This window comes from Bubalus kerabau, chromosome 4 (assembly GCF_029407905.1).
Source record: "Bubalus kerabau isolate K-KA32 ecotype Philippines breed swamp buffalo chromosome 4, PCC_UOA_SB_1v2, whole genome shotgun sequence".
Lineage (NCBI taxonomy): Eukaryota > Metazoa > Chordata > Mammalia > Artiodactyla > Bovidae > Bubalus > Bubalus kerabau.
Window position 1 is genome coordinate 30,557,956 of NC_073627.1, and position 226,959 is coordinate 30,784,914.

The 226,959-nt window shown below is 46.3% G+C and overlaps 1 protein-coding gene across 4 annotated transcripts; it reads left to right on the top strand.

The window, feature by feature from the left end:
• Positions 1–13,844: 13,844 nt before the first annotated feature.
• SPECC1 (sperm antigen with calponin homology and coiled-coil domains 1) lies at positions 13,845–226,134 on the top strand. Of its 4 annotated transcripts, XM_055576420.1 has the most exons (18): positions 13,845–13,923; positions 16,848–16,956; positions 20,821–20,889; positions 26,159–26,286; positions 70,844–71,010; positions 77,989–78,127; positions 149,016–150,592; positions 161,457–161,664; positions 164,101–164,174; positions 164,500–164,678; positions 175,438–175,583; positions 176,557–176,657; positions 178,526–178,607; positions 183,279–183,435; positions 184,888–184,990; positions 207,260–207,376; positions 212,463–212,522; positions 220,427–226,134. In XM_055576420.1, exons 5-18 carry the CDS (start codon positions 70,864–70,866, stop codon positions 220,514–220,516), a joined length of 3,180 nt encoding a protein of 1,059 aa, XP_055432395.1. In that variant the 5' UTR covers positions 13,845–13,923; positions 16,848–16,956; positions 20,821–20,889; positions 26,159–26,286; positions 70,844–70,863; the 3' UTR covers positions 220,517–226,134. The 4 variants fall into 4 exon arrangements, with proteins under 4 accessions (XP_055432395.1, XP_055432397.1, XP_055432396.1 ...); XM_055576422.1 differs by lacking the exons at positions 16,848–16,956; positions 20,821–20,889; positions 26,159–26,286 and having other exon boundaries at positions 13,869–13,923; XM_055576421.1 differs by lacking the exons at positions 13,845–13,923; positions 16,848–16,956; positions 20,821–20,889; positions 26,159–26,286 and adding an exon at positions 48,797–48,923.
• Positions 226,135–226,959: the final 825 nt, after the last annotated feature.

Below are 226,959 nucleotides of genomic sequence, written 5' to 3' on the forward strand. Positions count from 1 at the left end.
CTGGGAGGGGAGCATGAGGGATGTGGGGGCAGCGCTCCGGTCCCTCTAAATCTCCTTCCTCTTTTCTCCAACATAGAATCAACGTAGAGAGCTAAGTCCTATCGCGCCTTCCAGTGTGACATCTGCTCTGGAGGCCAAAATTCTGCCACTTTTATTCCTGGGACCAGAAAGCATCCCAGTCAGTTAATAATACCCGTCATTATTTATAAAGTGCTTATCATGTGCTCTCAAGGGTCTAAGTGATGTATAATCACAGTCTCACCAATCCTTCTCCTTCTCCTTCTCCCCTACCAAAGACCCTGTGAGGTGGCTACCATCATTACCCCCAATTTACAGATGATAACTCAGAGGCTCAGTGAAACCCACCCAGGATCACAAGGCTAGTAAGGGTTAGGGGCAGTATTTCAGTCACTGTCCCTCTGACTCCAAAATTATCTGCTTGTAGCACTTCCTCCTGTCTCCCCCACACCCATAACCTGCTGCTAATTCCCATTTATCCCATGTTCTAGTTAAGATGTCTATTTATTGGGCAAGCATAAGGGGATGAGTGCTATTTAGCAGAGCAGATGTCTTCTGAATCATCACCCCTTAAAGTGTTTATAGGCTTAGGGAAGCTTTAAGAGTATTATCATTTAATCTTCTGGAATGTGATGATCCACACAGGAACAGAGTTAAAATAAAACAAGAATATAGAAATAAACAAGAAAATTCCATTGGCCCAAATGCCCAGTTGTGACAAATTGATACTTTGCATTGCATTTCTAAATTAATTTGTTAGAGCCACTTGAATTTACACATAAAACAAATTTAATTTTTGTGAAACAAAATTGAGTTTTACCAGAAGGAATTTCTTTCATTATGTTCCTAATTTTAAGAGAACCCTCACAGGCTTTTTATACCAGTTATATTAATTATAACAAGCCAGTGAGGTAAAATCAGCAAGTTAATTATCACAAAGCCAGTGCATAAAATCAATCTTCTATGACAAATACTATTTACAGAGGACTTCCCTGGTGGTCCAGTGGTTAAGAATTCGCCTTCCAATGCAGGGTATGTGGGTCCAATCCCGGTCGGGGAACTAAGATCCCACTTTCCGCAAGGATCTGCTCACACCAGGAAAGACCCAGCAAAGTCAAACAAATACTCTTTAGAAATCGAGTGAACTGTGTTCTACAACAAATATTCAAATGCATGTAACTGTCTATATCAAGTATTTATAACATCAAGGACACTAATCAAATGAAGTGTTTGCTCTTACAGGAAAAGAAAACTCATACCTTTTAAAAAAGCAGAAATTCAGAACATATACTGATATAACTTAAAATCTCGGGCTTCGCTGGTGGCATTGTGGATTCAAGTTTGCCTGCCAATGCAGGGGACACATGTTGGATCCCAACTACTGAACTCGCGGGCTGCAGCTACTGAAGACCTTGGGCCTAGAGCCTGTGCTCTGGAACAAGAAAAGCCACCACAGTGAGAAGCCCGACCACCACATCTAGAGAGTAGCCCCCACTGGCTGCAACTTAGAAGTGCCTGTGCAGCAATGAAGACCCAGTGTGGCCAAAAATAAATAAATAAAAATACAGTCATAATAATAATGAAAGAATACTCTAAAGAATTTGCATCAGGCCAAAAGAAAGTGATATCAGATGGAAAGTCTGAGATGTAAGACATTATAAAGAGCAAAAAAAGTGGTAAATATATGGACAAATGTAAATAAACATATAATGATAACATTATGAAGGTAATGTGAAGCCAGGGGGCAGAGTCCACATCAGCTCACCCTACCTTATGACACCAAATATAAGTTTGGGGGTCTCCAAGACCGCCCTTCGCTTTGATAACTTGCTAGAAGGACTTGCAAAACTCACTGAGAGCTGTTACATACTGACGGTTGTAGCTTATTACTGCTAAAGGATGCAGACTAGAATCAACCAAGGAAAGAAATACCAAGGGCAGAATCCAGGGAGGTACCAAACACAGAGCTCCAGTTTGTCCTCTCCCCATGGGGTCAGACAGCATGACTTTCCAGCTTTGAATTATAATGATATTCGTGGAGGACTGCCAATGAGGGGAGCTTACCCAAGGCTTGGTGTTGAAAGCTTTTTTGGGGGGTTCCATCACATAAGCATGGTTATTGCCCTTGTGGCTGATCTCAGTCTTCAGATCCTCAAGAGATCACACTGATATCACATGACCCAAAGTCCCTACGTCAAATCACATTGTTATCATATGGCTGGCCAAAGGCCAAACAAAACAGAACACTCCTATCAGACGCGATATTCCAAGGGCAAGAGATGACTTCCCAGCAGCCCAGGGTTAAGGTCAGACTTTCCTTTGGGCAAGTTAAATTATTTTCAATACAAATGTCTAACAGGTTTAAAATTTTCACCAGTGTGGCAGGCCCCTGAAACTTTGTAGGGCTTAGGTCTCACCTTCTGGCGTGTATGTGTCTTACCAGGGCATCTTAGAATACCTGTGATTTCTTTCTTACTGGGTGTAGATAGCATGATGTCATCAACAGTGCCCTGATGGGATGTTCTGCAGAACATCCAGACAATGAAGGGTTCTTTGGACCTGTACTGTCCAACATGGTAGCCACTAGCTACGTGGAGCTTTGCTGCTGCTGCTAAGTCGCTTCAGTCATGTCCGACTCTGTGCGACCCCATAGACGGCAGCCCACTAGGCTCCTCTGTCCCTGGGATTCTCCAGGCAAGAATCTGGAGTGGGTTGCCATTTCCTTCTCCAATGCATGAAAGTGAAAAGTGAAAGTGAAGTTGCTCAGTCGTGCCCGACTCTTAGCGACCCCATGGACTGCAGCCTACCAGGCTCCTCCGTCCATGGGATTTTCCAGGCAAGAGTACTGGAGTGGGGTGCCATTGCCTTCTCCGACGTGGAGCTTTACAGCACTTGAAATGTGAGTCGTTGAATTAAGGTGTGATGTGCTGTAAGTGTAAATTATACACCAGATCCCAAAACTCGGAATGAAAAAATAATGTAAAATAGCTCATTAACATTATATATTGATTCCATGTTGAAAAGATAATATTTTAGATATATAGGGCTAAGTAAATACAGGTATTCTTAATTTTACTTGTTACTTTTTTATTTTTATTATTATTTTTAGTGTGGTAACTGTGAAAATTAATAATAAAAGGAAACCTCAACTAAAATTGGAGTTAGGAAGGCCTGCAGAGCGAGCTCTCCCACCCTGCCCCTCACAATTAACTACCCCAACAAGAAGACATCAATTCTTAACTGGGAGATGGAGAGAAGTACTCCCAAACAGGAAGTGTAACTACCTAACTACCCCAGCAGGAGGAAGGAAGACTTTCTTCTCACCCAGCAACAACCCCAGCCAATGGAAAACACAGCTGAACAACAAGCTCAGCCAATGAGAAGCTGTCATCCTCTGAATTTTTGTTTGCTCCAGTGAACTTTTTCACTGCAGATTTGGTGTCTGCTGAGGGCCAGGTTCCTGGTTCATAGATGGCTGTTTTCTCCTCTGTGTCCTCACAAGGCAGAAGGCACAAGAGAGCTCTCTAGGATTTTCTTTACTTAATTTTTTAAAAAATATTTTATTATTTAAGTAATTTATTTGTTTGGCTGCATCAAGTCTTGTGGCACTCGGGATATTTGTTGCTGTGTACAGTGTCTTTAGCTACAGCATAAAAACTCTTAGTTCTTTAGTTGCGGCATGCAAATTCTCAGTTGCAGCATGAGGGATCTAGTTCCCTGACTAGTGATTGAACCCAGGCCCCCTGCTTTGTGGAGGAGTCTTAGCCACTGGACCACCAGGGAAGTCCCTGGGATCTCCTTTATCTGGGCACTGATCCAAGTCATAGGGGCTCTCAGATGACCTAATCACATTTTAAAAGTATCTTTTCCATGATGGCTTATCTCAGCATGTTGAATATAGTCCCCTGTGCTATACAGTAGGACCTCACTGTTTATAATAGTGCTTGTATTGCTGTTATACTAGTGAATAATCTAACTCCCACATTTCAACCACAGAAAGTGAAGCTTGCGGCAGAGGGCTCCTGGCAGGACTGCGTAAAGGGCCCCTTCCTAGGGGAGGAGTGAGGGGTGGGGGAGTCAGGTAGGAAAGAAGGCAGAGCCAGTGGGGGACAGTGTTCCTGAGTGGGCTGCCTGTGATCAGGAGGACCTACTGGGTCTGTGGGGCTGCACCCTGAGAAGTGTATGAATTGCACCCACGGCTCCCAGTCCTCATAGGTCAGGGGTTCACTTCACAGGGCATGGAGTCTCCTGCACTTCAGGGCATTGAGTCTCCTGCACTTCAGGGCTGTGGGGACAGACCCCAGGGCATGGTCAATATGGGAGCCCAGAGCAGGGGGTTGCACAGTTGGGCCAGGATGTGAGGTGCTGTCAATTACCCCTGCATGAAGCTATCCAGAACCCATGTGGAACTGACATGGGAGCCAGTGGAGATGAGAAAGGTCCAGAATGGCCCAAGTCAGGGATCAGAGGAAACTGGGCAAACACCATATGCACCACTCCACTTCCCATACCCGACTAGCCAGTTCAGAGTGACCAAGAATGCAGCCAGGGGAATGGGTCTCACAGATGCGCCGATTCCAGGGATCTGTAGGGCCTGGAGATTTGACTGCTTGTTTCTTTAACAAGCTAATTTAAGGTGATCATTTCAGTTCTCATCTTTGAGCACCTACCAGACCTACTTTAAAAAAATTTAATTCCCAGAGGAGCTCTTATTTTACAAATGAAAAAAATCTCAGGGACTTCTCTGGTGGTTCAGTGGTTAAGAATCCATCTTGCAATGCCAGGGACAGGGGTTTGATCCCTGATCTGCAAAAATTACACGTGCTGCTGGGCAGCTAAGCTCAAGAGCCACAACTACTGAAGCCTGTGAGCCCTAGTGCCTTTGCTCTGCAACAATAGAAGCCACTGCAGTGAGAAGACTGCAGACCTCAAGCAGAGAAAGCCTGAGCACAGAATGAAGACCCAGTGAAGCCAAAATAATAATAGTAATAATAAAGCAAATTTTTAAAAAAGACAAAGTCTTAGGTAGGCTCTAATTTAACCAGTCTGAATGATTCTAAGGACTAGAATGTAGACTGGACATTTAATTCCAAATTGTTTGTCTCCCTCCCACCAAAGGGCTTCCCTTGTCGCTCAGCAGGTAAAGAATCTGCCTGCAATGCAGGAGAACCCAGTTCAATTCCTGGGTCAGGAAGATCCCCTGGTGAAGGGATAGGCTACCCACTCCATTATTCTTGGGCTTCCCTGGAGGTTCAGCTGGAAAGAAGCTGCCTGCAATGTGGGTAGATCTGGGTTCGATCCCTGGATTGGGACGATCCCTTGGAGAAGGGAATGATTACTTACTCCAGTATTCTGGCCTGGAGAATTCATGGATATCCATGGGGTCGCAAAGAGTCGGACATGACCGAGCAACTTTCGCTTTCGCTTTCTCCCACCAAAAGATACTAGTGAGCCCAAACCTTTAATTGTCCCCCTTTTGTCCCCCTCCTTTAATTTCCTGTGTACCATCAAACTTATTCATTTAAAATGAATTTGAGTGGCGTCTCTCTCAAATACTGCTGCTATGAGGATCCATCCTCAGAGGCTCAGGATCTAGATGGAAGGATGGAGATGAGACTGCAACATGTGCTGAGTGTGTACTGAATGCCAGATATTGTCCAAGGGACTTTTTATTCCAATAAAGTAATGTTGCATTTAATTCTCACAGCAGCTTGAGATTATTATTGAGGTGTTATTATTTCCCTCATTTTGCAAATGAGTGAATGAGTCTTCAGAGAGGGTAAATGAATTGCCTAAAATCTTTCAGCTCTAAATGCAGAACGAAGGAGTGGAACACAGTTTCGCTGCCTCTAATGCCTCCTTTCTTCTTACCATGCTGTGTAAAGTTTTCATTTGTCAAATCTGATGATTCACTTGACTTGAAAACAATAACCAAAATTTGCATGGGTGTCTTGTTAAGAATGGGAAGTGACTGAATGGCTTTTCAGTTCCCCATTCTCTTTGCCCTGACTTGAGAGAGTCAGAAAGTAAGCATAAACCCTGGGTCTGTAGCAGATATGCAAGCCACCCTCGGACAGCTTTCATTTCCAAGTCAGGCACAGCCACAAGTGGAGGATGAAACCTGCCCGATCTGGGATTCCTCAGACCAAGGTGCTCAAGGGTGGGCTTTGCATCCAAAGGCTCTTCAAGCCTGCACCTGCTTTTGGGCACAGATGTTTGTAAGAATTTTTTCTTTCTTTTTGGCCACACTGCATGGCATGTGGGATCTTAGTTCCCTAACCAGGGATAGAACCTGAGCCCCCTGCAGTAGAAGTGTGAAGTCCTAACTACCAGGCAGCCAGGGGAAGTCCCTATAAGAATATTTTTTATAACGGGTTGAATGTGCAGAAAAGCTGAGACTTGCCCTCGTTGTGTCAGACAAGTCAACCACACAGCCCAGCAGAGAAAACAGCAGCCTGGTCTTGTGCAAACCTGCTGTGTGCAGGCTTTTGGATCCCAGCTGGCTAACTGTGCCACCCGGGAGCTGGGAGGTTCAAGGACCAGCGCTGTCCTGCTCCTGATGCAAGGGGAGAAGAGGGGTGGTGAGGCCAGGTCCTTGAAAAAGGAAGGCCCTGTTTGGGAAATGATGCTGGGAAAGATTGAAGGCAGGAGGAGAAGGGGGTGACAGAGGACAAGATGGTTGGATGGTATCACCGACTCAATGAACATGAGTTTGAGCAAGCTCCGGGAGATGGGGAAGGACAGGGAAGCCTGGCATGCTTCAGTCCATGGGGTCACAAAGAGTAGGACACGACTGAGCAACTGAACAACAACAAGGGGCTACTGGCAGCTACCGGGCAAGGTGAGTCCATCTCTTAACTATTGGTTTCATAGTGACAGCCATCAGATTATGAAGGAAGACTGACTCCACCAGTTCCTAAATGTTTCCTGAGGGTCTCTTTTGTCTGTTACGTCATACCAGAAAGAACGTAAGTCTGGGAGGTGATCTGGACATCTACCCCAGCCCTATATTTGTCCTCGAGTCAATTATTTACCTTTGATGAGTGGCATCTGTAAAATGGAAATATCACCGACCTCATGGGTGGTTGTGCATTTAAAGGAATATATTAGAAGTGCCCGGGCTTCCCGGGTGGCACAGAGTAAAGAATCCCCTGCCAATCCAGGTGACACAAGAGATGCAGGTTTGATCCCTGGGTTGGGAAGATCCCCTGGAGGAGGAAATGGTGACTCACATCAGTATTCTTGTCTGGGAAATCCCATGGATAGAGGAACCTGCCGGGCTACAGTCCATGGGGTTGCAAAGACTGAGTGACTGAGCAGACATTAGAAGTACTTAGAGCAGAGTTGGACCCATTGCAGTCACTCAACTGGTAGTAGCTGCTGCTTCTGTTACTATTGCAATGATTCAATTGCTTTTGTTCTCTGATTATGTTGAAGGTCCTCTAGGCCTGAGGGCATGACAGGGAGCTCATCCTGACATTCACGGGGATTCAGGGCAACTCGGGGCAGAGACTGTGGCCCCAAGAAGGAACCAGCAATACAGGGGGCCCTGTTTTGGAGGAAGGTCAGAGAGGTCTGGGGGCTTAACTCTACTAACCATTGGCTGCCTGCTTGACCACCATCCCTGACCACCTATAGCTCCGGCTCCAGGAATGTCACCCTGTTCTCTGAAGGTGCCAGCAGCTCGTCCATCACACAAATCCAGAGGGAGTCAGCTGCCTGCTCCATGTGCTGCCCAGGGCTGTGATCACCCAGAGAAGAGTCTGCAGGGGTGGGGAAAGAGGGGCATGGCTGCTCTTGGGAGCGCAGAGGCCCTGAGAGGAGCCTGTGGCCATGGGGCGTGGGGCGGGAAGCTGGGACCCTCAGAGCTGCAGGACTTGAGGAAGCCGAGGAGGAAATTCTGGGCAGGTTTCAGAAGACTGTCCTGAGAAGGGAGCACAAACCCACACCTCCCAACACCACGTGATATAAATACACAAAGTCTGCTGGGGACTGGGGCTTCCCTGGTGGCTCAGACGGTAATCTGCCTACAGTATGGGACACACAAATTCAATCTCTGGGTCAGGAAGCTCCCCTGGAGAAGGGAATGGCTACCCACTCCAGTATCCTTGCCTGGAGAATCCCATGTAATCTGCCTGGCATATTACAGTCCAGGGGGTCGCAAAGAGGCAGACACAATTTAGCGACCAAACAACAACAACATACAAACATCCAATGTGACATGCAGGAATGTGTCTCCATGTGAAAAAATTCTGAGGTTGTAGTCAATTCCCACGTAACACAGAGATTCTTAACTGGACACTGAACCTGGTGATGGTCTTGGTGGGGGCCATGGGGTGTCCCAGGATCCCTGGAATTATATAGGATTGGTTTGTACATTTATCTAAGAGTGTTTATTATTTCATCACATCTTAACATGAGCCCGTGACCCAAAGTGTTATGAATTCCTGCATAAAACATCTATAAGTTCATATTAAAAATTCCAAATAATTCTGCTTTGTTCCTTTAAAAGCAGCCACCACTTTGGGGGCCCTGAGTTTTAGAGCACTTGTGTGTGTGTGTGCCCGCATTAGTGGCTCAGTCCCACTCTTTGCAATGGCACCCCACTCCAGTACTCTTGCCTGGGAAATCCCATGGACGGAGGAGCCTCGTAGGCTACAGTCCATGGGGTCGCTAAGAGTCAGACACGACTGAGCGACTTCACTTTCACTTTTCACTTTCATGCATTGGAGAAGGAAATGGCAACCCACTCCAGTGTTCTTGCCTGGAGAATCCCAGGGACGGCAGAGCCTGGTGGGCTTCTCTCTATGGGGTCGCACAGAGTCAGACACGACTGACGCGACTCAGCAGCAGCAGCCCACTCTTTGCAATCTTCTACTTCAGTATCAGATCAATCCTCTAGGTGGCAGCAAAACCCTCAAATGGACTTTGTGGTCTGTAGCTCTGCCATGTCTGACCAGTTCCATCTCAAAGGGCTACAGCCTGCCAGGCCCCTGTCCATGGAATTTCCCAGGCAAGAATACTGGAGCAAGTTGTCATTTCCTTCTCCTGATTTTTGAATTATATCACTTTTTTTTCACACCAAGGATTGAACCCAAATCCTGAGCTTGTTTCAGCTCTTTCAGTGGTTCATCTTACCAAAAGCTAAATATACTGAGTTGCCTACTATTGTGATTGTTGGACCCAAGTTCTGACTGCTGGATTAAAAAATATTTTTTTATCTGGCTGTGCCGGCTCTTAGTTGCAGCATGGGGCATCTAGTTCCCTGACCAGTAAAGTAAATCTAGTTCCCTGAGCCCCTGCATTGGGAGTGCGGAGTCTTAGCCACTGGACCACCAGAGAAGTCCCCCGACTACTGGATTGATTAGGTGACTTGATAGTACAGATGTGGAAATCCAAAGTACAGATTTTCCTCCAGTTAACGAGAAGCACCCTTACTATGCCTTTGACATTTGTATTCTCAGTCCCTGGAGCAGAGCTAGTTGAACAAATGAGTGAGGGTATGTTAGGCATTGCCTGGCTAGGAGACTCCCTTGTACCAGCCAAGGTCTTTGCTGGTAAGCAACAGAGGTCACCTCTGGCTGTCTTAAGTAGAAAAGGAATTTACTGGGACAATATGTGAATAGATCACATAGTCACAAGAAAGCAGTCAAAATCCAGACTGTTGCCTCACTTTGCATCACATGATTCATACTTCTGGCGGATGCTCCTTTGAAAGACCCGCTGCCAAAGGGGGAAGACAGAAAGGATGCTCTGACACAGCTTCACAGGGAAGCAGGGCCTGTGTCCCCTCATAACACGCCCAGCACCCCAGCCTTGCCCAGCAGAATGTCTCAGGGCCTTTGCCAGCTTCTGCCCCATCTCAAGTGTTTTTACTACCACTCATTTCTTCTTGACTTCTTGGAATAGCAGTGAAGACTGCAGACGCTCTCGACTTGACTTTTCCTGGGAATGCTTTGAATGTTTCACCATGGAGTGAACATTTAATGAGGGGCTCACGTAGCTAGATTCTCTATTTGGCTTAGGAATTTCCCTGTATTCCCAGTTTACTAGGAGTTTTTGAATACTGAAACTGGTCCTGTATTTTGTCAAAGAATTTCTCGGCACAAAATCCTTCTCTCAGGTGTCTCTACAGCGAAAGACACTTACAGATCTTTCAGTGTTGAATCAACCTCCTTGCCTTGGGGAGATTAACTCATGCTACCATCCATCCATTCTGCAAGTCCTGCATGCTATGCTAAGTCACTTCAGTCGTGTCCGACTCTGTGCGACCCCATAGACGGCAGCCCACCAGGCTCCCCCGTCCCTGGGATTCTCTAGGCAAGAACACTGGAGTGGGTTGCCATTTCCTTCTCCAATGCATGAAAGTGAAAAGTGAAAGTGAAGTCGCTCAGTCGTGTCCGACTCTTAGCGACCCCATGGATTGCAGCCTAACAGGCTCCTCCGTCCATGGGATTTTCCAGGCAAGAGTACTGGAGTGGGGTGCCAAGTCCTGCATATCTGCCGTGAAAAGCAGTGTCCTCAGCACTGGGTGTGGACAAAAACGACAACAAAGTGCCTGCCTGCAGGGAGCATGCACTGCAGCTGGAAGGAGGCAGACAATTTTTTGAAAAACACAAAATGTAAAGTATGCCTGAGAGTGATGAGTGTCCCACGACCTGCAAATCCCTCTTTATCCTCATGTTCTCTGGGTGGCTCCACATCTCCACCTCTGCCTGGTTGGAAATGCTGCCTGGCCTGAGAACCTCTGAGGATACCTGACTGAATCTATTCTTCTCCAGAGAGCCATCCTGTGCCTCCCCTGCACTCTTATCCAACCTTTCAACTGTTTACCTTCACCACTCACCTCTCTCCTCTTCCTGATGTCTCTCTACTTTGTTATTCACTGGAGATGTCATACACAGCGGCGCATGTGCAAGGTGTGCAGGTGGTTTGAACATCCAAGTGCATGACCTTGGTCTCTGGTTCACTCCACTCCTCCCCCTGGCTGTGCAATTGATATAAGGATACTCAGTGGTCCTGCCTCCACCCCATCCATCCTCACATCTTGACCTGGGCATCTGAGACCATCATATTTCCTTACCAAAAACTCCTCTCTACCTTGGTTTTTCAATTACTCCAATAAGATAAATAAATCACTGACCCCTCCTCAAAACATCCAGTCTGTCTGACTCACTGCGTAATCCCAATCATCCAGCTTTATTCTTCCTACTTCTTTTTTCTGAGTATCATTTGCTTTATTTCTCTTTGACTATGTTTAAAAAAACCTGAAAAAGCTACCGTGTTAACTGATTTCAAGTAAAAAAGTATCCAGAAGGAAAGATAGTACTTGAGCTCTTATATTTATCAAATGAAGAAAAGTGCAGAGAAGAAATTGAATGTAAATATGCCTAGTCACTGTATAAGTCACATTTAAATTTGATTTTTTTTAAAGAAAATTACCCTAACCCTTGGACTGCAAGGAGGTCCAACCAGTCCATCCTAAAGGAGATCTGTCCTGGGTGTTCATTGTAAGGACTGATGCTAAAGCTGAAGCTCCAATACTTTGGCCACCTCATGCAAAGAGTTGACTCATTGGAAAAGACCCTGATGCTGGGAGGGATTGGGGGCAGGAGGAGAAGGGGACGACAGAGGCTGAGATGGCTGGATGGCATCACTGACTCGATGGACATGAGTTTGAGTAAACTCCGGGAGTTGGTGATGGACAGGGAGGCCTGGCGTGCTGTGATTCATGGGATCTCAAAGAGTCGGACACAACTGAGCAACTGAACTGAACACTAAATTTATGAGTATTAACAAAGTTTTAAATCTGAACAATTTTATAAATATGGGCGGTAATTAATATTTGCTATGTAAAGTGTTGACTTTTAACTATTTATTTGAAAGTAAAACATCAGGGCAGAAGGCATAATGAAATGGCAAAAGAAAAGGACATCTTTTAAACATATTTTCCTTAATAATACTGTTGTCGTTATTCAGTCGCTAAGTTGTGCACTAGTCTTTGTGACCCCATGAACTGAAGCACGCCAGGCTTCCCTGTCCTTTCCTATCTCCCGGGGTTTGCTCAAACTTATGTCCACTGAGTCAGTGATGCCATCCAACCATCTCATCCTCTGTCACCCCTGTCTCCTCCTGCCCTCAATCTTTCCCAGTGTCAGGGTCTTTTCCACTGAGTCAGCTCTTCGCATGAGGTGGCCAAAGGATTGCAGTTTCAGCTTCAACGCCAGTCCTTCCAGTGAATATTCATAATTGATTTCCTTTAGGATTGACTGGTTTGATCTCCTTGCAGCCCAAGGAACTCTCAAGCATCCTCTCAGCACCACAGTTGGAAAGCACTGTACATGTGCAATATGAAGCACATTTTGGGAAAAAGAGAAAGGAGAGGAAGAACTTCCTCCTATGTCTCATCTTGCTCAGTTTAGATTTGGCATCACATATACACACACACAGACACACACACACCCCTGTCTCTTCTCATAAACAACTTCCTCTCTTCCTTTCTCAGGGCTTCTCAGCTTCCACACTTTTGGCGCTTGGGTCAGATCATTCTTGGTGGTGGGCCCATCCTGTGCCAACATTATATGTTGCAGCTTCAGGGGCCTCTACCCACTAGATGGCGGTGGCACCCCCCAGTATGAAACCACGATGTGTCCAGCCATCTCCAAGTTCTCCTGGGTGGGGAGGTGGGGGTGGGGGACATACGTCCCCTGAGAACCTCTAGTTCCGGCTCATTTCCCTACTGATGCTGAGACTCCACCTGCCCCATCGCATACATACAACTTCTTAGGCATCATATGTGTGAGATCTCTTTTTCTTTCTTGTGTAGCCCACAGCTCCATCTTAACTGGATTCTTTTCATAAATACTTAAACATCTTCAAACAACCCTCCCTCAACAACACTTCCAGGGAACCCCTAAGGCAGCACCTGTCCTTCTGTTCCCTCCACATGTTGAGGGGTTGGTATTTTCCGGGCTTCATTTCTTTCTCCTCTTTCCCTCTTCCCTCCCTCAAGTATGATTCAGGGACCTGCCATTCTGCTCCTGAAGCTTCCACTAAGGTCTTAGATGACTCCCCAGTGGACAAATGCAGTGTACATGAGGCTCACTGGAGCAGAACCAGATGAGGCAGTGTGAGTGTGGTGTTGACCCTGTTGAGTTTTGGCTTTTCAGAGGCATTCTCGAGGAGACGTTGGGTGGACACTGATAGTTGAGGGCTGGAGTGAGAGAGGTGGCCTGGGCCACCAGTGCCCCTGGGGATGGACCGGTGTGTGTGTACATATATATGTACCTGATGCCACAGGTGAGATGAGGTCCCTTGGAGAAGAGTGGGTGCGTGGGACTTAGAGCAGATGTTCTCAAACTTAAGAATCAATTGAAGGGCTTGCAAAAGGCAGATTGCTGGGCCCCACCCCCAGAGTTTTTAATGCAGCAAACGCTACGGAGCCGCGGCGAGGGGGCGTTTGAGTTTCCAACCAGGTCCTCCCGAGCTGGTCGGCTACCACGCTTGGCGGTTCAGGTACCAGCTGGGCGGTTCCGGTACCGCGCTGAACGGTCCTAGTACCGAGCTCTGCGGTTCGGCTATCGAGCTTTGAGGTCCAGGTACCGCGCTGGTCGGCCGGGTACTGAGCTCTGTGGTTCAGGCACCGCGCTTTGCGGTCCGAGTGCCGAGCTTTGCGGATCAGGTACCACGCTTAGCGGTCTAGGCACCGAGCTTTGCGGTCTGGGCATCGCGTGGGCGGGAGACGGCGCAGGGCTGCGGGACTACATCTCCCAGGCTGCCCCGCGCCGCTCGCGCGCGCCCCCTGCAGACGGCTCGGGGCGCCGCTCGGCGGCGGGGGCCCCTCGGGAAGTCAGTGAGGGAGCGCGGGAGCCGCGGCGGCGGCTGGCTGCGGAGCGGAGCTGGCGGGTGAGTGGGGTCGGCGCTGAACACTCTCGCCTCGCGTCTGAGCCGCGGGGTCATCTCGGGCTGCGGATCCCGGTCTAGGTCCGGAAAGGGGGTCCGGGGTGCGGGGTCCGGGGTGTGGGGTCCGGCGCGGGTTGCGGGGCTGCCCCTCGCTGAGGCGGCGTCCGGCCCGTCCAACCCGGGCGGCCGGACCCGTGTCGCAGGTGGCGCGGCACGAGACTGGCCTCCCCTCCGGGCCGGGAGTGTCCGGGAGCGCTGGACGGAGGCGGGCGCCGCGGACACGGGGCCCCAGAGGCACCCCCGGAGCGGCCCCGCGGGAGCTGTCCCGGGTGCTGCGAGGCGGGGCGGGCCGTGGGGTCCGGGCTCCTGCGAACCGTGGGCCCCGCTGCGCTAGCCCGGCCGGCGCGGCGCACCTGGACCCAGGCGCCGTTGGGATGCCGGGTGGCCTGGGATGCGCAGCCTGTCAGGAGCGCAGGGGGACGCCTCCTCCTCGCGCATCCGGGGAACGCCGTTAGTTTTAGAATTCTTTTTAAAAAAGGGAATTCGGACCCTGAATATCTCATTTTTGAGGTGTGGGCGCTGCGTTTGCCAGCAGGTAAGTTTATATAATGAGCGATGCTTGCTTGGAGAGACGCGTTCCCGGAGGCTGCTCGCCCTTGCCCTCTATCGGGAGCATTTCGCCCGCCGTGACGCGCTTATCCATCAGCAGCTGCGGGCGCTGCAGGCAGCAGATAAAGCGCCGCTGAGTCGTCACAAGTCAAATTTTGGTTTCAGAAGATTTCTGTCATCTAGTTTCAAACAAGATGCTGTTTCATTTAAGATGGGAGACGAGGTTGGGGGTGGGGGCAAGCCTGTCAGAAAACAGCTTTGCAGGACGAAGTCCGGAAGCAAACTAAGTTTGATTTGTGCCCCAAACTAGACCTGGAGCGTCCTCTCTGAGGTCTCTTCGTTTTAATCCTTTTTCCAGTTGATTTGTCTGCTTGTTGTACATGGACAGTCTTCTTTTCTGTTAAACAACAGAGGTCTCTTTCTAATGTTTGTACTCATTTCTTGTTTTCTATGGACCACCTCTCCAGAGCCTTGACTATTAAATAGGACGTTTTTGTCCTGGGCTTGGTGTTAGGGGAATGTTGCCAGTTTCCTCACTAAGGATCTTCTTTATCAGATTAAGTCAGTTTCTGTTTTGTGGATTTCCACCCCCCTCCCAAAATGCTTCTGTATAGCATGTACTGATATGACCATGTAGTTTTCTTCTTGACATTGTTAACATCACAGGAGATTATTTTGCTAGTTTTTCTGTCGCCAAAATACTGGGATAATTTAAAATGCATGTATGGGTTGTTTGATAGAGTCAGTTAGCTGACATTTTATTTAGGATTTTGGGATCTGTATTGATAAGAGATTGGTGTTATGTTTTTTCACCCTCCTCCCATATCTGAGTTCATAAGGTTATGCTGTCCTCAGTGGTGGAGAGGGGAAAGTTTTCTTCATGCTCTGAAGCAGAGTGATCTGGTCCCGAAGTCTGGCAGAATCTGACTGCAGACTGCCTGGACTGCTGGTGGTGGTGTTTTTGTTTTTGTTTTTTTTTTAAAGAAGTTGGTATTAGTATTTAACTACCTTTCCATTTTTTCCATCATTGGCTTTTCTAAAGTTTTCTGCCTCTTCAACATAATATTTTATGTCCTCCTAGAAAATCATTAGCACAGTTGAAAGTTAACATATGTTAAAAAAAAAAGAAATTTAACATATGTTAACATAATGTTATGTATAGTAGTCTGTTGTAAGAGAAAAAGTCTTCCATGTCTGCAGTGCGCTTTCCTGTTTGTACTTACTTGTGTGTGTGTATGCGTGCGTATGTGTCCACCTTTTCTCTTTTTTAATTGGCCAGACTTGCTTCATGCTTGCTTACTTCTTTTCAAATAACCAGCTTTTGGATTTATTGATTAAACTAGCTTTTGGATTTATTGATTAATCCTATTGATTTTTTTCTGTGTCATTAATTTCTGTTCTTTTTCTTTCTCCTTAACTTGGGTTTATTTTACTCAAATTTTAGCCTTTTGAGTCGAAAGATTCGATCATATAATCAATCAGTCCTCCTAATGGAGGCAAGGACTTATAATTCCTGTCACCTCTTGTTTGGTGTTGGCTCTATTCTTACTTTAACTCTTCAAATTAGACATTATTGCTGTTATTATTTTCTAGGTTAGCTAGATAATTGTTTAGATTATTTATTAGCTAGATTTGTTTATTAGCTATTATTTGTTAGCTAGATTTATTAAATTTATCTACCTGTTTACCGTTGTCCTCACTCTTCATTCCTTCCTGACCATAGATTCTCTTTTTTCGATCACCTGCCTTCTCCCTGAAGTACCTTCTTTGCAAGTTCTGTCAGTGATGATACATTTTTCTGTTTTTATAATATCTGAAAATGCCTTTAATTTTCCCACATTCTTGAATTTTGGCTTCAACCGTTTTTTCTAGTCCAGTGAGTCCAAAGTTTCATACATATATGTGTGTGTGTGTGTGTGTGGCATTTTTAAAAGATAATTTGTTGGTGGAAGGTATGGGGACTTCAATTCTGCCATAGTGCTGAAAGATGAAAAGTAGAAATTAATCTGTAGTCTAACAAGCTGTCAGTTTTAGTGACTTTTCCCTGTACAAAATTAAATGTTCATCTCACATTTAGTAAGTATAATTTATATTCTCCAGACCCTTATTTTTTGCTTGACCTATTGATTCTGAGAATTGTGTTAAGGACTTCCACTGTGATCCCTAGTGGTTTTCTTTTGTTCTATTCGTTTTTGTAGTATTATTAAATATATACATTTATGAGCCAGCCATAGCAATGTTGTTGCTTAGTCACTATGTTGTGTCTGACTGTTTTGTGACCCCATGGACTGTAGCTCACCAGGCTCCTCTGTCCATAGGATTTCCCAGGCAAGAAGACTAGAGTGGGTTGCCATTTCCTTTTCCAGGGGATCCTGCATTGACGGGTGGATTCTTTACCACTGAGCCATCTGGGAAGCCTTATAAGCGGTGTGTATGCATGCCTCCATGCTAAATTACTTCAGTTGTGTCTGACTCTTTGCGACCCCATGGACTGTAGCCCTCCAGGCTCTTCTGTCCATGGGGTTCTCCTGGCTAGAATGGGTTGCCATGCCCTCCCGGAAGGGATCTTCCCGACCCAGGGATCAAACCCACATCTTCTGCAGTTCTTGCTTTGCAGGCAGATTCTTTACTGCTGAGTCACCAGGGAAGCCCTTTATCTGGCATATCTTCTAGTAATATTAATTTATTTTTGATTTTCTGTACTTTGTTTTAGGTATTACTCTTGTGATTAGCTAACAGGAAGATTTTGTTTTATTCCTTAGTGTTTGTCTTTTTTGAAAAGTTAGAGTAAATACACATATAAAATTTACCATTTTAGTCATTTTTAAGCGTACAGTTCACCGCTGCTGCTGCTGCTAAGTCACTTCAGTCCGACTCTGTGCGACCCCATAGATGGCCTCCCACCAGGCTCCCCTGTCCCTGGGATTCTCCAGGCAAGAACACTGGAGTGGGTTGCCATTTCCTTCTCCAATGCATGAAACTGAAAAGTGAAGGGGAAGTCGCCCAGTCGAGTCCAACTCTTGGCGACCCTATGGACTGAAGCCTACCAGGCTCCTCCGTCCATGGGATTTTCCAGACAAGAGTACTGGAGTGGGGTGCCATCGCCTTCTTTGGTACAGTTCACTGCTGCTGCTGCTAAGTCGCTTCAGTCGTGTCTGACTCTGTGTGACCCCATAGACGGCAACCCACCAGGCTCCCCCGTCCCTGGGATTCTCCAGGCAAGAACACTGGAGTGGGTTGCCATTTCCTTCTCCAATGCATGAAAGTGAAAAGTGAAAGTGAAGTCGCTCAGTCGTGCCCGACTCTTAGCGACCCCATGCACTGCAGCCTACCAGGCTCCTCCGTCCATGGGATTTTCCAGGCAAGAGTACTGGAGTGGGGTGCCATCGCCTTCTCCGGTACAGTTCACTAGTAGTAAGTATATTAGTGTTGCTGTGCAGCCAAGCTGCAGAACTTTATCACCTGCAACATCTAAACTGTTCCCATTAAACAATACACACCCCACCCTGCCCCCAGCTCCTGGTAACTGCCACTGTACTTTCTGTTTGTGAAATTGCCTGTTCTAGGTACCTCATGCAGAATTTGTCTTTCTGTGACTGGTTTTTTTCTCTTACCGTCGTGTTCTCAAGGTCAGTCCATGTTGTACCAGGTGTCCTTTCTTTCTTTATGAGACTGAATACCATTCCATTGTGCATACAGACCACATTTTGCATGTTATTTCATCTGGGTTGCTTCCACATTGCAGCTGTTGTCAGTAATGTTGGTCTGAACATGGGTGTACAACCCCTCTTCAAGACCCTGCTCTCTGTGCTTTTGGGTAGTTACCCAAACATCAAATTTCAAGATTATATGATCATTTTGTTTTTAATTTTTGGAGGTATTGCTTTATTATTTCCCCAGCAGCTGTACCTTTTTACATTCCTGAAACAGTGTGCAAGAGTTCCAGTTTTTCCTTATCTTTTCCAATGCTTATTTTCTGTTTTTTTTTTTTTTTGAAAGTAGCCATCTTAATGGACGTGAAATCTTTATCTTTCAATCAGTGACTTTAACCTATTTATATTTGATTAATGTTATTTTGGGTCCTATTCCTGCTGTCTTGTTTTATGTTTTCAATGTCTTGTGCTTATTTCCTGACAGCCTCCACCCTTTTCCTATTTTTTGTTGGGTTGACTGAGGATTTCTTTTTTTTTTTTTCGTTTTGTTCTATTTTATTTCTCTCAAGACATGGAAGTTACAAAGAACAAAGTTACATGTTCTTACTCTGCTTGTGTTTGGCACCCTTGAATTTGGAGACACCTTTTTATTGAGGTATAACATGAACATGTAAAGGTATACACATCTTAACAGCTTGATGAATTTTGACTAACTAAATACATGTTTAACCAGCAGGCAAAACAAGAAACAAACAAAAATAAGAACAACCTTTCCCACATTCCAGATTCTGTCATCCTGCTGCTCACTGCCAAGGATAACCCCTGCCATTTCTGACAATAGATTGGTTTTCCCATTTCTGTACTTGATAGCAATAGAATTGTACAGTACGTGCTCCTTTGTATTTAGCTGCTTTCTGTCAACATTGCATTTGTGCAATTTGTAGGATTCTGGAGTGTGGTTGTGGCTTGTTCATTCCATTGCTGTATACGTTCCACTGTTTGTATGTATCACCATATGGATATCCATTCTGCCTCGGCTGGCTTTAGGTGGTTTGTGGTTTGGGGTTATCATGAATAGTGCGCCGTGAACATCCTAGTACACGTCTTTGCTGGATGGATGGATGCGTTTCTGTTGAGTGTGTATCTAGAAGTGAAATTGCTCGGTCATAGAGTGTGCATATGCTCAGTCTTTACAGACGCTGCCAAACAGTTTGCAACAGTGGTTGCGTCAGCTTATGTCCCGAGAAGCATATGTGGTTGCCTCACATCCTTGCCAACTCTTGGTAATTTCTTTTTTATTTTAGTCATTCTGGTGGGTATGACATTGCAGTTTTAACTTGGATTTCCCTGATGATAGATGAATTTGAGCTCTTTTGGTATCCTTAAGTTTTCACACATACCTAAGCATTTTTTCTCTTGATGTTTAAAGATAATTTGTATATATGAGATTTGGGGGTTTTGTACATTATGTGTCAACAGTCATAAGTTTAACTGATTATTTGTTCATCACTGACTGTTTTATCTTGTTTTTCTAATTTTTGGATTCATTAGTTGTTTTGATCGCATGAGTCCTTCAGTAAATTTTTTTTCCCTAAAGATTCTATGGGTGGTAAACTTTCTGAGCCTTCGTAAGTTTTAAAAATATTAAAAAACTTTGCTTTTCCATGTGAATACTCTTGACTGGGTATAGGATTCTAGTTTAAAAATGTCTGAGTTTTGAAGATAATTCTTTATTATCTGCTGGCCTCTAGTGTGGTTAATGAGAAGTCTTTGTAATCTGATTCTCACTTTTTTGTTTGTTTTTTTGTTAACCTGTTTATTTCTCTGAAGCTCTACAATTTTTTCTTTTTTCTTTGTATTCTAAAATCTCACCACTATTTGCCTTGGGGTGGATTTCTCTTGTTCTTCCTGCTTAGTTCTCAGTGGTCCCTTTCATTCTGTATATAAATATTTCTTTGGCCCTGGGGAAGTTTGAATGTTTCCCTGCCTCCTCCATTCTCTTCATTTTCTGCTTCTGGAATTACTGTTAAATGGGTATTAGAATTTCTTGGGACTCTGGCAGTCCAGTGGTTAAGACTCTGTGTTTCCAGTGCAGGGGGCGAGGGTTTGATCCCTGGTTGGAGAACTAAGATCCCACATGCTGTGTGGCCAAAACATAAAATAAAATAGTATGAAAATGGATATTAAGATTTCTTAATTTATCCTTCATGTTTCTTGACTTTTCTGTCAAATGTTCTATCATTTTTGGGCTGCATTCTAGAAGATTCTACAAATCTAGTTTAGCTTTGTCCCATCAACTCTTTAGCCCATCTATTGAGTGTTTTTTTTTTAATCATGTATTCAATTTTCAAGGTTTCTACTTTTTTAAAATTTAATTTTTGGAATAAATAAGATATTCAGTGTTCAAAAATTATACTGTATTAAAAGCTGTAAGTAAAAGGTGCTCCTTCATCTCCCCACCAAGTTCTCTGTCACCTCAAAAGTAGGTAACCATTGTTATTAGTTTCTTATATATCCTTTCAGGGACACTTTATGAAAATACAAGTAAATATGAATTATGTTCTTAAGTCCTCCTTTTTTTTGCACAAATAGTACTTCCCTTGACCCTGCTTTTTTTTTTTTGCTACACCTCCATTAGTTCCCTGACCAGGGATCAAACCCGGACCCAAGCAGTGAAAGCGTCGAGCCCTAACCGCTGGACCACCAGGTAATTCCCTTGACTGGGTTTTATTTTTCTTTTTTAATCTTTTTTTGATGTGGACCATTTGTAAAGTCTTTATTGAATTTGTTACAATATTGCTTCTGTTGTTTATGTTTTTTTTTTTTTTTTGGATCTTAGCTTCCCAACCAGGGATCAAACCCTCACCCTCTACATTGGAAGGCAAAGCCCTAACCACTGAACCGCCAGGGATGTCCCCCGTGTGCACTTTTTAATTTCACCATGTAGAGATTTTAACCAACAGTTGGCTCTTGCTTTTCATAGTCATGCGTCCCTTCCATCTTTCCAAAGACATTTAATAATTTCTTCTACATGCTTCATTGGGCTTCCTAGGTGGCTCTGCGGTAAAGAACCCACCTGCAAGGCAGCAGGCGCAGTGGTTCTGTCCCTGGGTCAGAAAGATCCCCTGGAGAAGGAAGTGGCAACCCACTCCAGTATTCTTGCCTGGAGAATTCCATGGACAGAGGAGCTGGGCAGACTGCAATCCATGGGGTCACAAAAGAGTCGGACACGACAGCGACTAAACAACAACAATGTGCTTCATTAACTCCCCTCTCAGGCATACATCTTCCTGTTGACTTGGTGTCCCCATTTCATGACGCTGAGTAAGAACCTGGGGCATCCGCCTTCAGATGCTCATACTCGAGCGTGAGGGTTCCTGTTTTCCTGCCTGCCTCTTTGCTGCCTCTGGTGATTGCTGGAGACTGTGATGTGCTGCTTCGTGGACTGTGTGGTCCAGGGCAGGGGCTCATGTCATGGCCGCTCAGTGTGCAGGGAGGAGTCCCAGGGGCCTGGCCATCCCGGCTGCCGTGCCCCAGTTCATCTCCTTGTCAGATCCCACCCCTGCCCCTCATTCCCTCTGCTGATCTGGAGCCTGAAACCCTGCATGACGGGCTCCTCCCAGGCTGGTGCCGGGCTGTGGTTCAGTCGGGCAGTCTGACCCTGAGTATGCTGTGCCTCTCAGAAGTGTCTTAGGTGCTTTCGTTGGCCACTGGTCTTGTTTCTTGTTCCCCAGGTCTCTTATTGATTTAGTGGTTTAAAAATATTTCTGTCGTTCCAAAGAATTTTAGGGTAGGAAAGCAGAAGTATGTATTTAGTCCAGTTTCCCCCACTGTGTCCACAAGTCCGTTCTCCAATATTACCTTTTATCTTGAATCAATTTCTGTTGTTGAGGGGGTCCCAGAGACCACCCCCAGGTTCAGAGATTTCCTAGGAGGTCTCACGGGACTCCTCACATTCTCACATGGTCATCCCCATGGCTGTGACTTATCACTGTGAAGGATACAAAGCAAGACCAGCAAAGGGAAGAGCCCAGAAGGGCCAAGCCCTGGGGACCAGGCACAGGTTTCTGAGAGTCCTCTCCTGGGGAGCCACCCGGCGACAAGCTGTGCAAACACAGCTGAAGCACATTCCTCCAGGAAGCTCTCCTGAGACTGGGCCCCAGGGTCTTTTCTGGGTGCTGGTCACACCGGGCACCCTCTGCCTAGCATCCACCCAAACTCCAGGCTCCTGGAAGGGAAGCAGGTGTTGAGCATAAACCAGTGTTTGCACAAACAGTTTAGGGGCAATAAGAGCCTCTCTTATCAGTCCTGCAAACATCAGGAAGCAAAATCCAAGTTCCCAGGTGCCAGCCAAGGGCCGACTGGCTCAGGCCTGTCTCAGGCCTGCCCTGTTAACCCTTTGTTGTAAAATGGCCCTCCTGTTTTCCACAGGAAAAAAATGGATACCATACCTGGAAATGACTTCTCCCAACCAAATTGCCAAGTGCCCTTTGCCCTCTCTCGGGAGAAAGCAGCATTTCTGGAGTATTACGGGTAAAGCACTATTTCCTGACTTTGGAATAAGCTGAAGTTTGTTGCGTGGCAAGCAGCCTTGAGGGGCAGAGCATGGGGTGACCACTGGGCTGTTAAGTGATCGGTTCTCTTGCTGGTCTTCGGTCACCAGTGGCAGGGCAACTGGTGAAAGGCACGTGACCATCCCCAGTGTCATGTGTATCTTTTCCTAGATCATTCAGGTCATCTCTTCCACCACAGGCTCTGCTCCCCAAACTCTGGCCATGGCTCCACCCATGGGGCATTTTATCCCTTACTTCTCTTCCATGACTGTGTTCAGTGGCTTTTGTTGCTTCACTTTGTGTCTAAGTTTAATCTCCCACAAGACTGAGAATTCTCTGAGGGCCAAACAGCAAACCACATGTAGCTATAGACCCAGAGCCTCCCCGGCAGGGTGAAGCGCTTACGCTGGTATCTGTTAGTGCTTCTGGAAGGAGCAGCTACAAGAACATGGAAAGGCATCTCTTCTCCATCCTTGATCCACACATCGCTGACTTGTGTTCTGTGATGAGGATGGTGATGTAAACCTGTGTGTGTGCGCATGCTCAGTCATGTCTGACTCTTAGCGACCCATGGACTGTAGCCCACCAGGCTCCTCTGTCCATGGGATTTCCCAAACAAGAATACTGGAGTGGGTTGCCAGTTCCTTCTCCAAAAGAACAGCTTCTCCATCTGAGCCCCTCTCTCGTCTTGTGTGCTTTTTCGTGCTTTCGTTGGTTTATAGTTTATAAATTTATAATTTATTCCTTTTTCTTCTGTGTAGCCCACTGTCTCATTCTCTTTCCCACCCCCGCCATGGCCGACTATTCTGTTTAATACACATGCTCTTATTGTATGTATTCTTTTTTTTTTGAGCATCATTGTGGTTTTATTTGTAGGTATTTTCCCAAATGTAACTGTTATGTATTCAGTCTCTTGATGCCATCATGATATAATGTGCTCAAATCTTCCCCAAATACTTGGATTTGAGTGGAGATTTCTACCCTACCCAATACCTCCACATCTTGTGTGTATGTATTCTCAAGAATGTGTATTGTTTTGTGTGCATGTTTTTTCTTATTTTTTCTCTTTTAAAAAATTTAGTTTGTTATCTCCTTTGTTTCTTCTTTCTTTGTCTGTGTGGACTCCTAGTTGCAGTACACAGGATCTTTCGCTGTGGCACTTGGGCTTAGTTGCCTCTAGACATGTGGGATCTTCATTCCTGACCAGGGATCAAACCTGCACCCCCTGCATTGGAAGGCCAGTTCTTAACCACTGGACTGCCAAGGACGTCCCCGTGGGAGGGTATTTTTAATTTACATAAGTAGTGTCATGTTAGACTCTTCTAGTGTTATCACTCAACTGCCATGTTTCTATGACTCATTCCTGTCACTATGGTGACTGTCCAGTTTGTGTATCCACCACATCCTGCCTCTCTCTCTCCTGGTGATGGATGCCCACATTGATTCCTACGCCCAGACACTACAAGCAGTGCTGAGGGAAGCTCTCATACATGTCCCATATGGACTTCTGGGAGAGTCTCTCTGGATGTGGGCCAGGAGCGGGGCTGCCTGCTCACAGTGCGTGCCTGTACTTAGTGTTTAGGACCAAGTACCACTGATTGCTTCTGAGCGAGGCCACGCCATTCTGCATCTCCCCAGAGTGCACTGGATTCCAAAGACCTTTCTCTCTGTAAACACTTGGCATTGTCCAGCTTTCTAATTTTTTGCAGTCTTACTCTATTTACATTTCTCTGGTTACTACTGAGTATATACACTTGAGAATGTGTATGCTTGCTACCTTGTTGTGTTTTCTTTAATGTAAATTGCCTGTTCATGCTGTTTCCCCATTTTTGTTTTTTTTGGCCTCGCCACATGGCTTGCGGGATCTTATTTCCCCGACCAGGGATCAAACCCTGACCCATAGCAGTGAAAGCCCCAGTCTTAACCACTGCACCATCAGGGAATATCCTCCCCTCCATTTTCCAGTTGAGATTTCTGACTAGAATATTTTTTAGACATTAACCACTTACTGATTTTTAGAAGATACAAATGGTTTCTCCTGATACATGATGTCCACTTTGTTGTTAGTATCTTAAGGAAATCCTTAATTCTGTAGTCAAAATAACCAATTTGGGGGGAGGTAGAAGGCGATGGCACCCCACTCCAGTACTCTTGCCTGGAAAATCCCATGGATGGAGGAGCCTGGTGGGCTGCAGTCCATGGGGTCGCTCAGAGTCGGACAGGACTGAGCGACTTCACTTTCACTTTTCACCTTCATGCATTGGAGAAGGAAATGGCAACCCACTCTGATATTCTTGCCTGGAGAATCCCAGGGACGGGGGAGCCTGGTGGGCTGCCGTCTATGGGGTCGTACAGAGTCGGACACGACTGAAACGACTTAGAAGAAGAAGAAGAAGAAGAAGAAGGGGAGGGAAGGATTATGAGTTCAGGATTAGCAGATGTAAACTATTACATACAGTATGGATAAACAACAAGATCCTATTATAGAGCACAGGGAACTGTATTCAGTATCTTGTGATAAACCATACTGGAAAAGAAATATGAAAAGAATATACATATATATATTGTGTTTCTGCTGTACAGCCAAGTGACTCAGTTATATATAACTGAGTTTTTTTATTTGCCCCCAGATACCAAGATAAATGACTGTGCTTGTTAATTGACAACATGTTAATAATCAAGATATTTCACATAAAAATCCAGATTTCTAGCCTCTATTGTATCAGCTGTGTTTTAGTGTCAGCTATGGTAACCGAGTGGTAGACTATCTGCCACCCGGCAGGCCTCACTTGTTCCCGTGACCTCCTGGTCATGTGGTCTTCTGAGTTTATGATCAGCCCCTGCTGTGTGTGGAGCAAAGCCTTGAAAATAAACAAGCGTGATGATAGTTAGTGTCCATGAAGGTGCTACCTGCATGTGGTTCTGGGGTGAAGTGGGCTTGGAGCTCAGAGCATGGTGCGGTGGCTGTTCTCCTGATGGCAGTGAGTGTCAGCACAGGAAAGAAAACCAGCTGCACTAGTAAATATTCTAGGCTTTTTAAGAGTCATAGTGTCTCACAATCACTCCCCTCCCACTCTTATAGCTCAAGGGGCGTGCATGCATGATCAGTCACTTAATCGTGTTCAACTCTTTTGCCATGCACTGTAGCCCGCCAGGCTCCTCTGTCCATCGGATTCTGCAGGCATGAAACTGGAATGGGTAACCATGACCTCTTCAAAAGAGGGTTCAGTCTTCCTGACCCAGGGATCGAACTTGCGTGTCCTGCATTGGCAGGCAGATTCTTTACCATCTGAACCACCTGGGAAGCCCATAGCTTGAAGGCAGGCATCGACAGTATGTCAGTGAATGTGATCCATTCGTTTGGTCCAGACTTGCCCCGCAGACTGTCATTTTCTGACAGCGTTTTCTCCTGTTGTTTTTAAGGTGCAGGCTCACAGCATTTGCCTGATCACTGGGAAGCAAGTACCTGCTTGTGCCAGTGCCGAGGTGGTGCTGGTGATGGAGCACACTTTCAGTCTTCAAGCTCCAGCTCTGGGTGGGGAGACAGACAGGTGAGGAGAACAGGCCAGGATGGGTCTAGGGTGGAACGTATCAGGGAAGACTTTCTGTAAGATGGAGGCATCAAAAATGAGCGGGGAGGGGAATTAGGCAAGACAGGCGCAGGGCCTTTTTGTGCTTCATCTGTAAAACCCAAGAGGTGACAGTTTCGCTCACTATGGCTGGAAAGCAGAGACCTGGTTTTGTGGCGGCGAGGAGTGGGGGCTTGGGGTGGAGGCAATGGGGGTGGTAACCAGCCCCAGAGTGGGTAGCAGAAATGACAGGACAGAGACTGGGTAAAAATTCCACACAAAATCCTGAGTCCTTCAGTTTTCAGAGGTTGATGCTGACAACCCCCATGCTATCAAAATGTGTCAGAAAATAAGAAATCACAGAACTTTAAATTCACGAAATCAAAATAATCCTGATGGAGAAGAGTACAAGTCAACAAGAGTACAAGTCAACTTTTGTACAAGTACAAAAGTCAACTATAGACAAAGATGACATATGGATATATGCAAATATCCTAAATAAAACAGCAAGATGAATTCAGTCGAATTTCAAGTAGATTTTCTTCTGGGAATTGAAGATTGCTTTGATATTAGGACATAGTTTAATCCATTGTGTAAGTAATGAAAGGGGAAAGCTATGTAATCACCTTAAGAGCAACTGAAAAAGCACTTGATGGAATCTGACTCTGAACCTTTTATGTTTCCTTGAAAAGTATTCACAGTCTTGCCTTCAGGCGTGCAGGCTCCCTGCCTGCCCAACTTCCTCACCTTTTTGTTTCCTTGGCAAACCTTGGTTCATTATTTCTTTTTTCTTTCTTAACTTTTAGCCACACTATGTGAGGCATGTAGAATATTAGTTCCCCAACCTGGGATCGAATCCATACCTCCTGCTTTGGAAGGCAGAGTCTTAATCACTGGACCGCTGGGGAAGTCCCTGTTTCTTTTTTTCCTTTAAAAATATTTATATTTATTTGCCGGTGCCGGGTCTTAGTTGCAGCACGTGGGATCAAGCTCCCTGACCAGGGATTGAATGTAGGCCTGCTGCATGGGGAGCATGGAGTCTTAGCCACTGAACTTCCAGGGAAGCTCCTCTGCTCATTATTTCTTCACCTTTTCCTTCCCCATGTCCTTTGTGACCCTTTCCTGTGTCCTCAGTGTGAGTAAGTTACCTCTTCTCTCCAGTCTAGGGAGTACTATTCAGACCTCGTGTCTTGCATTTTGGTAGTAATCCTGTTTCTCTCTATACTTAGTTGATTTCCTTCTATCAGAACCTTGTCCCGGGGTGGGCCCTGGAGATACAGAGATGAGTAAGATGATACTGGTCACTTGGCTCTTCACCCCCAAACTCATCCCCTTGCTTCCCTGGCCACTGCCTCCAGCTAAAGGTACAGGAGGAGGCCCCAGGGGAGACCAGGATGTGAGAGGAGGGGGAGCCAGGGGATTTATCTCCCCCGTTTTCTGCCTTGGACAGTGTCTCAGGGGTGGTCCCAGCTCCAGCTGAGGGATACTTGCCTCTGGCCTTTGTCCCACTGAGACAGGCCAGGACGGGAGCCTTTGCTGCAATGCTTGCACCTGGACACACCTCTCCTCCAGCAACAAAGTACAAAGAAACTGTATGGAGCTAAAAATAATTGTGTCTGTGCAGTTGGGATAAATTCTGGACAAAAGATACAAAGAGACCAAAAAACCCAGCAGCCACTTTTGAAGAGCCTTGAGCAAAAGCAGAGTGTTGGGAACAAAAGCAGGGTATTGAGCATGCCCCCTGCACTCAACACCACCCTCACCTAACATGAGAAACAAGCTCACCCCCACTCAGGGAGCAAGCAAGGGAACCTATTACTTGCTCTCAGTATCCCCTGCTGCAGCAGTTCATTTCAGTTCAGTCGTTCAGTCGTGTGACCCTTTGTGCTCAGTCGTGTGACTCTTTGTGACCCCATGGATTGCAGCACACCAGGCCTCCCTGTCCATCACCAACTCCCGGAGCTTGCTCAAGCTCATGTCCATGGAGTCGGTGATGCCATCCAACCATCTCATCCTCTGTTGTCCCCTTCCCCTCCTGCCTTCAATCTTTCCCAGCATCAGGGTCTTTTTAAATGAGTCAGTTCTTTGCATCAGGTGGCCAAAGTATTGGAGTTTCAGCTTCAGCATCAGTCCTTTCAGTAAATATTCAGGACTGATTTCCTTTAGAATAGACTGGTTGGATCTCCTTGCAGTCCAAGGGACTCTCGAAAGTCTTCTCCAACACCGCAGTTCAAAAGCATCAATTCTTTGGCGCTCAGCTGTCTTTATAGTCCAACTCTCAGTCCATACACCACTACTGGAAAAACCGTAGCCTTGACTAGATGGACCTTTGTTGACAAAGTAATGTCTCTGTTTTTTAATATGCTGTCTAGGTTGGTCATACTTTTCTTCCAAGAAGCAAGTGTCTTTTAATTTCATGGCTGCAGTCACCATCTGCAGTGATTTTGGAGCCCCCCAAAATAAAGTCTATCACTGTTTCCCCTGTTTCCCCATCTATTTGCCATGAAGTGATGGGACCAGATGCCATGATCTTAGTTTTCTGAATGTTTAGTTTTAAGCCAACTTTTTCACTCTCCTCTTTCACTTTCATCAAGAGGCTCTTTAGTTCTTCTTCGCTTTCTGCCATAAGGGTGGTGTCATCTGCATACCTGAGGTTACTGATATTTCTCCCGGCAATCTTGATTCCAGTTTGTGCTTCATCCAGCCCAGCTGCAGCAGGGGCTCTAACAAAGCCTTGCCTGAATTTCTTGTCTGGCCTCTGGTCAATTTCTATGGACTGGAGAAGGTCAAGAACCCTGATTGGTATCACCTCCTCCTTTCTTTGCTCCTCCAGTCTTATTAAACATGTTGGAGGGCTCCTGCTATTGTGAGTCTCTGGTTTGCTCTCCACCCCTACTTAGTGTTTTGGTCATTCCCCAAACCTTTTGGGGCTTCCTTTGTGGCACAGTGGTAAAGTATCTCCAATGCAGAAGATACAGGTTTGATCCCTGGGTTGGGAAGATACCCTGGAGTAGGAAATGCAACCCACTCCTGTATTCTTGCCTGGAGAATCCCATGGATAGAGGAGCCTGGTGGGCTACAGTCCATGGGGTTGCAAAGAGTCAGACACGATTGAGCATGCCTCACTTGCTTCACTTGCAAACCTTGTGACCAGTTCCCGTGTTAATTCCCTCTGCTGAGCTTTGTTGGTGTTGGTGGTCACTTGCTAAGTCATGTCTCTTTGTGACCCCATGGACTGTAGCACTCCAGTTTCCCTGTCCTCTACTATCTCCTGGAGTTTGCTTGGACTCATGTCCTTTGAGTTGGTGATGCTATCCAACCATCTCATCCTCTGCTGCCCCCTCCTGCTTTTGCCCTCAATGTTTCTCAGCATCAGCGTCTTTTCCAGTGAGTCAGCTCTTTGCACACAGGTGGCCAGAGTATTGGAGCTTCAACTTCTGCTGAGCTGCAGCTCTTGAATTCTGTTTTCCAGATTGGACTCTGTCCAATATAGAACAAGAACCCCACTTCTAGATGCCCACAGTCTTACAGGACAGACATGGAAATGACTGTGATTTTTGTCTGTTTCATGCTGCTTTCTGTCTTCTTCCAGAAGTAGACCTCACCTCGGGCACATGGCCATCACCCAGACTGACACCATCATAGGACTTCACACTCCCTGTTCACAGAGGCTTTTCCAGGGGACATATCATGTCCCCAGACCAGGCTAATCACTTTCCTCTGAGTTGTTTGAAATGGGTCTGGTGTAGCCAGAGCCCCCTACCCTCTTGGGAGTCATTGGAGGTGTGAGTTCTGTGGAAACTTGGTCTTTGGTGGGTTTTTTTTTTGTTTTTTAAATTTAGAAGCTTGATCTTTGTTTGGTTCAGTGTATGTCTCCAGTGCACAGTGAGTGCTCTGTCAACACAATTTCATAAAATCTAAGGTGCCATCCATTTTCAAACAATTATTTTGTGTTCCACTAAGAAAGAAAAAAATACTGTTAATTAAACCATAACATATTTTTTATGTGCACTTTTTATTTTAGACATATGAAAAGATCTTTTGGACATATTTAAGACAGTTTATATCATATAGTTTATATCATACAGTGTTTTTATTTGTATGTAAACAGGAAAGTGTAAGTGCTGTTAGCTGCTTAAGGCATTTCTAAAATCTCTTCTTTTTTAAAATAATTTTTTCATGCTAAAAATTTATTAACTTTTAATACCAACAAATATCTAGTTATCAAATTCCTATTAAAACCTCCTCTTTTTAAAAACTTCATTCATTCATTCTTTTATTTTTGGCTGCCCTGGGTCTTCATTGCTGTGTGCATGCTTTCTCTAGTTGTGGGAGCCGGGCTGCTCTTTGTTGCAGTGTTCAGGCTTCTCAGGTGGAGCACAGGCTGTAGAACACGCAGGCTCAATAGTTGTGGTGACTACTGGTTGTCCTGCGGCATGTGGGATCTTCCTAGACCAAGGATAAGAACCGGTGACCCCTGCTTTGGCAGGCAGATTCTTAACTTCTGGAACACCAGGGAAGCCCTAAAACCTTCTCTTCTAAGTCACTTTTGACTCCAGGTCGTTTGTGATTTTTCACAGATGAAGTCCCCCTCTGCCACCAAAAACCCTGGTAACATGTTGTGTGTGGTTGTGAAAGTGTTCCACGTTGTCTCCAGGGTTTTCTTTTGGGCTTGTGACACCCATTCTGTGAATTTGATGCTGGCCCTTCCTTATTTCACCTAAAGGGATCTGCAGACTGTGTTGATAAAGCAGCCAGGACTCATACCGCTCCTTCGATGGTCCTCTTTGGTGTGAAGCCTGGAATAGTGTAGGACTGTGGTCAGCTCTGAGGCCACCTGGAGTGAAAGCCAAGTTACTGTGCTTTTCAGGGAGCTTATTCTGTCACGGACTGAGCAGCATTGACCAGCCAGCGGCGATCATAGGAGGCGTGCTGACCTCAGGGATATTGGGTGTGTTAGCATTGATGGATTATGATATTTGCACAATTAATTAATCAATGAATCTGGTGGGGCCTGAACCCACCCTCACTGAGAGACAGGCAGAAAGATGTGCGGAGAGAGTCTCCCTTGGTCCAGTGGTTCCTTAGGCCACATCCACCCCTGCACTTTCCAGGGTTTATTTACGAAATCTGGTCCTCCTTCCCTCTTGCTTTGTGAAACTAAGCAAGATTAGTTTCATGTCAGATTAGTTTCATGTCACTTGCAACCTAGAAAGTCCTGACTAATCCAGAAGCTTATAAAATGATTATAAACAGTGTGATGTGTGCAGAAATTAAAGTGTATTCAGGCTCTGAAGTAGCATCAAGGAGAGAGAGACCTGCTCGGTTCGAGGTCAGGCTGCAACTCTAGACTCTCCGAGGTGAGGCAGGGCCTACCTCCTGGGTGCCTCCCAAGGACCCCGTGTATACTGCAGCTTCCAACTACTTGCTCCCACTGTCTTTCTCACCACATAATTTAAAATAATCAGTTCAGAGGAGGATGAAACCTGTGTTTTTTACTCCCATTTATAATCGCATAATTACCTTTACTGGTGCTCCTTGAATTTTTGTGTGTGTGAATTTGAATTTCCTTCTGGGCTCACTTGCTTTCACCTTGAAGAACTCCTTCTAGCATTTCTTGTAAGGCTAACAACAAGTTCTCTGCAGGATGGCAGACATTTTATTGGCTTCTGTGTGCCACCATGGCTATAATAAGATCTGAGGCTGGTCTTACAGGTAATTAATAGTAAGGCAGGAGGACATGACTCACCTGGAATGAATCATTCCATTGCTGAAGGTGACTTTTGAAACAGCTCACCCTAAAGGTGACAGTACACCGCTGGTGTGTCTAGCCACCAAGCTATAGGTGAACTAGGGTTTTCTTTTCTGCCAGGCACTCTTTGTGTATTGCTTTGACTCCCCCCGCACCCCCACCACTTGCCCTGTTTCAAATGTTTATCTTTACCATCTTTATTTATGTGTTTCTGGCTACACTGGGTCTTCATTGCTGCGAGCGGGCTTTCTCTAGTTTCAGTACTCGGTCTTCTTATTACGGTGGCTTCTCTTGTGAGCAGGGGCTCTCGGATGCAAGGGGCTTCAGTAGTTGTGGTGCATGGGTTTAGTTCCTTTGTGGCTGGTGGGATCTTCCTGGACCAGGGATCAAACCCATGTCCCCTGCATTGGCAAGTGGATTCTTAACAGCTGGACCATCAGGGAAGTCTCTGCTTTGTGACTTTTAAGTCATTTGTTTAATTTCTTTTATTTTTTCTTTAAACTTATAGTGCAGAATATTTCAAACATTCACAAAAATACACAGCCTCATATGGTACATTTTCATGTACGTATGACCTGGGTTCAGTGATGATTTAACTCACAGCCAAATTTGTTTTATAAACTTCCACCTAATCATCCTCAGTATTATTTTGTAAGTTGCTCAGTTTATTTTCCTCATTTTTATCTGGGAAAGAGTGACAGTATCCTGAACAAACTGAATTAAGGTGTAAAGAGAAAACCCTGTAAAACCCTTTGATGTGTAGTAAGTAGATGAAAGCTGTATTAGAAGTGTGGGACTTAGTCACTATAAGCAGCAGCAAAGGATGCCTGACACCATGCGCCGGGTTTGTTTTTCTTTAAAGGAGCTGTAGTCTGGCATTTTAACAAGAGTTACAAATGACAGGGTGGTGTAGGCTAAGTCTAGCTTTGAGACTGTAATGATACAGGACTGTAAGCTTATAGCTTTTTCAGTTGACTGTAAATGTCAGACATTTTAAAATTTAGGGCTTCCCTGGTGGGTGAGTGGTTAAGAGTCGCCTGCCAATGCAGAGGATGTGGGTTCGATCCCTGGTCTGGGAAGAGCTCACATGCCTCAGAACAACTTCACAAGCCCCTGCGCTGCACCTGCTGAGCCCCTGCTCTGCACCCGACTGAGACCGTGGGCCGCGACTACTGAAGGCTGTGCGCCCTAGAGCCTGGGTCTTCCGTGAGAGATGCCGCCATGGTGAGAGCCCTCTGCAACCATCGAAGGCTGCGCGCCCTAGAGCCTGGGTCCTCAGTGAGAGATGCCGCCACGGTGAGAGCCCTCAGGCCGCAGCTAGAGAAAGCCCACATGCACCAATAAAGCCCCAGCACAGCCAAAAATCAATAAAGTAAAATATTTTTAAAATGTAGTCTTATAATAAAAAAAAAATACTAATTCAATAAAATTATTTTGGAGAGAAATCATGTTGAAAGATTTTAGTAGTATCCTCAGAGTAAGATGTTTTAAATAGTTCTTCTGGACATAACCTGCTATTCATTGTGAGGACATATGTTTACTTACTAGCTTCAAATTGATTTTGCTGAGAGAAATAAGGCCTTTGGTTGGTCATTCTACATTCTCTCACCTGTCTCCCCAGTGATATAGGAAATGCATTTGCAGGGTTGGCAGAGGGAATTAAGATTTTTTGTTGTTGTTGTTCTGAAATATATTAACACTTAGGCTCATGCTTGATAGCTTCACTTCAGTGACCATCCTCCTTTAGTTAAACTGGCCTTGGGTATTCTCCAGGGAAAAATAGATTGTTACATTTTTTAACACAAATGTGTGCATGAACTGGTGAAGAAGAACTTCCTTTAGTCACAATTTCAGAGTTACAGAAGCACATGTTTGTTATTATGATCTTTCAAGTTTGCTAACTGCTTTACTGAAAATAGTACATGGAAAAATACAGCACAGTATGTCCCAAATAAGCCCGTGGGTATTTCTTTTTAAAAGTTATAATTTAAATTCTGTCTTGAACTTGTCAAATGCTTTCTTTTAAAATACATGTTTATATAAGCATTTGCTTTAGTGCTTTTGTGATTGAACCAAAAGGGCTTCCCTGGTGGTAAAGAATCCGCCTGCTTATGCAGGAGGCTCAGGTTTGATTCCTGGGTTGGGAAGAGTCCCCTGGTGGAGGAAATGGCAACCTACTCCAGTATTCTTGCTTGGAGAATCCTGTAGACAGAAGAGCCTGAGGTGCTGCAGTCCATGGGGTTGCAAAAGAGTTGGACATGACTTAGAGACTGAACAACAATTGAGCCAAACAGCAGGGAGAATGAGCAGCTTCTGCTCAAAAGACGGAAACTCCCCCAGGTCTCTCAGGGAGGGGTTTTTAAAGACAGTGTTAGTGGCGGGTATTGTAGGGGGTGTGATCAGCTTGTACACAATTCTCTGACGGTTGGTGGTAAGGTGATCAGGAGTCAACATCCACAACCTTCTGGTTACAGGGGGTCTGAGGTATGTGCTGGTGGGCTGCATGCACTTAACTCCAGCTGGTGGGGGTGTCAGTCTCTGCACCACTCAGAGGACGTGGCTTAGACTGCTGTCTAGAGCCCTTGAGGAGGAACTGAAGGTCCAGCACCTGTGTTGTGGCTTAACTATTATTATTTTGTCTTACTTAACTGTTTTCCTTTGTTTCTGCATTTTCTCACTGCTCTGATTAACTTTGGAACTCAGGGAAGGCCTGGGAAGCTAAAGCTTTTCTACAAACAATAGGCAGGGGACATGGTGGGATGGGGTGGGGTTTCTATCCCTGAGAAGCCTCTGCAGGGTCCTGCTCAGTTTAACTTTTCCTTTGAATTTGCCATATTTGTCTGTTAATTCAACAAACATTTACTGATTCCCTGATCCATGCTAGATAATGTTCTAGTTACTGATGATGGGTGGGAAGTGAAGCAGACAAGGACCCTGCTCTCAGTGAGTTTGTAATCTAGTGGGAAGATAGGCAGCCAATAAGAAAACTTCAGGCTGTGGTCAGCCTGTGTGGAGGACATTGAGCCCCTGGTAGTGTGAGAGTGAATGAGCTTGGGGGCAGTACCTGGTCATCGTATTTATACTTTAATTTAGTTACTGTTATCAGAACAGCAATATGGGAGAATGGAAAAACCATGAACTTTTTCTGTGGAAACCTTAGGTTTTCTAACACATGTTGTGTGGACATCAGAAAATTACATAATCTGTCTGATTCCCAGTTTCCTCAACTACTCTAAGGGTAAAAGAATACTACCTAGCTCATAGGGACTTTCTGAGGAATAAATGTGACAATTTAAGCAAAAGCCCTAGGAAAGTGTTTGGTCTCTAACAGTTGCTTTATAAATAGTAGCTAACATATTTCTAGAGGCTTCCCTGGTAGCTCAGCTGGTAAAGAATCCACCTACAATGCAGGAGATCCTGATTTGATTCCTGGGTCAGGAAGATCCACTGGAGAAGGGATAGGCTACCCACTCCAGTATTCTTGGGTTCCCTGATGGCTCTGCTGGCAAAATGAATCTGCCTGCAATGTGGGAGATCTGGGTTCGATCCCTGGGTTGGGAAGATCCCCTGGAGCTTAATTTCTTTCTTCATTAAAATTAAAAAACAAAGTTCCCCGATGATTTCATCAGTTTTTCTATCTGGTGCCTAATGAGATGTTTTAAAGAGAGCACCTTAAATAGCCATTCATGCCCATGGTCACCATGGTAACTGCTAGCATGGGAACTTGCTGCTATGGGCTTATTCATTTCCATGAATCGTCACAGTTTAATGTATATCTTCTGTTGGCCAGCTTTTGTTGAGGTCATAATTCACAGGAAGGGAACTATATTTGTATTTAATGCAGCAAAGTTTTATAGAACTGAAGGATAATAAATACATCAAGAATCTGGACACCAAAGCAGGGTTCTAGGGCAGAAACAGCAGTGCCACTGCAGTTTCTTCTGTGGGAAACAACACACTGTGGTTCAGAGGAGCTTTACTACCGCACCCAGCTCGGGGTGCAAGCCACAGACTGGGAGCAGGCAGAGACCCCACAATACCAAGTCCCTCAGGGCTGCTGATGGGAACTTCCCATAGAGGAGATTCCAAGGCCAAGGTGGTCATCTTCTTAGATAGACAGCCAATCAAACACCTTAGAAGAGCATAGGGCACAGGGAAGCAGGTATGTCAGAACAATGAAGCCTACAGCCGGCCCCAGAGACCTGGCAGGGTCTGTGAACAACAGCGAGACAAGGTAGGACGGCTTGGGGAGATACTAAGCTGACTTGAGAGTTTCCCAACCTGCGGGCGCATCTGTGTTCCTAACAACACACTTTGTCCTGGATCTACTTGTCCTGGAGACGGGACCAAGCTAAACAGCACCCTTTCTTCCTTTCCTTCTCTCTCGGGCAAGGAGGTCTCTCCTCTGTCCCGGATCAGTGGCCAAGAGGTCCTACCAAGACCTTTGTCAACTACCCCCTCCTCATTGACACTCTGACTTCTCTCTACTGATTTTTTTTTAAAAAAGTATTTATTTATTCGGCCGTGTTGGGTCTTATTTGCGTCACTCGGGATCTGTAGTTGCGGTATGGGGGATCCAGTTCTCTGACCCGGGATTGAACCCACGCCCCCTGCATTGGGAGTGTGGTGTCTTGGCCACTGGACCACCAGGAAGTCCTTGTACTGATTTCTTCTCTCTCTACCTATAAACATGCTCAAAAGTTTGCTATCTTAAAAAGGAGTCCACCCAAACTCTCTACTCTGACCTTTAAGTGTTGACTTCCTTTCATGGCTAAGTTTTCAGGAATCGCTTGACTTTGTCTCTCATTTCCTCCTTAACTCTGTGACTTTGCTTCTTTTTGAAGAAAATTAATTAATTTTGGCCACAATGAGTCTTCACTGCTGCATGTAGGCTTTGCTTTAGTTGTGGTGAGTGGGGACTAGTTGCGGTGCACGGCTTCTCCTCCTGGGGGCTTCCCTTGCTGCAGAGCACGGCCCTGAGCGCAGGCTCAGTAGTTGTGGTGCACAGGCTTAGTTGTCCCACAGCATGCGGACTCTTCCTGAATCAGGGATTGAACCGGTGTCCCCTGCATTGGCAGGTGGATTCTTAACCACTGGGCCCCGAGGAAAGTCCTGTGACCTCGCTTCTAGCTCTGTCTTCTGTAGACTTTGTTCTCACTACGTTCATCGATGGGTATGTCCATCCGTCCTCTGTACTCTTCCAGCTGAGTGTCTCTGCATTTCAAATTCAGCAAGAAATGAACTCATCATCTGCTTCAGTGCTATAATGGTTTTAAAACATACCTGTAAACTCTTTGATACTTTTCCTTTCAAGAGGTGGGGCTTAATGCCCTGTCCATGAATGTGGGCTGGAATTAATCACTCCCTCATAATGAGTAGAATAGGGCAGAAAGGATGTGTGAGACTTGAGGGTCATTAAAAGCATTGTGGCTTCCTCCTTGCTCTCTTTCGGGTCACCTGGTGCAGGGGAAGACGTGTACCATAACTGAAGGATATTCAAGCCACCTATAGAGAGGTTCACTGGGCAAGATACAGAGGTCTGTCAGCAGCCAGTGGTTACTTGCCAGCTGTGTGATTTGAACTCCTCAGAGCTCCCGTCCCAGTCAAGTCTTCAGATGGTGCAGCCCCAGCTCAAGTATAATCCAGCAAAGCTTCTCCTTGATTCCTCACCCACAGAAACTGTGAGATGATAAATGATAAATATAATAAAATTTAGCAAGCTGCTAAATGTTATGGGTATTTGTTACACTGCAGTAGATGAAAAATGCACATGGCAAACCTTGTCTTTTCACAATCTCAACAAGTTGTTTTCAAACCAGAAACACCTCCTTCCTCCTCAAAATTCAACTGACACTCAAGTTCTATTATTTATATTTAGGAATCTAAGATTATGGCATCTGGTCCTATCACTTCATGGCAAATAGAAGAGAAAAAAGTGGAAACAGATTTTAATTTCTTGGGCTTCAAAATTACCGTAGATGGTGACTACAGCCATGAAATTAAAGGACATTTGCTGCTTGGAAGAAAAGCTATGACAAACCTAGACAGTGTATTAAGAAGCAGAGACGTCATCTTGCCTACAAAGGTCCGACTAGTCAAAGCTGTGGTTTTCCCAGTAGTCATGTATGGATGTGTGAGTTGGACCATAAAGAAGGCTGAGCACCAAAGAATTGATGCTTTTGAACTGTGGTGTTGGAGAAGACAATTGAGAGTCCCTTGGACTGCAAGGAGATCAAACCAGTCAATCCTAAAGGAAATCAACCCTGAATATTCATTGGAAGGACTGATGCTGAGGCTGAAGCTTCAATACTTGGGCCAGCTGATGTGAAGAGCTAACTCACTGGAAGAGACCCTGGTGCTGGGAAAGATTGAGGGCAAAAGGAGAAGGGGGTGGCAGAGGATGAGATAGTTAAATGGCATCAGTGACTCAATGGATATGAATCTGAGCAAACTGTAGGTGAGAGGGGAGGACAGAGGAGCCTGGCATGCTGCAGTCCATGGGGTCACAAAGAGTTGCACACGACTTCACGACTGAACAACAGCAACAATTAGTTGATTCAGCCTCTTATGAATTTCTCTTTCACTCTCTGTGTATGGTATCTCATCTAGACTGTTTAAATTGCCTGGAAATGGGTTTCTTGCTTCCAGCTTTACTCCCTTATAATCTGTCCTCCATGCTACCTTCAGAACAGTTGTTCTGAAGTATGAGTTTTATGTCCTTGCTTCTTTGCTTAAATCATCCTCATTGACTAGGGCTTATCAAGTCCAGACACCTTAACAGTACAGGTAAAGCCATTTGAGGTTTGAGTGCTTCTTCCTCTTCGCTGTGGCACGCCATACGTATTCCTTGAAATTCAGAGCATGATTTGAGAGAGGAATTCTGCTAACATCTTGTTCTGTTTTCTCTCTGGCCAAAACATGTATCATTAACCTTGGGGCAGCTCTAAACACACGTTCCATAAATGTGTGTGCTGTACCAGTTTTATCTCTGAGGGGTGTAGCAGTAAATGAGGCCTCTGTTGTATTCCTGCGAAACTCATAGGATTTTGCACAGAGAAACGTTATTGTCCCCTTGAGGAAGAACTTGGTTGGTTTACCGAAGAGGCCATGGTGCTTTGTCTGAAAGTCATGTGGGAAGCATGCGTGGTTTTCTGCCACTATTTCAGGAGCTTCATAAAAACTATGAAGTGTTCTAACCCTTGGGAGCAAATGCATCAGGGGGCCAATGAATTCCAGTTTTTCAGGATACATTACTGTGCTTCCTGCTTGCACATCCCTGTTTAAGTGGCCGGCTGGCCACATAAAGGACACACACCTCTCCAGCTTACGCGTCAGTCCTGTTCAATATGACCCTTCCAGTCAACTATACAACAATCAAGCTGATTAAAAATAGTGACCCTTTCTAACTGTTGAGTCATATTTATACTGTCAGCATGACCTTTATATTTCCTTGAACCACTCTCTCTGGGCTTCCCTGGTAGCTCACATGGTAAGGAATCTTCCTGCAATGAGGGAGACCTGGGTTCGATACCTGAGTTGGGAAGCTCTCCTGGAGGAGGGCATGACAACCCACTCCAGTATTCTTGCCTGGAGAATCCTGTGGAGGGAGGAGCCTTGGTGGGCTACAATCCATGGGGTTGCAAAGAGTCAGATATGACTGAATGGTTAACACTTCACTCTGCTCTATCAATTTTTCTAAACTGATGTAATGCTACAAAATAGAAAAAGAGGAAAACTGTGAATTTTAACAAATATGAACACCAGCATACAAATATTATTAAAATATTTAGTGAAAATATAGTAACAGACTAACCAAGATGAACCACATCCCTTAAAAAAAATATTTATTTACTTATTGGGTCTTCCCAGGTGACACTAGTGGTAAAGAATCTACCTGCCAACGCAGGAGACCCTGGAGATGCGGGTTAATAAAAAAAAAAAATTATTATTTTGGACTGTGCTAGGTCTTCGTTGCTGTGTGGGCTTCCTCTAGTTTCGGTATGCTGGCTTCTGTTGTGGAGCATGGGCTCTAGGGTGCGTGGGCTTCAGTCGTTTCAGCTCCTAGACTCTAGAGCACAGGCTTAATAGTCATGGTGCAAAGGCTTAGTTGCTCCGAGGCATGTGAGATCTTCCCGGACCAGGGATCAAACCTGCATCTCCTGCATAGGCTGGTGGATTCTCTACCACTGAGCCACCAGGGAAGCCTGAACCACATCCCTGTAACTGAAGGTTGGATGCAGAAAAATAACCTAAGTATAAATTTCAAACTTAATGGTTATATGAAGAGTGTAACAGGATTTCAGGGAAAAGAATAATCTTGCATTTCAAGATAATATTAATAAAATACTTGGGCTTCCCTCATAGCCCAGTTGGTAAAGAATCTGCTGGCAATTCAGGAGACCCAGGTCCGATTCCTGGGTCGGGAAGATCCCCTGGAGAAGGAAATGGCAACCCAGTCCAGTATTCTTGCCTGGAGAATCCCATGACAGAGAAGTCTAGCAGCCCATGTGGTCACAAGAGTTGGACCTGACTTAGCGACTAACCCACCACCACAATTAGTAAAATACACTTGGGTAAAACTGTTGCACTTTTTTCTTTTGAAGTTGAAGTTCCCAAAGTAGCTCTGGATATATGAATCCCATTTTGCTTTCATGTATTCAGCAAACACTTACTCAGTGCCCTGTGCTGGGCTCTCAGCAAGGGGCAGAAGGAAGAGGCCAGGGCTTCTGCCCTCACGGAGCTGGTGCTTGGTTTTCTTCTGCGTCATATCCAGTCTGTACTCTGCTGCTTAGTTTTCTGTTTCTCTTTTTTCTTGCCTCTTATGTTTCAGATCCATAAACTGTTTTAAGTCTACATTCTCATTTCAAAGCTTTGTTTTCCAATCTAAACAGATAGTAACAGTTGTGTATTAGTCCTGTGTATACAGGCTTAGAAATTCCATTTTTAAAGCACATTCTTATAAAAACTCATACAAGTGCAGAGAGTAAAATGTGAAAGGTCTCCCTTTATTCTTTTAATTAAAAATAGATATATTTATTTGACTGAGCCACATCTTAGTTGTGGCATGCAGGATCTTTGGTTGCATTGTGCAGACTCTTGGCTGTGGCAGGTGGGATCTAATTCCCCAACCAGGGATGCCACCTGGGCACCCTGCATTGGGAGCGTGCAGTCTTAGCCACTGGACCACCAGGGAAGTCCCAAAAGTCCCCTTTTACAATCTCCTCTCCAGCTGCTTCCCAAAATCCATGCATACAAGTGTGTGAAAGTCCTATTTCCCACATTTTTGCTGACACTGTTATCCCTTTAAAAAATATTAGCCCATATGATGGCTTTAAAAGTATCTTATTGCTCAGTTCATGCCTGCTGGGCACTGGGTAGACGAAGCATCTTGTCATGTGTTTATTAGCCTTTAGTATTTCTCTGAATTACCTTTTCCTACCCTTTGCTTTTTTTCCTCTGGAACTGTTTGTTTCTTCTTGAGTTAATTTTGGTAATCTGTGTTTTCCTAGAAAATTATCTGTTTCACCAGTTTACAAATCCATATATATAATTATGTCCTCTTTCTTGTTTCTAATTTGGATGCCTTCTTTTTTTCTTGTTTGATTAAATTTGCGTGAAGTTCTATCTTGTTAGTCCTTTCAAAACACCAGCTTTTACTTTTATTAGTCCTCGGGACTGTTAAAAATGTTTTTGGTTTCATTAATTGCTGCTTTTTCTTTATTCATTTCTTATTTGTACCTTCTTTTTTTATAATTTATTTAATTTTGGTTGCAGTGGGCCTTCATTGCTGTATGAGGGCTTTCTCTGGTTGCAGCAAGTGGTCTTCTCATTGCAGTGGCTTCTCTTGTTAAAAAGCACAGACTTTAGGCACACAGGCTTCAGTAGTTGTGGCACGTGGTGTTGTTAGTTGCCCTGTGGCATATGGAATCTTCCCGGACCAGGGATTGAACCCGTGTGCCCTGCACTGGCAGGTGGATTCCTAACAGTTGGACCACCAGGGAAGTCCTCTTCCTTGCATCTTTTGTACCTTTTCGGGAGCAAAGGTTCAAAAGTTGTTGCTGAGGGTTGGGAGAGGGACATCAGCCCTGTTCCCTGCCCCCACCCACCGTCACCAATAAAGAAAGTTCAGAATCAGGAAGAAACAAGTCAGGCATCAGGTGGAGATCATGTAGGCTTTGATAGTAGTAAGGATGGCTTGAAGAATAATGCTCAACCTGCGATTAGTCAGGCTAATGAACTTTCCCCTCTGAGTTAACAAGAAATTCTTAGAATAAATGCTTTTTGGGAGATTCAACATGAAAATAGTTAGAGTTGAATAAATCAATTGCTCAGTAGCAATGAAGACTTTCCTGGTGAGGTGGTTCAGATGGTAAAGAAATGCAGGAGACCTGGGTTTGATTCCTGGATTGGGAAGATCCCCTGCGGAAAGAAGTGGCAACCCACTCCTGTATTTTTGCCTGGAGAATTCCGTGGACAGAAGAGCCTAGTGGGCTACAGTCCATGGGCTTGCAGAATCAGACATGACAGAATGACTAACACTTTCACTTCTTTCAGGGGCAATGAGGGCCATGTTCCCTCGGGGGAGTTCAGTCTTCATAGTTCCATCCGGAGACCCAGATTGGAAACAGAAAGGTGGTGATGTGGCAGATCCCAGTTGGTGGCTGGCTGAGCAGGGAGCTGATGGGGAGCCTGAAGGAGGTGGTCTTGGGATTCAGACTGGGTGGGGAGGCCTTTGGGAACCCAAGTCTGGGAAGGGTGCAGGGGTTTCAGCTTAACCAGCAAACCAGGCTGGGAAGGAGGAGGTGAAGGGTTGCTGGACGTCAGAGAGGGCCTTTCAGTGTCAGAATCCCTATAGTAGGAAAGTCAGGTGGACAGGTACATCCCCAAAGATGCTGGGACCTGTGGGGGACTGGGGCTGAGTCATCTTGTAGGCTCTGGGGCTCTTGTTCTTCCTACTTAGCTCAACATCTGCTTTGAAGCCAAAAGAATCACTGCTTTCCTATTCCTGGCTAATTAAACAGTTCAAACATATGCATTGCCTCCCTCAGCATCCTCACACAGGAGGTGCTGTATGGGTGGCAGGTGTGTGGCCCTGGCAACAAGGGGTGGGTCGGGGTGGAGTGGAAGGAGAGTGGGGAGGGGCCAGCCCTGGAGCCACACTTGCCTCATGGCGACCTGACCTGTCAAGGCTCCTTTGGGCCTGTGAGTTCATCTGGCCCTCCAGGGGTGTTTTTATGACAGTATATCAAGCCATAAACTGTAAGCCAACAGGCCTATGTTCCTAGCCACGTGTTCGCAGAATGAGTTTGGTCGTCTTGTTTCCTCAGGGAGGGCGCAGTGACCCCTGTCCAGAGCTCGTACAAAGGGCAACCTCACTAAACATCTCTCTCCCTGTGTGGTGTGTCTCCCTCTGTAATTACTTCTCTCTATGTAATTTCCTACAGTGAAATTTGATGCTTTAGAACTAAATTAAAAAGTCATCTAAAGAGATGGTTGGGTTAACATAAAAGTCAAGTTCCTTTAAGGAGGAATGATTTTTTACAGTCAGGTCACACAGATATTTACAAAGAAGAGGAGTGTATTGGGTTGGACAAAATGTTCATTCGGATTTTTCCAAAAGATCTTAGGAAAATCCCAAATGAACATTTTGGCCAACCTAGTACTGTCTTACATGCTGATGTCAGGTTTCAGAGTCTATGTATGCAGGTAGGGCTTCCCGGGTGGCTCAGGGGTAAAGATTCTGCCTGCCAAAGCAGGAGACACAAGTTCAATCCCTGGGTCAGGAAGATCCCCCGGAGGAGGAAATGGCAATCTACTCTAGTATTTTTGCCTGGTTAATGCCATGGACAGAGGAGCCTGTCAGGCTGCAGTTCACAAGATTGCAAAAGAGTTGGACATGACTGAGTGACTAAACCACCACCATCAGCACATCACGTAAACAGTTTCTGTTTATACTCATTTTCCAGGAATAAGCACAGGGTCTGTTCTGGCTGCATGAAAGGTAGAGGCTGTGAAGAGTTTTCAGCTGTTTCTGCCCCTGGGAGGGAGTCCTTTCATGTACTTCATCACAGGTCCTTGAGGGCATGTCTCCACTATAATGCAAGGGTCCTAAGGACTCTTACTCTGACAGTCTTTGCAAAGATTCATCAAACATCTTTTTGAAACCCACTCAGAGTCATTTTCATCTTTTGGCTTTGTCCTAGGTATTTTTAGGGTTGATAGATTTATTTTTTCCAAGAGCAAACAGAACATTTTAAGGCTTTGATTTTTGGCTAAGGCTTAGTAAATTCTGTTCCGTGGAGAGTGGGCAGGTTTCCTGCTGAGGCGCTTATGAACTTGGCTGGCACAGAGATTTCCTCCCAGTGTTAGCTTGGAGTCATGAACCCAGCACAGAAGGTAGACCACCCTTGTCCTGTGCAACTTCTGCGTCAGTGAACACCTGGACACACTGTCATGGTCCATCACCTCCCTCTGTTCTGAGGTTCCCTGTCCCCACAGAGGACATCTTATTCAGAGTTTAGTTGCTTCTACACTTAAGAAAGCCTGCCTGGGATCATGTTGAACTTAGTCTCTGCAGAATAAGCCATCAAGTCATAGAGTCTGCTGCTCTCAGAATGCCTAATGGTTATTGTGCTTAAATAGTATTATTAAAATGATAAAACAAGCCATGTTCTTCTCAGCTAGTGTCAAAAAAATCTTAAGAACATAACAACAATTAGAACCTTCCATCATTTCAGCACCTAGAGGTAACATCCTCTTTTTTGTCATTTATTTTCTAAACTTTTATTTTACCATGGTAAGAACACTTAACTTGAGATCTACTCTCTCTCGCTTTAAAAAAATATATATTTATTTGGCTATACCAGGTCTTGATTGCAGCATATGGGATCTAGTTCCCTGACCAGGGATTGAACCCAGGCCCCTGCTTCAGAAGCGTGGAGTCTTAGCCACTGGACCACCAGGGAAGTCCCAAGACCTACTCTCTTAAATGTTTAAGCATACAATAAATGATTGGTGATTAGAGGTACAGCACTGTACAGCAAATCTCTAGACCTTACTCATCTTGTTTGACTGAAACTTTATGCCAGTTGATTAATTAATTAAACTTTATGCCCCATTCCCCCTCCCCCAGCCCCTAGTAACTACCATTCTATTCTTTGATTCTGTGAATTTGACTATTTTAGAGTTCCTCAGATATGTGGAGTCAGGAAGGGTTTGTTCTTTCGTGACTGGTTTATTTCACTCAGCATAATGTCCTCAGGTTCATTCATGTTGTTACATACTGTGGACTCTCCTTACTTTTTTTAAGGCTGAATCACATTCCATTGTATATATGTACCATCTTTATCCATTTGTCTGCTGATGGACACTTCGGTTGATTCCACATCCTGGATATGGTAAATAGCACTGCCATGAACAAAGGAGTGTTAATGTCTCTTAGAGATCCTGATTTCAGTTCCTTTGGGTAAATACCCAGAAGTGGGATCATATTATATTTCTACAGTTGACCCTTCAACAGCTGGGCTTGTACTGCATGGGTCCACTTACACACAGATTTTTAAAAATGAAATATACAGTTGACCCTTTGTAGCCATAGGTTTTGCATCTTCAGTTCAGTGCTGATGCAAACTTAATACATAACCATGCTAAGTCACTTCAGTTGTGTCCAACTCTGTGCGATCCAATGGACAGCAGCCCACCAGGCTCCCCTGTCCCTGGGATTCTCCAGGCAAGAACACTGGAGTGGGTTGCCATTTCCTTCTCCAATGCATGAAAGTGAAAAGTGAAAGTGAAGTCGCTTAGTCATATCCGACTCTTTGCGACCCCGTGGACTGCAGCCTACCAGACTCCTCTGTCCATGGGATTTTCCAGGCAAGAGTACTGGAGTGGGGTGCCATTGCCTTCTCCGATACATAACCATATATTCCACTAAATATATTGTCATCTTTGTTCCACATCATCAAATATTTTACAGTGTCACTTGTGAAATTTATGTAAATCACATCATAAAATTCACTATTTTGAGGTGTACAATACAGTAATTTTCTTGTGTATTGACAAAGTTGTGCAACAGTCACCACTGTCAAATTCCAGAACATTTTTATCACCCCAAAAGGGAGTCTTGGAGCAATTATCAGTCACTCCCCATTCTAACTCCTCCCTTCATCCCACGGCAACCACTAATCTACTTTCTGTATTTATGGATTTGCTATTCTGGAAATTTCATATGAATGTATTCATACAATTGTGACCTCTTTGATGTGGCTTCTTTCACTCAACATAGTGTTTTCAAGGTTCATCTATGTTGTATCATGTCCCACTACTTGGCTCCTTTTTTAAAACTTCATTCGTTTTTACTGATGAATAATATTCCATCGTATGGATCTCACATTATGTTTATCCATGCATCACTTGATGAGGATTTTTTTTCCTACTTTTTAGCTGTTGTGAATAGTACTTCTGTGAGCATTCGTGTACAGATTTTTATTTGAGCTCCTGTTTTCAGTTCTTTGGGGGTACATACCTAGGAGTGGAATTACTGGATCACAATGGTGACTGTCTTTATCTTTGAGGAAATGCCAATTTTTTTTTCACAGATGCCATGGCATTTTACTGGAGAAAGAAATGGCAACACACTCCAGTATTCTTGCCTGGAGAATTCCATGGACAGAAGAGCCTGGCAGGCTACAGTCCATGGAGTCGCAAAGAGTCAACATGACCAAGCAACTAAACAAACAACAATACCATTTTACATTCTCACAAACAATGTATGGAGGTTCGATTTCTCCATATCTTTGCCAAAACTTACTATTGTCTTTTTTAGCTGTAGTCATTCTAGTAGATGTGAGGTGCTATCTCATTGTAGCTTTGATTTTCGTACTGCTAATGCCTAATAATTGCAAATATCTTTGCATGTGCTTATTGGCCATTTATATGTTTCATATTTTCCTTGAAGAATTGTCTGTTTGGCTCCTTTGCCCATTTTTCAGTTGGGTTACTTGTCCTTTATATTCTGGATAATAGGCCCTTATTAGATATGTGATTTGTAAATATTTTCTCCCATCATGTGGATTATCTCTTCACTTTCTTTTTTTTTTTTTTTTTGTAATTTTATATTTATTTTTGGCTATGCTAAGTCTTTGTTGCCATGCGGGCTTTTTCTCTAGCTGCGGTGTGTGGGGGCTACTCTCCAGTGGCGGCGTGTGGACTTCTCATTTGATGGTTCCTCTTGTTGTGGAGTACAGGCTCTAGAGCACATGGGCTTCAGTAGTTGGGACCCTAGGGCTCAGTAGTTATAGCTCCCAGGCACTAGAGCACAGGCTCAATAGTCGTGAGACACAGACTTAATTGCTTTGTGGCATGTGGGATCTTCCTGGATCAAGGATCAAACCCGAGTCTTCTGCATTGACAGGTGGATTTTTTTTTTTTTAACCACTGAGCCACCAGGGAAGCCCTCACTTCTTGATAGTGTACTTTGAAGCACAAACGTTTCTGATTTTTACAAACTCCAACATATCTAGTTTTTCTTTGGTTGCTTGTGTCTCATGTGTGATATCTAAGAAAATGTGGCCTAGTCCAAGGTCACAAAGTTTTATACTTATATTTTCTTCTAAGAGTTTTCTATTTTTTAGCTTTTACATTTTGAGGTATTTTTTGCATGTGGTGGGAGGAAGGAGTCTAACTTCATACTTCTGCATGTGGATGTCCAGTTGTCCCAACACCGCTTGTTGAAAAACTATTCTTTCCCTGTCTAATGGTTTTGGTGTCCTTGTCCAAAACAACTGCCCATAAACGTAAGAGTTCAGTTTTGAACTCTGAGTTCTGTTCTATTTATCTGCGTATGTCTAGCCCTGTGCCAAATATCACATGGTCTAGATTGCTGTAGCTTTGTAGTAAGTTTTGAAATTGGGAAGTGTGAGTCCCACCTTGTTCCTCTTTTTCAAAATTGTTTTGACTATTCTGGGTCCCTTGCATTTCCATATGAGTTGTAGAATTAAAAGTCACTGTCAGGAGCCACAGACTTTGGCAGGGGAGGGGCCCTGAGGCCTTGCTGACAGGTCCGTATAGTCAAAGTTATGGTTTTCCCAACAGTCATGTACAGATGTGAGAGTTGGTCTGTAAAGAAGACAGGATGCTGAAGAATTGATGTTTTTGAACTGTGGTGCTGGAGAGGATGCTTGAGGGTCCCTTGGACTGCAAGGAGATCAAATCAGTCAATCCTAAAATCAACCCTGAATATTCATTGGAAGAACTGATGCTGAAGCTGCAGTCCTTTGGCCATCTGATGCGAAGAGCCGACTCATTGGAAAAGACCCTGATGCTGGGAAAGATTGAGGACAGGAGGAGAAGGGGGCAACAGAGAATGAGATGGCTGGATGGCATCACTAATTCAATGAACATGAGTTTGAGCAAACTCTGGGAGATGGTGAAGGACAGGGAAGCCTGGAGTGCTGCAGTCCATGGGGTTGCAAAGAGTCGGACTCAACTTAGCGACTGAACAACACCTCTGCACAGCAGACTGGCTTTTTTCCCCTTCTTCTGTTTGATATCTAAGGGAGCAATCAGCAAGAAAGCAGTCAGCCTACGTCTTTAAATCCTATGTTTCAGAGACGTTCAAAGGAAGCGCTCAGGCACCAGTAGGGTAGAAGTGATTTTGCAGTTTATGGGAGGGAGTAGAGGGGAGGCAGAGGCAGGGGGCGAGGCCCTGGAGAGCAGAGCCCGCCTGCTTCCTGAGCAAAGCGTTGCTCCAATGCTTGGCGCCCGGCCCCTCAAGTGTGGTTTTCCTCCCGCCAGCACCAAACCCTAAAATAGTACCACTGGCTTGCTGATCGAGTTCAGCCGCTCCCAAGAAGCAGGAGGTTTTGGAGTAAGTACCTAGCTGGTTATTATTTAAGGTGGGGATGGAAACTCTCAGAACAGCAGCGCTATCTGGGGAAAGAGGTTCTTCTGCTGTGGGTGTAACATCTCAAGTCTCCGGTGACTCCTGACATTATTAACACATCCTCATGGGCTGGGCAAGTGCGTGCTACATGCTTGTTTGGGGGCTGACGATGGATTTCAAACATCTTCTGACAGCCTGAAAACATTGTCTTTTCTCACTGCCTGTCACTTTTCTTGTCTTGCCAAGTAAGGATAATTAATACTGCTGCTGCTGCTGTTTAGTTGCTCAGTCATGTCCGACTCTGCAACCCCATGGACTGTAGCCCACCAGGCTCCTCTGTCCACAGGATTTCCCAGGCATGAATAGTGGAGTGGATTGCCATTTCCTCCTCCAGGGGATCTAACTTTAGGTTCAAGTCTAAAGGTCTTTGGAAACGCAGTTCTCTGCCTGGGTACTAGTTACTGGCAGCGTGGAGATGTGTTCACAGCCGTGGTGCAGAGCCTGCTTGTGTGCGTGTTGTTGCCAGGCATGGGAAATCTGAAGTCCCACGGGAGGGACCGCCCACTGGGCCAGTTCTAAGGCTTCTCCCCTGGAATCCAGCTCTGGGGAGCGCCCCCTCCCTTCTTTGCAGAGGGCCGGTTAACGTCCCTGTGCACAGTATCTGGGCCAAACGCTGTGCTTGCGAGGCCTAGATGGCAGTCTCAAAGATATGACAGAGATAGAGGCTTTTCTAGGAAGTTACTTGTTACGTGGTTTCTGTTTAGACGTCTTTTGCCCCCACCCCCTGGGCAAGGGGCTCAAGTTACTCTGCAGCGTCTCCACCACTCTGGTGGCTGGAAATTCAGTTCTGGGGGATTCCCCCTTTCTTCCACTGAGTCTAATCTCTTATTAGAATCAGACTGTTAGCTCAGTTTCGCAGGACGTTCATCCTTCAAGTTGACTCAGAAACGGGCTTGCCCCTCTCGTTAGGATGCAGAGATAGGCACACATGTGCTCCTGTGATCCGGTTCTGTCCCTCTGGCTCAGCCCCACAGACTACGTCTTCCATGGCTGTGCTCCGAGCAGCCGTTTCACTTCTCTTCATCTCTTCTCTCTCCTCTGCCACATGAGTTTCTGTGTGTCCGTGTCGTCTCAGCAGGAGACACCCACGAAAAGTCTTGCAAAACAGGCAGGACTGTAACCTTCACTGGGGAAAACCAGTGCATGGGAAGTGTCTTTTCCCCTGGCTTCAGTTTTCTTTTTCAAACACATCGATGTTTTTTAAAATAATGAACATGAGACTTTGGCATGCCGACTGCGTGGCAAATGAAGCAGTCCAGTTCTCCTAGAGGGTCGTTTCCTCTGATTCCCACAAGGCGCCCATATGTACGGCCCTCTCTTTCAAGGTGGGGAAACCGAGGCATGGAAAGGTGACCAGGAGTTGCCAGCGGAGGCTCTTGGGAGAATGTTGGGGCCAGAGAGGTGGTGAGCATGCCGGCCTGGAGCTGTGGTGGTGCTTTGGGGAGCCGTGCACAGTCCAGCCAGGAGCAGGTCTGAGTAGTGGGTCAGAGAGAACCCAGAGAGGCACGTGGCACTTTGTCTTACCCTGGAAGGGGTGCAGGTGGGTGGTCTGTAATCAGAGGGATCTAAATGGGGGTTCGAGGTAGGGCATGATCGGTTCTGCATCTGAAAAGCCTGTTGGCAGAGGTGGCCGTGGCCCTGAACTCTGGGCAGGAAGACCAGCAGCAGTTCTACCCCTGGCAATGTTGCCAGGCTTTGGAAGTAATGAGTGGGAGGAGGATCCAGGAGAGATTTCCGAATCAGAAGGCAGAACACGGTGACAGGCTAGCCACGAGGGTTGGAGGACAGCGGCAGGATTCCCATTAGGGTCCTAGGTTCTGAGTCTCAGCAGATGCCCTCTTGTTGAACGCATGTAACTCAATGAATTTTGATAACTGTACACACCCACAGAACCGCCACTGCCATCGAGATACTAAGCATCTCCTTCACCCCAAAGTTTTCCTCAGTGTCCCTCTAGTCCCGTTTCCAGCCCACCAGCCCCAACCCCACCACCATCCCCAGGCAAACACTGATCAGCTTCCTGTCACTGTGTTTTGCTTCTTCTAGAACTTCCTATCAATGGAACCATACACTCGTAGTATTTTGTGTCTGGTTTCTTGTCAGATTCATCCATGTTGTTCTGTGTGTCAGTACTTTATTTCTTTGTATTGCCAGGCATGGATGTATCACAGTTTGATGATCTAGTCACATTTCTGTCATATGTATGTGTGGCTTCTGTACAGATTCTCAGAGCTGCCCTTTTTAAAAAAGTCATTACCTGTCAATGAGTCTTCAGCTTTCTGGCTGTTTAGGCAGCTAAGTCTCAAGCTTGGCTGCTCAGAGACACCCTGGGAGTTTTATTAAAAATATTGGAAGCAAGGGACTTCCGTGGCAGTCCAATGGTTAGGACTCTGAGCTTTTCACTGCCAAGGACCTGGGTTCAATCTCTGTCTGGGAACTAAGATCCCACAAGTCACACAGTGTGGACCCCTGCCAAAAAAAAAAAAAGGAATATATATATATATATATATATATATATATATATAAAGCAAGACTTACCCTTGATGGGACTGAGTCAGGGTCGCAGGGAGTGAACCCCAGGCCTGCATGTTTTTAATCAGTTTGGCAGGTGATTTTGATCTGCTAGGTTGGGGAACTACAAGTGACTACTAGGAGAACAGTAGGTGTGGAGTTTTAACCCCCATAGTCCTGTTTGCTTATCACCAAGAAACCATCTCTCTGAACTCCTAGGTGATGTTCTATTTCCCAAGTGCTGACCACACCCACTTCACTGGCCACGGGTCACTGTGCCTGCTCATTTCATCATTAATTCATCAAACAGAATTCTGAGCTCTTACCACATGTAATGCATCCCTCGAGATGCTGTGTCTATATGCAAAACCAGATTTTCTGCTTTCAATCCCTTTGAGAGACATGGTCTCCCCATACCCAGTCACACAAGAGAAGGCGGTACTGTGAGAGCACGTAGACCAAGTGTTGGGCTTCAGAGGCGCATCCAGTAATTTCCAGCTTCTTATGGATATGGGGAGTTGGCAGTCAGATAAGGTTCCAGGGAAGAAGTCACATTTGATCTGGGGCTGGAAAGATGGGTGCAATTGGTGCAAAAGGAGTGAGGGTAGGAAAGGTAGCTGAGGAGGAAGGACTAAGAAAAAAGTGGGAGCTGGACATCCTGGCTGCTGGGGGCCAGGGCGGCCCAGTCTGAGGCGGGCAAGGAAGTGAGGTTGGGGGTGGGCCTGGGTCGGAGCAAGGAGCCCACATGAACTCGCCCAGCGCGTGCTCAGTGTGATCCCACCACGATCTCCCCCAAGTCTCTGGTTCGTGCTTATACTCAGCCCCTCTGACATGTCTTCCAACCACCACTGAGCCGTGAATTCAGTCCTGGTGCTCTCTGCCTGCACAGAGTGTAAGGCATAGTCCCACAGGACTGGCTTTTTGCTGTTATGAACTGTTGATGAAAAAATTAATCAATAGTCAATCTAAGAAGGAAATGGAAAATTTATTTGAGCCCCCCGAGGATTGCAACATGGGAGATGGCCTCTTAGGTAACTCTGAGGACTGTTCCCAAGAGGTAAGCAGGGGAGGCCAGTACATGTGTGGTTTTGTTGAAGGGGGTACATGCAATGAGCACGCATCTCGGTAGGAGGTTGCTGCTGGTCATGAGGAGCAGACACCTCATTTAATGTTTTTTTTTTTTTAAGTGCTTTTCCAAGTATGGGAATATGCAAGAATCCAGGTTCATAAAAATTTCCCCTGAAAATGTCTAACTGTCTGAGGGCTGGTTCTGCCAGTTTTCCCAGAGCACAGAGTGCTTCATCCTGGTCTTCACTCAGAACATTCTTCAGGGTGTCCTGTGGGTCATCATCAGCAGTGGGTGATGACTTGGTTCTTATGGAACTGGATGGTGGGCAACATTCTTTATTTGACAAGCCTCTCCCTTTTGGTCTTAGTTTTGACCAAGGTTTGGGAGGCATTTAGTGACCAGTTTGTCTTATGGCAGTAGGAATGCTTGTTCCCAAGTCAGGCAAGGATTTCATTGATGGGCCACTCAGTGTGCTGTTAGTGGACCAGGCCCTGTTAACAGTAGCCCAACGACTCTGGATCCCTGTCTTACAGTCTGTTATGTCCAGGAAACGATTTCCTCTTGTTGCTCCCTCCCACATCTAGAGTTACACTTGATCTTACAGGACTGTATATTTGATCAATTGTTTCAGACCACCTAATCTTCATTTATTTTATGTGAGTCTCAGTCACACATCATTTGGTGATGTAAGAAACAGTAATTTTGTAAAATAGGCAGAATATAAGTAATATAGCTAGTGATACTAATATAAGGTCATAAGTAAGTACTTAAGCTGAGGACTTTCTCCAAGTGGGGCCCGTTATCTCCCTAGGTCATCTGACCAATCTTTCCTGCACCAGTCACTGTCTGGTGCAGGAAAGGGAAGTACTGTAGTGGCCTTGTCCATGAAGTCCACCAAAGATGTCTGCACAAATAAGGTGAGTGGTGGTCATTGTGTCCCCAGCAGGACTGAGAACTTCTTCTAGAGTCACATGACTGGTACCAGAAGGAGAGGGGCTTCCCAGGTGGCTCAGTAGTAAAGAACCTGCCTGCCAATACAGGAGACATGGGTTTGATCCCTGGGTTGGGAAGATCTCCTGGAGAGGGAAATGGCAACCTCTTCAGTATTCCTGCCTGGGAAATGCCATGAACAGAGGAGCCTGGTGGGCTACAGTCTGTGAGGTCACAGATTTGGACACAGATGAGCAACTAAACCCAAAACAACAACCAGAAGTAGATAAATTTTGTTTTGTTTTTTAATTTTTTTTAGCTGAAGCCCTAATGGCTCAGCAGGTAAAGAATCCACCTGCAATGCAGGAGACACAGGAGACACAAGTTCAATCCCTGGGTTGGGACGATCCCCTGGAGAAGGAAGTGGCTACCCACTTCTGTATTCTTGCCTGAAAAATCCCATGGATGAAGGAGCCTGACAGGCTACAGTCCATGGGTTGCAGAGTCAGACACGACTGAGCAACTAAGCACATAATTGATTTGCAATATTATGTTAGTTTCAGGTATACAGCAAAGTGATTCAATTACACATATACATTCTTTTTGAGATTCTTCTCCCTTATAGGTTATGACCAAATGTTGAGTATAGTTCCCTGTGCTACACAATAGGTCCTTGTTGTAGGACGAGAAAAGTTGATTTTATGGTTGAGCAGATATTTCCGCCATTGGGGGTGGGGAGTGCAGGGGTCTGGTTAGTGCAGACGCACATGTACACTAGTGGGGAGGGAGGAGGCCAAAAGCAGAGTAAAATTATGTTTAAATTTTTCTTATCTTGCTTTAAAACATGCATTTTATTTCATCAGGACCAAGCCTATGAATTACTTCCCACTCAGACACCCTTTCATTTCTCTTGGGCAAATACCGAGGAGTGGGATTACTGGACTATATGATGAGTGCAGGTGTAATTTTATACTGTTAAAGACAAGGGGCCCCAAATGGAGGCACTGATGCTGAGCCCCCCATCACCAAACCAAGACTTCACTACAGTTTCATCTTATCCCCAAAACAGGTTCTTAAAACCAGTGAATCAGGAATTCCCTGATCAGCCCTGGCTGAGTTCACTGTCCTTGTGGACCCCCACCTCCCCTAAAGGGAAGTGACTTCGCAATAACCATGCCAATTTTCTGCTGAGCATGGCTTCCTGTTCCTGCCCATTCTCCCTGTGAAGATCTTGTCCTCTGTACACCTCCTCGGAGCTCCTTTCTCACTGCTGGATGGGCTTCTACCCCATTCATGAATCATTGAGTAAAGCCAGTGAGATCTTTAAAGTTCACACAGTTACCTTTTGTGTTGTTGTTTTTTTAAAAACAATAAGAAATGACTGAATTGATTTGCAAAGCCACTGTGCATTTTGTATTTGCACCAACAATGAATGGGAGTTCCAGTTGCTCCATATCTTTGCCAGCACTCGTTTTTATGTTTCTAAATTTCAAGCCATTCTAATTAGACATATAGTAATATCTCCCTGTGGTTTCAATTTGCATTTACTTAATCACTCCGGATGAGATGGTTAGATGGCATCACGGACTCAATGGCAATGAATTTGAGCCAACTCTGGGAGATAGTGAAGGACAGGGAAGCCTGACATGCTGCAGTCCATGGGGTCGCGAAGAGTCAGACATGACTTAGTGACCAAGCAACAACAATGACTCTTACATTGAGCATCTTTCCAGGTGTTTATTTGCCATCCAATTATCTTCTTTGGTGAAGTGTTTGAATCTTTGATCATTTTTTATTGAGTTGTGTGTTCTGTCGTTGTTGAGTTTTGTGAGCTTCTTCATAAATTCAGGAATCAGGTCCTTGGTCAGTTTTGTGTTTTGTGGATGCCTCCCTTCCAAGTGGCTTGGCTCTGCACTTTCTTGACAATGTCTTCTGAAGAGCAGAAGTTTTAAATTTTGATGAATTCCAGTTTATCTATCACTTTAAAAAATTTTTATTTACGAATCATACTTTTGGTATTGATGCTGAGAAATCGTTGCCTAACTGAAGGTCACAAAGATTTTCTCCTGAATTCTTCTAGCAGTTTGTTGGTTTTCCTGAAGTTTCTATCTGTCTTTAGCCAACATTGATGAGAGACGGGACAGTGGGGCCAGAGCTGTGGAGCCAGAGGAACGAGGCAGTCCTTTGCTTTAGGTTGCTCTGGGTTGAAGAGCTGGGGTAGGGCGTGAGTCAGCAGGGAGTCAGCCTGGTTAGGGAGCTGTGGACGCTTCTTGTGGTGGGAAGATAGGACAGGACTGTAGGGGTCAGGTTGAAAGTAGGAATGGGGGTGGGAAGCTGTTGTCCTGGGTGTAGAGTGGCTGTGGGGAGGCCTGGAGGCTGGTGACAGAGCAGCTGCCTGTCTTTCAGGTCTGAGTGCAGGGCACCTGGCAGTTGTGGGCAGGGCTCTGGTCGGGCCTTACCCCAGAACAAAAACGAGGTGGAGACAGCTTGGTGAGGGCGGGGGACTGTCGCTTTGCACTGAACCACACCAGTCAGACACATCTGTGTCACAAAGAACCCATCCTCAGGGAGGCCACAGTGCTGTAGCATCATTGTGCCTGGGTCCCACCCTGGGGACCGGTCACAAGCCCGCTACTGTCCTGCTGTTCCTTGTAGACCTGCTCCTGAGGTCCCAGCAAAGCCCCGCGATGACAGGGCCATCCTGGGAGTAGCCTGGACATGATCCCTCATGTGTGCGGCTATTGTGTGTGTGTTTAAAACGCAATCCGAGAGCGTTGTGTGCCGGAGAGAGATAGGGGCCTGTTCCAGGCGCTGAATAAATTAACCCTGCCAAGTGCAGCAGTCGCTTTCATGAGCCAGCTGGTGCTCCAGGAAAAGAGCTGAAGCCTGTGGGTTAGCAAAGAACATTTCAGGAATGTGAAAACAAAAAAGAAATCAGCACATTCAGTGTTTTCACCTAATCCGATAACAATAAGAAAATCCAGAGCGATGGCCTACTCAGCAGCTGGGTGGAAGGCTGGGCTCTGCACGCTACCCAGAAGGGGTGTCTGCCAGGCCCTGAGGCGGCCAGGGTGCCGGTTCGGCCCTGCGGCTGGCCCCGCACTCTCCGTACCTGTGGAAGTTCCAGGAAAGTTCTGTCTCCCCCTCATTTCCTCCAGTGGTCTAGGAGCCAACACAAATGCTGACAGGCTTGATGGCTGTGCGGTCCTCTCCTCTGTCCCTCTGTCCCTCCCCCACCCTGGGGTGGCTGCTGCTGTCATGTCCATCATGTCCATGCACTGGAGGCCTCATTGCCCACTGTCCTCAGACCCGGCTCCTGGGCCCACAGATGGGGGCCTGGCCCACCTCCATCACCGCCAGGTCCCCCAAGGCTTCCATCTGCCCCCAAAACAGCATGCAATGAAAGGGCCCTTTCAGTGTTTCTTCTTGGTCCAGTCCCTGCCTCCCCCCAGCCCAAAGAATCAGAGTTCTCCCAGGAGGATCTGTACTGCCTTGGATAGACCTACAGACAGACTGCCAGGGGCCATCCTGCCAGCCTCCAGACTCCTGGGCCACAGTGCCCAGCATGGCTATGATCCAGCTGAGGCCCTGCTTCTCTGACCCTTCAACCAGACCCAGGGCTGCCTTTTCAGAATACTGTCATCATTACAGAAAACCCACAGCCACTGCTGGGGTCCTTGGTGAGTCTATCAGGGACTGCAGGCTTCTGAAGGTGCCCATCGGGGGAGAGGTCTGCCTGCTGAGCAAAAAGCAAGAAGGAACCAGAGTCCATCATGGTTTCTTCCCTCCACAAGGTCTTTATTTTGTTGAGCTCAAGATTTATTTTGGTTTTTAAATTGAGTGTTCCCAAACTCCTATGTTCACAAATTCAATGGACATGAATTTGAGCGAACTCCGAGAGATGGTAAAGGACAGGGAAGCCTGGTGTGCTGCAGTCCATGGGGTCACAGAGCGGATATAACTTAGCAATTGAACAACAGCAACAACAAAACTCCTAATTTAGGAGCTTGGGGCTAACATATACACACTGCTGCTGCTGCTGCTAAGTCACGTCAGCCGTGTCCAGCTCTGTGTGACCACACAGATGGCAGCCCACCAGGCTCCACCGTCCCTGGGATTCTCCAGGCAAGAATACTGGAGTGGGTTGCCATTTCCTTCTCCAGTGCATGAAAGTGAAAAGTGAAAGTGAAGTCGCCCAGTTGTGTCCGACTCTTCATAACCCCATGGACTGTAGCCTACCAGGCTCCTCCATCCAAGGGATTTCCCAGGCAAGAGTACTGGAGTGGCTTGCCGTTGCCTTCTCCGCATATACACACTACTGTATACAAAATAGGGCTTCCCTGATGGCTCAGCAGTAAAGAATCCACCTGCAATGTAGGAGATGCAGCAGACTTGTGTTTGATCCCTGGGTCCAGGAGATCCCCTGGAGGAGGAAATGGCAACCCTCTCCAGTATTCTTGCCTGAAAAATCCCATGGACAGAGGAGCCTGGCAGGCTACAGTCCATGAGGTCACAAAAAGTCAGACATAACTGAGGATGCATATGTAAAATAGAGAAACAACAAAGTCCTACTGTATAACACAATATTCAGTATCTTGTAATAACCTATAAGGGAAAAGAATCTGATATACATTTATACGTGTATATAACTGAATCACTTTGCTGTACACCTGAAACTAACACAACATTGTAAATCAACTAGACTTGTGTTTATAAAATCCTAAAACAGATTGGTTGTTCCCACCACCACACACAACACAGACACACAGACATGCACACAGAGAAATACACACAGACGCACTCACAGTCAGAAACTGGCCAGACAGCTTGGGGTCCGCCCGGTGAGTGCCCTGCCTCCTGGCGTCATAAAGGCGCCTGCCTCTGACATCTGCAGACAGGAGGACCCGGTGGGGAGGAGCACGTCCTTTTAGGGGAAGAGAAACTTAACTTGTTGTGATTAATGTATCAGAGGGGACGGGGACATGGCTGAGGAGGCCTGGCTTGTGACATGGTGCAGCAGAGCCTGTGATGGGGCAATAGGGACCATGCCCGTGCTCCTACCCTGAGTCAGAGTGAGGGGAGTGCTAGCATCTCCCACCACAGCTCGTGGATCATTGAGCCACCTTCTCAGCGAAGGGCCATGGAAGGTGAGCCTCGTGGATTCTTGGGAGCCTGTGCGGTGTGGAGCATGGGAGCCGCCTCTCCTGTGTCTGCGGACAGCTGCCTCCTCCTAGCTTCTGTTTCCTGTTGGCCTGAGGCCTTGTGGCTGAAGTTTAGTGAGCCTGGGGGCGAGGCGGGGGGGGGGGGGGAGGGGGGAGGGCAGTGGGTGTGGGAGGGGCCCCACCTCTGCATTCGTGGATGTAGGGTCCCTGTTTGCATCTTCGCCCAGCAGTGCTGGGGGAGAGGACTTGTGCACCCCCCATCTCTGTAGGGCAAGTGCATTGAAGTGAGTGGGTGGAGGGCATGGAGTTTTGCTGGGGGGCTGGGGGTGGAGTGGCATGCTCTGTAGTGCTTGCATTGTTTCTAGAGGAAACAGAACAGAATGAGTCAGAAGTGGCCGCTGGTTTCCTTGGAAGCTGTGCTACTGACATACAGGGTTTGCCCCTTGTCCCACCTGGCTGAGAGGGGGCCCCCAGAGGAACAAAGAAAACAGAAAAGGTTGCACAAAAGGTACTTAGACTTGATACTTTAAATTCTTGGGCCCCTAACCCTGTGGCGACCACTTAACAAAGCATTGAACATAAGTTCCTATATTGTGATGTTTCAGTTAAGATGTCTGAAATCTTAAAGCATAAAACTGTAAAATATTGTTGACCATTACTGTGATACTGGGATTATAGCACACATTTTTTTTAAAGCCATCCTTTGGGAATAAAGTCAGGAATGGAGATGAATCAGTAGATGGTTTTAGAGATGTGTTGTTGAATGACTTTAAGAACTATTTCCCCATACGTTACAAGTTAATGAGATTAATCTCATAAGGCTGATGCTGACACATCCACATGAACTCCGTTTTCAATATACCAGTGCTGGAAGGCTCTGCATCAATATCCATGGGGTTCTCGTCCTGAGAGCCGTTTGGTTTCCTTGGTAATTGTTTAGAGGCATCTATAGGTCTTAGGGAGGAGGACTATCATGGCTTTGTGGCTCCATTTTGTTGTTGTTACTGTTTAGTCACTCAGTTGTGTCTGACTCTTTATGACTCTATGGACTATTGCCCGCCGGGCTTCTCTGTCCATGGGATTTCCCAGCTAAGAGTAGTGGAGTGGGGAGTATTTCCTTCTCCAGGGGATCGTCCCAACCCAGGGATCAAACCCGAATCTCCTGCATTGGCAGGCAGATCCTTTACCACTGAGCCACCTGGGAAGCCTGGCTCCATTTTGTATTCTCCAATTAATTCAGCACTGATTTTATGAATCTAGGCACCTGGCTAAGAGAGGAAGTGCAAGGAGACGCTTGCGCATGTTTCTTCAGTGAAAGAAGGGCTCTAGTGTTCATTCACCAGTGTTTGCTGAGCAGCTGCTCTGTGCACCAGTAACACTGCAATGAACCGGGAGGCGAGCTGCATGGGGTGGGTGAGGCAGATGATCAGCGAAGGATGGCTAGTGGCAGCCAGAGTCTCTGTCTAGTGGTAAATCTCTGAAGAAATGAGTGGGAAGCTCAGGCAGAGATTGGAGGGAAAAGGCCTTTTGGGGGAAGACCCCCCCCCCTCGACCCCGTGTGAAGAGCTGGGGGACCTTCCAGGTGTGACGCTCCTCCAGGGGATCCAGCTGGGCACGTCCGAGGCAGGGCCCTCTGACAGCACAGATGGGGTCTCTGGACAGAGGCCTCGGACCTGGGGGTTGTGACAAAGGTCTTGGATTTTTACTCTAAGTGTAGTAGTGAGAAGAAGCCACAGGAAGGTTCTCCATAGGGAAGGACATGGCCTGACTTGTATGTTTTTAAAAATAATTTTTAAAATTTAAATTGTACACATACCATAAAGGTTACCATCTTAGCCATTTACATGCTTTGTGTTTTTAAAAAGCCCTCTGGCAGCTGAGTGGCCTTAACTGTCCTGGGCAGGATGGTCAGGAGCAGAGCTGAGACCATCCGCTGTGGGATGCGGCAGCGGGAGGAGGGGGTGGGCTGGGGCAGGGGAGTGTGGGGAGAGACACTTGGTGTGGGGCGGTGAGTATCGGAAGGCCTTGTTGGCAGAGCCTCACAGGAGGGACTGGAACATTCATAGAGGGAGGTCTCTGAGGAGGGTCGTGGGGACAGCAGGTGCATCAGTGGGGCCTGACTCCCCCTTGGCTGGTGGCTGGCCTGGCTGGCGGAGCCCAGCTGGGCTGTCCCTTGATTGGGAACAAGGTCTAGCCCGGGTCCGTCTCGGGAAGCGCTCAGGCTCGGGCACATCAGCAGCAGAACTAGGGTTTGTGCGGGAGCAGCGGCACCCACCGAAAGCTGAGGCTGAGTCGGACAGGAGTTCCGGGAAGGGAAAGCCAGGGCTGCGCCCAGTCCACCAAGAAGGAGAGGGGAGCTTGGGGATCCACACAGGAGCTGGACCCCCGGGCAGCTGAGGATCTGAGGGGCAGCCCTGGGCCCTGGGGTGGGAGAGCGCAGGAGGAGGCCCAGCTAACAGTAGAGACAGGAAGTCAGGAGAAGCTGCTGACTCAGGCCGGTCTGTGCTGGGGCTGGTGACTCCCCAGAAGGCGACAGGCCAGCTGCCCAGCAAGTCAAAGGACAGATGAGGGTGGGGCCCTGAGGAGGCCCTCCTGGGCTGGGGAGGCTTCTACTGGGAGACCCCTGAGCTCACTCCATTTGTCCCTCCACATCACCAGTCTCTTGCAGATGCTGCATCTCTACCCACCGCCCCACCCCCACCCCCCACACTTCTCGGTGAGCCCTGAGCACCAGTGGAGGTCAGGAGTTGGGAGAAAGCACTTGAGGCCCTTCTGTCTCCAGCTCCTCCCCCATCCCAATCCTCCTGAGTGGTTGGGTTGGCTGCACTTCTCTGCTGGGGGCTCAGCTTTTGCTCTTGGTCCATCTCCCTCAGGGGCTTGGCTGCTCCATCCCTGACCCGGCAGGCTGGGGGTGATCCTGTCCTGGCCTGGCTTCTGCACCTCCCCTATGCTACTTTTCAGACAAGCTACTCCCTCGTAAAGGGTCCTTTCTGAGCTCTCCTGTTTTCCAGCTGATGTCCCAGACAAGGCAGGGGCATGTGACTGAATAGATTATGACTCAAGATGTGTGTGTGCGTGTGCGCATGCGCACACGCACACACACGCAAGTGTGCTTGCATGCTCAGTCGTGTCTGACTCTTTGGGACCCCATGGACTGTAGCCTGCCAGGCTCCTCTGCCCATGGAATTTCCCAGGCAAAAAGACCGGAGTGGGTTGCCATTCCCTCTTCTAGGGGATCTTCCCAACCCAGAGATCGAACCCTTGTCTCCTGCATCTCCTGCTTTGCAGGCAAATTCTTTATTGCTGAGCCATTATTCAAGATGCTTCTGCCTAAATTGAGATGAATCCAGTAAACTTGTGGTGAAATACATGTAATATAAAGTTTACTGTCTTCACCATTATGAAGTGTTCAGCTCAGTAGCATTAAGTACATTCATGCTGTTTTGTAACCATCACCACCATCCATCCACAGAACTGTTTCTTCTTCAGAACAGAAACTCTGTCCCCATCAAACAATAACTCCTCTTCACCCCCCACCCCCCACAGCCCCTTGAAACCACTGTTTTACTTTCTGTTCCTATGAATCTGACTACTCTAAGTACCTCACATAAGTGTAATCATACAAGTTTTTCTGTCTTTTCTGCCTGGTTTATTTCACTTAACACAATTTCCTCAAGATTCATCCATGCTTTTTCTTCCTTTTGAAGACTGAATAATATTCCATTGCATGTATAAACCACACTTTGTGTGTCTACTCATCCATCAGTGGACATCTGGTTTGCTTCCACCTTTTGGCTGTTGTGAATAATGCTGCTGTGAACATGGGTGTGCAGTAATCTCTTTTGAGACCCTGCTTTCAGTTTTGGGGGAATGTACACAGAAGTGGAATTGCTGGATCATATGATAAAATCTGTTTTTAATTTTTTTCAGGAACCACCATACTGTTTTCCATAGCAGTTGCACCATTTTATATTCCCAGCAACAGTTCACAAGAGTTCCAGATTTGTCCACATCCTTGCCAATACTTGTTATTTTCTGGTTTGGCTTGGTTTGGTTTGGGTTGGTAGTAGCTATCCTAATGAGTGTGATATGGTATCTCATTGTGGTTCTGATTTGCATCTCCATGATGTTGAGCATCTTTTAATGTATTTTGACCATGGGTATATCTTGTTTGGGTTTCCCAGGTGGCACAGTAGTAAAGAATCTGTCTCCCAATGCAGGAGACACAGGAGACTGGGGTTCAGTCCCTCAGTCGGGAAGATCCCCTGGAGAAGGAAACAGCAACCCATTCCAGTATTCTTGCCTGGGAAATCCCATGGACAGAGGAGACTGGCGGGTTGGAGTCCATGGGGTCGTAAAAAGTCGGATATGACTGAGCACACATGCATATCACCTTTGGAGAAGTATCTATTCATGTCCTTTGTCCATTTTAAAATCAGGTTAGTTTTTGTTATTGAGTTGCAGGAGTTCTTTGTATATTCCAGATGATAACTCTGCCTTAGTCTGCCTGGGTGCTCATAACAGAATACCATAGACTGAATGCCTTAAACAACAGAAATTGATTTCTCACCGTTCTGCAGGCTGGGAAGTCCGAGGACAAGGTGTGGCCATTGGGTTCTTGGTGAGGGGTCTCCTCCTGCCTTGCAGGTGGCCGTCTTCTCACTGTGTCCTTGCGTGGCTTTTCATCAGTGTGTGTGCAGCAGAGAGGTCTCTCTCCCCGCCTCTCCTAATGCACCAATTCTACGGGATTAGGGCCCACCCTTATCACTTCATTAACCTTAATCCACCCCCTGAAAGCCCTATCTCCAAATGAAATCACTTTGAGAATTAGGGCTTCAACATATAAATGTGGTGGGGGAGGGGCTCAATTCAGTCCACAGCAAACCCTTGCCAATGTTTTCTTCAATTCTGTGAGTTGCCATTTCACTCTGCTGATTGTGGGTTCTCTGATGCATGGAAGTGTTTAATTTTTTAAAAAATTATTTTCTATTTACTTGACTTTTTGTCTGCATTGGGTCTTCACTGCTGTGCATAGGCTTTCTCTAGTTGCAGTGAGCGGGGACTACTCTCTCGTGCGGTATATGGGCTTCTCATTGCAGTGGTTTCCATGCTGTGGAGCTAGGCTGTAGAGCATGGGCTCAGCAGTTGTGGCGTATGAGCTTATTTGCTCCATGGCATGTGGGATCTTCCCGGACCAGGGATTGAACCTGTGTCCCCTGCATTGGCAGGAGAATTCTTAACCACTGGTCACCAGGGAGTCCCAAGTGTTTAATTTTGTTGTCATCCAGTACATCTTGTTGCCTGTGCTTTTGGTGTCATATTTAAGAATCCATTGCCAAATCCAATGTCATGAAGCTTTTCCCCTGTGTTTTCTTCTGAGGGTTTTACAGTTTTGGCTCTTACATTTAGGTCTTTCTTCCACGCTGAATTAACCTTTGCCTATGGTGTAAGGTAAGGGTTCTACTTCATCCTTTTGGTGTGGATGCCCAGTTTTCTTAGCATCATTTGTTGAAAAGACTGTCCTTCCCTCTGAATGCTCTTGGCACTAGACAATAGTTTATATTCTTACTCTTTCAATAGACCTTTTGAAACTGTGCCTATAGAAAGAGCTCTTGAAGTACCTTATTTCCATCTCCTTTTGTATGGCCTTGACTCTTTCCTATAGTTCTTTGATGTGAATCCACATGCTAGGTAAGGAAACAACCACTGGTTAGTGGCCACCAGCTCTGTGGGACGCTGGCTTCTTTGTTCAGCTTTGGAGACAGAAGGATGGCCCAGGGCAGTATTTCTGAGGGTTTGATCTCAATATAGCTCCCAGATTATAGCCTCTCTCCAGGATTTGCATATCATATTTAAGGACCAGCGCCTCCTGTTTTTTTTTTTTTTTTAATTCCAGATTAAACCCTATTCATTATGGTCTCCACCTTGTGGCAGTCAGTCATAGTTTCTGCAAGTCCCTCTTCCATTTCCAGACTGTGTTTTCAGCTTGAGATGGTGGGGCTGGTGCTGTGCAGTTGTCCTTTTCTGTTTAGTTTTGTTTCATCCCTTCTTGGTTCTCATTTTCTTCCGATGACTTCTGCTGATGGGATCAATGAATTTTTGTTAAAATTTTATGTATTTATTTATTTTTGGCTGAGCTGGGTCTTTATTGCTGTAGGCTTTGTCTAGTTGCGGTGAGCGGGGGCTGCTGTTGATTGCGGTGCTTGGGCTTCTCTTTGTGGTGGTGTCCCCTGTTGGGGAGAGCAGGCACCAAGCTCACTGACTTAAGCAGTTGTGGCTCAAGGGCTCTAGAACTTGGGCTCAGAAGTTGTGGCTCGAAGGCTTAGTTGCCCCGTGGCCTGTGGAATCTTTCCAGATCAGGGATCGAACCTGTGTCCCTGCATGGGCAGGTGGATTCCTATCCTGCCTCTGTACCACCAGGGAAGTCCTCCATATGAATTTGCCTTTTCCCTTCTGATGCTGTGTAGAATCTTGTTCTTTACAAACTAGGAAGGATTGAATCTAAACAAAATGGGATAACTTTTCATCTCGAGACCAACAGGAAATAATAAGCTTTGAAGAGCTTCCTTTGGCTTCCAGCGGGAGTCCGGGATTCCCTTGGCTGCTCCCGGGCCAGGTTTTCAGCGTAAACATTCCCAGGTTGGGTGGGAACCAACCAGGTGCCGGTTGAGGAGCCTGGCTCTTCCTCTGGAACTGAGTTTCACAACCTGGGGTCCTGACAGTTTAGGCAGGACCATTCTTCGTTGTGGGGCTGCTCTTCGGGTACTGGGGTGTCCAGCAGCATCTCTGGCTCCACCCTCAGCACCACCCCGCCAAGCTGTGACAGCCCAGAACAGCTGCACACACTGTCAGATGTCCCCTGGGGGCAGAATCCTCCGCCCACCCCACTGCAGAGGTCAAGAGCAAGCCCAGCGCGGGTTCTAGAAAGCTCTTGCTGGATATTTTCAGCGTGCCATTCACTTGCCTTCTGTTTCCTGCCGAGTCCCCTGGTAGTTGAGCTATGTGAACATGCTTATTTTGTTTGTTCTCAGACTTGAATGCCTCCGCTCTGGCTTCCTGGGGCTTATTGTACTTGGAGTGCAAAGCTGAATGCCCTCTCCCACCCCCAGACACTCCTTATTATTTGCGATGGTCCAGAATGGTTTCCTGGCTGCCTTTCGATTTTCTTGCCTTAAAAGGATAACCAGTCTGAGGCCCGAGACTGAAGCAGCTGAGCCGCATGATATCTGACCCTCCCGCTGCATGGACCGTGTAGTGTTCCTGACTGTTCTCTCCCTCTCCTTCTCTTCCATCTTTTTTACTTAACTCTACTCAATTTATGAGTTATGGCTTAAATAGAAGTCTTACACCGTTCTAGAGAGGAAAGAAACTTGATAAGAATATAAAATGAACAATTTAAGGAAAACAGCCCTGGGAAGACCCTCTCCCTGCCCTTGTGGAGTGAGTTCCTAAGTTTAAGTGTACCTCGGATCCTCAGATAATACAGGTTTGAACTGCATGGATCTACCTACAAGTAGGTTTTTTCCCACAGTGGATCCTTCAGTACATCTTGGTCCATAGTTGGTTGAATCTGTGGATACCAAGGAACCACAGACTCGGAGGGACCACATATGTGGAAGGACCACAGACATGGAGGGCCGACTATAAATGATGGATAAATTAAGCCCCACTTTGTTCAAAAGTCAACTGTAATTTCTTGATCAGTTTGATCCTCTTGAGTTGGTTAGAAGAATTTTTAGGAATCAGGGAATTACTCATAGAAATCTTTTTTTTTTTTTCCCCATCATCTTGTGCTTGGCTAGAACCCATCTGTCTATTTTCTGTTATAAACTCATAAACCTAAGAAAAGTATCGTTCATCAGCATGCACACGGTGTTGCCTTTCAGCCACTGGGGCCAGTCCTAGTGACTGTGGGGTGTCTGCTCGTTGTTCACCCTCCTCTGCACTTACCCTCTGTTGGGTTTCCAGGTGAACACAGGCTGCTCTGTGAGCAAGGAGAGACCTTGCTTACGTCTGGAGCGTCTGTCTGGTTCCGGCCACTGGACATTGAGTCCGTGGATTCATCGCTGGGTGTTGCTGAATTGATAAAGCCAAGCAGCTCTTGGCTAAACACTGTGAGCATTTGTGAGTAGGCAGCTGGTGCTCATTGAGTGTCTTCTGTTGTGTGATGCAGGCACCAAAAACTCCATTTATCAGGTGAAGATGTTGGGAATCGTAGTGTTTTGAAAAGCATGCCTGAGCCTGGGCGGTGAGCAGTGGAGGTGGAATCAGACCAGGAGCTCTGGATCCGGAAGTCTGTGTGCTTTCCTCAGAACACTGTCCAGGGAGGCCGTACCCATCCCTGGTGTGTAAGAGCCAATTAAAACTGGATTTGAATCCTGGCTGTATCGTAAACTCTGTGGTTTGGGCAAGTTCCTTAACCTCCTAAACAGAACCAAGTGTCCCCATCTTAGACTGAGGGTGATGCTACCTTGTAGGGTTATGATGAGGTTATGACACGTGAAGAGGGCTGAGCAGCGCCAGGCCACGTGTGAGGGGCAAGAGGAGGGTCAGAGAGGAGGCAATGGGAAGTGGATTGGGTGAAAGTCTGCAGAAGCTGGGAGTAGGCCTGGTGCCCTGCCCAATTCCAGCAGGAGGATCCTGGGGAGTGGACAGTGAGCAGGGCAAGAGCGGGCCAAGCACTATGGATGGCTCCAAGGATGTTCCTTTCGGGGTCTATTCCTGGAAAGCCCAGGGCTGGGTGTGGGCAGAACAAAGGAAAGAGGAGGCCTCGGAAGATTTGGGGGACACGAGGAAGACCCGGTCCTGCTGGAAAGGGCAGGCGATGCTTAACGAAGTCCTAGACATGGAAAGTGGGGAGCAGGGCGCCGAGCTGGCCTTCAGCCCGGCTGGAGGCTGAAGCACCCCCACCCAGCACCCTTGTCCTCTCCTCGTCCCAGAAAGTGGCACTGCTCTGGTGGAGCCCGCTACCTCTCAGGGCGTATTCCCCCCAACACAGCACCCACCCCAGCACCCCTCCCCTGGCACTCTCCCTACCAATAGGACTCTCTTCCTGGTTCAAGGGGAGACGTTACTTATTTCATTTCTGTATATTTTGAATTCTGGAAGAAGATGGAATTTGAAGAGTCTGGCTGGTGCATGAATACAAGATAGATGTCTCCATCTGGGAAAATGAAGGAAAGACAAGGATGAAGAGTCAGGCAGTGTGGAGGGGCCCAGGGGAGGAAGGTCCTCTGTGTACCTGGATCTGGGAATAATCAGATTGGGCTCAAGGTTCTAGGAGAATAAAGATGTAATGATGCAAATGAAGTGACCCTGAGAATTTTGCCTCAGAGCAAGTAAGTGCAGCCTTCGAGAAGTGGCTGCGGGTCTTTCAGGTGACTGTCTGGAAGGCTGTCAGGTTTGTTGCCAGAGATTAAGAGTTTAGATCTGGAATTTTGACTGAGATGCATTTTCCCCCTTTCCTTTCTCTTCTCCCCCGCCCTTTTTTCCTCCCTTTTTTTTTTAAAGATTTATTTTTGGCTGCTCTGGGCCTTTATTCTGGTGCACTGGCTTCTCATTGCTATGGCTTTTTTTGCTGTGGAGCGCGAGCTCAGTAGTTGTGGCTCATGGGCTTAGTTGCTCTGTGGTGTGTGGGATCTTCCTGAGCCAGGGACTGAACCTGTGTCCCCAGCACTGGCAGGCTAGACCACCAGGGAAGCCCCCTTCCTTTCTTTTTTTTTCTTTTTTTATGCCAAGGGCTTAGGGAAACATTGGGAAGATTTTCTACCACCTTCCTTCTGCTTTTCCTCTTCAAGGTCTTATCTTTCTTCTGGGGAATGAGTACAATGCATTTCATTTCTGGGTTGATGGGTAGATTTTGGAAAGCACAGATGCAGTATGGAATCACCTATGTTTTCACCAAGTAAGTCCTGCAACAGTCATCTCTAAGTAGTTGCAATCATCACCTAAAAGGGTGCCTTGATTAAACAGATACTTTATTTGTTGTCTCCATGAGTCAGACTGACATGTCATCAGTTGGTTCTGCAGTCATGGGTAAATTCATCAGCAATTCTCTCCAAGAATTACTCAGGCTATGTTCATTCATTTTATATTGAGAGTCCTAATAAAATGAGTTGCTATATAGGTCTTAACCTAGGAATTCTTCCTTGTTGCTGTGGAAACAAGCATTAAAAATTGTGGGCTGAGAAAGAAAAATAGCTGGTGCTAAACATCTGTGAAATACACAAGAAGTGGTTGTTTAAATACAGAATCTTAAAAATCGTGATACCTGGAATCAAGCTGAGACTAATAAACTATTGAACTAGTCATATGACTGAAATCATGAGTAATTTTTCTCAGAAATGCTTTAGAAAACAAATTGCTGTCTTAAAATACTATTTTCACCTGTAGTCACATTGGCACAGCTGCCAGGATAGCAGTGCTCAGAACGAGTGCCAGGTACAGTCCTGGACACTGGCCACCAGCTAAGCTGTTTAAGTAGGAGCAGGGGCTGGGTGGCCCCAGCTGGGAGGCCGTTGGTTGAAATGATGTCCCCAGGAAGGGAGACAAGAACAGGAGGACATCCCCGCTGCGCCAGGCTGGGGGAGGCAGCCTGTTCATTTTCTCTGGGGCAGAGAGGGGTGTCCTGGGATGCGGTGAGGGGAGAGGTAGCCCAGGGCTGCTGAGCACCAGCTACGATCCGGGAGGCGAGCAGTTAATTAGACCCGGCTCTGGGGTCTGGGGCTTCCCGGGTGGCGCAGTGGTAAGGAATCTGCCTGCCAACACAGGAGCCACAGGAGACGAGGGTTCAGTCCTTGAGTTGGGAAGATCCCCTGGAGGAGGGCATGGCAACCCACTCCAGTATTCTTGCCTGGGAAATCCCATGGACATAGGAGTCTGATGGGCTACAGTCCATGTAACAGTCCATGGGGTCACAGTTGGACATGATTGAATACCTGGGAGCGCAGCCACTGCCGTCACTGTCACCTGGTGGTTGGTGGTGGTTCAGTTGCTCAGTCGTGTCCAACTCTGTGACCCCTGTCCGTGGGATTCTCCAGGCAACAATACTGGAGTGGGTTGCCATTTCCTCCTCCAGGAGATCTTCCTGACTCAGGGATCAAACCCAGGTCTCCTGCATTGCAGGTGGATTCTTTACCAACTGTGCCACTAGGGAAATCCAGTGGTGGTGTTTTTTAAAGTGCATTTTCCAGTTTGTTTCTTATCTGCGGTTTTGGTCCTTGACCTCACATCCCTGGTCGTGAGCATCCACAAGGACAGGCAGAGTCGGAGTCCCATTGTGCTGCTGAGAGGGAAATGGGCTCAGAAGTTCATGGCCAGCCGGCCCACGTCCTCAGCAGTGATGGCAGGACCCAGGCCACCTTCCTCGCCTTTGGACGTGGGTTTCCCCCAGGTTTTTAACCACATCCTGCTCCTTTGCACAAGCTGTCTTTCCTAGAACATTTTAATTGAGTAACTCTACCCTATAATGGCAGGTCTGCCTGATCAAAATCTTCCCAATTAATTTTTAATTGATACCATTTTTGTCCAAAAGAAGAAAAAAAAAAAGCTGTGCTTCTGTGAAATTGAATTTTCAAGTAATTCATTTATGTCTTATTTGGAAATTATGTAAGTTGCTCTACTGTCAACCCTAAAATGGCAAGGCTTACAGACACAGTATGTCTCAACTCCAGCTGACCTGTTTTATGTGGGGAGATACATGTATTTCCACATTGCTGAAGAGTAATGTCATAACGTTTCCCTTGTAGCTCAGTCAGTAATGAATCTGCCTGCAGTGCAGGAGACCTGGGTTCAATCCCTGGGTTGGGAAGATCCCCTGGAGAAGGAAATGGCAAGCCACTCCAGTATTCTTGCTTGGAGAATCCCATGGACAGAAGAGCCTACTGGTCAGCCCACGGGGTTGCAAGAGTCAGACACGACTTAGTGACTAAACCACCACAACCCATGTCAGAACATGGGTAATGGTGCACGTGTGTTTTCAGTAGTTCAGTGAGAGCTGTTGTGAAGCTGTAGAAAGGAACCTGGTGGGAAGGTACCATCTCAGGAGGAAGGTGCTCTCTGTGCATCCTCATCTGGAGGCTTGTTCTCCATGACAGTGGTGATGCCCATGGTGCATGGGGGTGAAGCTCTGTCAAGTGTGGACACACGGGTTTTCTTTTCTACTCTTTGTACAGAAGGACTCCCTGGGACAAACATGAGGAGCGCAGCCAAGCCCTGGAGTCCAGTGACCAGGGCAGGGAGCCATGGGGTGGACCGCCCCCGGCCCCTCCCCGTCCCCTCTCCCGGCATGAAGAGCTCCAAGTCTTCCACCTCGCTGGCTTTTGAGTCCCGACTCAGCAAGGTATGGATGGGACACCGGGCAGGGCTGCTGGGTGCCCCGAGACAGTGAGCAGGCCCCAGGAGGGCCCCAGCATAGCTTGACCTGAAGGCACAGAGCAAAGAGGGTGCAGTTGGGGTGCCCTGGGCTCAAGAGGAAATCTGTAGTTGAGCAGAGACAGGGACCCCCTGCATGGACCATGTGGACTCTCCAGCCAGCATCTGACCCCGGCGTCCACTGGACGGGCTCAGGGTCACCAGGGTCCTCATAATCCAGGTGTCACTGCCCCACTGGCCTGCATCTGGGCTTCTCCTCTCAGGGTTCCCCTCCCCCAACCAGGGCAGCCCCTGGGGGGCTTCCCTGCTGGCTCCTCCTCACCCTCTGGGGTTCCTAACATAAGTGGACTGGGGCCCCTCCTTACACCCTGAGATGAAACTCAGAGACCTTGTCACTGGCCTACACATACCCACACTCTGGAGAAATCAGTGTAGCATCCTAACTATAGAAGGAACATCATTTATAATTAAATCATCACGTTTCCACCTGCAACTGCCTGTGTGTGGCTCCACTGAAGGACCTGTGATGCTTCTTGGTGCCCCATGGATGTGGCCACTCCGAGCAGACAGATTCAGGGTTATCGTGTTGATGACTTGGGCACTGGGAAGGCTGGGGTAATGGTTTGAATGCTGAGCACTCTTGGTAAAGTTGTGAACCCAAGTGCAGTCTTCTCCTGTTCTTTTTAGAAAGCTGAGTGTATCTTAAAGTCTTACAAGAAACACATTGTCTTTATACATAAAACAAAGGGATGCTCTCCACTCAGATAACAATCAAAGACGCTCCAGCTCAGCGAGTGTCTGAGGGATCTGTGAAGCGTGTGGATGCAAACAGTTCCTTGTGCCAGGCTCTAGGAAGGACATCTGGGGTCTCCATCCTCCCACCCGGTAGACACCAGTACCGCCTCCAATCACGGTGGCAGCTAAAGACGCACCCACAGAATTCTGACACACTCCCTGAGGAATGGCACTATTCCTGGTGAGGACAGTTCTTGTAGGAGACAGCGTCCACTCATGAGCTCTGACACGGCATGGGGGTGACACATGGATCTGTCTCCAGCCAGCGCTCCTCCGGCTGCCTTTGTGACCCACCTCCTGGGCATCTGGAGGCCCCTTGAGGGTAACATACTCCACATTGACTGGTCTCCTTCCCCTCTGGCTCTCCCACCTGCAAACCTGCTCCTCTATACTTTCCCTGTTCCAGTAAATAGCAACTCCCTCCTGTCGTCGCTCAGGCAGAGCCCTGACATCATCCCCAGACCCTCCTTTCCTCACATCCCATGGTCCACCTGCCTGCTCTTGACTTTGCAGCCCATGTTCCATTCTCAACAGAAGCCAGGTGGTCCTGTCAACACAAGTCGCTCCTCTGCTTAAAATCCTCCAGGCTCTCCCCACCCATTCAGAGGGGAGTAAAGTGTCCTCCCACCCTGCCGAGCCTGGCTCCCCGGGCTGCGTGCACACAGCTTCTGGGCTCCCCCTTGCTGTCCTGTTGCTCCCTGGCAGTGCTCAGTGTGGGCTGAACACCCGGCAGGGGCGGTGGGTGTAGGAACAGCTCGCTGAGGAGGGGGTCAGACAGGCCGCATCAGGACCCCAGCTCTGCCCGCTGCTGGCTGTGGAACCTCAGGCAGGCTGCGTAGCTGCTCCGAGATGGGGTGAGGACTGTATCTGCCCTGAGACGTAAGTGTGGATAGTGTCCTGCACATAATTTTGTTTATCATTATTCTGTTATCCTGGCCCTGACCATTATTTCCATCGTTTTAATTTTTATTGTCTTTGACCTATTGGGAGACATCTTCAACGTGGATTTTAAATGAATACATACATTTCCCCCATAACCGACCCTGAGAACTTCTGGAATATATTAAAATATTTTCAAGCAGTGTTTAATCACAGGTGAAGCTCAGGTGTGTTTCCTACTGATGATGAACCAGTAAAATGGTAGCCGTTTCTGCCTTTGATGGATGTGTGTTTTGGAAACTGGTTCCAGTGGGAGGACATCGGGGGAGACGCAGACACTCCTCTGGAGGCTCTCAGCTCTTGTCCTGGTCCTTGGGGTTGCCAGGCCTGAACCTGTGAAAGAGGGTGATGGGGTTGGGGGAAGGAATAGCTGAGAGCTGCACCCCCGTGCTCTCTGACCCTCCTCTCCTCTCTGCCTCTGTGGGCAGAGGAAGAAGACAAAACCCAGAGCACAGAAGAGAAAGAGGCGACAGACACTGACAGAAAAGCAAATGGCTTCCCCCTCGAGTATTTTACTGCCAAAATCTGAGCACTCAGAGAAGCTGAATTATACACTGAACACGACATCCCACCAGCTGGATGCCACATCTCACTACGGCTGCTTTACAGGACTTCCGGGTGGCTCGGTGGTAAAGAATCACCTGCCAGCGCAGGAGACTCGGGTTCAACCCCTGGGTCAGGAAGATCCCCTAGAGGAGGAAGTGTCAACCCACTCCAGTATTCTTGCCTGGGAAATCGCATGGACAGAGGAGCCTGGTGGGCTACAGTCCATGGGGTCACAAAGAGTCAGACTCGACTGAGCACGCACACATTACCTACGACTGCTTTGCAGGAGATGGACAGATATAAGTGTAGACAGATATGTTTTCACTGGCCCAAAATAGGCAAACTAAAACACATGCACCGAAAGTAGAATGAAAGACCCTGCTTCAGATGCTGGCCTGAGCTGTCCAGCCGTGGAGGAGCAGATGTGTGTGGGGAGGAGCAGGAGCCTGGATGGGATGGCGAGGGTAGAGGGGCTACTGTGAGTCCTCCTCATGTCATTGAGCCCAGCACAGGGAGGCAAGCCCCCCAGGCTCCTTGATGCAGACAGGCCACTAGAAGGCCCATGTCTGTTAGTCAGGACTCTCTTGGTCACAAATGACAGAACATTGACTTAAACAGAAGAGAAATCTATGGAAGACATCTGAGGTTCTGGGTCACTGTGTGCAGGACAAAGGTGCAAGACAGGAGCGTAGAGAGACCGGGACCACGGATGGGACTCCCCGGGACTTCACGTCACCTTTCTCTGCTTCTTTGTCATCTTCTTTGTCACGTGGTATGAAGTCTGGCTGTCAGTCCTGCCCATGCCTCCCCCATTCCTTGGAGGGCCCAGCTAATGCTTGCTTCTGGTTGGTTAAAAGAAAGCAACAAGCAAAGTATTGGGAAAGGTCTCTGCTTGGTGGGCACGAGTCATGTGTTAACCCCATCCAGTTTCCTGTGGCCAGGGCTCAGGGTCCCCGTAAAGCGGTCTCATGGTTTATGTTCTCCTTGAGTCTTGGGGACTGGGTCAGTCCTGTTGCTGTCCTTCAGGAAAGAATGCTCCACAGTTGCACTGCCCGAAGCAGGAGCCACCAGCCCGTGTGGCGGTGATGATCCCTGAAGTGTGTTGGGAGTGCAAGACACACATCAGGTTTTGAAGACCGAGTGCAAAAAAAGGAAAAGACCTCATCGGTGTGTTCTACATTAATTGATAATATTTTGAATGTATTGCATCCAGAAAATATATCACTAAATTTAAGGTTGCCTGTTTCATTTATGTTTTTTAATGTTCCTCCCAGACCATGTAAACTTAGGTCCATGGTTTGTATAATATTTTCACTGACAGTGCTACTCTAAAACCTTTTGGTTTTCAAAGTGTGGAACCCACAGCAGCAGTACCAGCATCCCCTGGGAACTCGTCTGAGATGCAGATCCTCAGGCCCTACCCAGACCTAGGGGATCAGAAACTTGGCAGGGGCACTGGGGCTGGGGTGCAGGCATCCGTCTGCATTTTAACAGGCCCTTAGGATTCTGACAAACCCTGAAGTTTGAGAACCACTGCTCCAATCGTTAACATGTTTTCCACCTTGAAAGACCAGATTGTGTTTTGTGTGATTGTTTGAGAACTTTGACATCCCCCACCCCCTTTTTGTGGAATTGAAGGAATATCTTAGCTACATGAATCTGTGAGCTGTTCAGATATTTTCCTTTTGTAAGCTTTCATGTACAGGTGCTCAGCAGCTTAAATATCAGTGGAAGCGTTGGTGAAAATACTTATTAAACACATCAAAGCAAGACTGATGCTTTTGTAGGGATCTTGTATAACAAACCAGAGATCTCAGGTGGTGCCAAAGCTGCATTCGATGACCAGGAAACAAAGTCAAGAATGCAGCCATGAACAGAGAAAGATGAATTAGTAACCTCACTCCAGCCGTGTGGCCGGCGTCTCCTGGCTCCTCTTAGGCTCTGGCCCAGTGGAAATGTTCTGTGTCTGATATTGCCTCCAAGAAATAATAAGAGAGGCTTTAGCTGTTTGCCTCAGAGGACAGGAAGGATCAATCTAGGGTCTGTATGTCCTGCCTCTGGGGAAAGTACTAAGCAGTGAATCTTTCTCCAAAGGAATTCCTCGTGGAAGGTGCAGGAGAAATGAAGGGCTTCCTGTAAAAGCTTTGCTGCCACCCAAACGGGCCATGCTGCACTAGGGAGACAGCACGCCACTGGCCTGGAGCATGTCTGTCTTATCCTTTTGCCAGTGAAGGATGGGATCAGATCTTTTTATAATACAGGTTGGGACCCCAAAGTCCAAGAAGAGGCCGAGGAAGTTGGGTACAGCTGGTAAAATGGAACTCAGAAGTGGGCTTCTCGGAGTTCACTCAGATGTGTACCATGGCTTGATCTGTTTATCAGGTGAAGAAACAAAAGCACAGAAAAAAAAACAAAAGCACAGACAGATAAAGTAATTTGCCCTGGGTCACACAGCCAGTAAGAGGCAGAGCCAAGATTCCAACCCAGGATTCCAAGTCTGGACTTAGAGCTGGTGCCCTAAGCTGCCACCCTGTGCCGCCCATGTGACATGGCTGTCCTTCAGCCCTGTCCACAAGCCCCGGTGGTGTCCCCGGCGTCTCCTGGCTCCTCTTGGGCTCCAGCCCAGTTGAAATCATACAGGCGTTGGAAACACAGTCCCGGGCCTGCCTCCCAGTCCTGCCTCATCCATGCAGCCTCGAGCGAGTTAGTTAATGCTCTTTGTCAAGTCCAGTGTGGTCAAGTTGTGCTTTGAATCGGAAGTAACATGTGAGTCAAGGACGTAGAAGGACCCAGGCTGCTGCATGTCATCAGCTCCTGTCTGTTCCCTTAATTCTGCCTCTGACCCTCCAAACAGGCTTACCACCTAGTCTTCACAGCAAGAACTTGACTTTGCCTTCCTTCCACCTCCCCAGGTGCTCTCTCTATTTCCCCACCCCTGTCTGCCCTCCCAGCTGCCTCCTCTCTCCCCTCCCCCACCCTGCCCGAGCCCTCCTTCGCTTCTGCTCACAGAGGGGTCTCTCCAGCAGACTCAACTGGATGGCTCGCCTGGCTGGAACACATGGGTTTCCCTGTTGTCTGCTCATCACGTCCGAATCCTTGTCACTGCTGCTCCTCATCCTTATTTCTCCAGGAGCCAGGAGGGTCCTGCCCTGGCCCCATGTGCTCCCCCTTCCTTCCCCACCCTGCTCCCTGCCCCCAGCTCTTAGCGTACACCTGCAGCCTCAGGGACACCCCATCCACTTGGTCCTCCAGGCCTGGTCCGGGGCACCTGCTCCATGAGGACGCCCACCCCTCCCATTTTTGTTTTCTTCACTGTTCATGAGTCACTGCACAGGAACTAGCCCCTTTGCTGGTTGTTGACCCTGAGAGCAGGCTGCCCACTCCGCTGTGACCCGTGTGCACCCTGGCCCGTGGATTCGGCACATTGCATGCACTGAGGGTGGACACCCAGCTGGCAGTAGGCCTTCGGAGCACAGTGTCCAGGATGGTGGGAGCAGCTCTGGGGGCTGTGGTGAGAGGGGAGGGGGCCCAGGCTCTCTGTTCCACCCCCTCCCCGTTCTCCCTCTCTGGGCTCCTTAACCTTCAGGAAATGGCCCTAGAGCAGGATGGGGCCCCTGACCAGTGTGGTGGCCCGGGCTTCCCACTCCAGGTCTCCTGTTGATTCGAGGGAATTTTCATGCTGTTTCTCAGAGTGTCATGTGTGTTTGCGGAGGCTCCAGACACCTGCCTGCCTCGTCTTCTAGAAGGATCCCCTCCACAGCTATCTTTAACCAAGACTCTGTAGTTGGGAGAACTTATTTGTGGTTTTTCTCCTTCAGCTCAGGTATGGTTTACCTGAGCCGGAGTGTGAGCTCATTTAGGGCCACCCCTAGGGCCACCCCCCCCCCCCCCCCCACACACACACACTTCAATACCTTTCAGCAAATGTTCGTTCTCTGCCTTCCCTGCGGGGGAAGAAGGCAGACAAGGAGCAGGGGTCCTGCTGTCTTTCTGCCATCCCTAACCATTCTTCTGGCTCCACAGCAGTCCCTCTCCTCCATCTGAACATGGTGTGTATGGGGTTGCCTGCCAGCGCTTGGGGTGGGCACCTGTGGATGTTCACCTGTTTGTATCTCTTCCCTCTGAGAAGGGAAGAACCTCCAGAGGTTTTTGTGCTACTTTTTATTGTCTTTGAATTTCTTGTGTGTCACTCTATCCTGACTTCTGTGTGCCATATAGTTCTTTTTTCATTGGTTCCCAGTCTTTTAACTTAAGAAAAAAAACAATAATACATCAGGACCATCCTGGTGGTCCAGTGGTTGACTCCCTGCTTCCAATGCATGGGGCATGGGTTCCATCCCTGCTTGGCCTGCACGCTGGGGGCAGGGGGTGGGGGTGTCTCAGCCAAATAATACATAAAAATACACATCATATTTTTAAAACTTCATTATTTGAATGTGATTGATGGGTGGTGACTGCCCACGACCTTACAGGGATCTCTGAAGCAGTGCTGGAGGACCGCGCTAGGACCAGAGGGCATCTGGGTTTGTCCACTCTGCGCTGTTCCCTCCGGCCCACTGCCGCCCGAGGAGCGGGGTGGGCAGGTGGGGCCCGCTCTGTGGTTTGCTGGTTTATGGCGCTCCTTCCCGAGAACGCATCTCTTCACCCTCTCTCCTCCACCTCTCAGCTCAAGCGGGCCAGCAGCGAGGACACCCTCAACAAGCCCGGGGCGGCCGTCGCTTCCGGGGCAGCAGCTCGGCTGAAAAAGACGTCCACGTCCGGGGCCATCTCCGAGCTCACCGAGAGCCGCCTGAGGGGCCCCTCAGGTAGGCGGGAGTGGGGACAAGGAGGTGGGAGGGTCTCAGGGAGGTGGGGGTAGGTGGGCGGGGTCTGGGGAGGCGTGGGACATGTAGGGGAAGCCCGGGGCAGAGGAGCCCTGGAAGCCCATTCTTGTCCATTTGAAAGCATCTCAGGGCTTCACTCCCCCTTTCCTTGTCAGGTCTGTCGGGACCACTTTGAGTCAGGAGCTTTTAGGCAACATTCCACAACGGGGGGTTTCTTTGTCTCGGGGAGACAGACACAAGGGGACATGGAGGCGGTGGGGAGCCCTGTGTGTCCCTCCGCCCCTCTGCTTGTCCGTCACTTTGCACGTGTGGCCTTCGTGGGGATCCAGGCAGGTTGGTACAACCGTGGGGCTGTCTTGGGGTCTTGGTGTTGCAGTGTAGATGAGTGCGTGGGCCTGCAGGTCCCTGGCGGAGCTGCCCAGCCTGCATTCTGGGTCCTGTGGAGACCAGGAAGATCTCAAGACTGCTTACAGTCGTTCAGACGCCAGTGGCCGCTGAAAGCCGTGGGCATTCTCTGTGTTAGCAGTTTCTTGAGAAACAGAAAAGGTTTTTTTTAAAATCCATTATTCAGAGCATTGGAAACTTAAAACATCAAAGAATATATTTCATTCAAGAATATATTACATTTTCTTTTGCAGCATGTAGATAAGAAAACTGAGCTTTCCGTGGTCCAACTCACAATGCAGGCCCATAATTAATAGTAATGTATTGCTCAGTCGTCCAAGATGGGAACAGCTAAAATGTTCATTTATGATTGGGGTTTAATGGTAGCCTGCTTGTGACTTTTTCACTTTTACGTAAAATATCACAGATTAGCTTTCCAAGGCACATTTTAATTTACTCAGTTTTCAAAAAGTTGAATCTGTAAAGAATATATGTGACTCTTTTTATGATGTGGGAATGGCCTCATGTTTCTCTACAACCAGTTTTACTTTTCAAAAGACTGGTTTCATACTAAATATACACACATTTGGTTTTTCTAAATAATTTTATTTATTGATGCGCAGGCTTTACTCCACTTGCGGTGAGCAGGGGCGACTCTAGTTGCTGTGCTCAGGCTTCTCCCTGCAGTGGCTTCTCTTGTTGCAGAGCACAGGCTCTAGAATGGGCTTCAGTAATTGTGGCTCCCAGGCTCTAGAGCGCAGGGTCAATAGTTGTGGCTCACAGGCTTAGTTGCTCCGCGGCATGTGGGATCCTCCCATATCAGGGCTGGAACCTGTGTCTCCTGCATTGGCATGTGGATTCTTTACCACTGAACCACCAGGGAAGCCCTCACACATTTTGTTTTTAAAATACAGCATATGAAAGTACAATATATTTTTATCAAGCCAGCCTAAGACTGTTTTTACAAGTTAACAAAGCACCACTAAAAAACTAACCTACTGACCTCACTCTCAAATATTGGTGTAAAAACGTGAGGTGAAAATTTTAGCGAGTAGAATTCAGCAAATTAACAGAGATCAGATCAGTCGCTCAGTCGTGTCCAACTCTTTGCGACCCCATGAAGTGCAGCATGCCAGGCCTCCCTGTCCATCACCAACTCCCGGAGTTCACTGAGACTCACGTCCATCGAGTCAGTGATGCCATCCAGCCATCTCATCCTCTGTCATCCCCTTCTTCTCCTGCCCCCAATCCCTCCCAGCATCAGAGTCTTTTCCAATGAGTCAACTCTTCGCATGAGGTGGCCAAAGTACTGGAGTTTCAGCTTTAGCATCATTCCTTCCAAAGAAATCCCAGGGCTGATCTCCTTCAGAATGGACTGGTTGGATCTCCTTGCAGTCCAAGGGACTCTCAAGAGTCTTCTCCAACACCACAGTTCAAAAGCATCAATTCTTCGGTGCTCAGCCTTCTTCACAGTCCAACTCTCACATCCATACATGACCACAGGAAAAACCATAGCCTTGACTAGATGGACCTTTGTTGGCAAAGTAATGTCTCTGCTTTTCAATATGCTATCTAGGTTGGTCATAACTTTCCTTCCAAGGAGTAAGCGTCTTTTAATTTCATGGCTGCAGTCACCATCTGTAGTGATTTTGGAGCCCAGAAAAATAAAGTCTGCCACTGTTTCCACTGTTTCTGCATCGATTTCCCATGAAGTGGTGGGACCAGATGCCATGATCTTCGTTTTCTGAATGTTGAGCTTTAAGCCAACTTTTTCACTCTCCACTTTCACTTTCATCAAGAGGCTTTTGAGTTCCTCTTCACTTTCTGCCATAAGGGTGGTGTCATCTGCATATCTGAGGTTATTGATATTTCTCCCGGCAATCTTGATTCCAGCTTGTGTTTCTTCCAGTCCAGCGTTTCTCATGATGTACTCTGCATATAAGTCAAATAAACAGGGTGACAATATACAGCCTTGATGAGCTCCTTTTCCTATTTGGAACCAGTCTTTTGTTCCATGTCCAGTTCTAACTGTTGCTTCCTGACCTGCATACAAATTTCTCAAGAGGCAGAGGTTTCTCTAGAGGCAAGTCAGGTGGTCTGGTATTCCCATCTCTTTCAGAATTTTCCACAGTTTATTGTGATCCACACAGTCAAAGGCTTTGGCATAGTCTACAAAGCAGAGATAGATGTTTTTCTGGAACTCTCTTGCTTTTTCCATGATCCAGCGGATGTTGGCAATTTGATCTCTGGTTCCTCTGCCTTTTCTAAAACCAGCTTGAACATCAGAAAGTTCACGGTTCACATATTGCTGAAGCCTGACTTGGAGAATTTTGAGCATTACTTTACTAGTGTGTGAGATGAGTGCAATTGTGCAGTAGTTTGAGCATTCTTTGGCATTGCCTTTCTTTGGGATTGGAATGAAAACTGACCTTTTCCAGTCCTGTGGCCTGTGCTGTTATCCAAATTTGCTGGCATATTGAGTGTAGCACTTTCACAGCATCATCTTTCAAGATTTGGAATAGCTCAACTGGAATTCTATCACCTCCACTAGCTTTGTTTGTAGTGATGCTCTCTAAGGCCCACTTGACTTCACATTCCAGGATGTCTGGCTCTAGGTCAGTGATCACACCATCGTGATTATCTGGGTCATGAAGATCTTTTTTGTACAGTTCTTCTGTGTATTCTTGCCATCTCTTCTTAATATCTTCTGCTTCTGTTAGGTCCATACCATTTCTGTCCTTTATCGAGCTCATCTTTGCATGAAATGTTTCTTTGGTATCTCTGATTTTCTTGAAGAGATCCCTAGTCTTTCCCATTCTGTTGTTTTCCTCTATTTCTTGGCGTTGATCGCTGAAGAAGGCTTTCTTATCTCTTCTTGCTATTCTTTGGAACTCTGCATTCAGATGTTTATATCTTTCCTTTTCTCCTTTGCTTTTCGCTTTTCTTTTCACAGCTATTTGTAAGGCCTCCCCAGACAGCCATTTTGCTTTTTGCATTTCTTTTCTATGGGAATGGTCTTGATCCCTGTCTCCTGTACAATGTCACGAACCTCATTCCATAGTTCATCAGGCACTCTATCTATCAGATCTAGGCCCTTAAATCTGTTTCTCACTTCCACTGTATAATCATAAGGGATTTGATTTAGGTCATACCTGAATGGTCTAGTGGTTTTCCCTACTTTCTTCAATTTCAGTCTGAATTTGGCAATAAGGAGTTCATGGTCTGAGCCACAGTCAGCTCCTGGTCTTGTTTTTGCCGACTGTATAGAGCTTCTCCATCTTTGGCTGCAAAGAATATAATCAATCTGATTTCTGTGTTGACTATCTGGTGATGTCCATGTGTAGAGTCTTCTCTTGTGTTGTTGGAAGAGGGTGTTTGTTATGACCAGTGCATTTTCTTGGCAAAACTCTATTAGTCTTTGCCCTGCTTCATTCCGTATTCCAAGGCCAAATTTACCTGTTACTCCAGGTGTTTCTTGACTTCCTACTTTTGCATTCTAGTCCCCTATAATGAAAAAGACATCTTTTTTGGGTGTTAGTTCTAAAAGGTCTTGTAGGTCTTCATAGAACCGTTCAACTTCAGCTTCTTCAGCGTTACTGGTTGGGGCATAGATTTGGATTACCGTGATAGTGAATGGTTTGCAATAGTGCATATCAAAACCAAGTGGATTTATGCCATCCAAGATTGGCTTACCAGGAAATTCAGGAATATAATCCATCACACAATATTGACAGGCTAAAGAAGAAAAACCATGAGGTCATCCCAATAGAGATGGAACATGCCTTGGACAAAGAGAGCACTCTTTGATTTTACTTTCACTTCTTTGTGATTAAAAAAAAAAAAAAACTCTTGGTAGATTACAAGTGTATGGGTACTTCTTTAGTGATATGAAATGTATGTATCTCCAGCCAAAACCAGCATTATGCTGTATGGTGAAATCTTAGAAGTATTTCCATTAAAATCAAGAATGACTTAAGGTTCTGTTCAGTCACTCAGTTGTGGCCGACTCTTTGCGACCCCATGAATCGCAGCATGCCAGGCCTCCCTGTCCATCACCAGCTCCCGGAGTTCACTCAAACTCACGTTGGTTGCCCATCACCAATTTTTTTCTGCAAGTATTAAGCTAGGCAGTGAGACAGGAGAGCTATAGGAGGGTGTTCATGTTAGAATATAATGGTGATTTTATGCAGACAATAACATTTTATGCTTAGAATTTCCTGAAAGTTGTATCATTAGAAAAACCTTATCATGTCCTGAAAATGTGTTAGATAGGATAAGACTTCAGTGTGTGGCTAATTATAGAATGTGAAATACCAATAGCTTTCTCATCAGTAACTAGTTAGGAAAGATAATAACATAAGAAATAATCCCATTTATAAAGGAATGAAAAAGGTAAAATACCAGTAGTAAGCTTAATACTGGGACTTCCCAGGTAGCACAGTGGATGAAGAATCCACCTCCAAAGCAGGAGACGCGGGTTTGATCCCCAGGTAGGGAAGATCTCCTGGAGAAGGGAATAGCAGCCCACTCCAGTATTATTGCCTTGAGAATTCCGTGGAGAGAGGAGCCACAGTCCACAGGGTTGCAAAGAGTTGGACACAGCTGAGCATGCATGCACACAAACAATATGACCAGGGCCTATATTTTAAAAATCCTAAAGCTCTTTTTAAAGGACATAAATGAAGGTATGCATAAGTAGAAGGGTATATATACCTGGTTCTTGGATAAAACTAAATATAACAAAGATTAAATTTAGTAGATATGTTAAATAATACAAATGTCTGAAGTATCCTATGAATTTGTCTTCATCTCAGTTATAGTATCAGTGGGAATTTGAGAGCAGAAACACTGATAAAATGAGACCGATTTATATGAAACAGGAGTTCTCAACCTCAGGCGATTTTGCCCTTCACCCCAACCCAGGGAACCACTGGCAAAGTCTGCAGACAGTTTTGGTTGGCATCACTGGGGGTGATACTGCCATCTAGTGGGCAGAGGTCAGTGGTGCTGCTAAACTTCCTGCAAGGCACAGGATAGCCCCTCACAGAAAGGAAGGGTCCTGCCCGAAATGTCAGTAGTGTGCTGTTGATAAACCCTAATGTAGAAGAATAAATACTCTCAGATAACCAGGAAGTTTCTGAAACATCAGCGATCGGGGAGGACTATTCAGTGGAGCAGACAGTCCACAGGATTGGAGGATTTCGTGTAGGATTACAGTAGTAGTTTCTATCAAGATGGATAATTCACTCACAAGTAACGACTGATTGGGTCTTTAGGAAAAAATAAAGCTGGATCCCTATCTCATGCCTCTCATCAGAGTAAATTCCAAGTGGATTAAAATTTAAACCTTAAAAAGTGAAACCATGAATGTGCAGAGAGAAAACATCAGAGAATCAACTTGTGGTCTCGGCCTTGGAAAGAACAAGCACAAAAGTCAACTGGTGGAAAAAAATCACATAAATATTACACACTGCTTTGTAAATAAGGGTAAATTATTTGCAAGACATGTAACAAAGGGGGCTTATTTACAATGAGTTTGTATAAATCAATAAGAAAAATAGTACAAAAGAAAAATGGGTCGTTCATATAAAAAGGAAATACAGATAGCCACTAGAAAGATGCTGGGACTTCCCTGGTGGTGTAATGGTTAAGAATCTGCCTGCCAATGTAAGGGCAAAGATTCAGTCCCTGGTCCTGGAGGATCCCACATGCTGCAGGGCAACTAAGCCTGTGCACCAGGACTACTGAGTATGTTAGCACTAGAGCTTGCGCTCCACAACAAGACAACAGCAATGAAGACCCAGCACAGCCAACAGAAAAAAGAGACTAAGTCCCACTTAGAGGTAAAAAGATATAATTCAGGGCAATAATTACAATATGTGATTTCCCCTAACAGATTAGTAAAAATTAAAATGATTGAGGAACTTTCTTGGTGGTCCAGTTAGGACTTTGTGCTTCCACAGCAGGGGACACAGGTTCAACCCCTGGCCAGGGAAATACGATTCCACATGCTATGCAGCACAGCCAAAATAAATTTTAAAAAAGAACTACAAAATGATTGATAATTTTTTATTTAATTAAGGGTGAGGGGAGCCACACCACATATTGCTGATGACAAGGACAATCTGGTAAAATCTATCTACATTTGAAACATGTATGATCTTTCACCAAGGATTTCTACCACTTAGCATTTAGCATTATGTTGGACTGTGAAGAAAGCTGAGCGCCAAAGAATTGATGCTTTTGAACTGTGGTGTTGGAGAAGACTCTTGAGAGTCCCTTGGACTGCAAGGAGATCCAACCAGTCCATTCTAAAGGAGATCAGTCCTGGATGTTCTTTGGAAGGACTGATGCTAAAGCTGAAACTCCAATACTCTGGCCACCTCATGCGAAGAGTTAACTCATTGGAAAAGACTCTGATGCTGGGAGGGATTGGGGGCAGGAGGAGAAGGGGACAACAGAGGATGAGATGGCTGGATGGCATCACCGACTCGATGGACCTGAGTTTGGGTGAACTCCAGGAGTTGGTGATGGACAGGGAGGCCTGGCATGTTGCACTTCATGGGGTCGCAAAGAATCGGACATGACTGAGTGACTGAACTGAACTGATATACTTGAAAAAGAATGCCTATATACATGAACAAGATGTTTGGTTGTGGCATTATTTTAACAGTAAAACACTGGAAATACCCAAGTGTGTATCAGTCCAGGGCTGGTTGCATAATGAGATTTTGGTATGGCAGAATAGTATGCAGCCATGAAAATGGACACGGTAGATTTATATGTACCAACAGGGAAAGATGATTACTAAGTGGGAAAAATAAGATGGTGTGTATAGTCTGACCTCATGTGTTTTGATTTTTAAATACATGATTTAATTTTTGAAGTCATAACTGTTTTCCTGGAAGGATATAGGGATGTTACTTTGAGGAGAGTATTGAAAGTGGTGGGGGAAGGAGACCTTCCATATTAGATCTATCTATACTGTTTCAAAATGTTAAAAACACATACAGACATTGCTTTAAAAATTAAAAACAGAATCAGTTCAGTTCAGTTGCTAAGTCGTGTCTGACTCTTCACGACCCCATGGACTGCAGCACACCAGGCCTCCCTGTCCATCACCAACTCCTGGAGTTCACCCAAACTCATGTCCATTGAGTCGGTGATGCCATCCAACCATCTCATCCTCTGTCATCCCCTTCTCCCACCTTCAGTCTTTCCCAGCATCAGGGTCTTCTCCAATGAGTCAGTTCTTCGCATCAGGTGGCCAAAGTATTGGAGTTTCAGCCTCAACATCAGTCCTTCCAATGAACACTCAGGACTGATTTCCTTTAGGATGGACTGGTTGGATCTCCTTGGAGTCCAAGGGACTCTCAAAAGTCTTCTCCAACACCATAGTTCAAAAGCATCAATTCTTTGGTGCTAAGCTTTCTTTATAGTCCAACTCTCACATCCATACATGACTACTGGAAAAGCCATAGCCTGGACAAGACGGACTATAACCTAAATTTCTTTTTTGCTTTAGCCCAATCCTTACTCTTCTACTTGCCTTTTTGTGTGTGTCTTAACCATTTGTTTGTCAGTAATTTAACTGCTTAATCATAGCACATGTTCCCTTTATTCAGGATCCTAAAGAAAGACTTCGTAAAACCAGTTTTACTGGTTTTCTCACTCCATGGGCTTTAGTTTTCTTATTCTCATATTGAGGAAATATGCACAGATCTTCAGCTCAGTGATGTCATAGCAAAGGTCTGTGAATGCTTCATAAACTGTGATGGGCTATTTGGAAAGTATTCCAACAGTTATCATTCAAATTCTTGAATGTAATGAGATTACCTTGATTGTAATGAAATTACATCCTTTGACTTAATCAAGTTGGATTAAAAAATTGCACTTGTCTGTGGAGCTTTTGGGTTTTAAGTGCGGGCAGTCCTCAATATTTTCCTATCAGCTTTTGTACAGCTGGCACTTTTGTACATGGTCACATATCCCCAATCTGCCCCATTCCTGTGAATTAGACCCATGCATCAGCTGACAAACCGGCCATTAGGAGCACTGGCCGGCAGGTCATCCATCAGAGGTCTGTCTCTGCTGCAGGTGCCAGCACCCCTGCCACTGTGCAGTCGTGTTAGGTGGTTCTGTGAATATCAGCTCACACTTGGTCTTTATTTTACGTGCATGAAAACCAGGGGAATGAGAGCACTGGCACTAGTAATAAGTGTGGGTTTTAATATCTCAGGACCATTGAGACAAAGAAGGAAGTGACTCACTGTTAGAAAGGGCACCCCCATCAGGAGCTCACTGGGGTCACCACCACTCTATAGATTCAGCTGTAAAGACAAAAATGAAACTAAAGAAAAGAAGGAAAATACTAGCAGTATGTGATTGATTTCCTCCTAAAGGAAAGATATAAATTGTATGTAAACACTTAGGGGACAGAATTCTTTTTATGGCCCTCAACATTTGGCTTTGGGACGTGTTTTCGGTAATGGCGTGGGATGGTATAATCTGTTTTCTTTCAAGTATGTTAATTTTGGAAGGGATCCTGTCATGAAACAATTATACAGTGTTGTGGTTTTAAACTCATAGCAGTTAAACCTGTGATCAGCCTGTATTGTACCCTTTGCTGGGAATCGATCTGTCCTTGGGGAGGAGCCCTCAAACCTAGCACAGAAGAAAATGCTCACTCTTTAGGTAGTACTGATCATATGATGGCAACTGCTGCTAATGCGCTGTCTAACCTGGGTGCTGGGGGAGCTTGGTGAAGGGGCTGGACTGTCTCTGGGTTCTGATGTCCAGGCCCGAGCATCCCCAGGGCCCTGTCACCATCTGCAGTACCCAGAGCAACCACTGGAAGGCAGGAAGGGGTGTGGATGGGGCAGGTGATCCAGCCCTACCTGGCACCCTCCTCCACCCCACCCTGCACCAGGTGCTGGCCTCGCTCAACCTCACCACAGCCTCCAGGAGAAGGCAGTGTTTCGTCCAGATCATGACACTTCAGGGAGGTCACACGAGCGTTACTTTGTCTTCTCCATGCCCGCCCATTTCCACACTGAACACTTGCTCTTCCCAACTGATTTCGAATCAATATTATAACATCTCTGTGGTAGAGCCCAGCCCAGACACCTGCTTCCTCCTTTTCTCCCTCCAGTGTCTGTGATGCAGATCTGGTCTTAACTGATGGGCATGGGCTTAGAGAATGGGGTGGCCCCTGGTGGTAGATGGCTGTCGTCCCTGATACCCCCTAACTGCACATCCCAGGGCCCCAAGAGATGCTGAGCCTTTTAGGTACCCCCTCCTGCCAAAGCTGCAAGAGAGCCCCACCAGTAGATGGCAACCTCGTCCACACACTGACTCATGTTCTGGGAGCCCCCACTCTGACTAGAGGTCCTTTTGATATTCATGCAATTAGGTCTACAAACATTTTTGAGTGCCTACTGTGTGTCTGACACTGTTTTAGGCAACAGGGCAACCTCAGGAGGCAGGACAGAGATCCCCCATCCATGGAGCTCCATGAACAAACATTGACGAGAACAGTGCAGGCACATGGTTGCAGCCAAGATGGGAGGGGTGCAGGGCAGAGGGCTGGGGTTGGGGGCTGAGGGAAGGAGGAGTGACTCACCCGACCTCGTTTTATTTACTTTTTATTTTTATATTGCAGTATAGCCGGTTAATGGTAGCTATACTGGTGGCTCAGATGGTAAAGAATCTGCCTGCAATGGGGGAGACCTGGGTTTGATCCCTGGACCAGGAAGATCCACTGGAGGAGGGAATGGCTAACCACTCCAGTATTCTTGCCTGGAGAATTCCATGGACAGCAGCCTGGCGGGCTACAGTCCATGGGATTGCAAGAGTTGGATACCACTGCTACTAGTCAATTAACAATGTTGTGTTAGTTTCAGATGGGCAGCAAAGGGACTCAGTCTGTTATACATGTATCCACTCTCCCCCAAACTCCCCTCCCATCCAGGCTGCCACAGAACATTGAGCACAGTTCCCTGTGCTATACATTTTAAATATAGCAGTGTGTCCATATGGATCCCAGAGTCCCTAACTATCCCTTCCCCCCACCCTGGCAACCATAAGTTTGTTCTCTAAGTCTGTGAGTCTGTTTCTGTTTTGTGTCATGTGTTAAGATTCTACATATAAGGGATGTCATACAATATTTCTCCTTCTCTGTCTGACTTATTTTACTCAGTATGACACTAAATCCATCCATGTCTCTGCAAATGGCGTTATTTCATTCTTTTAAATGTCTGAGTAGTATTCTATTGTATATGTGTACCACGTCTTCTTCATCCATTCTTCTGGACTTAACCTCATTTTAGAAGGAGCATTTTGGCTGCCTGTGCAGACTGGACTAATGGATGGGGGAAGACCCAATCAGAGGCTATGGCCAGGCCCTAGGAGAGAGCCTTTTCAAGGCTGAATAATATTCCCTTGTATGTAAACCACATTTTCTTTATCCCTCCATCACTGACTAACCAGGAAATAGCTTTAACTTCTGCAGTGTCCAGGGTGACACCACTGTGAGGAGGTTTTGAACTTGGTACTGCTATTATAAAGTCTTGGATTCTTTGAGGGTACCTGGCAGTTTCATGACCCTATACTTCCCAGAGGTACATGATCATCAGGGTTTGGTGGCTTTCAGGGTTCCTCTCTGGGAACCTGTGGTTCAAAGGAGGGCACTCTCCCTACTTGTCCCTCCAGAAATACTGACTTTTTTGCAGTCTTTCCGTCCAGAAATGTGGCCGCCTCTCTGAGCCTTCCTTTTCGTCTTTCTCTATAGTTCATGTATTTCTTCTCCTTTTTCTTCTGTTTGTTGAGTTTACGCCCAGGTTTATACTTTTATTACTTTTGTGAGTGGGATTGCTTTTTCTTCTTTTTTAATGTGGAAAACTTCATGAACGTGCATGTCATCCTCCACACCAATCTTCTCTGTGTCCTTCCAATTTTAGGATGTGTGTTGCTGAGGTGAACATTCACTGTATTTTTTTAATTAGATATTTTTTAAACTATCTAATTTGTAACTGACTCCTTCCCTTACTGGTACTGATGGTTTTCAGTTGATTCTCCCATGATCTCCAAGTGGACGATTCTATCAGCTGCAGATAACAAAGCCCTTTTTCTCCTTCATCCCTATGGCTGTGTCTTTTCTTTCTCATTCCTGCTGTGTCGTGTGTGTGACACTTGGGTTGTGTTAAATGCTAGTGATGTCCTTGTTCTCATTTTACTGTGATTGCTTTTGATCTTTCCCCATTAAATCAGATGCAGAAAGTTGGCTTGAGATATTGATTTGCAGGTTCAGTTCTTCCTTTCCTCTTTTGCTTAAGAGTTTCTAGATTGGGTGGTAGATTTATTAAATGCCCTCAAGGCATTCTGTTATGACTTTAATTATTGGTTTTCTCTTTACCCTGGAGCCTACTTCAGGGAATTCAAATATGTGTATATTCTGTCTCCTGAGTATATCTTCCCCATCACGTATTAATATTTTCTTTAATCCTTTTGATTACTTTCGTGCATCCTCTGATTTTTTTAAAGTTTATCATCTAATGTGCTTTGCTTTGTTTCTTTACTTCAGCTATTGTGTGTTTCATCTTTTGTCTGATTTATCTGATCTCAAATTGTTTCTTCTTCATAACCTCTTGCTGTAGCTTCACAGCTGTAAAAGCTCCTTGAATTTCAATGTGGATACACATTAGAGATTTTCTAAAATTTCCTATTTCTTCCAGTGACTGTTTCATAGGTGCTTATTTATTTGGCTTTTTCATTTGGTTCCCTTCTTATGAATGGCCAAGACTTTCCAGATAGATCTAGTGATTTTCTAGAATCATCCATCTTCGCAGAGGGAAGTCTGTTGTATCACGTTCTGGGGGCTGTGTCCACACAGGTGACTTTCTTTCACGCTGAGACTCAGGGTAAACTTCTGAACAGTGACTCAATTTTCTCCCATCCGTGTCTTTACTCATTGGAGGATCAGAGCCTCCCCCTTGGAGAAGCTTCTCCAGTTTCCTCACCTGTAAGACAAGGTTGACCACACCCATCTCAGGAAGTGGTGAGAAGGAAGTGCAGTGGCCTCTGTGAGGAAGCAAGAGTGGAGCCTAACGTGGAGCTGTCTTTATGAAACGTGCTTTTGTCCTTGAAAACCACCCTGTGGGACAGGACCTCAGAGTCAGGAATTATGGCGATTAGATAAACCCACCTGCCATGGGCTCTGTCTGGCACATCTTGCCCAGGAGCTCCCAGCTCTGCATTACAATGTGCTGTTTTTTCCTTCCAAAGCTACCGTCCCTTGCACTTGGTCAACAATTCCTTTTTCAGTCAAAATTAAAGTTATCCTTTTTGGTTTGAAGCAGTAAAATTCGGGTCAGGTTTTGACTGAATATATGAAAGAATGGGCTTCCCAGGTGGCACTAGTAGTAAAGAACCTGCCTGCCAGTGCAGGTAGATGTAAGAGACACAGGTTCAATCCCTGGGTCAGGAAGATTCCCCTGGAGGAAGGCATGGCAACCCACTCCAGTATTCTTGCCTGGAGAATTCCATGGACAGAGGAGCCTGGTGGGCTGCAGGCCATGGAGTCACAGAGAGGACATGACTGAAATGACAGCACATATACACACACATGCATGGAAGAATGTTCCAGCAGCCACAGCACATCAGAAGCGCTCAGCCCCAGGAAATGAAGAACTCCCAGTTACTGGAGTGAAGGTTTGATGGGGATGTTGGAGGGTGATTGAATCAGATCCTTACTAACCTCCTTTCTGACTTCACGGGGTTGCTGTTAAGCTCAAAGACCTCCTCCTGCATGTCTTCTCTTGTCCCCTCCCACATGGGAGACACTCTTCTGGGCCCTCAGGCCAAACCTGCATTTCCACCCCAAAGTGAACCTGCCTTCCGGAAACGCTACCCCAACAGCTGACACTGTCTATCCATTTGTTCCTTCACCGAGTATTTGTGTCTTCTGACTCCCAGGCATCTTTCCAGGTGCCAGGGAGGCAGCCATGAGCAACACACAGAAAGCCCCAGCTCTTCTGGGTCTTCCGCTGTGTTCTTGTTCTCGTGGGATTTTTCTGAATGGTGCTCACCTCTCACTGCACGGGGTTCCAGCTTCCTCTAGCGTCTGACTCCTCCGACTGCAGTCACCCAGATCAGCTGTCCTGTTTTCTGTCAGCCTCCTTTCTGGAGTGTGTGACTGTCTTTGTCACCACATTTGCCCACTTTTCATTTCCTCTGGGTTCCCCTGACCCAACCTGGCCTGGCATCTCTCACCTGAAAAACACAGAGGCTTCTTGATTTGGGTTGGGTTGCAAAGGGTTTCCTCATCATTTATAGCAACTTTGAACATTTTTAAAAATTGAGGTTTCTTGGGCTCCAGTATCACTGTGGATGGTGACTACTGCCATGAAATTAAAGACACTTGCTCCTTTGAAAAGAAAGCTACGACAAACCTTTTTAGGCAGTGCATTAAAAGCAGAGACATCATTTTGCCAACAAAAGTCAGTATAGTCAAAGCTATGGTTTTTCCAGAAGTCATGTACAGATGTGAGAGTTGGACCATAAAGAAGGCTGAATGCCGAAGAATTGATGCTTTCGAATTGTGGTGCTGGGGCAGACTCTTGAGAGTCCCTTGGACTGCAGGGAGATCAAACCAGTCATTCCTAAAGGAAATCAACCCTGAATATTCATTGGAAGGGCAAATGCTGAAGCTGAAGCTCCAATACTTTGGCCACCTGATGCGAAGAGCTGACTCACTGGAAAAGACCGATACTGGGAAAGATTGAGGGCAGGAGGAGAAGAGGGCAGCAGAGGATGAAATGGTTGAATGACATCATCAACTCAATGGACATGAATTTGAGCAAACTCTGGGAGGTGGCAAAAGACAGGGAAGCCTGACATGCTGCAGTCCAAGGGGTCGCAAAGAGTTGGACACGACTGAGTGACTGAACAATACCTCCTGTCTTAACAGGTCGCTTTCATCCAGTCTTTTCAGACTATTCAGAGTGGTTTTTGAGGAAGCAATGTCTCTCTCTCTTTCTGCACTCCTGTTCATTGGTTTACAGAATAATTAAGTAATGTAAATAACATTGGTGGTACGACTAGCATGAACAGGGTTGAAACAATCCACCTACTTTCAGTATGCGGACATCCTAGGTGGAGGGGCTGAAGTGCATGCTTGTTCAGGGAGGAGCCTCCCAGCTGCCAGTGCCCAGGACACTGGTCAGTGCACCCTGTTCAGATGGGTGCCTCAGTGATCTTGGCAGGTTGGCTGTGGGTCAGTGCTGGAGGAGGGTAGATGAGAGGGCAGGTTTTGCAGCAGCAGGGCCCTTGTCCTGAGCTGCAGCTTTGGCTGGCCCAGCCCCGTGCTGAGACACCTCAGACAAGATCTCTGCCTTGGCTGCATAAGGGACTGGGGCAGAGCTCCTGCCTGGACCCAGCGCAGTCCTGCTATAGCCACGTCCCAGTCCTTTTCTTGCCTTGACTCCAGTCCTGGGCTACAGCAGGGCTGGTTCTCCAAACACACTCAGGACTTTGCCACAATCAGGTCTTTGTTTGTCCTGATGAGCCAGACCTGGCCCTGCCACTGGGCCTGCTCCTCCAGGATGTTCGTCCATGCCTGGAGCCCCTGCCCTCTCTGCTGCCACCCTCCTGCCACACTGGATGTTGACAGCAGTTCTGATCACCAGGAACAGACCAGCTCGTAAGCATCACCTCCTCCAGGAAGCCTTTCTGGATCCCTCGGCGGGCTGTGCTTTTTTCCCTTTTAAGGACACACTGCTTGTGTCCTTCTGTCCAGCCCTCCTGAGTCCTACCTGGTGCTGCTGCTCTGTCCTTCCTCCTCATTCTCTTCTGCTCCTGGGACCATGTGTTGGACCTGCTGGCAGCACACTCAGGAAGAAGGCCCATCCTGCTCGGGGGTGAGGCCTGTCTCTTCCCTTTTATCTCATCTTCTTCAAAGCGTGTATCTTTCTAGCCTTGATTCTTGGTAGTGAGGTACCCCTGGACTTCAGTCACGCTAATTGACTCACAGTGAGGACGGGGCTCTTTTTAGTTCAGAAATAATTCATAGAGCCCTGAAGGCTCATCTATTTAGCTCCCTTGACTTAAAACCCAGCTTTATGGAAGGGTAATTTACATATTGTCAAATTCACCCATTTAAGATGTGCAGGCTGATGATTTTTACACAATTTTCCGTGTTACAACCATCCATCATGACTGGGCTTTAGAACGTTCCCATCACACCAGAAGCGTGCTCGCGTCGTTTCCAGTCAATTCCTGTTTAACTCCAGCTGCAGGCAACTGCTTTCTGTCCCTATAGATCCACCCTCAACTTTGCTTGCTGCCTTCTGGAGCATTCTTCAGACCAACACATGCGCTGTTTGCCTGAGGAATTTCTTCTGATACACTTCATTCATCACCCTCTCTTTGACTCTCCCCGTGTTTAAGTTTCTCTTGGTTTCTCTTTGTATGAACCTTGTTGGCCTTTGACTTATTAGGAAACCTGAGTTTCCCCTTTTCCTTTAGAAAATGGAAAACTTGGAGTGTCATGTACAAAACATGTATTGGATAGTATTGACTGAGTAAAGCAGCCTTAGGCCCTCACTCTTGGGACTTCAAGAAACTATTGAGGGGAAGTTTGAAGTGGGGTGAAGTCAAGTTATAGTAATAAGTGAGCCGTGATACCCTGTGATCTACCTAGTCTTCCTCACCTTTCTTTCAAACATTGGCGAGCACTGATCTTTTTACTGTCTTCATAGTTTTGCCTTCTCCAGAATGTCATATGGGGTTTCCCAGGTGACTCAGTGGCAAAAAATACGCCTGCCGATGCAGGAGACGCAGGAGACTTCAGTTTGATCCTGGAGATGGGTATGGCAACCCACGCCAGTATCCTCGCCTGGAGAATCCCATGGACTGAAGAACCTGGTGGGCTACAATCTATGGGGTCTAAAAGAGTCTGACATGACACAGAGAATCAGCATGCACACAGAATGTCATATGACTGGAATCATACAGGATGTAACCTTTTCAGACTGTCTTCTTACACTTTGCAATCTACATTTAAGGTTCCTCCATGTCCTTCTGTGGTTTGACAGCTCGTTTCTTTTTAATTCTGAATAATGATATGTATGGACCACAGTTTGTGTGTCCATTTATCTATTCACCACCTTGCCTTTGGATAAATATCAAGGAGCGTGATGGATGTTATGTGGTGAGGATTTGTTTACTTTTGTAACAAACTGCCAGGTTGTCTTCCCAAGGGGCTGCACCATTTTGCATCCTCACAAACAATGAATGAGAGTTCCTGTTGCTCTTTATCATTGCCAGCATTTGGTATTGTCGGTGTTTGGGATTTTCACCATTCTAATACATGTGTCGTGGTATGGATTAAGATTTTTTAAAATCTTGGTACAAGCAGAAATTTGAAGTTTGATTAGGTATTTGCTAAGAGATTATTGTCAGTTTTTTTCAGTTGGGATAATGGAACTGTGGTTTTATTTTGTTTTTCTAAAGCATCCTTATCTTTGGAACACAAATTGAAACATTTGCCAATGAAATAAGATGTCTGGGGTTGCTTCACATTACTTGGGAATGGGGGGGAAAATGGATGATGGTATTTGAAACAAGGTTGACTATGAATTGATGTGTTGAAACTGGGTTGATAGAGGATCATTATAACATTGCTTTCTATTTTTTGTATATGTTAGAATTTTTAATAATAAATATTTAAAATTAAAGTAGCTCATGTTATTAAAAAGCGGTGGGCTCTTTGGTGTTTAGTAAGAATTTCAGCCTGTCTTCTAGCACCACCTTTAGAGTAAGCTCAGTCCTTAATGGCATCATGGAGAAGGAAGGGATATATGTTCAACAATTGTATATGTACTGGGTTAATATTTAAAGGATCCTCCCAGAAACTAAAGAATCTTCTGGTAATATACACAGTTTTACCTGACATTATTTAGAGAATATATGTGATTTTTTTCAAAGTGAATTTTTTAAATTACAAAAGCAAAAGCAGTACAATGTGCACTACAGCCAAATAAAAAACATATGGAGAAGCAAAAATAACAATAAAAGAACATAAAGGACATAAAATCTCACCCACTGCATTCAAAGAGAGCCACTCATTCTTCATCAGAACTTTGAGGTATAACTTTCCATCTGTGTGTTTGTGTCCAGATGTTTTTTGTTTGTTTGTTTATAAACAAAAAATAAGATTTATGTCCTTGATATATGTACCGTTCTGCTTTCTAGGGTAGCACGTCTGATACGTTGTTCAGGGCTGCATAGGCACCATTGTATGGTTGTGTCATCATTTATTTAACCATCATTTATTAGCCCCATTGTAGGACTTCCTTGGTGTCTCAGACGGTAAAGAATCTGCCTGCAATGCAGGAGACTCAGGTTCTGATCTCTGGGTTGGGAAGACCAGACTGAGCGGCTTTCCTCTTTCCATGTTAAACACTGAAGGTTTTTCCCAACTTTTTGCTGCTACAAACAGAAGGGGTCCTTATATTCAATCAGTTCAGTTCAGTTCAGTCGCTCAGTCCTGTCCGACTCTTTGTGACCTCATGAATCGCCACATGCCAGGCCTCCCTGTCCATCACCAACTCCCGGAGTTCACTCAAACTCATGTCCATCGAGTCAGTGATGCCATCCAGCCATCTCATCCTCTGTCGTCCCCTTCTCCTCCTGCCCTCAATTCCTCCCAGCATCAGAGTCTTTTCCAATGAGTCAACTCTTCACATGAGGTGGCCAAAGTATTGGAGTTTCAGCTTCATCATCATTCCTTCCAATGAACACCCAGGACTGATCTCCTTTAGGATGGACTGGTTGGATCTCCTTGCAGTCCAAAGGACTCTCAAGACTCTTCTCCAACACCACAGTTCAAAAGCATCAATTCTTCGGCGCTCAGCTTTCTTCACAGTCCAACTCTCACATCCATATATGACCACTGGAAAAACCATAGCCTTGACTAGACGGACCTTTGTTGGCAAAGTAATGTCTCTGCTTTTCAATATGCTATCTAGGTTGGTCATAACTTTCCTTCCAAGGAGTAAGCGTCTTTTAATTTCATGGCTGCGGTCACCATCTGCAGTGATTTTGGAGCCCCCAAAAATAAAGTCTGCCACTGTTTCCACTGTTTCCCCATCGATTTCCCATGAAGTGTTGGGACCGGATGCCATGATCTTCGTTTTCTGAATGTTGAGCTTTAAGCCAACTTTTTCACTCTCCACTTTCACTTTCATCAAGAGGCTTTTGAGTTCCTCTTCACTTTCTGCCATAAGGGTGGTGTCATCTGCATATCTGAGGTTATTGATATTTCTCCCGGCAATCTTGATTCCAGCTCGTGCTTCTTCCAGCCCAGTGTTTCTCATGATGTACTCTGCATATAAGTTAAATAAGCAGGGTGACAGTATACAGCCTTGACGTACTCCTTTTCCTATTTGGAACCAGTCTGTTGTTCCATGTCCAGTTCTAACTGTTGCTTCCTGATCTGCATATAGGTTTCTCAAGAGGCAGGTCAGGTGGTCTGGTATTCCCATCTCTTTCACAATTTTCCACAGTTTATTGTGATCCACACAGTCAAAGGCTTTGGCATAGTCTATAAAGCAGAGATAGATGCTTTTCTGGAACTCTCTTGCTTTTTTGATGATCCAGCGGATGTTGGCAATTTGATCTCTGGTTCCTCTGCCTTTTCTAAAACCAGCTTGAACATCTGGAAGTTCACTGTTCATGTACTGCTGAAGCCTGGCTTGGAGAATTTTGAGCATTACTTTACTAGCGTGTGAGATGAGTGCAATTGTGTGGTAGTTTGAGCATTCTTTGGCATTGCCTTTCTTTCAATGAGGATTCCTAAAAAGCCTCCGCGCCCCCAGTCTTCCTTAAATAACCATTTCAAATAGAGATAAAATAGAAAATACGTAATTTCAGGGTTTTTTTTTTTTTTTGAGACAATTCAGGAAATTTTAATATGGACTGTGTTGTTTAGTCGGGTTCAAACCAGAGTTGGCAGGCGGATTCTTTACCACTGAGCCACCAGGGAAGCCCATGGACTGTATACTATACACTATTTTGAAAGTACTGTTTTTCGTAGGTTTGATTGTGGTATGGTAGGAGAGTTCAAGAGATTGTGCTGGAACTAGTTGGAGGGGAAATGTAATAATGTCATGTTGTCTGCTGCTGCTGGCTGCTGCTAAGTCGCTTCAGTCATGTCCGACTCTGTGTGACCCCACGGACGGCAGCCCACCAGGCTCCCCCATCCCTGGGATTCTCCAGGCAAGAACACTGGAGTGGGTTGCCATTTCCTTCTCCATTGTATGAAAGTGAAAAGTGAAAGGGAAGTCGCTCAGTCGTGTCTGACTCTAGCGACCCCATGGACTGCAGCCTACCAGACTCCTCTGTCCATGGGATTTTCCAGGCAAGAGCACTGGAGTGGGGTGCCATTGCCTTCTCCGATGTTGTCTGCAACATACTTCAAATGAGTCAATGAAGAAGAAAATGGAGAGGGATCAAGATAGAGGCAAATATGGTAAAACGTTTCTAGTTTGTAAACAAGGTGATGTATATCGAAGGTGTTCACTGTAGTATTCCCTTTAGTGTTCACTGTAGTGTTCTGGCCGAACTTTTCTATGAATCTGAAAATGTTCACAGTGAAAGTTCGGACAAAAAAGAAGGCTTTCCCCCTTTTAATTTTATAAAATATTCATCCATGTTTACTTCCAGAACTTTTATATTTTCATCTTTTACAGTTAAATTTATATTGAATTGGAATTTATTTGGGGCATAAAGAGGGAGATATGGCTGTCACTTAATTTGAAGTGTTACTTTATGTTTAATCCTTTTGGGAATTTCCATTCTGTTGTAACCACACTGTTTTTCTGATGGAATTTTATGGCATATTTTTCCTTTTTTTAAAAAAAAAATTATTTCTTTATTTTTAGCTGCACTGGGTCTCCATTGCTGCAAAGACTTTCTCTAGTTGCCGTGAGCAGGGGTCACTGTTTGTTGCGATGCTTGGGCTTCTCATTGCAGTGGCTTCTCTTGTTGCAGAGCACAGACTCTAGGCGAGTGGGCTTTAGTAGTGGTGGCGCATGGGCTTCACTGCTCCATGGCATGTGGAATGTTCCCTGACCAGGGATTGAACCTGTGTCCCCTGCATTGGCCGGTGGACTCTCAATCACTGGACTACCAGAGAAGCCTGCATGTTTTTATTTCTAATAAGGCAAATCTCTTCTTGTTATTCTTCCTCTTGCAAACTTTCTTAGGCTTTCTGATGCTTTATTCCTCCAGGTGAGTCTTGGAATAAACACATCAAGTTCATGATTCATTTGAATTTTGATAAAATTATATATTTTAACTATTTGGGCAGACATGATGTCTTTATAATGTTTACTCTTTTCACTTCAATGACATAGTATTTCCATGGAGAGCAAAAAATCCTTCAGAAGCTAAGTGACCATCACAGAACTATTTTGTTTGTTTGAGAAATTAGTGGCATATTATAGAGTAAGTAAATATGTTATTTACTTTAGTATTTATTAGATGTAGATGCAAAAAGGAGTAAGACAGCATCCTTGCCACTCGTGGAGTTCACAGTGTATAAAGAATAGTTTAAGTAACGTGGTTCTGTGGGAAAACACAAGCATTTCCAAGGACAGCAGCACTGAAAGGGAGTATTTGATGCTGGCTGGGGTGAGCAAGCCCTCAGGGGAAGTGATGCCTGACCACGAATTTAGAGCAGAAAACCCGCATTTTCCAGGTAGCCAGGTTACAGCAGAGTTAAACCAGAGTGAAGAAAGCAGATAGGAAAGCGTAGGGGCTGAGACCAGGAGGGTGTGTGCAGGGCACCACAGCTGGCTTCGTGTTGCTGGGAGGTACAGGGAAGCCTTACTATTATTTTATTTTTAATATTTATTTATTTGGCTACCCCGGGTCTTAGTTGCAGCATGAGGGATCTTTAGTTGCGGCATGTGGGATCTAGTTCCCTGGGGACTGAGCCCAGGCCCCTTGCATTGGGAATGAGGAGTCTCAGCTACTGGAGCACCAGGTAAGTCCCAAGGGATGGTGTACTTTTGAAAGTAGTTTTGAGGCCAGAGTAACATGGTGGGAGGGTGCAAGATGATACCATGCAGGAGAACTGGGGACTTTATGCTACCAGTAGAGGAGAGCCCCAGATGGCTCGAGTGGTAAAGAAACCTCCTGCCAATGCAGGAGACGTAAGAGCGGTGGGTTTGATCCCTGGGTTGGGAAGATCCCCTGGAGAAGGAAATGGCACCCCACTCTAGTATTCTTACGTAGGAAACCCCATGGGCAGAGGAGCCTAAGTGAGCTATAGACCATGGGATTAAAAAAGAGTCGGACATGACTGAAGCGACTTAGCAGAGCCTATAAACTCACTCATCCATTCATTCGCTGTTCTTGTGATGTTTTCACTCTGCTGGAGAGACAAGTAAACAAGTCCACTAAACAGTGGAAAGTGTCACAAGGTCCACAAAGCCAGGAAGTGTGTGTGTTGAGGGTTTCATTTACTCTTTCATGTGATAAGACAAGAGAAACTCCTCTTAAGCGAACAAATGGTATTTGACCAGAGATCTAGGAAGTGAGAGGTCTGTTGGAATGTGGGGGCAAGCATTTGGGTCAGAGGGAACAGTGAGTGCAAAAGCCCTGGAGTGGGAGCACCTTGGCTGATCTGGGGAACAGTGAGGAGGTGCTGCAGCAAGACCGGTGGCTGGGGAGGGAGGGGTGGGTGGGGGCAAGTCCACAGTGGAGGGATGGGGAGGGAATTCAGGGCCTTGGAGGCCATGGTGAGGGCTTGGCTTTTCCTCTGAAAGACAGAAAGAGCGTGTAAGTCGGGGGACTTGACCTGGGTCTTAGAAGCGTCGCTCTGTCATGTGAAGGTCAGACTGTAAAGAGCCAGGGGCAGAAGAAGGGAGGCTGGATCGGAGGCAGTGGCAGAGATACTGGTGGGAGGTGACTATGGGCTGGACTGGGTGGCAGCGGTGGAAGCGGTGAGTGGTGCTGAGAGATGGTGGCATTGACCACATACATCCTGACACATTCTGTTTACGGAGATGAGGGAGACTGTGTGAGACACTGATGGTAAAAAACCTAGAATTGGGTTTTGTTCCCATTAAACTGAGGAACCCAAGTTGAAGGCATCAAGATGGTAGTTGGGTAGATGAATCCAGAGTTCAGAAGGCAGGACCAAGCTCAAGACACACAGGCAGGACTTAAAAGCTACAGCTTGGCTGCAAAGGCCAAGTGAGAGGCCCTGAACAAATTGGACGGAGGTGACCAGCCATGAGGGTACGCAGTGTCCAGAGGTCAGGGGATGAGGAGAAAGAAAGGAAGGGGACAGAGAGGAGAATGCCAGAGGAGGCAGGAAGCGAAGTGTGCTGTCCAGGAAGTGGAGGGAATAAACACGGTGAGCACCCAAGTGCCCTGGGTGGCCTGAAATGCTGAATGAAAGCTGAGGTGAACCAGTGTTCAGAGGATGCAAGAGCTGGAAACTGCCATCCTGCTTATGATTTTTTTCCTATTATGTATTTTCACTGCAAGAATTAGCGAGTTCGACCTTTTCCAGTCCTGTGGCCACTGCTGAGTTTTCCAAATTTGCTGGCATATGGCGTGCAGCACTTTCACAGCCTCATCTTTCAGGATTTGAAATAGCTCAACTGGAATTCCATCACCTCCACTAGCTTTGTTCGTAGTGATGCTTTTTAAGGCCCACTTGACTTCACATTCCAAGATGTCTGGCTCTAGGTGAGTGATCACACCATCGTGATTATCTTGGTCGTGAGATCTTTTTTGTACAGGTCTTCTGTGTATTCTTGCCACCTCTTCTTAATATCTTCTGCTTCATGGAAAAGAAATGCAAAAAAGCAAAATGGCTGTCTGGGGAGGCCTTACAAATAGCTGTGAAAAGAATAGAAGCGAAAAGCAAAGGAGAAAAGGAAAGATATAAGCATCTGAATGCAGAGTTCCAAAGAATAGCAAGGAGAGGTGAGAAAGCCTTCTTCAGTGATCAATGCAAAGAAATAGAGGAAAACAACAGAATGGGAAAGACTAGAGATCTCTTCAAGAAAATTTGAGATACCAAGGGAATATTTCATGCAAAGATGGGCTCGATAAAGGACAGAAATGGTATGGACCTAACAGAAGCAGAAGATATTAAGAAGAGGTGGCAAGAAAACACAAAAGAACTGTACAAAAAAGATCTTCACGACTAGGATAATCACGATGGTGTGATCACTGACCTAGAGCCAGACATCCTGGAATGTGAAGTCAAGTGGGCCTTAGAAAGCATCACTACGAACAAAGCTAGTGGAGGTGATGGAATTCAGTTGAGCTATTTCAAATCCTGAAAGATGAGGCTGTGAAAGTGCTGCACTCCATATGCCAGCAAATTTGGAAAATTCAGCAGTGGCCACAGGACTGGAAAAGGTCAGTTTTCATTCCAATCCCAAAGAAAGGCAATGCCAAAGAATGCTCAAACTACCGCACAATTGCACTCATCTCACACGCTAGTAAAGTAATGCTCAAAATTCTCCAAGCCAGGCTTCAGCAGTATGTGAACCGTGAACTTCCAGATGTTCAAGCTGGTTTTAGAAAAGGCAGAGGAACCAGAGATCAAATTCCCAACATCCGCTGGATCATCAAAAAAGCAAGAGAGTTCCAGAAAAGCATCTATCTCTGCTTTATAGACTATGCCAAAGCTTTGACTGTGTGGATCACAATAAACTGTGGAAAATTGTGAAAGAGATGGGAATACCAGACCCCCTGACCTGCCTCTTGAGAAACCTATATGCAGGTCAGGAAGCAACAGTTAGAACTGGACATGGAACAACAGACTGGTTCCTAATAGGAAAAGGAGCTCGTCAAGGCTGTATATTGTCACCCTGCTTATTTAACTTATATGCAGAGTACATCATGAGAAACGCTGGGCTGGAAGAAGCACGAGCTGGAATCAAGTTTGCCGGGAGAAATATCAATAACCTCAGATATGCAGATGACACCACCCTTATGGCAGAAAGTGAAGAGGAACTCAAAAGCCTCTTGATGAAAGTGAAAGTGGAGAGTGAAAAAGTTGGCTTAAAGCTCAACATTCAGAAAACGAAGATCATGGCATCTGGTCCCATCACTTCATGGCAAATAGATGGGGAAACAGTGGAAACAGTGTCAGACTTTATTTTGGGGGGCTCCAAAATCACTGCAGATGGTGATTGCAGCCATGAAATTAAAAGATGCTTACTCCTTGGAAGGAAAGTTATGACCAACCTAGATAGCATATTGAAAAGCAGAGACATTACTTTGCCAACAAAGGTCCGTCTAGTCAAGGCTATGGTTTTTCCAGTGGTCATTTATGGATGTGAGTTGGACTGTGAAGAAAGCTGAGTGCTGAAGAATTGATGCTTTTGAACTGTGGTGTTGGAGAAGACTCTTGAGAGTCCCTTGGACTGCAAGGAGATCCAACCAGTCCATTCTAAAGGAGATTGGTCCTGGGTGTTCATTGGAAGGAATGATGATGAAGCTGAAACTCCAATACTTTGGCCACCTCATGTGAAGAGTTGACTCACTGGAAAAGACTCTGATGCTGTGAGGGATTGGGGGCAGGAGGAGAAGGGGACGACAGAGGATGAGATGGCTGGATGGCATCACCGATTTGATGGACATGAGTTTGAGTGAACTCCGGGAGTTGGTGATGGACAGGGAGGCCTGGCGTTCAGCAGTTCATGGGGTCGCAAAGAGTCGGACAGGACTGAGCGACTGAACTGAACTGAAGCGTTTTCACTGCAAGGCTGACTATGAAAGTCGTTCAGGGTGGAAAGTCGTTTAGGGTGATTTCCGTAACTCACTCATTTCAGAGAGCAGATCCTGCTCGTGACTGGCATGCATTTTTATTTTTAGTGGCAGCATTCATCGTGGAGAATGTTGTTAAAGCGTCTTCCTCACCACCTCCGCCTCAAAACTTGCTTGTTGGTCTATTCATTTATCTCAAAACTTAACTCAAAACTTACCCAGAAAATACTTAGGAAGCGCCTGTCGTATGCAACCCCAGGTTTTTCCCGATGGTGTGATATCTCATGCGCAGGACTGTGTCTTCCTCGTGACACCTGGCCTCGGCCTCCCCGCAGTGGGGTTTTTCCAGCCCGCAGTGTCCAGCTGCAGTTCCCAGCGGCCGCCCCTAGAGGCCGGAAGTCGGGCGGCGGGCGCGTCCCTCCCCCACCGGGGAGGAAGAGTCTGGGAGCCCCAGAGAGATATGCAGATAAGGGGGCGGGGCAGCCCGAGTCGAGGCAGACGGCCTGCAGAGGGAGGGGCGGTATGCAGATGAGGTGGGCGGGGCGTTCGGGTGCGCGGGCCGCGGGAGTCGAGGTGGGCGGGCCGCATGCAGATGAGCGAGCGCGGAGCGGCCGGCGGCCGCGGGGACTGAAGCGACGGCCCTTTCTTTGACTGGAGCGGACCCGCCAGACGCAGCCGCTTCGTCAGCCCGAGCCGGTGCGAGCGGCCGCGCGGTGGACGCGCCGTCTGAGGCGGCCGGCCGGCCGCTGCCCGAGGCGGCCGAGCCATGGGCAACCACTCGGGGCGGCCCGAGGATCCCGAAGCAGGTCTGTGCGGCGTGCCGGGGTCGCCGCGCCCCCTCGCGCCTGGGAGCCCTTCCCCCACCGCCCCGGGCCGGGCCGCGCTGCCCGCGGGCGCCGGGGGGGCGAAAAGGCGAAGTTCCCGGGCGTGAGTCCCGCCTCTGGAATGCGCGGCGGGGGTGGCAGGCTCACCTGTGCCCGCGCCGCGACTGGGGAGCGCCGCCGGCTCACCTGGCGGCCAGACGGGCGGAGGGGGGCCGAGGGTAGGGGGCCGGGGGCGCCCCCGGGCTGGGGGAGGTCCGCGCGGACGTGTGGTCCCCGGCCGCGCCCGTGTCACACACTTTCCAGAGCCCAGTGGACGGTGCGAGAGGTCAGCAGGTCTGTTACTCACCCTCAGACGGGGGGGCCGGACGGTGACTGTTGCTCACTCAGAACAGCGGGGACCGATCCCAGGACCCGTGCTTCCGGTCCTCACACGGGTCCTCAGAGACGGCTGGCTTCGTCCTCAGCCCCGAGGGTCAGCCTGGCCTCCCGCAGACGTAGACTCTGCTGGCCACGGGGTCGCGTTTGCGGATGAATAGGATGTTTCTGCCCAGTCACACACGCAAACGGTTTACTTAAGTGTCCCCAAGTGCGTGCTTGCCAGGAAAGGAGATGGTCCATCTCGGGCTGGAGTCCGGGGCCGGCAGGTGACCGGTCTGTGAATCTGGGACAGAGTCAGAACTCGAAACTCGTTTCCAGGGGGTGATTTTTAAATTTGAATTTGAATAAGGAAATTGCCCCGGCTTGTCCAGGTGACTTGTCCCCAAATCCGGGGCAGGGCTATCATTAAGATCTGGGTCTCTTAGCCTCCTTTCACTGGTCTCCACTCACCTGGGCAGGGAGGCTAGGCAGGGGCAGGCAGTGTCCTTGAGGCTGGGAGGCGGCTATGGTACATTGGACTGGTACAATCAGGATGGGAAACTTGGCCACAAGTGGAGACCATGGAGGAAAAACTATAGAGATGGGGTTACTGCATTGATTATGAAGTGGTGACTTTCTAAACTGCACAGCACTCCGCCAGCCTTCTTTGGGCAAAATAGCCAGTATTTGCAAATTAATGCACGTTTGCCTGTGTCCTAAACAGCCCTGCGGTAAGCTATTAGATAAGGGCTTCCCTCGGAGAAGGCGATGGCACCCCACTCCAGTACTCTTGCCCGGAAAATCCCATGGACGGAGGGGCCTGGTGGGCTGCAGTCCATGGGGTCGCTAGGAGTCAGACACGACTGAGCGACTTCACTTTCACTTTTCACTTTCATGCCTTGGAGAAGGAAATGGCAACCCACTCCAGTGTTCTTGCCTGGAGAATCCCAGGGACGGGGGAGCCTGGTGGGCTGCCGTCTATGGGGTCGCACAGAGTCGGACACGACTGAAGCGACTTAGCAGCAGCAGCAGCAGCAACAAGGGCTTCCCTGGTGGCTCAGCAGTAAAGAATCCACCTTCTAGTGCAGGGAACTCAGGTTTAATCCCTGGGTCTGGAAGATCCCCTGGAGGAAGAAATGGCAACCCATTCCAGTATTCTTGCCTGGGAAATCCCATGGACAGAGGAACCTGGTGGGCCATAGTCCATGGGGTCGCAAAGTCGGGCATAACTAAACAAGAAAAGAATATGTAACATTTTAAACACATCTCATTAATATCCACTTGCCCTGTGTATTATTTTGTTGGTGTCAAAACTATGAAGAGACTGTGCCCCTTGTTAGTTTTTAAGTGTTATTTGGGTGCTTGTGTTCCAGTTTCTAACTGACCTTGCCTTTCAAAGCAATCTAATGAATAGCGGATGAAAAAGACATTTTTATGGCAGTGACTTATTTTATCGCACTTTTCTGAGTGCATACAATTTCAGTATAGGAACTCAAGTCTGATTTGCTGCAAGTAAAGATACCCAGTTAGAAAGTCTTAGGAAAGACTGTCTTGCTAGACTATTGTCAGCTGAAAATGTGCATATAACTTTAAGTGATCTCTGTGCTGTGATGAAATGCTATAGAATGCACCAATGAGATCCCGGAAATGAGAGTTTTGTTAAAGATTAACACATCCTCAATCTGCTTTACCACCTTGCATGAGGCTGGGAGGGCAGGGCCTCCCATTGGCAGGTGTGGTGCATTGGACTAGACTCAGAGCAAGTGCTTCGAGGGTCCTCAGAGCAGGGGGCCCAAAGGTAAGCAGTGGAGGTGAGGAGGAGACAGGCACAGCAACACCCACACCTGATTTCTACACCAGTCCTATGTCAGCTTTGTCCTCTGAGGCGCAGACTCTTAAACAGAATTGGGAATGAAGGAGGGTTATTAGAGGGTAAAACGCCTGAGAAAGAAGGGGTGGGAACCTGAATCAGGCCAGGAGAGCCATTGGACCAGCACCCAGGAAAGGAAAAGGCAGCAGCAATTTTGGGCAGAGAACCTGCAAGTCTGACCAGGTCCCGGCCAGCTGCCAGGGAGCCCCTGAGAAGACTGCCCGGTAGAGGAGACCTGCTTGGGCAGTGAGAGCCAGGCCCTCGTCCTCTCACTGGGTCAGGCCTTGCTGAGGCTTCCTGGAGAAATGTGCCTTCAGCTCAAAAGCCGGGCTGAGTCCCAGTGGCACTGGCTCCTGAGTGTCAGTTCATACCTGTCCTTGCAGCTGAAGCCACAGTCTTTCTCGGAGGGAGATCCAAGCGGCACACCTCCTGGCTGACCCCCTTGAGACCTCAATTGCTCCAACAGGGAGGGGCTGTTAGAGGGTAAATGAGGCAGAATCCCCATCTCCACCCCCCATTCCACCCCATGAACCTCTGCAGGCAGGCCTGAGGCAGAAGGCAGGTTCTCAGCTGCGGCTACCTTTCCAGCCTTGAAACTGTCTGCCATGGTAGCAAGAATTCTTTTGTGTGGGGATGCAGTCCTTAGAGTTGAGTCACTGTGACTGACTGTGGCATTATGGGACGGACGGGAGAAATGAATCAAGCAAAAGACATGAGAGTGCGTGAATAAGGGCAGCTGGAATCTGAACCTGTCAAGGACCACATCCCTTACTTCCTCAAAGGTCTCAGTTAACAGTCCTTCAGTTTCCAGCCAGGTTTTCAGTGCCTGCAGATCAGAGAGGGATGCTGGGTATAGTCATGCAGGTTGTGCAAGGCTCAAAGACAGCTGGGAATAAAGAGTGGGCCAGGGTGGGATTGTATCGCTCCAGAGGAATGGTGCCATTTTATATTCACACATAGGTGCCCAATATGCTAAAGAAGCCTTATTTTCTACTTAGAGTTAAAACCTTAGAAGGCTATTCCCAGTGTCACCATGAGCTGACAGCTTCTTACTCTTGGCTTTAAATCTGCGTGTGTTGTTAAACAGTGGATACCAGTGATAGGAAACAAAAGTCAAAGCTTCGACCCCCACTCCCTCAGATTCCACTCCCTGTTGGTTAAGCTAACTGTGGTTAAAGATAGATCCCAGAATAGCCCCTTAAGACATTAAAAGTTGATTTCCCCTCACGCCCCGGTCCAGGGTGAGGTGGGGCCCTCTGAGAGTCATGTGGTTGTTAGAGGCTCAGGCTGGTAAATGTGTCTTCAGGGTCCAGCTCCCGGGTTCTGCTGACTCTGACGGCGGTCAGGAGAGGGGAGAGGACATGAGGATACTGTGGGGGCTAGTGGGGCTGGGCCTGGACGGGGTGCCCATCATCCCTACGGCATTCCCCTTCCCTACCTCCACCAGGCTCCGGCACCCAGCTCCACCTGGTGTGGAGCGGCTGGAAGGAGGCTCGGCCAGTGCCATGAAGAGGCCAGCAGGGATGTGAGGTCCACTCTCAACCACATCTGTGTCAATATTTTCTTAGGAAATTTTAGTCAGAAAAATTGAAAGGTATGTATAGCTAGCACCCGTAGACCCACCACAGAGTCTACAGTTAACATTCTGTTTCCGTTGCTTTATCCTGTTCATCCAGCTGTTCTTTCGTCAGTCCCTCTTTATTTTTGATGCATTTCAAGGAAATGGTGGTTATCTCTATAGTTCTACGTAATTTTGTATGTCTGTACTATTTCTTGATTTATTAGTTTTGAAGGTTGTATAGAGTGAGGAATTCAGTGCGTTTTTAGTACTCTATTTCTCTCTTCCTCTGTTCCTGCAAGCCATACTAAAATTTTCTGAATTTATTGTTAGTAAAGTGTTAATGGTGGGGTACAGTTATGGGTGTCTAGTTGTTGACTGTAAAACTTTGCTATATGAAATTTTCATTCAAAAAACAAAAATACTAAGGAAATCTTTTATTATTTATCGCTTGTATTTCTTGACTAACCAGCTTTAAATGGTGTCCTTGGCTCAGTAAAGAAGGATATGCTATCTCTACATTTCTTCTGCCATTTCCCCTACAGGCTCCATACCCTCTTCCCAGCCTTTTACAAAGCAAGAACATTCTGTCTCCTAATTAGTATCATTAAATCTCTGTGTGTTTGTAGGTTAATTCTTAAAGTTGAAAACCAGTCAGCATTTAAAATACTAGGCTCGAATATTTATCATGTACTGGAAAATCAAGTAGTGCATCTAGAGGTAGAAGAGAAGGAAATTCAGGCTTACATGATTTAATTTATAATCTGTGACAGGCAATATTACTTTAAAAGAAAAAAAATAGGGATTTCCCAGGTGGGCCAGTGGTTAATTAAGACTCTGCTCTTCCAATGCAAGGGACTTGGATTTGATCCCTGGTCAGGGAATTAAGATCCCACATGCCATGTGGTGTGACAAAAAAAAAAATTAAAGGAAATTTAGACGGAGTAAGTTGGCGCAGTGGTAAAGAATCCACCTGCCAGTGCAGGAGACGGAAGAGACGTGGGTTTGATCCCTGGGTCAGGAAAATCCTATGGAGAAGGAAATAGCAACTCACTTCAGTATTCTTGCCTGGAAAATTCCATGGACAGAGGAGACTGGCAGGCTATAGTCCATGGGGTCGAATAGAGTCAGATACGACTGACTGAGCACACAGTCACTATAGTTTTTTACTCCTAAAATGATCTTAACTTGCTTTTACCCTCTAATCCGGCTTCTCAAGTCTACAGATTGTTGTAGAGAATTCATTTTCTTCTTCAAGACAGAAGGCATGGTGGTTAAGCGTTTTGGCTCTGGAGCCACACTATGTTCACATTCCCAGTTTTGTCCCTTAGCAGCTCTGAGGCTTTGGGCACATGAGTTAAGCTCCAGGAAAGAGGACAGTAGTACAGCCTGCCTCAGAAGGTTGTCGCAGTCATTAATAGCTTGAAGCACATGATGGGTTAGAATAGGCTCACACATCACAGAAAGTGCCCGGTAAGCTTTAGTCATGACTATTCCTGTCCTTCTGACTTAACATTTCCCGTTCAGATTTGGTTGCCTTCTGGTCTGGCTTTACTCTCAGGTGAGCTCCCTGCTTCTTGAAGCCTTTTTCTCGTTTTGTACGTTCCCTTTTCTCTGGCTGGAGCATTTCCTGTGATTCTGTCTGGCGCTGAGGTTTTATATATTCTATCATCTCCATGCTCACCTTTTTCTTCCAGCTTTTCTTATTGACTTTGAAATTTTCATCAATTATATTTTCTATTTCCAAAATATCTTTTTGTGCTTTGTTTTATCTTACTCATAGCAGTTCAGAGTTTTGAGTTAAGGGGAAGGGAAGTGGAGTTGGTTGGTGGGCTTGAGCAAATTAATGGGCTGCCTTGTCCTTAGTTTTAGATTTCAGGGATTCATCAGAGTTTTGACAGCATTCACAAAGAGGAGAATATAGTATGTATTTTTCTCAGATGTATTTTGTTCCATAGAAGAATTTTAGAGTGAAACTAGTGTCCTGAGAGACATACTTGGAAAATGCAGCCTTTTAGGATTTAAAAAAAAAAAAGATGTATATGTTAAAGATCAGTGATAACACATAATAAAAAAAGGTGAGAATATTAGATATATCTGTTAGTATAATAAATGGGTTAAACTCACTTAGAAAAAGAGCCTCCTCTGGATTAACACAGAAAACAAAATACATAAGCTGCATAAAAGCATAATATTCAGATGGTAGTTTGATTTTTAAAATTAAGTTGGTTAAAGTTGTAAATAATAAAAATCTAGCCCTAAAGAAAGCTTTCAAGTTCAACATCAAGTCCAGTTCTTATAAGTCTTTGTGTTTGCTGTGCTCATGTGTAATTATTCTTAAAAATATAGTGATTCTTAAGTCCTTATATACATCCCCAAACATTCACACATTCTCTCTTGTGTGTGTGTGTGTAAATGCACACTGTCAATTACATACTTTAAATTAGAATCATGAGGCTGCTCTGTAATTCTTGGAAGATTCAGTTCTCTTAAACATTAAAATAGCTCCAAAATACAGGTATTTCTTAATTTATAATACTATTGCTACTTGTTTATTTAAACTACTTCTCTACTTGATTCTAAACCTTTCTCGAATTAAAAGATGTTTACTTACATGCTTTATTCCAAATAATAACTGGTGTTGGAATTTTATCCCATATAATTTTGGGGTTGCCTTCTCAGTTTGATGAGGTTTTTTAACCAACAGAGATTTCCGGCAGGAACAGGATTCTTACCTGACACCATACCAGCTGAGCACCTTTTGCTGCGATTGGGGCACAGTCTGGAGCAGCTGGGTTTGCACCCATACAAAGATCATCCATGCGTGATGCTGTGTCTCACCCTTGATGTGACGATCTCTCTTTTTTGCCTTCAGCCTTACTGATAGTTTCCCTGGGCAGAGAATTCTAGGTTCAAAGTCCTGGTAATCTCTCTGTGACATCGACTCCAGAACTTGAAGAAGAAAGTGATCATGATGCCCATGTCCCTTAAATTCAAACTACATTTGATCTTGGAGCTCCTGATAAGTGTCTGAGACCTCTGTTCTAACAGCCATATCACTTGATGAGGGTTTGCACTTCTTTGGCACTTAAAATACGTAACCATTTTCCTGTCTGACTCAGAAGACCTTTGACTTGATAGAACACTGCCTGCTATTCTTAAATTTTCTGTGTCGTAAAGCAGTATCTGTCTTGATAGTGAAGAAAATGTGATTTAATTGCGGCTATCTGTCTCTCATGCCTTTGACTACTGAAACAATCGTATCAGTTAAAGATACACACCACAAAGCACCTTAAATCAGACAGGACTTTCAGTATTGATAAGAGTACAATTCAAGAAGAAAAAGCAGCAGTTACAAAATGAGTACACTAACTAGACAAACCGTGGAAGTAATTAAATGCAAAAGCTATTAAAACTGCCTGAAAAAACTCACATGTGAAATGAGAGACTTCAGTGTGTGTGTTCGTGAAATGGTTAAAACATTGATCTCTTCTAGACCAGAAGGAAAACCTCATTACAGTCTCTTAAGGGAAATTTTACCAGTCACAATGCAGTAAAACTGTAGGAGTAGAAATTGAAATTTTAAACAGTTAATACAGCATGGTGTGGCTGTAGCTAACTGTACTGTATTGCATGTTTGAAAGTGGCTGGGGGTGAATCATTTTATAACTGCACTGTGACCGATGGTAACCATGCTTATTGTGGTGATCACTTTACAGTGTATACAAATATCCATACATCGTTATGTTGTAAACCTGAAACGAGTGTAATGTTATCTATCAATTATATATAAAGAAAGCTGTTTGGAAATTTTGACCCAAATAGGATCTGAAAACTATGATTATGGATCATTTAGAAAAATAATAGTGAAATACTTTATATAGTTACAAATAGCAAGCTAGTTCTCTAAAAGCTTTTATCATAAATGCAGTAAGTACTAGACATAGAAAATTAGAAAATAAAGGACAAAAGAAATCTGGGAAAACAGGAGGGAAGTTTATGTATATATGTAATTTATTTAGTTTTGGCTGCGCTGGGTCTTTGTTGCTATGCGCGGACTTTCTCTAGTTGTGGAGAGTGGGGGCTGCTCTGTGTTGCGGTGCGCGGCTCCTCGTTGCGGTGGCCTCTCGTGGTGGAGCACGGGCTCTAGGCTCGAGGGCTTCAGTAGTTGCAGTGCACGGGCTCGGTAGTTGTGGTACACGGGCTTAGTTGCTCCTTGGCCTGTGAGATCTTCCCAGACCAGGGATCAAACCCCTGTGTCCTACATTGGCAGGCGGATTCTTGTCCACTGTACCACCAGGGAAGTCCGGGAGGGAGTTTTTTAAAAAGGGGCGGAAATTAATGAAGTCAATTTTGACAGCATCTGTTTCCTCGCTTCTATCCTCATCACCTGGCCTGTGACCCAGCACATGGTTCACACTCAGTATTTGTTAAATGAATATATGAAAGAACAAAAAAAGAAAAAAAAATCACCAGAATTGAAACATATAAGAATAGACCCTTTGCTAAAACAAGGAACTAGATAAAGCTGTAGTTAAACTAAGAAAAAAAAAAACCACAAGTACTCCAAATAAGCAATACAAGAATGTATGTAATCAGAGATGTGGCAATTTAAAAAACTAGAATAAAAATAAAAATTTTTGATGAAATTTCCTAGGAGAAAGAAACTGCTAAATTCACGAAGTAGTGAAATACTTGGGCAGAATATTGGAAGACATCACAAAGTGACTTAAGGAAAAAACTTCAGAAAGAATCCTGAACTCAGATGATGTTAATATGCAGAGTTTTTCAAAGATCAGAAAAATAGATTTCTGTGCTATTTAAAATCATCAAATGCATCGTTTCCTAAAGATTATTAATGCATTATCAGCCCTGGGATTTCTTTGGAAGGAATGATGCTAAAGCTGAAACTCCAGTACTTTGGCCACCTCATGCGAAGAGTTGACTCATTGGAAAAGACTCTGATGCTGGGAGGGATTGGGGGCAAGAGGAGAAGGGGATGACAGAGGATGAGATGGCTGGATGGCATCACTGACTCGATGGACGTGAGTCTCAGTGAACTCCGGGAGTTGGTGATGGACAAGGAGGCCTGGCGTGCTGTGATTCATGGGGTCGCAAAGAGTCAGACACGACTGAGCGACTGATCTGATCTGATCTGATCTGACAGAGGGTGCACATAATGGTTTAGGGTATATACTGATGGCTAGTTCTTATTTTAGTAATTAAATTAAGCTGTGTTAGAAAAATCGTAAGTAGTTCATTGAATCTATGTTGCTTAGGACAAGATTAGGTTTTTTAAAAAATGAGTCAACATTTAGTTTATGCACAAAAATATTAAAGATGTAATAGGACGTGCGTGCTCAGTGGCTCAGTCATGTCTGATTCCGCGACCCCATGGACTGTAGCCCACCAGGCTCCTCTGTCTGGGATTTCCCAGGCAAGAATACTAGAGTGTGTTGCCAGTTCCCTCTCCAGAGGATCTTCCTGATTCAGGGATCAAACCCAGGTCTCCTGCATTGGCATGTGGGTTCTTTACTGCTGAGCTACCAGGGAAGCCCCAGGTAATAGGACAGGTAAATACAAATATAGCCAAAATTGTAAAGTATTAGTCACCCAGTCGTGTCCGACTCTTTGCGATCCCATGGACTGTAGCCCACCAAGGTCCTCTTGTCCAGTCAAGAATACTGGAGAGGGTTGCCATTTCCTTCTCCAAAAATTGTAAAGGTGATACTCAAATAATAGAAACTTGAAAAACACTCCAGAAGACAAAAGATGGAGGACTTTGCAGTTTATTTTAACAGAGGCAGAGCTAATATTATTAACACTGTTCCTGATACTAAAGCCTTTTAGAGACAGAGGGGAAAGAAAGCCAGGGGACAGTGTGGCAGTGCACATCCTGACTGAAAGATAAGCCACATTTACTCCAGTGAGGCCTTTTCAAAATATTACACTCACTGGTTACAAAAAAAATGGTTCATTCCAAAATGCAATAATATTATTATATAAATTTACAACATCGGTACATTTAAAGAGAAGAAATTCATCTTACTGTATATATCAGTAGTGCATTTAATAACACTTAACATCTACCTCATAAACAGTTAATAGGAATGAATGGATTCTTTCAAAGATAATAAATAAAACGGTCTGAAAGCTGCATACACCATGTTTAACAGGAAACAGGAGTGTTTTTAACTCCTGCAGAAGTCAGGAAAAAACAGGTGCCCACAGAGGACATTGTTTTCAGATAGACTATCCAAGGCAGTAAGATTTTTTTTTTAATGTTTATTTTAAAAATGAGTCAAAATTAGCATTATTTATAGACTGTGGGCTTCCTAGGTGGCAATAGTGGTAGAACCCATTTGCCAGTGCAGGAGACATAAGAGACCTGGGTTCAATCCCTGGGTTGGGAAGATCCCCTGGAGGAGGGAATGACAACCCACTCCAGTATTTTTGCCTGGAGAATCCCAAGGACATGGGAGCCTGGCTGGCTATAGTCCATGGGGTCGCAAAGAGTTGGATATGACTGAGGCGATTTGGCATGCACGTGTAGAGACTGTAAATCTCCTGTTAGAATAGTTAAGAAGATCAACTGAAAAACTGTTAGAACTAGTGAGAATGCAGTAACCAGCTTGGCAATACATATGTGTATTCCTATATGTGTGAGCATGCATATATATGCATGCATGTGTGTTTGTAGATGTGTGTAGAACAGTAGCTTTAATTGATCACCAGAAACAAGGGTTAGTTTATTAAAAGGTCACATTCTCAGCGTGACCACAGTGGATGAAGCCTGGGGAAAATGGGGTGTGTGAGGCCGTCTTTGATTAGCTGTGAGCTTCCCATGCAGAGCTGGATGCCCGAGATCACGAGATGGATGTACCCTGTTATACGGAGGAATTATCCTTCGTATGTTTTGGAATTTTAAAGTCAGAAATAGTTGCTGAATTTTGTAAAATGCCTCTTAGGCCTCCCTCTCGAGATTATGATTTCTCTTTTTAGGCATAGTGATGTGATGGATTTGAAATGTTTCACTGTATAATGGAATTTTCAATCAGGTTTTTCTAAATCCTCCTTTTGGAAGATAATTTTTTAACATGAAAGGTGAACTTTCAGTTACAGTTTTTCTTGGTCTCTTGTTGCTTTGTATGTAAAAACAAAAAAGAGGTGTGTGTGCAAGGTTTATACTACCTTTAACATTCTGTGACTTTGGTAGACTTTTAAATAACTTTCTCATTCAGAGAAGAGTTTGGGGGCAGAGGAGAATGGGCTTTCACGTGGGGAGTGTGTTACCTGAATGTGCTTTAGATATAAGAGTTCTAGTCTGTTGAATCTTGTTTTACTTTCTCTAAGTGTTGATATGGCTCCAGTTAGCTGAGACCAGCCTGAATAGTGCTATCATAGAAGCAGCATTAAAAAAACGGAGAATTTCGAAGGTTTCAGCGTGTCCTTACGAAGACCTTGATGGCAGCTGTCCCTTGTATTACCAGGGAATTTTTGAATTCTTGAGAGACAGTAGGTTTGATATTTCAAAATTAATGTGGTTGGCCAAATATTTATAAGTGAGATTAAAACAATCATTTAATGTTATGAAATTCAGAAAAGCTTGTTTCACAGAGTTTTCCGCATTCCAGGCCACTGGAGAGATAACCCCGATATCCTGGGCTGGGGACTCCCTGCAGGAGTTGGGGTCATCACCCCTCACCCACGCTCTCCTTCCCTGCCTGTCACCAGACCACCCCCAGGTCATAACTCTGATCTATTCATAAAAGCTTTCTTTCCAGTGCCCTTCTGCTTCTGCTCATTTAAAAAACCCCTGCTCTGTTTCTCTAGAAAAACTAGTCTTTTCTTCTTCACTCTTTGTCCTCCCTCATCTCCAGCTGCTTGTTCCAAATTAAACCTAATTACAGATGAGCGTTAAGATTAGGGTTTACGATCAACCTGGAAAGTAAAGTTGTAAGTTTTGACCTGAAACTCTATTCAGCAAGAAACCAGTGCCAGCCACCTCCAGAGCCCTTGAAAATCCCCTTTGTTTTATCTGCCAGAGAATTCATCTCCTTCCTCTAATTGGTCCTGCTTTTCTCTCTGGCCGCGGCAGCCACGTTAAAAACAAAACGAAAAAACTTGGAAGGTTAAATTATCAGCAGTCTAACCTTCTCTTCTGATTTATAAACAGATAAACAGAGAGCCTATTCACAGGCTCATGTGGGCATTGAACTGTTAGGAAAATTATCTGTTTATAGTTATATTTTGGTCTCTTCTGCTCTCATTTCAATCTGAGAACATTTCAGTGTGCCACAGTTGTTTGGAATGACATGCTTGCAAGCTGGACCAGAGATGTGGTAGAATGGTGTCTTTGTGCAGGTTAACAACGTGGGGGGAGTGTGTGCCTTTGTGTGTGTGGTGTTTGTGTGTGCCCCTCAGAACTTCCCTGACATCTAATCTTCTGTGGCTTTCTGCTTTTGTGCTTTATGCCTTGGTGGGGACTTTCAATCAGTCATTGTAGGTGATTAAAAAAAAGAAAAAATGCAAATGAATGGATAACAGTGATTCCATTTTAATGTAATTTGTACATTAAAATGGAGAAGGAAATGGCAACCCACTCCAGTGTTCTTCCCTGGAGAATCCCGTGGACAGAGGAGCCTGGTGGGCTGCTGTCCATGGGGTCGCACAGAGTCTGACACAACTGAAGCAACTTAACAGCACCAGCAGTACATTAAAATGACCTCTTCCTTGTAATAAATTCTGGAATACAGAGCCTTACACTAACCATTTCAGATACAAAATCATCCTGAAAGTCTGACCAGCATGCTGTTTTTGTTTACTCAGGTCATCACTGTCCTTGTCAAATCTGTCACCAGCCTTGACTCTGGGGGGTGCCCTGGGGCTTCTCAAAGGTTGTGGTCAGTCTACGTGGGGTCATATGCTGCTCACATTACAGACCGCCCTCCCCCTCACTTATCTGTTGCCGCCTATCTGTGCCCACGCGCCTGGAAACCAGTAACCAGAACTGCCAGGTGTGTCTAAACCAGAGATGCTTCTTCTAAAAGTGGAAGAGTGTGATGTTTGGAGCACAGCTATGTGTATTAGCATCTCTGGACATCTCTTCCTGTTAATGACACCGTCTCATGAGGCTGAAGGGCTGGCAGGTGAGCTTAGCCAGCTATCAGGGCGTCCCTGTGTGTCACATGCCCTTCCTGAATCAGGTGTGTCTTCTGTGTCCCATGACCCTCCTCCCTCTTGTCCTTGCCCTGTTCCTGGAGTGCTCCTCTAAAGGGTTCACAGCCATCCCACTGCGGTTGTGCTGTAAATCTGTCTACCATCGCCCCTTTCACTCCTGTCACCAGCTGGTTTATTCCTGTTACCTAACTCTCAAAAGTGCCGCCATGTGGAAGATAAACAATACCTTCAACCCACTCCTCATCCTCCCAGGCCCCAGCTCCTTCCCAGGGATGGGATGTCACCTCCCCAGGGGGACCTTTCCCCTCCAGCCCGGGCAGGTTCCCTTCTCCCTGGGGGTGAGATTCTTTGGCTGGCTGCTGAACGCCTCCCACGGCCAGGCTTTCGGAGAAGTAGAGAAATTTGGGCTTCTTTCCATGACAGGATGAGAGGACGGAGCAGGGCCAACCGTGGAGGAGGTGAGAGGAGAGGTTTAGGTGGCTGAGCGCCGGGGGGTGGGGTGAGACGGAGGAGCAGAAAGGGCAGACGGAACATGGGGACGTGGTCTGTGGGGGCCACTGATGTCATGTGAGTTGTCCCTCTATGAGAGGATTCTAATCCCCTCTCCCCGGTGAGGCTGTTGGGTTAGATGTGAGGGTTTAGAAATGAGACTGGAGTGGACACGAGGCAGGGACAGACTTCCCAGAGGTTGGTTACACACAGATCGAGTGAAATAAACTGCATCTTTTCTCAGTCATCAGTCAGGATGAGAACAAAGCCCTGGATTCAGAGACAGACACCGGAGGTCCATTGGTCCTCGCTTGACCTCAGTGGGTTTTCACGTTGGTGAAATGAGGGCCTGGACTGTCTCCATGATGTCCCTTCCACCTTTTAAGAGTGCAGGATTCCATGGAAAGCTTGCATTTTGTGTTTCTAGGGTACTTTTTTTGTCCCCAATTGCAGGCCAGAAAGGAAAACTTCCAAATAAGGGTGTATGAGCTACTCTGGGAAACAATAAGTAAAATACAAGTCTAGCCTTTGCCCTGGCATGAAAAGAATGCAGACTGCCGACTGACCTAGAGGTTTCTGTTTTATTTCATATTTAGGTGAAGTGGTCAGCTTTAACCATTACTCCCAAAGAAGTTTCTATTTAGACTCTAGGGATGTTTGTGTAGCATGGAGTGGGTTATGTTATCCTCAAGAGCCGTGTGGTCACTTTTATCTGTGAAGCTGCCCCACTCCATTGTGTATGTACCAGGAGCAGTGCCTGGAAACCAAATTTAGAAAAATTAGTCTAGGCCCACAAATGTTGACAGTAGACATTTAGTCAACACCCCTATCTGATTCTGTCACAGGCGTCACTGAGTCATGTCCTCACAGTGCCGGCGTCTAAACAGAAGGAGTGGTTCAGTAATCGTGGTGATTGAACTCACTGGATAGCGCCTGACATCGCTTAGACAGACGGGTCAGGATCACATCCAAGGTGGAGAAGCCTGCCATATAGAGGGGATGAACAAAGCTGAGTGCAGAGCTGTGTGTGTGCTGATCTCGTCTGTGTGGAAGTGCTGACTGGAGGACCAGCCTCCTTCTCTCACGGCACATCTGGATGTTACAGGCGGGGGCCTGAGCACTACACGTGCTGTTTCCCTCGCTCACTCTGGCTCCTTTCTGACATCTGTTTATCTGTGTGGATCTCTTGGCAGCTGAGTTTTTGATTTCAGTTTTTTTTTGATAAAAAAAAATAGACTTATTGAAATAAGATAAATAAGAAAGATTATTTTAAGATACAATAATCTTAATGGAGTGGGTTGCCATTTCCTCCTTCAGGGGATCTTCCCAATCCTGGGATTGAACCTGCATCTCCTGTATTGGCAGGCAGATTCTTTGCCACTAAGACACCTGGGATGCCCTAAGAAAGATTATTTTAATATAAAATAATTAAAGGAATATACTACACATGTATCATGAGGTTATGGATTGTTCTGGTTGCTTCCTGGGGAAACTGGCCTTGATCTGGTCAGAGATTTGTGGGCAGCAGGTTTATGGGGTGGGTCCCTGTGAGAACAGTACCTGTGAGGGAGCGCATGGGGTGTGATGCAGTCACAGCCGCTATCCATCTGTCCATCAGTCCCGAGGGAGCTGGAGCTGGGACATCCTCACACAAGTCCTGCATTGAGATGGGGGGCAGACCTTTGTGTGTCCTTCCTCAGCCAGGGATGACCTCAGGGAGACTGTTTCCTGGGTTCTCCAGTAGTCTTTCATTTCCTTTACAAATGCTGCCCTGAGGCAGCACGCTTATGTCCTGAAAGCAGCCCAAGAGTCACCCAGTGTTTTCTTCCATAAAGAGTTCCCTTTCAGGGAGTTGGCTCCACACTGACCACAGGTCCTGCCCGCACAGAGCCTGGCTGACTCGGGTGGTGAGTGCAGGGCCTGACTCACTCCGTTCCCCTGGGACATGTGTGCTGCAGCCAGCTGGGGAGGCAGGTCATTGCTTGTCCTGTAGAGTGACAGGCCTGGTGATGTCCCAAGAGAGTAAAAAATGGACAGCTGGTCCCTGTTTCCAGCGCAGAGGTCCTGAAACGCTTGGAATTTCTGAGTGATAGGTTGAGGGGGTCTTTTCTTATTCGTGATGAGCTGTTTCTACTGCACCAGAGTTTACGGTGATATGGTGACTTGAGGGCTGGGCTGGCGGCAGAGGAAACAACTAGGAGTCAGAGGGACCCTCAGTTCCAGCGGGATCCCTGGGGTGGAGGGGCTTGAGGGGGTTTCACCACCAGTAGCCAGTGATTCTCAGAACCTCCATAGACTCCTCATCCTGGGATGCGGAGCTGCTGGGTCTCCAGGGGCATCAAGGTGCTAGAGGGTGTGGCCTGGACGGGGTGTCTCTCCCATGCAACTGTTGTGAGTTGTGTCGTCCACAATAAACTGGTGATCTCGGCAGGAAACTGCTGAGTGCGTGAGCCACCTTAGAAGTTAGTTATCAGAGCTGGGGTGGGGGCTGTGGGACCCCCCCAGAGCTTATACCCAGTTGATCAGAAGTACAGGTTACAACCTGGGACTTGTGACAGCGCCTTGGGAGTGGGGATGATCTTGGGGACAGAGTCCTTAACCTGTGGATCCTGGGTTAAGTCCAGGTAGGTAGGGCAGAATTGAGCTGTCTGCACCCAGATGGTTGAGAGAACCAGCTGGAGTGGAGGACCCATCCACGGGGGTGGCAATGAGGAAGCAGGGTTGGTTTGTTCTGGCCCAGGGCCTCCCCTCCTCCCCATCTCGTGGCCCCCACCCCATCCTCCAGGTCAGCCTGGCACCTTTGCTGTGGGCGCTGCACCCCTGCCTGGAGCCCCTGAGAAGATGAGGGAGCTCCCAGATCAGCCTGTTCATTCCTGGGCACCTACCTCCACCTCTGCTCTTGCCATGGGTCTGCAGCACTTGGTGGCACACCGGTGGTCCTTGTAGCTGGTGATCCCTGAGGCCGGCTCACCCTGTTCATATCTCAGGGTAAACTTCTTCTTGGCTGTCTTCTGCCATCTGGCTTTAACTACCACACCTATGTTGGGTCTTTCTGATCTTCCTCCATATCTCTTAATTTTAAAACACTTGTGTTCATATCATCCCCCTTTTCTCAGAATTCTAAGTTAGTTTCCTTATTTGGTCTTCTAACTCGTGGACTGACTGCCATGCATCCATGTTTAGCATCTGAAAGCAGTCTTTCCTGATGCCGAGTTTTCCCCTTTGATGAAGGTGTTTTTCTTTCACGTCTTACTGAAAACATGAATGGGAGACTTTGCAAAGCTGTGTTTACTCCACTGGCCTTGCCTCCTGTCTAGGAACCATGACCGATTTGCTCCTGGAGGGTCAGTGCTGTGTCAGTGCTGCCTCTGGCCTCTGGTCACCTCCCTCCCTCCCACCAGTTTTCCTGACCAAGAAGAATGCTTCTTACAGGTCCTGGGACTTGTCTGACCACTGTCAGCACAGGTCCTTGTCTCTCGACTGATGGACATGGCATGCAGACAGGGCAGGGGTAAGAGAAAGGGTCGGAGGCTAGGAAGGATAGACCCCAGGCAGTGTCCCCACAGCCTTCAGATGCCCCTTCTGCATCTGGCCATTGGGTGGTTGTGCAGGTGTGAATCAGACCGTGCAGAAACAGAAGCCCCGAGCTTGGCACATCGAATAGTGAGTAGTCCTTTAATAATTTCAGCCCTATTTAAACTATTTTTAGTCCTTGTGGCGCATGCAAATGTGCAAATTCCTGCAGGTCTCTCAGTGTATCCGCTGTTGCTTCTTAATATTTACCAGCACTGGCTCTGGAGGAGAATTCCTGCATTCTTATCCTGGCTTCCTTGTTCACCAGCTGGGCAGTCCTGCGCCAGTTGCTTCATTTTTTGTTTTCCTTCTCTATGAAATGGGGATAATATAATGGCACTCCTTAAAGGAATTCTTGGGCTTCCCAGGTGGCCCTAGTGATAAATAACCTGCCTGCTAATGCAGGAGACATAAGAGACAAAAGTTTGATCCATGGATCGGGAAGATCCCCTGGAGGAGGGCATGGCAATCCACTCCAGTATTCTTGCCTGGGAAGTCCCACGGACAGAGGAGCCTAGCAGGCTACAGTCCATGGGGTCTCAAAGAGTCGGACAGGACTGAAGCGACTTAGCACACACGCACACACAAAGGAATTCTCAGAACAAGGTAATGTTCTTACAACAATGCCTGGAAGGGAATGAGTTCTCGAAAAATGTTAATGACTGTATAATTAGCAATAACCGTTAATGTTGTAGTGAATGTTAACCCCTTCTCCTTCTCTTTCTCCTCCTGCCTCTCATTTTTCTATCTTTTTTTTCTGTCATTTTCCTTGAGGTAGACAACGTTTCATTTATCTTCAGGTGTTGTCACAGTGCGTGCTCTGCCTTCCTGACCCAACCTCCCATTCCCTCCTGAGCCTGCCCTGAGGTGCTTTCGGTGTAGTCAGGAGTGTATTAGTTTCGTGTTTCTGCTCTAACAAATCCACACACTTACTGGCTTGAAAGAGCACAGCTTTACTTCCCTACAGTTCTAGAGTTAGACTTCTAAAATCGAGGTGCTGGCCAGGCTCCTTTCCTTCTGGGGTTTTCAGGGCAAATCTATTTCCTTGCCTTTTCCAGCTTCTAAAGGTCACCTGCAATTTTCCTCCATCTTCATTGTTCATCCTCCAACCTCTGGCTCTTTGGTCACATCATCCTTTTCCTGTCTTTGACTTTCCTGCCTCCCTCTTATGAGACCTTTGTGATTATATTGAGCGCCCTAGACATTGGGCTTCCCGTGTGGCTCAGCTGGTAAAGAATCTGCTTGCAGTGACCTGGGTTCAATCCCTGGGTTGGGAAGATCCCCTGGAGAAGGGAAAGGCTACCTACTCCAATATTCAGGCCTGGAGAATTCCATGGACTGTATAGTTCACGGGGTTGCAGAGAGTTAGACACGACTGAGTGACTCTCGTTTTCACTTCACTCTCAAACCATCCACGATAATCTCAAGTCAGGACCCTTAATTCAATCACTTCCGCAGAGCCCCTTTGCCAGGTAACATGTTCCCACGTCCCAGGGCATCACTCAGGCTGCCACAGAGAGGAGGTTGACGTGGTCAGCCTGATGCTAACGTGCTTCCTCCACAGGGCTGCCCTGAGCCAAGGGGTGCGGAACCCACACCAGGAGGCAGCATTTCTCCTGGGGGCTCTGGGGAAGGGTTTGAAGAGGGTCCTTCAAGGGAGTCTTACAGGTTGAAGAGGCCTTTACTGGGGGCGGAGAGGACTTTCCAGCAGAAGAAAAAGCACCTGCCAAGAGGTGGAGCTGTGCGAGAATCCAGCAGCAGTTGAGGACTGGTTAGACCTTTGATGTTGCTGGAGTGTTAAGAAGGGCTGGTGGACAAATACGTGTAAAAGGACAGTGCACTTCCTGTGACAACAGGTCTAGAAGGTGTCCGGGGAGGAGAGGGGAGTCAGTGCAGCTGTCGCGGTGGTTTCTTTACTATAAGTATTTTGTCTGATTGCATAAGTAATATGTGCTCATTTTATAGAAATGAAGAAACTAAAGAAACACACCCAGAAAATAAAAATGACTCATAATCCTGCCACTTGGAGATCACAACGCTTGACATTTCTGTGAGGCGTGGTTACTGAGCCTTTTTTACACGGACTTTCACATAGTTAAACCATATTGTGTATTCAGGTTCATATCATGATTTCTTTAACAGTATCATAGGGCTTCTTTAGATCATTGAATATTCCTGAATTTTCTTAACATCTCTGTAGTAGTCTATTGTATGTATTACTATAGTATTTTTGTCTTCCTATTGTTGAATCCAGTATTTTTCTTTCTCTATTTTAAAAAATTCAAATACGTAAGTCTGTGTTTAAGTTTCTGAATATGTCCTTAGGCCAAATTCTAGATAGATATTTCTCAGTCGCTCAGTCATGTCCGACTCTTTGTGACCCCCATGGACTGTAGCACACCAGGCTTCCCTGTCCATCACCAACTCCCAGACCTTGCCCAAACTCATGTCCATCGAGTTGGTGATGCCATCCAACCATCTCATCCTCTGTCGTCCCCTTCTCCTCCTGCCTTCAATCTTGCCCAACATCAGGGTCTTTTCCAGTGAGTCAGTTCTTTGCATCAGGTGGCCAAAACATTGGAGCTTCAGCTTCAGCATCAGTCCTTCCAGTGAATATTCAAGATTTACTTGGCCAAAATATAAGATCATTTGTAAACCTCTTGATTTGTAAGCGTCTTCTGTGTTCTTTTTGGAAGAGTTAAAATACAGTTGTGTCAGAAAGTATTGTTCTCTTGGTAGCCTTGCCAGTGTCAATATGATCCTAAATGATTTTCCCTAACTAGGCAAAAAAAGTATTTCATTGTTTTAATTTGCATATCTATTGAATTTCATATATTTATTGGTCATTTTTTTCCTGTGATTTGTCTGTTCCTCTCTTTTCTCAATTTTCTATTAGCGTTTTAAATAGTTTTTTGTTTCTTTTCTGGTATGTTAACACTACCAATCCATTTCCCTTACAGATAGTTTGTCCATTTTTTATCATAGAGTATTCAGTTATTCAGGGGTTTTTTTTGAAATATAAAAGTCTAAGACTGTTAGGAAGCAGATTTATTTTTTCCATTGTGATTTCTTACATTGTTTCTAGGCTTAGAAATATTTTTCCTTCCCAAAGGTCAGATGTTTTGGGGTTTCATGTTCCCATTTTTTAATATTTATGTCTTTAATCCATTTGGAATGTACTTTAACATATGACATAGGAAAATGTATTTAGAATACTTGCCAGTTATTCCAACAGCATTTACTGAACAAGATTTCTTTTCCTCGCTGGTCTGGATTTGCCTTTTTTTGTCTGATGTTAGATGCAGTGTATCTTGGATGTATTTGCTGCTCTCAGTATTCTGTTCATTGATTGTATGACTTAAATTGTTGTAGCCCTACAGTACTTAATATCTGGCAAATCAAGTTTTCTTCATTGTAATTTTTTAAATTTTTCTTGTTTATTCTTTCAAATGAGTATTTGAGTCACTTTTTTTTGGTTTTCAAAAGTCCAATTTGAATTTTGGTGAAATTGCAGTCCTCTGGGAGGGAATTAGCACATTTTCCAGGGTAGAGATTTTCCTTCTAGAAATGTGATAAATGTCTTCATTAATTATTTTTTGGACTATCTAGTAAAAAATTTAACTTCCTTCCTGTAAAGGGAGAAATAAATTCAAGGCGCTGTATGAAGAGAGTGATTGGGAAAATGGTGCTGTCGAGAAAGAGAGAGAGATGCCAAAACCAGGGGAGTTAGGAGGAGGGTGTGAGAGACACAGGAATAATTCACTTTTGGGGATTTTGAGGTTTAGCCCATAGGCACATCTGAATGGATCTGCTGTCTTCTGTGGAGCTTCCATTGATGTGTGGTGGGGAAGTGGTTGCTGGGTCAAAGGAGTAGGTCTAAATACTTCCCACCCAACCCCCTAGGACACTTCCTTTCCACCGGGTGGTGGTGGACACAGTAATAGCATCTTCCACAGTTCGTTGTACAAGGAGTGCATTCGCTGTCATCTCTGCGTCACTGCCCCCTGGCATCATAGAGTCCTTTCTCCTCTTCACAGCTCTCTCAGGATGACACTTTTCAAGATGACTGGTGAGTCGAGCTCTCCCTTGCTTCTGAAATGCTGGTGTCTTCTTTGCTGATTTCTTACATGCTGCTGATTTCACTGGGCTTGTAGCTTCATCTGTCTGCTCCACTTCTTCATCCATAAGTCCAGCTCTCTGTCGAGATGACCTGCCTGAGCTCTCACTGGTCTGCCCTTAGCACCCCACTTAGTTGTGATCCCTTCCCTGACCGCCTTCTTGACCCCCTGGGCTGGACACAGTGTCCATCCATGTTCCCAGGGCTCTGTTTGCTGCACTGTATCGAAACTACCTCCTTGGCTGTCTGTCACATAAGTTCCTACATCAGTACCTTGTACCATAGTGCTTGGCACATACATGTTCTTCAGGAAAGCTTTGTTAAATGCAAGTACAGATCTGAGCTGCATTCATGCCAGGATGTAGATGTGGAGAAATTACACAGGTGGTGGAGATATTAGAACTGGGGATTAATATTTGGGAATCATTATGTGGCATGTCTGCTGGAAGCTTCAGAGGCAGTTATGGAAAAAGTGCTGAAAGGGGGGAGCGGAATCAGCACTGCCCCCGCCCACCTTCCCCACCCCCGGCCCCGCCCATCTCCAGGTGAACCTTATTTACCTCTGAAGGTGGAGACGGTGTGGCCCAGGCCTGGTCGAGTCCTCTCCCAATGGTCAGGACAGAAGCAGTTTTCAGCACAAGGAAATGTGTCAGGTGGAACAGCTTCCCCCACCACTTCGGTCTTGAAGGGCCCTAGTCCCACAGATCCCAGGAGCCTGGAACAGGAGGAGCTGGCAGTTGGGAAGGACTGCGTCTCCTCTGTTTATTTTCAGAGACCTGTGCTCAGACAGAAATGTTCCCCGAGGCTGGGTGGAGGGCATCTTGTTATGCCAGGCCATTCACAGCTCTGTGTGATGATATCCACTGCCCAAGAAATGTGACTGTGTTTGGGTGTTGGGGGGCCAAACCCTTATTTTACAGAAAACAGTTTTGATCCGCTTTCAGAGAGATTTAATAACTTGAGCTGGAGAACTCTAGCTGAATGTTTAGAATAAACAGACAGAAGAAAACGTTCACCAAAAATGACAGCTCTCGAAGAGTTAGTATTTCTAATGAACCTTTTACAAGATGAAATAATAAGGATTGCAGCCCCTACTGAGAGCTGAGTTAGTTTTCTGGGAGGAGTATCTTGTAAACACAAAGATGTTGACATCATGAGCTTAAGAAAGGAAGATGCTTGAGGTCCATCCGGGAAATCTAATCACTGGACACTAGGATTTCTAGCAGGAAAAAAGAACAGGTGGAGGAGATGTCACTAAATAAAAGGAGGAGGCCTTTGGAGCTGAAGATGATCTTAGACGTCAGAGGATGGGGGCTCACAGAAATCTGGAAGAAGACATAGCTCAGTGGCTAGGCTGCAGCAATAAAGATAAAAATCCTCCAGGCTTCTCGACAGGAAGACCAGTCTACCTTTGAGGAGTGAGGAGGTGACACTGGGAAGCTAGTCAGAGTCACGTATGTAGGGACCGTTGACTCTGAAGAGCTCTGAGTCTCTGTACCAGCCCTGTCCACCTGGGCTCAGCCTTGTAGGCCCTGGAAGGTGCTTTTGGTAGCTTGAGGAAGAAGATGAGTTCTTAAAGGCTATTGAGTTGTTGTGGAATAGTCCCAAGGGCTGATGAGCAAGGCTTGGGGATGCTGCAGCTAGGAACAGTGCCTGTAATCGCAGGCAGGGGTGGCTCAAGCTGGACACGCCACTGTGTGTGTGCAGGAGCGTGGTCAGTGCACCTGCCCACCAGACACTGCAGCCACCAGACACCCTGGCGCTGGGGTCACAGGGTGCACCCAAGCCACACCTGCCAGGACCTGGGTCTTGCTGCAGCCACCACAGCTGTGTAGTCCTCGCTGTGCAGCGGGAGTTCCCAAGTCAGGGTCCAGAGCAGGCGCACACAGTGGCAGGTCAAGGGGCCTCCCCGGCTACAAAAGGAAGGGTGGCAGCTGAGAAAGCAAATGTGATGTTCTCAGCTTATTTAAGGGTAGGTAGGCCCTGCCTTCACTTGAACAAGAGTCATCAACTGTGGACATCCCCAAGCGTACAAGAGAAACGTTGACAAACTGGTGGTCGGAAAGGATGCCAGGTCAGTTCCTGCCAAGATGACTCATCCCAATGACTCTGGGCCAAAGAAGGGTGTTTGCAGACGTGAAGGATTTATGTCCCCTATTTGAGCAAATGCTCACATGTCCAATGAGACATGGGCATTGGATCAGTAGGAAAAGCAAGGAGGAAGGTGAAGAATTTAGGAAACAGTAGTGAGCCTGCGGAGAAGGCAGTGGCACCCCACTCCAGTACTCTTGCCTGGAAAATCCCATGGACAGAGGAGCCTGGTAGGCTGCAGTCCATGGGGTCGCTAAGAGTCGGACATGACTGAGTGACTTCACTTTCACTTTTCACTTTCATGCATTGGAGAAGGAAATGGCAACCCACTCCAGTGTTCTTGCCTGGAGAATCCCAGGGATGGGGCAGCCTAGCAGGCTGCCGCCGTCTATGGGGTCGCACAGAGTCGGACACGACTGAAGCGACTTAGCAGCAGCAGCAGTGAGCCTGACTGTGTGGATCACAGTAAACTGTGGAAAATTCTGAAAGAGATGGGAATACCAGACCACCTGACCTGCCTCTTGAGAAACCTATATGCAGGTCAGGAAGCAACAGTTAGAACTGGACATGGAACAACAGACTGGTTCCTAATAGGAAAAGGAGTACATCAAGGCTGTATATTGTCACCCTGCTTATTTAACTTATATGCAGAGTACATCATGAGAAACGCTGGGCTGGAAGAAGCACGAGCTGGAATCAAGATTGCCGGGAGAAATATCAATACCCTCAGATATGCAGATGATACCACCCTTATGGCAGAAAGTGAAGAGGAACTCAAAAGCCTCTTGATGAAAGTGAAAGTGGAGAGTGAAAAAGTTGGCTTAAAGCCAGAAAACGAAGATCATGGCATCTGGTCCCATCACTTCATGGCAAATAGATGGGGAAACAGTGGAAACAGTGTCAGACTTTATTTTTCTGTGCTCCAAAATCACTGCAGATGATGACTGCAGCCATGAAATTAAAAGACGCTTACTCCTTGGAAGGAAAGTTATGACCAACCTAGATAGCATATTGAAAAGCAGAGACATTACTTTGCCAACAAAGGTCCGTCTAGTCAAGGCTATGGTTTTTCCAGTGGTCATATATGGATGTGAGAGTTGGACTGTGAAGAAAGCTGAGCGCCGAAGAATTGATGCTTTTGAACTGTGGTGTTGGAGAAGAGTCTTGAGAGTCCCTTGGACTGCAAGGAGATCCAGCCAGTCCATCCTAAAGGAGATCAGTCCTGGGTGTTCATTGGAAGGACTGATGTTAAAGCTGAAACTCCAGTACTTTGGCTACCTCATGTGAAGAGTTGACTCATTGGAAAAGACCCTGATGCTGGGAGGGATTGGGGGCAGAAGAAGAAGGGGATGACAGAGGATGAGATGGTTGGATGGCATCACCAACTCTATAGACATGAGTTTGGGTGAACTCCGGGAGTTGGTGATGGACAGGGATCCCTGGCATGCTGCGATTCATGGAGTTGCAAAGAGTCGGATACGACTGACTGACCTAACTGAGCTGAAGTGAGCGTGAATCTGGCAGCAGGAAACACAGTGTACACAAGTAGAGTATACTAACGCGGCTGAAAATGCATGAAGTGTAAAGTAGGATTCTTGAAAAGAAGGATTATTCTCTCGGGGAGAATATAGGTAACAGCTCAGAACTAAAAACTTTAGCCTACCTCAGCAAAACCCAGGATTGCGGCTGGGGGCGTTCAAGACATTCAGATGTAAAACTACTGTGAAATGAATTTTGTCTTTGTTGGCATGTGATTGGGTTCATAGTTACTTAATTTTGATGAAAGTGTGGTTAGGACTGTTAACGATGGCTGGTAATCACGAACACAATAGAAAAGCTAGTATTCCCCCAATAACAGGGATTGAGTATGATAAGAGGTGAGCAGGCCACAGAGGAACAGCAGTACTGGAAACACAGAAACAGCCTCAGTAAGTACTCTTAAGCCAAATCCATCTATTAAAAAGAGAGAGATAGCAATATTAGTGTCAGACACAGAGGAATGCAAGAACAAAAGGGTTGAACAGGACAAAGAGTGATATTATACGATAAAAACCCCGAATACCATCTTTAATCTTTAATCTTTAAGCAACAAAATAGGTAGAACAAATACTGGGGATAAAAGAAGAACTTAGGTTAAAAAAAAAAACATGTTATGCCAAGAGATGTTTATTATGTGTCTTTTCTAACATGAAGGGCCAGGGGGATGAGATGTTGATTTGGATGCCCACGGGAATAGCTGGGCAGCGTGAATATGTGAGTTCCTGGTGTAAGACAGCAGAGATGACAGTATTGCAGAGGAACTGGAGAATGCATGCCTTGCCTGAAGGCATTGAGAGTCATACATTTTAAAGCACTTTGCCAGCCAAGCAAAACGTATCTGTACCTTGCAGGCTGCCAGTTTTCAAGCTCTGAAACAAAAAAAGCAAAGCATATAGGTTATAAATAACACACTGAGAAAGTGTATACATTCTTCTAGACCTGGGATTATTTACAGAAGTTGATGATGTGCTTTCTCACAGAAAACAAATAGTCGAATATAAACATTGTGATTGTATTTGCAATAATCTGTCATCGTAACCCAATGAATTTGTGGTTAAAAAAAAAAAGGTGATTGTTTTAAAAACTGCCTTGGAATTCAGAGACACTTTAAAAATATTCTCTGCGCCAAAAGGAAGTCAAGCCAGAAATGACAAATCATCTAGAGACAAATGGAGGGAGGAGAGTATTGTAGCAAAAAGCAGGGATTAGAACTAATTCCATACTCAGAGGAAAATGTATAATCATAGATGCTTTTATTAGTATATAAGGAAGACTGAAATTGTGTGAGTGAAATATTCAACTTATAAATGGGAAAAAATAAAAGAGAAATAAGTTAATAATGATAAAGGTTAATAATGAATGAAATAGGAAGCATAAAATGGTAAAGAAGATAAGGCCAAACACTAATTCTTTGAAAAGGCAAATAATGGAAATATCTCTGATTAAACAAAAAAAGAGGAAAAATATTTAAAATGAGTAAAGGTCTACTGCTATAAGTATAAAAATGAAAATTTCAGTCTACATTTGAAAAACTGAAGGAAAAGGATGAATTTCCCTCAAAATATAAATTCACAAACCTGTTCCTAAAAAAAAAAAAAAACAGAAAACTTGAAGTGTTATCACTAGTGTTTAACATTGTTTTGGTATTAATGCAATTAAGCAAAAACATCTTTTGGTTTAAATATTAAAAAGAAACAAATTAGAACTAAGAATAAGGGAATTTGTGATTGTATGTAAGATAAATATAAAAAGAATAATAGGTTTTTTCTATATTAGCAGTAACTGATTAACCCTGGAAATTGAAAAAAATAAATCACAGGTGCCATAAAATATCTAGGAATAATTTTATCTAGAATATTATAGGCCATAAAGTAAAAATAAAAAGTATTCAGTCTCATTGTTAGTTCATAAAACAAGACTTGATATAGGAACTATACTGTGTTCCAGGGTAGACAGATTTAAATATTATGAAATTATTAATCTTTCAAGCCTGGATATGAGAGTAGTTTCTCCCCAGAATTATTTCTAAGGAAAAAAGGAAGCTCCTTACACTCAAACCTTACAAAACATAACATTTTTAACTGGACATATCCTTAATTACTTTGTTCTGAATAATTAGGTACTATTTGGGGAAGGCAGACTAAAATAACCTCAATCTGATTTAATTCTAAATTTATAATTATAGAGGTGGCTTAGAAAAAAGGGAGACAGATTTAGTATTTATGCCATGAGATATGATCTCAGAGTTACATGTGTTATAGATTGTTGAGGCCTTGAAAAATTGTATGACAGCACAGTAGGCGGTTAGGTTGTAGACATAAACATACTCACAGGAAGAATTGTTTTTTAAGAATTGACCTGAGGGTCTTCTCTGATGGTCTTCGGGCTAAGACTCTGAGCTCCCTTTACAGGAGGTCTCGGTTGAATCCCTGGTCGGGGAACTAGATCCCATATGCCACAACTAAAGATCCTGCATGCCACAACCAAGACCTGGCACAGCCAGGTGTTATTTTAAAAGAATCGACCTGATATCATGCAAATATGTATTAGTATAAAATTTTCAGTGGCAGCATGGTACTGTCACTGGATTCAAAAAGCACTGAATCTCACACGGCTTTGATGGTTCTCTTGCAGATTGGAATAGATGGTTGAAAAGTAGCTCTAGTTGTGATGGAGACGGTGATACAGAACATGCTTGTGACAAATCTGGACAACCTTTTTCTTGAAATGTGAATATGGGGTCAGTTTTTCTGGATGAATATATTTTGTTTGGGATTTTCATTTCTTTGGCTGGGCAGCACAGCATGTGGGATCTTAGTTCCCCGACCAAGGATCGAACTGCTTGTCCTGTATTGGAAGCACAGAGTCTTAACCACTGGACTGCAAGGAAAGTCCCTGAATGAATATATTTTATATAATATGGTCTTAAATATGAACATAAAATAGAAGTTTAATGTATCATATGTATTATATAATTCAATTAGGCATTATATATAATTATAATACATTATAATACAGTATTAGAGGGTTGGGCTTCCCTGGTGGCTCAGTGCTAAAGTGAATCCCTGCCAATGCAGGAGACGTGGGTTCGATCCCTGGGTCAAGAAGATCCTCTGGAGAAGGAAATGGCAACCCACTCCAGTATTGTTGCCTGGGAAATCCCATGGACAAAGGAGCCTGGCAGGCTACATTCATAGAGTCTCAAGGAGTCGGACAGGACTGAGTGACTAAACAACAACATAATGCAGTAACACATATAAATATGTAAAGGACATTTTATATAGATATATGGAATAAATACTACATATTAAATATTTATAATATATGAATTAAAGATAGGGATCTGCCTCCTTTGTCTGCAGCAATAAAAAGCTTACTCAAGTTGGTCAAGGAGCTTGTATTCTGTCTTTTTTTTTTTTTTGCTCTTTGGGACGTGGGTTTCTGTCACCTTATATTCAGAGTCACTCTACATTAGAATTAAATTTGGCTGCAAGGACAAAAGACCAGCCCCCCAAATAATAGAGGTTGATACAGTCCTGAGTTTATTTCTCATGTAACAGTTTGGGTGGGGGTGTCCAGGCTGCCATGGAATGTAGGGTGCTGGGCCTTGGCCCACTGTGTGAAACCCTAACCTCATGATCCCAGATTTGACACTCACATTTCAGGCATAAGGATGGAGGAAAGGGGCTTAGTTAAGGAGAGCTTCCAGAAAATACTTGGTCCATTGTCCAGAACCCAGTCACCCAGCCACACCCAGCTGCAAAGAGGTTGGAAAGCCCTACTTCTGAAGCCATGTGCCCAGTAGAAATTCGAGTAACTGAGGAGGAGAAAGGGAAGGAATTCTGAGGCACAGCCAGCCTCTGCTTATAGATATGTTATAATCTGGGGGGATAATGCAGGATGCCCTGTGTACCTGAGGTCAGCCTAGAAACGAACAAGGAAGAGCCAGTTGCCAAAGGGGGTAGGGGTCCAGATCAACCAGAAACAGCATGATCAGCAATTAAAGGACAAAAAGGAAAGAAAAGAAAAAAGATACTGAACATCAGTTGCACCGGAGAATGGACGTCAAACGCAACTGTTTTTCACCCATCCAGAAGAATAATAGCTTCCTGTGCTACTCAGGGACTAGAGAAACAGTTACTCCCGTGCATTGGCAGTGGCAGCGTGAATGATGGCAGTTTTTTTGGAAAGCAGTCTGGCAGTAGCTGTTGAGATTGAAAAATATATGTTTCTTCTGACAAAGCAGCTCCATTTGGGGGGGTTTGTCTTCTAGATGTAAAAGCAGCACTACTCAAGTATGCAGTGAATGTAGGAAAAGTTTGTCAATTTCAGGACTCTTTTTTTTATAGTGGCCCAAATCTAGAAACAGTGAATAAATTGCAAGACATCATTCTTAGGATGTATTATATTATTAAATAGAGCAGCGAAATGTCTTCCCACTTTCCTGGAAGGCTATAAATGCTTGTATTCTAATGAGATGAAATAGAATTCACAAAAGAGTATTTGCAGCTTTATGTCATGTGTGTGTATATCATGAGCCCAAACAAGAGACTAAGCTCTTTTGTCTCCACATGAAAGAATGCATTCTTTCCATGTCTCATATTTCATGTCAATGGCTCAGGAAAGTAGGGGGTTTTGGTTATTTCAGTTTTAGAAAGAGCGTTGTTATCTCTGTATGCCCTTGCATGTGTTAATAGTAAGGAAGTGGGACCATCTTGTCCAGGAAAGTGCAAGCCACCCAGAGTTGTGTGCCTAGCAAAATGGACTTTACCAGTGTCTTCGTTGTGCCTTAGGGACTACCGGACCATCAGGAAGCTGGCTGTTGGCTTCATGTCTAGGTGGCACAGTGAACAGTTTAGGGAACAGGCGCACAGTTGGTGTGTTCCTCTTCATAAGATGCAGCTCTGTTTCATCTACCTGCTGGGGTGCTCCGACCACTAGATACAACAGAGGTGATGCCGTGTGACCTCTGTGGCTGGGCTACAAGAAGCCATGAAGGTCCCCTGTTTTCAGAAACAGGGACGCTGGGAACCCTGAGCCCACCATGCTGCGAGGCTATATCGGGACTCCCACCAGACCCAACTGAGCTCCCCACTGCTGGGCCATGGGATTGAGCCAGCCCAGCCTCAGCCACCACCCCTCCTGAGTTCCTGCCCCACAGAACCACAAAGTATAACGGTTGTCTAAAGCATTGAAGTTATGGGTGACTTGTCCTGAAACAGTGGCACAAGCTATAATCAAGATGCTTGGAGAAATACCAACAACCTCAGATATGCAGTCAGATATGCAGATGATACCACCCTAATGGCAGAAAGTGAAGAGGACCTAAAGAGCCTCTTGATGAGAGTAAGAGAGGAGAATGAAAAAGCTGGCTTAAAACTCAACATTAAAAAACTAAGATCATGGCATTCAGTCCCATCACTTCATGGCAAATAGATGGGGAAAAAGTGGAAATGGTGAATTTGTATTTTCTTGGACTCCAAAATCACTATGAACAGTGACTACAGCCATGAAATTAAAATACTTGCTCCTTGGAAGGAAAGCTATGACAAACCTAGACAGCGTATTAAAAAGCAGAGACATCCCTTTGCTGACAAATGTCTGATAGTCAAAGCTATGATTTTTCCAATAGTCATGTATGAATGTGAGAGTTGGACCATAAAGAAGGCTGAGCACTGAAGAATTGATGCTTTTGAACTGTGGTGCTGGAGAAGACTCTTGAGAGTCCCTTGGACTGCAGGGAGATCAAACCAGTCCATTCTAAAGGAAATCAACCCTGAATATTCATTGGAAGGACTGATGCTGAAGCTGAATCTCCAGTACTTTGGCCACCTGATAGCCAAAGAATTGACTCATTGGAAAAGACTCTGATGCTGGGAAAGATTGAAAGCAGGAGGAGAAGGAGGGGACAGAGAATGAGATGGTTGGATGGCATCACTGACTCAGTGGACATGAGTTTGAGCAAGCTCCAGGAGTTGGTGATGGACAGGGAAGCCTGGCCTTCTGCAGTCCATGGGGTTGCAAAGAGTCAGATACAACTTAGTGACTGAACAACAACAAAGTATTAAAGTTATGGGAAGACTGGTCCTGAAACAGCAGTAACTGCAGCATGAGGGTTTGGTAAATAGTAGCATAACTGTGACAGTGGTCATACTCTCAGGGCACATGAACCATCCTGGATCTGATCCCAGCTATGTGTTGGATGCAGGTAAGTGAAATCGCTCAGTTGTGTCTGACTCTTTGTGACCCCATGGACTGTAGCCCACCAGGCTCCTCAGTCCGTGGAATTCTCTAGGCAGGACTACTAGAGTAGATTGCCATTTCCTTCTCCAGGGAATCTTCCGGACTCTGAGATCGAACCTGGGTCTCCTGTATTGCAGGCAGATTCTTTGCCATCTGAGCCACAGGGGAAGCCTGCATGTAGGTAAACCATTAGTAAACAAGAAAGGTTTGCCTAGTTATAATCAGAACTCTTAACTATCCCACTTGGTCTTTTTTTATTTAACGTTTTATTTTTAAGTATTACATATGCATAATACTTTTAAAATACTCATGCATATGTGCTGAGTTGTTTCAGTCATGTCCATCTCTTTGTGATTCCATAGACTGTATCCCTCCAGGCCCTTCTGTCCATGGGGTTTCCCAGGCAAGAATACTGGGATGGGTTGCCATCTCCTCCTCCAGGGGATCTTCCCAACCCAGGGATTGAACCCTGATCTTCTGCATTGGCAGGTGTATTCTTTAGCACTGCATCACCTGAGAAACCCAGTGTTATGTATATGTATTATATATTACACATTATATGCACTAAAATGTATGGCAAACAGTATACATTTTAAAAAGTTTTATTGAAGTATAGTTGATTTACAGTTTTGTTAATTTCTGCTATACTGCAAACTGACTTAGTTATACATATATATATTCTTTTCATATTCTTTTCCACTATGACTTATCCCAGGATATTAACTATATTAATAATAGTTTCCTGTGCTGTATAGTAGGACTTCGTTGCTTATCCACCCTATATGTAGTAGTTTGCTTCTGCCAGTCCCAAACTTCCCCTCTGCCCACTCGTCCCTCCCCTTGACAACCACAAGTCTGTCGTCTGTGTCTATGGGTCTGTTTCTGTTTTGTAGGTATGTTGACTTGTGTTGTATTTTGGATTCCACATGTATGTGACACCGTATAATATTTGTCTTCCTCTGTCTGACTTACTTCACTCAGTATGACAATCTCTAGGTCCATCCATGTTGCTTCATATAGGATTATATCCTTCTTTTTATGGCTGAGTAATATTCCATTCTGTGTGTGTATATATCTCTCTCTCTCAATCTTCTTTATCCATTCATCTGTTGATTCACAATTTCCATTCTTAATTGATGCCTACTATCCCCTGCTGATGGATGTGAGAGTTGGACTGTGAAGAAAGCTGAGCACCGAAGAATTGATGCTTTTGAACTGTGGTGTTGGAAAAGACTCTTGAGAGTCCCTTGGACTGCAAGGAGATCCAACCAGTCCATTCTGAAGGAGATCAGCCCTTGGTGTTCTTTGGAAGGAATGATGCTAAAGCTGAAACTCCAGTACTTTGGCCACCTCATGTGAAGAGTTGACTCATTGGAAAAGACTGATGCTAGGAGGGATTGGGGGCAGGAGGAGAAGGGGACGACAGAGGATGAGATGGCTGGATGGCATCACTGACTTGATGGACATGAGTCTGAGTGAACTCCGGGAGCTGGTGATGGAGAAGGAGGCCTGGCATTCTGCGATTCATGGGGTCGTAAAGAGTTGGACACAACTGAGCGACTGATCTGATCTGATCCCCTGCTGGGATCTGAAGCCTTTTTTGTTTATTTGCTTTGAGCTGGAATAAACTGTGCCATTTTCTCTGTGTTGCACTCCAACACTGATGTACTCTACCAGGAAACTTACCCAGCTCTGCTCAGACCACGAGACGAACACTTTCTGAAACTTTGGTGTCTGCGCCCAGCATCTCCTTCCCTCTTCTTTGAGGCATTCTCCTTGCCTGATTCACCATTTCTCCACTTCCAGCAGGTCAGCTGATCCCTTGGCCTCAGTGAGTCAAGGATGGTTCAGACCCTCAGATCGAGATTTGAAGAGACATTGTCAGGGCTTCTGGGAGAGAGAGTGCTCTTCATTGGATTTGGGATGTGCAGACATGAGGCTTGAAGCTGCCTGAGGCATACTGTGGCCACGAGGCTGATGTGCCTATCCAGGAAGCAGATGTGAAGGCTGGAGAGAAACAGGCCCCAGGGACATCTTCCCACTGAGCCGACCTGAAGTCAGGCTGTGCCTGGACTTCCAGTTCTGCAAGCATTTCCTCTCTTCTTATGACTGCAAGCTTAAGTTGGGTTTTCTGCTGTGAAAACTCTGAGTGACCACATCTGCAGCATTTTGAGATTTTTGAAACAGCAGAGGGACTTTGCTCTCTCAGAGGCAGAACTCAGTCACCGGGCCGTTCATCCAGTGACTGGCCCCAGGACCTGGGAGGCTGGGCCGGAAGGGTTAAGGATGTCCTGCTTCAAGAATAGAAGGCCAAGGGGGATGAAAGTGGGTCTCAGATGTTCAGACATCATGGGGGACAGGAAAGCCATTTGTTCTTCATGGTTCCAGATCGTTTCAGAACTGGAACCCACATGTGTCATGTGAACCAAGACTGCGTTCAGCCAGTTGGAAAGAAAGAAGGATTGTCTGGCTCTTTGAGCTGCTCAGCAGTGGAAGCAGCTGATGCCGTGTTCAACGTAAGAGCTTAAAATAGCAACGGAAGCTGGATGCTGTCGATACTACTTTGCATGAAAGATCAGGCCACATGATTTCTGTGTCTTCCAGTTCTGAAATAACACTGGTGCCTCCTTAGGGCTTTCCACATGGCTTGGCTCATAAAGAATCTGCCTCACAATGCAGGAGACGTAGGTTCGTTCCCTGGATCAGGAAGATCCCCTGGAGGAGGGCATGACAACCCACTCCAGTATTCTTGCCTGGGAATCCCATGAACAGAGGAGCCTGACAGGGTACAATCCATGGGGTCGCAAAGAGTTGGACATGACTGGGCAACAAGAATAGCTATCAGAAGACATACTTATTTTATGACCGTTGGGCAAAATGTGAGGCCTGTCAGACTCATTTTCCTTGTCCAAAAAGTGAAGCTAGCAATGTGTTGCTAGCTGACTTTTGTGAACCTCATATATTATGTAGGAAATGCTTTGAGAACCAAAGTGCCCCACAATGTAAAGAACTGTTGTAACTGCCTACGTGGTGAACTCCAGTTTGAAGAATGTGGGCAGCGCCTTAAAGTTCTTTGTATGTTTTGACCTATGGGTGGTTTAAAAAAAAAGAATAGAAAAGAAAAAAGTGATGCTATTTCAAGTAAATAGGATTCAGCTTGCCCAGTTGACCTAATTCTCTTGTTGCTCCACTCGCAAATTCAGGTAAATTTAATCCCTTATAATGATGGAACTTGGAAGTTTCTCAGTGACCACTGTGAGATAAAGCCACGTGTCTCATTTCAGAGAAGTATTAGTGTTTAGTCACTCAATCATGTCAGACTCTTTGTGACCCGCCGCAAGGACTGCAGCCCACCAGGCTCCTCTGTCCATGGGATTCCCAGGCAAGAATACAGGAGTGGGTTGCCATTCCTCCTCCAGGGGATCTTGCCAACCTAGGGATCGAACCTAGATCTTCTGCATTGGCAGACAGATTCTTTACTGTCTGAGCCACCAGGGAAACCCCATTTTAGAGATTTAGAGTTAAATAGTGATCCAGGATGGGTCATTCTACTCTGCGTCAGGCCTCATAGAGTCCATCTTTTCCCATCTCTGCTGCCCAGGGAGGGGCAAGTCTTTGCTTTCACCACAGCTCCACCACCCCCATCCTCCTCACTCAGCGTTTGCTGCCTGGAGACACCGAGGGTGCTGGGGGATTCCTGTGTGGAGGTGCTAGCCCTCGGGTCAGGTGGGAAGGCTGGCATTTGACCTGCACAGTGGAGCCGAAGGCCCACGTGGCCTGCAGAGCAAATCCCAGGCCACTTGGGTCTCAGTGGAAACCAGCTGCCTCTGCCCCTTTCAGCCAGCCTGCTGGAGCAGCCCATCCAGCGGTGGTTTGCATTCTGGCTCCTCCTGGAGGTGATGAACTGAGCGCCATGTGGGCCGCCTGCAAGAAGCTCTTCTCCAAACACTGCTGCTTTGTCTCCTGCCCCATCTTGCTTTGAACCCAACACAGAGTGGCCACTGTGTCCTCCCTCAGGCCAGAGCCCCCTCTTAATGTTAGGGGTCTTTTGTTTAGAAGCCCCCTGGTTCTAGAGCTCCGTGCGTGGTGGCCGAGGTCCAGAGTGGGTCTTTGGGAAGAAGAACACAGATTTACGGGTGTTTTTTAGACTCTACCCGAGTTGCTGACCAAGGGGACCGTGAGCAAAATTAATTCTGTGTTCTGGAAAAAGAAAAAGGAAGATGAGACAAAACATGTATCTGGTTGCAGAAATCGTCTCTGAATGTGGGCTGTACTGGTTGCCTTTAGTGAAGGAAGCAAGATGAGCAAGTAGTTTGGCTCACTTGTGTGTATTTTTTTCCTCTGTTTGCTTTGCAAAGGGAGTTTCCGTGAACTTTAATGTGAGGAATGTGTGAATATTTAGGAAGAACTATTGAGACTCTGCAAAAGGCAGCCCAGGGAAATACTTCCTACCACAGGTGAGGTGGATCTGGAGATGCGATAAGAGACCCAGTTCCTTATGGCAGAGCTTGAGTTGCCTCAGGCTTTCCTGTTTTATCTCATTTGTTCTAAGTCCAAAGGACCATCACTGCCTATAAAACCAGCTGCAGATTACTGGCTTCCACAGCGTCCACAAACACTCGCATTTCTTTTCCTTAAATCTTATTAACAAAGTAGGAGATGCACTGGTTAAATAGTGAAATAGGGCAAGACCTTTACTATGAAAGGGCTTCCCTAGTGGCTCAGTGGTAAAGAATCCGCCTGCAATGCAGGAGATGCGGGTTTGATCCCTGGGTCAGGAAGATCCCCTGGAGGAAGAAATGGCAACCCACTTCAGTATTCTTGACAGAGAAATCCCTTGGACAGGATCCTGACGGGCTACAGTCCATTGGGATCACAAAGAATTAGACACGACTTAGCAACTGAACAACAACAGGGAACTTTAGATCCTGCATGCTGCAACTAGATACAACTAGAGCCAAATAAATAAAAATCCTCCCCGCCCTGCCTATTCCCACCCCCTTCCTTTAAAATCCTGGCAATCACTGATCTTTTCAGTATCTCCATAGTTTTGTTTTTTCCAGAGTGTCATATGTTAGTGGTTGGAATCACACAGAATGTAGCCTTTTCAAATTGGCCTCATTCACTTAATCATATGCATTTAAGGTTCTTCTGTGTCTTTTCATGGCTTGACAGCTCATTTCTTTTTAGCGCTGATTAATGTTCCACTGGCTGATGTACCACAGTTTAGCCATTCACCCACTGAAGGACATCTTGACTGCTTCCAAGTTTTGGCATCTATGACTAAAGCTGCTATCAGTATCCACTTAGAGGTTTTTGTGTGGATGTTAGTTTTCAGCTCATTTGGGGAAATACCAGGAAGTACAATTGCTGAATCCCCTTCATGGATTACAACCTTGTTGTGTTGAAGGGGCTTGTGTAACTCCATGAAACTATGAGCCGTGCTGTGCAGGGCCACCCAAAATGGACAGGTCATAGTGAAGAGTTCTGACAATATGTGGTCCTCTGAAGAAGGAAATGGCAACCCGCTCCAGTATTCTTGCCTGGAGAACCCCATGGATAGTAAGAAAAGGCAATAAGATATGATGTCAGAAGATGAGCCCCCTAGGTCAACAACAAGAACAACAACAACAAAGAAACCACCTATCTGTCTTTGCAAGTGGCTGTACAATTCTGTGTTCCCACCAGTAGAAGTACGACTTCCTGTTGCTCCACATCCAGACCAGCATTTGGTGTTGTGTTTAGGGCTTTCGCAACTCTAAAATTGGTGTGCAGTGGTATCTCCTTGTTTTAATTTTCAATTCCCTGATGATGTATGAGCATCTCTTCACCTGCTTATTTGCCATCTGTTTATCTTCCTTGGTGAGGTTTCTGTTCAGATATTTTGCCATTAATTAGGTTGTTCATTTTCTTATTGTTGAGTTCTTTGTGTGTTTTGGCTAACGGTCCTTTATCAGATAGGTCTATTGCAGATTTTTTTCCTCCTAGTCTGTGGCCTGTCTAATCATTCTGTTGACATTGCTGTTTTTTAGTTTTTCACATGTAGACACTTTGTTGACCCTCACAATGATAGGTGAGAATTTAACTCATAACCTTTTGCCTCCTCCCAGTGTCATATCACTGTTTTTAATTCCTTTCCTGGTTACCTCTTTTATTTTAATAATGTAGTTCATCTTTTTTTCTTGTTTTGCCAACTATATTTAGTCTCTTTGACTCTCCATTTATGAGATGAGGTTGGAAATTGTCACAACCCTTTCTGCCAGCTTTCTTCACCTGGTCTTCTACCTCTCAATTTCTTCTATTGGTACTTTAATTTTTTTTTTTTTTTTTTTGCTAACAAGGATGATAGTATTCAAATGTTCTATAAAACAGTCTTTCCTACTTTGGTATAGGTAAATTTAAGTAGTACTAATGTTATTATGACTACAAAGATAGGCTTCTGAGAAAGACTGAGGATAAAAGGAGAGAAGAGGCGGCAGAGGATGAGATGGGTGGATAGCATCACTGATTCAATGGACATGAACTTGGGCAAACTCTGGGAGATAGTGAGGGACAGGGAGGCCTGCGTGCTGCAGTCTATAGGGTTGCAAACAGCTGGACATGACTTAGGGCCTGAACAACAGCAAGATAGGCTTCCCTGCAGAGTGCAGTCATGTGCTATGATTTTGTTACCTTTATGCAGTTTCTTGTTTTTGTGAGGTTTCTGTTTTTTCACTATTTTTATTATAGCCTCACTCCCCCAGCCCCCCCGACTCTTCTTCCAATGAGGTGTTCTATTAAAGAAACCTCCCTTCTTAGACACTTTATCCTCTCAACCCAGCATGGACTTGTTCTCCAGACTTGCTCCATGGACACCATCTGAGACTTCCCTTGACTGCTTTCTTCTGATAAGGCCAGGCTTCCTGGATGACTCATCCTCTTCTGTTTGGTTTGCTTGTTTTCCTAGAGCACATCTTTGAATAACTTCCTCAGAAAAGGTGTTGGCAGTTTTAATTTTCTGAGTCTGTGCATGTTTTGACATGTGTTTTCTACCTCTCTAATTGATTTGCAGTTAGGTTGGGTATAGAAATCTAGGTTAAAAATCATTTTCCCACAGAACTCTGTAGGCATTTGCTTTGTTGCCTTCTAGAATTCAGTATTGCTAATACTGGGTTGGCCAAAAAGTTCATTCAGGTTTTTCTGTAACATCTTATGGAAAACCTGAACAAACTCTTTGGCCAACCCAATACGTGATGATGGCCAGGCTCGTTCTCAGTTCACACCCCTTCCCCAAACTTTTACACATTCTTGGTGTTCTGAAACTTTAAAAATATTTATCTATCTCCTTGTGGATCTATTTTTTGTTTTGCCTGACATAAATTCCATTGACACCTTCCTCAAATTTGGGGAATTGCTCTTTGATTATTTCCTTTGCTCTGTTTCCACTCATCTGTAGTTCTGGAATTTCTATTAATTGATTATTTGATTGCCTGGTTTGGCCCTCTATATTTATCCTTTCAATTTTCATCTTGTTTCCATTTTCTTGTACACATTGAGAGAATTCCTTCATTTTGCATTGTATTCCTTCCATTGAATCTTTTAATTTGACAAACATATTTAAACTTTGTGAGAGCTAGAGCTTTTTCTATTACTTTTTCATAGCATCCTGGCCTTGTTTTAGCGAATGTGTGTAACCTTGAATTTCAATGGTGAGACCTGCCCTGAGCACCCTATGGCCATTAGCCTTCTTTCTCATCAGCCCCTCCATGTACTCCTGGGCCTTTACACATTGTTCACACTTTCCTAGCTTTTCTTTCTCCCTTTTATCTAGTTTGAAATACTTTTGTGATAATTCAGTTATGCTTATCAAGTGAGTAGTTTGATGTTCATATGTTGTCAGAGGAGAGATCCATATAAGAGAGTTGATATGAGAGTCATCAGAATACAGGTGGTGTTTAAGCTCATGGGATTGAGTAGAAGCACCAGGAAAATACTTGTAATAAGAGAAGAGGAATGGCCCAGGACCTGGATCTGAAGAATTCCAGCATGCAGAGAGTGGGAGGTGGGGGGCCACATGGGGTGGCTGCTGAGGTCAGAGAGAACTAGGTCAGTATGACATCAGAGACCCATGTCAAGAAGTCCAGCCCTGCTGAGAGGATTGGAAACACCCACTGCATTGGATGTTGCAGTGGAAGCCACTGATAAGCTCAGCAGACACTGTTTGATTGAGTAATGGGAGTGGGCAGAGGAGGGGATGAGGGGGAAGAAATGCAGACAACCTGGAAGTGCATTGCAGGGCCGGATTCTGCTGGGACACGTAGGGACAGATCAGAGACTAGCTGAAGGAAGGTGTGGACTCAGATACTCTTTTTTTTTAATTCTTAAAAACTTTTATTAGAGTCTAGTTGATTTACAATGTTAGTTTCAGGTGTAAGTAAAGTGATTCAGTTGTATGTATAAATATATCTATTCTTTTTCAGATTCTTTTCCATTATAGGTTGTTATTAATACAAGATAGTGACTACAGTTCCTTGTGCTATACAGTAGATCCTTGCTATTTATCTATTTTATATATAGTGGTATGTTTCTGTTAAGCTCCTAATTTATCCTTCTGCCCCTCTCCCTTGCTTCCCCCTGGTAACCATAAGTTTGTTTTCTATGTCTGTGAGTCTATTTCTGTTTTGTAAATAAATTCATTTGTAATTTTTTTTAGATTCCACATGTAAGTGATATTACATGATATTTGTCTTTTTCTGTCTGACTGACTTCACTCAGTATGAAAGTCTCTAGGTCCATCCCTGTTGCTTGTTGTTTCTCAGTTGCTAAGTCATGTTTGACTCTTTGTGACCCCATGGACTACAGCACACCAGGCTTCCCTGTCCTTCACTGTCTCCCAGAATTTGCTCAGATTCATGTCGATTGAGTCAGTGATGCTATCCAACCATCTTATCCTCTGCCACCTGCTGGTCCTTTTGCCTTCAGTCTTTCCCATGTTGCTACAAATGGCATTATTTTGTTCTTTTTTATGGCCAAGTAATATTCCATTGTATATATACACATGGGGCTTCCCTGATAGCTCAGTTGGTGAAGAATCCACCTGCAATGCAGGAGACCCCTGTTCGCTTCCTGTGTCGGGAAGATCTGCTGGAGAAGGGATAGGCTACCCACTCCAGTATTCTTGGGTTTCCCTTGTGGGTCAGGTGGTAAAGAATCCACCTGCAATGCGGAGACCTGGGTTTGATCCCTGGGTTAGGAAGATCCCCTGGAGAAGGGAACGGCTACCCACTCCATTATTCTGGCCTGGAGAATTCCATGGACTGTGGGGTCGCAAAGAGTTGGACACGCTGAGTCACTTTGACTTTCATATACGCTATTCTTTATCCAGTCATCTGTTGATGGACATTTAGGTTGTTTCCATGCCTTGGCTCTTGTGAATAGTGCTGCAGTGAACACTGGGTGCATGTGTCTTTTAACTGAAGAGAATTGAGGATGTTTAAATGCTGGTTAGAAGGATCCAGTGGGAAGGGAATGACATTTCCACAAGTCACAGGTGTATTGGGGACCCTGGGGACACTGGCAAGAGCTCAGTGAGGGTTGTGGGGAGCAGAAAGGTGCAAATGATGAGTACGGTTGGCTGTGGCTGGTATGCGTGACCTTGAAACCACAGGAAGAAGTTTGACGGGAAATACATACAGAGTCTGGAATAGAAAATGAGGCTTACTTAAGGGATATGGATCCAGAACATCTTACAGGTGGGGGAGGCTGGAACCAGAAAGACCTGTGAGAATGTTTCAGAAATTTCAATGGAACGTTCCAAGGACCTGGACTAGAGTCAGACTGAAAGGAAAGGAAAAACATGGAGACCCTCTCAAAGCTAATTAATACATCTGGGTGACTGCCTGGCTGGTTACAAAAAGAAAGGAGGAAGGAGGCTTTAAATATGTTCTTCTCTGATGGGGGAAACTGAAAGATGGCTGGTACCACTGTCAGAATATTTTGTGACTGCAGAGAGCAAAGATTCTCAAAAATGAGCCACCAGCCAAGAGCGGAAATGGATGAGGAGTCCGGGGAGATTAGATTTGACAGTAAAGAAATTACTGGAATTTTCCAAGAAAAAGGTTACAAAAGGACTTCCCTGGTGGCTAAGACTCTGTGCTCCCAGTGCAGGGTGCCTGGGGTCCATCCCTGGTCAGGGAACTAAGACCCCCACATGCCGCAACTAAGACCTGGCACAGCCAAGTAAATAAAAATAAATATTTTTTTAAAGTGTATTATCTTATTTTTTTAAAAAGGTTATAAAGAGTTATAATACAGAATAACCTGGTAGTTTTAGATTTTTAGAGATAGAATGAGCGAATCTGCTTGTGTTAGGAGACCAGGCAGGCAGCATGCAATCTGGTGAATTGTGTGTCTCTGTAGAGCAGGACTCGAATCCTCGGTGAATAAACGAAAGGTTAATGGTTTACTTCAGAATGCCACCCTTTCCCCCCACCTGACACACATCACACAGAGCAGCCCCAGGAACAGATTCTTTGGGTAAGATGAGGAAATCAGAAAGAGACTGAAAATGTTTTATCTTCAGCTCATGAGAACCACTGCTTAAAACCTTATCAATAATTTAAATGACTGCACTGTTGTTTATTTTAAACATGCTTTGTTCTATGGAAAGATTTTTTTCCCACCCCATTTTCTCTCTGTGTATTGTTATGATAGGATTTTTCCCTTTTTTTTTTTTAAGTTTTATTGGAGTGTAGTTGCTTTACAGTGTTGTGTCAGTTTCTGCTGTACAGCAAACTGAATCAGCCATTTGTATACATATATCCTATCTTTTTCAGATTTCCTTTGCACTTAGGTCACCATAGAGTAGTTCCCTGTGTTCCCTCTTTCTTACTTTGTGGCATAAATATAACGTAAAAAAGAATCAGGAGAACTACTCACTGTCGACCAGCTCAGCACTCCCTGTCCTACATGTCCTCTGCCCTCCTCCTCTCCCCTCCTTGTTCGTGTGTCTGTGACACACACTTTGATGCACCTGTGATCAGCCACAAGATAATACAGTTTCTCCTCTGGTTTGTGAAATGTAACATGTCAAACATGGTTTAAAAATATTATTGTATTAGGCAGAGCTTGCTTTTATTTTAACTTCTTACAGCCAGACAGCTATCCTCGGCACAAATAAACAGTGATCAGAAGAGGAAAGACGCAAGGGTGCCTGCCACGCCAGGCCCCGCCCATCAGCCTAGGCTCTAGCCACCCCGGCTGTCTCCCTGCTCAGCTTTCCTGGGCTGGGGAACCTGCCCAGGCTGAATGGCTCTGAGCTGACGCCTCTGAACTCAGTTCTTGAAGGAGACTGGGAGGAAGAACCCTTCTGGTTTATGACGTGGTAAGCTGGGGGACTGCACCCCCCACCCTGCCAATGGCCGTGATGGGATGTCTTGATGCAGAGGGGGAAGTATTACCACTTTAGTTTGGTCCAATGATGAATTTTAGCAGCACTCTCAACTTATGCTCAGCTAATGATAGTTTCTGAAAAGATGTGTCCAGAGATGGGAAGAGCCTTTTAAAGAAGGTAAGGAGGCAAGTACACTGATTGTCAAGTGATGATGAAGCAGCGAGAACCAAAAAAAGAACAGATGTTATGAAAGTACAGCTGGGTTGTGTGCTTTGTAATCCACAACTGGATATAATTCATAAATGGACTTGGGTTTGATGTCAACAAATTCCTAGTAGTTTAGATAAGGCATAAGTAACACCCAAGTGGCAGACAGACTGAGACTGTCAGCCAGAGGAAGCAGTGAAGCTGCCACTGCCACGATGGCAGAGGTGGGCTGCTGCTGTCCACATCATTCTTCCCAGTCAACAGACAGCTGAAAGGAGCCTTGCTTTAGTGGCATTATCAGGAATGCAGATGCCGTGACAGTAGGTCCTGGATATTCAGTGTTGCATGTCCTCACTATCATTAGGTTGAAACTTTAGTTATCCCTCAGTTTTCATTCCAGTCCTTGCCAAGGTTACTTCACTCCAGAAGACTGGTGTGATGAAAAGGTTTATTGCTTAGTGATTTCAGTCTTCACTTTACAAGGGCATTTAAACACATCTTTTCTTCACTGAGCATTTATTGTGGTGTACCGGAGGCACCAGGACACAGCCATGCATCACACGTGTGTTACCGTGCTCTTAGCTTTCTAGTAACTTAATTTGGAAAGTGAAGTGAAGTCGCTTAGTCGTGTCCGACTCTTTGCAACCCCAAGGACTATAGCCTGCCAGGCTCCTCTGTCCATGGGATTTTCCAGGCAAGAGTGCTGGAGTGAGTTGCCATTGCCTTCTCCAGGGGATCTTCCTCATCCAGGGAACAAACCTGGGTCTCCAGCATTGTGGGCAGATGCTTTACCCTCTGAGCTACCAGGGAAGCCCTGGTAATTTGGAAAGGTTAACTTAAAAACCTGAGTCTTATTCTGTGTGACTACGACAGCTTAGCCTTCATCATGTCAGTGTTTTAGAGGCATCCGGCCGTCAGACACTCAGCAGTGTCCACCGTCTGCCTCCACATCACCCCCTCGGATTCTGGGGCACTGGGAGACAGTTACTCATGACTTAGTGGCTGTCTTGGCAGTGGGTTCAGAGCTGTTTCACCACAGTGGTTCCTGCTTCTGCCTCGGCTGGCTGGGGCCTCTGCCAGGCTGGGGATGTGTCCTTGCCCCCCACCCTCCCTACACAGCAGAGGCCTCCGGTCCACAGTCCATTGTTGTGTAACTTGCTGCAGTCGTCCTTGATTCATCGCACATCTTTGAGTTTGTGAGACGTGCAGATTTTTCATTTTATACTTTAACCTCCAAGGTGGGTTTCATTTTGGAGCATTTAGGAGACTGATGTCTGAGTTTTCACCCCTAGATTTTTTTTTTTTTTTTGACATTTTCCATAGTAAACAGTATAAGTTAAAATTTAAAATGTAGTATAGGTGAAGGTTAAAAAATAACTGGGGTAGTATAGATGAAAATAAATTCCTTACCTTACATTTTCTGTCGTAAGTTCTAAATTCTGTATCATTTCCACATTATGTAAATCTGTTTGGCATTGAAAACCATACTGCAGATGAATGTGCTGGGCCCTCATCGTGTTGGTTCTTGTTTCTTTGTGAATACAAATGAGCACAGTATTCCCACTTTGTTAAAAACAATAGGTCATTGACTCAGATCAGCCTGTGCCTAGTACAATATTATTTGGGTCTTCTGATTTCTTCATGAAATTTGTTCAGTCAGAATGCAAATGATACATTTTTTGAGTGTTTATTTAAGAATTCACAGCGATCCTGTATTTTGCTTAGTTGCCAGAACTGTCAATTCAGTTATTACGTTTCAAGTTACAGAAAACCTAGTTTAAGGTGACTTATGAAAGGTGACTGTTGGCTTGTGTGGTTGGAGGGCCAGCCTCAGGGTGACTGACCCACAGCTCCGCAGCGCCACTAAGAGCTTGGTTCCTTCTTTCTTTGCATCCTCACCTTCCTCCTGCGGTGATGGTTGCCGGCCGTCCCCAGACTCACCCGCGACCAGTATGTTTAGACGCTCACCCAGGAACCTCTCTCCTAGTGTCTCGTTGACCTTGACTGTGGGGCTGGTGTGTGCTTTGAGCCAGCAGCTGTCGCTGGGGACAGGGTGATCCTGAGTAGCTCAGCATGGTGTCAGCTCTGCTGAAGCACAGGGCTGGGGGCAGGGGTTCAGAAGCCCCAGTTGGAGCTGGGTAGGTACTTCAGGGAGGATGCAATGGAGGAAGAGTGGCAGCCATGCTGCCCACGTGCCCTGAGAGCTGAAGTTACTGGGTTTCCTTCATAAAAGTGCTCGCTTTGTTTCACTGGTTTCTTCTCTCTTCAGGGGCCCTGACAGCCACCAAGAGGACAGGCATTCCTGCCCCTCGAGAACTTGCCGTCACTGTCTCGAGAGACAGAACTGTGCCACGCGGTCCCTCCAACTCAAGGAAAGTGACCACCAGCCCCACCTCTTCCAGCACGCCCACCCCCACCAAGCACGTGCGGGCTGCTCCCCCAAGACCCCGGCCGGAGCATGAAGGTGCAGAGAAGGCTGTGCTCGAGTCCCAGGTCCGGGAGCTCTTGGCAGAAGCTAAAGAGAAAGACAGTGAGATCAACAGGCTCCGAAGTGAACTCAAGAAATGGATGGAGAAACGGACTCAGGACAGTGAAGGCGGGGATGCTTTGGACTCCAGTGTGGACGGAGCATCAGTCTTGCCAGGTGACTCGGAACCTTTGATCCGAGCCCTTGAGGAAAAGAACAAGAGCTTCCAGAAAGAGCTCGCAGAGCTCGAGGAAGAAAACCGGGCCTTGAAAGAGAAACTGACTTATTTTGAGCATTCCCCAGATTCAGAGAGGGGAGCAAGTCACACCGGGGACAGCAGCTGCCCGACGTCCGTAACTCAGGAGTCCAGCTTCGGGAGCCCGACGGGGAATGAGGCGTTGGGTGAAATTGATGTGTACAGAAAAAACCCACATGAGGGTGCCCTGCGGACATCAGGCTCTTCCAGCAGTGATGTCACCAAGGCCTCCTTATCCCCGGATGCCTCTGACTTCGAACACATCCCAGCAGACACCCTGGGGCCCCTGTCCCCTGTTGGGAGCCTTGTCAAGAGCTCCAAGTGCTCGGCAGCTGGCAGCTCCCCGAACACAGCGAGTGAGCTGTCCTTGGCGTCCCTGGCAGAGAAGATCCACAGGATGGAGGAGAACCAGCACAGCACGGCCGAGGAGCTGCAGGCCACGCTGCAGGAGCTGTCTGACCAGCAGCAGATGGTGCAGGAGCTGACGGCTGAAAATGAGAAGCTGGCGGACGAGAAGACGCTCCTGGAAACGTCCTTCCATCAGCACCGGGAGAGGGCGGAGCAGCTGAGCCAGGAGAATGAGAAGCTTATGACCCTCCTGCAGGAGCGTGTCAAGGGCGAGGAGCCTGGCGCCCAGGAAGGCAAGATCCTGGAGCTGGAACAGAAGTGCACAGAAATCCTGGAGCAGGGCCGCTTCGAGCGTGAGAAGCTGCTGAGCATCCAACAGCAGCTGACATGCCGCCTGCGCGCCGTCGAGGAGGAGCACCGCAGTGCCTTGGAGCTGGTCCGGCACCTGCAGGAGGTGAATGGGGAGCTGACCACCCGCCTGGAGCTGGAGCGGCACAGCGGTGGCCCCACAGCTGAGATCCCAGCAGCTCGTCAGCTTCCCGTGGAAGGGCTCCAGGTAGAGAACGGGTCTTTGCAGGCCTCCCTGGAGAACGAGGAGCAGAAAACTGGAGGGGCCAGCCCCCTAGGGCCCATGGCTGAGGGCTGCGATGTCCAGGAAATGCTGACTGTGGCTCGAGCCGAGAAGGACCAGCTGGAACAGTCCTGCTCGGAGCTCAGGCAGGAGCTGCTGAAGGCACATGGGGAGGTGAAGCGCGTTTCAAGCCTGCTGGCCAAGGTAAGGAGCTTTCTCTCCGCTGGAGTTTGCTCATCCTTATCTGCTTGGCCCTCCTCGGCCTGAGAGGCACAGGGCACAGAGGACCAGGTACTCAATTACATTCACAATCCAGCACTCTAGCCTGAAGATCTGTCAGAGTCCACACAGACCAGGCATGCAGAAATGAGACACCCCAATTTCTGGCTACAGTAGCGGAATGTGTCATGGGGATACAGTGAGTCTGATGATGCAGGAATAAAGAACGTTGCAGAGGCCAGTCCGGAGTCCAGTCCCCAGGGGAGCACCTAGAATAACATGGGTAAGGGAGGGTAGTGCAGGAGGACTGCCTGGAAGAGGTGGCAGTAAGCCAAGTGTTGAAGAGTGAGTGATAGACATCCAGTTTCCTGGTTACCATGCTTTGGGCACCTAGGAACAGAAAACTAAAATCATCCTAAGTTTCCCCACCAAGTAATACAATTATGTAACCACTATTTTGGCGTTTTCTTCCAGATGTACTAATGTATGTATATATCTGTTTATGTCACAAGTTAAAAAATCATTCTATACATACTAACTTTTAAAAAAATCTGATGTTTTGTGAGCACATTCTCATTGTTCACTATTCTTTGAAACATGATTTTGAAGGCCAGATAGTATGCTGTTCTAGAAATATTTCCTAGTACTTTATTGCTCACCTATTGTTGAACATTCATGTTTTTTTCCCAGTCTTTCGATAGTGTAAGTCATTTTTTATCTCTCTCTGATTATTTCCTTAGGAAAAATTCCTAGACATTGACTCACTATGTCAAGAGTTTGACTGTTTTAAAGACTTTGCATGCCTTGGCCAGATTGGCTGCCAGCAGCAAGACATAGGTGTAATCCCACCAATGGCGTGGGGGGTTCTGGACCTCTTGCTGACATTTGGTACCTAGCTTTTGGGTCATTCAGATCTGGTCTCCATTTCCTCTTTTCCCCTCCCCATTTCCACTCAGAAAGATCTTCCCCAACCCAAGATCAAGTAAATGATCACTATTTTCATTTTTTAAAAATAATGCTTTAATCAGCCTGGACTTTGTTCTCTGGTAAAGATTGCTGGTGATTGTATAATATTCTGCCCATCCTCAGAGCAGAGCAGCAGGTATAGATAGATGGCTTCCGATTTCCCAATTCCTCTGAGCTCTGGGTCTGATTTTGGGGTCCCTTGCTGAGAGGGACTGAAAACATCCTCCCACCTCATTTCAGGGGCTGTCACTCTCTTGATACAAATTACACCCTGAACTCCCAGAGGGTTTATCTCTCCTGCTTCATCTGCCTTAAGAATGGTCCATTGCAACCTGATTCTCTGGTCATTAATGATATGGATGTCTTACAGGCTTTCTCTTCCTCTCATTTATTCGTTTTCAGCTGGGTTCGAGTATCTTCAGGCTTCCAGCTTCTCTGACCTCCACCTTATAATTTTGCTGGCAGCTGACTGTGTGATCGTACAAGCTGCCTGTGCACAGCTTCGTGGGGCCGGGGCAGGGGGGATCTTATTTCCACAGAATCTTCAAGCCTTAGCCTCCCGCCACTGCACACATGCCTTCCCTAGCTGGCCAGCACTGTGGCGTTGGACCACATCTTTGTTTTTCCAGATTATAATGCAGCCTAGGTCTACTCGTCAAGATTCCAGTCATTTGGGATCTTGATTTCAAGCTGGAGAATTTTTATAAGTCTTGGAACCTAGAAGTTTTAAAAGAAGACACTGATTTTTCTCTTCCCCTGAGGTTGACAACATGTAGGTAGAAATTCAGTTCCTCCTGCAAAACTCAGGCATTTCCTCCAATGGAGTAAGGGGGTTGTAAAAAAGCACTTGCCTGAGTGGCCAAGGAAAATGAGAGGTGACATGATTATTGTGTGACCAATGTTGTCACCAAGACAAAATGATTAGGGCAGTGACTGGCCACAAATGGCCAGAGCAGAATTTGAGAGAAGATGTGGCAGGTCAATGGCCCTGTCACTGTGACTGAAGACAGGACCCTACAGGGATGGAGAGACCTGGACCCTGGCTGAAATGACAGGTGGTCTGTGAGCATGACCAGCTGGTGCTTTGGACAGTGAGAACAAACCCTGGTGTCGGGGCCCCAGTCAGTGGATGTGCGCTCTGCTCCATAACCTGGAGTCTGGGGGTCGAGGCTGGTGGTGGGGTCCAGGTAGTGCAATGTTGCCGCTCCAGGCTGGCAGCTCTGAGACCCTCTCTGCCTTCCTGCTGGAGGTGCAGGCAAGCACGGTGCTTTCAGCATCTGGTCCCCACAGTCCCTACAGTCCTGTGGGAGAACCTTCCCTGGGTTCCCCCCCTTACACCTGGGCAGGACTGGGTCACACCCAGTGACCTGGTGACCCTCTCTCAGGTCACTTTCCCTGAGACTGCAGGATCACAGCCTGATTCCTGAACAAGTTAGGGGGTCTTAGTAAGAAGAGAAGGGGGAGTGGCCTCTGGGCAGGTGAAAGTACCGTTGGCCACAGCCAGCAGGACTCTGCTTGGTTGGTCACTTCCCCACCCCATCTGCTTTCCCCTCCAGCCCCTTCACTGCCCTCTGCCCCCTCTGCCAGGCCCAACCAGGCCCAGTTCTTGCCCTCAGGTATCTGGGGGGCCATGCCTGTCCCCCTTTCCCCCCCACAGGTCCTTTCTGAAGCTTTAGGTCTCAACCTCGGTGTTCCTTTTTCAGAGACGCTGACCCTCAGCTCCAGGAGGGCTATGGGCTTGTGGACCCAGGAGGCCACATCCTAGATGGGCTGGGACTTCTTGGCTAGCCCAGTGCCTTGATGGTGCTGAGTTGGGCCTGAGCTCCAGTCTCTTTCATAAACTTGACTGCAGGACTGATTTCTGAAGCCTCTGGCCACCCCAGCATTTGTCTCCTTGTTGAGACCTTGGAAAGCACCTCAGGGAGCATCGCAGCCCCAGCCCAAAAGTGTCCCAGAGGGCCTCAGTGAGATACAGATGTTCGCCCTCTTCCTTGAGTTTTCCGACCCCATCTTTCTTTTTCCATAACAAAAGTGTAAACTGAATTAGCATATTCCCTCCCCTTTGGCAGAATAGCATTGTAAAAAAGATAGTGCAGATGGAAGCTGGCATGAATGAATCATGGCTCCATCAGAACAGGGGCAAGGATTCAGCAGAAGGGAATAACCAAGTTAGATGTAAAACAAACATAACAGAGACTTCCCTGGTGGTCCACTGGGTGAGAATCGGCCTGCCAGTGCAGGGGACACAGGTTTGATCCCTGGTCCTGGAAGATCCCACATGCCTTGGAGCAGCTGAGCCCTGACTCTAGGGCCTGAAAGTCATGACTATTGAAGCCCATGTACCCTAGAGCCTATGCTCTGCAACAAAAGAAGCCACTGCAGTGAGAAGCTTGCATACCACAACTAGAGAGTAGCCCCTGCTTGCTGCAACTAAGGCCTGAGCAAAGCAACGAAGACCCAGCACAGTCAAAAATAAAATTTTTTTTAAAACATCTGCTGTCCAATGCACGGGATACAGGTTCAATACCTGATTGGGGAACTAAGGTCCCACATACCGAAGGGCAGCTAAGTCCACATGCTGCAACTAGAGAGAGCCTCTGGCAACAGCGAAGACCCAGCACAGCCAAAATTTTAAAAATGAAATTAAACACACACAGCAAGATAACGCATACTCACTCATGTTACAGTTACTTAAGCCATCACAGTATGTACAGTCTTAACATGTGACAAATAGCTATGAAAAGAAGAGGAGTGAAAAGCAAAGGAGAAAAGGAAAGATATACCCATCTGAATGCAGAGTTCCAAAGACTAGCAAGGAGAGATAAGAAAACCTTCCTCAGTGTTCAGTGCAGAGAAATAAAGGAAAACAATAGATGGGAAAGACTTGTGATCTCTTCAAGAAAATTAGAGATATCAAGGAAACATTTCATGCAAAGATGGGCTCAATAAAGGACAGAAATGGTATGGACCTAACAGAAGCAGAAGATATTAAGAAGAGGTGGCAAGAAAACACAAAAGAACTGTACAAAAAAGATCTTCACAACCCAGATAATCACAATGGTGTGATCACTCACCTAGAGCCAGACATCCTGGAATGTGAAGTCAAGTGGGCCTTCAGAAGCATCACTATGAACAAAGTTAATGGAGGTGATGGAATTTCAGTTGAGCTGTTTCAAATCCTAAAAGATGATGCTGTGAAAGTGCTGCACTCCATATGCCAGCAAATTTGGAAAACTCAGCAGTGGCCACAGGACTGGAAAAGGTCAGTTTTCATTCCAATCCCAAAGAAAGGCAATGCCAAAGAATGCTCAAACTACCGCACAATTGCACTCATCTCACACGCTAGTAAAATAATGCTCAAAATTCTCCAAGCCAGGCTTCAATAATACATGAACCATGAACTTCCAGATGTTCAAACTGGTTTTAGAAAAGGCAGAGGAACCAGAGATCAAATTACCAACATCTGCTGAATCATCAAAAAAGCAAGAGAGTTCCAGAAAAAACATCTATATCTGCTTTATTGACTATGCTAAAGCCTTTGACTGTAGATCACAATAAACTGTGGAAAATTCTGAAAGAGATGGAAATACCAGACCACCTGACATGCCTCTTAAGAAACCTGTATGCAGGTCAGGAAGCAACAGTTAGAACCGGACACGGAACAACAGACAGGTTCCAAATCGGGAAAGGAGTACATCAAGGCTGTATATTGTCATCCTGCGTATTTAACTTATATGCAGAGTACATCATGAGAAATGCTGGGCTGGAAGAAACACAAGATGGAATCAAGATTGCCGGGAGAAATATCAATAACCTCAGATATGCAGATGACACCACTCTTATGGCAGAAAGCGAAGAAGAACTAAAGAGCCTCTTGTTGGCTTAAAGCTCAACATTCAGAAAACTTGAGATCATGGCATCTGGCCCCATCACTTCACGGCAAATAGATGGGGAAACAGTGGAAACAGACTTTATTTTTTGGGCTCCAAAATCACTTCAGATGGTGATGGCAGGCATGAAATTAAAAGATCCTTACTCCTTGGCAGGAAAGTTATGACCAACCTAGACAGCATATTAAAAAGCAGAGACATTACTTTGCCAACAAAGGTCCATATAGTCAAGGCTATCATTTCTCCAGTATTCATGTATGGATGTGAGAGTTGGACTATAAAGAAAGCTGAGCGCTGAGGAATTGATGCTTTTGAACTATGGTGTTGGAGAAGACTCTTGAGAGTCCCTTGGACTGCAAGGAGATCCAACTAGTCCATCCTAAAGGTGATCAGTCCTGAATGTTCTTTGGAAGGACTGATGTTAAAGCTGGAACTCCAATACTTTGGCCACCTCATGCGAAGAGCTGACTCATTTGAAAAGACCCTGATGCTGGGAAAGACTGAAGGCAGGAGAAGAAGGGGACAACAGAGGATGAGATTGTTGGATGGTGTCACCGACTCAATGGACATGAGTTTGGGTGAACTCCGGGAGTTGTTGATGGACAGGGAGGCCTGGAGTGCTGCGATTCATGGGGTTGCAAAGAGTCGGACACAACTGAGTGACTGAACTGAACTGAACACGTGACTTCTTCTATGTGTTAAGCATCTGGTAAATGCTTGTTGAATAAATTGAATGAAGGAATGAATGTCAGAGAAACTTGCAGTGAATTAGGAGAGAAAGGCTGCTAAAATTATATCAATATGTTAAATAAAAGTTTATCATATTTTAATCATAACAACTACTATTCTAGTGCTTTATATGTGCCAGACACTCTTGGCGGCTTTACGTCATTTAATCTTACTTAATTGTCATAATTTTAGGGTACAGATACTGTTTTTATCTAGTTTTTTTTCCCATTGACCCATCTCAGGGTTTGTTGAGGAAACTGAGGCAGGGAATGGTTAAGTTACTAGGCTTAGTTCATTAACTAATGAAGGCCAGAGGCTGACCCCAGAACTCTTCTTGGTTGGTTGTTCGTTTGTTTTTGAAGAGGCAAATTTTGTTGGACTTAATTTTCATCACCCTGTTTGCAGGGGTTCTTTTTTTGTTGTTTTGGGTTTTTTTTTTTTTTTTTGCTGTACTATGCAGTGTGCAGGAATCTTAGTTCCCTGACCGGGGATCTAACCTGTGCCCCCTGTGGTGGAAGCAGAGTCTTAACCACTGGACCACTAGGGAAGTCCCATAATGGTTATTCTTCATCCCTGATTTATGCTGCTTCCTGGTTACATGAAAATAAAAAAGAGAGAGAAAACCATCTAAAGCAGACACATGGGCTTGAATACACAGCAGTCTTACAGCCAGAGCCTTTAGGTTTGATAGAAAGCAACCTGCCACATCTCGATGAACTAGGAAAGATGTTCTAGCTTGTCTACAGAGTAGAGAAATTCGCAGCGAAAACCCGACTCATCAAGACACATCCTCTTGTTTGATTTAGAACCTGAATCTTGAGGGGAGTCTGGGTTCACCAGATGTGTTGGTGGGGCAGGACAGCAGGAATGTCATGGAAAGACAATTGTAAGTTCTCACCCATCAAAGAAGTAACCAGTGGTTTGCAGTTTCTGGAGTGCACAGCAGCTGCTTGCAGTTGGGCTGGAGGAGACCATCAAGAGCTTTGAATTGTACCCTCAAGCCAGTAGGAGCCTCTGGAGTATTTTTTCACTACCAGCTTTATTGACATAGAATTCATTTAAAGTGTACAGGTAAGTGGTTTTTAGTATATCCACAGAGTTGTGCAGCCATCACCACAATCAGTTTTAGAACATTTTTATCATCTTGTACCCAGAAGAAAGGGTTTCCCAGGTGGCTCAGTGGTAAAGAAAACACCTGCCAATGCAGGAGACTCAGGTTTGATCCCTGATTCAGGAAGATGCCCTGGAGAAGGAAATGGCAACCCACCCCAGTATTCTTGCCTGGAAGATTCCATGGACAGAGGAGTCTGGCAGGCTACAGTCCATGCAGGGTCTCTTTTCCTGGGGACAGGCGAATGACGATACCATTCCTCAGATTCAGTGTCTGACCAGCCAGAGGAAAGGCAGTAACCTTGTTGAGATCCCAGCCCCTGTCAGCTCAGGCCAGCCCTGCAGGACAGTCCCTCCCAAGTGGTCTCTGCTGCCACCTGCCTTTCATGCTTGTCTGAGCATCGGGACTGGCTTAAAGCACCCCCTCTCTGGGGAGGACTGGGGCTCCCAGGAATCATTTGACTGATTTGTGATGCAGTTCTGCATGCCCCATTTCTAGAGAAAGTTGACTTCTGAAGAGGAGATGTGCTTGATATACGTGAGAGTGATTTCTGTCTTTAAAGGGAAGCCTTGGAAACCACGTCGCTGCATGTCAGTTCTGTTCTTGAACCAGAGGAGCTGGACCCTGGTGACCTGGCCCAGGGAACGAAGAGCCAGGGGTGCAGGGGTCAGCCAGCACCCATTAGTCGTCAAGGGCAGGTGCTGGGCTGAGCTGCTGGCTGAGCTGCTCTTTTCTAATGATCTAATTTCTCTCTCCATTAGTTACTCTCTGAGATGAGTCTAAAAATATCTCCCCAGCCCCTACCGGAAGCATGATAAAGCTACTTTTTTTTTTTTTTTTTAAATAAAAGAGCTTTCCAGAGTACATTGCTAAACTTGAGAGAATATTCCAAAATCAAGAAGGAAGAACGTCGTGTGTAAGTGGACCCACGTGCACTGGTCTGTACCTTTACCCACTCAGCCATGCACGGCACCCAGCACAGGCCCTCCCATAGCTGCACCTGTGCTCACGACCCCAACATGAAAGATGTAACGGAGGCCAGAGCTCCTGAGAGGCCGGCAGCCTGAGCTGCACGTGGAGACCCCCGAGTCCTCAGCCATTCCTCACCTGCTCACATCCTCCTGTTTTAGTCCCAGTCAAGCAAAGGACATGTTTCTAGACCTCAGGGAAGTGGCCCTTAACCTGAGGATCTGTGAGGCAGAGCCTGGTTGCTCTGCAGAAAGCCAGGATCTTCCAGAGGCAAGGCCCACAGGTGCCTCCTGTGGCTGCTTGTTAAAGGCTATCAGATGCCGGCCTTCCAGGAGCTAAAAAGCAGTGGCTTTTTCTCCTTAAGAGTTGTCTGTCTTCTGTTTATTAAAGTAGCTATCCTAGGACATAAGACTTTTGGTGTTTTGCATGTGTTGTAATTTTCTTGAACTTACATACTCGGAGACAGAAGGCAGTTAGGAAAGAATAGCTACTGTTGCGTGCTTACCTGCACCAGGGATAGTGATAAACTAAGTATTAAGTTCCATTTAATTGTTCAGATGAGGACACCAGGGCAGGGAGATGGATGGATGCAGGCTCAGTCTGGTAGAACTGACATTTACACGCCGCAGTCTGGTCCAGGCCATGGCCCCACCCTCAAGTGCGGCTCCTCCCCTTCCCCCGCCCCCCAAAGACACCTGCACCCTTTCCCCTCCCCTACACAGGCACTCTCTCTTTTTCTCCCTCAGTCCCTTCCTTTCTTATCCTGATCAAAACCTCCCAATTGACAAACAGTGCACAGCTTCCCTGGTGGTTCAGTGGGAAAGAATCAGCCTGGCAGTGAAGGCGACAAAGGATCTCAGCCCCTGGCCCAGGAAGATCTCACATGCCTCAAGGCAACTAAGCCTGTTCACCACAATTACTGAGCCTGTGCTCCAAAGCCCAGAAACCGCAACTACTGAGCCCACGTGCCACAGCTACTGAAGCCCCCTCACCCTAGAGCTCGTGCTCTGCAACAAGAGAAAAGCCGCTGCAGTGAGAAGGCCTTGCACCACAACCAGAGAGTAGCCCCTGCTTGCCGCAACTGGAGAAAAGCCTGCACAGCAGTGAAGACCCGATCCAGCCAAAAATGAAATAATAAAACTGTAAAAAACAAAATAAGAATGTTATACCCAGAGTAGATATTTTAATAAAATGCAGTACTGTCCTCAGATACCCACAGATTCTGCACATGAAATGCAATTGGGAAAAAAAAATTGTATTTGGAGACTTCCCCTTCCAAATCTGGGAAGAAACCTACTAGGTGTCAAGCTTACATAACCTGCTAAATATACAGCTATTAACAACAAAGGACTGTAGAACCAGGATACAGCTTAAAATAGTAAAGTGATTTGTGTATTCACGCAGTAGGATATTATGCAGTATTTAAAGTAATGACCTAGGGAATTCCCTGGCAATCCAGTGCTTAGCACTCAACGCTTTCACTGCCAGGGGCTTAGGTTCAATTCCTAGTTGAAGAACTAACAGCCTGCAAACATCACGGTGCATTAAAAAAAAATAATAAAGCTTTTCTTTTTTAAAAAAAGGACTGACTAGAACAGTGTGTATCATGAATATATCTCAAAAACATAGTTGAAAGCAAGTTACAGAAGTGTAATCAGCACAGTATATACAGGACACAAAATAATAATACAGGACGAGAGCATCTTACATAAGATACAATGCAGTATATCGTACAGTGCCCTGCAGAAGCCTAAGATAGTGTGATATCATTTGTGTAAAAGTTTTAGAGCATCCAGAACAACACTGTGTATTGTCATGGGCACATCCACACACAGTAAACGTGGGAAACTCTGCAAGGAACAACCACATGCCAATTTCTGGACACTCTGGTGTGAGAAGGAAGGTTGAGGCTTTAACAAACCTTGTTAGGGTAAGAGAAGATTTAGCAAACATGGCAAAAATTAACAGTTGGTTTGCCCGTTTTGGCACACAGTAGTTATCTTGTCCCCTTTGGTGCTTTTCTGTGTGTTGAGAACGTTATTGATTAAACTTGAACAGGTGAAGTGAGTGTGCTGTGCACATGTCTGTGTCTGGTGTGTGCACATTTCTGCTGTTGCTGTCCCATTCAGATCAGATCAGATCAGTCGCTCAGTCGTGTCCGACTCTTTGCGACCCCATGAATCACAGCACGCCAGGCCTCCCTGTCCATCACCAACGCCCGGAGTTCACTCAGACTCAAGTCCATCGAGTCAGTGATGCCATCCAGCCATCTCATCCTCTGTTGTCCCCTTCTCCTCCTGCCCCCAATCCCTCCCAGCATCAGAGTCTTTTCCAATGAGTCAACTCTTCACATGAGGTGGCCAAAGTACTGGAGTTTCAGCTTTAGTATCATTCCTTCCAAAGAAATCCCAGGGCTGATCTCCTTCAGAATGGACTGGTTGGATCTCCTTGCAGTCCAAGGGACTCTCAAGAGTCTTTTCCAACACCACAGTTCAAAAGCATCAATTCTTCGGCGCTCAGCCTTCTTCACATCCCATTAGTGTTCCCCTAAAGAAACACTAGCCCCAAGTACTTGACAATAGAAGTTTGGGGCATGTTGCGGGGGTTAGCTTTCTGGCTTCCCAGCAGAGGGCGCTGCTCCATTGTTGCTGTGAGGCGAGTGGCCGCTGTCCTGGGACAGCTCCAAGGAAGGGGCAGGAAAGAGGGGTACTGAAGCAGATGCAGCTTTCTTTAGGGGCTTCTCAGGTGGCGCTAGTGGTAAAGAACCTTCCTCCCAGTGCAGGAGACATGAGAGACTCAGGTTTGATCCCTGGATTGGGAAAATCCCCTGGAGAACGAAATGGCAACCCACTCCATTACTCTTGCCTGGGAAGTTCCATGGACAGAATGAGCCTGGCGGGCCACAGTCCATGGGGTCACAAAAGAGTCGTACTCGACTTAGCGACTGAGCAAGAACAACAAGCTTTCTTGGACGCCACAGGAAGGGGCCCAGCATCCATCCATTCGGCCACTGACATCCATCACACTTCTCTGCCTTGGCTGTTTTTGAGGCCCAGAACATAGAGATGGTGCTGGGCACACACATGCCCAAGGTTTCCTTTGCTGTTGTATCAGTGGGCCCAGCGTGGACATGGGGGGAGCTCTTTCCTGTTCAGGTGACCATGGCACCTTGCTTTCTTTCTAGGTGGAAAAGGATTACTCTTACCTAAAGGAGATCTGCGATCACCAGGCAGAGCAGCTGAGCAGAACCAGCCTGAAGCTACAAGAGAAAGCGTCAGAGAGTGACGCAGAGATCAAAGACATGAAGGAGACCATATTCGAGCTGGAGGACCAGGTGGAGCAGCATCGTGCTGTCAAATTGCACAACAACCAGCTCATCAGTGAGCTGGAAAGTAAGTGGACCCAGGTCCCTTATGGGCATGGGTCAGGATGGAGGTGGGGACACTGGTTGCCAGGTCTTCCTTCTGAGAGCACTGTGGTCTCCCAGGAAGAAAGGCCAGTAGAAGAGACAGAATCATCTGTCTCTTGAACTGAGCCACAGAACAACTGATAAAGAAGAAAGGCTGTTGGTCGTGGGTGGAGCGTGTGGGGCGTTAGGCACACACGGCAGGTGCCAACAGCTGTTACCAATGGGATCTGCCAGGTAGAAGGATGGGGGCCTGGGGTAGGCCTCAGGAGAAAACATCCCCAGCATGGGTCCCCTGGACAGTAGGATCAGCTGACTTTGAGACATCGCCCATGTGTTCCTGAAGAGGCACTTGTGTGTGGCTTATTTAGGAACTGGTTCCTACCTCTGAGTAGGTAGGGATATTTTTCAGAGATTAGGTAAACACTGCCTGCTTTGTCCAAATAAGCCTTATCAAATGATCCCATCTAATGTGTTTTCCTTTAGTAACAAAAGACTTAGTGTGCAAGCTTTTAGCAGCACCCGCCTTGTTGAACATAGCACAGTTGGTGGCCTGAAAGGTTCCCCAGTGGGTAAAGTCCCTCCATCTATTCTTGGAACTCTTACCGGTGGTGAATCTACCTGCTTGCCAAAACTTTGTCGTAAACCCCATCCCCCTACCCCCACCCCCCGTGCCCAAATCAACACGGTGCTGCCATAGCTGCTGGTGCCCTGCAGACGGGGAAAAAGTCTGAGTCTCCCAGAGGGCCTCCCCAGCCTGGGTGGGACAGAGTGACCCCGCCTTCCTGTTTTAGCTTGGACCATCCACAGGTGTCTTTCACAGCTGATTCAGTGCCATGTGGTTTGCATTTTTGTGCTTGGATGTTGGTGATGCCTCTGTTTAAAATGGACCCCAAGGGACTTCCCTGGTGGTCCAGTAGTTAAGAATCCACCTGGTAAGGCAGGGGACATAGGTTTGAGTCCCAGTCGGGAAAGATCCCACATGTCATGGAGCAACTAAATCTGTGCGCCACAACCATTGAGTCTGTGCTCTAGAGCCGGGGCACCCTCACAGCAAGAGACGCCACTGCAGTGAGAAGCCTTCACTTCACAACAAGTTAAAATGGCCCCAAGTGTAGTTCTGAAATATCATCCACTGTCCCTGGCACAGGAGAGCCAGGACGTATCACGTGCAGGAAATCCAAGCCATGGGGGAGCTTCATGCCTACCAGAAATGCAGTGCCCTCATGTGGACCAAACCTCCAGAGACCAGGAGGGAACCTTCCCAGTCTGCCCCCTATCCGCTTGGGAAAGTGCTGAGTAGAGCAGATGGGAAAGTAGTGACATTGGTAGATTCATGAGATTTAAAAAAGAACCAAAACATTGAACAATGTGGTTGTGAACCCAAATCAAAGAAACGTGTGGTCAGATTCCCAGGAAGGTCTGAAGCTCTCTCGTCCAGCGCTGGTACCCACAGGAGGGAAGTTCCAGCCCGGCAGATGAGGCAGTTCTGAGTGCCCTGGGCTGCAGAAGTGTCTTTCAGATGCCTGCCAATTGTTACATGGGAGAAGGATGCTGTGGGTAAGCAGGTTCCAGAACCCATGGGATGGGCTTTTTTTCCACAAAGATATCGACCAGCGAGCCAGTTTAATACAAACAGCATTAAACTTTGATGAAAACATTGGGATCAGAGGCTCAAGGGAGCATAACCCGTCTTTGCTCCAGGAGCTGATCCTGTGTGCCTGGCAGCTGTCTGTACCTGCCTGGACCATAGACACACCCAGACCCTGTCTCCCTGGGAGACCGGATTCCATGGGTCAGGGTCTGGAGCTTGAATATCTGTGCTTCTGAAAAGTTTCCCTGGGTGATACAGAGTTTTAGCTGCGAGTCAGTTCCAGACTCTGGAAGCTGGTCTAAATATCACAGTAGTAATAACCATCCATTCCTGCTGTTACTCAGAACTCCACCCTCAGGGAGGCTGAAGAGGGAGGGAACACATGTACTCTTGTGTCTGATTCACATTGTTGTACGGCGGAAACTGACACAGCATTGCAAAGCAGCTATCCTCCAGTTAAATAAATTTAAAGAAAAGCCGTTCTTCCACATCACAGCAGCGAAGGATGTTCAGGTTGCTGTGCTGCTTCCAGGCATTCAGCGTGTGAGTGTGAGCAACTGTTGGCTCTCTTCCCGTAGCGCTGTGAGTTTGTGCAGCCTGTCTCTGAGGCTGAACCCTAACCTTACATCACTTACGTTCCCACTCATCCTGTTTCTCTTGGAGGAACCCTCTGCCTCTGGCTCCCATGCTCTGGGCGCTGAGCTGAGAAGCCTGGCCACAGAGGCAGGTCTCAGAGCCCGTGGCAGGACCTGAGGTTGCCTGGCCCCTGAGCTTAGCTCCCCAGAGGCTCAAGACATTTCTGACTCCAGTCTGCCTGTTCCTTTCCAGGCAGCGTGATGAAGCTGGAGGAACAGAAGTCGGACCTGGAGAGGCAGCTGAAGACTCTGACGAAGCAGATAAAGGTGAGACGTGGTCAGAGCCAGAGCATCATTCTACCTGAAGTATCCCCGTTAACTGAGGTGTGGACACCTTTGAGACACACCCTGATGACTCTCTGACCCTGCTTTGTGTAGTAAACTTGTGGGGCCTGGAACCACAGTGTGGCCAGGAGGGAGGTTCAGGCGGCCTCAATTTCAGGGCTGGGACTCCCACACCTACAGGTGCAGCCCCCCTGCGCCTTTTCTCAGCACCAAGATCCCAAAGCCTGTCTTTCCTATGGACACCCCTGGGCCCTGCAACCGTGGCTGGGGCGTCAGTCTGATGTGGGCGCCAACCTGGCTCTTCCAGGATGAGACGGAAGAGTGGCGGCGCTTCCAGGCTGACCTGCAGACGGCGGTAGTGGTGGCCAATGACATCAAGGTTGAGGCCCAGCAGGAGCTGCGCGCCGTCAAGCGGAGGCTGCTGGAGGAGGAAGAGAAGAACGCCCAGCTGCAGAAGGCGCTGGGGGACGCACAGGCCCGTGGAAGGTGGGTCCTGGCCACTCTCCTCACCCAGGCTGCGGAGGTGTCTCTGCCGTCACCGAGCCTTTTCCTTCATTCCAGGTCCCTCTGCTGCTCTGTCCCTGCCCATGGCCAGGTTATAACTAGCTCTGTGGCCAGGTTATAACGAATCCCCTGGCAAAGTTATAACTAACCCATGGCTGGTGAATAGCTGGGTTCATGGCCAAGTTATAACAAGCTATAACAAGTAGGAACAGTCCACCTAGCACCATGACTGCCGTTCCTGGTGATGAGGAAGCTGGTTACCATGAGGACAGAGCTCCAGCCAAGTCCTCTCTGGGGTCTGGAGGAGAGGCTGGTGTTCCATCTCAGTGTTGGTTCAGCACCCTGTGTGGGTCATCCTCACTCAGTGGGAGAAGCTGGCCTGCTACCCAGCCTGGCTGGTGGGTGCAGACCCCAGCCACTGTCCTGGTGCAGGGTGTATCCTTTCTTAGCAGCTCCTGTATGCTCCCTGCAGAAGAGCATGAAATAACTCACTTTATTTCAAAGGGTCAGCATGGAGAACACACATTGGGCCAATACGAGAGATTCCCTTCTTCTTTTGTGGGGACAATTGGGGAGGACATCACAGGCCGCATTTTCCCAACAAGCCTGTCCTAACAGTGAGCTTTCAGAGGAAGCTGTTCCCAAAGTGAGCTCAGAGTTGCTTATTGTTTAAAGTTTAAATGGTTTCTGGGCAAGATTGTCACAGTATTTTAGGCTTCAGCTCATGCATTGCTGTCTTTCCCCTGTCAGGAATAGATGTCCTTAACATTGAGGTTCTTGGTTATTAGAAGTTATTTTGAATTTTAAGATGTCTTTCAATGTAAAGCACAGTAGAATTTAAAAACCCTTAGTAGGTTCTGGATATAGATTTGTACAGCTTGCAATTTATAACTTTTTCAGGGTTGCTGGAGGCTGGATTCCCAGCCTCTGGGTCTGATGTAGTGTCATGAATTTGATGGCAGTGGAAGGGATAGATTTCTGCTCAGAATTCTGTTTTGATTCTCTTACCAAACTTGCTTTGGTCAATCTTGTGGCCCTTTGTTTATGAAAATCAAGATCATGACTGTAGTGAAACCTATACTTTGTGGCCACCAAAGCACATGAATTTTCAGTTCAGGGAGCAGCCAAGTAGGAAAGCAGATTTCATGGTGTTCCCTGTTGAAATGACTGTGGGTCGTTCTGGTTTACTGTGGTGTCTGCTTTTGTTTGCTTGTCCACGTGTCTTGGTTTTCTATTGTGTGTCTTTGGAGGAAGAACCACATCATAACTTGCGTTGCTTCATATATACATCATCTCACAGATAAACAGTGAAAGACAAGCCCTGAGTGTAAGATATGGCCCTCAATAAGTTATTGTATAGATTCTAAGAAACAGATTATATATACAAGCCTGATGTCACAGGACACCTACATGTAGCTTGACCACGTAGGGCCCCCCATTTGCTATACCCAACATTTTCTAACTTAGGGGCACTTTTTTAAAAAACGCAGTACATTTCTCTTGATTTTCTAGTGCAAACCTACCTCCCAAATACAGCAGTTTAATCCCTTATCACACAATATTTCAAAATTCAAGAACTGACACATTACTGAACCTGTGCCATCAGTGTGTTTCTTGGCTGTCATTGCCTCAGGCCACCCTCCAGACACTTGCCGGAGTGGTTTCTTACCAGGCTCTGGCCGCCCTGACCAGCCGCCTCTTGTAAGTGTTGGCCTTGGAGAAGTTACTTGCCGGCGGCCCCACCTCTCCCTGAACACACCACCTGAGCCAGACCTGGAACCAGCTCCCACCCTCCGAGGTCCCGGATCAGCATAGTGCTTCCATCTTGGCTGTCTGAGTTCTTGACTTTGACAGTCACCTAACGAGAACTCAGAAGTCATCCTTGGCTCAGCCACAGCCAAACAATGTGCAGAAAATTCTAACGAGGTCCTCCAAGTATTAGTACAACAAAAGAATGTGCAGAAAATTCTAACGAGGTCCTCCAAGTATTAGTACAACAAGAGAAGGTAAGAGCGTTGTAGGAGAAGCACCTCCATCGTAACTCCAGGTGGACCGATTCGCCTTCTCATCAGCTGGCTGTCAAGAGAACACAGGCCAGCAGGCGGGTGGGCGGCGGGCCTGGGTGTGCAGACGAGTTAGCGTTTGTTCCCAAGAACTTAGTACCTAAAACAGTGGAACGTTATTTAGCATATTATTTTTAGATGACTCTAAAACTTAGCTCATTAGCTATCTTCAGCCCTGTGAAGTTTTCAGTGGTATTTTTATTTTGGAGTCAGAATAATTGACATTAAGATACACGGCACAGTTAGGCTCTGATCTCACCTTTGCAGGTTTTCTTCCCAGACCAAGCGCCTTCGTCTCTTAAATTAGAAGATAAGAGTAGGTCGGGTTTTAAGGCACCACCCCAACAGGCTCCGCTGTTTTCTGAGACGAGTTGATGGGCTGACCTTTCTCTGATGGAGAGTCGTGGACTTGCATGCCCACTGAACCATCTTCCTGACAGAAGCCTGGGGTCTCCCTTACATATGGCACCTCCACGCAAGGTTGTGGACCTCATCTTTCTCTTCCAGAAGTCTGAACAAGCCTGTGTAGTTTTTGTGGACCTGAAAGTGGGCAGTTTTGCCAGACACATAAATTATTGGATGAAAGGATCATGAATAACTTTTTAAACTCTGGCTGTTTCTTGTTTTGAACCATTAAGGGAAATACAATGAAATTAAAACTTTCATTGAAATTGAAACAACAGATATTCTTCCTGAAAAGTTGAGTCCTTGGGCCTGGCAGTTTCAGAGAACACACATGCAACTCAGCTTACTGCCTCGATGGGCCACACGCAGCCTCTCTAACAAAAGACCCTGTTAGTGAGACATGCATGACGTGGGTGTCTCAGACCAAAGCAGGGACAGACCTCTGTGTGTCTGCTCTTACCGTAAAACTGTTAAAACCATTGTTTACAGGGGACTTACTCGATTTCTGCTGTAGTTATTGTGTGACACCAATGAGCAGCCATGGGAAACATCTTAAAGAGCTAAACACGCTGAATGTCTGTGCATAATTAGCTGTGCCAGCTTCCAAACTAGGACATTTCAGGTGCACGATGCGTCAGCCTGTGCTTCTGGTTCTTGCATTGCCACCCCTGAAGCTAGCAGCATGCAGCCTGTCACTGCCAGCCTCCCTGGGGTCGGCTGTTAATTCTGTGTGTGCGCCTGCATTCTGATGTCGGTTGTGTGCCTCTATGCGCCCTGTGTTGTTCTCACAGCTGTAACATGTCACACCACTCGCTGGGTGTCTGGGGCTGTCACTGGAAAGGAGGTAGGGCATTGGAGGTGTAGCTTCCTGGGTCCCTGGGATTGTCGACATGTCCAACCCCCTCCCCATCCCCACCTCGGGGAGAGGCCAGTTCTCAAGGGGATTCCCGCACACTTTCTGAGCAGACCTCACATACATATCTCCAACTGTTGGGCTGCTGGCATTTTATTTGGCTCTCAGGGCAGAAACTGGTCCTCCAGTATCCCAGCAAGCATCACCCGTTCACTCGCACAGACGTGCATTTTCATAGCTTAGCTTCGCACGTGTGGCATCAGAGAAGGCGCCTGTAGTTCTGCAGAGCTGCGTCTGCTGGATGCTGCCCGGCCCGTCTACAGATTCACTTTGAAAAGTGGGCCGAAGACGTGTGCCTCCCCGAAGGCTTTAACAGCGTGCCAAGTTACTCAGTTGTGTCCGACTCTTTGCGACCCCATGAACTATAGCTCACCAGGCTCTTCTCTCTGTCCATGGGGTTCTCCAGGCAACAATACTGGAGTGGGTTGCTGTTTCCTTCTCCAGCACGTGTGTACACAGCACTTGTGTATCATAAAAGAAGTCCTTTTTCTTTTTTACTCTTAACTGTAGGACAGTAGAGGGACCCACAGGCCATTCTGTCAGTCACGGGCCTGATGTGATTGGTCTCCGTCATCTCTGCCGACACCCTTGTCTATCAGCGAAGGTCTAGTGGGAGGAGCCTGTTCATGGCGTTTTTTCTGTCTGAAGACCTCTTGACTCCCGCAAGGAATGGGAAAAGTCAAAATCTAGGCGTGCTGATCCTGTTCTGGATCTGAGCTGTGCCCCCGGACACTGCCAGCTGTCAGTTCTTGTGTGTAGACTGCGGTCATGTTACATGGAGTAACCCCTTTACCAGCCTGTGCCTCCTGTTTCTATCTTCCAGCTCCATGGTCTCTGTCAGCTAGCAGAGCAGGTGGAGGAGGAGAGGCCGCCCAGCCCTGCCGCGATGGGGAGCCACAGCCATTTCTGTGTGAGAGGGTGCATGTGTAGAGGAGGAATGCCCTTTTCATAAAGAACCAAACGGTCTCCTTAGAACAGCCATTGTCTTCAACAGTCATTGCCAGCAAGTCTCTCTGCCTTTTTTTTTTCTTGTTTTTTTTTTGCATTTTGGAATCAACTCTGCACAAAGATGATCCTTCCCTCTTATTTTCCCCCTCTTTCTTCTCAGAAGATTCAGCAGTCTTTGAAGCACAAAATGAAATTGTTCTGAAAACAAAAGACAAAAAACACAAAGTACGAGTCCGTCGTGAAAACATTTTTTTAGAGACAGCCAGAGTGCTGAGTGAGGTCTGTGGCTTTCCATGTGCAGAGAGAACGCAAACCAGGCCGCACTTTACTTTTTGGACTTTATTTTTATGCTTCCTTTTGAATACAGTATCCGATAAGCTTGAAATTAACACTAGTTTAGGTGAAATAGGAAGCTGTCCACGTGACATCTCTGAAGAAGTTAGAAAGCCCTACTTCTCCCATGTCAAGCCTTGATTTCGCCTCTTCAAGCTGAGGTCTGACTTCCTGACCTAGTCCAGAACAAGCCACTGCCACATGTTGGGCTGATTTCCAAAATCTCTTTGGGGTTCTGTTAGATGTTTGCTTGATCATAAAAGCTGTGGTTGAATCAGACACTTCCACGTGGTGACAGTGCTGATCAGAACTGCATTGAGAACTCACGAGCATTGGCAAAAGCCTCGTGAATATGCTCACCTTGGAAACTAAAAGACTTTTCCAGTCCAGAATCGTGTAACTCAGAGGCATCCAAGGTTCAAAGTGAAACTGTAAACTGTTGGAAGTGCATCCATTTGTGAAGATCTAAGTCCAGGTCACCAGCCTCCGCCAGACAGAGACCACTGCATCCCTCGTGTGAGGAGCATCTGGACCATCAGCTACCGTATAGGAGACGAGACGAGATAGGACTTCCTGTCTGCTCCGCAGAAACTTAGGCAAACTGATCATCTCAGGAAGATGTTGTGGGGGGTCACTAGAAGACTCAACTTGAGAGGTCACTGTCCTCTCTGTAAGAATAGTTTCGATACCCGCTGGAATTGTCCTTGTGGGATAGCAATTTATATATCTGTAAGTTTACCTCGGACTGAAAGTCCTTACGATGATACAAAATTCACTTGGCCTGGTGTTTTCAAATATAAACAAGAAAAACACAACCTCAGCTTCAAATGCACAGCTGTCTCTGCCCCACATATTTTGATCTGTCTTTCTTGGGAGACTGTTGACTATTTTTATATATAAGTGTTTATGAAGTGCTAAATAAATATGTAATTATTTAGAAGAGTCTGTTGCCTGATTTTTCACCCCTGGCAGGACCTCCAGGTCACTTTGTTCCCAGTTTTCTGGCATGTGTAGTTTCAGAACTTAAAAGCCACATCAGATGACTAGAACCAAGGCAGAAGCAAAGCTGCATTTTCAGTACCCTTTGTAGACAGGAGGTTGACTTTTAAGTGCAAATGTTATTTTTTAATGATTTCATTATTGGAAATAAGAGCGCACAGAGCGAAGATACTAATTTTGCATAAATGAGATTTTAATTAAAAATTCTGAAGTTTCGGAAAATACAGTACATGGAATTTGAGGTCCAGAGTTGTCTTGTTGAAATCTAAAAACATTGTTTGGTGATTGACTGTATTGAATTTCTTCTTAATTGTGAAGTATTATTTAGGTGAACTCATAATAAACTGGAAGTGTTAAACCCCTCTGGTAGCATCCTGGAAGGCAGTCCTGTCAGCAGCGTTCTCCGCCCACGGAACTGAAATCCCACATTGACGTCGTTCATTTCATCCATTTTCAGAAAAACTTTCCCAATATGCCCTTGTTCCTTTTTCTCTTAAGCCGGTTCCCCTTGAAAATATTTTCCTGCCCTTACGAGATTGCTAATAACACTCAGCCTTTCATTTTACATTGTCACCTTCTGTTATTCTCTTGGTTTTATTGCATTCTCAAGGCAGAGGCTTTTCAGTGTCTGAGTCTGTTTCTTTTCCTTTATTTACACATCTGTTCTCCCTCACGTGCAGTGAATCTCTTCATCTTATGCCATGAGATCTGTCCGTGCATCAGGGCCTGTTTTTGCCCATCACTTATTCTTGCTTCAGTGGATCCAAGTGTGTCAAGACCTGTTCTCTGCCCAGGATCAGTGTCTGGATTCTGCCTTCATCTGTGCTCACTCTGCCCAACCACTCTTGAAATCTTGTATCTTAAGCTAGAGGAGAGGCTCTTTAAGGTAAATCTCTGCTGAATGTCAGAAATACAGGTGCTGAAAGAAATGCAGCAGAAAAGGTGCCAGCAAGGAAATTCACCAGTGTCCAGTTTTTTCTCTGTTTGGCGCAGGTGGCATTGGGAGCCGGCTTTGGGGGTCTGTTTTGCTTGGTCATTATCCATTTTAGGCGTGTCCTGTGGCTTTTTGCTGCCATCCTTTGTGCCGCGGATCAACCACCCTGGCCTCCTCAGATGGTCATGTCTCAGTGTTCCTGACCTTTTGTGGGAGGAGTGCTCCACATGTCCTCCAGGTGCCGCTCCCCAGCTGGCCCTCCCTCCAGGACCAGGGCTGGAAGGGAGTCGGTGGGCTGTCCTACACCTTCACTCTCCTTACAGAGGAATTAGGGTGAACTGCTAGTATTTTCTTTTCTTTCCCCACTCATTCTCTGTGTAGCTGAAATTCTTCACAGTCTGAGGCCTGTGCATACCGTGTTTCAGTAGCTTCAGGGGTCGATGCAGGATTTTTACGAAATGATCCTGTGGTTCTTAAATCGCCATGTTGCCCTGGTGGTTTTTATTGTTCTAGAAATGCTTACGTTGCCATTCAGAAGTGAAATTCAGAGGACACTTGACACCTGAGACAGAGTGCTTCCCGATTCCTGTCTCATGTGGATCTGCAGACTTCTTTCAGAGTGTCTTGTGTATAACTGAAGACACAGTTTGGGAAGAGTACCTTACAGGTGGAGATGTGGGAGAGCAAAGACCTGGAGGAAGGACAAAGGGGAACAGAGCTCCAGACATCCAGGCTTTGGTCCGGAAACCAGGCAGGGTGCAGGGAGTCTGTGCAGCACCGGGAGGGCCTGGGCTGGGCTCCGTTCAGTAGCTGAGAAAGAGCCATCATGAGCAGATCATCAATGTGCCCAGGTGGTGGTCTTTACAAACCTTGATCTGGTGATTGTGAAGACAGCAGTGGTATAATTCGATGTTTCCCAAAAGTCAGTCACGTTTGAATATTTTAGAACTAATTGCACACAGGAACTCACGTGTCCTTGGAGCAAAACTGACAGCAACGCCAAGCAGTGTCCTGTGTGATGACACAAGAGCTGTAGAAAACCAACAGTGCTTAAAGATCCTGTTCTGTAACCTAACGAAGAAAGTAGTGCATTAGGGAGGTTGCTCAGTCCTCAGTCATGTCCGACTCTTTGTGATCCTGTGGTTTGTAGCCCATCAGGCTCCTCTGTCCATGGGATTTCCCAGGCAAGAATACTTCCCAGGTGGTTCAGCAGTGAAAATATCTGCCTGCCTCTGTAGATTACAGAGTTCTTACTCTTCCTCTGAACAGAGGAGAGGTCATATTTTATTGCTGGACTTGTTGCTGGTTGATCCAAAACCATCTGAAGACAGGCTGGTGTCCCTGCTTAGGATTAAAGTGCTGATGAGATCAACAGCATTCTTAATGACTGTGTTCTGTAGTTCTTCATTTCAGGCTTTATTTTGTGGCTCCCAAGACACACACATGCACATACCCACACACATGCACACATGTACACACATAACCGTTACATAATGGGGTGGGTCTTTATCTCTACTTAAACTCCTTGCAGGGTTTCTTCACCCTACTTCTTGCTGGCCCAGCCCAGCAGACAGAAGGTGTGGAGCGTTACACATCGTACCTGCAGGCAGGCGAGGTGGGAGTGGTTCCAGCATCCTTGCTACTCTCTTAGGCTTTGGAACAAGTCCTGTATCATCTGATGTGAATCACATAGAAGCTTAAGTAGTTGAAGGGAACACCTCAACAAAATGTAGGATTCCCCATTTTATTCTTATTAAATTATCAAGGGGTGAAATGAACATGGGCTTTTTAAAACGACCTTCTTTTGTTGGGTGCCCTAAATCTCCCCAGTCCCTGAGAAGGTAGATCATGTACCTGGATGGCTAAGAAGGTGCCCACTTCCTCATGTTCCTGAGAATGGCCAGGACAGAAATGAGAGGTTTTCCTCTGCCTGTACTTAAACTGATTCCACTCTTTCTGCATATTCACCATCTGATTTTGTCCTATGTGACATAACAGGGAAGGTAACCAAAACCAACCCTATTTGATGTTAAAAAAAAAAAAAAAACTTAGCAATTTCTGAAACACCTGATATTGTTGTTCAGTTGCTCAGTCATATCCAACTCTTTGCAACCCCACGGACTGCAGCACTCCAGGCTGCCCTGTCCTTCACCATCTGCCAGAGCTTGCTCAAACTCATGTCCATTGAGTTGGTGATGTCATCCGGCTGTCTCATTCTCTGTCTCCCCCTTCTCCTCCTGCCCTCAATCTTTCCCAGCATCAGGGTCTTTTCCATTGAGTCGGATCGTCACATCAGGTGGCCAAAGTATTGGAGCTTCAGCACCAGTCCTTCCAATGAATATTCAGGACTGATTTCCTTTAGGACTGACTGGTTTGATCTCCTTGCAGTCCAAGGGACTCTCAAGATCCAAGACTACAATACGAAAGCATCAATTCTTCGGCACTCAGCCTTCTTTATGGTCCAGATCTCACATCCATACATGACTCCCTGATACTAACTTCCCAGAAAAGTCATTCGTTAACTGATTTTTTTTTTACCTCAAAAGAAGGTAAATACAAAAGTGTAGGGCAGTGTGATTTAAAGTGTGCTTTAAGTTGTGTTTTTCCTAAATTTATCCTACTCACATTGATTATAGAGCAACAGGAGAAAGCTTTGAGAATCAAAGACAAGTCAGTTCAATCATGGAAGCTTCCGAGTAGCCAGATTTCTTCCAAAAAAGATCAGTAAATAAATATTTTAAACTTCCATTGACCTTTTTAAAATATGCTGCCAGAAGTATTCCGAGCTATTCTCATAAATTAGTCATCTTCTTGCAAAACAGCTGTAGCAATTTGATAAAATAAAAAGAGCAGTGATTTAGAAATCGGAAGTTGGGTGATGTCTTGGCTCACGCACAGGGAGATTAAGTGACAAGCTAACGTTCCCCTGGATGAGGAAGGTTGACCCAGACGGTCTGTCTTTAAGAGGCTCTTCCATGAGTCTGGGGGCTTCCCTGGTAGCTCAGCGGTAAAGAGTTTGCCTGCAATGCAGGAGACCTGGGTTTGATCCCTGGGTCAGGAAGATCCCTTGGAGGAGGAAATGGCAACCCACTCCAAGATTATTACGTGGGAAATCCCATGGACAGGGGAGCCTGACAGGCTACAGTCCATGGGGTCACAAAGAGTCGGACACGACTGAGCAACTAAACAACAGTCCATGAGTCTGTGCTCCAGCTTGGAGACCACAGGGAAGACTGACCACAATTGTGCAGGAGAGCTCAGGAGAACCACTGCCTCACAGGGAGTTGCAGTATTGTTCCAGAGCATGGTTACCATTCCTGTTCCTAGGGGTGGGAGGGTTCATGTGTGAGTCAGGACTCTGATGTTCCTGGAGATGGCAGCCTTGTAGGTTTAAGCAGAAGGGGCTTGCAGGATTGCTGGGGGCCCCTCTGGAGAAACAGACCCAGGCCTAGCCTCCAGGAACAACTCTGGAAGTTACCACACACACAGCTGGGTTTCTAGGAGAGTGGCTGCCTCTGCCCTGAATGGGAACCTGACACTAGGAAGCTGCCGGCCCGGTCTGAAGCTGCCACCAGTTTCCAGCAGCGGGAGCACCTTGTCTCTGCTTTTGTCCATCTCAGCGTAGTGAATGCCCTGTGCCCTGCCTCTCCTCCCCAACTCAGGAGTCTACATCTGGCCCAGTCTTCCTGGCCAGTAGGGTCTAAGCCCTATCTGAGATCTTCCCTGCAGCGGGTGGGCTCCTGAGGTGTCATCTTTCCAGCCTCTGTGCACCAGGTGGGGGTTGGAATTCACACTAACTCACCAACCTGTTGTATCCACCGTGGACAGTAAGATAACTATTTCATGATAAATAACAGTTGTTTTTTTAATATATTTATAGTTTACAGAGTAGACATACATTTAGAGCTCACATCAAGTCACTCCACATATAAAAATGCTGTCTCTGGCCATTCCCAAGAAAATGTCTCTGATAAAAATTGAGTGGTTATTTCCTGGAGATGCAAAGCTAATACAGAGAGCAGGATTTTCAGTTTGGGTTTCTCCTTCCAGACTCATTCTTCTCCGTGTTGGCTGTTTTCCTCTGTGTCCTTCCCCGAATGGGTACATTCTCCAGCTTTTCAACCTGATTTGCTCTTTGCTGTGCAGACCAGTGAAGGAAGAGCCCGAGCCCTCGGAGGCAGACGCTCCTGGCCGGTGGCCCAGCGCCTACGTGAACAGGACTCCTCCAACACCTTCAGAGTCTGCGACCACTGTGAAGTCCCTCATCAAGTCATTTGACTTGGGACGACCAGGTATTGTGTCATTTTGTTTGATAAGTAAAACTCAAATTCAGACCATAGCCTCATGGATCCAGCCTGTCTCCGCTGCCCTGGCCCCATGTTGGTGCAACCATGGGGCCCTTCTCAGACTATCCACGTGCAGACATGTGCAGTGCTCACTGGGGCTGCATGAGACGACAGAGGGGAGTTGGCTCTTCTCTCCTCCCAAACTTCCCTTCAGCTCCTGCTGCACCCCTTTCCTTTTCTTCCTCTCTGTCCGTTAAATCCAGGTCACCACTGTTTGCCTTTTTACCATCTCATGAGGATTAGCAGGGTTGGCCAGAGACTTGTCTCCTGGGAAAGGAGGCGCTGGTTCCATGCATTGGGCTGTCTGGCTGGCACCTAATACAATCTGTCATTCCTGATTGTGGGATATTCCCAGCTTTTCCTGGAAATGTCTCCCTGACCCACAGCTCACTTTTGTTTGCCATTATCTGCATATGAGAAAAATGGATCTCTACCTTGTCTACCCTGAACTTTCATGAGCACTCTTCTTAGAAGGAACCTGTATCCAAAACACGATGTATGTCTTCCCTTGATTGCATCAAATATGCTCATTGTACCAGGGACCAGAGTAACAGCCAGTCCTAGGACGTTGTCTCTGCTGAAACAGTTTGCTACTGAATTGGATTAAGATGAGCCTGCAGAGACAGGATAATACGAAGGCCCAGTGACAATATTTGGTTGTGAAGGTGGAAAAGGAAAGAACAGTGTGGTTTGTCTAAGAGTGTCTTCTTGCCGTGGCTGTCTCATTACCTGTACGTTCTCCTGCTCCTTGTGTGTCCTTGACTAAGACCAGCCCCCATCTAGTTAACCCCCGACTCACTCCCCAGTTCAGCATGAGTCCAGACCAGAAGAGGGTAAAAGAGCATCAACAAGGCAGGAAGTATTATTTGCTATTTGAAACTGGAACAGCATAGAAACATCCTGTCTCTTTTCTTGGCAGGTGGTGCTGGGCAGAATATTTCTGTCCACAAGACCCCCCGGAGTCCCCTGAGTGGGATCCCTGTGAGGACGCCCCCAGCTGCTGCTGTTTCTCCAATGCAGGTATTGGTGCCCATAGGGTGTGGGTGGGAGCCTGTGTCACGTGGTTACCCAGGCAACAAAAGGGATGTGGAAACCAGTTCGTTTATTTTTTGAGGTACATTGAGCATCTTTTTTGTTTATTTATTTATTAATTTTTGCCATGCCATGTGGCATGTGGGATCTTAGTTCCCTGACCAGGGATCAAACCCAGGCCCCCTGCAGTGGAAGTGATGAGTCTTAGCCACTGGACTGCCAGGGAAGTTTCTGAATATTGTTTTTAATAGACCTAAAATAATAATATGAAGCTTTTATCAAAAATTCCGCTCCAGTGCCTGGTGAGGGTCTGAGAGAGACGCTGAAAGCATCATACAGTTTTGTTGATGCCTCTTTCTTGGTTTTCCATAAGATGACACTGTCAAAGTTTTCAGTTAAGTGAAGATTGTATTTTTTATACTAGAGTGGGCACTGATCTTTTTCTCAAAGAATTTTTTTTTTAATGCCCAGAGAGAGTGCTTGCAATTTATAAATTCTTAAGGGTTCACTGCATTAACCCTGTGTTGTGTTTGCCATCTCCTAAAGGTCTTAGACCAAAACCCCCTGGCATTTCTAAGACCAGGGCTTTTGATGTCACTAGCAGCACTCAGCGTTCTGTCTCTATGGAGCTAAGGTTGATGTACTTGTCAACAAGCTCTATTATCTGATATTCTTGGTAGTTACGTGTATTATTTGGGATCTCTTATGCTTTAAAAGAAGAATTTTATTCTTTTTTTTTACTTTTTCATCTTTGAAGGTAATTTCTGCCACCTTTTATGTAAAACCAAATACAAGTTATTTATTTTTTATGATAATCATTGTTTATTTAATACAAGTGAAAGAGGTCATGCTTCATTTTCACCTATTTGTATTGAGCTATAACACAAGTTTGCTGGCAGATGTTTAACAACTGGCTGTTTAGGAGAAAGAGCCCTGATTTGTGGGGTTTGCCAGTTTCTCTGATGTCAGTGTTCCCATCATTGCCAATTTCTTTATCCACTCATCTGTTGATAGACATTGAGGTTGTTGCCACATCTTGGCTAATGTGAATAATGTTACAGTGAACATGGGTGTGCAAATATCCCTTCAAGACCCTGTTTTGTGTTCCCTGGGTAACCACCCAGAAGTGATATTGCTGGATCACATGGTAGTTCTGTTTTTATGTTTTTGAGGAACCTTCCTGCTGTTTTCCATATCACCTGCATGGTTTTACATTCCCACCAACAGTACACAAGTGTTCTAATTTCTCACATCCTCACCAATTCTTGTTTTTCTTATGGTTGTTTTCTGCAATGACCATTCTCACAGGGGTGAGGTGATACCTCATTGTGGTTTTGATTTGCATTTTCCTAATGACTAGTGATATGGAACATCTTTGCATGTGCCTGTTGGCCATTAAAAAAACAGTATGTTTGCACACGTCCTTGAATATACATAGAATATTCCAGGAAGATGTTCACAGATGTGATGAGTAATAGTTGCCCTGGGGAGAAGGGGGTGATAGGAGCGAAAGGGAGACTGTGCTTTCACTCAGTGTCCTTTCTGTTCCTTTTGAGGATCCTGCCAATTGCGTCTCAGCCCACTCCCATATTCTTGCCTGGAGAATCCCAAGGACAGAGGAGCCTGGCAGGCTACCGTCAATGGGGTTGCAAAGATTCGGACATGACTGAGCCAACTGAGCAAGCTTGCATGCATGCACACCAGTTGCATTTATTACCTGTCCAGTTAAAGCAGTTGTTTTAAAAGGCACCCCCTGGTGATTCTAATGAGCTTGAGAACTGTTGTATGTACACACACAAGCACATACACACACCATTTGTTCCTGGTGTGACCTGTGTGATGCCCTTTGGTTTCAGAGGCATTCTGCCTTCAGCGGTGCTCGGCCGGCCAGCAAAGGAGTGACTCAACGCTTGGATCTCCCAGACCTTCCCCTCTCAGGTAAAGCACTGTTAACACATTATTGGCCAGAGACATATTAATACATCTTTTGTTACCCAAATGTTATTGACTGGAGTGTTTCAGTATTCACGTACATAACAAATTGCCCACCACAGGCATTCAGTTCAGTCAGTTCAGTCGCTCAGTCCTGTCCGACTCTTTGCAACCCCATGAATTGCAGCATGCCAGGCCTCCCTGTCCATCACCAACTCCCAGAGTTAACTCAGACTCACTTCCATCAAGTCAGTGATGCCATCCAGCCATCTCATCCTCTGTCGTCCCCTTCTCCTCCTGCCCCCAATCCCTCCCAGCATCATAGTCTTTTCCAATGAGTCAACTCTTTGCATGAGGTGGCCAAAGTACTGGAGTTTCAGCTTTAGTATCATTCCTTCCAAAGAAATCCCAGGGCTGATCTCCTTCAGAATGGACTGGTTGGATCCCCTTGCAGTCCAAGGGACTCTCAAGAGTCTTCTCCAACACCACAGTTCAAAAGCATCACTTCTTCGGCACTCAGCCTTCTTCACAGTCCAACTCTCACATCCATACATGACCACAGGAAAAACCATAGCCTTGACTAGATGGACCTTTGTTGGCAAAGTAATGTCTCTGCTTTTTAATATGCTATCTAGGTTGGTCATAACTTTCCTTCCAAGGAGTAAGCGTCTTTTAATTTCATGGCTGCAGTCACCATCTGCAGTAATTTTGGAGTCCCCAAAAATAAAGTCTGACACTGTTTCTACTGTTTCCCCATCTATTTCCCATGAAGTGATGGGACCAGATGCCATGATCTTTGTTTTCTGAATGTAGAGCTTTAAGCCAACTTTTTCACTGTCCTCTTTCACTTTCATCAAGAGGCTTTTGAGTTCCTCTTCACTTTCTGCCATAAGGGTGGTGTCATCTGCATATCTGAGGTTATTGATATTTCTCCCGGCAATCTTGATTCCAGCTTGTGTTTCTTCCAGTCCAGCGTGGCATTAGTTTCTGTGAAAATTCCCCCAGTCACTAAAGAGTTAAATAGAAAGTGCTTTTGACTTATGTGTTGTAAGGTTAACTTTTCTTCTCTCCTTTGCATGAAACTGAGCTTAGAAAAAGAATCAGGGGCATTTGTTGTAGACGATTCAAACTCTGAAAATGTGTATTATGGCCGTGAGATCCCAGCTGTGTCCTGCTGCTACAGGGTGCCTGAGTCTGAGAGAAATGTCAGGCTCTGGAGGTCTTTTGCTTGTTTTACTAAATCTCAAGCGCATATCTCATCTTTAAAAGTAACTATTTTGAGAAAAAACTCTTATCTGATTCTGAAGGTCTATTGCTCCCACAATTCCTAATATATGCCTGAGATCTTTGTCTTTGAGTGTAGACCTTTTCCTGTTGCTATGCCTTGTTTTTAAAAATTTAAATCCCCATGATGAAGCACGGCTGTATTGGCAGGCCTCACATGTCCCATTTTTGCTCCTTCTGCACCTGCCATGCCAATGGCTGATGTGAGGGAGCTGTGGAGGGGGGACTGGGGCAGATGGCATGGACTTGAACCTTGGCCCCGCCACTTACAACCTGGCTCTGGCCTGGTAATCCCAGCCCCCGGTGCTGTGGTTCCCTCGTCTCTGAGACAGAAATCCTGTGGTCCGCCTCTGGGATGGCTTGGAGGATTGAGTGAACCCGGACAGGCTGGTGCCAGAGCCTCGGAGGGACTGACTTTTGCCACCTGCCAGAGCCCCAAGGCCTTGGCCCGGGTTGCCATCGTCTAGAATGTGCACTGAGAGACGGATGCATGTGTGTGAGGTCACAGCTGTGAGGAAACACAGAAAGAACACTGACTACCTGGTTCTTCGTGCCTGGAAGAAGTTGTTGTTCAGTCGTTAAGTTGTGTCCGGCTCTTTTGACCCCATGGACTGCAGCACGCCAGGCTTCCCTGTCCTTCACCATCTCTCAGAGTTTGCTCAAACTCATGTCCATTGAGTTGATGATGTCATCCAACCATCTCGTTCTCTGTCGCCCCCTTCTCCTCCTGCCCTCAATCTTTCCCAGCATCAGGATCTTTTTCAATGAGTCGGATCTTCGCATCAGCTGGTCAAAGTATGCCTCAGCTTCAGCACCAGTCCTTCCAATGAATTTTCAGGGTTGATTTCCTTTAGGATTGACTGGTTTGATCTCCGTGCAATCCAGGGAAGAAGGAGAGAAAGCCAGAAACCTAGACCACATAGAGAGAAATCCTTTATTTCTAAGTGTAAAACAGTTTCTGTGACACTGAATAAAAAAGGAAACCCCACTCTTCTCATTTTTGATCATGGTTGAGCACAGATTTATCTGTAAAACGGTTGTTTTTGTGACTGTAAACTCTTTCACCTCACCAACTTATTTTTTTCCCTTCTGAATTTGTTTTCTTTTTTCTTGGACTTAATAAGATTTTATTTTAGCCTTAGATAAACACTGACATTGAGAATTTAAAGATGACCTTGGCCTGTTCCTTGCATTTTACAAGTGAGAGGCTCAGGCCCTAAAGAGCTTAATCAGTTTACAAGAGCCACACTCCTTGTGAGGAGCTCAGGGATAGGAAGAACTTTCCCTGACTCTTTTTGCCACATTGCCTTCTGGTGACGAGGCTGGTGATCACTCCTATTAGCAACTTCATAAAGAAGTGTGCATAGGACTTTGGGTTGTCATAATGACTCCCAGGAAGAGAGAAGTGGTGACCAGAGACCATGGGTAGTCCAGGGTCAGAGGAGTAAGGAATCCAGAGGGGGCATCCATATTGAGTTCTTCACACTTGCTACATAATATGAAGTAGGAATAACTCGGTTATAAGCGCAGTGCTGCCTGTGTTGTTTTTTAAAATTGTGATAAAGTATCTGTGGCTTCTCAGATGGCTCAGTGGTAAAGAATCCGCCTGCCAATACAGGAAATGTGGATTCAATCCCTGGGTCAGCAAGATCCCCGGAGGAGGGCATGTTAACCCACTCTAGTATTCTTGCTGGGAAATCCCATGGACAGAGGAGCCTGGTGGGCTACCATCCCCGAGGTTGCAAAGAGTGGGACACTACTGAGGGACTACACACACACATAAACACACACAAAATACCTGTAACATGAGGTTTACCATCTGAACTGTTTTTAAGTGCGTTAGGTGATCTTTAATTGTTAGTATTGACATCTCTGTTCCTCCAGCTTTAGAATTTCCCTTTTGTAGAGAAACTGTTCTTTTCATTGACAAGATAAATACTGACACTGAGATTGCCCGGAAGTAGTAACTCATCCTTAGCTCCCCTCTTTCTCTCCTCCCTCCCCCCACCCCGCAGGCACCTGTCCACCTGCAAGATTGTTTACTTGGCTTGGAAAGGCCTGCACCCTGGAAATTGCCAGCTTTCCAGCCAGCCGTGCAGCATCATGTCCCTAGAAGCTGCAGGAACCAGGGTTAATGAACTGTTTTTTGTTGTTCCCTTTAGTGATGTAAATGCTGTGATTCTCTGCTCTTCCCAGCCATTAGCCACACTCCCAACCTGACCACCATAATTGATGCTAATAGCTATACAAGTGTTGTTTTCCCCACTGTTTATGGCATCGAAGGAGGGGACCGTGGGCTCGGCCTGGTCGCTGGCTGCTTATGGCATCGAGCAAGTGACCAGGTTCCCACTCCTGAGCCGTCTGTACGTCCAGCTAGACAGTTGCAGGAGTCTTCTCCCAATCTGTACCTCAGTGGTCCTCTAGGAAATAGCCTCAAGGGGGTTCAGCCTGTTTCCTTAGCTATTTTGCCTCAGACTACAGTGACAGCAGAGACGAGCCTCGGAAGAAATGTTCTCACTGATTCCTAGAGAGCCGGGACCTGTGGCTGGCATGGCGTCCTGTCCTGTGAAGTGGGCCTCATTCCTGGTGCCCAGCGTTTCCACCTGATGACCTACCAGGCGTCTTCCTGCCACGCCCTCCCCCAGTGCCCACCAATAGAATATGGGCTTTTCCTGGGGACAGGCTGGTCTGGTGGCCCTGACCCTGTGCACCTGCGGAGGCTCTTAGGAGCAGGGCCTCTGGTCAGTGTGCTGCTCGTGCCATCCTGAAGCTCAGAGTAACTGTTGAACCAGGGCAGCTTGGCATTGGTCCCTGTGGATCATGGAGCTGGTCCTGCCTGGAGAGTCCTTTCTAGAGAACACCACGTCCCTATTCGCATTTTCGTCACCCAGCCCAGAACATGTTATGTGTGTATCTCTATCCGAATCTGGGATGTGGTAAAGAACCAGCCCACCAACAATGCAGGAGACAAGAGACGTGGGTTCAATCCCTGAGTCAGGAAGATCCCCTGGAGGAGAGCATGCAACCCACGCAACCCACTCCCGTATTATTGCCTGGAGAATCCCATGGGCAGAGGAGCCTGGTGGGCTACAGTCCATGGGGTTGCGAAGAGTCGGACACAGCTGACGTGACCCAGCACACAGAGATGATTTACAGTGTTGTCTTGGTTTCAGGTGTGCCGCACAGTGATTCAGTATCTGTTGTGTGTTCTTTTATACAGTTTTAGTGGAGTGTAGCTGGTGTGCAATGTGTGCTGGTTTCAGGTGTGCTGCAGAGTGACTCGGTACCTGTTGTGTGCTTGTATACGACACTGACATGAGGACTGAGTGTACTGGACAGTGTGACCTTTCGGGTCTCTCCTCCTCCAGGACAGTAATCATATTGTCCCCACAGATCTCCTGAAGGGAAGAGCTGAGGACCTGAAGCCAAACCCTTATCTCCGCAAGAGCCCCTCTCTCGAGTCCCTGAGCAGACCCCCTTCTCTGGGCTTCGGGGGCTCCAGGCTGCTGGGCACCTCCCATGGGGGCTGGAAGCCGCAGAGCAAACTCAGGTACCCATCAGAGCCTGTACCTCCCACCTTTGCAGCACCACACCAGCTATTCTGACGATTTACAAGGCTCCGGCCAGAAGTATCTTCCTTCTGTCCTTTCATGCTTCTCCTCCTCGGTCCACCCTCCCCTGAGGTTGCAGCCCGCCCCCGGTAGCACGGACACCCCCTTTTCGGCCTGTGCTGTCTGACCTCCATTTGTATTTAATTCCCTGCTGCACACTGTGTGTGCTTTTGTCCTCACTTGGGCTGTAATTTAGTGGACAGCAAATACTTCATCCTGACGCTTGGATCGCTCTCAGCCCCTCATGTTGTGCTGCACAGAGCCGCTCACTCAGTAAATATTTACGAATAGGCAGGTGGATAAACGCACAAAATTGGCTACTTGAGGAGTAATGGCTTTTTAACAAACATTAGAACTACCATTATGAGTATTAGAAAAGGGTTTTATAAAAGTCTGAACACCTCAGTTCAGCCATTGTCAAATCTTTGGGTGTGGTCTGTTTCTGGACCCAAATAGATGAAGTCATATCTTTCAGAGGTTTAATTTAAAGCCCCAGTTGTTACATTTCTGTCTTGTTTATGTGCAGAGGATTTAAATAATCAAAACAGGTTTTCAGGACCAGAATTAGTGCTATCCCAAAATTATTCTTTTTTTTGTACCAGAAATGCATACAAACAGACTATGTGTATTTTTCCATGCTATTCATATTATACCTTCATCGTAAAAGGTTAGATTAGTGAGGTTAGTTTATTAGTTCATTTTTATATTCATGTCATTGAGACAAGCCGATAATAGAATAGAAATTTACTTTAGTAATTTTTGTATTATTATTATTGCAGTCATGTCTATTTTCTTTTTTTTTTTTTTAAAGAAAACTGGTAACTGTTTCGTTTATTGAGAAACTCTTTTCCAAGCCTTCATTTTAGTCTTCCCTAATTTGTCGTGCCTAGAAATTTGGCTCTCGGTGATGAATTAAGACCAGGCATAGTGAACACTTGCAAAGTCACAATAACTTCATTGTTAATGGTGACTCTGACCATATAAACTCCATTCCCATTACCTCCCATAAGCAACTAGTCTGGGGTTTTTAAAATGCTCTTCCAGTATTCCTTGTATATGTTATCGTAGAAATAGGTGTAGCTTTGGAACATGTACTGTTTTCTATAGGTGTCTTTAAATGATGCTGTACTTAATAAATAAAAGGCTAGAAGGATAGAGCAGCAGATGGATTAAAAAAAAAAAACCCTCACCAGACTCCTGAAAGCCAGGAAGCACAGTTCCCTTTCTGCTTCATACCATGAAATGTAATAAAAACGTGCTGTTAATGGGTCTGGTGGGCGATTTCTTTAGAGTCTCGTTGGACAGACGTTGACTTTTGCTTTTCTCATCTAGTTAATTATTTTCTGTGTATTTGTGGGCTCTAAACGTCAGCATCTCTGCTTTCTAACTAGTGTGGAAAGAAGAGACCCCCTGGCGGCCCTGGCCCGGGAATACGGCGGCTCCAAGCGCAACGCTCTCCTCAGGTGGTGTCAGAGGAAGACAGAGGGCTATGCGGTAAGGCCGGGGGCCCTCAGCATCCAGCAGGCTTGCACGGGCAGCGGCCTGTGTCCTGCATGTGCACTGGCCTGGGCGGGCCAGTTGTGTCCTGGGTGTGCCTGTTGGTGTCAGCTCTGTTCTCCCAGGCAGGGCTGCTGGCGGGTGGGGGTGGGGCGGGGTAGGACCCCGAGGACCCATCACAACTTCCAGCAGACGTGACCTCACTGTGGGCCTGCGTCCCCTAGGACGGCGTCTTTATTTGCTCAGAGGCCGAATAAACCCCCAGCAGTGCCCCCAACCAGCTGCTCCGCCCAAGGAGGCAGCTTTCACTAAATCATCTTCAAAAGATGGTGCCTTTTTCTGATTGACACAAAGGCCCCACGTGGTGGGCCTTCAGTCTCTTCTGAAGTTAAGAGTTGCTCATATTTAGTTGGAGAGTTTCCATTTTTGTTTTCTGTGAAGGTTGAACACAGAAGGAATACTTGATACAAGTTTAGTTTTTTATAATAAAATGTCATACACAAAGATAAAAGTGTGTAAATCATAGTTTATCAAATGACTGTGGACGTGAAAACCCATAGAGTCACGTCTAGGAGCGGAGCATGGCTGAGCCCACACCACTCATGTGACTTTCCCGTCGTAGCCCCCGTGACCTCCACAAGTGACTCTGTCCCTAGTTCTGTTTCTGCTCTGGTTTTCCATAAAACTTAGGGTCCCTAAATACCATATCCATTTTGTCTGCATTTGAACTTTGTATAAATGGAATTAAAACCTGTAGTATTTCCATCGTGTTTTTAAATTGTTGAGATTTACCTGTGTTGTTGCCTGTGAGTATGATTTATTCATTTCCTTCTCTGATAGTAAGCTATGGTATGATCACATCATTGTTTACTTACCCGTTCTGTTGTCGATGGGCAGGTGAGTGACTTCTGGTCTGGGGCTCTTACAAATCTGGTATGTTCTGTTGGTATGTTCTTGTAATGCCTCTCAGAACCCATGTGTCCATTCTTTCTGGGTCTGCACCTAGAAATGGACTAGGTGGGCCACAGGATGTATGTGTGTTCCATGTGGTAGATCGTGCCTGACAGATTTCCCAAGCAATTGTACAGTGTTATTGCCCACCAATGACTTGGGTGATTTATGTTTTCTCTACTTTCTCCACAGCACTTGCTGCTGTTGGTTTTGTTGCTCCCAGTCACTGGGGCATGTGTGACAAGAGGTCTCACTCAGGCTGTGGCTTACTTTCCCTGCTGGCAGGTGAGGTCGAGCTCCTCTCTTGTGCTCCTTGGACATCCTCGCTGTCTTTCCTTGGATGCCTGCTCAAGCCTTTGCCCATTTTTAGAATCAGATTGTCTTTCTTTGCTTGTTGCTTTCATAGATTCTTTATACATTCTGCACATAGGTCCTTAGTCAAATAGATGATATCATCTCCCAGGGTGGTTGAATTTTCACTCTTCCTTTAAACACAGTTCTTCATTTTAATTAAGTCCAATTTATTAGTCTCTTCTCTGATGATTAGTGCATTTTGTTTCTGTTTAAGAAATCTTTGTTCCACGGTCATTACACATCGTTCTATGTTTTCTTCTGAAAGTTGGTCTGTTTTACCTTCCTGTTAATTAGGTGTCCTCTTTAAAACTGCCACCTCCTTTACTCTCCTTATTCAGGCCCAGCCCCCTCCCCCACATCTTGACCCTATTTTTCTACAAATCCTGAAACTGTTGGCACCATGACACTCCTTTCCCAACGTCCAGCTTTGAGGGGCAAGAAGACTGGGCCTTGGCTGAGAGTCAGCCCAGAGGGCCAGGCAGAGCCAGGTTCTCTGTGCAGCAGCAGTCAAGTGTCTCCAATTCAGACTGTACCCAAGAAAAAAGTGGCCCATATCTGAGTCTCTTCATTTTCTGTTAAAAATGTAAAGAAAAAATCAGGGTCATGACCAACAATAGAGGCCCCCTGGGTACAAACGTGTTTCTGGCCCGTCGTTCTCTTGGCTCCTCTGTCACTCTCTGCGTCCGCCTTTTCTCAAGGTTCAGACACCCTGCAAAGGCAGGCGGCTGAGTGACAGCATCCCCGCCAGGACAGGAGTCGGGGATGAAAGCTGGTTACCGGAGGTTTCAGGGTGAGGGAAGTGGGCTGGTGACCAAAAAGGAAGATGGGTAGGACTCATCGGCCAGGCACGAGGTCTGATGGCAGTGAGCCCCGCGAAGTCATGGTGGTCAGCGGCACTGTCATTTCTCGTTTTCCAGAAATGGGTGAGGGATGTGCTGGAATGGTTATGAAAAGAATGTTAAAAGTTTCAGAAGGAATCGGCCCTTAAATGCAGAAGGTCATAGTAATTAGGTCACAAGAGGGTTAGACAACGTATTTCCAGTCATGAGAATGATGTTTCTTGCTGTCTTGCTTTCTTTTGCTTTGTTTTCTTTTGTGAACATCTTGAACTTGTTTTCAAAGCATCTCACATTGGATGAAGCCCAAACTTACTTTGCCTGAAGAGTATTTTTCATTCATTGTTAAATCTCTGTAAACTTAGAGAGAAATACTAATCATATGTGTCTGATTTATCTACTCTTCAAAAACTATCCTCTGTCTAGACCTGTTTGTCTAAGACAGCTCTCTAAAGCTTGTTCTCTCCTACTTGGGAAGCCAGAAATAAACTGTAGAAAACTCAAAACGGTTCAAAAACCATCTTTTGAAAAACCAATAACCATGTAATTTTGACTGAAAATGGTTTCTTTTTACCAAAGTGTAGTGTGATAGGTTAGATCAGAATCCTTCTTATATTAATTCAGTGGGTTTTTATCGAGATGCCAGGTTGGTGCCACATAATATTTAACTGCTGGGAAGTCATCTGTGAATGAAACAGGTGACACCTCTGCTCCTGTGGAAACTACGTTCTCGTGGGGATGACAATTAATTAAAATTTAAATATGAAATATGTACCAGATTGGAAGATGGAATGTGCTAGGGAGAAACATAATGCCAGGAAAGAGGATTGGGAATGTCGGGTGTGGGGGTGCAGTCTTAACAGGAAGGTGGGAGAGGTGATGGTTCAGCTCACCTGGAGAAGGTGAGGACTCGTGTTTATCTCACACCAGGCTCAAAAGGGCATGGCCTTAGGGATGTCTCAGTTGGAGTTGAAGTAACGCCAGGTGGCTGCTCTGTACAGCAGTACCAAGGGTTCGATGAGCAGGCACGGGTCACCCCACATGAAGTCAGGTAGTAAACAGGCCTGCACTATGGGGAGGGATCTGCACGGAGCCACTCTTATCAAAAGGAGACCCCTCCAGACGGTCCACTCAACTCAGATTCCTTTGGGCCTTTTTGGAAAAAGCCAGACTCCAGGAAGGCCCCACAGGCTCCTCCCCACGGGTCTGGTGCTGGCTGTGCCTTCAGCTGTATCCCCACCCCACCCCTACCCATGGAACTCCCAGACGCTCTCTCTTCATCTGCTTTCCCTTCCCTCTCTGGGGTGTGACATAGAGGTTTCTGTCTCTAAGGTCATTACCAGGAAGCCTTCTAAAGGAGCAGAAACTGAGATGGTGGATAAAAGAGCAGACTTCTAAGAATGACGCCCAGTGCCCCTCACCCTATGGACTTGCCCCCAAGTGTGGCAAAGGGGTGATCACCCAGGTAGACCTAATAAATAAACCCGTAAAAGTCAAGTCTCCTCTGAAGCATAATGACCCACACACTTGGTGGATTTGAAGGTGAAAGCGACGTGTGAGGAGGAGCTGATGGCCAGAGAGGAAACTGGGACTTCCCAACATGAAAGCCTTGGAGCACCGAGGTCCTGTGACACCCAGGAAGCGCTCTGGGGGCCCCAGCAGTTGTGAAGTGAACAGGCTAGTCCTTCTCTGCCTGTCCTGATGCCCTCAGACCTCAGCCAGGCTGAGGGTGTGCAGCTTGCTGGGCCTTCTGCTGGGCCTCAGCCAAGGGCCCTTGACCTGAAACAACGATGAGTGCGTGGTCCTGGGGCACCCCTCCAACCTGCCGGGAAGCATGAGGCCCAGCCACCCTGCCCTCCGCAGGCAGCACTTTGGCTGTGCTCCCAGGCCCTGGACTGTGTGGCCCACACTGGCGCGTCAATCCGGGTCATACAGCAACACCACGAGTCCACCTGTGAGTGGATTCCCTCCCATGGCCTCCAGGGCGGAGTCTAGCCAGACGGACACCTGGACATCTGACGTGAACAACCGGGCAGGGCTCCCCGGACTTCTGACCCACCAGACACCAGCTGACAATTAGTGGGTGTCGTGCACACTGCTGGATTTACAGCAACAGAATTCCAGTCAAGCAAGGTTAGTGGGGTCTGGAGGTAACAGAGAGAGCCCCCGCTTCTCCCTTAGGTCAGATTGTTTGCTTTTCCTGTGATCAACCAGGGACAGGCTTTGCTTCTTTGGGTCATTAGTGTACCACTCATTGTTCCTGTTCCTGTGTTTCTGTCTACAGCACACTGGTTCCCTGAGGCTCAGGCGTGACTTTCCCATTCGAGGTTTCTCAGTGCTGCCGGGGCCCCTACCTGTGGGGTCCCGAGTCTTTAGGTCTGGTCGGGGTCAGGCACAGCACTTTATAAATGCTCCTGGTGATGAATGTGTAGTTGGCACTGAGCACCCAGGCGGGGTGGCAGAATTCTAAGATGCCCTGTGATCTCTGCTCCCTGGCATTTCTCCCACAGTCACCCTGTGTTCATGGCAAAAGGCATTTGACAGCATAGTTAAAAGTTGCTGGTGAATTGGCCCTAGAATAGGAAGGGAGATTACCTGTGTGGGCCTAACCCCATCACATGATGGCCACTGCTGGGTTGGAGATGGGAGGGGAACCTGGGGAAAGGAGCTGAGAACAGCCTCCAGTTGCTGACGGCCAACAAGGAAATGGGGAACTTGGTCTTACAGATGTAGAAACCTGTCTCCAACCTGGACAGACCTGCAGGCAGGTTCATCCCAGAGCTGCCAGGCGACACTCAGCTGACAGTGGATTTCAGCCTTGGGGAACTCTAAGCTGAGAACCGGCTACACTGGCCGACCTCTGACCGTCAGGAACCGTGAGGTCACAAACAGGTCACAGGGCCCCAGAATTTGTTACACAGGAAAAGAAAACTAATACAATGACTTAGAAAGCAGTAAAAATGCGTGGCCATTCCTGGCCAGACTATTTTCAAATTGTGTTTCCCATAAGGGTGAACTTGGGTATCATTTTACATATTTCCTTCTACGTCAATATTGCTCTAATGTTTTGACACTTGAAGTCTGAGGCCTTTAAAACTTTGAAACTCAGCCTGTTAAAACTTGCCGTGTCCTGCCTCTGTCCTTGACCATATAAATCACCAGTGTCGGCCTCCCAGTCAAGGTGCCACCCATGGAATATACCCTTTAACACAGAAACTGTGTTTATTGGTATTTATTTCAAGTAAATAGTCATGGATGCCTATGAAGATACCATTTCAAACAAATTTATCATGTTTTATTCATTTAAAATTATTTTTAAAGAACTGGAAGTGATACAAATATCTAATAATAGGGTAATCAAATAAATTTAGGTATGTGTGTACAGTGTAATATAATATAATCCTTAAAAGTCATACTTTGAACAAATATATTTAAAAACAGTGGGGAAAAATATACCCAGTGCATTAAGTCAAAAATCAAATTTTAAAACACTGTCTGGTATGATTCCAATTCTGTAAAAAGAAGTTTATACAAATGTTAACAGTGGTTATCTCTAGGAGAATACTTAAAATTTATTCATCCTTTCTTATAATATTTTCATTTTCTGCTATGAATGTGTAAATTTTTAAAAGAAAAAGTTATTTTTAAAATTGCATCTTTTTAAAGAAAGAAGGGCTTCCCAGGTGGCTCAGTGGTAAAGAACCTGCTTGCCAATGTAGGAGACCCAGGAGAAGCGTGTTTGATCCCTGGGTCAGGTAGATCCCCTGGAAAAGGAAATGGCAACCCACTGCAGTGTTCCTGCCTGGAAAAATCCAATGGACAGAGGAGCCTAGCAGGCCACAGGCCATGGAGTCACAAAGAGTTGGACACAACTGCGCACACACGCATCAAAGGAAAGAAGCCAGATGCAAAAATCTACTTATTATATGTATGAAATGTCCAGAGTAGGGAAATTCATAGAGTCAGAAAGTAGAGTATGGTTCCCAGGGAGTTAGGGGAGGAGTTACTGAACCAAACTTGGTTCCACTTGCCTGTAGAGGCAGACAGTCTGCTGACACTGGGTTGTGGTGAAGGAAAGTCCAATGTTTATTTGTAGGGCACCAAGCAGGGAGAAGGGCTTCCCTGATAGCTCAGTTGGTAAACAACCCACCTACAACGCAGGAGACCCCAGTTCAATTCCTGGGTCCGGAAGATCCACTGGAGAAGGGATAGGCTACCCACTCCAGCATTCTTGGGCTTCCCTTGTGGCTCAGCTGGTAAAGAATCCTCCTGCAGTTTGGGAGACCTGGGTTCGATCCTTGAGTTGGAAAGATCCCCTGGAGAAGGGAAAGGCTACACACTCCAGTGTTCTGGCCTGGAGAATTCCATGGACTCTGTAGTCCATGGGGCCACAAAGAGTTGGACACAGCTGAGAAACTTTCACTTTCAAGCAGAGAGAACAGGCATTTCATGCTCAAAAGGCCCAAACTCCTTCCCATGACTTTCAGGGAAGAATTTTTAAAGATGAAGAGAGGGGAAGGGTTAGGGGTGTGTGTCAACTCCTGCACATCCTTCCTGTGAGCAGGAGATGAGGTAACAGGGGGTATTTCAGGAATCTTAATCGTCCACCTTCTGGTTCCAACCAGTCTAGGGTCTAGTGCTCGGGGTTAGCCTGTCGTCACTGTCCTCCACCTGGGCCAGGGTCTTATTTCCACAGAACAACTCAAAGATACACGTCAGAGTGTTCTGTATGCCCCTTGGGAGGAACTTGCACTCCGTTTTATTGTTGAACTGTTGTTTCTTGACCCTTTGTCTTTTCTTTCCACATTCTCTCACTTCCCTAATAAATAACTGCTTGAATCTGCTCTTTGGAACTCAGGAAAAGCCTGAGAGACTAAAGCCTTTTTCTACAAATAAGCAGGGGACAAACAGAAGGACTTTTGTGCCCAGGAAGTCTCCATGGGGTCCTGCTTGGTTTCAGCCCCCCCTCTTCTTCCATCCTGAGGGGAACCAGGCGGGACAGGGAAGAGAATAGAGTTTTAGATAGAAGGGTTGATGATAAACTCTGCAGGGGAGCTTGATCTTAGGGGGAGTCCAGTTTCAGAGGGAGTGACAGAGTTTCTTTTGCAGGTGATGAAAATGTTCTGGAATTAGGCAGTGGTTATACAACCATGTAAGTGAATGAATAAGCTTCCGAATCACATTTTATAGAGGCAGACTTTATGGTGTGTGAGTTATATCCCAATAAAGCTCTTATTTGTTTTTAGAAAAGGCAGTTAGGAGAGCTTCCGTAGAGAGATCAAGGAGATCATGGATGAAGGGTTAGTGGGGATGGTAGAAAATAGTACCTAGATGATAAATCTTATCAAACTATAACTTTAAACGATATAACTTTAATACACCGTGTATTACTGCGTATGCTAAGAAATAGTTGGAAAGTAAAATGGAGAGATGCAAGGTATTGGTCTTCTGGTTTTATTTAGGAGGTGGGATTCAAGGTGTTCACTTCATTATGATGATTCATAACTCAAATGTGTCTTTTGTATTGATTGTTGTGTTGTGACATACAATTTGGGGGTGAAGTCTGAGGAAGAATGCCATAAAAATGTTTTATAGTCAGTGATTAAACCAGATCCTTTCTGAGAAAAACACAATGTGGAAGGACAGAGCACCTAAGAAATGGTAGTACAGAGAATGGGCTGGAGGGCCTTCAAGGTTGGCTTCTGTTCTTATTTCTCAGTGCCATTTCAGAGCTATGTGATGGTTAACAATTTGATTAAAAAAAAAAAAAAGGCAAAAAACCTGCATCTTTTAAAAACCAACATAAACTTGAAAGATTGATAAAAACATTTTTCAGAAAAATGGCTGCTTCTCCCTAACCCTGAATTGCACAAACCATAACTCAGAATTTACTCATTTTGGCCTGGCCTGTCTTGTTTTTTCACATTTTGTCTAATCAAAGCCCTTGCCATTTGGAATGGTGATAATGTAGTAGGTCTAATCCTGTTACGCTGAGTAACATGTAAGTCTTGATCATGTAAGTCTAGATCAGTGTTCAGCCAACCATGGCCCAGGGGCCAACTCAGGCCCACCATGGGGTTTTGTGGATAAAGATTTACAGGCACAGGATCACAGTCATTCGTTTACATGTGGCTGCTTCTGTGCTGTAACTGCAGTAAAAAGCCCTTCACAAGAAAGGTCGGCTGACCCCTCCCTTAGATACAGGTGTACATTTAGATACTTAGATAAAGAGTATCCCCCATTATTCAAATCATACTTGGCTCTTGCATTTCAGATAGCAAGAAGCCATGTTCAGATGGCAAGAGGCTTACATGAAGATGTGTCTGAATCTGTGGAGTTTCTGGTTTTGTACTGCAGGAATTGAGACAGCAAGGAGACAGCTGTGCTGTCACGAAGGCACAGACACCTTTGAACCTGGTGTTTTATTGTTTTTTTAATTGGAAAGTGGAAGTGAAAGTGTTAAGTTGCTCAGTTATGTCTGACTCTTTGCAACCCAATGGACTGTAGCCCACCAGGCTTCTCTGTCCATGGGATTTTCCAGGCAAGAGCACTGGAGTTGCCATTTCCTTCTCCAAGGGATCTTCCTGACCCGGGGATTGAACCCATGTCTCCCATATTGCAGGCAGATTCTTCGCTGTTCAAGCCATCAAGAAAACCCATTTTTAATTGAAGGATAATTGCTTTATAATATTGTGCTGGTTTTCTGCCACACATCAACATGAATCAGCCATAGGTATACATATATCCCCTCTGTTTTGAACCTCTCTCCTTCCTCCCCTACAATCCTACCCCTCTAGGTTATCACAGAGCACCAGGTTGAGCTCCTTGCGTCATATAGCAAATTCCCACCAGCTATCTGTTTTACATATGATAATGTATATGTTTCAGTGCTATACTCTCAATTTGTCCCACCATCCTCTTCCCCTGCGGTGTCCACAAGTCCGTTTTCTACATCTGCATCTCTATTCCTTCCCTGCAAATAGGTTCAAATTTTCGAGATTCCATATATACGTGTTAATATACAGTATTTGTTTTGCTCTTTCTGATTTACTCCATTCTGTGTAACAGGCTCTAGGTTCAATCCACCTCACTAGAACAGATTCAAATTAGTTAACCTCTTAGCCAGCAACTACGTATTCTTCTATGTTAAAGAAAAAAGCAGTCTTCCTGTTGTCCTAAACAAACCTTAATTTGTCTTTGGAAAGAACACCCACGTTGCTGGCAAAGTGTTTTTCTGTCTCTGGTTCCCAGACAAGCACCAGCGCATGCCTGACCAATAGCAAGCAGTCTGCGATCCATCAGGCCATTTGGAGCTCTGCTGGTTGTTTTCTTTTTTGAGACAGGTCTCTTGAGAGCTACAGGCACGATTCAGAGAATGTATGATGCTTTGACTTATTTATGTCATTAAAGTGGCTTCTTTCCTGATCTCATTATTAAGATCAATCCCCAGTAGAAAACCAGTGCCGTTATTGGCCTGTGCTCTGTGGAGGCCCTTTTCACCTGCTGTCTCACTTCTGCTGCTGTTTATGAAACACTGTGGTTTGTGAAGACACTTTTTTACGTTTTCAAAAATCTAACTACAGTTGGTTTACAATAGTGTGTTAGTTTCAGGTGTAGAGCTTCAGATTCCTTGCCATTACAGGTCATGCTGCTGCTGCTGCTGCTGCTAAGTCACTTCAGTCGTGTCCGACTCTGCGACCCCATAGACAGCAGCCCACCAGGCTCCCCCATCCCTGGGATTCTCCAGGCAAGAACACTGGAGTGGGTTGCCATTTCCTTCTCCAGTGCATGAAAGTGAAAAGTGAAAGTGAAGTCGCTCAGTCGTGTCCGACTCCTAGCGACCCCATGGACTGCAGCCCACCAGGCTCCTCCGTCCATGGGATTTTCCAGGCAAGAGTACTGGAGTGGGTTGCCATTGCCTTCTCCGATTACAGGTCATACAAGATATTAAATATAGTTGCATTGCTATACAGTAAATCTTCATTGTTTATTTTATATATAGTCGTGTGTATCTATTAATCCCAAACTCCTAATTTATCACCCCCACTTTCCCCTTCAGTAATCCTAAATTTGTTTGTCTATGAGTCTCTTTCTGTTTAGTAAATAAGATCATTTGTATAATTATATTTAGGTCCCACATATATATGATACTTATTTGTTTTTGTCTCTCTGACTCACTTCACTTAGTATGATAATCTCTAGGTTCATCCATGTTGCTACAAGTAGCATTATTTCATTATTTTTTATGGCTGGGTAGTATTCCATTGTGGGATTTCTCCGGTGGTTCAGCAGTAAAAAAAAATCTGCCTGCAATGCAGGAGATGTGGGTTAGATCTCTGAGTCAGAAAGATCCCCTGGAGGAGGGCATGGCAACCCACTCCAGTGTTCTTGCCTGGAGAATCCCAGGACAGAGGAGCCTGGCAGGCTGCAGTCCATGGGGACACAAAGATTTGGATACAGCTAAAGTGACTGAGCACACACTCAAAAGTATTCCATTGTGTGTGTGTACACACACAATGAAGTACCATACATAGATATATGTACTATGTATATATATTTTTATATATAAATATAAACAAGTAAAATATATACATTTATATATATTTATATGTATATGTAATATATATATATAGAGAAAGAGAGATTTAGGTTGCTTCCTTGTCTTGGCAATTGTAAATAATACTGCTATGAACGTTAGGGTGCATATGTCTTTTTGAATTAGAGGTTTCATCTTTTCTGGGTGTGTGCCCAGGAGTGGGATTGCTGGATCACATGGTAAATCTATTTTTAGTTTTTTAAGGGCCTCTGTACTGTTTTCCATAGTGGCTGCACCAGTTTTCATTCCCACCAGCTGTGTAGAAGAGTTCCCACTTCTCCACATTTCTCCACACCCTCTCTAGCATTTGTTGTTTGTAGACTTCTGATAATGGCCACTGACCAGTGTGAGGTGGAACCCTATTGTGGATTTGACTTGCATTACTCTAATAATTTAGCATCTTTTCATGGCCTGTTGACCATCTGCATGTCTCTGTGTCTCTTTCAGTTTCTATATGGTCATCACTAATTCAGCCCCAACCCTCGTGGAGATCCCCTTAGGTCCTACTTGTGAGGGGTTCCACCCATTTCCCGCTGAGGGGTCTCCCCTGAGTCCTCGGCCACCTCCGTCCTGGCTTGTCCTTGCTCCTGTGTCAGACGCTTGACTGTTATATTTCTGTCTCTCCTTTTACTCTTGCCTGGAAAATCCCATGGACGGAGGAGCCTGGTAGGCTGCAGTCCATGGGGTCGCTGAGGGTCAGACACGACTGAGCGACTTCACTTTCCCTTTTCACTTTCATGCATTGGAGAAGGAAATGGCAACCCACTCCAGTGTTCTTGCCTGGAGAATCCCAGGGACGGGGGAGCCTGGTGGGCTGCCGTCTATGAGGTCACACAGAATCGGACACGACTGAAGTGACTTAGCAGCAGCAGCTCCTTTTTTTATTTTTTTGACCTTCAGGTTCCCATATCCTTTTTTTTCTTGTTTTGGTTCCTCCAGTATCTTCTGAGCAGGAGTTCGTGGGAGGTAAAATTTCGTCACCTTGATTCTGCACATTACTCTGACACTTGGTGATTTCATTGGGTATAAAATTTTAGTTCTGGGCATAAGTGGAGATTCAGCATCTGGAATTCCCAGCCTCTTCTGCCGGTGTGGTTCTCTCTGCCACCAAGAGCTGCTGTGCAGAAAGGTGGAAAGGTGATGGGGAAGCACTTACCTTGTGTGGGGCCATGGGAAGGGAATGTCCACTGCCTTGTTATTGGTCACGATGTTGGCATCTCGACATTTTTCATATTTGGTGGTATTAGTTGATTTTCTAGAGTTTTGAGGCAGACCATTGCAAGAAAATGATATTTTTTCTTTCTTTTTAATATTCATGCCTTTTGTACTTTTTTGGTTTTATTCACTTGTAGAAGTTCAGGAAATGTTGACTAATAGTGTTAATGGTGGATAGTCTTGTTTTCCCTGCAAAATGAGTAGTATCTCGCCTTTAAATATGACTTTTGTGTTATTTCCTGATAAACACCATCCATTAAAGGAAGCCTAGTCCCAAGGTTATTACCGAGAGATTTTTCTTTCTTTAATCCAGAAAAAGATAAGAATTGTTTCAAATTCCTTTTTGGCATTTGTTGAGCAATAAATACATCAGATGTTTTTCTCTTTCAACCCATTTATGTAATTCACATAAATATATTATGTAACAGGTGTCCTAGTGGGGACACATTCTTGTATTCCTGGGGGTAAAACTCCAGCGTGGCCAAGGGTGTCTGGTATTTATTCATATGGTATATTCCTGGGGGAAGTTTCTGCCTGATGATGGCTGTTTTCTAATATGAAGCATATTGTGTTCTGTACTCTATTCATAATAAAGGACATTTGTCCTTTATTATTTATACAACAATTGCTTAGTTCAGGCATAGATAAAGTTTTGCATTAATAAGACCTGGTTTAAAATGTTAACAGGCACTTACATGTACAAGTCACAAATGCAGTAGACCAGCTCAGCATCCCTAGAGGCCACAGGCTGAGGGACCCACATCGTGCCCGTTCCAACCTTCTGCGTTCCTACAAAATGCAGGAGAAAGAGAGGGGACAGAAGGAGGTGGGCTTTGGGGGATAGCGTTCGAGGATGCTTAGAACCTCTCCCTGTGAGTTAGCAGAGTCTTATGGCTTTACAGGATCATTGGAACGAAAGGCCTGTGTTCCTACATCACCAGGGCGTACTCTTCTCCATACGTGTAGAAATGTCAGGTGTCCTACCAGCTTCAGGAAGCAAGAGCAGGATTTTCAGAATGGTGCGAAAATGTTTCTTCCTATCTTCTCCCCGGGGGCCATCATCCTGCTAGGTGGGGAAAGGAGGTGCTTCTCAGGACCCAATATACCAGCAGCCGGTGTGGCCACATGGCTCCACCAGACATCAAAAGCCATTAACCTGCCTTCAGTGAGAGCTGAGGCCCGGATGCCTGGATGTTGCTGCTCTTCCCTCTCTGTCCCCCAGGGCTGCTCGTAAGTCTGTTTAGACACTAACAGTCCCCAGTGACTCTGTGCTGAGTATTTTTTCCGTTCTTTTATTCATGAAATGTTCATCTGGGAAAGAAACACTCTAGCCACAAGAAGCTTATGATTTCGGAGACTGAATTCAGTCTTCTTGGGGGTGGGAGGTTAAGATGCGGTTCAAGATTGTTTGTCGAGCATAAATTAAACTTGGTCTTAGAATGAAATTCCTCAGAACAAGTTGTTTAGTTATTATGTTGTGGTTTTTTTTGAGTAAGCATATCCAAAAATACACAAGTTCCATTTTCCCTTTAAAAAACAAATGGTTTTCTTTTTCCCCTTACTAAAAATATTCTGTTTAGAGTACTAGAGCATTATAGGATGGACAGAATCACGTTGTTCCCTGAAACCTTGTGGTTTCTTTTACGGATGTGTAGAGAAGTCACTCATATGTTATGGGGTGGGTATGGGAGGGAATAAGATAGAGAAGGTCTCAGAGGGCAGATTGGCAGAATCCATCGTGGTTTATTCCATGTGTGTGCAGAGTGATAGCAAAAGGCTGGAAACAGCCTCAGCATCTGTTGTGTTCATCCACATCGTAGGAAAGAACAGAGCTGAGAATGAGCTGGTGTATAGTGAGTATCGCACGTGTGGTGGACATTGTTCTGCATGCTTACGTGTCTCGACTGCAATCCCATGAGATATCTCTTCCAAATCCTTTTTGAGAATTTGGAAACCAAGGTGCAGAGAAGTTGTCTAATTGCTTACAATCATGCCACTAGTAAGTGACGGGCTTCTGGCTTCAGAATACACTGTCTTAGTTTCTACACTGTAGCTGTTTCTCCCTATGTGGTGTAAGGACCTGTCTCTGGACCCTGGTGAGTAGGGAAAGAATCAGCATTCAGAACTGTCCACAGCATGCTATACTTGCATAAAAGGAGGGGGAATAAATCTTCACATTTGTGTGGTACAGGGCAGTGCTGTCCAGGAAAACTCTTGAGTTGGTGGGAATGTTCTAGATCTATGCCAACGAGCACCTTACCCACTCACCAGTCATGGTTCCTGAGCAGTTAAAAGGTGGCTACTGTGGCTGAGAACCTGAATCTTAAACTTTATTTAATTTTAAATAATTTAAGTGGCTACCTGTGGCTACTGCCTATCTTGTCAGATAATGCAGGACAGAACAGACATGGGAGCTGGTGAGAGATCATTTCATCTTATGGTTTTCAATCTCTAGAAAGAGCTTCTGCATAAACTTTTGTTGGAAGAGCAGATTCCATAGCCAGTCATTTCAAAACCATGAATATAGGGACTTCCCCTTGTGGCTCAGTGGTAATGAATCCGCAGGCCAATGCAGGCGACTTGGGTTCAATCCCTGATCCAGGAAGATCCCACATGCCACAGAGCAGCTAGGACCATGCACCCCAACTAACTGAGCTTGTGCCCTAGGGCTTGTACTCCGTAACAAAAGAAGCCACCACCATGAGAAACCCATGCACCACAACCAGAGAGCAGCCCCTGCTCACTGTAACTAGAGAAAGCCTGTGCACAGCAATGAAGACCCAGCACAGCCAAAAATAAATTACTAAATAAACAAAATAAATATAATCTAACCTAATCTGAGCTAGTTATTTGGAAGGTGGGGAAACTGAAAGACAGAGAAGTTGAGTCATTTGTCTCAAGTCCCAGTCACCCAGCTGCTATAGTGACAAAGACCTGGGCCTCAGAGCTGCTCGCAACTTGGGTTCGTTTTTCCTCCTTGGAGTCATTTATGTTTTGGTTTGCCAAGGTCCCTGTTCAGTCTGATTTTCAGTCACAAAAGAAAACAAGAGCCAGACTTTTGTCTCCAGTGTTCCCGGAACCACAGGGGGATCCTGTCCATGACTTGCTGGTTCTCTGTAGCCCAGCCACCAGGGGCCGCCCCCATGTGACCCCAGATCACGGCACGTCTGCCCCGCTTGCTCTACTGAACGTGGTGAACCTTTTGAGCTGGGGACCACGCTTTGTTGTGTGTGTGTCCTGTGGCACCCAACGCACAAAGGGGCTCAGTGAGCATTTGCTGTCATTAGACTTCAGACTGAGGGCTGAGCTCCCCTTCCAGTCTGGAAACTTGACCCGTGAGTGCAGATGGTTCATGATGGGAACACATGCAGTGAAGCATACAGCTTGTTGAAATGACAGAGTTTGCCTCCAAACCCAGAATCAGGCTCCAGAGCCTGGTCTCTGAAACACTGTACTATTCTGCTTCTCTTTGTTGAGGGTTGGAAGGACATATAAGATTTTGAGCAGTATCCTAGGCACCAAGAAACCATTTCTGTAACTTGTCCTTTGTGGATACAGATAAGCTCTCAGCTAGAGGCATGGGGTTTAGGGGTGCAGACAGATGACAGAGCCTAGAAAAGGGGCGATTGGACCATTCTAGGATGAATGGAGCCACCAGGGCTACAAGTAACCATCTCCCTTGGAAAGAGTAGGTCAAGATGAGTGAAATTAATGAAAATGAGGTGATCTACTCAGGAGAGAGTCACTAGAGGACTGGAAAGGAAAAGTACTTTTACAGAGACCCTGAGCATGGGCTGGGCCTGGGGATGGGACATGGCAGGGAATTGTTTCAGAGCCAAGCTGAGGGGTAGAGGGAAGACCTGGCAGGAACTAGAGGCAGAGGAACTAGTGCCCTGTGATGCGCTGGGGGTGTGGTGAGAGGGGCCGCTGTCTTGGGGGGCGGAATGGGGCCACCTGTCATGATGCCACGGTCAGAGAACCTCAGGGAGGGAAGTCATGGGTGGGGACACTCTAGCACTTGTTCAGTGAGAAAGGAGGAAGCAAGAAAGATAGGCTCCAACCGTGCTTCTGATGTGTCAGTATCCTTTCAGCACTGTCTCCAGGGGGAGGTGGTGCATATCTGCCTACACATTCCTGGAGACAAAGCAGCCCTCTTGTCATCAGAAAGCCCTCATCCTCAGATGGTTCTGTTCTCTTTCCCCTGTAACTTACCCTTGGTTCTTGCCATGTAAGTCAAAGAGTGTTCTTCCTAGACCTGCTGCTCTGAGCTACTCTGTCCCAGATCTTAAGCCCTCAGTTCCTTATGAATCTATCTGCTTGTTATTCTCTGTGTCTCCTGGATTTCAACTAAGTCAGTGATGACATAGAGAAGTCCAGGGCCAACCTTCTAGGTTGACGTTCATCTAGCAATTGTTGAAAAGTACGATTATCTAGAACTTACTGAGTGTAGCAGACATATTGAAAACCAGAATGGCTGTGTTTTCCCACAAGCTTCCTAGGAATGTATTCAGGTCAGAAGACTGAGTTATAGATTTTTTATTAAGGTTTTCAAAAGGAAAGTTTATTTAGCTTAATTGGTAGGCAACTGGGGTATCGCCAGTTCCCCATTCTGAACAGTAATATTGCAGTAAACATTCTTGTAGGTGTGTCTTTGAGCAGATAGATGTGTGACTATTTCCTCTAGAAAAGTTGCCTATAAGTGAAATGACTTGATCAAATCATATTTGCATTTAGCAAAGCGCTTCTGGTTGCCTTCCTGAAAGTCTGTACCAGTTTGTATTCCTATCAGCCCATGTGGGCTTCCCTGGTGGCTCAGATGGTAAAGAATCCGCCTGCAATGCAGGAGATCCCGGTTTGGTTCCTGGGTTAGGAAGATCCCCAGAGAAGGAATGGGCTTCAGTATTCATGGGCTTCTCTGGTGGCTCAGACAGTAAAGAATCCACCTGCAATGTGGGAGACCTGAGTTTGATCCCTGGGTCGGGAAGATCCTCTGGAGGAGGGCATGGCAGCCCACTCCAGTATTCTGGCCTGGAGAATCCCATGAACAGAGAGGAGCCTGGCGGGCTACAGTCCATGGGGTCTCAGAGTCAGACATGACTGAATGACTAAGCACACACATCAGCCCATCACCCACTTCCCCACATCTTTGTTGACTCTGTGAATTAACCATCTATTTCACTTTTGCCAATTTGATGAATAAAGTTTCTATTTTCTGGTGAGACTGAAGCCCTCCTCATGTATTTCTGACTGGTTGTATCTCCGGGTATTAGTCACTTACTGTGTGTATGCAAGTATCTTTTTTTTTAATGTGTGTCACACAGAAACTTAACTTTATGTAGCCAGTTCTTTTATGCTCTTTGCATTTTGTGCCTTGGATGGCTCTGTTTCTCCAAGATGATAAACCTGTTCATCTGTATCCTCATGTTTGATGTTGGCTTATAAATTTAGCCATCTGATTAAATATACTTATCTCCAGGCAGCTGATCCCCAAGAGAAGGGACATTCATGAGGTGATCCATGGTCACAGCTCTCTGTGGGGAACAGTTTCTGTCATGGTGCAGAGCTGGTGTTGGGTGGGGAGGGGTCACAGCCGCCCTCCCGAGATGAGGACACACTGATCGGAGTGGGCACCCAAGACAGCAACCTTCAGTGAGATGGGGCCTCAGAAAGGAAGGGTGTACAGAGAGTGTCCTGTGGTCCACAGGCGGGTCTGCGTGAGTCCATGGCCAAGGACTGCACATGTGCAGGGCCAGGCCACTTGAGGGTCACCGGGTAGCCTGGGATTGGACTGGCTCCTGGAATGGGAGGCGTGGGTAGGTGCAGACGTGCGTCCAGGCAGGGAGCAAGGTCACGTTCAGAGAGGGCGTGCAGGCCGCCTTTGTGGCAATTTCCCCTCCCCTCCCCTTGCATGTGCACATGCTCTTCTGTACTTTTCTCACCAGATCTTCAAAGGAAGCTGTCTCCCCAGGGCTCTTCCTACCCAAGCCGCGCCTTGCTGAGGAATGAGCTACTTTTATCCTCAATGATCTATAAATTGTTACACGCCCCCCTCCCCCCTCCAAAAAAAATCTAAGTCTGATTCTCCAGCTGTGACAATAAGACATCTTTGAGAAAGGCCCAGGAAGCCCCAGGGCGACGGTGCTAAGGCCGCCCGGCGCCCAGGACAGCTGATCCCTGAAGCAGGGGACTGACGGCGATTTCTAAATGGTCTGCCGTCGCCTTCCCAGAAACTTTCTTTTTTTTTTTTTTAACTTTTTAAAAATCTTGTGCATTTAGTGCACACAGAGTCGATCCATTCGTTGAAATCCATTGGAACAGCTTACAGAGACCCTGAGGGATGATGGAGTTTCAGTGGGAACAGGTCACAGCCATGTCCTTGGTGGGTGCGTGCTCTGCAGAGTGATTCATGTTTTCACCAGATGTCAGCATTTCCAGGCAACAGAAGGCAAATGAAATGAACCTTCTAGAAGCAAATGCTGTGGCTGTTGGGTTTGCTCTGCTCTGTCAGCCGTGTTGTTTGTGAGCTGCATCCCCACTCGCCCTCCTGGAACTTATCTACAATCTCAGCCTCTCTGATCATGTTCTCAGATGTTCACCAGTGTCGTTTTAGCTTCTTCTGTGCATGTCGGTTTTTGTGTGTCTCAAATGACTTCTGCGGCCCTAGGGACAGAAATCTGTTATCTTACAAAATTTTCTCCTAAGCACTCCTTTTTGGAGATGCTCAGAATGTTACCTTTTTTATATCTGAGCCTTCCTCTCCCTGCAACTTTCTCTCACTTGGGAATGTCTCTGAAGTATTTATAGCCCAGAGAAAGTTGAGGGTAATTTGCAATGAGTAATTACCATTCCCCTTGGGGAAATAGTCAGCAAGTTTCTTTTTGGTTGTAGCTCTGCTTTCTCCCCAGTAAATCTATGTAAATTCCAAAATGCTGGCATTCTTTTGGACAGCCATGGTTCAGCCCCTTAAGAAGATCAGGGTCCCTGTTTGTCTTCCCTTTCTCCTTCTTAATCAGTCCTCTTCCCCGACTGCCCCCCTCCCTCACCCACCCCTCTTCCTGCTCATCTCCCTCCCCGGCCTCCCTTCCTTTCTTTCCTCTTTATTGATGTAGCTCTTATTGCACGTACATGTGTACAGCTCAGTGAATTTTCATGAAGCACATACATCCATGTCACCAGCATCCAGTTCTGGACACACAGCCTCCCGACATGCTCCCTTCCATCTACTGACTTGCAGTCAAGGCTAACAGTGATCTCAGGCAGTTTTATTCGGGAATAACTCTACCATCTTGTAGAGTGCCTGGTTGGCTGATTCCCACTGCTCTGTACATTATTCTCTTGATGCAGCCCTAAGATTCAGTGGGATGGTCTCTGGGGAAAGGAAGGTACCGTATTTACACCCCTGGAGTGCCATGTTCTTGTCCTTGGTCAGTGCAGCTGTGAGCACTGAGTATTGATGCCCACAGACTACACAGGCCTCACCCACACCAAGGCCCAGCTGATGCTGACGGTCCCCAGCTGAGGAAAAGGCTTTTCATCCGTCCTGGGATGGGGCCTGGAGTCAGGACTCGCCTTGTTCCTTGGCTCAGCCACCCGGCCCAGGACACTGTCTTCTCTCTGCTCTCACCCAGCAGCCCATTCCTGCCCAGGAGTACCTGCTGCCTACCCCATCTACAAGCCGTCTGCACAGTTCACTCTTCAGGGCCTCTGGGAAGACTCTTCCGCCGCTCCCTGCTCAGCAAGGCCATCCCCATGCATCCTCCATGTCCCCTGCACCCCCTCTGTCCGCTGACCAGAAACCCGAGGAGTACTTGGCTACGGTGATCTGCAGACGGGTCCACAGTTGAACAGGATTCAAGTGATAGACCTCAGAGAGCATTGGTCAGCTCACCCCTTTGGTGTGATTCTTGTGAAAAACACGAGCATTTCAAGCTGTGCCACTCTCAGCTCACCTTTCTCTCATCCAGATATACCTTGGGGAGCAGTAAGGAAGCCCTTGGGGGTATCAGCCACAGGGTGACCATTGGAACCCAGTGCCTCTGCCCTCTGACGCCCACCTCTGACCTGTGGGGACCAAGATGCACACATGTGCTTAGTTGTCCGCCAGCGGTGCTGAGGGGAGATAGTTGATACTCTCATTGTTCACATAGAACCAAGGACAGTTTCGGTGGCATTGAGGAAACTAGAGCTTTTGTTCCCCCCAGAGAAGTGAAGGGTAAGATTTTATTTGAGCGCGTCATGTTCTTGGAATGACTGTAATCTTGACAGGTCACAGCTGGATGCCCTCCATCTCTGCCGGAGACAGAACAATTCTAAGACCTAGGAACTTCCCTGGTTGTCCAGTGGTTACGAACCTGCCTTCCAGTGCAGGGGACACAGGTTCAATCCCTAGTCTGGGAAGATCCCACATGCTGCAGAGCAACTAAGCACTCTAGGGCCTGAGCTGGAGCCCTTTTCTGAGCTCTGCAACAAGAAAACTACCACAACAAGAAGCTTGTGCACTAAAGCTAGAGAAAGCCCTTGCGCAGCAATGAAGACCCAGCGCAGCCAAATAAATAATAATAATAAATTTTCTTTAAAAAAAATTAAAAGACAAAAACAAAGTCTGTAACCTGGGAAATAAGTGACACAAAAGACAAGCCCTTCCTGACCCACATGTTGGATCTGGTGAGCCAGCTGGATTTAGGGTTTACATACTTCCTTGTTTTAAAAGCTGCCTCCTTGATCTGAGGCAGTGTTTAAGTCCTGCTGCTGAAGTGTGAGGGTCCATGTGTGTCTCATGATGCCTGATGGCCCGAGAGTGGCTGTCCATCCGGAAGTAACTTGGCTTCTGATCTATCCTGAGGGCCTGAGTCATTCTGATTAACTCTTCTCTCCTGGCTTTGGTGGCACCAGATTTTTACCCTCCACCCTGGCTCAATAAATGAGGATGTTTGCACTTTAGATCAAAAGTTGTTCCTAAGTGGTGTTCAGTGAGCTGAAACAGAGGGCAGCATCTCAGTTTGTTAGGTGGTGGCATTGTCCCCCTTCCGGATCCCCTTTGGCCTCTGAAATGCCTCTGAAGATAGTACAGATGGAGAAAAATGATGTTTTGTGTCATAAATGGTATAACAGTGAAGTGTAAAAAAATGTTTTCATGTTTCAGAAAAAGAAAGATCTACCAAGTGTTAAAGGCTTTTGGTGTAAAGTGAATTTATACAGGAAGGAAGTCAGGGAGGGAGGGAGAAAAGGGAAGGAGGAAGGAAACCCAACAAGAGGATGAGGGCAGTGGCCAGCGGGTGGAGCTGGACCAGCAGGGTTTGGTTTCACTTCAGTTTTCTCACCTGTCAGATGGGCATGACGCTGCTTACTTACTGGTGTGGGTGTCCTGGGAATTAAATGAGAAAATGCACAGTGACAGGCACCGTGTAGACACTCCACCAACCGTCCTCCCTTCTCACCCTCAAGTCTGGAAACCCTCCGCTCTTGCTGGTGCCCGGTTGCTCTGCAGCTGCCCCGCCTCCCAGGGTCTCCCAGCCCAGCATCAGGTTTGAAAGCTGAAACTGAGTGAACTGGATGGGTCGTGGCCACCCACTCCAGCTCTTCCTTCTGCTTTTTTCATGCGCAAGCCTCTTCAGAAGGCATAAAATCAAAGTGCCTTCATTTCCAGCACAGCCCCCAAGTCCCATCAGGTAGCTGCAGGGTCATCACAGAGACTTTTGAGACAAGAGATCCAGATGATCTGCTTCTCGGGGGTCCAGCCTGAGCACAGACAGACCTTGCAGCCGGGCCTCTCAGACTTGTATGTCACACTAGTGCCTGTCTGAGAGCTTAAGGACACACTGCTTAAGGTGGCTGTCTGAGGGGAAGTCCTTGGGTCTTCCCTAGGATATGGCGGTGATGGTGATGATGGTGATGGAGACGGTGATGTGATGACGGTGGTGGTGGTGATGGTGATGATGACGGTGGTGGTGGTGATGGTGGTGATTCTTCTTTGGCCAAATAAGGCTGGGAGGTACTAGGATGTACAAAGCTAACCAGGTGGTTAATCTGAGAATACAGTGTCTGAGAACCTTTGACCTACCAGCAGGCCACCAGAAATTCCCCACTGTTTTTCACTCCAGGGTCTTTTTTTGTGCTTTTCTGTGAATGGATTTGGGCAACACCAGGCCACCATTCCTGGCAGCAAAATTATTAATGAATGTAATCCCAGCAGACGTGGGTAGTATCTGGTCTCATCTTCCAGCAAACCCAGAGAGGGCTGCACACATGCATCGCAGCACAGCCCTGTTTAGTCATGACTCAGCAGTCTGGTGATTAATGCCACTCTCCCCACAGAACATTGATATCACCAATTTCAGCAGCAGCTGGAGTGATGGCTTGGCCTTTTGTGCTCTCCTCCACACCTACCTGCCCGCCCACATCCCATACCAGGAGCTGAACAGCCAGGAGAAAGTAAGTCCTGCATCCCCACCCCGGTCACTCTCCAGAACACAGGGAAATTTCTCACACTGTTGATACATCCCAGGGAGTGTGGGGTTTGTGGACTTGAAGAGGAAACTGGGGTAAGATTCCAGCACAGATCACAACGGAGGGCAGGTCCCACCTTCAGTAATGTCCTCAACTTCCCTTGTTACCTAGGAAAATGCAGCAGAGACCAGTTGACTGTGTCTGCTGAGAACTTCCTATCACTCAGTTTTCAGAGGAGGCCTTCATGGTTTCAAGACCTTAGGCCAGCATTTTCAAAATCTTTTCCAAAGAACCAGAAATCCCTGGCTCAGATAAACTGGGGAAGCTATCTATCATAGCACACTTCTGGAGATTCTTGATGCCATAAATACTCTAGGAAGTCCTTCATTAGAGAAACCTGTGTGACTCATTTTAGGCCAACATACATCAGAGCCACAAAACCTTTTTAACGTTTAATATAATCACCCATAACAGGAGTTGGCAGACTTCCCCTACTGGGGGTCAGTGGTAGGCTTTGTTGGTCTGTGGTCTTTGTCAAAGCTACTCAGCTCTCCCATCAAAGCACCCAAGTGGCCATAGATGTTTGTCAATTAATAGGCTTGCTGTGTTCTAATAAAACTTAATTAGCAAAAACAGGCTGAGGGCTGAGTTTGGCCTGTGGGCTGTGATTTGGCAAACCCTGCCCAAGAACATCCTTAAAATCATATTCCACAGAGTTATTCCGGGAAACACTGTCCCGGGCCCTGGACTCATTTACTCAACAGATGTTTCTTGGTAGCTGTCATGCCCAGTAATAAAGGCAGCAGTGGTGGTGTAGACAGGTCCTTTGTCCTTGGGAGGTGGGTGGTCAGCAAACAAGTGAGTAAACTTCTAACAAGTAGCACTGTAAGTAAATAACTGTAAACTATGACTTCCCTGGTGGCTAAGACGGTAAAGCATCTGTCTACAATGCGGAAGACCTGGGTTCAATCCCTGGGTTGGGAAGATTCCCTGGAGAAGGAAATGGCAACCCACTCCAGTACCCTTGTCTAGAAAATCCCATGGATGGAGGAGCCTGGTGTCCATGGGGTTGCAAAGAGTCGGACACGACTGAGCGACTTCACTCACTCACTCATGGAAAAGCATGAGAGAAGCATAGGGTGTGGGGTGAACACGGGGACCTAACTTTCACCAGGAAGGTTGTGGACGTCTCTGAGGTGGAATTCCAGTGAAGAGCCCACATGAGGGAACCAGTGAGGCACAGAGCCAGGGGGCCTTCCAGAGCCAGGGAGCATGCCAAAGGCACACCCAGGGGAGCAGAGACCAGGGACATGGGGAGGCCGGTGGGCCAGGTGAGGAAGTCCATAGGACAGGGTGTGGGGGAGGGGTCCCGAGCGTGGGAGCGTCTGTCCCCTTGGAGTCTGTGGTGTGCCACCCTCCCAGCACGTGGATGCTTCACTAAAACCCATCCTTTGGGGTTTTACTGGCAGCTTCATTATACAGACACGACTAATTAAATCATTGGTCATTGGTGACTGGTTCAGCCTCCAGCCCCTCCCCGCTCCCTGCACGTCAGGGGCTGGGACTGAATGTTATAACCTCTAATCCCACACTGTCTTTCCAGGGGTTTTCAAAAATTGAGTTATTAACATACACCCAGGTGTTGTTGGAAAGGGTTTGTTATGAGTAACAAAAGACACCTGTTTTGGAACTTCCCTGGCAGTCCGGTGGCTAGAACTCTGCGCTCCCAATGCAGGGGACCCAGGCTCAATCCCTAGTCAGGAAACCAGATTCCACACTCCGCAATTCAGAGTTGTCATGCCTCCAGTAAAGACCCCACATGCTGCAACTGAGACCCAGCATAGCCAGATAAACAAACGAATAAAAACAAATATTATTACAAAAGATGCCTCCATGACTCCTACATCGAAAATTACAAAGACTTTAGGAGCTCTGTGCAGGAACCAGGACAAAGACCAAAGGTGTATTTCTTATCATAAATCAAACTTCACAGAAGCACCAAGAGAAGACAAGGAACAGGCCTTGAGGACTCCATCCTTGTTGCCAGGGCAGGGCAGAGTGGCCCAGCGAAGGCACCAGGTACCAGGAGGAGCAGCCACAAAGGAGACCAGCAGGGGCATGTGGGGTCCCAGGATCCACAAAGCCTTGGCACTGTCGACAAAAAAAAATCCATCAGTCGATCAAGGAAGAAAAAGAAAATTTTTATTCAAGCCAAACTGAGGCTTATAACCCTCTGAGGAAGCCTCTGAGGAAGCTCCCAGAACTGTTCTGCCTGTTAGAGGTCGAAGCACAGTCGTACAAGGTTTAGAGATAAGAGTGCTGTGCATCAAGGGTTGCGACCAGTTTACACATTCCAGGGCTGCTAGTACAGAGTGAGCAGCAGGTCATGGGTCATCAGGGCCCAGGGAAAGTCAAGAAGGAAGGTTGTCTCCTAGGGGAGTCTGCTGATGCCGACAGAGTGTCGCTCCTCATGGATGAGCAGGTATTGAATGTTTCTGCCGACGGGAATGTTGGTCGAAGCCTGCTGCAGATAGGTCCTCAGGGTGTGAAGTGTTTGACTGCAGCCGTGGCGCTTTGTTCTCCCATCAATGGACGTGTTGGAAAAGAATGGAAAGTGTTTGCTTTCACCCTTCAGGTCATCTCATTGCTTCCAGATGACGGAAACCACATCATGTCCCCTGGAGGCCAGTGATCCCTGAGATTCACGGCCAGCTGCCCAAATCTGGAAATGCACAGAACAGCTGAGCATCACAGCTTGGTCTCTCTGTTGTCCTCGAGATCTGGGAGCGCATGGTTCCAGCACGCAGGTTGCCTTTCTTCTCCCTGCTCCAGGATGTTGTCCTGGGGAGGAGGCAGGTCAGGCTGTGAGATGCTGCAGGTTCATGAGGGGTGAAGGACTTAGCTCCAGGTGCATCCCTTGATGCACAGCCCTCTGTCTCAATATCCTGTACGACTGTGCTTTGACCTCTTACAGGCAGAACAGTTCTGGGAGCTTCCTCAGAGGCTGTTCCCGGGTTATAATCCTCAACTTGGCTTGAATCCTCAACTTGGCGTGGAGTTTTCATTCCAGATTGTGTGGCGTCACAGCCTCCCCTGATGACCGCTGGCCTCCTGCTTCCAAACTGCCGCATGTGGACATGCTCTGGCTTTGGCCCCTGCACTGGGAGACCTTGTGTTCGTGTTTGGGGAAAGAAACTCGTATCTCAGAGTTACCGATGAGGGTTCTCAGAACAATGTGTCAACACAGGCAAATCAAACCGGCACAGTTTAAAGCTGAGCACGTATGTGAGACTCAGCCTGGGGGGGCTCTTGCTGGAGGAGACAGGGAGAAATAGGGAAGGCTTCCTGGAAGGGATGACTTTGAAGTTGAGTTTCAAAGAGAAGGAGCTAATTTGAATGAAATGATGCCTTTGACCTTCAGGATGAGTGAAGTTCAGCCTTCCTCAATTGGAGCCTGGGTCTGGGGAGCTCTGAGTGCAGTATATTTCTTGGGTTTTTTGGTGAACAGCCGACATTGAAAAGGGCACCAGGAGAGGCCTGTAATGTTTATATGCATGTTAAGTCACTTCAGTTATGTCCAACTCTGTGCAACCCTCTGGACTGTAGCCCGCCAGGCTCCTCTGTTCACGGGATTCTCCAGGCAAGGATACTGGAGTGTGTTGCCATGCCCTCCTCCAGGGGATCTTCCTGACCCAGAGATCGAACCCACGAATCTTGAATTTTGGGGCAGGTTCTTTTATCAGTAGTGCCACCTGTAAAAACCTATCAAAATCAGAATCTGAAAAGTCACTTTAGTACAAAGAGAATATCATGGATTATAAGCCATAGGAAGATAAGAAACCAGGAGAGAAGGAGACACAGTTTTCCCAGCAAGAAAAGTCCCAAACAAGCAGAACTGAAAACAGACTTGAAGAAAGGCAAGGTCCAGGTCTGGAGCACACCGAAATGTGGTGTGGTTCTGAGCTGTTGGTTGTTACAAAGAGGAAAACCCTTTGGAAAGAATGTTTTGAGTGGCACAGTATCGCGACTGTAGAACCTGGGGCGAGGAGTGTGATCCCAGCTGCTGTGCCAATACCCCTTGTTGTTTTCAGCCTTCAGAGTCGTCCTGTTAAGAAGGTGCCGGACACTTCAGTGTGGTTGAGGAGAAGGAAGCCAAATGTATCAGCTTGAGCAGTTCAGAACATGACTAGGTGGAGGAAAGGCAAGGGAAAGTCCTACTCATCACACCAAGTGAAGTCGGGAACTGTCATTCGTAACCGATGGGTCAAGAAATGATGGTTTGAGGATACTGGTTAAAGTCACAAACATAACTAATAAGGGAGCGAACGTGAGCTGTGGGACTAGAATGAAGGGAAGAGAGAGGTGCATGATTCCTGAGTCATTTAACTTAGGAGGAAGTTAGAAGGTCATGCCTCTATTTTAGAAATCAAGAAAGTGGTGGGACTTCCCTGGAGGTCCAGTGGCTAAGATTCCAAGCTCCTAAAGCAGGGGTCCCCAGGCTCAATCCCTGGTCAGGGAACTAGATCCTACATGCTGCAACTAAAGATCCCAAGTGCTGCAACTAAGCCAAATAAACAAATATTTAGAAGGAAGGAAGAAACAGTGATGTCAGCAGGTACAGAGAAATGAAGGAAGTCCCTGGAATTAAAGAGAGAAGCGAAAAATCGTTCTCCCAAGGTCCAGGATTGAGGCAAGGAAGTCTTTCATGTGATTATAGTTAACTATGTGTACATGTTACTTTGATAATTTTTGATACAGCACCATGATTAAACAAATTGATATACAACAGAATGTATATGTCCTAAATATTGACAAAGTAAAAAATAACTAACAAAAATGTATCTTTGATGGTCAGGAATCAATCAATAATGTTATTTTTTAGTGACAGTGGTAATCTGTTAATCTTCTTTTTTCCCCCCTTAAACTGAGACCACTGTCTGCATACTTGACTTCAACACTAGTGTTTTATAAATAGTAGGTAATCTATATGGGAGTGTCAGTTGGTGTTTATTGCTAACAAAAGCTATATATTCTTGGCTGATAATTTCATTCTGTTTGACTTTTAACCTAGAAAAGAAATCTCTTGTTGGCATTTGAAGCAGCTGAAAGTGTAGGCATCAAACCCAGCCTGGTAAGTGTCCCCCCTTTGTATCCATGTGATACTTTAATCCCATGAGAAAGAACTTTATGCCGTCTACTAAATAATCTTCACAGCAATGAAGTCCATTACTCATGATTCCTGATACAAAAATGTACAGTTGGTCTGACCACATGTGATTTAGAGTGTTTTCAGTGAAGATTTCACTGTGCATAAATTTCAGTTCTAGACTGAATTATCATTAAAGCCCTGGAAATATGAATACGATGTAATTTTTAAAATATCAATACACAGCCAATCTCTGAAGAAGGAACGGGAAATAACTAGATGCCAGAAATTAAGAGGAGTGAAGACCAGAGTCCTGAGGCATGTGCTGGACTCTGGCCACCCCAGGGTGGGACTGGGGCCGTGGGAAAGGGCCTCCAATGTGTGTAGGCTGTGGTTCGTGCTCATGAAGGGGCAGGAGACCTGGCACTGAGCTCCTGTAACCAGAGCATCGGGCCTGAGACCCCTGGAGAGAACCAAGGCTCCCCAAACACTCATTTTAGTGGAGGGGAGATAAAAATTGCTACCTGCCAGTCCAGGAAGGTGATAAGGAAGCTCAGTCTCTACCTGGGATTTCTTTGTGGCCAAAACCCACAAAATCTCTTGGAGGGAAGGAAGGAAAAGCTGGGCCAGATGAGGTTTGGAGTCCAAATTTATAAGCTCTGCTGCAAGCAGTGACCAGTTTATAGTGTCTCTGCTGCCAAAAGCTCTGTGGCCCGGAGCACAGAGGCTCCTGAAAATACACTCACAATTCAAAATTACAAAGCAGTCGGGAAAATGATCTACTTGACAATAGGACCTGCTGTACAGTACAGGGAACTGTACTTAGTATTCTGTGATAAACCTATATGTGAAAAGACTGAAAAAGAATGACTATATGTGTATGTATAACTGAATCACTTTGCTGTACACTTGAAACTAACACAACATTGTAAATCAACTAGACTCCAATAAAATGTAAACAAAGAAAAGAAAATTACTAGTCAGCAGGCACCACAAACAAGAGGACCATCTACCAGAATTTGAGATAATAAAACAATAAGAAAGAGACCTCAAAAGACTATGTTTAAACATATTAGAGATCAGAGAAGGAATAAAAATCATAAGGAAGGAACATGGTTTTTTTTTTTTTTTTTTTTTTAAGATTTTGAAAAGAGCCAAGTAGAAATTTAAAATTTGAAAGTAAAAACCAAAGCTGGATTGAAAACTGATTGGATACAGCAGAAGAGAGAACTGCTGAACCAGAAAATAGATCACAGGAAATTACCCAGGACAAATAACAGAGATTTTAAGATGAAAATGTGATAGGGGTTTTATTAATAGGTTTTCAACTTTAAGAAATGGAATACCCAACTAACGGTTGCTTCAACCATAAAGATTTTTTTTTGTAGTTTCAGGAATGGTTCACTGCTTAATGTAATCAAGGCCCACAGAGTGTCTTTACTTTCTTGGTTCTTTGTCCTCTTATTTGTCTCTCTATGGCTGAACATGGCTGCCAAGCTCCAGACATCACTCCCATCTGTAGGGCCAAAAGTGGGGAGGAAGGGGTACAGTGAGTGCCTGGCATCCCCCCCTTTGATAAGGAAACCAAAAGGCTTCCCAGAGGCCCTCCAGCTCTGTGGCAGTTCTCTGTTGCGTGGCCACCCCAGCTGCAAAGGGGTTTGAGAGGGTAAACATACAACGTTTCTCATCCTCTTTAGTGGGAAGCCTGCAAGGGAAACAGAGGTTGGGACCAACTGATAGTGTCTGTCACAGAGATTAAGAGGCATGGAAGATAAAATCAGACCGTGTCCAACTCCCATGGCCAGTGGGAATTCCAGAAGTAGAGGAAAGAAAACATGAAGAGAGATAATATTTGAAGAAGTGGCGCCTGAAATTTTTCCAGAATGACGAAAGACCACAGATACTTAATGGAATCTCAAACAGGATAAATAATACAAAACATCCATCCAGACACATTGTAACGTAACTGCAGAAAAAGCAAAGAGATCATCTACAAATAATTTGCACTAACCAATAATAAAAGAAACCTAGTAGAAAACTTGGAGAAGGCAATGGCATCCCACTCCAGTACTCTTGCCTGGAAAATCCCACAGACGGAGGAGCCTGGTAGGCTGCAGTCCATGGGGTCGCTAAGAGTCGGACACAACTGAGCGACTTCACTTTCACTTTTCACTTTTATGCATTGGAGAAGGAAATGTCAACCCACTCCAGTGTTCTTGCCTGGAGAATCCCAGGGACAGGGGAGCCTGATGAGCTGCTGTCTATGGGGTCGCACAGAGTCGGACACGACTGAAGCGACTCAGCAAGCAGCAGCAGTAGAAAACTATCAAAGTCTGGAATAGGCAACTCACAAAGGGCCAATAAACGTTTAAAAACATGTTCAGTGATTAGGAAAATCTCAGCTGCAATACAGTGAGAGATATACTTGTGTAACCCTCAGAGGGTGAAATGAAAAGGGAAAAAGACCAGGGGCTTCCCTGGTGGCTCATCGGTAAAGAATCCACCTGCCAATGCAGGAGACATTGGCTTGATTCCTGGGCCAGGAAGATTCCAGTACTGTGGGACAGCTAAGCCCATGCACCAACAGTAACCTCAGCTGCTGAGGCCCGCGCTCCCTAGAGCCCATACTCCAGAGCAAGAGAGGCCACTGCAATGAGAAGCCTGCTTATGGCAACGAAAAGGAGCGCTTGCTCACCACTAGAGAAGAGCCCGCGTGACAACGAAGACCCAGCACAGCCCAAAATAAAAAATAAATAAAATTTTGGGGAAAAAAAAGGAAAAAAACAACTGTCGTAGGAATTTTAATACTATAGTTATAACAGTGTTATCCTAACATGTTTGACAGAATGGACAGTTTTTAAAATATATATGTAAACATATTTCTTCAAATAGTAAATGTAACTATTTCTCCAAAACGCACAGAGAAAGAACTAGAACTTTAGCCATTAAAGAAGTGCAATTCATTGTTTTAAATATAGTCACACACACACATAAAAAAAAAATACCAGTCCGCCCAAATTCCACTGAACCTTTGAGAAACAGATGTCCCTATTGTGCAAACTCGGGTCTAGAGAATTTAAAAAGAAGTGGGGGGCCTTAATGTCTGGCCAGGATGGAGTAGCAGGAACCTGATTTATCTTCTGAAACACTAAACAGCCAGGGAGTTGTCGTCGTTCAGTCCCTAAGTCGTGTCCGACTCTTTTAAACCCCACGGACTGCAGCACACCAGGCCCCTTTACCCTCCACAGTCTCCGAGAGCTTGCTCAGATTCATGTCCACTGAGTCAGTGATCCCTTGGCAACCGTCTCATCCTCTGTCATCCCCTTCTCCTTTTGCCCTCAATCTTTCCCCAGCATCAGGGTCTTTTCCAATGACTCAGCTCTTTGCATTAGATGGCCAAAGTATTGGAGCTTCAACTTCAGCATTAGTCCTTCCAATGAATATTCAGGGTTGATTTCCTTTTGGAATGACTGGTTTAATCTCTTTGCTGTCCAGGGGACTCTCAAGAGTCTTCTCCAGCAGCACAAATCGAAAGCAGCTAACAAGTAACCACAGATCATTTGCTTAAGGAAAGATATTGAATATAATGAGAACTTGTTGGAAGATGATATTCTACACAGAATATGGTTTTCTTTGTATGCTTGCATGCTAAGTCACTTCAGTCGTGTCTGACTCTTTGTACCCTGTAGACTGTACCCCGCCAAGCTCCTGTGTCCATGGGATTTCCCAGGCAAGAATACCGGACTGGGTTGCCATGCCCTTTTCCAGAGGATCTTCCCAACCCAGGGATCGAACCCCCATCTCCTGTGTCACCTACATGGGCAGGCAGGTTCTTTACTGCTAGAGCCACCTGGGAAATGTTACTGTTAATATTTGCTTTTTTAAATTAATGTTTTTTCCTATTTTTTTGTCTCATGTACTACTGAAGTTAGTGAATGCTGGGAAGCAAATGAGATCATCTTGTTGAGCTAATCATCAGAGCCAGCTATTTTATTTGTACAGAAGTCTCTGAGGAGCTACTGATGAACATCATCGTGGATCTCACAAACATTTAGGAATGTTTGTGAGCAGTTTAACCAGTTCATGCCATCAAGAAAATAGAAGCTTCCTACATTATTAAATTTACTTTTGTATCATGAGATGCAGTGAAAAATAATATATTTAATTACATGTGACGTTTTAAAACTGCACCTAATCAGAATTGGCAGCAGTAACAATCCCAAGTCTTTGGTCAAGTTCTATTATTAGATTAGTCAGGAAAAAAATTCCCTTATATGTTTATATTCTAGCAAATATAGGCTTTTGCATTTAGAGGATTAACAAGAATAAGAGTTTTTCCAAGTGAAAACACCACAGTGTTCCCCCGAGTTGAGAATGCATTTCTTCCCCGCCACGTTGGGAATGCATTTCTTCCCCGCCACAGTGTGAGACAGAAATTTCACCCACTGTATCAATCACAGGAAGGGTGGAGAGAGAAGAGGCGTGGCCTTGTTGCCGCTGCTGTCAGAGCAGCCAGAACGGGTGCCCTCCGAGGGTGGATGTGTTTGCACTGGTGAGGCAGACATGCCCATACCAGGCCGTGTGGTCTGTGAGGGTGTCACTTGCTTGCTGAGCCTGTGTGTCCCCCAGAACGGTCACTCCTCACACAGACTAAGGTCTTCAGGTCCCTAGGAAGGGAGGTCTTCACAACTCAGGGTTTTATAGGGAGGTTAGAATGATTCCTTAGGTGAGGCTGAGCCTGCACTGTCGCATAAACTTTATAGAGGCTACTCTGTACCAGGCACTTTCTGTGAGTTGTCATGGTCCCTCTTAGAAGTCCTATGACATAGATGCTCCTTACATGAGGAACACTGCAATTTCGTGGAAGGGTACATAGCTTGTGAGTAGCCAAGACGAGGGTCAAGGAGGCTATCCGACTTCAGAGCCCACATCTCACCCCTCCATGACCCTGCATCTGAGCAGCCATGCCAACCTGGGCTCTTAAAGCACAATTTACTCATAGTCTATCAAGCACATATGTGTTATATCGTAATTTATCTGATTATGGGGCTTATCTCTGGGCCTCTCTGGTGGCTCAGACAGTGAAGAATCCACCTGCAACATGGGAGACCTGAGTTTGATCCCTGGGTTGGGCAGATCCCCTGGAGAAGGGCATGAGAACCCACTCCATTGTTCTTGCCTAGACTCCTGAGGGAAAGAAGCCCTATCTTTTTTTTTTCCCCAATTACTTTTATTGCAGTGAAATACACATAACATGGCTTCCCTGGTGGTAAAGAATCTGCCTGCCAATGCAGGAGACATAAGAAATGAGGTTTCAATCCCAGTGTGGGAAGATCTCCTGGAGGAGGGCATGATGACCCACTCCAGTATTCTTGCCTGGGAAATCCCAGGACAGAGGAGCCTAGCAGGCTGCAGTCTATAGGGTCAAAAAGAGTTGGACACACTTAGCGACTAAACAACAACAACTATGAATAAATTTGATTGATTGATGGCTGTCCAGCCAGCCTTGCATTCCTGAGATGAACCCACTTGATCATGATTCAATTTGCTAATATTTATTAAGGATCATTGTGTTTACATTTTAGTGAGAAATTGGTATTCTGGTAATGTTTTTGTCCTGCTTTTGATATCGGGGTAGTTCCAGCTTCACAGAATGAATGAGGAAGTGTCCCCTCCTCTTCTGTTTCCTGGAAGAGATTGCATAGAACTGGTATTTCTTCCTGGACTGTTTGATAGAATTAACCAGTGAAACCATCTGGGTCTGGTGTTTTCTTTTTTTGGAAGGTTTTTAGCTACTGAATCAAGTGTCTCACACTATCAGATTTTTATTGATCCAACATACCCTGTCTTCTCCTGAAAGGTGTTAACTGATTTCTTCAAACCTGTTCAAACGTGATGTTGACAATGCACTAAAATAGTTTAAAATTTAATTATTGTCGGGTTCAAGCATGTAGGACAGTCTGAGTAAAACTGAATATTGATCAGACTTCAGAATCCTCTCTGAGCAGGAAGACGTGTCCTTGTCCCCAGAGGGGGTTTGCCATCCCTCCAGCCTCTCAGGCCATCCCTGTCTTCTCAGAGCTCATCTGCCTCCCGAGAGCACGATTCCTTATCGCTTCTGTCTGTGTCATCATGTTAGCAACCCTCGTGTTATAAGAACTTCGGCTGTTTGTGCATCTGTCTGTGCACACAGGAGGAGGCTTTTCCTCCTTGTCTTCTGTGAATGCATTGTTTCTCTTTTCACATAGCTGTAGGTTCCTGTGTGGGGTGTTCCACGTGCTCCTTTTTCACCCTTCCCTCAGACCGATGATACACTGATTTCTCAGCCTCACCAGGGAGAAAAATCAGTAAAATATATTTAGATGCTGAAACAGAAGCTAAATGGCTGGTTCCAGGCCTCAGCCAGTTCTGTCCCTGCCCAGGAACAGATGTTCTGAGCTCAGCCTGCTTTTCCACTGTGTCTCTGCTTCCATCTTCATGCCAGGACCTTCCCTACTATTCTCTCATGACCACAGAAGACTCCGCAGTCAGCCCCAAGATGAATTGTTGAGTAGTGTGGTGACACAAATTTCAGGAAAGCCTGGCTGAGCAGTGGATGGAGCACCATCCTGCCCCCGTCAGTCCCTGGCCTCTGCCTGTGTTTGCTTATGGTCAATGAAATGAGGGAAAATAAAACGTGACTGGTGACCCTTTTGCCACTGGTGACCCTCTGGTCAAATAGCTTTTAGCTGGTGTAGGGCTTCTGTGGCACAAGTAGCAGAAACAGTACCACACAGATGCTCACTGCAAGAAGTGACCACAGTCACACCCTGTGCTATTAGGATGGGACAGCTGTTCTCCTGGACAGTGTATGTCCACTAAATGACGTAGCACAGCTGTGTGGGAAATTGAGTATGAAAAATGTTCATTGACCAAGCACAGGGTACGCAGTGACAGTGTGGGAGGACATGGGTGTGTGTTCAAATGTAGCTGGGAGAAGTGGGAATCCTTTCGCAACAATGGAATCATAGTGACTCTTTTTGAAACTTTTGTTTTATTGATTGAAGTAGAGCCGACTTAGAACGTCCTATTAGTTTCTCTTGTACAACAGAGTGATTCAGTTACACGCACACACATTCTTTTCCATGTTCTTTCCCATTGTTGTTTATCCCAGGATACTGAATATAGTTCCCTGTGCTGCACAGCAGGACCTTGTTGTTTATCCATCCTCTATGTAACAGTTTACATCTGCTAATCCCAAACTCCCAGTCCTCTCTCCCCTACCCCTTGGCAACCACAAGTCTTCTCTATGTCTGTGAGTCTGTTTCATAGATAAGTTCAGTTGTGTCATTTTTTAGATTCCACATATAAGTGATATCATATGCTATTTGCCTTTCTCTGTCTGATTTAGTGTAATAATCTCTAGTTGCATCCATGTTGCTGCAAATGGCATTATTTCATTCTTTTTAATGGCTGAGTAATACTCCATTGTATATATGTAACACATCTTCTTTATCCATTGCTCTGTCGATGGACATTGAAGTTGTTTCCTTATCTTGGCTACTGTGATTAGTGCTGCCTAGACCATTGGGGTGATGTATATTTTTGAGTTAGAGTTTTATCCAGATATGTGCCCAGGAGTGGGATTGCTGGATCATGTGACAATTCTTAGTTTTTGTTCAGAACTTTTCTTTTTTCAGAACTTTCTTTTAATGCTCATTGTTAAAATATGAGAGGGGCAGGAGATCATGTCTAATGTTCCTAAAAGCATAGCATCTCCTGAATAAGCGGGAAGGAAAAGCTTTTCTTTTCCCCACTGAGCACCTTTAGCACTGGCTGGGTGTTGCCTGCACCTGCTGGCCACGAGGGAAGGTCCGGTGGCACCCGGTGACCTCTGCCCTCTCCCACAGGAGCTCAGTGAGCTGCTGCACACGGACCGGCCTGACTGGCAGAGCGTGATGCAGTATGTGGCCCAGATCTACAAGTACTTCGAGACGTAGGTCCTGTGTGTCCCACACCCACTGTGCGTCCTGGACGCACCTGGTCTGTGCTGTCAGCCACCCACTGTCTGGATTTCCAAGGCAGGCTCCACGCAAGTCCGACACACAAACAAGAAACAGCGGGGTCCGCCGCACCCACCCTGAACCCTGACACATATGGACTGTAAGTCGGGGGTTGTGCTCCCAGGGGCCCCCTTCTCCTGTGGGAGCCCTGCGATGTGTTCAGTGGAGCTGCCCTGAGTCTCACGACAAACATCTAAACCCATCATCTTTCTACTAAGAATCCTGGCTTCTGCCTTCTAAAAACTCTGCACTTGCCAGTCCAGCCCCTCCAGAAACACCAAGCAGGACACAAAAGGACGAAGTCGGCTCTCGAGCAGCTCTGAGTCACGTGAGCCCTGCCTTTTGGGGACAGACTTGGTTCCCAGAGAGTATTTTGCCACCGTTAGGTCTCCTGTCCCTTCATTCTCTGGGTGGGAGACCAAATGTTTGAGATGAAAGGAGCCCCTGGGTGTGTGCTCGGTGCCCCTGGGAGGGACAGGAGGGGGTGTGTCTGGGGCGTGGTCACACCAGGACTGGTGCTTGGCAGTGAACAGAAAGCCTCTGTGACCTCACCAGCTCCTTGCGTCCTGCACATGTTCATGCCCGTCCACACCCACGTGCTTGCACACGCAAAACTTGACAGAGTCCCTCAGACAGAAGGGATGGGCCTGTGTTGGCCAAGGTCTTCCTGCTTTTGCACAAGCAGGCTGAAGACATGTCTTTTGGGGGTGCTGGGCAGACAGCTTCTCAGGTCTGGCTTTGGCTTAGTCCTTCCCCGGGCCTCTTAAATTTGCAAGGACAGGAGGCCTGAGCGAGGCAGGGAGGGCTCGGGTATGACTGGATGAAGGGCATCGGCTTTCCTAGCACGTGCAGTCATCTCATGTGGCTGCAGAGCACCCCCCCAGAACAGCCCTTCCCCCAGAGCACACCCCCCCGGAGAGCAGTCCCTCCCCTGGGTCGTGCAGGCATGGGTGCAGGTCATCACCTGGGCAAATACATGCACATTTCATGGCAAATGAGGCCCACCCTGGCCCAGGGGGCTCCCACAGCTGCTGGCATCAGTGCCCTCTGACTCAGGTCCATTGACACTCCCTGAGCCCAGGGCTACCCACCCTGCCCAGTACACCCTGTGAGCCCGGGGGGCAGGCGGGCCCTTCTGCACACCTGGGCCCTGTTGGACCCTGTCCTGGGAGGTGTGAGCTCGGCCCCCCTGCCCAGTTGCCTTGGAGGAGACACTGGCCCCGCCAGGGTGCATCCGTCCCCCTCAGGCTGCAGAGGTGACCCACTGGGATTCTTGTCTGGGGGCTCCCCAACAGCATACACCCCCTCACCTGCCCCGGCCTGGGGTCAGAATGTCAGGAAGGGACACCAGCGTCATGTTGTGTGTATTTTCAAAGTCCCCGAGAAGCGCTGGAAGGGGAGTCTGGTGACAGTAACCATGTGGGGTGTCTTCATGTGGAAGGTGGAGCCACCTTCCTGGACAGTCCGCTGGAAGTTACCTGGTGTCTCCTCCCAGGTGTCTGCCTCCTCCTCGCCCCCCTGCTCCTGCCTTGCTCACCCCACAAGGGGATGTCACACCCAAGAGGGGTTCGTTGGTGGCTGTGTTTACTCTGGGTTCACTGCAGGCTCTGCGGGAGGGGTTGCTGTTGCCTGGTGCTGCTCCTGGTGCCCTGTGGTTCCTGAGAGGGTCTGGGATCGGCTCCTGAGGCAGTCTCTCGGTGGGGGGCTCACTTCAGGTTAAAAAGAAGAGGGGGCCATGTGCAGTTTATTTTTATAACTCGGAGAGGTTGCCCAATTCCCCTTGCTGCCCAGCGGGCAGGCTAGAGCACAGCGTGCCTGTGTCCTGCCCGAGGGACCAGGTGGTGTAGAGCAGTCTGGCCCTGGGCATCCTGGTGTGGGGTCAGGTCTTCCAGTACTGAAGAGGCGGGGGGATCACCTCAGTCTGATTTTAATTGAGGAGCTCAGAGCACAAGTTGAGTGTGGAATGTTTTTAAAGTTGAGAACACATGGTGGTTACCATAAGCGCACCCCACCCTCACCAGTTCCCTGTCCTGAGGTTTTCACAGGCCACTGTATCTGTGTTTCTTCCCATCTTCCTCCACCCAGCACTTCGTCATTTAAAATTATTTGGTGGTTCTGCAAATCCTTTTTCCAAAAAAAATGCATTATTTTTATACGCAAGATAGATACAAAATGCAAGATCCCCAAGAGGGGCGGAGTTGTTTTAAGACACAAAGAGAAGCCCTTGGCTCTTTGTGTGCTGAGTTGTTTCCTGGCTGATGGTGGTGCCACAGCCCCTGCCCACTGGGCTGGCCATCTGGGAACCCACACCTCTCCTGGCCCGTCCCTCCTCACCTCAGAAACGATGGTGGTCTTTGGTTTTCGCTCTTCACTCAGCTGTTGTATAGCTTTTGTTGAGACCACCCAAGGACCCCAGGGGACCCACACCTGGTGTCACGGTGTCCGTGGGTCTCAGCCCCAGAATGGTGGGCTGCTTTCCCAGCCCCCTGCTGTCCCCACCAAGGGACAGGCCCCTCTCTGTGCCCTGCCTGGGATGGAGGACTCGATCATCAGATACAAGCTCCTTTGCACATCCAGCCCCAGTCCTCCCCAGCCCAGAGCCCGAGGGCCATTTGAGAGGAAGTGAGAGTGGCATGCAGCAATGGACGGGACTCAGAAGCCCTTTTATAAAGGATATTTAATATCGTGGCCCCAGCTTCGTGGCAGGTTTCACTTTTCTGGCCAGGTTAAAGTTTGGCTGGGCCTACGCTGCCCTGAGCAGCTCTCTGACTGTAACCACACGGGCTGAGTGCAGTGGATGAATGCGGCCTTGTTTCTGCCAGGAGTGCAGAGCGCCAAGCGTGGTCCAGACACGACAGATGCGTGTGCAAATGTGGACACGACCAAGTATGACATATGACTCTGTAATATTTCTAATAAATATATTTTGTTTCTGTCTGATTGTGAATTTGTCCCAGCGACATTTATTGTTACTGTTTTCTCAAAATGCCAGACTTCCATTCAGTCCATTCCAAACTGGCACCTCCAGGCCCCTGTTCCTCGCTGGGCGTGGTCTCCACTGCAGCTACCGTGGGTCACCGGAGAGGTCTGGGCCCTGACGCCCCTCAGCCTCCTTCCCTGCATGGCCCCCTTGTGGAGCCCGCCCTCCAGGGCTACACAGGATGCTGTAGGCTGCATGGACGGGCCCACCAGGGATGGGGAGCAAGCAGGAGGGGGTCATACCAAGATCGTGGGGGCAGGGTGAACATGAACTTGAATGGACAGGGGCTGCTGCAGTGTTCTGACACCAGGATGCCATGCGAGCGATTCGTCAGGTGGTGTGTGGTCTTCAGGCACTGCTTGGAGGCCACTGTTCACAGATGTCTGGGGACCAGCCCAGCCCACAGGAGAGGAGAGAGGACACAGGAGGAGCCTCATGACTTCCTCCTCCTTCCAGGGAAGCCCCCGCCTCACTTCCCACCCTGACAGGTTCTGGCCTTTCCCTCCTGGGGGCCTCCCTCTTCCCAGAATAACACAGCCTCTGATGCAAGTGGGACAGAACCTGAGCCAGGATGGCAGCCACCACCCGTTTCCTCTGGGCAGTCAGGTGCCAGGCAACTGTACCCAGAAGACACCAGGGTCCTCATGTGATAACCCGCCATTGTCCTAGCTGCTCAACCTGTGTACATGTGTGTGCGTGCACACACGGGTACATGGACATTTGGTGGATGGCCAGTGTCGCAGCCAAGGCCAATTGACCCCCTTCCATGGTTTGGGGTCCAGCGGGGAGGTTCCTGATCTATGGGCCTGGACCCCTCTGTGAATGAAGTTCGGTCCAGGCATACTGAGTTCGGTCTGAGGCATGAGCTGCCCAGCGAGGCCTGACCCACAGCCCGTGCCCCAGTGGTACTCTGCGGCTGTGCCTGTGGTCAGTGGCTCTGTGCTGCATTGAAGGCCTGGGGACTCTGGCCGCGGGGTCTCGGCCAGCTGTGGGCACCTTCGCCAGTTCTTCTGTTCCTCCTGCCACTGAGCGCATGGCTTCCCAGGGCAGAGCCAACAAGATCAGATGTGTACAGGGCCAGGGATGTTTTCAGTCTGAGCTTGCAGTCCTGGAAGCCAGGGTTTTAGACCTTACCTCCTATAGCCCAGCACACCCAAATGGCCCCTCAGGGTCTCAGGACAGGCTTGAAGCTGTGCACTGTGACTCTTTAGCAGTCTTTTATTTTGAGGGCCTAAATTTTGTATTTGAAGTTTTTAAAATGTTGAGAATTCTACATTCCCTTCCTAACAGGTCATATAAAAATGTTGACTTTTCCCCTAAAAAATGTTTGAGTAGTATCAGGATGTTGGTTGGGAAGATTCAGCACCTCCTTGTAGAGCTACGTCCCCTGGCATGAAGAACCCATAGGCATGCCTGACCATCAGGGCATGAGTCCAGCTGGAGAAGTACAAAACTGGCCATAAAGGTGAGTCACAAATTATGTAACTTCAAGTTGTCTGGGAAGAGAAAACCAGGGAGCACAGTGGTAACGAGCTTCATCGGAGCCCCTTTTGATTCGTTTCTGGACAGGTTCGGCTCTGGAGCTGTTTGCACAGGGTAGGGTGGGGAGCCAGGCTGGATTCCAAGAACTTTTGCTGGCCTGCGCATCCTCCAGGTTGAGTCAGCTGGAACCCACAGCATCTCATTGTCCATGTCCCCAGGCCATGGAGGATTCCTCCCCTGCCTCAGACAATGGAAACCTGTCTCCCAGCTAAGAGCAGACAGTGGAGCCTGGGGATTTGGCAGATCCGGACCAGACCTGGCCCCAGGCATCTTCTCCAACTTGTTTACAGTTTAAAGCAACGGGCCTCTTCCCTGAGCCTGCCTTGAGAGAGCAGAGATGCTGTGGGGTCTCTGCTGCTGGGAGGGGCCGCTGTGAGTGATGTGAAAGATGGCACCTCAGCAGCAGCCTTGCCTCCTTTGAAAATGAAATTCTCTGACCATGAAACCAGAAGCCGGAAGATGCATTTCCTGTGATTAGTTGTAAATGTCATTGTTCTAAAGTGACAATTGTTACTAAAATATATGTTCTGTCCAGAGAATACCCAAAAGTACAAAGACGAAAAAAGTCCTTGGCATCACACCAGAAATGGGTTACCACAATTAACCTCCATTCAGTATTTTATCAGATCACTTAGGATTGGGCTAAACTTCAAGGAATAGAGACTCCAGCAATACTGTCTTAGATATGAAACTTATTTCTCACCAAAAAGAGAAGTCCAGAGGTGGAAAACCCAAGAATGGTATGTTGGAGCCCTCAAATCCTCAGGGACCCAGACCCCTTTCCACTCTGACATTTCCCAAGGGAGTGCAGTTTGTCCTCATGAGCTAAGATGGCTGCCAGAGTTCCAGTCATCACAACTGTATACCAGGTGGCAGCATAGAGGAAGAGTGCCCTGTCCTTTTTAAATCTTCGCAGAAGTCCCATTTAACATGTTCACTTTTATTTCATTGAGCAGTGTACCTAGCTTCAATGAAAGTGAAAGTTAGTTGCTCAATCATGTCCAACTCTTTGTGACCCCATGGACTGTAGCTTACCAGGCTCCTCTGTCCATGGGATTCTCCAGGCAAGCATACTGGGTTGGGTTGCCATTTCCTTCTCCAGGGGATCTTCCCCAACCAGGGATCAAACCTGGGTCTCCTGCATTGCAGGCAGATTCTTTACTGTCTGAGCCACCAGGGAAGCCCACCTAGCTTCATTGGAGACCATGAAATGTAGTCTTTTTAGGTGAACACCAGTGGAGCTGGCTGAAACCTAGGAAAGGGAAGAACCAACATTGTGAAGGCACCTAGAAGGTTCTGTGACAATGTATATACTTTTTCATCTTAATTTCTTGAATCAGTTCAAAACCTTATTTTTACTTGGCTCAAAAATTTAACAGTTAGGAAGAGAGATACAGTGAAAAGTCCCCCATCCACTTAGTCATCCCTCTCCTCACCTCCGCTCACACGAGCTCACTGGCAACCGTGTCTCCAGTTATCTTGTATGTTTCTGTCTCCGGAGCGTCTTATACAAGCAACTGTGAGCATCATGGGCTCTCACTTCTTTAACCTGGAAGGTGGCAGGCTGTGCACATCTGCATCTTGTCCTTCATTTTGCTTTGTCTGTTGTCTTTTCCCTTAGTGATACATCATGGAGACATTTTCCCGTCAATACAAAGAGAGCATTCTCACTTCTTGTTCCTGCAGCCTGGTGTTCCATTGGGTGGGTGCAGCATAAATTATGTATCTACTCCCCTGGGAAGGGTGTGTGTGGCCGGATGATCTGCCACACAAACCAGGACCCTTTCAAGAGTGGGAGTGTGGTGTCTGTTAGTAATTATACTGGAGCAAAGCTATGAACTGTCCCAAGTGGACTGGG

What these genes read in the sequence shown, in the direction of transcription:
- SPECC1 (XM_055576420.1), top strand. Translation starts at nt 70,864, where the DNA reads ATGAGGAGCGCAGCCAAGCCCTGGAGTCCAGTGACCAGGGCAGGGAGC. An exon ending in TTTCAAGCCTGCTGGCCAAG is followed by an intron (nt 150,593 to 161,456) that starts GTAAGGAGCTTT and finishes CTTTCTTTCTAG; the next exon opens with GTGGAAAAGGATTACTCTTA. An exon ending in GACGCACAGGCCCGTGGAAG is followed by an intron (nt 164,679 to 175,437) that starts GTGGGTCCTGGC and finishes TTTGCTGTGCAG; the next exon opens with ACCAGTGAAGGAAGAGCCCG.